This window comes from Pyrus communis, chromosome 7, assembly GCF_963583255.1.
Source record: "Pyrus communis chromosome 7, drPyrComm1.1, whole genome shotgun sequence".
Classification (NCBI taxonomy): domain Eukaryota; kingdom Viridiplantae; phylum Streptophyta; class Magnoliopsida; order Rosales; family Rosaceae; genus Pyrus; species Pyrus communis.
In genome coordinates, this window is record NC_084809.1 from 196,801 (window position 1) to 467,593 (window position 270,793).

The 270,793-nt window shown below is 38.3% G+C and overlaps 42 protein-coding genes, 1 long non-coding RNA gene, 1 other non-coding gene and 1 pseudogene across 56 annotated transcripts; 16 read left to right on the forward strand and 29 right to left on the reverse strand.

Annotated features, from left to right (window-relative positions):
- The first annotated feature begins 10,673 nt into the window (after window positions 1–10,673).
- Window positions 10,674–14,199, forward strand: LOC137740001 (sialyltransferase-like protein 1). Its single transcript, XM_068479783.1, has 11 exons — window positions 10,674–11,019; window positions 11,125–11,204; window positions 11,435–11,521; window positions 11,627–11,704; window positions 11,790–11,881; window positions 12,004–12,205; window positions 12,425–12,515; window positions 12,680–12,738; window positions 12,848–12,996; window positions 13,160–13,241; window positions 13,348–14,199. Exons 1-11 carry the CDS (start codon window positions 10,893–10,895, stop codon window positions 13,729–13,731), a joined length of 1,431 nt encoding a protein of 476 aa, XP_068335884.1. The 5' UTR covers window positions 10,674–10,892; the 3' UTR covers window positions 13,732–14,199.
- Window positions 14,200–14,472: 273 nt separating this feature from the next.
- Window positions 14,473–17,062, forward strand: LOC137739612 (putative pentatricopeptide repeat-containing protein At2g01510). The gene has a single exon (XM_068479242.1). It carries the CDS (start codon window positions 14,563–14,565, stop codon window positions 17,041–17,043), a length of 2,481 nt encoding a protein of 826 aa, XP_068335343.1. The 5' UTR covers window positions 14,473–14,562; the 3' UTR covers window positions 17,044–17,062.
- Window positions 17,063–17,087: 25 nt separating this feature from the next.
- LOC137739613 (aspartokinase 2, chloroplastic-like) lies at window positions 17,088–21,796 on the reverse strand. Of its 2 annotated transcripts, none has more exons than XM_068479244.1 (14): window positions 21,262–21,796; window positions 20,346–20,891; window positions 20,162–20,244; window positions 20,021–20,061; window positions 19,686–19,840; window positions 19,394–19,543; window positions 19,212–19,307; window positions 19,006–19,122; window positions 18,647–18,766; window positions 18,469–18,561; window positions 18,271–18,387; window positions 17,911–18,027; window positions 17,701–17,763; window positions 17,088–17,469 (listed from the first exon to the last, which is right to left on the reverse strand). In XM_068479244.1, exons 2-14 carry the CDS (start codon window positions 20,751–20,753, stop codon window positions 17,329–17,331), a joined length of 1,701 nt encoding a protein of 566 aa, XP_068335345.1. In that variant the 5' UTR covers window positions 20,754–20,891; window positions 21,262–21,796; the 3' UTR covers window positions 17,088–17,328. The 2 variants fall into 2 exon arrangements, with proteins under 2 accessions (XP_068335345.1, XP_068335344.1); XM_068479243.1 differs by having other exon boundaries at window positions 18,265–18,387.
- Window positions 21,797–21,974: 178 nt separating this feature from the next.
- LOC137739763 (transcription factor ICE1-like) lies at window positions 21,975–25,176 on the reverse strand. Its single transcript, XM_068479467.1, has 4 exons — window positions 23,845–25,176; window positions 23,137–23,358; window positions 22,858–23,028; window positions 21,975–22,350 (listed from the first exon to the last, which is right to left on the reverse strand). The coding sequence occupies exons 1-4, from the start codon at window positions 24,949–24,951 to the stop codon at window positions 22,267–22,269; spliced, it is 1,584 nt and encodes a 527-aa protein (XP_068335568.1). The 5' UTR covers window positions 24,952–25,176; the 3' UTR covers window positions 21,975–22,266.
- Window positions 25,177–28,614: 3,438 nt separating this feature from the next.
- On the reverse strand, window positions 28,615–30,870 carry LOC137739597 (short-chain dehydrogenase reductase 2a-like). Its single transcript, XM_068479220.1, has 3 exons — window positions 30,851–30,870; window positions 30,611–30,694; window positions 28,615–29,422 (listed from the first exon to the last, which is right to left on the reverse strand). Exons 1-3 carry the CDS (start codon window positions 30,868–30,870, stop codon window positions 28,615–28,617), a joined length of 912 nt encoding a protein of 303 aa, XP_068335321.1.
- Window positions 30,871–33,754: 2,884 nt separating this feature from the next.
- Window positions 33,755–36,446, forward strand: LOC137739596 (uncharacterized). Its single transcript, XM_068479219.1, has 2 exons — window positions 33,755–34,544; window positions 35,414–36,446. Exons 1-2 carry the CDS (start codon window positions 33,996–33,998, stop codon window positions 36,128–36,130), a joined length of 1,266 nt encoding a protein of 421 aa, XP_068335320.1. The 5' UTR covers window positions 33,755–33,995; the 3' UTR covers window positions 36,131–36,446.
- A 1,830-nt stretch (window positions 36,447–38,276) lies between these two features.
- On the forward strand, window positions 38,277–38,621 carry LOC137739197 (uncharacterized). Its single transcript, XM_068478744.1, has one exon. It carries the CDS (start codon window positions 38,277–38,279, stop codon window positions 38,619–38,621), a length of 345 nt encoding a protein of 114 aa, XP_068334845.1.
- A 283-nt stretch (window positions 38,622–38,904) lies between these two features.
- LOC137739154 (pentatricopeptide repeat-containing protein At3g26782, mitochondrial-like) lies at window positions 38,905–41,312 on the forward strand. Its single transcript, XM_068478663.1, has 2 exons — window positions 38,905–40,027; window positions 40,134–41,312. The coding sequence occupies exons 1-2, from the start codon at window positions 39,110–39,112 to the stop codon at window positions 41,175–41,177; spliced, it is 1,962 nt and encodes a 653-aa protein (XP_068334764.1). The 5' UTR covers window positions 38,905–39,109; the 3' UTR covers window positions 41,178–41,312.
- A 1,953-nt stretch (window positions 41,313–43,265) lies between these two features.
- Window positions 43,266–46,389, forward strand: LOC137739152 (mitochondrial phosphate carrier protein 3, mitochondrial-like). The gene is made up of 6 exons (XM_068478662.1): window positions 43,266–43,761; window positions 44,396–44,757; window positions 44,881–44,924; window positions 45,604–45,818; window positions 45,901–46,025; window positions 46,117–46,389. Exons 1-6 carry the CDS (start codon window positions 43,456–43,458, stop codon window positions 46,175–46,177), a joined length of 1,113 nt encoding a protein of 370 aa, XP_068334763.1. The 5' UTR covers window positions 43,266–43,455; the 3' UTR covers window positions 46,178–46,389.
- Window positions 46,390–46,719: 330 nt separating this feature from the next.
- LOC137739151 (V-type proton ATPase subunit C) lies at window positions 46,720–50,190 on the reverse strand. The gene is made up of 11 exons (XM_068478661.1): window positions 49,917–50,190; window positions 49,739–49,807; window positions 49,378–49,505; window positions 49,165–49,264; window positions 48,747–48,814; window positions 48,517–48,658; window positions 48,214–48,330; window positions 47,886–48,011; window positions 47,441–47,524; window positions 47,277–47,356; window positions 46,720–47,128 (listed from the first exon to the last, which is right to left on the reverse strand). Exons 1-11 carry the CDS (start codon window positions 50,028–50,030, stop codon window positions 47,026–47,028), a joined length of 1,131 nt encoding a protein of 376 aa, XP_068334762.1. The 5' UTR covers window positions 50,031–50,190; the 3' UTR covers window positions 46,720–47,025.
- Window positions 50,191–51,887: 1,697 nt separating this feature from the next.
- TRNAK-CUU (transfer RNA lysine (anticodon CUU)) lies at window positions 51,888–51,960 on the reverse strand. Its single transcript has one exon. It is a non-coding gene; the product is annotated as a tRNA-Lys (tRNA).
- A 415-nt stretch (window positions 51,961–52,375) lies between these two features.
- On the reverse strand, window positions 52,376–54,904 carry LOC137739198 (B3 domain-containing transcription factor FUS3-like). The gene is made up of 6 exons (XM_068478745.1): window positions 54,557–54,904; window positions 53,335–53,424; window positions 53,106–53,206; window positions 52,938–52,984; window positions 52,762–52,838; window positions 52,376–52,666 (listed from the first exon to the last, which is right to left on the reverse strand). Exons 1-6 carry the CDS (start codon window positions 54,902–54,904, stop codon window positions 52,376–52,378), a joined length of 954 nt encoding a protein of 317 aa, XP_068334846.1.
- Window positions 54,905–56,923: 2,019 nt separating this feature from the next.
- Window positions 56,924–61,287, reverse strand: LOC137739167 (long chain base biosynthesis protein 2a). The gene is made up of 12 exons (XM_068478682.1): window positions 60,783–61,287; window positions 60,624–60,689; window positions 60,394–60,482; window positions 60,143–60,288; window positions 59,932–60,056; window positions 59,757–59,850; window positions 59,184–59,347; window positions 58,734–58,895; window positions 58,153–58,279; window positions 57,822–57,988; window positions 57,616–57,723; window positions 56,924–57,464 (listed from the first exon to the last, which is right to left on the reverse strand). The coding sequence occupies exons 1-12, from the start codon at window positions 60,906–60,908 to the stop codon at window positions 57,366–57,368; spliced, it is 1,473 nt and encodes a 490-aa protein (XP_068334783.1). The 5' UTR covers window positions 60,909–61,287; the 3' UTR covers window positions 56,924–57,365.
- Window positions 61,288–61,947: 660 nt separating this feature from the next.
- On the forward strand, window positions 61,948–63,076 carry LOC137739169 (uncharacterized). Its single transcript, XR_011069086.1, has 3 exons — window positions 61,948–62,192; window positions 62,354–62,493; window positions 62,789–63,076. It is a non-coding gene; the product is annotated as an uncharacterized lncRNA (long non-coding RNA).
- Window positions 63,077–63,626: 550 nt separating this feature from the next.
- LOC137739199 (histone H2A.Z-specific chaperone CHZ1-like) lies at window positions 63,627–64,193 on the forward strand. Its single transcript, XM_068478746.1, has one exon. The coding sequence runs from the start codon at window positions 63,627–63,629 to the stop codon at window positions 64,191–64,193; it is 567 nt and encodes a 188-aa protein (XP_068334847.1).
- A 7,817-nt stretch (window positions 64,194–72,010) lies between these two features.
- On the forward strand, window positions 72,011–75,349 carry LOC137739013 (protein AUXIN SIGNALING F-BOX 2-like). The gene is made up of 3 exons (XM_068478485.1): window positions 72,011–73,143; window positions 73,813–74,308; window positions 74,410–75,349. Exons 1-3 carry the CDS (start codon window positions 72,692–72,694, stop codon window positions 75,172–75,174), a joined length of 1,713 nt encoding a protein of 570 aa, XP_068334586.1. The 5' UTR covers window positions 72,011–72,691; the 3' UTR covers window positions 75,175–75,349.
- A 249-nt stretch (window positions 75,350–75,598) lies between these two features.
- LOC137739014 (cysteine-rich and transmembrane domain-containing protein WIH2-like) lies at window positions 75,599–77,508 on the reverse strand. The gene is made up of 3 exons (XM_068478486.1): window positions 77,355–77,508; window positions 76,948–77,251; window positions 75,599–75,836 (listed from the first exon to the last, which is right to left on the reverse strand). Exons 1-3 carry the CDS (start codon window positions 77,395–77,397, stop codon window positions 75,785–75,787), a joined length of 399 nt encoding a protein of 132 aa, XP_068334587.1. The 5' UTR covers window positions 77,398–77,508; the 3' UTR covers window positions 75,599–75,784.
- A 1,232-nt stretch (window positions 77,509–78,740) lies between these two features.
- Window positions 78,741–80,435, forward strand: LOC137739606 (GEM-like protein 5). Its single transcript, XM_068479232.1, has 2 exons — window positions 78,741–79,437; window positions 79,811–80,435. The coding sequence occupies exons 1-2, from the start codon at window positions 78,891–78,893 to the stop codon at window positions 80,338–80,340; spliced, it is 1,077 nt and encodes a 358-aa protein (XP_068335333.1). The 5' UTR covers window positions 78,741–78,890; the 3' UTR covers window positions 80,341–80,435.
- Window positions 80,436–80,845: 410 nt separating this feature from the next.
- Window positions 80,846–83,504, reverse strand: LOC137739607 (uncharacterized). The gene is made up of 5 exons (XM_068479233.1): window positions 83,207–83,504; window positions 81,894–81,992; window positions 81,691–81,799; window positions 81,413–81,607; window positions 80,846–81,265 (listed from the first exon to the last, which is right to left on the reverse strand). Exons 1-4 carry the CDS (start codon window positions 83,386–83,388, stop codon window positions 81,515–81,517), a joined length of 483 nt encoding a protein of 160 aa, XP_068335334.1. The 5' UTR covers window positions 83,389–83,504; the 3' UTR covers window positions 80,846–81,265; window positions 81,413–81,514.
- Window positions 83,505–88,885: 5,381 nt separating this feature from the next.
- On the forward strand, window positions 88,886–97,580 carry LOC137738920 (uncharacterized; annotated as a pseudogene).
- A 401-nt stretch (window positions 97,581–97,981) lies between these two features.
- Window positions 97,982–99,201, reverse strand: LOC137740877 (CASP-like protein 1F2). The gene is made up of 3 exons (XM_068480681.1): window positions 98,742–99,201; window positions 98,510–98,636; window positions 97,982–98,415 (listed from the first exon to the last, which is right to left on the reverse strand). Exons 1-3 carry the CDS (start codon window positions 98,951–98,953, stop codon window positions 98,191–98,193), a joined length of 564 nt encoding a protein of 187 aa, XP_068336782.1. The 5' UTR covers window positions 98,954–99,201; the 3' UTR covers window positions 97,982–98,190.
- A 6,956-nt stretch (window positions 99,202–106,157) lies between these two features.
- LOC137739187 (phytyl ester synthase 2, chloroplastic-like) lies at window positions 106,158–111,717 on the forward strand. Its single transcript, XM_068478729.1, has 14 exons — window positions 106,158–107,042; window positions 107,342–107,393; window positions 107,542–107,597; window positions 107,817–107,975; window positions 108,237–108,341; window positions 108,473–108,573; window positions 108,865–108,986; window positions 109,357–109,465; window positions 109,765–109,895; window positions 110,183–110,552; window positions 110,665–110,778; window positions 110,912–110,997; window positions 111,128–111,237; window positions 111,361–111,717. Exons 1-14 carry the CDS (start codon window positions 106,616–106,618, stop codon window positions 111,549–111,551), a joined length of 2,133 nt encoding a protein of 710 aa, XP_068334830.1. The 5' UTR covers window positions 106,158–106,615; the 3' UTR covers window positions 111,552–111,717.
- A 5,571-nt stretch (window positions 111,718–117,288) lies between these two features.
- LOC137740340 (uncharacterized) lies at window positions 117,289–121,467 on the reverse strand. Its single transcript, XM_068480201.1, has 6 exons — window positions 121,267–121,467; window positions 119,303–121,012; window positions 118,963–119,214; window positions 118,676–118,756; window positions 117,660–118,256; window positions 117,289–117,457 (listed from the first exon to the last, which is right to left on the reverse strand). Exons 2-6 carry the CDS (start codon window positions 120,581–120,583, stop codon window positions 117,404–117,406), a joined length of 2,265 nt encoding a protein of 754 aa, XP_068336302.1. The 5' UTR covers window positions 120,584–121,012; window positions 121,267–121,467; the 3' UTR covers window positions 117,289–117,403.
- Window positions 121,468–123,185: 1,718 nt separating this feature from the next.
- Window positions 123,186–125,947, reverse strand: LOC137739186 (probable inactive shikimate kinase like 1, chloroplastic). Its single transcript, XM_068478728.1, has 10 exons — window positions 125,295–125,947; window positions 125,163–125,209; window positions 124,998–125,052; window positions 124,815–124,887; window positions 124,634–124,721; window positions 124,436–124,518; window positions 124,199–124,325; window positions 123,979–124,057; window positions 123,823–123,887; window positions 123,186–123,714 (listed from the first exon to the last, which is right to left on the reverse strand). Exons 1-10 carry the CDS (start codon window positions 125,467–125,469, stop codon window positions 123,646–123,648), a joined length of 861 nt encoding a protein of 286 aa, XP_068334829.1. The 5' UTR covers window positions 125,470–125,947; the 3' UTR covers window positions 123,186–123,645.
- Window positions 125,948–126,082: 135 nt separating this feature from the next.
- Window positions 126,083–131,197, reverse strand: LOC137739183 (uncharacterized protein At2g33490-like). Of its 6 annotated transcripts, none has more exons than XM_068478723.1 (11): window positions 130,856–131,197; window positions 130,386–130,458; window positions 129,828–129,902; window positions 129,494–129,555; window positions 129,314–129,382; window positions 128,829–128,857; window positions 128,542–128,749; window positions 128,208–128,447; window positions 127,813–127,866; window positions 126,663–127,704; window positions 126,083–126,340 (listed from the first exon to the last, which is right to left on the reverse strand). In XM_068478723.1, exons 1-11 carry the CDS (start codon window positions 130,967–130,969, stop codon window positions 126,321–126,323), a joined length of 1,986 nt encoding a protein of 661 aa, XP_068334824.1. In that variant the 5' UTR covers window positions 130,970–131,197; the 3' UTR covers window positions 126,083–126,320. The 6 variants fall into 6 exon arrangements, with proteins under 6 accessions (XP_068334824.1, XP_068334823.1, XP_068334822.1 ...); XM_068478722.1 differs by having other exon boundaries at window positions 126,083–126,331; window positions 127,813–127,878; XM_068478721.1 differs by having other exon boundaries at window positions 127,813–127,878.
- A 3,277-nt stretch (window positions 131,198–134,474) lies between these two features.
- Window positions 134,475–135,766, reverse strand: LOC137738797 (uncharacterized). Its single transcript, XM_068478271.1, has 3 exons — window positions 135,196–135,766; window positions 135,053–135,117; window positions 134,475–134,928 (listed from the first exon to the last, which is right to left on the reverse strand). Exons 1-3 carry the CDS (start codon window positions 135,551–135,553, stop codon window positions 134,725–134,727), a joined length of 627 nt encoding a protein of 208 aa, XP_068334372.1. The 5' UTR covers window positions 135,554–135,766; the 3' UTR covers window positions 134,475–134,724.
- A 9,249-nt stretch (window positions 135,767–145,015) lies between these two features.
- Window positions 145,016–146,766, reverse strand: LOC137739916 (NAC domain-containing protein 83-like). Its single transcript, XM_068479662.1, has 2 exons — window positions 146,116–146,766; window positions 145,016–145,898 (listed from the first exon to the last, which is right to left on the reverse strand). The coding sequence occupies exons 1-2, from the start codon at window positions 146,300–146,302 to the stop codon at window positions 145,294–145,296; spliced, it is 792 nt and encodes a 263-aa protein (XP_068335763.1). The 5' UTR covers window positions 146,303–146,766; the 3' UTR covers window positions 145,016–145,293.
- A 4,092-nt stretch (window positions 146,767–150,858) lies between these two features.
- Window positions 150,859–153,433, reverse strand: LOC137739752 (glycerophosphodiester phosphodiesterase GDPD1, chloroplastic-like). The gene is made up of 7 exons (XM_068479447.1): window positions 153,184–153,433; window positions 152,911–153,092; window positions 152,319–152,378; window positions 151,936–152,217; window positions 151,716–151,811; window positions 151,422–151,618; window positions 150,859–151,314 (listed from the first exon to the last, which is right to left on the reverse strand). The coding sequence occupies exons 1-7, from the start codon at window positions 153,278–153,280 to the stop codon at window positions 151,071–151,073; spliced, it is 1,158 nt and encodes a 385-aa protein (XP_068335548.1). The 5' UTR covers window positions 153,281–153,433; the 3' UTR covers window positions 150,859–151,070.
- Window positions 153,434–157,786: 4,353 nt separating this feature from the next.
- LOC137741043 (double-stranded RNA-binding protein 3-like) lies at window positions 157,787–160,334 on the reverse strand. Its single transcript, XM_068480850.1, has 4 exons — window positions 160,200–160,334; window positions 159,837–160,085; window positions 159,498–159,717; window positions 157,787–159,404 (listed from the first exon to the last, which is right to left on the reverse strand). Exons 2-4 carry the CDS (start codon window positions 160,080–160,082, stop codon window positions 158,410–158,412), a joined length of 1,461 nt encoding a protein of 486 aa, XP_068336951.1. The 5' UTR covers window positions 160,083–160,085; window positions 160,200–160,334; the 3' UTR covers window positions 157,787–158,409.
- Window positions 160,335–161,406: 1,072 nt separating this feature from the next.
- On the reverse strand, window positions 161,407–165,297 carry LOC137739150 (probable protein S-acyltransferase 7). The gene is made up of 5 exons (XM_068478660.1): window positions 164,871–165,297; window positions 164,108–164,290; window positions 163,104–163,400; window positions 162,409–162,642; window positions 161,407–162,298 (listed from the first exon to the last, which is right to left on the reverse strand). The coding sequence occupies exons 1-5, from the start codon at window positions 164,967–164,969 to the stop codon at window positions 161,774–161,776; spliced, it is 1,338 nt and encodes a 445-aa protein (XP_068334761.1). The 5' UTR covers window positions 164,970–165,297; the 3' UTR covers window positions 161,407–161,773.
- A 6,032-nt stretch (window positions 165,298–171,329) lies between these two features.
- LOC137740371 (probable serine/threonine-protein kinase PBL7) lies at window positions 171,330–174,981 on the reverse strand. The gene is made up of 5 exons (XM_068480247.1): window positions 174,783–174,981; window positions 173,722–173,867; window positions 173,425–173,617; window positions 172,287–172,675; window positions 171,330–171,999 (listed from the first exon to the last, which is right to left on the reverse strand). Exons 1-5 carry the CDS (start codon window positions 174,922–174,924, stop codon window positions 171,619–171,621), a joined length of 1,251 nt encoding a protein of 416 aa, XP_068336348.1. The 5' UTR covers window positions 174,925–174,981; the 3' UTR covers window positions 171,330–171,618.
- Window positions 174,982–175,993: 1,012 nt separating this feature from the next.
- Window positions 175,994–178,847, reverse strand: LOC137740187 (uncharacterized). Its single transcript, XM_068480012.1, has 7 exons — window positions 178,401–178,847; window positions 178,038–178,200; window positions 177,667–177,867; window positions 177,339–177,581; window positions 176,839–176,986; window positions 176,451–176,682; window positions 175,994–176,360 (listed from the first exon to the last, which is right to left on the reverse strand). Exons 1-7 carry the CDS (start codon window positions 178,738–178,740, stop codon window positions 176,023–176,025), a joined length of 1,665 nt encoding a protein of 554 aa, XP_068336113.1. The 5' UTR covers window positions 178,741–178,847; the 3' UTR covers window positions 175,994–176,022.
- A 1,510-nt stretch (window positions 178,848–180,357) lies between these two features.
- Window positions 180,358–183,131, forward strand: LOC137740370 (exocyst complex component EXO70C2-like). The gene has a single exon (XM_068480246.1). The coding sequence runs from the start codon at window positions 180,408–180,410 to the stop codon at window positions 182,829–182,831; it is 2,424 nt and encodes an 807-aa protein (XP_068336347.1). The 5' UTR covers window positions 180,358–180,407; the 3' UTR covers window positions 182,832–183,131.
- Window positions 183,132–187,895: 4,764 nt separating this feature from the next.
- Window positions 187,896–190,966, forward strand: LOC137739207 (GRAS family protein RAM1-like). The gene is made up of 2 exons (XM_068478754.1): window positions 187,896–188,888; window positions 189,845–190,966. The coding sequence occupies exons 1-2, from the start codon at window positions 187,896–187,898 to the stop codon at window positions 190,964–190,966; spliced, it is 2,115 nt and encodes a 704-aa protein (XP_068334855.1).
- Window positions 190,967–192,251: 1,285 nt separating this feature from the next.
- LOC137739342 (membrane-anchored ubiquitin-fold protein 4) lies at window positions 192,252–195,035 on the reverse strand. Its single transcript, XM_068478902.1, has 4 exons — window positions 194,901–195,035; window positions 194,531–194,729; window positions 193,174–193,344; window positions 192,252–192,657 (listed from the first exon to the last, which is right to left on the reverse strand). The coding sequence occupies exons 2-4, from the start codon at window positions 194,658–194,660 to the stop codon at window positions 192,602–192,604; spliced, it is 357 nt and encodes a 118-aa protein (XP_068335003.1). The 5' UTR covers window positions 194,661–194,729; window positions 194,901–195,035; the 3' UTR covers window positions 192,252–192,601.
- Window positions 195,036–199,638: 4,603 nt separating this feature from the next.
- Window positions 199,639–200,635, reverse strand: LOC137741021 (glutaredoxin-C1-like). Its single transcript, XM_068480830.1, has one exon. It carries the CDS (start codon window positions 200,417–200,419, stop codon window positions 200,039–200,041), a length of 381 nt encoding a protein of 126 aa, XP_068336931.1. The 5' UTR covers window positions 200,420–200,635; the 3' UTR covers window positions 199,639–200,038.
- A 7,921-nt stretch (window positions 200,636–208,556) lies between these two features.
- On the reverse strand, window positions 208,557–214,143 carry LOC137740151 (uncharacterized). Of its 3 annotated transcripts, none has more exons than XM_068479966.1 (8): window positions 213,838–214,143; window positions 211,849–211,984; window positions 211,164–211,411; window positions 210,773–210,892; window positions 210,516–210,669; window positions 210,278–210,417; window positions 210,143–210,178; window positions 208,557–209,525 (listed from the first exon to the last, which is right to left on the reverse strand). In XM_068479966.1, exons 2-8 carry the CDS (start codon window positions 211,922–211,924, stop codon window positions 208,755–208,757), a joined length of 1,545 nt encoding a protein of 514 aa, XP_068336067.1. In that variant the 5' UTR covers window positions 211,925–211,984; window positions 213,838–214,143; the 3' UTR covers window positions 208,557–208,754. The 3 variants fall into 3 exon arrangements, with proteins under 3 accessions (XP_068336067.1, XP_068336069.1, XP_068336068.1); XM_068479968.1 differs by having other exon boundaries at window positions 210,516–210,666; window positions 213,838–214,142; XM_068479967.1 differs by lacking the exon at window positions 213,838–214,143 and adding an exon at window positions 212,746–213,429.
- Window positions 214,144–214,642: 499 nt separating this feature from the next.
- On the reverse strand, window positions 214,643–216,863 carry LOC137740152 (omega-hydroxypalmitate O-feruloyl transferase-like). 2 transcript variants are annotated; one of them, XM_068479970.1, is made up of 3 exons: window positions 216,471–216,863; window positions 215,771–216,244; window positions 214,643–215,689 (listed from the first exon to the last, which is right to left on the reverse strand). In XM_068479970.1, the coding sequence occupies exons 2-3, from the start codon at window positions 216,215–216,217 to the stop codon at window positions 214,829–214,831; spliced, it is 1,308 nt and encodes a 435-aa protein (XP_068336071.1). In that variant the 5' UTR covers window positions 216,218–216,244; window positions 216,471–216,863; the 3' UTR covers window positions 214,643–214,828. The 2 variants fall into 2 exon arrangements, with proteins under 2 accessions (XP_068336071.1, XP_068336070.1); XM_068479969.1 differs by having other exon boundaries at window positions 216,499–216,862.
- Window positions 216,864–217,629: 766 nt separating this feature from the next.
- Window positions 217,630–221,609, reverse strand: LOC137739934 (actin-related protein 2-like). The gene is made up of 15 exons (XM_068479688.1): window positions 221,471–221,609; window positions 221,173–221,283; window positions 220,927–221,061; window positions 220,767–220,838; window positions 220,586–220,664; window positions 220,242–220,291; window positions 219,957–220,060; window positions 219,779–219,847; window positions 219,613–219,676; window positions 219,256–219,324; window positions 218,929–219,012; window positions 218,773–218,831; window positions 218,456–218,522; window positions 218,118–218,201; window positions 217,630–217,987 (listed from the first exon to the last, which is right to left on the reverse strand). The coding sequence occupies exons 1-15, from the start codon at window positions 221,510–221,512 to the stop codon at window positions 217,907–217,909; spliced, it is 1,170 nt and encodes a 389-aa protein (XP_068335789.1). The 5' UTR covers window positions 221,513–221,609; the 3' UTR covers window positions 217,630–217,906.
- Window positions 221,610–221,747: 138 nt separating this feature from the next.
- LOC137739138 (large ribosomal subunit protein eL8y-like) lies at window positions 221,748–223,850 on the forward strand. Its single transcript, XM_068478642.1, has 7 exons — window positions 221,748–221,829; window positions 221,949–221,999; window positions 222,143–222,344; window positions 222,800–222,969; window positions 223,064–223,192; window positions 223,278–223,370; window positions 223,494–223,850. The coding sequence occupies exons 1-7, from the start codon at window positions 221,827–221,829 to the stop codon at window positions 223,623–223,625; spliced, it is 780 nt and encodes a 259-aa protein (XP_068334743.1). The 5' UTR covers window positions 221,748–221,826; the 3' UTR covers window positions 223,626–223,850.
- A 1,041-nt stretch (window positions 223,851–224,891) lies between these two features.
- Window positions 224,892–231,923, forward strand: LOC137739066 (protein ESSENTIAL FOR POTEXVIRUS ACCUMULATION 1-like). 3 transcript variants are annotated; one of them, XM_068478545.1, is made up of 11 exons: window positions 224,892–225,209; window positions 225,658–225,723; window positions 225,861–225,952; window positions 226,439–227,278; window positions 227,451–227,547; window positions 227,620–227,754; window positions 227,857–227,966; window positions 228,085–228,502; window positions 228,596–230,674; window positions 230,750–230,822; window positions 231,235–231,923. In XM_068478545.1, exons 1-11 carry the CDS (start codon window positions 225,134–225,136, stop codon window positions 231,659–231,661), a joined length of 4,413 nt encoding a protein of 1,470 aa, XP_068334646.1. In that variant the 5' UTR covers window positions 224,892–225,133; the 3' UTR covers window positions 231,662–231,923. The 3 variants fall into 3 exon arrangements, with proteins under 3 accessions (XP_068334646.1, XP_068334647.1, XP_068334648.1); XM_068478546.1 differs by having other exon boundaries at window positions 225,658–225,720; XM_068478547.1 differs by lacking the exon at window positions 225,658–225,723.
- Window positions 231,924–231,933: 10 nt separating this feature from the next.
- LOC137739067 (pentatricopeptide repeat-containing protein At5g14080) lies at window positions 231,934–234,457 on the reverse strand. Its single transcript, XM_068478549.1, has 2 exons — window positions 232,665–234,457; window positions 231,934–232,512 (listed from the first exon to the last, which is right to left on the reverse strand). The coding sequence occupies exons 1-2, from the start codon at window positions 234,319–234,321 to the stop codon at window positions 232,244–232,246; spliced, it is 1,926 nt and encodes a 641-aa protein (XP_068334650.1). The 5' UTR covers window positions 234,322–234,457; the 3' UTR covers window positions 231,934–232,243.
- A 715-nt stretch (window positions 234,458–235,172) lies between these two features.
- Window positions 235,173–238,881, reverse strand: LOC137739671 (ACT domain-containing protein ACR6-like). 2 transcript variants are annotated; one of them, XM_068479332.1, is made up of 7 exons: window positions 238,653–238,881; window positions 237,773–237,818; window positions 237,505–237,619; window positions 237,322–237,389; window positions 236,311–236,919; window positions 236,033–236,137; window positions 235,173–235,946 (listed from the first exon to the last, which is right to left on the reverse strand). In XM_068479332.1, exons 1-7 carry the CDS (start codon window positions 238,697–238,699, stop codon window positions 235,605–235,607), a joined length of 1,332 nt encoding a protein of 443 aa, XP_068335433.1. In that variant the 5' UTR covers window positions 238,700–238,881; the 3' UTR covers window positions 235,173–235,604. The 2 variants fall into 2 exon arrangements, with proteins under 2 accessions (XP_068335433.1, XP_068335434.1); XM_068479333.1 differs by having other exon boundaries at window positions 237,773–237,868.
- A 13,896-nt stretch (window positions 238,882–252,777) lies between these two features.
- On the reverse strand, window positions 252,778–254,410 carry LOC137740808 (transcription factor TCP20-like). Its single transcript, XM_068480610.1, has 2 exons — window positions 253,086–254,410; window positions 252,778–252,997 (listed from the first exon to the last, which is right to left on the reverse strand). Exon 1 carries the CDS (start codon window positions 254,272–254,274, stop codon window positions 253,303–253,305), a length of 972 nt encoding a protein of 323 aa, XP_068336711.1. The 5' UTR covers window positions 254,275–254,410; the 3' UTR covers window positions 252,778–252,997; window positions 253,086–253,302.
- A 10,095-nt stretch (window positions 254,411–264,505) lies between these two features.
- Window positions 264,506–269,199, reverse strand: LOC137739838 (probable metal-nicotianamine transporter YSL6). Its single transcript, XM_068479559.1, has 7 exons — window positions 268,677–269,199; window positions 268,315–268,487; window positions 267,916–268,013; window positions 267,671–267,808; window positions 267,158–267,347; window positions 266,351–266,498; window positions 264,506–265,779 (listed from the first exon to the last, which is right to left on the reverse strand). Exons 1-7 carry the CDS (start codon window positions 269,047–269,049, stop codon window positions 264,848–264,850), a joined length of 2,052 nt encoding a protein of 683 aa, XP_068335660.1. The 5' UTR covers window positions 269,050–269,199; the 3' UTR covers window positions 264,506–264,847.
- Window positions 269,200–270,793: the final 1,594 nt, after the last annotated feature.

Here is a 270,793-nt window from a genome sequence, read left to right on the forward strand (position 1 = left end):
TTCGACCTCACGAAGGGAAAAAGAGTGTCCAATGCTAACGTTACATAAAATTACTATCCTCAAATAAAAGATCAATGATTACATGGGGTTCCTCAAACCATGTTACTTGTTCTAAAGCCAAACCACTCCTCGCCAATCCATGTGCCACCTTGTTGGCTTTGTTGGCTTCCCATCGGACGTCTGAAAGTCTGATACGTGAGAAAGAACGGACGAAGTGTCGATCATCATTTATCGCATGCCCCAGAGAAGAGTCCGCTGCTTCCCCTAAATTTAAAGCCGCTAGAACCAAGCTTGCATCTCCCTCAAAATCATGCATATTTGCCTCCTAAGTCCCGTCTGAGCAAACAGAACCGCAGCCCTTGCTGCTTCCATCTCGGCATGCAGAGGTGAACCCACTCCATACTTTTTCACAGCCATTGCAGCCACGAAATTAACCAAATGATCCCTAATGACGACTCCCACCCCTCCAAAGCCTCCAGTCGCATCCCAAGCCCCACCAAAATTACATTTGAGCCAACCAATCTCCTGTTTCTTCCACTTCTGCACCGTATAAGTGTTTTTGGACTTTGACTTCCCATGCCATTTCTTGCACTCTGCAACCAAGCCATATTCTTGCACTGAATCTCCATGGGCGGCGTGGGCTTCACATTCCAAAGGAAAGCTTTTCTTTCCTTCCAAATACTCCAGACAAGCGCAAGAACTAAATCAAAGCTTTCCTTTGCCAATGAATGCGCCCAGGCTCGCCAACCAATCTTGCCACCCCCCATGACGACCTTCATGTACTTTGAGATCCAACGGACTCCAATACCACACGGCGGCAGCCGTGGGGCAATCTCTCAGAATATGTTCCATGATTTCTTCCTCTTCATTACAAAATAAACACGTTGCGTTTGGAGTGATTCGCCTCCCAAACATAATTTATGTGCCAAAAATATTTAGGATGTCCTAAATTAATTTTAGAAAGCATGCAGTGCAACGACAATGGATGTCCTAAATTAATTTTAGTGTATATTATTTTTCTATTTATCAACTTTAAAAACCAATAAAAAATAGTTTCGGGACATAATAAATGGTAGGATCACATCCAAAGGTCTGCAATATTTTGCTCAACTCCGACGCAAAATATTTCCTAAAGGTAAAATTTCAATTTTTTCACAAAAACTGTGAGTCAGAACCCACAATTTTCCAATTGATTTTGGAAACTTTTACAACATTCGTTATAAGCCAAAGTTAGGGTCATTCTACTGGCACCACAAGTTTCCTAAAATTAGTTTAGGACATTCCCAAGATTTCGGACACCTACAATTCTCTTAGGGGGACCCCGCTATTAGATTTCATTATTTTTTCTATTTTTCAATTTTAAAAATCAGTGAAAAATAGTTTCGGGACCTAAGAAAGGATAAAATCACATCCAAAGGTCTTGCAGCATTCTCGTTAATTCCCACGCAAAATATTTTCAAAAACTAAAAATTTGAATTTTTTCACAAAAACTTTGAGTTTATAACCCACATTTTTCAATTAATTTTGAGAACTTTTACAAGATTCATTATAAGCCAAATTTTGAGTCATTCTAGTCGCACAATATGTTTTATAAATTTAATTTAGGACATTCCAAGATTTTTTTACATGTACAAATCCCTTTGGAGGCCTCGCTTTTAGTTTACAATATTTTTCTATTTTTCAACTTTAAAAATCAATAAAAAATAGTTTCGGAACCTAATAAGTGGTAAGATCACATTCAAAGGTCTTGCAATATTTTGCTCAACTCCCACTCAAAATATTTCCTAAAGTTAAAATTTCAATTTTTTTACAAAAACTGTGAGTTATAACCCACAGTTTTCCAATCGATTTTGACAACTTTTACAACATTCGTTATAAGCAATTGTTGGAGTCATTCTACTGGCACCACATGTTTCCTAAAATTAGTTTAGGACATTCCAAAGATTTCAGACACCTACAATTCTTGTTGGGGGCCCAGCTATTAGATTTCATTATTTTTCTATTTTTCAACTTTAAAAATCAATGAAAAATAGTTTCAGGACCTAATAAAGGATAAAATCTCATCCAAAGGTTTTGCATCATTTTCATTAATGCCCACGCAAAATATTTTCAAAAACTAAAAATTTGAATTTTTTCACAAAAACTGTGAGTTATATAACCCACGTTTTTCAATCAATTTTGGAACTTTTACAAGATTCATTATAAACCAAAATTTGAGTCATTCTAGTCGCACAACATGTTTTCTAAATTTAATTTAGGACATTCCAAAAATTTTTGACACCTACAAATCCCTTTGGAGGCCTCGATTTTAGTTTATATTATTTTTCTATATTTCAACTTTAAAAACCAATAAAAAATAGTTTTGGAATCTAATAAGCAATAAGATCACGTCCAAAGGTCTTGCAATATTTTGCTCAACTTCCACTCAAAATATTTCCTAAAGCTAAAATTTCAGTTTTTTCACAAAAACTGTGAATTATAACACACAGTTTTCCAATCGATTTTGAAAACTTTTACAACATTTGTTATAAGCCAATGTTAGAGTCATTCTACTGGCACCACATGTTTCCTAAAATTAGTTTAGGACATTCCCAAGATTTCAGACACCTACAATTCTCGTTAGGGGCCCCGCTATTAGATTTCATTATTTTTTCTATTTTTCAACTTTAAAAATCAATGAAAAATAGTTTCAGGACCTAATAAAGGATAAAATCACATCCAAATGTCTTGCAACATTTTCGTTAATTCCAACGCAAAATAATTTGGAAAACTAAAAATTTGAATTTTTTCACAAAAACTGTGAGTTATAACCCACATTTTCCAATCGATTTGGAGAACTTTTACAAGATTCATTATAATCCAAAATTTGAGTCATTCTAGTCGCACATGTTTTCTAAATTTAATTTTGGACATTCCAAAGATTTTTGACCTACAAATCTCTTTGAATGCCTCGCTTTTAGTTTATATTATTTTTCTATTTTTCAAGTTTAAAAATCAATAAAAAAACAGTTTCGGAACCCAATAAGCGGTACAATCACGTCCAAAGGTCTTGCAATATTTTGCTCAACTCTAACGCAAAATATTTCCTAAAGCTAAAATTTCAATTTTTTTACAAAAGCTATGAGTTATATAATCCGCCATTTTCCAATCGATTTTGAAAACCTTTACAATATTCGTTATAAGCCATAGTTAAAGTCATTCTATTGGCACCACATGTTTCCAAAAATTAGTTTAGAACAATCCCAACATTTCGGACACCTACAATTCTCGTTGGGGGCCCCGTTATTAGATTTCATTATTTTTTCTATTTTTCAACTTTAAAAATCAATGAAAAATAGTTTCAGGACCTAATAAAGAATAAAATCACATCCAAAGGTCTTGCAGCATTTTCGTTAATTCCCACGCAAAATATTTTCAAAAACTAAAAATTTGAATTTTTTCACAAAAACTGTGAGTTATAACCCACATTTTCCAATTGATTGTGAAAACTTTTACGAGATTCATTATAAGCCAAAATTTGAGTCATTCTAGTCGCACAACATGTTTTCTAAATTTAATTTTGGACATTCCAAAGATTTTTGACACCTACAAATCCCTTTGAAGGGCTGGGTTTTAGTTTATACTATTTTTCTATTATTCAACTTTAAAAATCAATAAAAAAATAGTTTCGGAACCTAATAAGCGGTAAGATCATGTCCAAAAGTCTTGCAATATTTTGCTCAACTCCCATTCAAAATATTTCCTAAAGCTAAAATTTAATTTTTTCACAAAAATTGTGAGTTATAACCCACAACTTTCCAATCGATTTTGAAAACTTTTACAACATTCGCTATAAACAATTGTTAGAATCATTCTATTGGCACCACATGTTTCCGAAAATTAGTTTAGGACATTCCCAAGATTTTGGACACCTACAATTCTCGTTGGGGCCCCGCTATTAGCTTTCATTATTTTTTCTATTTTTCAACTTTAAAAATCAATGAAAAATAGTTTTAGGACCTAATAAAGGATAAAATCACATCCAAAGGCCTTGCAGCATTCTCGTTAATTCCCACGCAAAATATTTTCAAAAACTAAAAATTTGAATTTTTTTACAAAAACTGTGAGTTATAACCCACGTTTTCCAATCGATTTGGAGAACTTTTACAAGATTCATTATAAACCAAAATTTGAGTCATTCTAGTCGTACAACATGTTTTCTAAATTTAATTTTGGACATTCGAACGATTTTTGACAACTACAAATCTCTTTGAAGGCTTCACTTTTAGTTTACATTATTTTTCTATTTTTCAACTTTAAAAATTAATAAAAAATAGTTTCGGAACCTAATAAGCAGTAAGATCACGTCCAAAGGTCTTGCAATATTTTGCTCAACTCCGACGAAAAATATTTCCTAAAGCAAAAATTGTGAGTTATATAACCCACAGTTTTCCAATCGATTTTGAAAACTTTTACAACATTTGTTATAAGCCCATGTTAGAGTCATTCTACTGGCACCACATGTTTCCTAAAATTTGTTTAGAATATTCCCAAAAATTTGGACACCTACAATTCTCGTTGGGGTGTAACATCCCATATTGTCCAAGGGAGTGGATCATGTAAGCCTTAAATGTATATTCTCATCTCTACCTAGCAAGAGGCCTTTTGGGAGCTCACTGGTTTTGGGTTCCATGGGAACTCCGAAGTTAAGCAAGTGGCGCGCGAGAGCACTCCCATGATGGGTGACCCACTGGAAAGTTCTCATCTGAGTTCCCAGAAACAAAACCGTGAGGGCGTGGTTGGAGCCCAAAACGGACAACATCGTGCTACAGTGGAGTTGAGCCTGGGATGTGATGGGGGCCCGGGCAGGGATGTGACAATTTTGCCCTCATGGTTTTGTTTCTGGGAACTTACACGAGAACTTCCTAGTGGGTCACCCATCATGGGAGTGCTCTCGCGCGCTACTCGCTTAACTTCGGAGTTCCCATGGAATCCGAAGCCAATGAGCTCCCAAAAGGCTTCGTGCTAGATAGAGATGGGAATATACATTTAAGGCTTACATGATCCACTCCCCTAGGCGATGTGAGATGTTACAATCCACCCCCATTAGGGGCCCAAAGTGGACAATATCGTGCTACGGTGGAGTTGAACCCGGGATGTGGTGGGGGCCCGGCCCATGATGCGAAATGGGGGCCCCGCTATTAGATTTCATTATATTTTCTCATTTTCAACTTTAAAATCAATGAAAAATAGTTTCAGGACCTAATAAAGGATAAAATCACATCCAAAGGTCTTGCACTTTCGTTAATTCCCACGCAAAATATTTTCAAAAATTAAAAATTTGAATCTTTTCACAAAAACTGTGAGTTATTAACCCACGTTTTTCAATCAATTTTGATAATTTTTACAAGATTCATTATAAGTAAAAAATTGAGTCATTCTAGTTGCACAACATGTTTTCTAAATTTAATTTTGGACATTCCAAAGATTTTTGGCACCTACAAGTCCGTTTGAAGACCACGCTTTTAGTTTATACTATTTTTCTGTTTTTCAACTTTAAAAATCAATAATAAATAGTTTCGGACCCTAATAAGCGGTAAGATCACGTCCAAAAGTCTTGCAATATTTTGCTCAACTCCCACTCAAAATATTTCCTAAAGCTAAAATTTCAAATTTTTTTACAAAAACTGTGAGTTATAACCCACAGTTTTCCGATTGATTTTGAAAACTTTACAACATTTGTTATAAGCAATTGTTGGAGTCATTCTACTGGCACCACATGTTTCCTAAAATTCGTTTAGGAAATTTCGGGCACCTACAATTCTCGCGGGGGGCCCCGGTATTAGATTTCATTATTTTTTCTATTTATCAACTTTAAAAATCAATGAAAAATAGTTCTAGGACCTAATAAAGGATAAAATCACATCTAAAGGTTTTGCAGCATTTTCGTTAATTCCCATGCAAAATAATTTCAAAAACTAAAAATTTGAATTTTTTCACAAAAACTGTGAGTTATAACCGACGTTTTCCAATCGATTTTGAGAACTTTTACAAGATTCATTATAACCAAAATTTGAGTCATTATTGTCACACAACATGTTTTGCTAAATTTAATTTTGGACATTCCAAAGAATTTTGACACCTACAAATCCCTTTGAATGCCTCGCTTTTAGTTTATACTATTTTTCTATTTTTCAACTTTAAAAATCAATAAAAAATAGTTTCGGAACCTAATAAGCGGTAAGATCATGTCTAAAGGTCTTGCAATATTTTGCTCAACTCCCACTCAAAATATTTCCTAAAGCTAAAATTTCAATTTTTTTCACAAAAACTATGAGTTATAATGACCCATAGTTTTCCAATTGATTTTGAAAACTTTTACAACATTCGTTATAAGCCAATGTTAGAGTCATTCTATTGGCACCACATGTTTCCTAAAATTAGTTTACGACATTCCCAAGATTTTGGACACCTACAATTCTCGTTGGGGGCCCCGTTATTAGATTTCATTAATTTTTTTCAATTTTTCAACTTTAAAAATCAATGAAAAATAATTTCATGGCCTAATAAAGGATAAAATCACATCCAATGACCTTGTAGCATTTTCGTTAATTCCCACGCAAAATTTTTTCACATCCAATGACATTGCAGAATTTTTTCACAAAAACTGTGAGTTATAACCCACATTTTCCAATCGATTTTAAGAACTTTTACAAGATTCATTATAAGCCAAAATTTGAGTTATTCTAGTCGCACAACTTGGTTTCTAAATTTAATTTTGGACATTCCAAATAAATTTGTTGCCTACAAATCCCTTTGAAGGCCTCGCTTTTAGTTTATACTATTTTTCTATTTTTCAACTTTATAAATCAATAATAAATAGTTTTGAAACCTAATAAGCAGTAAGATCACGTTTAAAGATCTTGCAATATTTTGTTCAACTCCCACTCAAAATATTTCCTAAAGCTAAAATTTCAATTTTTTCACAAAAGTTGTGGCACCACAAGTTTCCTAAAATTAGTTTAGGACATTCCCAAGATTCCGGACACCTACAATTCTCTTTAGGGGCCCCGCTATTAAATTTCATTATTTTTTTATTTTTCAACTTTAAAAATCAATGAAAAATAGTTTCGGGACCCAATAATGGATAAAATCACATCCAAAGGTTTTGCATCATTTTCGTTAATTCCCACGCAAAATATTTCTAAAAACTAAAAATTTAATTTTTTTCCCAAAATGTGTGAGTTATAACCCACGTTTTCCAATCGATTTTGAGAACTTTTATAACATTCGTTATAAGCCAAAAATTGTGTCATTCTAGTCGCACAACTTGTTTTCTAAATTAAATTTAGGGCATTCCAAAAATTTTTGACACCTACAAATCTCTTTGGGGGCCTCGCTTTTAATTTATATTATTTTTCTATTTTTTAACTTTAAGAATTAATAAAAAATAGTTCGAAACCTAATAAGCGATAGGATCACGTCTAAAGGTCTTGCAATATTTTGCTCAACTTTGACGGAAAATATTTCCTAATGCAAAAAATTTTATTTTTTTCTCAAAAACTTTGAGTTATATATAACCCACAATTTTCCAATCGATTTTGAAAACTTTTACAACATTCGTTAAAAGCCAAAGTTAGTGTCACATCCTGGCCCGGGGCGGATCACTTCCGGGGCCTGCTCCACCACCGTAGCACGATATTGTCCGCTTTGGGCTTACCATTCCCTCAAGGTTTTGTTTTTGGGAACTCACGAGCAACTTCCCAGTGGGTCACCCATCATGGGATTGCTCTAGCCCCCTTCTCGCTTAACTTCGGAGTCCGAAGCCAGTGAGCTCCCAAAAGGCCTCGTGCTAGGTAGAGATGAGAATATACATTTAAGGATCACTCCCCTGGGCGATGTGGGATGTTACAATCCACCCCCCTTAGGGGCCCGACGTCCTCGTCGGCACACCACAACCAGGGTTAGGCTCTAATACCAATTGTCACATCCCGGCCCGGGACGGATCACTTCCCGGGCCCGCTCCACCACCGTAGCACGATATTGTCCGTTTTGGGCTTACCATTCTCTCACGGTTTTATTTTTGGGAACTCACGAGCAACTTCCCAGTGGGTCACCCATCATGGGATTGCTCTAGCCCCCTTCTCGCTTAACTTCGGAGTTCCGTAGGAACTCCGAAGCCAGTGAGCTCCCAAAAGGCCTCGTGCTAGGTAGAGATGGGAATATACATTTAAGGATCACTCCCCTGGGCGATGTGGGATGTTACAGTTAGAGTCTTCTACTTGCACGACATGTTTCTTAAAATTAATTTAGTACATTCCCAAGATTTCAAACACCTACTATTCTCTTTCGGGCCCCGCTATTTGTTTTCATTAATTTTTCTCTTTTTCAATTTTAAAAATCAATGAAAAATAGTTGCAACATTTTCGTTAATTTCCAAGCAAAATATTTCATAAAACTAAAAATTTGAACTTTTTTCACAAAAACTGTGAGGTATAACACACGTTTTCCTATCGATTTTGAGAACTTTTATAAGATTCTTTATAAGCAAAAATTTGAGTCACTCTAGTCACACCACTTATTTTCTAAATTTAATTTAGGACATTCCAACAATTTTCGACACCTACAAATCTCTTTGGGGGCCTCGCTATTAGTTTATATTATTTTTCTATTTTCAACTTTAAAAATCAATAAAAATAGTTTCGGGATCTAATAAATTGTAGGATCACGTCCACATGTCTTGCAATATTTTCCTTAACTCCGATACAAAATATTTCCTAAAACTGAAAATTTCAATTTTTTCACAAAAACTACGAGTTATAACCCACGTTTTCTAATCGATTTTGGGAACTTTTACAAGATTCATTATAAGCCTTAATTTGAGTCATTCTAGTATTAATGTAGAACATTCCAAAGATTTTTGACACCTATAAATCTGTCACATCCTGGCCCGGGACAGATCACTTCCCGGGCCCGCTCCACCACCGTAGCACGATATTGTCTGTTTTGGGCTTACCATTCCCTCACGGTTTTGTTTTTGGGAACTCACGAGCAACTTCCCAGTGGGTCACCCATCATGGGATTGCTCTAGTCCCTTCTCGCTTAACTTCGGAGTTCCTACGGAACCCGAAGCCAGTGAGCTCCCAAAAGACCTCGTGCTAGGTAGAGATGAGAATATACATTTAAGGATCACTCCCCTACGCGATGTGGGACGTCACAATCCACCCCTCTTAGGGGCCCGACGTCCTCGTCGGCACACACGCGACTAGGGTTAGGCTCTGATACCAATTGTCACATCCCGGCCCGGGACAGATCACTTCCCGGGCCCGCTCCACCACCGTAGCACGATATTGTCCTTTTTGGGCTTACCATTCCCTCACGGTTTTGTTTTTGGGAACTCACGAGCAACTTTCCAGTGGGTCACCCATCATGGGATTGCTCTAGCCCCTTCTCGCTTAACTTCAGAGTTCCTACGGAACCCGAAGCCAGTGATCTCCCAAAAGGCCTCGTGCTAGGTAGAGATGGGAATATACATTTAAGGATCACTCCCCTGGGCGATGTGAGATGTCACAAAATCTCTTTGGGCTCGCTATTAGTTTATATATATATATATATATATATATATATATTTTACTTTAAAAACTTTAAAAATGAATAAAAAATAGTTCTGAGACATAGTAAATAGTAGGATCACTTCCAAAGGTCTTGGGGCATTTTCATTAACTCATACACAAAGTATTACCCAAGACTAAAAATTTCAACTTTTTCACAACTGTGAGTTATAACCCATGTTTTCCAATGATTTTTTAGGATTCTTACAAGATTCAATGTAACCCAAAATTTGAGTAATTCTAGTCACACCACGCGTTTAATAAATTTAACTTAGGACATTCCCAAGATTTTCTAAACCTACAAATCTCTTTGATGGCCCCACTACTTGTTTAGATTACTTTTTCTATTTTTCAAGTTTAAAAATCAATAAAAAATAGTTTCGGGTCCTAATAAATGTTATGATCACATCCAAAGGTCTTGCAACATTTTCCTTAACTCCCACGCAAAATATTTCCAAAAGTCATGCTTAGTGGTTTCAAAAACGAGGCAAGCTCCACTCACAAAAATGGGGTAGGCTTTTGGCATACAAAACGAGATGGACTATGTGCATGCAGAACGAGGCGAATCCCATTTTGACATTGTTTTGGTCCTCACTACTATATCTTTTACTTATTTTTTTAGTTTTTGGCTCAAATATTCTACTAAATATACTTTTATTGCTCAAAAAACTGTAAAATCGATTGCAAATGCCATATAATATTTTCCTTAATACTCACGAAAAAAATTTGGCTAAAATAAAAAATTTTCATTTTTTCACAAAAAAATGTAGGTTATATAGTTCAAAGATTTTTTTGAAAAAATTGAAATTTTTAGTTTTGGGAAATTTTTTGTAGGGAGCTAAGCAAAATGTTGACGAGAATAACTCAAGTTTTGGCTTATAATAAATGTCTTAAAATTTCCGAAAATCGATTTGAAACGTAGGTTATAACTCACAATTTTTATGAAAAAATTACAATTTTTAGTTTGATGAAAATTTTTGCATGGTAGCTAAATAAAATGTTGTAAGACCTTTGAATAAAATCCTAACATTATTAGGTCTGAAACTATTTTTATTGATTTTTAAAGTTGAAAAATAGAAAGAAAAAAAAAATACTATACACCAATAGAGTGAAGAATCAATTGATTTGCTTGTCTGGTAATTCAACTGGTTTCCTTGGCTGGGTATATGCTTCCCTGAATCAGAAGCTCGGGGTCGAATGTCGATAGTCTCACTCTCCTAGTCTCTCTCCGCGTGGCCTACTCGAGCTAAGCAGAATAAGAGACTTGCTGCTGTTATTGTTCGTTCGAGCAGTAGTAGAGCAATGAGAAGTCACAGACCGGCGTCGAGCAGCAACAATCTCAACCGGCGGCCCACTATTCTCTACCTGATTTGCTCCGTCGCCTTCTTCTCTCTTCTCCTTTTCGCCATCCAATCCTCTTTATTCGCAGGTCCTCCCTCGCTCACTCACGTTCATATCTTTTCCTTTAAATCAAAACTAAACACGATGTTTCACTCATAATTCAATTTCTTTATCATTAATTATATGTATCCAGGTAATCAGAAATTAGATCTCCACACCCAACATGATGTTCGGGTTTTATCGGAATTTCAGTCTACTGTGAAGCAATGCGTGGTTAGTTTCTTAATTTTCACCGGATCTGCCTCTATTAATCCATTGTTTAAATTTGAATCTTGTCATTTAAATCACTAATTCAAGTTGTCGATTCAGTTCAATTTTGTATATTTTTGCGTTATACTGATCCAAGAAATCTGTTTTTTGTTCCTTTCTTTCTTCATTTTTCTGTAATTTTTGTGTGTTTTAGTGTTGGGTATGAATTCTTACAAAGGTTAAGGTAAATGTAGGCAAACAGAGGGCTTGGTCTGACTGCACACTTTATTGACCATTGCAATCTGACTCTTAAGTTCCCGGAAGGAACTAACAGCACCTGGGTCCGTCGACTACTCTTTGCCTTGTCACCACAATTTCATCTTGAATTTTGAATTTTGATACTAGTCTAATCTCCAATTGCTATTTACATGAGACTCGAATTGCAGTATAATGAGCAATTTAAAAAGTTTGAAGCACTCGAATACCCCTACAATGTTTGTGAGGCACTTCTTTTGTGGGAGCAGGTTTGTCTCTCTTCTATCATCTGTCTAAGTGTAATTAACCCCTTAAGCCAATTCTTCGAACTGATGCTTTTAAGGATGGATGCAGTACCGGAACATGACGACAGTATTGACAAGGGAGTATCTAGATGTTCGGCCTAAAGGTTGGGAGGAGTATGCACCACAAAGGATTGCACAATTGTACGTTTGTCTACACACTATATCTTCCAAACCTGTGCTTGATTTCTGCCAATAGATTATAGCATGCAAATGCCTACGAACATCAAGTCCATCTGTTTACCTCTGTATTTGTTTGGTTGTAGGGGAACTAAGAAATGCTACAATAAGACACTTTGTGAGGAACATCTTAATGTGTTACTACCAGCAAAGCCACCTTTTCATCCTCGGCAATTTCGCACATGTGCAGTTGTTGGAAATTCAGGAGATCTTTTGAAGACGGAGTTTGGAAAAGAGATTGATAGTCATGATGCTGTTATAAGGGACAATGAGGCTCCTGTTAATGAGGTAAAATAGCATGTTTGTTTCCTATCATCGGTGAATATATGGATTGATTTTTTCATGACAGACAGCCATTGGTTCTTCTGTGGTTCTAGTTGGGAAACACAGCCTCTTAAGTATATTGTTATTTTTCAGTTTTACTCCTTCTATAGGCAACAGATTCCTATGGAATAATAGGCAGTAATTTAGTTGATAAAACTCTCAATTAGTCCTTCATATGTGTAGAAATATGCCAAGTATGTTGGTATGAAGAGGGATTTTCGCCTTGTTGTAAGGGGTGCTGCTCGAAACATGGTTGCCATTCTAAATGGGTCTGGTATGCTTCTAAGTAATTTGTGTGTTTTAATTTTTATTTCTTACTTTTGTGTGGCAAAGTTAATTTCTGTTTGTTGTATATGTGAAATCCTAAATCTTCATCGCTCTTCAGAAAATTTACTTGAAGTATGTTTCCATGTTTGCAACTTTCCCTTTCTTGTGCAGCTGATGAGGTACTTATAATCAAAAGTGTTACGCACAAAGACTTTAATGCAATGATCAAGGTTAAGATCGCATCTAATGAGGCCAATATATATGTTCTATCTGAGTAGATAGTTAACACACTTCGTTTTCCGAGACTTGACTAACATTTTGGATCCTAACATATTGCAGAGTATTACAAATCCAGTTTACCTTTTCCAAGGTATTGTGCTCCGCCGAGGTGCCAAAGGAACCGGAATGAAATCAGTAGAACTAGCACTATCTATGTGCGACATTGTTGACATATATGGTTTCACTGTTGATCCTGGCTATACTGAATGGTTTGTTTCGTTTGGCTTTTACTTGATATGCTGTTGTTATTTATTTGCAGGCATCATTATTAGGAAGCAAGGAATTATATTCCTGCCTTTATCATCAGTGCAATTCAGGTGTGACATTGTTTGTCTGTCATCCTTTGGCTGACTAGTTTGTGCTTCATTGTAGGACACGTTACTTCTCTACACCTAGGAAAGGGCACAATCCACTTCAAGGAAGGGCATACTACCAGCTCCTAGAGTGCCTTGGCGTAAGAACATAAACTTTTCTTATTTATTAGAATGTTTGGCAGTTATAGGCTCATGCCTGAATTTTTATCCCCAAATGATTCAACTTTTACTATTTTTTTATGTCAGGTTGTCCGAATCCATTCTCCCATGAGATCTAAGAGGAAGCAAGACTGGTCAGATGTGCCAAGTCGGGAAATGATAGGCAGAGCTCATGCAGCTGCCTTGAGATTAAAGAGGGGTGAGGCTGGTAACTTGGGACAGTTTGGTAGTTGCAAGGTGTCGGGCAACGTGGACGCTGACAAAGTTGGGCCTGTCTCAGGCTCTCCAGACATGAGTGATAAAAGAAAGTTTTCAAATTACAATAAATGGGAAGTCTTGCCTTTCAAGAGTCTGGGGAAGGAGGCGCAGGACCACTATATTCAAATGGAAGGTGTTTCTCTTTACAAAATGGATGGCAATAAGTTGGATGACCTTGTATGCGTGAGGCATTCCTTAAAATCAGATGTTTAGCCAAGAAATATCCTGTGTTTGATTCTTTATGGACTTAATTTGGATGGTTTAGAGCAGACCGAGCCGTGTATTCCTGGTTTCTCCTTGACTTGTGGAATGTTCAGTGAGATGGTCTTCTTCCCGGTGGATTACAGAACTCGGCTTTTTCCACTTCTCTCGTTATGCTTGGATGAGTGGTCATGACATGGGAGGAATCTCAAGCTGCCTTAAGCAGTGGGAAAGACATCGCCAGCGATACACTGATCGAATGCTCATATTTTTGTGGCTACATTCGTAGAGATTTTTGGAAGTAGAAAGATGTATGGAAATACTGATACACACGCATGTATGGTGGCTTAATTAATGTTTGTTTGTTATAGATTCTTTTTAGTACTTACTGCATAGACATTCATTATCCAACGGAAGCATGTAAACTGATTTAAGTGACATTTTGTTTTATTTGAGGAAATTTCAGTGACATTTTGTGTAGATGTTATATTTCTCACTTTTAAGTACCAATTAAGCTTTTCTTTTGGGTTGTATGGTTGTTTCGTTGTTTTTTTTTTCCTTTCGGTAAAGGGGTTACTTTATTATTAAAACACAAAAAGTATAGAACAAAGATCAAAATACATAAATTACAGGGGCAAAAGATAAACCTTCGTAGTAACCCAAAAGCCCAAAACGTAGTTTGAAGCCCAAACCAGAAACATACAAACAAACCCTAACAGCTTCCTCCACCCGCTGCGGCCGAAAGCGCCGCAACAGCATAACAAGCACGAGCCTCCACAGCCAACATTTTCCAGGAGCCCACCCAAATGGTTAAAACAGCTGATATATTGCATACGATACGATATGACAGCATTTAGATCGTCAAATGCGCTCCTCAAAGTTAAAACTCCAACTCCAAGACCAAGAGTCCCCGACTCCCCAAAACCATTCCCTAATCCCAACCTCAACGCCCAAAACTCCGTTGATGCCCGTCTCATCAAGACGGGCTTCGATGCCCGCACATGCCGGTCCAATTTTCTGGTCAATAACTTCCTAAATCGAGGTGAATTGTCTCGAGCACGTCAACTGTTCGACCAAATGCCTCACAAAAACACCGTCTCCACAAACATGATGATTTCCTGTTACGTCAACTCCGGCAATCTTTCCAAGGCCAGAGAGCTGCTTGACACCATGGTTGACCGTACAGCGGTAACGTGGACCATACTAATAGGTGGGTTTTCCCAAGCTAATCGATACCAGGAGGCATTTAAACTTTACGCCGACATGCACAGGTGGGGAACCAAGCCGGATTATGTGACTTTTGCTACTCTCCTGTCCGGATGCAGCGACATGGGAACCACCGAACAAGTAGTTCAAGTTCATTCACATGTCCTTAAGTTGGGATATGCTTCCACCCTCATGGTCTGCAATTCCTTGATTGATTCCTACTGCAAATCGCGTCGCCTGGATTTAGCTTGTCGACTCTTCAAGGAAATGCCCGAGAGAGATAATGTTACGTTCAATGCATTGATAACAGGATACTCAAAAGATAATTTGAATGAAGAGGCTGTAAACCTTTTTGCTCAAATGCAAAACTTGGGTCACAAGCCTTCGGAGTTCACTTTCGCAGCAGTACTTTGTGCCGGTATTAATTTAGACGACATAACCTTTGGGCAGCAGGTTCACGGTTTTGTGGTGAAGACTAATTTTGTTTGGAACGTGTTCGTGGGGAATGCATTGCTCGATTTCTACTCAAAGCATGAGTCTTCGGTTGAAGCAAGGAAACTTTTCAATGAGATGCCAGAGTTGGATGGTATTTCTTACAATGTAATCATCACATCTCATGTGTGGGATGGGCAATTTAAAGCGTCTCTTGATCTTTTTCGTGAATTACAGTTAACTATACATGACAGGAAGAAATTTCCTTTTCCAACCATGTTGAGCATCGCATCAAATACGCTGAACTTAAACATGGGTCGGCAGATCCATTCCCAGGCGATTATAGTAACAGCTGATTCAGAAATTCAGGTTGGAAATTCGTTGGTGGACATGTATGCCAAATGTGGCAGATTTGAGGAAGCCAAAAGGATATTCACAACTCTAGCTGACAGAAGTGCAGTTCCATGGACTGCAATGATATCCGGATATGTGCAAAACGGGGTCCATGAGGAAGGCTTGGAACTGTTCAATGAGATGCGCAGAGAAAATGTTAGTCCGGACCAGGCTACTTTTGCTAGCGTCTTAAGAGCCTCTGCGAGTTTAGCTTCCCTCTCGCTGGGAAAGCAGTTACACTCATCTGTGATCAAATTAGGATTCACATCCAATGTTTTTCCTGCAAGCGCACTCCTAGATATGTATGCAAAATGTGGTTCTATGAAAGACGCACTTCAAATTTTTCAAGAGATGCCCAAGAGGAATCGGGTCTGCTGGAATGCTCTGATCTCAGCTTATGCATTAAATGGGGATGGCGAAGGCACTCTTAGATCATTCGAACAGATGGTTCAGTCTGGTTTCAAACCAGATTCAGTGAGCTTCCTAAGCGTTTTAACTGCTTGTAGCCACTGCGGGCTTGTTGACGAAGGACTACAGTACTTCAACTCCTTAACTTGCAACAGTAAGATTGTTCTAAGGAGAGAGCACTATGCATCAATGGTTGATTTGTTGTGTCGAAGTGGGAGGTTCAGTGAAGCAGAGAAATTGATGGCTGAAATGCCATTTGAGCCCGATGAGATTATGTGGTCATCAGTTCTAAACTCATGTAAAATTCATAAGAACCAAGAATTGGCAGAGAGAGCAGCAGACCGACTTTTCAAAATGGAAAAGCTTAGGGATGCAGGTGCTTATGTCAGCATGTCAAATATCTATGCAGCAACAGGTCAATGGGAGAGTGTTGTCAAGGTGATGAAGGCGATGAGGGAGAGAGGAATCAGAAAGGTTACAGCGTATAGTTGGGTGGAAATCAATCACAAAACTCACGTGTTTACAGTGAATGACAAGAGCCACCCACAGAGTGCGAAGATTATGAACAAGATTGACACATTGGCGAAGGAGATGGAAAAGGAAGGATACAAGCCGGATATAAGCTGTGCCCTGCACAACGAGGATGAGGAAATAAAAGTGGAGTCTCTGAAATATCACAGTGAACGCTTAGCAATTGCTTTTGCATTGATCAGTACACCGGAAGGATCACCGATAGTGGTGATGAAGAACTTACGAGCTTGCACGGACTGCCATGCCGCAATCAAGGTGATCACAAAGATTGTTGGGAGGGAAATAATAGTTAGAGACTCAAGCAGGTTCCATCATTTTAGAGATGGGCTTTGCTCTTGTGGAGACTTCTGGTGACATTTCCCCGATCCTTGGGACGGGATTTCAAAACCATAATAACCCTTGCTCATTCTTTATTTCACCAAAAATATAATTATTTCCTAGTTAATTCCTTGCAACACAAGCATTACATTATCCAACATGATACAATATCGGTGGCGATACCACGTCTTCAATTCTAAACTGACAGCCCAAGGGGCAGATATTTTCTCCAGAAATGGTAGAACTAATGACTAAAGCTGAAAATCATATGGTGTGTAAACTAACGGTTCATTTTCAAAGAATCGAAGAATCGAATCTCCTTCAATGTTGCGCTGATACTAAGACCGAACCATTCTCCGATCCACATTCTACTTCAAAGAGATCGTTTCCAAAGAAAGCCTGGTGGAGAGCCCTAACGCACTGCTCTGCTTCATCGTCATTGACAACCAAAGAGATATTAACCTGGCCAGGGGTAATACGTAAATGGTGAGTTCAACTACCGAAATGATCAAATCAAATTTATAAACATTTCATAGGGAATCAACTGTAAGCACCCTATTCATTCATGAATCATGCCTAGTCGAAAATGAACTGGGATTTAGGAGAGACAGATAAGAGGGCATCGAAAATTTGGCTTTCCGTTTCACCGCCACTACAATGAAAAGAGAGAGAACTAGTGTTGTTGGGAGATACCTTGGATGCACCCTGAGAGATCATTTGAACATTGACTCCAATGGTTCGAAGAACCTGAAATGCCTGCCACATGCGACCAAAAATGTGAATACTAAAATCAAATATACGTGATCAAAGAGATAGCTAATGTTGGATGAAGTTGCAGTCGACCAAAGAACAAAAGCAAATTAGGGGACATTCTTAACTACTTAGCAAAACACAATACATTACCTTCTCTAGTATCAGTGATGACCTCTGCACATTTCCAATGAGAGATATAATTGATCTGTGCTGTAGAAGATTGACAACAGCAATTTTCCCAAGTTCTTCCGCGACATGGTCAAGTTCCTGCAAGGAAGATACGGTATTCAATGAGAACTTATATAAGAATTGCAAGCGAAAATATGTTGTGTGCACGTGATTGGCTACCATTTTTCCATACTATGCACCGACAAGAACGAACATGCATAAAATGAAAAACCATAACAAAACATACGCGGACAATTTAATAAAGCTTAGATGCATGTGTCAAGTAAATTCCAGAAAATTATAACCAGTCAGAAGAAAAGGAAGATGAGATCATACACTTGCCTGCCGAATAAGCTCTCTGCTCCAAAGCTTTGAGGGATCCAGTGTCAAGGAAATACTAACTTCACTGGTAGCAACAACATCAACTGATATGCCCAAATCTTCGAAAGTTGTAAATACCTACATGGAAAATATTATAAATATAAGCCACCAAGTTATCAAGAGGACAACCTACAGAAAAAAGGTAATTTGTTTTCTCACCTTGGCAAGAAATCCATATTGACCCAGCATGCGAGTGCTAACAATATCCAACATAGTCACATTCCTTTTCAAAACGATGCTGGTTAATACAGCCTGCAATTGAGACAAAGAAAACGCAATGAAGTGGGAAGCATTTTGACAGCGGAGTTCAATTTTCCAGCAGACTACTTTTACAAACCTTGCTCATATCTCTTGCATGGGTGATAACAGTACCGGGAGCATTAGGGTTGTATGAATTTTTAACCCTCACTGGAATATCAGCCTCTCTGGCTGGTCTCATGGACTGTGGATGCAAGACCTGCAAGAAGGTAAGAAAAATGATTAAATCATGTTTTCTTTTTTTCTTGTTGAACAAAAACAATTGTAACTAAAATACAGGTGGTCCAAAGCACCTCAAATCATTAGAAGAGGAAAACTGAGTATTTAAAGTCAGAAAAAAGCTGTATCAAATAAGTCAGAAACCATTGCGTCTAATATTGGCACTTAATAAGAGAAGTGTTGCGAATATTTATGAATATTTAGTATCATTATTGATACCTGAGCACCAAAATATGCAAGTTCGGCAGCCTCTTCAAATGTCAAATATGGTACAGGTTGTGCACGCTGATATATGTTAGGATCACATGTCAAAACGCCATCAACATCCTTCCACACCTGTACGACATTGAGAAATAGGTCATATTTTGCTATTTTTAGAAGAACTAGGAAATTGGGCAAAAAAGTGAAATATTATTTGAACTCACCTGAATTTCTCGTAACCCCAATGCTTTACCAATGGTTGTAGCTGTCAAATCACTACCACCTCTACCCAGTGTAGTCACAGCACATGATCTCCATCCCTGCAACCAGAAAAACAGTGTCTATGGTGTTAATGGATGAAATTTTCAAAAACTGAAGATACGTTGAAGTTAGCCAGAAGGGACACCTTTCCAAGGAAACCAGTAACAACTGGAATAGCAGGATCACATATCCAATCACCATGTAACCTCTTTGCGACAGCCGGATAAGTTGCCTCCAAAATGTCCGCATTTGTGAAGTCATCTGTGGTTATAAACCCAATTTCGAAGGCATCATACTGCCAAAACAACAAACACACAATCATATGAATTTTCTATCAGCAATAATGGTGCTAACAAACAATTAGGAATTCTTCAGAAATTACAGCAGGAAATTTGAGAGCACTTTTCACCATTAAATTAAATTGGAAAAGAACATACTTGGCGGGCTTTAACGCCAATCTTATTCAGATAGGCAACAAAAAGCCGCGTGGACATGCATTCCCCAAATGAAACCAGATAGTCTTTGGTTCGTAAAGTCAACTCTTTCATCATAGCAATTCCCTTCAGAAGTTGTTCCAGTTCTTTGAGGTGTGCTGCAAATCAGGGATAACGGGTATAGCCAAAAAAATCAGTAGGATTACAATGAACATTGGTATACAAAGCCACCTTTAGGCTGCTTAATATTTTGAACTTGCTGATATACAAAACAAAGATCATAATTTGCTTTATAATAAAAAAGTTAACTGTAAGTGCGGGTAAGAAAAGAAACTCACATGAAATGATGGAGCTGTCCACTCCAAGTTCTTCCACAGTCCTATTCAGAATAGGGTGATGCACAATGAGAAAAAATCGAAAATCGAATTCTTTTTCCTAAAACAATTATAGAAGAAAGAAAAATATTTCACTGCTCTCACCTGAGATGTAATTCTTTTATGAAGCTCAACTCATCAATCATAGATACATTGGTAACACCGCAAGTGACGGCCTTTTCTCCTGCCTACTCATGAGAAACCAATCTGACCGTAAGTTGTTAATGGTAAGAAATGAAGGGATAAAATGTTGGATGACATATCAAGTAATGTTCATATAAAGTGGTACCAGTAGGAGTTTGTTAGTTGTCTTTCCCATGGCAGAAAGAACAATGACAGGCCTCTCTTGTGGGAAGCTGAGTATAAGATCAGCAACCTCCCTCATTCTCTCTGCAGAAGCCACCGAGGAGCCACCAAACTTCATAACGCACGTCAATTGTTTCTCATTCTCGCCTAGGCTTTGATTGTCAGTCCGTTTCTTTTCAAGAACATCTGCAATCCCTCTCTCGCAACTGACTCTCAAAACCCTGCTCGTACAAGAAAAGTCTTTCGCACTTGCATAGAATCCATTGCTGGAAGCGACACAAGTTGCGAAACCAAGACTTTGTGACAAAAGTGGTTGATTGAATTGCAAAGATCTTTCTGAGGATGCAGGGCACAGAGTTTTAACTCCGGAAAAATGCAAGGCGGTCACCATTCTAAAGATAAGTTATTCCGACTAATGTTGTGAACGGAGTGTCTGAAACAGTTGATTGTTATGGCGCACAGAGTGAGAAACTCAAGATCCCGACACAGAACCGGTTTATCGAATTTCGAACTTGAGCAGCAGCTCAATCTGCAAAATTTCATAGCTTGATTGAATAATTTCAGAAGTAAACAAACAGCTAAAAGGACATAAAGCAGATAATTTCAAAATCTTAGTTTTGTTTGAAGTAAAACGGAGAGAAGCAATTAATTCATTAGAAAACTAACGAAAATGATTTAAAATTTTTGAATTTTAAAAATAATGATAAAATAAAAAGTAAAATGAATAATATTAAAATTAATTTTTTAATTTAAAAATATAATTTTTTGTCAAAATAAATACTATTAAAATTCTCTAAATTCATTTGCATTGATATTAGAGTGGTGAGGGGACAGCATTCATGTATAAATGCACGACACACAACACAAACAAGACAAAAGTAAGAGAGATTGAAAAGTACCTTGAGAAGATAGAGAGATCAAAAAGATGAGACCTAACCAAACGTAGAGCCTCCAACAACGGAACGGCGCGGCGGAAACGGAATGCAGAGAGAGAGAGGCGGCAGAGGCTCTGTGGTCCGTCGTTGAAGATTCAGAGCATTGAGAGGGCGAGCTGGCGAGCTGGCCGCAAAACTCTCTCAATACTCAAGGAATGCCGAAGGAATACCCGGAAGACAGACAGATAGACACACAAATAAACCAAACCAAACCCAACCCTGGCGGCGCCTCTTCTTTTCGACAGTGTTGTGTTGTTTGTTTTTGACGCAGCACCAAGGTTTTTGACTTACAAGTTCTGAGTCCACCAGAATTTGACAGAAATTTCGTATGGGGATGCCGCTGACAGAAAAAGTGAGGTTGGCGGTTTAAAAATAGAAAAGTTGGACCAAACGTGGAGTCCAGAATTGTCTGCGTCTCCCATGGCGCGGTTCGCGTGGACACGTATTGACTCAGTTAGTACTGTGGGCCTCCATTCAGACTGTTTCAACAAGTACTTCCTTTGATTTGTCAAACAACGTTTTGGCACCGATTGCAAAGAAGCTTTTCTTTCTTAAGGTCCAAATTGCGTCCCAAGTTTAAACCTCGCTCTAATCTAACTTAGAGTATTAACATCGCTTGCAATTAAAAACAACTCGCAAAGAGACATTGTAGCCTACTCATGCATGCACAAGTAAACAACAACAGAGAGGAAATTAATATCAAGAGCTGAAGTTAGTTACTGAAGATAAGAGAGCAGTTTTGCCTGATGATTCAACATAACATAATCCACTACAACAAAACAGATGATAAAAAAAAACTAAATCTACGGGCATCATCGGCTGACATTCTTCGAGTTAAGCTCTATCGATGGAACAAAGAGAGGAGAAGGAAGCCGTTGCATTTGCAAACTAGCTAGCTGAGTTGAGGGTGCCTGCCTGCCTTCATTTCTTCCAATTGTAAGGCTCCAATTTGTAATGCTCGAGTAACAGTTACATCATCATATCATGAAATCCAGCTGAATCCAAAAGTACTGCTTTTATTTGCTCTGGCAAGAACTGGTTTTCCCTGCATTGCTGTTCAACATACAAGGGATTATAATTTGTGTGTCCCTACTTAACCCAAAAACTTTACTACTGCAAAAGATACAGTAAGAATACCAAAGTTGTATTTCATGACATTCCCGGAAAAAAAGGCTCAGATGCAACCGAAGCAGTTTTTATGCCAATCAAACTTTGTGACCAATCTCAAGTAATCCTTTTGGGATTAAAATCTTTATCTGATAGTCTATCTTCCAAACACAGTAGAATAGAAGCTTGAAGTTCAGAAGCAGCAAACATAGCAAACTCATCTTTCATATCTCCCATAGTAAAATTGAAGATTTTTACACATAGTCAGGATAATACTATATATTAGATCTGGATGTCAAAAGGTAAAGCACCAAAAATTAAAAAGCAGAACAGATAGATATGCGTGTGTGTGTGTTAATTTGTGTTAGTAAAATTCACCCTTATGCTTCATATCCAGAAACTGTACACTGTAAAAACAGTCTCAGCAATTCGCTATCCCAAAAAGAAACATACCTCAGCTCGGAACACATCTAAAGCAAACCCATTGAAGCAGCTGATCACAGCCTGCTGGACGTCCAAATCAAGGTTATCCAAGGCCCTCATGGTTGAGAGTAAGAGACCTGGTCTCCGAGAACAGAACATGTGGATATTAACAGTTCGCCCTTCCCTTACCCGAACCTCCACCTGCAAAATACAGTTGACCAAATATTACAAGTTAAAGAAAAATCCTCAATCATACTTTATGCACCTTTTACATGCTTCAAACTACAAAACCAGGTGAATAAAACTTACCTTCGGCTGAGTTTTGGGGCTTAGCAAGGAGCTCGGGCAGAGCTCTTCTTTAACACGGCAGGGAAGGGTGGATGGAGTGGGTGTCAACGGATGAAAACTTGTTGAAGCAGGCAGCAAAGAACCGGGTGGAGCTGACTCCAGCTCGTTATGGAGGTCATTAATCCTTTGTAGAAGCTCTTTCAAATAATCAATTGCATCCCCTAGTATGGACGCCCTATCCATCTGTTTACAACATGACAGAATACTCATCAGGTATTATGACTAATGAGCGAGAAGCCACAAATCACACAGGAAGATAAATCACCCAAACAATCGCCAAACTTCAGGCAATATCAAGAGCCATCAGATCTGTCATGGATTTTCCAAAATATTAACTTCCTTCAAGTAAAACGACCAATTCGATGTAAAACAGCACGGGTACTTCTCTTATACATCAATACAATGGTATGAATACATTGCTTTCTAAATGGCTTAAATTCACTGTAATTCTTCCACGCAAATTCCGCTGTTAAATTCAGCTAATTCACATACTTATAGTACTAGTTAAAATGAAAAACGAGAGAAACACAATATAATTAGAACAAGAAACTCACATAAACTAACATAAAAAGACGGGGAAAGCACAAAGACTACATCTTCAAAGGAACAAGGCAAAAATAAATTAATGGAGAACTACGTCTAAGTATAGATGGTACAGAAAATGACTACCTTGCTTATCTTGGGTACAACAGACCTAAGCATGTAGAGCCTATCATTGAGCTTCTTCCTCCGCCGCCTCTCCGCCATCAAATTTTTGGCCGGCAAACCCTTCTTCTTGCCCTTCCGGTCTCCTCCCTCTACACCGGTGACAGTGCTGTTGGCATTCGAATTGCTTCCACCATTCTTCGCATTCTCCTCCACCTCCACTTGACTGTACTCATTGAAGTCATCCGAGTCATAATTCAAACCGGACACATCCAGACTCCCTTCCTCCATCTCACCCTCCTCGTTCCTCTTCCTTTTCTTCTCCAAACTCTCCAGTAGTCCCCCGTACCTGGGACCCGAAATCTCCAAATTTCCCAATTTATCACCCCCATCGCCTACAGAGTTTTGGCGGCGCTTCTGGAAAAGGGTGGGCTGAGCACCCATGGAAGGGAACAGGAGCTTAGCCCGGTTCAGCAGCTGAGCGCCGGCCGAGCCATCGAAGCCTTCGAAGCCAAAGTCGCCGTCGAGTACATTGGCGTTGTCCGTTACCGGAAGCAACCGACTGGCTGGAAACTCGGCGCTCGAACTGAGTTCGGGAGTACCCATCTGAGAATGAGAATTGAGGGCCGTGAAACCCATCAGAACAGAGGAATTGGAAGGCTGATTTCCCTGAAAGGAGCCCAGAAACCCAGCGTCGCAGCCCAGGTCGAAGTTGTTATCAAAAGGGTTGGAGCAGACGACGTTGAGGAGAGAGGAGAAGCAGGATTTTGGAGGCAAAAACTGCTGTGGCGGCTGTGAAGGGTCGAGAGAGAAGGCCGGCGACGGAGAACAGGAGGCGGAGGAGTCGATTGGTTGCAGAGGAGCAAGTGTAGTTTCAGAAGCTTGGGTGGAAGAGAAGGCATGGAGGTCTTGAGCTGGGTTGCTGAGAACGTTGTTCATGTACCAGTCACCTTCCAGCATTGATTTGAAGTTTGAAAAAGAAGCTCCCAAGCTCGAGTCTTGGTCGTTTCTTCTGGGCTCTGCCTCGTTGTTGTTGTTGTTGTTGTGGGTGGTGGTGCTGTTTCTGGTCCAAGACGCTGCGTCGTCTTCGTCTCCGCCCATCCAAGCGGCGCCGCTCGACATCGGAAGCATGACTGTGTTTCTTCACTTGTCAGGCTTTTTGTTATTTTTATTGAAGGTCGTCTGAAGGAGACAAAATAAAAGGATGGGTTCAGTTCCAAAGGTCCGGTATAAAACGCAGAAAAGGATGGGAGGGAAACTTTTTGCTCAGCGCTGGGTCATCATTTTTTAGAAGAAACGGAGGGATATAGATTCTCAATGTTTTTTCTCTCTTTATTTTCAGCTGGGAAATGGAAATGGCTTCGTTCAAGTTGGAACGTTACGTTTTGTCTGTGCGGTCGCACGCTGCTGCTTCCTTTTGGTTTGTCGCCTTGTGTTACATTAGGCGAGTCTGTCTGATGAACATGCGTTACCAAGGTCCCCAAAAGAAAAGAAAAAGCCCAACCCAATTACCTAAAGCGAGATGAGTAATTTTAACGGAAGCCCAATTAGCCAATCAATTTCTGGTTCACGTGTAACACTTCAAGTAATCAACACCAATTCTCTGACTTTTGGATTTTGCGATAGAGAAATATTAGAAAACTGTATTTGCAGCACTGGTTTTGGCTTTTGTCTTTTCGAACTAAAAATTTGCTAGTATTAGTTTATAAGCTTAGAAGAATATTGTTCTTTTAAGTATTTTCGTTTTAGATTTTTTGTATCTTACTTGCTTCTTATTTTGGAAAAAAGTTTTAAATTAGGTTTTATTAAAAGAATCAGTGATCCATTTTTTGACAAGTTTAATAATGAATTCTCACGAAATAGTAAAAACCAAATTAAATACATAAAATCTTAACATTACGTGACCGTATGATATTAGAATTACTCAGCAGCTGGCATAGTTTAGAAATAATATTGCATGTTGTGGCTTCCACACACATACCATAAGGTACATGCACCAAGATAACGAAACAACTTTAAGTTGTGTTTTGCCATTTGCGCCATGCAACTTCAAAGTTCAAAAGTTCAAAGTTGAAAGCAAGACTTAACTTGGAATAAATTTTCCAAAAGAGACCCCAAGGTTCTCGTGATTCGTTGCGATTCACCGCACCTACGTACTCCCCGCAATAAATCTCACTATCTACAATTTCCTTTTTCAACTTTGTTTGGGTGTTCAACGTTCATGTGTGTAAGACGAATTAACTTAATTAATTAGAATTCAAACACCTTTAATTAAGTGTTATTGAAATCCAACTTTCCGTTTAGAACAGTCTTAAGTCACAACAACAACATCAACATCATCGCCAATAAAACTAACTAGTCCAGTATGGACTAGTACGTGTACATACATGGCATGCATCATGCATGCAACTCACTACCAAGTCGTGAGATGAGAATTATATCATATATCCACCATGTTCCGACCAAAAATAAAATATCAACCATGCAATGCCAAAATATTAATTGCAATTGTCTCTAACGTACAAATTAATTTAGAATGTAGACAAATATGGAAAAATAAATACAAAATGTTCCAAGTTTTAACTTGGCCGTTTGGCCGACATCAACATGCATACATGTGAAGTCTGAAGATTGAAGAGTGCTAACGATCGAAGACCTGTCCAAAGCGGTTGTGTTTTACTACGGGCGTTGTGGTCTCCATATTTTCCGATAGTTTAAATTTTGAAAATTTATCTGAAATATATGATTCATCCACAGATTCCACATCCACACCACGAAAAAAGTGCAAGGTTATTCATTTTTTTTTTATTGAAACAGTAGTAATAAGGAAACCAGCTTGCAAGCTCCTGGCGGGTCCATGACAGCTAAAAGATTAGAGACAGGACCTTGCATGCAGGCATTTTGTATACCATTCGTAGTGAATTCACACTCAGCTGTGTGACCTGCGGGACCACTCTTATTAATAATGTATAGTTGCTCGATGTGGATGGCTCCACCTCTTCCTCTGAGCAAATAGAGAAACAACTTGTATTTTACCGCTACATTACATTTTGTGTTAATTACAAAACGATATGTTAAAAATGCATTTTGTATAATTGAAATAGAACGTCACATGACAGTTTATTTGTATTATGCAAGTTATTCTTAAGAAAACATATATGACGTTGAGAAGTGAACTCAAACAAGGTACCAACCGAACGCTATATTGACATACTAATAAAAAAAAATCCCAAATAAAAAGTCGTGCATCTATCAGCATTTTATTTTATAGAAGCTTAGCCATTCAAGCAATCCGATGACTTAGGATTTTATACATCATTTACTCTATCTTTAACTTATTTTTCTTTTACGAACTTACGTTAATCCCATACGGCCGTTATCTCTTTTCTCTCTCCCTTCGTGTTTAGTTCCTCCCCTTCTATCTCTCTCTTTCTTCACTTCCTCCCACAGATTATTTCTATTCAGTTTCTTTTTCTTTTCAAACAAGAACACTTGTTGACAAATCCACACTGTATTTTATCAATTAGAAACAATTATGAGAATAGTTTACCTGATTGTATTATTTCTCTATGGCCTATGGATACCGTTTCCGACTTCAAACATATGAACTGAAAATATGTGTAATTAAGAAAACCTTCTGACAATTCTATAACCCATCCCTAAACCTATAGAATTTCTCCATACGTAGTTCATAATTCTGAGTTTGAGGGCTTGTGGATTTTGATGGGAAAAAAAGAAAAAGGAACAAAGCATGTCAAAACAACATTTTATGAGAGGATATTCTGAAATGTGAAGTCTCATCGACTCTAAATGTTGGTTCGGCTGAATGGGCTGTTCCCACTAGGGATTCTGAAATCTGGAAGGGCTACTCGTGAAAGAGGGAGGGAGTAGATCAGGAGAATGGAGGACTGTCACCGTTTAACTTTGGATATACAAATTTATCCTAAGGCTTATGTGGCTTCGTTTTAGTTATTGAATTGTTTAGACGGCTAAGAGTATATAAAATGCGGTTAAATGCATAAAATCTAAATGCAGGGCCCGAAGATCCAATCAGTAATACTTAGATCAATCACGTGTGTGCATATGGACACACGTATGTACTTACACCATTTTATGGTTCCCCGGGAAACAACTCATCAACCTGGTACTATAGTACATGTAAAATCCAGCTTCTTGAAATAACAAAGTCACATGCATGCACGTAAATGTGTACGTTCCCGGGAAACAATTCATCAACATTATATTATAGTACATATATAATCCAGCTTCTTGAATTAACAAAGAAATATGCATGTGCGTCATTGTGTACGTTGTTGCGAAAACAAGTCTAAACCTAATTGGAGTCTGGACTCTGGACATGGAGGGAGCCAATGAAGGTTTATTGGGGGCAGATGCCCCCACTCAAGTAATTCGTTTGTTTAGTTGCAGACTACAATTATATAATATACACGAGTTATCTTTGAATAAAATATATGTATCTAATATTCAACATACATTCATTCTACTTATACTCCATATCAAATATTATATGAGCAATAGTGCTCTTGTTCTGTCATTCAAATTGAAAAAACTCTCTCCCATCTATCATACACTTATATTTTTCTCATCACTTTGCCAGTTTCCACTACTATATTAAAATTTTTGTAACATTGGAATTGTGATACATCATCATTTGAAACCATCTTTAATATCATATTATGTATAACCATACTATAATAAGAGTTGTTTTCAGTTGCCCCCATTAGAAGAAATTTCTGACTCCGTCCCTGACTCTTGACATATACTAGCATTACATTACACAGAGTGATCCGGAGGAGGAGGGAAGCTAAGACTTTTGAAGCTGGTGAAGCCTCCATCGACCACCAGATTATGACCCGTCACATACTTTGCTTCATCCGATGCCAGATACACCGCAGCTTGCGCCACATCTATCTCCTCACACTTCGCACCCTTGAGCTCTCCCAGCCCATTCACTATCTCTTTAACCTGATCCTCCGGCGCCCCCGGATAAAGCTGCCCTATTTCCTGTACCACCATTGACGTCGGGATTGGACCCGGCGATATGCAATTGACTCGGATCCCGTTTCGGCACAGCTCGCTCGCCAGTGACTTCACCAGGCCAGGTATCGTAAATTTCGATATCGAGTAGGGGTGAGGGCCAAGCCCACCCAACAAGCCAGCTATGCTGGACGTGCACAGTATGGAGCCTAAGCCCGCAGGTATCATGACTCGTGCCGCATGCTTTATCCCAGCAACCGCGCCCCGCACGTTGACCCGGATCACGCGGTCAAACTCCTCAAGGTTCAGGTCAACGATGCTGGGCGGGAACGCTGGGCCTGTTATTCCCGCGTTGTTGTACATTATGTCAAGTTTTCCATGACGAGCCACGGCGGTTTCTACAGCTTCAGCTATTTGGGACTCAACGGCAACGTCGCACTGGACAAAGTGGGCTGCGGGCCCCAGCTCTTTGGCGACTTGTGGACCCAGCTCAGAATCTGCGTCTGCAATGATGACGTGTGCTCCATGTCGGATGAACTCGTGGGCCGTGGCTTTCCCAAGCCCGCTAGCTGACCCTGTTATTATGGCTACCTTGCCTTGCAGCCTGCTTTTTACAAAGAAAGTGTGCAAATAGATGATTAGATTCTTAATGCATCAAAACAGATGTTAATATTATCATGTTAATATACAATGAAAAGAAAAGAAAAGAAAGGAACAACATGCGTGGTTGAATATATCAATGAAAAGACAAGATCAGTCATGTCGTTTGAAAATGCCAAACGACGTCCGATTAAGAAAATGATTATCGGGGGCGGATTGATCATTCAACTACGAAGTTGTAGATCACTTTTCCACGCCGGCAATCACCCAAAAAAGCAACACCGCCCCATTCAAAGTTTGATTCATATTAATTAATATAAAGTGTGATTTGTGCGTAAAACTTTGAATAAAGAGTTGAATTTGATGCCTGATAATGATCAAAGTTGAAACGTAACATAATGTAAAAGTGGAGAATAACTTATCTACAACAAATTTGTTAAAAAAAAATAATTACAACAAAAGTCAATGTAATGGTCTTTTAAAATCAGTTATACATTGTTATACATGAAAAAGATAACATACAAGACAAAAAATGATTAATTTTAAATATTAGCGTAACAGTGTTCTAGTTGTACGTAGGTTATTTTCATATAAATGAAGACATATGGTATGAATAGTTACTTTAGATCTAACCAGGGGTAGCTTAAGCTTGAGAACATTGCATGTGCTGCAGGGTGTAAATCTTCATCATTGCCAACATAATTATTAATCAAATACTCAAGTTGACCTCAATAAACTAAACTATATCATATTGAAGAGAGCAGAGAGCAAAGAGCAGAGGAATATGCCGAAATTAATTACTAGGAAATGAAATTTTAATCATGGGATCACTCATAACTCCACGTTATATGCATAATTTACTTGGAAACTGTTCAAGATGGTTATGTTTATACATATGTAATAAATAAATCCTCGCATACAGATATATATAACATGGTATATACTTAAAATGATATAGTACTACTGCGTAATGGGACAGAAAATAATAATGCCACAAAAAACTATATATGCGCGCGACAATAATCACAATGACTAAGGTACCGAGGTAGGAGAGATTTCCATTAACAAGAGAAGAGAAGATGGGCAAAAGAAGGAAAATTATTAATTAATATCATCTACCATGCATGCATGTTTATGGAATCGATGGATCTGCAGCTAAAACACCAGCAGATCATATGATATAGGTACATACCTTCCCTGGCCAGCTGCGCCACTCGTTGAAAAGGGCCTTGCTCGCTTACAGAGAAAAGCATTGCAGCTGATCAGCTTAAACTCTCTGAGAAGAAAACAAATATTCCACATATACATCCCTCATCAGTTTCCGTGAATTTCCAGCCCCTATATAGCTACTACTAGGGATTAGCATATATAATTGTTTTGATCATGTCAAATAGCATATATGGTATAATTGGTAAATAAGGTGTAAACTGACCTGGTTAGTGATTTGAGCATATCTGCGGCAAAGATCTGATGATTTCTGAGGATGAGAGCGAGAGAGAGAGAGAGAGAGAGAGAGAGAGAGAGTTTGTGAGAGAAAGAGCTGCTTGACCAGTGGCAGAACTCAAGGTAGCAGAAACAAGGCCCAGAATCTATTGGAGAGCTAGTAGATGCGCGTTTTCATGCACAAAGAGAGAGAGAGCACCAACCGAGTTGATGTTGAAGTTGAAGATGGTTTATAACATATGCGACCTGTCGTATTTAATGTTCCGAAGTTAAAAAAGCACAAGGAAGCCGAGTTGTAGTTTTTAAAATAGATCGGAGTTATGCTAATTGATCAGGTTAGTGTCTCCTATTATTGCCATTCAAGTTGGAATTTTTAATTTTTAATTAAAATAATTTAAAATAGAATATCAAACATGTTACTCTTACGACATTAATTTGTATCATATTTTTAATAAATATGTGATCTACATGTGTCGTGAATCTCATATCTATTAAAAAGATGATACAAATATATTATAAAAATATGGTAAATGTAAGTCAATATTTGGCTACTTACTGATAAGCACCCAATTCTTACTAACCCGCATGTGCCCAATAATATTGTCAAATCTCACTGAGGAATGGAGGAAAGAGGTTGTCAACTCTCATAAGGGATATTTGAATGCATGTAGTAATTAGATAACTAGATGTTTGATTGCTAGTTTAGAAAATTTTGAGAGGTACAGATGTTACAATAAAATTCGGGGCCACATACATTAGTGTAAGTAAAAATAAAATCCTCACCAATGAGTACTCAAATATTGTCCGCAAATATAGCATTACTCATATAATATTGCATATCAAAAAAGTAAACAATAGCTTTCAAACACAAAGAAACAACTTTGGTTTCTCAATCTTTTGGGCCACTGCCACCGGCCTGCCGGGCACTTCCAAGTAGAGCAATGACAAACGCATAGTTTAATATGGAGTGTGTAGAAATCTTTGTAGATCATATGCAGTTATGTACCGAATAATAGTATATGTATATATGTATACGCATGTGTGTATATATACACCTTTAAATATATCATGTTGAAATTGAACACATATAGTGGATCATGAGAAATACGAAAGGATATGTTATCTATACACCTTGGATCTCAATATATATATATATATATATATATATTTAAGGAACAATTAAGCTATAATTTAGCAGATTGTTGAGGTTGTGGAGACAAACATCAGACAAGCGAGTGAAGCTACAATCTCAAAGTGCGGGATATTGCATATTTCTTGTCTCTTAAACAAAACTTAAATTATTCCATCATGTTCTTCTTTTTGTTGGCCTCACTGCCCTTACCTTATCATGTTCTGTACACGCATACAAACAATTGATTAAACACTAATTAATTAATTAATTTGTCATTAACAAACCCCAGTTATGCATGATCATTAGTAATTAAAGTAGTTCAACACTAGCAACTGGAGCAACATATGTATAATGCATGCATGCGTGGATCAATGGTATTGTATGTATTTCGTGTGCGAATATAAATACTATTACTATATGGATTATGGAGGTTGTAATGATCGATGGGTGTTAATTAAAATACATACTGTTGCGATATAGGATTTCACATCGGTAATGTTAAAATAGTATACAATTAATATATAGGAGTTTTCACTTTTAATATTACCGAAACATTTTGTGCAAGGGCAGAGCTAAGTATAAGGCTCCCCTAGGCTATAGCATAGGGAGAGTTTGGTTCTTCAAGCTTAAAAATATTAATTTTTGGGTTAGCTTATGATTTTTAATTGTCATATTCCATTTAACAAATGAATTTTTTTTTATTAATAAGACTGTTTTTAATAATAATAAGAGCTAATAGATGTTAAATAAACTCATCACTTTAACCAATATTATATTTAATAGTAATAAATTAAAACTTCCATACCACAAATGATTTCTTATTTTATTCACTTGAAAGCTTTGAAGGTTAGAAACCTATAAAACATAGCATAAAATTCTTACTTCAAATTACTGCATTCAAGTTTTTACTATTATATAACTTTATAGGCAATATAAGATTAAAAATTTGATTTCGTAGTAATAATTTTAGTTATGCCCACCCACCGAATAATTTCTGGCTACGCCATTGATTTTGTGATAAAATCTAACACATAATAATATTGATGGTGGACATGCATAAACCTACAAAATTTCTCGCGTACTAGCTAATCCGAATATATATATTCTCCATTCTAGGATACTAGTCTAACTAGCTAGGCTTAGGTGGAGTGAGCATCAACGCCAAGCTTAATTTTGTATTGTTTATGATTACAAGAGATACGATGAAAGAGTTTGGATAGTTTAAGCTTGACGATCATGGACCACACAAGGGATATGGAATGAATAAATCCAAACTTAAAACATCTTTCAACATTTAAAAAGGGAACGATATATCACTAGTTATATGGTTTGTTATTTAGTTATGTTGCTTGTTAATACTTGCATCTACAACCAGCTTCCATTTGATAACTATTACGTATACGAGATGAGACCGATGAAAAGTGAAAAAGGACGGAGGGGGTAAGGTGGGATGAAAGGGGGACAAATGAAGGAGAATCTTGCGCTCTTATCATCAAGTGAAGTCCCCTTGGACCGGACCGTTTCCATTTGAAACAAAAAGGATAATAACAAACGGGCCGATCACTAAGTGGGCCGATCACGAAGACTTAACCAATGAGTTAAGGTCCGGTAGTCCAAGGGGGAATACGACGTCGTATAAGGCTTCCTTTGAACATACTTGATAGTTGAAGTTGATTCTTCAACAGTTGAGCTTTGATAACAGTAATTTCTGCGTTTCGTGTGAATGTTAGGAAGGGAAAGAGAGAAAAAGCGGAAGTTGTATTGACATCGATTGGGATACCATATAAGAGGTGGGGGAGGACAGGAGGGATAGCATTGTCTGTCCAGCTTTCATACTGACATCGAACCATCCCAACATTCCTATAATACAATACTAGTTACAGTGTTCATATCATTTATACAACAAGTCAAACCACACAAGAAGCAGAAGCGGAAGCAGATCTAATTTCACAAATCGGTGCGCCGGCAGATCTCACTTCTCTCTCTCTCTCTCTGTATATTGATGGGCGCCACACAGTCCGTACAAGAGGTCGAAGAGGAAGACGAAGAAGAAGAAGAGGAAGAGAACGGCATCAATGGCGAGCCCAACATTCGAAGTGGATTGGAATTGGACAAGGATTTGATCAAGAAGGTTCTAGAACAAGAGCCCGAGATGCTTTGCCACGCATCCGCATCCCCTCTGTCCCCTCAGCTCTCCACCTTGGGCACCCCGCGCCTGGGACCCTCCATCAAGGTGTGGGACCCCTACAACGTCCTCGCTCCGCCTTCGCCTCTGCCCCCGCCTCCCGGATTCTCCCGGAGCTTCTCGTCCAATGGCATGGAGGATGACCGATTCGTCACGGAGGTGTTTTTGATTAGTCACGGCGAGTGCGAGTTGAATTTAAGGCCCGATTTGGTGGGCGGACGGTGCCCGCAGGCGGCTTTGACTCCCAACGGCAAGCGCCAGGCCAGGGCCCTGGCGGTTTTCTTGAACTCCCAGAGGGTTAGCTTCAGTGCCGTTTACTCATCTCCTCTGGATCGTGCGCGCTCCATGGCGGTTTCCGTCTGTCAGGTAATTTTTTAATTGAACTTGTTTCATGTCGTTGAAGGCTTGGAGTTTAGAATTCTGATTGTGCATTGCAAATTTTAGAAAACTGACTATGAATTATGCATCGAATTATGCCTATAGTAATTTTACTTATGTCCGAATTTCGATAATATTCACTTATCAGTGAGAGAGGGATATGTGAATGTGTCCGTGAACTACTTGCTGAATATGATTTTTTCGTTTTAAGCCTTCTAGCTTATAATTTGGTAGAATTTGCAATTGGTAACTCACGGTGCATGTAAGGATTTGTATAGCTGACCACGCATATTTGGGATGAAAAGCTTCCTCACATCGAGTTAATTGGTTTGTGGGATAGAATGAAAGCTATAAGTGCTATATGCATCACTACTGTCACGGTCCCTCGTTTGCTCGGTCACTTGACTGGTGTGGAAGCTGTCGCAGTTATGGCTCGTAGCTTTTAAGACATGGCTTCTTAGTCCAAGTAATGTGTTCTGAACTATGAATATCCAAGAATGAGTAGGAGTATAATTGGAATCAGAATCATTTTGGCAGAATATATCATGTCCTTGAGTTTTTTGACTAAAAGAATTCTCTGGATTAGAAAGTCAGGTCAGGTTTGATAGTGTTCCGTTTGGTTGACTTCTCCTTCACCTCCTCCTTCTCCTTCATTAAATTTTAGGTCCCCAGCCTTTGATTCCTTTTCTTCTTCATCAAGAATCATATAAGTAGGTTCCCCTTTCAGCTGACGATGTGACATGGACTGCTTTGTAGATATTGTTTCCTGATATGAGCAGCTAAAGAGATAATGCAAGGGATAGTGTAAGACGTTTTACATGTATCTAATTAGTTTTGTCGGGCTATAAATCATGCAGGAAATGAACTTTCCAGTTGGACAGATACAATCTTCAGATGCGCTTGCAGAGATGAGTCAGGGGGATTGGGAGGGGTGCCCCCGGTCAGAAATATACACAGCTGAACTTTTGAGCTTCATCGAAAGAGTTCAGCCTGATTTCTCTGCACCATCGGGAGAGTCACTTCGGCAAGTGGAATTTCAAATGGTTAGTTTTTTAAACGGGACAGTCCTTGGGCTTCCTGAAAAGTCGAGAGCATTCTACTCATTCTCATCACACAATCAGAGTGAGAGTCAAGGCTTTGCACACCATAGTTCTCATGTATCAACCAACTCAGTTCATGACCGAGAGGGGCCTTCCCTCCCTCCACCTAACTGGGATCTGCTTCACAGGCAGCGGCAGGGGCTCTTGAGGAAAAAGTCTGGTAAGAGCAGGCTACAAGTTGTGACTACAACTGGAATTCAGGAGGTTGAGGATGAAATTTCCCCCCAGGACGTCACTCACCAAAGTTCCCCGCATGATTTAAGTGGGAGAAGCTCCTCTTCTGCGTCTTGTGTTGGTATATTCAGTCATGCAGTGCCAATCAAATGTCTCCTCACAGGCATCCTTGGATGCAGCCCATTAATGTCGCATAAGATTTGCATAGAAGACTCTTCTGTGACAGTTTTACAGCATTCATGGAGAACAGGTTGGCAGATAAAGAGGTTGAATGATACTGCACACCTCAGGCTTATGTAGTGGTTAGAGACTTGGAGTATCATAACTTGTTACATTATACCGACGATGGGAAAGTGAAGTTTCATTTCCCGGGATCAGTAGGTCACAAAACACGATATTTTTGCATAAAATATGCAATACCCTGCCATTTGTTGTAACATTTGCTATATTTATTTCCGAATTGTTCAACTCCGCAAAAGAAGAATGAAATGTTGTTGGAGTTGGATCCTTGTATCGGGTGATTCTTTTGATTTGTAGCATTTACAGGAGATGGTGTGAAGAATCATGTATTTCCTGTATATTTTGAAGAAATTTCGTAATTCATAAACTTTGCTCATGCATTTATCAGCTATATACATTAAATCTCAGTTGGAACAATCTGAGCTGGGTTTTGGTTATGCTCTTTTCCTTTTTTATGTATGCATCCTTCTTTTTTTTCTTTTTCAGTAAGAAACATTTCAAGTGTTTTTCGGACTCGATATATGTTAGAATTTCTCTGTCCCACATCGGCCACAGAGCTTGGGAACAAGCCTTTTAAATAGAATTACCCCACTCTAACTAATACTGAGACCTTTTGTATTAAAACCCCACACCTGAAGATTGAGTAGGTGGCCAAGTGGAGACAGTATCGGTGTTGTTGGAGTGGGCCCATGCCTGTCTACCCTGAAATTTAACATGGTATCAGAGCTAGGAGATGGGCCCATACATCCACATGAACGGGTGGGTCCCCTTTGGCCCCGCTCGAATGGGTAAGCCCTGACATGGCTCCATGTAGGCCAAAAGATGCCACGTGCATTGGCCCAATGCGAACTGGTGAGCCCCGGCTTGGCTCCACATAGTTGTCGATGTGTGGAACTCCATGTGTGACCCATAAAATAGGGTCTCACGTGCGAGAGAGTGTTAGAATTCCTATGTCCCACATTGGCCATAGAGCTTGAGAATAAGTCTTTTAAATAGAATTACTACTCTAACTAATACCGAGGCTTTTTATATTAAAACCCCACACCTGACGGATTGAGCAGGTGTCCAAGTGGGGACAGTATCAGTATTGTTGGAATGAGTATATGGGCCGTCTACCTGAAAGTTAAGAATAACATTTTTTACTCAAAGTCCTTTCAGTTATTTTAGAGTTTGTTTAGAAGTGCTTTTAAATGAATAAAAACGATTTTGATGAAAATGTTTTAGAAACCAATTTTTGGTAAAAATCCAAGTAGATCTTGTAAAAGCACATGTAAGTGCTTTCTGCACTCCAAAAGTAATTCAAAATCAATTTCACAAAAACATTTTCAATCATTTTAAAAATATTTTCAAACAAGCCAATAAAAACACTTCCAAATGAGAGGAGTTATTGAACGCTAAGTTAGATAGTTACATGATCGTTCGGGGGTGAATTTGTATGCAAAACCATGTTAGAGAGAGAAAAGTAAAGAGAGAGGCAAAGGCCATGTGGTTATTTTAGACTGCTAGAGTAACTTGTCCTAGTTTCTGTAACAAGTGGCATCAGACAGGACACACACAGGTACGGTGCGTGGGTCACCAGACACCAACAACTCTCACATGGGATGGATCGTGGATTATAGATGGATGGGGCCGGCAGCTGCAGCCGACAGTTGCGAATCGCATTGCCTAACCATTTCTGACCATAAAAATAAGGCAATCCATTATGCAGCATGTTATGGCTATATCCTAGCTACAATCAGATTCCAAACGCATCACAAATATATATATATATATATATATATATATATATTTTTTTTTTTTTTTCCATTACTCAATTATGAGCCTTCCTCTTACCAAGCGGAGACAATTAGCATTAAACCACGAGCTAATTGGTATCTAACTTTCCTTTGGCAAATAAACACGACAGGGAAAGAGAAAACAAAAAGGTTGATTTCCATAAATAAGAACAAAAGAGAATTGAAAGTGCTGCTGTCCATCCCGTGACTACAACAGAAAGTCACAGATGAGGCAGTAACAGTGGCACTCACACTGACACTCACTCACTCACTCACTCACTCACTCATCAATAGCTTGATGTGTTTATAAACATACACACACACACACACATTGAACATCGAAGTTGAACCTCCCCCCCCCCCCCCCCCCCCCCCCCCAGTTCAGAGTTCAGTTCAACTAGCCTAAAATCCAGAGATATCTGTGGAAATTAATGGCTCTGTCTGTCAGTAAATTCTCTGCAATTTTATGCACAGCCATCTTGTTTGCTAATTTACATGCTCTGTGCAGGTCATCGAGTGTGGTGCGAACGATTTCAGCTTCTCCATCGGTTTTACCAAATGGAAATCCACCCAGTAACAATATGTCGTCCTTCTTCCCTTCTCCAAGTGATGAAGCTTCTAATTCCTCAGATGCATTTGCACCAGTCCCGAGCTCTGGCCAGTTCGTTGGCAAAGTTTCATCCGCCAACACCAACTCCGACCGTCAGTGCGGTGCTCTAATGTTTGGTGCAGGGCTTTCTACCTTGTTTCTCTTCAAATTTGCCAATGCTGCGTAACTACTCGAATCAGTTGTAATTATGCCAGAGGTGTTATTAGACTCAATAAGCTCAGGTTTAGGATGAGGAACGAACGTATGGCTTGTAATTTGCTGTTTCTGTACTTTTCATGATTTTATGGATCATTTTGGTTAGTTATGCCAGAAAGAACGTCGAAGAACTGACGTGCAGTCCGTATAATCCATATTGTTGGGAATGTTCATGTTGTATCGATATTGTTGAATATTTTGGATAACACGGTGTTCCTACGTTAAAACTAACACATTATCGATGACAAATTGAGCCGGCGTTATTTGGGACTAACGGATGACGGACGTATCTGTCACAACATTTGCAATCATTTCGTTGACTAATGTGCGACTTTACAAGGGCGGCGGAAAAGCTTTCATGTCAACAGCTCCAAAAGGATCTCATATTTGCGACCAGTTTGTTTGCTCAGCGGGAATCCAAAGCCACGAAAATCCGCCGGGGGAAGAATGAATGAATGAATGAAGATTTCAAAATCGAGTTTTTGTCTCGTGAGCAGACACCAATATTCGGTCACAGTTAACAACCCCCACCTCACAACCTGGTTCAACAAATACGTCGACAAAAACGATGTCGCCTCCTGGAACTCCGTCATTGCCGACTTGGCCCGGAGCGGCGACTCCCTTGAAGCCCTCCGGGCATTTTCGTCGATGCGAAAGCTCTCCCTCAGACCAAACCGCTCCTCCTTCCCCTGCGCCATCAAATCCTGCTCGGCTTTGCTGGACCTTCACTCCGGCGAGCAAGCTCACCAGCAGGCGTTGGTCTTCGGCTTTGCGTCCGACCTCTTTGTCTCCTCTGCCCTCATCGATATGTACTCCAGGTGCGGTCGATTGACGGATGCATGGAAACTGTTCGATACAATTCCTTACAGAAATGTGGTTTCTTGGACATCCATGATCACCGGGTGTGTTCAAAACGACGCCGCCTGCCAAGCCTTGTCTCTCTTTAAAGAGTTGTTGATCGAGGAAATTGACAATGAGGATGTTTCTTTAGATCCTGTTGTTCTGGTTTCTGTTCTGTCGGCTTGTTCTCGCGCATCGAGTAAGGGACTTGCCCAAAGTGTTCATGGGTTGGTGGTTAAGAGAGGTTTCGATGGGGATTTACGGGTAGGGAATACTTTGATGGATGCATATGCCAAATGCGGCGAGCTCGGTCTTGTTAGAAAGGTGTTTGATGGAATGTCCCAAAAGGATTTGGTTTCTTGGAACTCCATGATTGCAACTTATGCACAGAGTGGATTATCTTCCGAGGCATGGCAAGTCTTCTATGGGATGACAAAGGATGGTGACATCTGCTACAATGCGGTGACATTGTCTGCTTTGTTATTAGCATGTGCACATGCTGGGCCTCTGCTAGTTGGGAAGTCTATACATGATCAGGTATTCAAATTTCTCGCAAGCCCTTTATATCATATCGCATTCTGTGGAATAGGTTATTACTGTAGGCTCTCATAACTAATGCAATCTTTGGTCTTTTTGTTTATAGGTTCTGAAAAAGGGCTTGGAAGAGAATGTGATAGTGTCTACCTCTATTATCGACATGTACTGCAAATGTGGTAGAGTTGACTTGGCAAGAAAGGCATTTGATTGCATGAAGGAGAAGAATGTTAGGACATGGACCGCCATGATTGCAGGTTATGGAATGCACGGCCGTGCCAAAGAAGCATTGGAGGTCTTCTATAAGATGATAAGAGATGGTGTGAAACCAAATTACATAACATTTGTGTCACTTCTAAATGCTTGCAGCCATGCTGGTCTATTAGAAGAAGGTTGGTATTGGTTTAATAACATGAGCCACGAATACGGTGTAGAACCTGGAATTGAGCACTATGGGTGCATGGTTGATCTTCTTGGACGTTCCGGTGATCTTAGCAAAGCTTATGATTTAATAAAGGGAATGAGGATCGGACCAGATTGTGTAGTCTGGGGTTCATTTCTTGGGGCTTGCAGGGTACACAAAAATGTGACATTTGCAGAGATTTCTGCGAGGAAACTGTTTGAGCTCGACCCTCATAATTGTGGGTACTACATCTTGCTTTCAAATATATATGCCGATGCTGGGCGATGGGAAGATGTTGAGAGGATGAGAATACTGATGAAGAATCGTGGGTTGGTTAAACCTCCTGGATTCAGTTTGGTTGAACTGAGAGGTATTGTGCATTTATTTTTGGTTGGAGACAGAGAGCATCCTCAGCATGAGAAGATTTACGAGTATCTGGAAAACCTGACAATCAAGCTGCAAGAGGTTGGCTATGCACCCAATATCAGTTCAGTTCTTCATGATGTTGATGAGGAAGAGAAGGAAATGGTCCTAAGAGTACATAGTGAGAAGCTGGCTGTTGCCTTCGGAATCATGAATTCTGTACCTGGTGCAACGATTCAGATAATCAAGAATCTCCGAGTTTGCACCGATTGTCATACTGTTATTAAGTTGATTACAAAGGTTGTTGATCGGGAAATTGTGGTCAGAGATTCAAAGCGGTTTCATCACTTCAGGGATGGGTTGTGTTCTTGTGGAGATTATTGGTGATGGCTCTGTAAGAAGATGGCGATTGGTAAGCAAATTTGGCTCGAAGGTGTTGAGCAATATATAGCATGTAATGGCTGTATATGAATGTTATGACTAACATTCATATAATCAGTTTTGGGGAGACTGAACGCCACTTCTGATTAACAGAAGACTGAGTAAATTATAGATCAGCCTTGACCAGGATTCTGGTCAAAAAACAGAACCACAAATCACTACTCTACCAATGGGATACTTGTCATGCTCAAAAAGATGATGGCTTACTAAGGTGATGAAGGTTTCCAAGTTCCGGAATCTACCTCTCAACGGGCTCCCTCATTTTTCACTTTCATATTCGACCGACCACATGATTCTGAGTAGTAGAATGAGGATAGGAATCAAAGCCTATAATCGAGCATCTTCAGACATTCGACAATTCCTTTGCTGTTTCCGGTGTTGCTAATGTTTTTGGATTTGTTTAGTGAACCAGAACTTCAGCATTATGCATTGGGGATTCGCAAGTGAATTCGTGAGCTATGGCGTGGAGATGAAAAGCTAGTGGAACAACCAGACCATATGTTTCATCGACTCTGTATCCACATGTAGCCTTGATCGTTCAGTTCTTCAAATAACGCTCGATTTGCATTTCATTTTTCAACTCTTCATATGTTTCATTTTGATTTCTGCGGGCTGTGGACATATTTTTCAGAAAAAGTGCGTATATATAATGGAAGGTAGTGAAATTTACCGGGAAGGAAAATAACTAATGATATTTCTTTTCTAAATCAAAAGGGTGTGATACTTTGACTACGCAACCAAAGTAACGTTTGCGAATTGCCAATTTGCCAAAGGATGCTTGTGTCCCATGGAGGACTTACTTGTTCCATGCTGATGATTAACGAAGTTTTAACATTACAATCATAACCGTTCATTTCTTTGTCATCATCTAAAGATTATATTTGTAACAAGCCGTTCAATTTGGAGATCGTTTAGTTATCCATACATGTTAAACCAATCAACGTTTTAGTAACAAGTAGCATCATCATGAACCATCAATTTGTTTTATGCATACGAATTACTAAAATATCTCTAAATTGAATAATTTTTTGCATATAAGATTTTAGATGATGAAAAAGAAAAATAAACAATTTCGATTATAATGATCAAACGATAAAAATTTGTTAATTGTAAGTAAAGAAACAGGTAAGTCAAACACTAGCCTTTGCAAATTGGAAATACCATATCTATTGATTTTCCCTATACATGCCTTTCTATGGGTTGGCATTATTCATGCCTCTTCCAAGGCGTTTTCTTTTTCTGCCAGTTTCTTACATGGGCGGTGTTATCCTTTTTCATTTTCTCCATAAGATTTTCAATTTTTATCAACGGATCGAATGAATTAAAAATGACTAAATGAGATAATTTATATGTGAAATATAAAAAAGAGTATGTGTATAAAATCATCTTCTTAAATTACTATCCTTAAGCGTATGTTTACTTAATTAAATATTGAAATTATTCTGAATTTTTACTAACACATACAAAATTTAAAAAAAAAAAATATCGTAAATACATTACTATATGCAATCAAATATTCGAAAAAAAAAAACATGAATTAGATTGATTGTAACCCGAGTTGATTTTCAATTTCACTTCTCTAGTCGCCAGAGACCTTCTCGATTACTCAAAACAGCATATAATTACAGCTCATCATTCCTTGAAGAAGATCGATTCAAATGCCTACTTTGATATTTGACCAAAACAAACCTAAATTGGTACCCGAACAAATCAAAAAGAAAGAGTGAAAAGACCTAGTTTGATGGCCGCCGGGCCCAAAAATTGCCAAAAGGTCAGCCACGCTGAGTGGTATAATAGTAAATAAATGCGATCGACATGGTTATGTCATAGAGAAATTTTTCAATATGACCGTTACACAAGGTGATACACTACGTGTTATTATATGATGAAATATGTGTGTTAAAAAGTTAATAACTTAAAATATAAAAAATTTTACCACTTACATACATATAGATGTACCATCCGTGTTCCTGTCACATGATAAAAATTCTCTCCATGTCGTGGAAATGATGCGAGGGTTGAGCTAGCGTCGGACCAATAGGCGCATAGCCAAAACCGGAATAAAAAAGGGCAAGAGGAGAGGAGAGGAGCGCCCCATTTCTAGCAAAAGCATCTGGCAGCGAGAGTTTGGGAGAGAATACCCTTCTCTCTTCTTCCGTTTCCCTCTCTCTCTCTCTCCTTCTTCATCTCCCAAATCTCAGAGCAATCAATCACTCTCTCTCCCATGGCTCTCTCAGACAAGCAAGCGCGTAAGGCTCTGATCCCGAGCTTCCTCTATAGCTCCTCGTCCTCCATCGCGCTGGAGAAGATGCTCTACGCCAGGCCTAGCGGCGGCTTCACGCCGACTGCCACCGTCGAAGGAGTCTCCGCCAGGAAGGGCCTCGTCATTCCGTCGCCCCGCGAGCCCTTGGGGAAGATCGAGATGTACTCGCCTTCCTTCTACGCTGCCTGTACTTTTGGAGGAATTCTCAGCTGTGGTCTCACTCACACGGCCGTCACTCCCCTTGACCTCGTCAAGTGCAATATGCAGGTCAGATCCCTAGCTATTTCTTCCCCGAGCTCTTATCTCTGACTTAATTTTGATTATCTATGCTTATCATACAATTGCTTCTTTTATCTGATTAGATCTGTGCTATTTTTCTTCGGTTTTGCCCGTAACATTTCATTTGTGTATGTATCTGTGTGTGTGTGTGTGTGTGTGTGTGTGTGTGTGTGTGTGTGTATGTAATTATTCGGATATCTTTCCTAAGTTCTTGGACTGTTCAGGTCTGTGATTTGTAATCCGTGGCTCACATATTGGCTGTGAATTTTGTATATTTTGGCTCTTATTTCCACTGCATCATGATCTGAACTGGATCTGAATTCCGTGGAATTTTCACAATTCTAGGGATTTTATTTAATTCTTTATTTGTGCCCTCTCGATCATGTTGTTTTATTATATTTTGAGTCTTTGATCTATTGATTTTCAGTCTAATTCTGTATCGATTGATTGCTTGGCATTCTATATTGATTCCTTCATTTTGTTATTTTGCTTTGAAAGGCTGTCAATGTAAGATATTTGTTTGGTTCATATCAGAGACATTTGTAACGTGCACATATTTCTCACTTTATTTAATGGTGAAGGTAGATAATTTGATTGTGGGTATTATTTATTGATTTTTCAGATTGATCCCGCAAAATACAAAAGCATCACATCTGGTTTTGGAGTTCTGCTCAAGGAGCAGGGGGTTAAGGGCTTTTTCAGGGGATGGGTGCCTACCCTCCTTGGTTACAGTGCTCAGGGTGCCTGCAAGTTTGGATTCTATGAATTTTTCAAGAAGTACTACTCTGACCTTGCTGGACCAGAGTTTGCTGCCAAGTACAAGACCTTGATCTACCTTGCTGGTTCTGCATCTGCTGAGGTCATTGCCGATGTTGCTCTTTGCCCCTTTGAGGCAGTCAAGGTCCGTGTGCAAACTCAGCCTGGATTTGCTAGAGGTTTGTCAGATGGACTTCCTAAGTTTGTCAGATCAGAAGGTGCTCTTGGGTAAGTTGTACTGCATCATTGTTGTAATATTTTTTATTACACACAGATGCCTGTTTTGTTTCTTTCAGTTTCAAACTAAATTACCGTCGCTAAGATTAACATGTGAATAATTTTCAATTTCAGATTGTACAAGGGTATTGTTCCACTATGGGGACGTCAAATCCCATGTAAGTTGGAAAGATTTGAATACATGACCGTCTTTATCCTGATACTCATGTGAACTGCATATGATTTGAAAGGATTATTCGATTGTATCCTGATGCACCATATGGGGAACCCCTTTTAAACATGAAAGCGATAATTTTAGAGATGCAATTGGTAACCACAAACTTGAAAGCTGTAGTTTTGAACTTTTGAATACTACTTCTATGTCATGTTTACTATTATGAAGTTTCTAAGTTGTTTTATTTCTCATCTTCCTCCATGCTTCTGCAAGTTACATGGATTGTTTGCACAATAAGCAATTGAGGTCATGATATTGTTGCATTTTTCTAGCTGTAGGTAGATTGGATGAATTTTCCGGCCACAAAAAATAGCCATATTTATGTTTTTTTGGTTTTAGATATAATCTTATGATCCATGTTTACTTCTTATTTGGGTTTTGAGCCCTTCGGTGTAGCCTTCTGTTGTCATTTATTAAAACAAATATTTCTTGCTTGAAGCTTTGTGTGGGCCATGTTTAGATTTATCTTCAGCAAATTGCCTATTATATTCTACATTTTCTTTATGAGGTTTCTGAAACTTGCCTGATAGGTGCTGAATTTGCGTACTTGCGTTTTGATGATCTTTAATCTGTATTTCTTGTTTTGGTATGCTGATTACTTACCTACTTGTTCTTTCTTGCAGACACCATGATGAAGTTTGCCTCCTTTGAGACTATTGTGGAGATGATCTATAAATATGCCATCCCTAGACCTAAGAGCGAGTGCTCCAAATCTTTGCAGCTTGGTATAAGTTTTGCTGGTGGATATGTGGCTGGTGTATTCTGTGCTATTGTATCTCATCCTGCTGACAATCTTGTCTCCTTCCTCAACAATGCCAAAGGAGCAACAGTTGGTGATGTGAGTGCTATGGTTTCTGGATTTGTTCTAGTACATTTTCTTCCTTGCTCTGTTTTGATTGTTTTGGTTTCTGGCTGTGCAGGCTGTCAAGAAGATGGGAGTGATCGGTCTCTTTACCCGTGGGCTTCCTCTTCGTATTGTCATGATTGGAACTCTTACTGGAGCTCAGTGGGGTATCTATGATGCATTCAAAGTTTTCGTCGGACTGTAAGTCATTCCTTCCTGCAACAATTTGTTTTGTTATTAGTTTATGTAAATGCATGGTTAGGTAAATTTTTGTGAATCGGTATATTTTCAGGCCAACAACTGGCGGTGCTCCCCCTCCGGTTGCTGCTGCATCCGAGCTTGCTAAGGTGTAAACCACTGGGTGATCAACCGCATCGACTTTGTTGTTTTTTGGAACTGAAAATTTGTCATAGGAAATAAGCATAGGATTGCTGAAGTTGCTTAAATGGCTTCAAACAGGAGTATTGTTTCTTTTGCATTTGGGGATGGTTTTGCTCTCATCCTCTTTTAAAAGACGTATTTGTAGTTAGATGAGGTATGAATTTGAAATTTTATGTTGGTGTTGTGGGGAGTCACCCTTTGTCGAGTGTAGGCGACAAAAAATAATGTTAGATGGGGTATTTTCTTTGCCATCCCAAAATCGAAAGGCATGGGAATTATGCCTGCATACGATTTTTGTTTATCGTTTCAAACTGAAATGATTTGAAATAGGCTCATGCTGTTCTTCGAAGGCAATTCTTGCTCCACATTTCTTGTAAGATTAAATCGTTAACTTAATCCAATGTCGAAACATAAGTGCAAGTTTGGATTGAAGGTCAGAAATGGGAGAAACACGCTCGAAAGTATAGAAAATATGTGTAAAAGCCAAACATCCTCGCAAGAGCACTGAACGAAATATGTCAAAGGGCTGAAAACCCAAAGATATTATTCCCATCGCTTCTTTCAAATAATTATAGAAATGGAGGTACAGCCAAGAACTGTGATTCCATGTTCTACAGATATTATTAGTACGGAGAGCCCCGAAACTACCAACTTTTAAGCACCAAAACAAAAGGATCCCTCACGAAGAATCCCAGAGCAGCAATTATAAATAAATAAACAAAGAATGCGACTGTAAATGCTAATATACAAATTATCCCGTCCACTGTTATTGTCGTCCAAAAAGATCCTCAGATTCTGACAGGGATAATCAAGCGCCCATTCAAACAAGATTGATCGTGAATGAAACATATGGATGTGCATCCGCATCACCTGCTAGACCAGGCACTCCTCCCCCGGCTTCATCATCAGTTTTCCAGAAGGTACTGCATTGTTGACAAAAACATCAAGGACGTAAGGTAAGAGAGAACATCACACAAGGTTTCTTAGTATAGAACTGGTCAGTTATGTTTTATGGAAGAGTTAGGTTCTCCCTTTGTGTAAAACAAACATAAAGAAAGCTTATGGACTTGCCTGTTGCCACTGTCGCACAATCCTTCAAGGATTGAACGGACTTTCTTCTCGGCTTTTGTAGTAGGGGCTAGCACGCATGCCTGAAATTTCATTTGAATATCCAATGCTTAGTCAAGAGAAAATGCTTGGTCGTAAACCAGTGACAACAGATGAAACTTATTTACCAAGAAATTTGGTGGTAAACCATATCTCAAAATGCTCTCTGCAAAGACACGTACAGCACAAAAATGCATCCAGGAGCTAAAAACCTGCAGGCAAGAAACTAGTTCATTGAGTAAGAAATTTCCAAATTTGTCGTAGGAGGGCATGCAAAAACAGGATACAACAATAGCATTAATAACATACGATAATAATAGTACAACAATTCCACCAAGAATAATTCTGGAAAACTGTAACCAAGAGAGAGAAAAAAGCAGGCATCGTGCATGGAGGCCACTCAAATAAGGCCATCAGGGGAATCTTTAATTTAAGATTACTAGGTAGAGACACCCACAAGTAATACCACTGTCTACCACAACATGACCCATGCTACCGCAATTTTGCTACATTTTTATTGCACGGCCAGTGACATAACCTTGAACAAAGTAAACTGAGTGAAGCAAAAATTACCTCCCCGTAACTGGTATAGCACCACTGCAAAAGGGAGGCTCTTAAATTTTCTTGGTCTTGCACCAATTTTTCTAACTCCTGCTTTCGATTTTCTTGTGCTTCAGAACTGTATTCAAAATCACGAATCTGAACCACATGATAAAGAACCATGAGTCAGTCATAAAATTTCTCGGAGTGTAAAAAATGGAACTAGGATATTTGCATATCTCTATTGCTGTTACATTTATCAGATCAGTGATTTGATATTTGCATAAACTGTAAAGGAGATTCATTTTTGCAACTTTCATGGGAAATCAGAACAGCATGTTCAAAAAACAAAAGTACGCACCTGGAACCCCTTTTCACGAGCACTTGTTCTAAAGTTATCTGCAACCCGATTAAACAGTGTTACAGTGTAAAGAGCATATTCATTATCTTCAAATAACTTCTTGGAGGACCTAGGGACCTGAAAAATGCTTAATATGATCAAATAAGACTGAAAGAAGAAGGCTGCAATAAACATAAAAAAATTAAGTGCTAGCTGTTCTTCCAAAACTTTGCAAGATAGGATGTATATCAACTATCTCCAACCAACTGCAATAACCTGGTGTCAGTAGCAGCTGAAGTAAAAAGCTCTGGAGGTAAATCATACCACATAGTTAGTCAAGGTCTCATAGCTTGATAGCCAATCCTTCTGAGAGTACTTGGGAACAATTGCAAGGAGGGTCACTAGATGTTCTGAAACAATGATGTCCTCTGATTTCACTAAACTTGAAAGATCACGAACTGCTAAGCTAAAAAACACCGAAAGATTAGTAAACCAAGAATCGTAATAAAATAGGTCATACTATTGCAAAGATTAGAGTTATAGAAATATTATACCTTCCACTCTGCTTTCTATTGATAGCATTCAGTTGACTGCGGACATTATTATACTCGGCTACACGAACCTAACATACGAGTCATAAAATGGTGATTTATTTTTCTTGCAAAGAGTCGGACTAAATATATTTAAATCCAACTTATCATTAAGTTGTTTGTTTGGGTAACAAACTAATGAAAAGAGCTGGAGAAACTAGGCTCAGCGCCATTAACTATAGTCATTCACTTCTCCAGCAACAAATATCATCTGTTATACCAATAAATTCCATCCTTTAACAGCAACAGCTTGGGCCCCCTCATCACAACAAAGAAATGCTTATAGTGACTACAACTTATGGAGTATGTAAAGTTTATCATTCCAATAAGTTTTAGGAAACTCACATCTCATCAGGTTGAAGCAAAAAATATGAAGCATTACCTTGAGATCATCCTCAATCTTTGCAACTTGACCATGTATGCTGTCTATCACCTCCTTCAAAGGCGACATTGTTGGATACTTGGCTTCATCCCAAACAAACCTACCACAACAAAAATCCAAATTTCAAAACTCAGTCACAGACAGTGACCACAGATAAACCAAAACACCACACGTCAAGTCCATTATTGATCTCATTGAACTGTGAATTAATACCTGGTGAGGTATGAATCGACAGGCACTCCATCGACAGTCAGAGCGCTACTCTCCACGCCAGAAACCCTCTCAAGCTCCTCGATCTGGCGCCTGATCTTATGAGAAACACCCTCTACAAAGTTGTTGGACTACAAATTGCCAAAAATCACAAAATTAAAACTAAAATTTACAGATCGGAGCGAAGAAAAAATTGCATTCTAATTGCAACAACTATAAAGAGAGTATTCCCAGGCAATGAGATTTCAATCGGATAAGATAAAATGTCTGAAAATTATCATTGAAAAAAGATAATTATTGGTATATTAAGCTACCAAACAAGTTTCAGAATTCCAAATTATCAATACAATAATCGGGAGAATACCTTCAAGAGATCGTCGCTGAGGGAGAGAAGAGAATCCAGGGTTCCAACACGGAGATTAGGAATATTGAACTGCAAAAAGTGTTTGATACAATTAAATTAAACGAGCAGATAAATGAATTGGAAAAAATCAGATCAGATCTTGAAAAATCAGAAGAAGGAGAGAAACAGGAGTAAGTACTCTGTAGAGGGGAGTGTCGAAGGAATGCTTGGAGATTTGTTCCTGCAGACGGTTCCATAGAGACGACGCTGAGTTTTGAACCGGCAGAGACACCACCCAATACCTGCTCGCCATTCAATCCACCCACCTAATCAATCCGCTCACCCTTCTCTCCTTCTCGCAGCTTGCTCTGTGCTTTTGCTGGGCGCTCCTCAAACTCCCTCTCTCTCTCTCTCTCTCTCTGCTGGGTGCTGAGTGCTGAGTGCTGCTTCTCCTTCTTTTGTTTTCTGTAGATTTCTATTTTCGTGTTTAATTCCTGATTTCTTTTTCCCTGCCAAAATTATATATTTACTAAGAGCAACTCCACCCCTATCCACTTTGCGCCAGCACCCAGCCCATTTATCCACTTAATTGAACAGTAATAGACCAAATGAACAGTAATAGGCCAAAGCATCTCCACCCCAAAAAAAGCTGGCACCCAGTCTAAAAATGTGCTGGCACAAACGATCTCCACCCCTACAAAATGCGCTGGCACCCAGTCCATTTAAAATATTAAATAATTTTTTTTTAAAATAATAAATAAAAAATAGTTTTAATTTCGAATAGGATTTTTAACCAATCTTGTCACGCCACGTGTCATTATCCGAACGTACTATTTTTTGAATAGATTTCCGCTAAGATTTTCAACCAATCCCGACAACCCACGTGTCACTTCCTGTTTACAATAATTTAGGCAAGATTTCGATAAGATCTTTTCCATGTACATCGCAAAACGATTTCGTAATTTTACTCCACATTTCTTGCTTATCCATCTCATTACCCGTAATCGGGTCATGAGTAGTGCGAACCCAACATTCACACAACGTAACATCTTCACTGAGCTTCCACGAAGTCATTTTTTTCTCTCAAAGTGTACAAAATATTCAAATGTAGAAAGTGTAGAAAATATTGAAATGTGGTGTAAGGTGGAAGATGAGGGTTAGGTATTTATAGAAAAAAAAAATTAATTTTTTAAAATTTTTCTGTATTTTTTAAAAAATTTAGACAATTTTTAATAAATTTTAATGTTGTAATTAATCTGAACCGTTGGATTTGAAAAATAATCAAATCCAATAGCCAACACGCTGCCACGTGGCCAACGGTCAAATTTCTGACCGTTGGGCCTTTTTTTTTTTTTTTTTTTTTTTAATTTTTGGTGAAAAAAAGGTGGACCGTTGATCTGTGATCGGACGGTCCAATTTAAAAGTGAAATTTAAATTTTTTTTTACCGTTGGAAATCCAACGGCTCTGAGGAGGGCCACGTAGCCCTCAGCCGGTCGAACCCAACTTGCCCTGCACGCGGGCCCCACCGCCTGCAATTGCTGTCGGCTACTCGCGGGATAGAGAGTGTGTTGTGCACGCGCCAGGGAAATGGACCAGCCTCTGGGTCTGTCCATTTTGGGCTGGGCTCCTGCCTGGCACGGGCTGGGTGCCAGCCTGTTTTGCGGGCTAGACCTGATTCACTTGGTGCCGGTCCATTTTTTTCACTTGGTGCCGGTCCATTGGGCACGGACTGGAACTGCTCTAATAGGCCAATCAGATTGTGCCATCTCATCCTGATTCATCCACAACTTCTATAATTGCCTATTTCTTCGGAATGAGAATTCTCGGATAATGAGATCTTTAAATCATGTTCATTAATCATACATCGTATGGTTAGAAATTATTTTAAATATTTTTATTTAAAATTAAATATAAATAATACGTGACTAAAACTAACTGCATAATATACGATGAACGAACATAATTTGAGGATACTCAAAAACCTCTGAGGATCCTCATTCATTTCTTCGTAGCAAGATAAAAAAAATATTAAAAAAATTAAAAAAAACCAATAACCGGGTAAAAATGAAGGCATAGGAACCCGCCAAAATAATAAAAAAGAAGCTAAAAAAAACCAATAACCGGGTAAAAATGAAGGCATAGGAACCCGCCAAAATAATAAAAAAGAAACGCCCACCGTGGGGCTCGAACCCACGACCACAAGGTTAAGAGCCTTGCGCTCTACCAACTGAGCTAGACGGGCTGCCCATCTGTCGTTAGACAAAATTCCATAATCAACGGTTAAGCATGAGTCAATTCATAGATAATGTTAGATCTGTGGAACAAGATTACTCGTTCCAATTACATATGTTGTTAATCTTTTAACATATTCAATACTCATTTCAGTTTCTTATGCAAGAAGATTGGGAGATTAACCGATATCATAAATCTATCCAGAAAATTAAACAAAATACATGTCACAAGTTTATACACTTGTACTACACTCGCTCCTGCCTTTATTGGTACATACGATCAACTGTCAAAATACGATACAAAGGTACAAAAAGAGAGAGTCAGACTCATTTGGTCACTTTCACTTAGGTGGCTACATATTTTCATATGGTTGCATGCAATGCCCCTTATACTGATATTGCACATATATTAGTTTACGCTAAAACTTAATAGAAGTCGTCAAGAGACAAGTTCTCAACAGATCCAAAACTTTCATGCAGAGACCCATTTCTGGAGTAGTTTGTCATCATTGATCCCCCGGAAAAATCAAGCAGAGAGTCGTTTGAGTAGGTGGTGGTGTCATACACAAATGACAAGCCCGCAGTCGTATCCTCTTCCATTTTCGGCATGTAAAACGAACTCGACTCCTGCATATAGAGGTCATTCACCGCAATGTTCATACCACTTATGTCTCCGTATACATGATCTTGGTCAGATGCCTTTCTTGCCTGAATGACCTGCAAATGCACGTACGGTCAAGAACAACTTAATTAGCGTCTGTTTAATTAATGATCAAATCATCTTGAACTGTATAATGGTCTGGTCACCCTACATAATTCTGGTTGTGATTATCTTGGTAAACCATGATATAATCTCCAAACTGTAAGCCATGTGCATTAACAAATTCACCTGAAAAAAAAAAAAAAATCAACATTACAAGATTGATAATCCAATATAAGATTAAGAACCAAATGTTTGATAAAAGGGAAAGAAGGCAGAGATATGTACCCGTATTTTCAAGTACATACATTCGGCTGTTGTTATTAGGCCAAAACCTGATTAATTAGAAAAAGCAACAAAAGTAGATGACTTTTTGTGCAATCATAAATTGCCAGAAAATTGATCGGGGCTTGAAAGGAATAGAGAACTCGTTAAAGATATTGAGGAGCTTCAAACCTGTACTTGAAGCTCCAAACATGTAGACCATCTATGTCATCCATGTTGATTGGCATTCCTTCCTTTGATTCGAGGGTAGGGAGATGAGCCTCAGCTGCTTTCTGCGATTAAGTAAACGATTTGGCATTGTCATATACATATGAATCTTTAATAGCTCAATTAGTTAGCATGATACTATTCATATCATGGCCAGTGCCATTTACAAATGCGATACATATTGAGTAATTACCTTGGGGAGTATCATTCTTCTGAGAGAGCTCACGTCACTATTCTTTAGCTCTTTTTGGAAAAGAAATCGCAACCGTGTTGGATCAATTACCTGAAGCATCCAGATCCATTCATGATATCATTGAAATCAGACCAAGGCAAAAAAAGATATGCATCGAACAAACTTGTCTTGAGATAAGTGACAAGTCACAAAGGTGCAATGTTTTCTATCATGTCATGTCTTGGACAACAAATCAAATGATGATTAGCATTTTAACAAAGTTAGAACCTTCAGAATCCAGAATCCAAGCTAGATTAGGTATTCTATATCAAATACGAATAAATCCAACTAAGATTCGCTCATCAAACATTACTATAAAGAGTGAATTCCTCAATTCTTCGGCCTTTTAACTAAAAAAAAGGTGAACTCATCAATCGAACAGTTATTTAACTATACAATGTTCATATCGAATATGACAAATTCGTACTATAGAGTTTCCCCATAATCTATATCTAAGGGGAAGGGGGTTTATGGGGACTCTTTTCGAACACAGACAAATTAATTAGTAAAGGTTGTTATATACGTAATGTACGTTGACATACATCTTTCTATCAGTAGATTTATACAGTTGGTGCCCAACCTGATCATGTCATCACATAGATTAAGTTCATAAATATTAGATCCGACTGATTCCATTGAACCAACATATCATTACAAAGTAAAATAAAATAGTTAATATTTCAGAAGGAAATCCCCCCAAAGAAAAACATACAATTGCCCTTGATTAATCATCCAAATCACAACATTTATAACGAAGCCGGAAACTCCATTTATAAATTTTGATAGAGTGAATAATTGTAAGTGTGAAGGGTCATATATCCAGTCCAGGAAAAGGTCAATCAAATCAATCTAGTCTTTGTAACAAAAAAAAATTAAAATAATGAAAAAAAAATAAATGGAAGAAAATCAAGCAAAAAATACAAATCAAATTAACATACATCTGATGGAACATTGTCAGATCATATGGACCGAAAAGTAAAACATCAGATTTCATGTGATTACCAAAGGGGGAGCACATAAATCTCAGAAAAATAATCAAATAAATAAGAAAATAATTCAATTAAATTTAACTCAAACAAAGAAGGGTAAAATTTGAAGAACAAATTAATAAGCAAATAATACTGATAATTTATATACGTATGAGAGTTAGAGGGAAAAGGAAAGGGAAATTGAGGAAGCTCACACGTGCAGGAGGGAGAGTGGAGGGGGGTGGTAGCACGTGCGAGGGGGTGGAGGAAGCAGCAGCAGCGAAAGAAGAGAGGTCGTGAAAGTTGATAATGGAGGATCGCCTATGTCTGGTCATTCGTTTCTTCCTGAGGACACCGAAACTGGTCACAGCACGGACAAGGTCATGGATCGATCCGCTCCGCTCCGACCCGTGAACTTTACTCTTGTGATCCGGGTTATCCTTGTCCCCCTTGGCAATGACAAGGCCGCGCTCAGCCCCTACACCTGCCCTCAAGCCAGAGGCCTCGGTTTTCTCACGAAGGCCGCCACCTGCTACAGCTGCTGCCGCCGCTGTTTGGTCCATTAAACCAAAAGCAAAAGTGTTAAAAAGCAAAGGAAATTACTAGTACAGGTTGGACCTTGGATTTCAGTAACAGTGGCTGTGAAGGACGCTCGGCAGTCGCGAAATGGGTGGGCTACCTCTTTGGAAAGAGAAGTATATATATCTAGCTTAGCTAGGTGGTTCTGGAGGTGTGTGCTACTCCCAGCTTAATTTGCTACCTTTTTCTTAATTTTTGTTTAATTTTCCTTGTTTTCTTTGCTATTTTTGGCAAGGGCTTTTGGAGAATAAAGTTTCTGCTGGTATCCTTGATTTTCCAGTGACATTTGTGCAGCCTGCATTTAGTCTTATCATGATTTCTAAAAGCTTTTTCTTTGCTCTCTTTTTTCACATCTGTTTCATTGTTTATGTGCAAATGGGGTTGTATGTATTAATGTATGGACGAAAAAGCCAGATTTAGGGTTTAGCTATGGTGTTCGCAATGGAGCAATTTACAAAAGAGGACCTCCTGTTCTGGGTCGGATGACAAATGTGCAATATGCATTCATGGTTTTGTTTATTTTTATTAAACCTTGCTAGCTAGTTAACTTAATGATCAAACCATGGTTAGTGTTAAGAAGTGTGGAGGGGATGGTGGGGGAGGGGGAGGAGGGGATAAGGTGGGGGGTGGTGGTAGTTGGAGAGTGGCCAACGGAGGAGTGACGGATGGACAGTGAAGACAGCAATGTTGGGCTGAGATGAACCTCCAGGTGTTGCAAAAGTTCTGACTCCCCATGCAACTGTGTAATCAATTCAATGGCATCTCTCTCTCTCTCTCTCTCTCTCTCTCTGAGAGACGAACAAGAGAGTTTTACGTATGGTAGGGATGAAGGAGAGTTTCCGGTGTGATACTCACACCATGGACTATTTTACTCACTAATCACATCAAGCATAATTTATTAAAACGCACGGCCGGGATCGTTTAATTCCGAAAATCTACGGCTATCTGATTTAACTGACTGAAAAAACAGACCTCTAGGCTCCATCTGATTTCCAGATTTTACGCCACTTAATCTGATTCACATTCGGACTTCGCATTTTCTTTTTATTTATTACGACATCCATTTCCATTTAAAACTTTGAATTTTTGTGCTGACATGAGCTCGAGGAAATGTACTCCTCTTTTAGTGTTCGAATTCGAATTTTCTTCTTTATAATTTAAATTTTGAAGTATATTTTGTTGTAAAATATATAGCTGGAAATTTTGGGACGTACCTTTTTCAGAGGTAAAATAAAATTTATATATTTGAAATGAGGGGCATCAACAGATTTATACGTGAACAAAATTTTGAGACTCAAACATAACTATAAAAACAATAAAATAATTAATGATCAAAATTAAAATGGTGACATAAGGAAAAAATTTTGCACTATACATTGTATTGTGGGTAAATTTGGGAAATGCCTTTTTTGCCCCTAATCGCTCACTCCTCTTTTAACCTCAAATATGCTTCCGCTGCCACTTGGATGCCATGCAAAAGTGAATCAAATGATGTTTTTTTTTTTAGTAAATCGATTTTTTAGACTATATTTGCAATTTGCAAACCATATTACGTGTCATTAATAGAAAATAAATACGTTAATTAATATTTAAATAGGTGATATGCTTAGTATTATTCCTTTTTTTTGTTCGGATAAATGAAGTGATAAATTAACAACTCTTAACTTAGACTCCACACCTCGAGTAAATAAGAGTGCATTTTTGTTCACCATCTTCAAGTGGCATTAATACTCATCATCCTATTTATCATCGTTGAATAATTTTAAATTTTAAAATTTGTATTTATAAATTAATCAGCATCACCATGAGTAAAATCTAATTACAGCAATACCAAGGTAATCATTGTATTCGAGAACTATACTGTGTACCATTTGCGGCAAATTGGCCTTGCAATTCGCCCATTTAATTTTGAATTTTCTGAACTGTTCAGGTGAAGAAAAGATAGACATTGAGCTGACCATTTGTCATTGTAATTGCTGGAAAATAACCAACAAAAATTCAAGTGAGGAAAAGATATATATTGAATTGACCATTTGTCATTGTAATTGATGGAAAATAACTAACAAAAATAGCAAATTCTGGTCACAAACTAACAGGTTCCATTTGCACAACTCGTACGAAGAAAAGAGAAAACCGATATAAATAAACAAAACTAGTAGAAGTTAGAACAGTGAAATACTATCCCTCCCAACGCATGAATGAGGGTGAAATCGATCATGTATGAACAAAAAACGCCCTATTCGAGCGAAGCACGGTGCAGACCTTTGATATAGAGAGTACCACATTACAACGGGAGCTGATGACAACGCAAGTTAAATCACAAGGTACAGACTGACATACGTGATCATATATCCTAGACTCTAGTCCAGCTACCCCGGCCCCTTTTATGCCTCACAAATGACCATTCAATGCTCTAAGGCATCCCTCCATCTGCACTTTTGCTAATCAGTCCAGCTTCAGCAACCTTTCTTCTTCGGCCTGCACCTTCTTTGGTTCAGCAGGGAAGTATTTTATACCCACCAGATCGCCAACCCTGCCGATGACCTGAAAGAACCAAACCCCAAAACAATGTCAAGGCACAAACTCTCACATTGCAACCAATATTGCAACTGTGTTACAAGGATGTTGCATATACTTGGAATAACATGAAGCCAGGGAATGGATGTCCAATAGAACAAGTTATACATGAATTTACCTCCAAGGCTTTGATCAAGTCTTCCCTTGTATGAGATGCGGATATGCATATACGTGCCCTTGCCAACAGTAGCGGGGTTGCTGGAAATGCTACTGTCACAACAGCTACCTGTAACAGCACCATTCATTAAGGGTAATTTAAGTTGACTTAGGAGCAACAGAAAACTATAACCATAGCGGACAACTGTGGGGGCACTATGGACTCACATTCTGCTTGAGGCACTCCCGTGAAAAGGCAGGAATTTTGGCTGGGTTGTAAAGCATAATTGGCATTACTGGAGAGTCATTATCCCCCAAAACCTCAAAACCCATTTTTTGTAGTTCTGACCTGAAAAAGTTGCTATTCTCCCGTATACGTGCAAGTTTTTGGGCGCCTACAAGGAAACAAAAACTCTTTCAGTCATCGTCTATAGAGAAGAAGCATTAAAGGCTAAAGACATTTGCAGAATATCTACTAAAAACAAGACATACCAAAGAAAACAGAAGAAAACAAAAACAAAGAGAAATTGAGGAGGCAGAAACAAGTATCTATCAGCACCTCTATTGGAACCATCCTCTCCAAGAAGGACCTTTATGGCGCATATTATTTGTTGGGCAGCTGGTGGTGATATTGAAGTTGCATAAAGATGAGCAGGGCAAGTGTACTTCAAGTATTGTATAAGCTCCTGGACATAACAGCATTGACCACGTTAAATTCAATAAAGAGCTCATGATGTCTTTTAAATAACTCTGCAAAGACACACCATGTGAATAAAAGGATGGCATAACTGAGGCATGTCAAAGTGTTTGTTATGAAGAGAATATAAAAACTCAATACATGGTAATTTGTCTAACAGCTAAGAATCAAATAAACCAATGTATCATGCAACGGAGAAAGCCTTCTCCCAAAATCAACAAATGCTTTTCAGCTAAGAGTTAAAAAGTGTGTTCAGCCAGGTTGATCATCCAGAAATACCACTTAAGTAAAGATACCAACAGCCAACCAGCCAGTCATATAGATTATGCAGAATTAAGTCTCTCCTATTTCAATGAATGCCTTTTCCACATTGAGAGGCTGGCTAGATCACACCACACACTGATCAACAAATTCAAAGTATAAGGAAAGTTCAAAAAACAAACCTTAGATCCTGCAATATAGCCACCACATGATCCAAATGATTTGGTAAATGTTCCCATCATGATATCTACATCAGCTGTATTGACACCTAAGAGCTCACAAACACCTCTTCCAGTTTTCCCTACCGCTCCAATGCTGTGGGCCTCATCCAAATATGTATATGCCTAAGACAAGAAAGGAAGTAGCAGAGAATAAATACATAATATCCAAACTGCTCAGCAATAGTTTAGTAAGGTATTTCCCAATTAATTAGAAAAGTAATACATTCCGTTAAAGAATGCTTCACAGAATGTTGATTTTATTCTCTGTTGTGACGAATGACCGTTAATATGCTTGTGTCTCTAAGTTTTAGACAAACCCATAAGAAAATATATTGCGAAAAATGAAAGTATACTGCATAGAACTAGGAGACCAAACAACATATATTGAAGTGAAAGTTACCAAGGTGCAACCTTATATTTTTTGCAGATTGCTATAATCTCAGGAAGTTTGCAAAGCTCCCCTTCCATGCTGTATATCCCCTCCACAATGACAATTATCTTCTTCCAGGGTCTGCGGGTCCTAGGCTGACCCTCTGCGATTTTTTCTCTCAAAACTTCCTCTAAATGAGCAGGAGCTGTAAATAAAGCAACAAGTAGATATAAGGGTGCAACCTCCAACCTGAGCTTCACGTTTTTCTTTTAATTTTAATGAGTAAAACTCTATTCATGTTATCATCAACATCTCACAGAGAGAAGCAACATATTGGAAATGCATATCCGATTAACAGCCCTTTCATTCGAGTAATTAAATAAATCCATAACACGGATTAGGAAAACGGGCAAATAACCGAAAAACCTGTCATTTACTTGCAAAACTCCTGCCTAACCCCACAGTCTTTGCAATTAAATATAAACTAACACTTCCTCAGTGTGCTCTCTTTGTATAAAAATATACGCCATCATTTAAAACCTGAAATGTAGAATTTATGCCAAGAACAAATCCTCAGCATCCACGCTACACAATATAGTAACTAATGAACTTACTATTGTGTTGGAAAACACAAACTCTAGCTCCAGATCCTCTTGCGCCATTGACAATGGAGTTGTGGTTCAAAGAATCACTAACAATCAAGCCTCCCTGTAAAGTCAAATGGCACATATTCAGATAAGGAATGTAAACACAAAATTAGAAGTCATACATTTGAGAAAAGATGCAAACCTTCCCCATCAGAACAGGAAGGATAGCAGAGTTTGTGACATAACCCATTCCGAAAACTACAGCAGCAGGTTTCCCAACAAAATTTGCAACACACTCTTCCAGCTCATTATGCAAATCCGTGGTGCCTGGTGATAGAAGCGTATCATGGTAAATTCATTTAGAAAAATAGCTCAAACAAATTTTCCTTGCAAAGTAGAATTAGTATACCGACCGCCATCAACTCGGCTACTACATGTACTGGGAGAATATTTTTTCAACGTCTCAATAGCGCGAGGTGTGCAGTACTCATCAGATGCAGCAAAGCCAAGGTAATTGTAAGATCCCAAGTTAAGGCATCTACTGGTTTTTTTGGTTAGCCTGCATCAGCCGAGTTACACAATGAGAAAATAAATCAAGAAAACATAACAGAAGGCGCGAAATATACATGAAATTGCGGAATCGGAGGAAATTTGTAATCGTTACTTGAGTGTTTTGTTGTAGTCATTGGAGTAGCGTTCAACCACATCAAACCAAGCATCAGGAGCACTTGCAATAGGCCTATTGAAACAGTCCTGACCAGTTAAAAAATTAACCAGAATTATCAATAATTATGTTTAAGGGACTCCATGGAATTCATGCGTAATTGCAGGACCAGCTGCATCCATTTCATACAGTTGAAGAAATATAACACAATCAAATGAATAACAATATACCTGAATTCGAAGATAAAGCCGGCGAATGTAGAAATCTTCAAGTCCTAAACAGATTGGAGCATAACCCTGATTTTTGCAACAAAACAATGCCTTTTTAAACATAAAATTACAGGAAAAACTAAACAATAGAAACAAAATTATGTACAAAGATTACGGAACCTGCAAATTGCTAGCACTCCACCAGTCGATGATTTTGCGGAAGAAATCTCTGACTTGGCCGAAAACGAAGAGCAATCCATAGCTGAAGTACGTGGTTAACGCGGTTAAATAAGGGATGGCAATCATTTTTGTGGTGGGACGATTGTATGATCCGAAAGCTACGTCGTTTAAGCTGTTTGAAGCTTGGCGACGAGAACTGGATCGGGGAATCTGGGAGTTTCGGAGCTGTGAGTAGGAGTTTCTGAGGGTACGTAGTTCAGAGATGCGGTGTAGATCCGGTATTCGAGTCGGGTTGACCCGTTGGATGGGTCAGACTCGGATGGGGAAGAGGATGAGAGGAGATAGGAGGAAGGTGGTGGTGTATAGTCGTCCAATCTGTTTTTGGTGCCCCACTTTGTGGATTCAATTCAGTGACCGCGTTGGCGCTGCCGAAAATTTCCGAGCCAATATCAAATTGGGAATATTTTACGCTTACCAGGTCATTAGAAACGGCGAATAATTCCCACCAAAAATAAACAACGAATATTATTTTAGTGGGAAATAAAGTTGAATGCGTTACAACTTAAGAGGATGTAGAAATAGAATTTAAGATCATCTTTAAATGAGATGTTAAATTTAAATTTGAAGGCTTACGTGACACTTTGGCATTTTTAAACTTTTGATCTTCAACCGATATGTTAAATTTTAAACAAAAATAATAATTCATATGTATTTTCTTTGCATTGGGAATGCAAAGAAACAAAAGGATAATGGTTTAAACCAAGAAAAAGTTAATAAAAAGCAAGGTGCTGTCAAATTTGGCAACAAGGGGGAGAGATGTCAATCCATGTCATACCACATCAGATTTAGTTTCTCGGTTGGAAAACATTAATGCTGTCTTTTGTTACCATTATTGCTGATTTGGACATTTTGACATCTCCTTTGGAGATGCTCTAATAGGATTTTAATAAAGTTTGAAATTTAGGTGTAGTTAATTAAGATTTTAGAATAAGATTTTAAAATATTATGAAATCATGATGTAGTCAAATTAGGATTTAATAGGATTTTGAAAATCCATCCAAATTCAGAGATAGTCGATTATGATTTAAAAAAAAAAAATCCACACAAGTATAGGTGTAGTCAAAATCTCAAATATTTAGTAGGATTTTATTAGGTGAAGGATTTTGATGAATTTGAAAGAGGTGGTATAAATACCAAATGCCATCCAAAATCCAATCCTAACCCCTCTGATTTCTTTTCGATGTAGACGAATATGAACAGGCCATTCCACCTATATGTCAAGCTCCTGCCTTTTTCACCGATTCTCATGTCAAGCAGAAGAAAGTGTCCGACGCAATTTGGCTTTTGATCTCTCTGCTCAGTACGACGCCATTCCTACTCTAGTCGAGTTGATTATCTGAGATGTCTCAGGTATGATTTTTCACCCAAACCTTGAAAATTTTATTTTCAATTCTTCCAAACTTTGAATAATTTTTTTTTCGTGCGTTGTATGTTTCGAAAACGAACTTATGGTTGTTGATTGAAACAGGAATCACAATTTATCTTTGTTTTGTGACTTTCTGCATTTCTAGTTCTGCTTTCCACTGTTGCAAGTACCATGCATATTTGGCCTCCAAGTTGTTTGATTAAATGCCTCAAAGAAGTATATGGGAATCGTATTAGAGGACTACTGCAACCTGCAAAGGTTCTAATAAAAGCACCTTCGAGTTAGGTCAGGTGATGCACTCAATTACTTCAGTGATTAGTAATACTTTTTCCTTGTGTGTGATGCCCATGTAATTCATTTTGGTTTGTATATTGCATTATGTTGAATAAATAAGCAATACATAGGCAACTGGTTGTACTTGAGGACAAGAAAAGCATTCATCAGTTGAGAAGATGATGATGAATTGCTAGACAACAATTCAATTGATGTTATTTTATGATTTCCTTGTAGCTTTTATATAGCAGTAGTTTGACTATGACGATAAACTATATTTATAATTGAATGGCCTTTGCTGAAACAGTTAGCAGACTCACTGATGAAGAATTGGAAACTGAGACGTATAGAATAAGTGAGACAAATTCATGATCTCTTCATCCAGTTTCATCTCTTGTATTGCGTGGAAGTGCTCCGTTGGGTCATAGGGACTTGTTTAGTCCAACTGAATATGTCAATGCAAGGAGTCCAATTGTTTATGGCAGTAGGAGCTGAAAAGGTTCATAATGCAGTTGGAAGTTTGGAAGTGTTCTGTTGTTGGTGATTTAATCTTTGTTTTTCTTTCATAATGGTCGGTGAGTTCATTTTTGGCTCATATGGAAGCCAATTTAATGTTACGTGGAACAATGACATTTAACGATATATTTGTGCATATAAGTTAACAAAGTCACATAATTGTGGCTAAGACTCATAATTTGACAAAACAAAAAATGACCATAAGAATAAAGCAAACAACAATAAATTCCTTCAAATTGGGAAAAAATAGGTTTTGGGGAGGATTTGGTACGAGGTATGAGCATAACGAGTGAATATGAATATTATAATAGATGTGGTTTAAAATTTTCAATAATATTATTCGTGCACTTATTTTTAGACAATATCGAAAAACTTCCTTATGTATTTTAGAAAAATACCAAGTAACTTAAATAAATATAAATATGGCGGAATTTTCTAACAAAGAAAGCCCTAAAAAAGTAAGATTGAAACCGAGGGAAAATTCTCGATGCGGCAGGCGGCAGACCTCTCGTACGAATTGGCATCCCCTCGACTACTCTTTGTGGCGTTTCAAAACCCTAAACTTACCACCCAATACCAAGAGCTCCAATCTCTCTCCTTGTTAACCTCTCACTAAAGCTCAATCACCCATGGCTGAGACCAAGGACCAAGGCGAACTCACATTTCCCGCGAAGCGCAAACCCGATCTCAGCTGCGGTGACCAGCCCGACTGCCCCAACAAAACCCAGAAGCTTGAAGTTCCCCATCACAGTCCGTTGGCTGCCGAACCTCAAACTCAAAACCCAGAAAATTTCCACAACAATTCCTCCGCTGGCGAAGAGAAAATCTGTAAGTTTGAAGCCAGTGCTGACCTCGAAGACGAAGACGAGGAGGAAGATTACGAAGCAGAAAACGACTGTGAAAAGTCTAACGGGAAGGCGGAGGTGAATCCCAAGGGGAAGGGCATTATGAGAGATGACAAGGGCAAAGGGAAACTGGTAGAAGAAGATGACGACGACAGCGACGATGATTCGAGCGACGGCGGAAGCGAATTCGAAGACGGAGACAGTGATTTGTCGGATGATCCTCTTGCGGAGGTCGATTTGGATAACATTCTTCCTTCGAGGACTCGAAGACGGCAGGTGCAGCCAGGGGTTTACATTGCTAATGACATTGGAAACGAAGAAGAAGATGACAGTGATGACAGCGATGATTGATTTGAGGAGGAAGGTCAGTAAAACCACCAAAATTAGCAGGCAAAAATTGACATTATGTTTTGCAAAATAGTATTAGTAGCAAGTGATTCGATGAGGTTATGCTAATTAGTTGCTCTATGCGAAAACATTGCAGCTAAGGCTGTGAATACTTTATGTAATTCAATCTAAGTATTTAGTCCTTATTGGATTCTATCATTCCGTCGGTATTATCCTTCTTCAAGTTCAGTTTTGAAGTTTGTGTGCATATGTTTATGCTTTTTTGTAACATGGCAGAGTAGTGGCTACAAGCTGTAATTTTAGAAATCATGTGGGAAAACTTGATCACAAACTTTTTGTTAGGAAGACAAAAGTTTTGAGAGCGCAAACATGCCGAACTTTTGAAACAAAGACCTCGTCACTTATTTTGGGAAAGGGAATGTTCTTCAGGTTGACTAGGCTAAGCATAAATGTATCCCCCTTTCTGTAGTTTTAGTACCATCTCCCTCAAGTCCCTGACCCCCTATGGGGATTTCCAGGTGGTTAGTCTTACTATTTGCACAGGCATCGTTAAGGTTTAAAGCTGGACTGTCTTGCTGAAGAGTTTGCCTTGGCTAAAAATAGCAAGGTCACTTCAAGGAGAAAAAGGGGAGAAGATTTAGTAAACCCTTAGCTCTAGTTAAGGAAGTGATTTATCAATTAGCCCTTTGAAGAACATCACTTGCCTATGCCAAAGTTGCAGTTCTGAGCTAGGTCACTAGGTATGATGCTATGTGGGATTCTGTGATGTGGTACAGGCCAAATCACATTGTAGTTCTGAAGTTATCGTCATACAAGTGGATAATCTGTCATAGGGTATCCGTCTATTATTATTGATTGCTCCTTTTTCCAATCGCATGGAAATACCATTACTTGGAAATTGGAATGGTCCAATGGAGAATGGAGGAATGATTTTGATGTGATCCTCACCTATAGCATTTTGTTTCGTTTAAATCTACTTAATTTGGCCGAATCTTAGTCTCTTTATATTGTCTGTGGATTATGAATTGCGTTGCCTATGTGGTCAGTCTGGATCTGGAAGACTTCAGTGTCGGTAAATATAAGCATTGGTTATACCTAATCTTCTTTGCATATGAAAATTTTAGTACTTATCTGCAAGGCTGGTGATTGCTTTTTTAATTTTCCAATCCCCAAATCATACTAGAGGTCAAGGATTATGTTTCTCCATTGTTTGCTACCCATCGTAGTTTGACTATATGAGGAATCGAGGATCAAGTTCTATTGTCCCCAATCTGTGGTGCCATCTGGAGACAGGGGATTGTGACTTGCCTGTAATGCATGTTTTCCGTTCGGTGTTGGTCGTATAAATGTTGCTCTATTTCTTCTCCTCTTCCCTTGGCTGACGCAACATATGGGTAGCCGGAGATGACTATGTCGTAGATTTTACTGGTTGTTATGCACGTATTTTGTGGAGTTGAGAGGTGCAAATTATATGGTCTATGCTGCCCCCCTTTGTCTATCTATGCAGTTGGTCTTTTCTTGTTTCTTGTTTCTTTTTCTTTCATTTCCACTTTTCTTTTGGTCTATGATATCGAACTGAAATGATTTCTTATTCCCATTTTCGTCTTCTTTTGCACACTCCCCATTTTGTTTTGAGATGTTAAAAGCCTTTGGCATGTTCAATCTTGGAAGTTGGAAGCATCCTTACCCCCCCCTCCCCCCCCGGCCGCCCTTGGGCGTTGGCCCATAAGTGGAGATCGTTTCACTCTGGTGGGCCGATAACTGAAAAGGCGTAACCATATCACTCTAATCAATCGAGCCTAATAAAATGACTTACATGGAATTGGTCATGGCCGTGTGTTTTCACGGTGCAAAAAAACACCCAACAGGGAACTTGTACTAGTGCTACGCACCATGTAGTGTTGCTTGTTTATAAAAGCTAAAAGTAAGTCTGAATCCCCATGTTCAACACCGCCACCACCACAAAGATCACATGCATCGCATTCCCTTCCCTTGGCATTGCATTGCATTGCATGCCTCCCATAGCCTTAGCCCTTGCCCTTGCCCTACCTAGGTTTTCCTAGGTTTGTCAATTCTAATTGTTCTTCTTCCTTCTTCTTCCAAAAGGGAAAGGGAAGATGACGTCATCGTCATCATTAACATCAACCTAGCTAGCTATTAGCTAACAGTAACAAAAGTTATGTGGTCCTTTAATTTCCCAGTTTCTCTCTCTCACTCTTGTTTATACAGATACCATGTAGTTTTGTCCGGGAGACCACGACCACGACAACGAGGACAACCATGACCACCCATTCGTACTGTCGTGGTTTGCTAAGTTTGGATTACTTACTATCAAGCCACGAGTGTGGGGACAGACTTCTAGCTACCATATCACTTGCTTGGACTTGGAGTTGGCAGTCTTGGGGCCAAGTTTTATAATTTATGACAATTATACATAATATATTTGCCTTGCCTCTCTCGTCTCAGTCGCTTTCAGCCTACTTTCACCAAAGGTTCGAAAACGCAGTAGCGGCAGACCACGGTGCACCTTCAATTTCATGCGTTATGATATCGCATGCCCTCTACCCTCTCTAGCCCTCTACCCTCAATCTTTTTGTTCCCATTTCCTTTCTCGGATACCAAATTTTGTACAACTATAGAGCATAGTACACGGACACCCGATAAATTCTTACGTCCGTCCAGAGGCACGTATGCTGTATGGAATAGGGCACCAAAGGGTGGGACCAAAATATAAGGGTTTGACGTTTCATGTGTGCTGTTTGGTGATCACAAGATACAATCATCCCCAACACACACTCTCGTAACTAAAACTAATTACCCGAATAGCAGTAAATAAGTGTGATTTGAAACTTTGAATTAGGTAGTTGTGTAAACTTGATGAACCTCCCATCACATGGGTGCAATACTAGTCAATAATTGAGGCAGCAAGATATATAGAGAGGAAGATGGAAGAAATGATGATGACATGTGTTAAAAATCATATATATATGACTTTGGTGGCTTTCAGCTTGTTGAATTATGTAAGCCCCAAGTCCTTGTAATTATATGGGAGTGGGGCTACAATTCTATTTAATTATGCCCCTCTTGGCCTAACCACTCCCGGCTTTCGAATGCAAATTCCGATACTGTGATTGGATGATTGCATTAAACAAAATTCATGGTTGTATTACGTATTAGTTGGCAGTAGTCAGTACAGTAGTAGGCTTATGCCAGACAAATATTGCCAGCCTAGAAACTACTCTCAATAATTATATAACCAAAACAAGGACTTTTCATTTCAATTTGTTCCACTCTTAACCAAGTTAAAGTGAACTTTGCTTCCTCGGCGACTTTGGTAATAAAAGTCATGCAGGCGGCCAAGTCTTCAGACCTTGTTCGTGTCGTGTGTATATTTACCATTTAGTAGGGAAGGTGCACTTCTTCTCACTTCTTGGTTTGTTTTTTTATAACGAAAAACTCTCGGTACTGTTTATTTTAACGAAAAACTACATTTTTGTACTAAAAAGTCAATTATGGTACTATTCACTTTACCCTTTATTTTGTCCTTATCGTTAAAACTCAAAGTTTTCAAACTATTTTCATTATTTTTTTTTTCTTTTTTCTTTTGAGAGGATCAAGATCTTCTGCATGTTTATCTAAGTCTTATATTATGCAAGGCTGCATGGTATTTTAACTAAGAAAAATATACAAAGCAGATCCTGGTTCGTTTTAAGAAGTATTTGAATAATATTAACGGACATAAATTGAGAATAAAAATAGGATGTGTGGATAACACACCCCTTTAAAGAAAATGAGAGTGAAAATCTTTATGCTGTTTATGTGTAATGAGTCATTTCATAAGTAAAGAAACTAAGAGAGATCTTTTAGAGGATCGAGAACACCAATAACTTGTATTATGACATATGATGTACCATGTCGTGTTTTCAAATTTTTTCAAAAATTAGGACCCGTCTTAGGATATTGGCCAATAAACTAGATATACGTGGCGGGCAAGAAGTCGCCAATGCCAAAAGCAAAGGGTAACAATTAACAAGTCACAAAAGGGTGGGGGTATATGGTGCCCACCACCACATGGCCATATCGAAGCTCCAAATTCCTAATCAACTTTGCTCTGGGGCTCTCTTACTTTCTTTCTATCTCACTTGGAAAAGTTTTAACGGCAAGCAGATAAAATTGGGAAATCAAAGCACTAACACACAGTAGCACATCACCACTTGGCGTCAACATTTGACCGCCACTGTTCACAGTGCATACATAACATACATAAATAATTCAAACAATCATTGGATATTTCTAAAAAGTACATGTCACGCAACATTTATCCCACCGTCCACTATTTATATACCACTATACCTTACGACCTAGCTTCCATAATTCTCTCCCTATATAGACCTATACCTATGCTATTATTAATTACTATGCTCCCCTAGTGCCAAGGACATAAGAGACTTTTCAAGGTTTTTGGAATAGAAGCGAAACATTATATATTATTATAAAAAATAAAAAAAAAATTTAAGTATCCCGCCAACTGTATAATATGTGGTGTTTCGTCCTGTAATCCGTGTACGCTGAAAAATCTCTCCAAAGACATTAAATAACAACACAAGCTCATGGTATTTACAAATAATAAATTGTATGTTGCTCGCTAAAATCATCTTAATACTTCATTAGCATGAGCGGTATTGCAAAACTTTTGTCATATGACAATGCTTGAGGAGTCAGGAGTCTAAAACAAAATATTGAGTGCATAAAGAAAATGTTCTTAATCACTTAAGTTGCAAATTCTTATACAATTTTAGAATATCGATACAACAATACTTTTCGTCAAGAAAAAAAGATTAAAAAATCAATAAAAAAAAAAAGACTTTTATTTATTTTAAAGTTTTGTCGTCCTTAAGCATTACATTTTTGGAAGATTGGAAAACTTCCTTTCATATAAATTGAAATGTGAGAAGGTTATCATCGTAATTGCGTCTAATTTGATTAAATTTTATTTCGAGAACAAGTAAACATGCAGGTTTGACTAAAAACAGAAAGGGCATTTGCGCCCTTAAGCCAATCAAAGTAACTTTGCCTTATTATTGGGGGCCTTGTTCCTGTATATCACTCGGGATCAGATACTTTTTTGTTTCACTAATCAAATTTAGCAACTAGACATATGTAGAGAGATGACGATTAGGAAAATTTCGTTAAAATTGTATGTCTCTCACTGACTAAAACTAGTACGGTGTGAAATCGAGTAAAATCAAAGTACAATTGTACGATGGTTTTATATTTTTGTGAGCACTATCCAGATAATGCAATGTGAATATCTTTTGCAAGTTTTTCTGTAAATTTCAATTCTTAATTGATTTTTAATTTCATTATAATTGAATTATCCAAAAGAATAATTAATATATTGTGACACGAAAGCATATTGGAAAATGAAAATTTTGTTGACTATTCATCCTCTTATATTCATCTAATCCAACGATTGAATATTATAAAAATATGTGAGAAGTAAAAATAAAGGTTCATTAGACATTGGTTCTGAAAAATCATGATTTCTAAACATAAACCCACATATAATTAAACATTCAACAAAAACCCAAAAGTCAAATAAATTGCCACATAAGAATATAAGTAACCTACTAATACAAATTATTTACTATTTTTGCCACAACCCACACTTGAAAATTAGCTTCAATCAAGGGCCTTAAAATCTAATTAATCATCCTGATGTTTTTTCTATTTATTTATTTTTAATTTCTACAACAATCTAGTGCATTACTTTAAATAATGACTACATTATTATTCGGTGTAATTATTCTCCTTATATATAATAGTTAAGCGTCCCTACTTTACCTATATAAATAATATCGCCATATTGTCTGTAATTTACCTACATTATATAAACAAAATATTCTCATATTTCTTTTGGCAATTTACCTGTGATATATGCAAATAATATTCTCATGTTTTGTTGGCATTTTCCCTAAATTATGCAAGTAGGTAAATTTCAATAATAGTAGGTAAATTATGCACACGTGATTTACCTACATTTTTTATGTGAATCAGATATCTAGGCTGTATATGTAAATAATTTACCTATACTTGGTTCTTTTCTTTTTCTTTGTCCTAAAATTAATTTACCTACAATTTTTATCTCCTTTAATTTATATATTTTTACTTTGACAACAATTTTTTTTTATATATATTTTGAAGTACAATAATTTACCTATATATAATATGGACACGTTGTAAATCGAGAGCCAAACTAACCAACAAATCCCTACATTTATATGCAAAATATTATTTTTGTAAAATCATTAATTCTTCCTTACAATTTGCATAGAATTAATTGTGTACATTAAATATTCAACAAGGATGTTTTAGGCATCCGAAAATTTTTAAATGGATAAAGTCAAACATAATTAATGAATTTCCTTATGTGGTGTCTAGTCAATGGGTTTTATTTGAGCAAAAAATTTACGTCGGGTTTTATGTGGAGAAAATTAAGTTCCATAGGCTAAAGTCATATTTTCAGTAAAAATAATGTACAATATCACACTCCTACAAGATTGACACGTGTGTGTGGGCGAGTCGTTGATTGAATCCTGACCGTCCATAATTGATGGCGTTGAAACAACTAACAAGGTGTTCATCTTCTTCCACGAATGAATGGATGATGCATGATGAATCTATCCACGCCAACTATGTGTACCGCGTACGTTCCCAGACACCAGTAAGCAAGTGATGCAACCAATTACGTGGGAGTACTAAAACTCGTACGGTGCACCATAACTCACTGAATCAGATCATCATGGCGCAATGTAAATATGCAATTGCAATTGCGAAATGGGGGGCTAGAGGCACAGAGTATCGCCACAAACTTATCCATATATCTACCATTTCAAGCAATCCCTTAGATTTTGTCAGGAAAATGTTCCCCCTTCTTTTATCTTTCTTTTACTTCTGAATTTCATTTCTTAATCATTAAAACAATCAGCAAGTATTAAAATTATTGATCAGATAGAAGAGCTTATGTGCAAATACTTATAGCTTAATAATACGTAGTTCACAATCACATAGACCCTCGCACACAAAGGACAAAGATAAAGTCAGGATAGTTTTGCTTCTATTTTTCATGCCTTTTTATTAATTTAGTGTTAAATTATTTTTCTTTTATCTGATTCGACGATTATAAATTAAAAAAAAAAGTATAAAAAGTAAAAATTAAGTTTGCTGCTAGCATTATACTAAAGTAAAAAGCTAATCTATAAATAAAACTAGATTTTTTTTTTTTTGGTTTTCGAGAAACCAGTGGAGAGGGGGGGGGGGGAACTGAGTCCAAAAATTTCTGACGCACTAAGATAAAGTTTTGATGGGTGAGGAAATTGTATCCAACGCGGGAGAGTTAGTAAGTGCAATACTCGCTCCCGCACGAGTGAGACAAGGATAAAACGCTGCCCCTCACATGGGATGTCGTGGCCGGAGAGAGCGAGTGTTGCATACTCGCGACAGTACAAATGAAGTGAGCGAGCAATCTTTTAGACTTTATAGCATTTTGGTAATTTGACGTCTCAAAGGAATATGATTTCTCCTTTCCTTGACAATCCATCACTCATCTCTTTAGTAATGACTTTGGCAGAGGAGAGAGAGGGAGAGAGAGGGAGGGAGGGCCCTCTTCGGAAGCAGTGATAAGGACACATGCCTGATCGCTCATTGGACGGTCTAGATTTGCTTCGTGTTCTCCATTAAGTCATGCAGGACCGTCGGATGCGAAGTAACCAGGGTTGGCCAAATAATAAATCGGGGATGGCTGTGGTTGGCGGGAGAGGGGTTGGTTCTCTGTGAGTTAAAGGCTTTCACTTTTAACACGGGTTGAGGTTGAAGGTTGAGCCTTTGGTGTTGAGGCTCACTCTCTCTTTCTCTCTCTCTCTCTCGTTTTTAGAATCGTAAGATTTTCCATTTTGTTAATAATTTCTATTTCTGGAACTCGTTGTAGATTCTGGGAGATCTACAGTAAATATTTATGTCTGTTTTTTGTTTCAGGCCTGTAATCATCACTTTTTGATTTCCAGATGATCACTCGTTAGAATCAAAACAAAAAATATTTTCCTTTATTTTCGTCTCCCTTTGTTTTTTTTTTTTTTTTTTTTTATTCCTTCCTCTTTCACTGCAGATCTAAGCTCAGGTGAAAGGGGTGATGTCAAACAAGATTTTCAATGAATAAAAACCTAGATGTTTGAATGTATTTAGATCTGCTGATCTGGTCTCATTCGTGTAGTTTTCTCAGATTCTCTTTCAAAGGAATCGGATTTCTGTGTCGAACTTTGTCACAGATTGAAATCCAGGACACAGATCTTGCACACGGAGAGTGAGAGAGAGATATGTGAGGTGAGGGTAGTTACTTGTTGGGTTTTTCAGTTCGTTTTCTGGGAAAAGTTGATTTCTTTTTGTTGGATTTTCCCTTGACATTTTCCCGGGAAAGTGTGGGGTCGAATGGTAAGGAAAGAAGGATGAATTACTTTCCGGACGAGGTATTAGAGCACATATTCGAGTCGGTGACCACGCAGAAGGACCGAAACGCGGTGTCGTTGGTGTGCAAATCATGGTTCAGAATCGATAGGTTCAGTAGGGAGAGAGTTTTCATCGGGAATTGCTATGCGATCAGTCCGGAGAGAGTGATCGGGAGGTTTCCGGGGCTCAAGTCTCTGACTTTGAAGGGAAAGCCTCACTTCGCCGACTTCAATTTGGTCCCTCATGAGTGGGGCGGCTTTCTGCAACCGTGGATTGAAGCTCTCGCAGATGGCCGGGTTGGCCTGGAGGAGCTCCGCCTCAAGAGGATGGTCGTGTCCGACGAAAGTCTCGAGCTGCTTTCCAGGTCATTCCCCAATTTCAAGTCTTTGGTGCTTGTTAGCTGTGAAGGGTTTACCACTGACGGCCTTGCTGCTATTGCTGCCAATTGCAGGTGACATTATTTACTTCTTTTTGTTGATAACGTATAAGAGTGTTAATTTCGCTTATTTTTTGCTTAATCTGGATTTTGTTTTGTGTTTTGTTGTTCTTGCTTGTTTGTTTTACATGCCCAAATGGAGTTTCTGTTTTGTAATTTTATGACTAATCAAGAGGTGAAAAAGAATGTCAGCTAAGAAGCCCTTGGATTTTATTCGAAAAAGTTGATGCAAGCGTTGTTATCTTCAATTTTTGTTTCATATTGTGACCTTGTCTTTTGGTTTTTTAGCCAATCTGGGCCATCCAATTTTGTTCTCTTTTACATTTTTGAATATAGGCAACTGCTCCCCATGATTCAAAATTATTACTCTGTACATCTTTTGCATAATTCATACCGTAAATGGTTAATGGGACATCTCGGGTTTCTGTTTTTCACCAGAACTTGTATTATTTGCTTGGATGTAAATGGTTGCAACGAATATCATTGTTGCTTCTTCTTTCATCCGTTTTGTTTTCGAATTTTAACTATGTTTCTATGTTGTGAATGGAAAAACAATTATATCGAGCAGTGTGAAATGTTGCTAGAGTCTATATGCTGATTAGCTTAAGTTGTGTTTCATGAATAGTTTGAGTTTTGCCTGTCATTTATCTGTTTGTAACTTCCTCCAACGTGTCTTCTGCGTAGGTTTCTTAAGGAGCTGGATCTGCAGGAAAATGATATTGATGATCATAGAGGCCATTGGCTAAGCTGCTTTCCCGAGAGCAGTACCTCATTAGTTTCCCTGAATTTTGCTTGCCTCAAAGGTGAAATTAATCTAGCGGCTCTGGAGAGACTAGTGGCGAGATCTCCAAACCTCAAAGTATTAAGGTTAAACCGTGCAGTGCCTCCTGACACTCTTCAGAAAGTATTGACGCGAGTGCCTCAACTAGTGGATTTGGGAACTGGGTCTTATGTTCTGGATTCTGATTCTGATACCTACAACAAACTCAAGGCAACTATTCTAAAATGTAAATCAATTAAGAGCTTGTCGGGTTTTTTGGAGGTTGGTCCTCGATGTCTGCCCTCTATTTACCCAATATTGGAAAACCTGACATCTTTGAACCTCAGCTATGCTCCAGGGGTGCATGGCAGTGAGTTGATAGAGCTAATTCGCCAATGTGTCAAACTTCAGCGATTATGGGTATGCTTTGTTTGCCTTTGCTACAGAAAAATGATTCGTATCACAGCTTCTTAACCAAAAAAGAAAAGGGTTGGTTATTAATCTTTCCTGTATTTATGCAGATTCTGGATTGTATTGGAGACAAAGGACTAGGAGTTGTCGCCTCATCTTGTAAAGAATTGCAGGAATTGAGAGTTTTTCCTTCTGATCCATTTGCAGTTGGGCATGCTTCTGTAACAGAAGAAGGCCTTGTTGCCATATCTGCTGGTTGCCCAAAGCTTCATTCGTTGCTCTACTTCTGCCAGCAAATGACTAATGCTGCTCTCATAACCGTGGCCAAGAACTGCCCAAACTTTATACGTTTCAGGTTGTGCATCCTTGACCCCACTAAACCTGACGCTGACACTATGCAGCCTCTGGATGAAGGTTTTGGGGCAATTGTTCAGGCATGCAAGAAAATTAGGCGGTTGTCGCTCTCTGGCCGTTTGACCGACCAGGTTTTTCTGTACATTGGAATGTATGCTGAGCAGCTTGAGATGCTTTCTATAGCATTTGCCGGGGACAGTGACAAAGGTATGCTTTATGTGTTGAATGGATGCAAGAAGCTCCGGAAGCTTGAGATCTGGGACTGCCCCTTCGGAAACAGGGCACTTCTAAGGGACGTGGGAAAGTATGAAGCAATGCGATCCCTTTGGATGTCGTCCTGCGAAGTTACTCTGGGAGGCTGCAAGGCACTAGCAAAGAAGATGCCAAGGCTGAATGTGGAGATCATAAATGAGAATGATCAGATGGACCTTGATGATGAGCAACGAGTGGACAAGATGTACCTCTATCGCACCCTGGTAGGGAAGAGAAGAGATACACCGGAGTTTGTGTGGACTCTGTAGGTGCATTTTCTAGGTTGTAATTTTTTTTTCTCTTGTTTAACTAGTTTGTACTTTTGGTTAGGCTGGTTGAGAAGTGGATTTTAGACGATGATTAGTCATAAGTTGTTTATGTTCAGAGAGATTGGCCATTGTAATCTATGCTGTTATAAATAGATTCGAACCAGTATTCCAATTGTCTTGTTATTCTTTTACAACCATCGTCGTCCCGCTATCATATCCTCGTGGTGCTGAAGGCGATTGAGTCGGGTACTTGTTTTGGCAACCAGATGAGATAGAATGAGCATGTCTACCACCTGAGAGGAAGAGCTAGAAAATAGACGAATTCAAACGTAGACAACCGTGTTCCTATCCAGTATCCAGGTACCGGATGATTCATGAACTTCTAAAAAACATAGAAAAGAGAGTAAATAAGTAGGCAGAGAGATTCATAAATCCACACTTCAAATCTGTAGTCTTTACTGCTGCAATTAACAAGTTTTAGGGTAGAACATTGCACGAAACAGGAATATACCATAAATCATTCCAAAAGCCCTCTCGATTCTAACAAAGAATACACTATGACGCTCAAATTTATGGAAGTGGCTTCAGAAACAATCCATTTTCAATATCATCAAAAGAAGCAGCACTCCTCCAGCAAACAACAGCAGCATAGCGCAGCCAAACTGCACAAGCAAAAGAAACAACCAATTAGTTCCCTCCCTTATCATTTGAAAGAAATAATGAGCGTAATAACAAATTGAAGCTTCCACTTGATAGTATAAGCATGATTTAGCAAACTAAAAGTTGGATCAAAACATATTCGAGATTAAACAAATAAATCCTGTTCATTAACGGAGCAAGCTTGAAATGTATTTGGCCTGAAATTTCTCACTCAATAGTCAATATTTTAGCTATTGTTCAAATCACCTCAGAATTTGGATGACCCTAAAAAGTTACAAGAGAGGGCATCTAGGGAGTAACTAAGGCCTGGACACAAGTTAAAAATTTTTGTTCAACCCTAGCGTAGCCATAGGCTTCTTCTAGGAGAGTCAGGTACATGTTCATGATTTGACGGTCCAAGATTAAAACTTTGCAAAACTACAGAACTGAACACTGCGCCATTATTCATTTGAAGAGCATATAACCTGGAGGAATGCCCAAGCATTATTATATGAAGACAAAATGGCAAAGCAATATGTCGTATTCCTGTCTTCTCAGAAGAATCTCAGCTGTGCACAAGGTGAAAAACTTTCTTACAACCAATGCACTATAATAATCAAATCACCCATCAAATAAACGTTTACCACTTGTTCAAAAGGTGAACCACCAGTCCATAAACGCTTGCCACACGGTGAATTGGTGACAAGAGAGAATCTCTCGTGCATAAGATTTGGAGTAGGACAACAACTAGTTTGATATAGGTGATGTAAAACAATATAACCGGGGAAAAAAGGATTCACTTTCCACAGATACCAACTTACCTACCCAAGCCAAAAAGACAGAGTGACACATATGGATATAGGAAAGCTGGAGGATTCAATCCTTTGAGGCTAGAGAGAATCTACTAACTAAACTATTTGGACATTCTCCAATCAAAATTCAAAAGCAAAAACCTTCATTCATGCACAGAAAAATTAAGCTTATTTAATGCAATAAATTAGATAAACTTTTGATCAAGTTTCAATTTTTTTTGTTGATTAACTAATCAAGTTCCAATTGTGTATGCAAGAATCAAAGGAAGAGAATCTGAGATTGCGGGTAAAGAGTAGAAGGCAGAGAGGGAAGATTACATACCAGCCTCGTAAGAAAGGCATACAACCATCTTGGCCTTGGTAATTGTTATGCTCACAGTGATAGTGCTGGTATTGCTGCGGAGGAGGAGGAGGTGGCGGAGGGTACCCCTGATTGAAATACCCTTGGTACCCCTCGTACGGCGGACCACGCGGGGGCGGAGGCGGACCATATCCGTGAGGATACCCAGGTGGTGGTGGTGGTGGTGGATAGCCTTCGTACGGTGGAGGCGGCGGAGGAGGGTACCCTTCGTACGGTGGCGGTGGTGGTGGAGCTGATGGGTACCCAGGAGGCGGATACTGATATCCTTCAATACCAAAATAATATGATCGATTAGTAAAAAGTAACTGAACAATTGAATTGAAAAGATTTGAAATTCTGTAAAGGAAGCGAGTTTGTTTTGGTTATACCTGGTGGAGGGTAGGGTTCTTGAGGAGCTTTCTGGTAACTCATCTTCTCCGATGGCTCTCTGTTCCCGCGGTCTGTGGTGGTCGGGTGGTCGGATTGTTAGCCTGATCAAAATATTTAGGTGAGAATTAATTAAGAAATCGAGTAGCCCTATATAGTAACCGCGGGTCCCAGATTGTCGATATTGCCAGACTGTTTCTAATCGTATTCGACCCGTTTCAGTGGGCTGGTTGCTGGGTCCTGTCATTTCAACCATACGATGCGAGGTTAACTAGATGGATGAGTTAAACTTAAAGGAAATATTAATGAAAAGAATTTAAAAATTTTACATTTTAATGATAAGGATAAAATAAAAGGTAAAATAAATAGTACTATGATTAATTTTTTAGTGTAAAAATATGGTTTTTCGTTAAAGTAAACAGTACCGGTAGCTTTTCGCTAAAGTTTCATTTAAAACCCTTTCTCATTCTTCTTGGGCTTTCTTTGGAGAGATAAAGCTATAAACCTCAAAAGCCCAACGTAAAAAAGCCCAATATTCAGTTGTCTTACTATATTCATACCTTGCCTGAAAGCGTTTTCGGTGCAAGTGTTTTATGAACTCGAAATTGTGCTTTTACGACCAAGAAGAAACACCGCCGGAATCAATTGTTGTAGTGAAAAAAGCGAAAATCTCATGCATGTCTTTTATCCCTTAATTTCAACTCAAGTCAGCGACGGAAGCAGCATTCAAAACAATATGAATTTTCTTTTAACTTTCCTTTAGTTTTGCCTATTTTGAGTATCCACGTAGAACATGAGGCTGTGGAGAGTTGCATTGCAGTACATGGATTGGACATGCTATCTCACTTGGAATATCTTATCTGGAAGCTTAAGGAAAGGCCGGCAGGCAATACTCGTTAGCTTATAATTTATTAGGTTAAATGGAATATAACACGGTTAAGCGACCTCCTCCTCCTCATGAGTCTCCATTCTTGAGAAATTTTTTATTGTGACGGGAACATGAGTGGTACATCACGTGTTTTTATGTAAGTAGTAGGAAATTTTTTTTTTTTAAGTTATTAACTTTTTAACACTTATATCCCACTAGTGACATGTGGTATACCATCCCGTGTGCCGATCACACTGAAAAATCTATCGTCATCCGAGTAATGCTCATTACTAAACCGTGTATTTGGATTCACACAAGCCAACCTTGTCGCTTTCACATGCCCCGCAGTCACGAAACTCCCTCTAAAACTTGATATTTAATCATATATACACATCTGCCTTGTATATCTGGAAGGTCTTCAAAGGCAGATCTGATGTAGCTCCGTTGCTTCCGTTTTAAGTTTCAACCACTATTTCTTTCTTTTTTAATGACGATCCTATCCTCTCAACTTCTCCTTTGTGTATAAGTAAGGTCTCCCAAACACTCAAAACCATTGCCATTTTCTGCAAACCACATCCAATCCCATTTAATCCAACAAACTCTCACACCAGAAAACACACATCACGTTAGCTTCGTTTGTTTTCCATTACCTTCCAAGGTCCCAACAAAAATGAACCACCCCAACAACCAAGCATCCCAACCTCCACTATACCCCTCCATTTCTCCTCCCTCTCACCAAGACATAAACCCTTTCCTCCCAACTCCTCCGCCTGAAGATATCAACCCCTTTCATCAAACACCTGCGCCGATGCCACCGTCCTCGTCGCCGCAAACCCATTTCGAAACACCTCCTAGCGTATCCTCCCCTCAGAATGGGAAAACCGAAGAGCTAAAACGCACTACTCCTGATCAAGATGTTCCGTCGTCGTCAAGAGGCGCATCTCCTCCGTCAATCCCACCAACTCCAAGTGAGGAAGAAAAATCAGCGCAGTGGGGGACTCACGTCATGGGGCACCCTGCCGTCCCAACATGCCATCCGGACAACAAAAAAGCAGCTCTGTGGGGTGCTGCCGGAACCGAGCAAGCCCAGAATCCCTACCTCCAGTACAAACCCCTTGACAAGTCCAACAACACCAGTCCATTGGAATCCATGCTCCACGTCTTCAACTCCTGGAGCAACAAGGCCGAGTCCATGGCCAACAACATCTGGCACAACCGTATGTATCTATATATATGTGTGCGTGTGTGTGTGTGTGTATATATACACACTTTACTTTTAATAAACCTAGTAAGTATATGTCAAACGGCTGTTTGTACCTGCTCCTTGAGAAAGCGCTTCTGCCCTTAAATGTCTTTTAGCTAGAAGTGCTTTATGAAAAATTACTTGACAGGTGCTTATCTAGGCACTTCAAGTGTTTCTAACAAACACAGTTAGAAACTTTTGATTGTAGAAGCACTTTTAGCCATTCCAGAAGCACATAAATTTTCAGTGCAGGACGTCTTTTTTATCTTATGGACGCCCAAGACCGATTAAATTGATACACATTAACTAACATGTAAACTAATTTGATTGATTGATGATCTCGTCAGTGAAAACGGGGACATCGGTGTCTGGAGCAGCGTGGGCGAAGATGAACGTGACGGCGAAAGCAATAACAGGAGGAGGATTTGAGGCTCTGTACAGGCAGACATTTGCGACTTATCCCAACGAGAAGCTGTACAAGTCATTTGCCTGTTATCTGTCCACATCCACAGGACCAGTTGCCGGAACTCTTTACCTCTCTAATATCCACACAGCTTTCTGCAGCGACCGCCCTTTATCCTTCACCGCCCCCTCCGGCCAGGTCACCTGGAGCTACTACAAAATAATGGTACCATTGGGAAATATTGCAACCATCAATCCAGTGGTGATGAGGGAAAATCCAACGGAGAAGTACATCCAGATTGTGACGATCGACGGCCATGATTTCTGGTTTATGGGTTTTATTAATTACGAAAAGGCGTCGAGGCATTTGACCCAGAGTATGTCAACATTTGTGGCATCTGGAGTTGCCGTCAAACCAATCGTTGCTGCAGACAATGACATTGCATACCAGAAGCCTGACAAGGCTGACTATTAGGAGAGCTACTAGTCTTGTTAATATTTTACTGCTGCTCTGCTTTGCTCGTGAAATTGTATTGTCTTGCTTTTCTTCTACGATATTTATTTCTCTCACCCAGTGCGTGCGAGTTGCATTTTTTCGTTATAACTCGGATCGACCGAGATTATTTCTTTCCGTTTCCAATTTTCCCAGTTATTTAATAAAACCTTATCATATGTGTAATGTCACACAATCTATTATCCCCCACAAGACCATACATGATGCATGTCGGCTCTCTAAGTTCGTTTACCACATTTTGTGGATGATGAATTTGATACCAAATTAGGCAGCCTATTATGCAGTTTAACCGAACTCCACCTCCCCTTAATAGAAAAATATTGATGTACTAAAAAAAATAAAAGTTCCTTTACCACATCTAATATGTATTAGACAAATATTTTAACTTGAAATCTAGTCTCGTAGCATGACTTATCATTAATTAAGAGAAACCGAACGTCTTTAACAGCATAAATGCCTTAACAAATGAAAATAAATATTGCATCTTGATTTCCTTTTAAGCTTAAATAGGGTCAAATTTTCAAATTTTCAAATCTCAAATGCAAAATATAACATTCAATCCAAAATTGACTAGCAATTACTGATTCCGAAGCGCTACCAAAGACCTCCTTCGGGTTACACCCGCTGTATGTATCAGTTTGTTGATCTTACACTAACTTGTTAAACTACTCCCTTTTTGGAAGCTTTGGAAACTAACATATGCCACTAACTCAGGAAAATACCAACTCGCAACACCATAGATGCATGCATTAGCATCAAGCACTGATTAACGCTTCTTCTTGCTCCCTTTTGCCACACCGGATTTGGATGGAGTGGCAACCAGGTACACAAATAGAACCACAATGGACACCACAGAGATCAGAGACCCATACTTTGCCAGAAGCCTCTGCATACAAGAAAAGGTCAAACTGTAAGGGGCGAAACAAAAGGAATGTTAAAACTCCTTCCTCCATTCAGCAAATATAAGTTAACAAATGATTTAACAAGTCTCTGAGTACAAAGATTCAACAGCATAAAAAAGAGTGTTTCATACCTTAACCTGAAAATTTTGGCCGCCAACAGAGAGAATTTCATGAAAACATAAAACACCACCTCAGTTAACACCGTAACCAAAATCAGATTGCATATATAACCCTTATCTAATGAAGAAACTTACCCACTCAAACTTCTTCTCAGGAGGCCTGTCTGCAAGAACATCTAAAGGAAATATTGGAGTTGAATAAGACTCCTATAAGAAACAGAAAAAAGTCAGAAGGTATACAATTATACAGCAAAAATGAGTAGCAAAGGAACCGGCTGCAGACATCCAACCTGTAAAGCAGCCTTTGTGGGAATGCGGAATGTAATAAGAGCTGGTGCACCATTAAAAAGTAATTTTTCTTTGCCCTCCAATTCAAAAGAGTGAGATATAATGCCACCTCTGCAAATCCCATTTATGCAATCAATAACTAAGAACCAATCGGTGAGTAAGCCATGGAAAGCAGAAAATGTTACTAGAAAAAGTTGGAACTTACGCATCAAGCCTTTCCCATGACTTGGAAGTGTTACCACTAACAACATCGAAGATATCCCGAGGCCAGGTCTCATCACTCAAGCTTACATCATAAGCCGTGCTGCAAGGGAAACATTACAAACTTTCGTTACTAACATATAAAAATTAAAAAAATACAAAAATAAATCTCAGTTAACTTAATAAACAATCAATAGAGTCATAGACAGGTGGATAGTCGAAAAAATGAAAGAGTGGATTCCCATACAAATACAAAAGCCCGCAGAAATGTGCAGAATTAAACCACTAAAGCTAATGTAACAGAGCAGGAAAAGAGATTTACAAATCCTCTTATACTTGACTTCAAAAAGCATTGTTCAGTTAGATACCGCACACAGACATGAACATACATAAAAACCAATTCCACAAATTAGAATTAGTAGTGCTCAAGTGAGTTACAGGGTGCTAGTAAATCCTGCCAACCGCTAACATGTCAATTAGATGCACAATTGGGCATAGGGTTAGCCTTATACAAGATTTAGCTTAAGGCATTTTATATTACCAAGCTATTTTATGCTGAAAGGAAACTACAAGGTAACATTAAAAACTGATATGCTTTCACAATTCGTAACACTTGTATTTGTATATACTCCGACTCAAACATGCATGTAACTTTCATTCTATCCCTCCACAAAAAGACCAATTCCTTCAACAATTTCTCTTGCCTCACCTTCCCCAAACATTTTCAGCATGCGTCAATTAGTTCCGGTAACAGAGTCATTTCCTATGCAACAAGTACAACAATACAAACACAGCTAATACTGTGACACTGAGATTCCAACAATACTTGCAGCTTAATATTATTTTGAATGCTTATGTTATCAGATCAACCATACAGAATAAATAACATTAATGTCTACAGCGGCATATAGACCATCAGTTCGGGATCAGTTGCCGAAACAATTCTGATTTTGACTTTCTATCCAATACGGGAACAAGTAAAATTCCAAGATTGAAAGCCCCATTCGTCTAATTTGCTCGAAATTTCACAGAAACCAAACAGAAACGGGATTCAACAATCCAATAAACAACAAACAATGTACAATTAAACCGCAATACTCTAAGACAGACAATCCATTTCAACCGACAGGTAAGCTAGATAAACTCCACATGGAGATAAGAATAGATTAACATTAGCAAAAACAGCATACACGCAAGAGATCGAGCGGATCTAACAGAAAGCATGTAAAATTACTGAACTTTAAGCTGGATCAGTAAATAAAGAAGCAAATACAACGAAAATTGAGAACGGAAATGGAGGGATTAAGAAGAACCTACGAAGATCCTTGGTTGTAGATGTCGATGGAGACAAGGACGCGCTCGGCGCCGGACTTAAGCCGGTTGAGGGAGGCCTTCTTGTGGGTGACGATGAAGGGCACGTCGGAGCTCGCAAGCGCCGACGTGAACAGAAAGAGAGCTACCGCCGACGAGAGGAGGGCGTTGGTGATCGGAATCGCCATTTGGATTTCGGATGGAGGTGGTGGTGAGTCGTGATTGAGTCGCTGAGGTGAGGTGAGGTGAGGTTTTGTTTGCTTTGGACCCGTTCGCAAATGCTTGGGATCCTCAACTCGGGAAAATGTTAAATTGATTCACACACTTCCGGTCCAAGGGAAAACCCCTAGGGTCTGTTTCGTAATTAGACCTAATTGGACTGTTATACTGTATATTTTGCTAGCTTTCTTGATTTTATTTTAATTTTTGACCTATCGTATTTCTCACTATCTCGAATAAAGTCGTACGTTTTGGAGAAAGTTGAACAAGAATTGTACATTACGTGTTTTTATATAAATGATAAGAAATTGTATTTTTTAAGTTATTAATTTTTTAACACACATATATCACTATTTTTATAATGACATGTGATGTAACACTTCACTCTAATATGCTTGGGTAAGGTTTGCATTCTGTAAGGACGTAGCTTTTTTCTTGACCGCAAAAAAGAAGGATATAGCTCTGGTGCATAGTGAAAATTACAAGACATAAGTAAACGCATGAGCAAAAGACTATTTCAACAAAAGCCTTGTATTGGTTGGCACTCTCTTTGGATCCCTTCCATCCAGATCTTCCGGACCCTTCATTCTTGTCCATTCAACCAAAAACATCATACGACCAGAATTGTGAAAATTACAAAACAATCGGTAAATGCATGAGCAAAAGTCATCAACAAATTTACTGTTTCATTTTTATATTATTATTTAAAGTATACTTCCATCCGGATCCTCCGAATCCTTCAATCTTGTCCTTCAACCAAATATTCAACCAAATATCGAACCATCATAAATTTTTTTATTTCTTTTGCTTTTTCGTGTTCATCTTTTTCCTCTTCTCACTCTCTCTTTCCCGGACTCTCTTCTCTCTCTATCTAGAAGGACTTGGTTCTAGTTGTGAGAAACCAAGGGCCGGAAGACAAAGGTATGGGTCGGCAATTGGAGCCAACACCAATCGGAGAATGCAAAGAATTAAAGAATCTGGTGGATCCAAATTGAAGAGGTCCGGAGAGAATCTGGACCCGCCATCATCGACATCCAATATGTTTGCATTGTTTCTTCACCTATCCACATGAGTGCCCACATTTATTTCTCGATACTCCCTTTGTATGTGAAAAAGAATTACATCGATCGTTTTCACATTATGTGACGTTTATTGTCCAATAATGCATTGTCATATGTAATTTTTTTTTCTTTATATGGCAATGTATTATTAGATCAAAACATCACGTGACAGTGAACTCATTCTATGTAAGTTGTTCTTCTTATATGCCGCATGTATATTAAAAATTAGTTGTCTTGTTAAAACTTTGCTAGAAATTTCCTAGGGAATTGTTATTGGTATTCCAAAAATCTCATTCTACACTCCAAACTTTCTATATTTAGAAGGAAAAATACATTTGTGAGGAGTGTAGAATAAGATTTTTGGAGTGCCAATAACACTTCTCATTTCCTAACTAGATATATGATCAGAATTTGAGGATTTACCATTTTTCTTCATCATATTATTTTTGTTGTGATTTGAAAATAGTAATTATCTTCTTTGACATAGAATGAAATAACTAACAAGATTGACAACTATGCTCTATCGTACGTGTGGTATAGATACTAGTTATTTTAAGTAAAAGGAGCGCTCATCTTCTCTAATTTCTTTAATGTGGGATTTATACTCTCAACAATATGCATGTAATGTGTGTGTGTGTGCGTGCGCGCGCAAATGTTAATATGAGGGAGAAGATCGAAGCTATCTGATGAGGGGCTTGTAGCAGTATGAAGTGATTTGGACTTGGAGGGAAGAGAAGAAGAGGAGGGCCTAGCATGACAGAAAACAGCCTGTGAGATTAGCCAAGGAGACTGCCTGAATCCAAACATGAATATATATTTTAGACAGACAACTAAATAATGCCATATATTCTTTCATGAAATTGGAGGCAGGCAAGTCATCCTTGGCTACCAAACAATGCTCTTTTCTTCATGTAAGGCCTCTAGCTTCCTGCGCATAGCTAGTACATCAAATTCGATATCCCATCAACGTCAACCTTGCGATCTGTTACGTACAATGCACAATGCTGAAGCAGAATAAGAAGAAAGAAGGGTATAGCATGAGAAGAAGAGGCTGTCAAGTTAGCCAAAGGAGACCTGCCTGGTGCCTGTTGCCTGTTGCTGGGAAACCCAACAACGTAGGACTCCTCTTGGATTGGATTGGATTCGAATTAGGAGAGGCAGCAGGCAAGTCATCCTTGGCTACCAAACAACGCTCTTCTCTTCATGTTATACACTCTCTTCAATATTTCCCTTCCTCTTTTGATGTGATATCTCTCTATCTAATCCAGTTATCCCATGCATGCTCTAATCCAACGCCTTGGACTCCCTATTTATAAGCTAGCTTGCATGCATGCCATTGCCATATTGCCATGCAGCACTACTGAGTACTCATCGCTGTCGATTGAGACGAATAATATTAACCATGCATATAGAGAGATAAGATTCTGATCATTGTCAAAAATTAGATCATCACCAGTATATCATTATCAATTTCTAGGTTCCTTTATTATTTTACAATATATTAATTAATTAGTTAATTTTCTCATTTCATTTCATATGGGATATAGCTTTGGCTGCCCATACCACCATATATATTGGAATATATTCTATCCTCCTCAACTAGTTGAATGAATGGGAATATGGGACCTCCTCCTCCTCCTGCAGGCTCCAATATTATTTCTATGTATTTTTATATTCATATCCAACTTTCCTTGTTCATTAGCTGAATGAAATAGTTGTTCAGACAAAATTTCCACAAAATTAAGCAAGAGACTTATAATTAAACGACCATATATGCATTGTATGCAACTTGCACGTTAAAATTGGTCAATAAATATGCTCAATATGTTATTTATAACCGACCCTTTTAGCTGCTTTGAAGGACTTATATGCCTCAGTGGACTGGACCATGGATGCATCTCAGAGCCAAGATTTGCTCTGCAACTGGAAACACTTGCCTCTTTTTATTTAGTGAACTATTTAACTGTATATTTTGTATACCTAATTGTAATTTGATTGCAATACACCAAGTTGTGCTAGCGTGAGTTGAGACTCACACATCGGCAGATTACTAGGTTGATATGAGCTTTAATTATAAGCGATTTTAAAGGCCCTCATCAATAACTAGTTTTTTTTTTGGATGGTACCGATGTTGGTGCGCTTACGCATTCCTTGAGTCGTTATAGTGTTGATGACTAGCTGATTTTATTATTTTCAAATTAGTATAGAATCTAATGCGGAAATAGATTAATTGCTCTCATCATTCAGGCCTCGGTATTTTTCATGACCACCTTTAAACATACGTTGAAATTTGAATAAAGATAGAAGAGAAGATTATGACCTCACATATAAAGGAAACAAGAACAAAATCTAACATGAAATCCTTCTCCTTTACCTACAAGTAATATGGAACACTACTACTAGTACTACTACTCCTCTCTAGATAATAGATATCCCTTTCTATTCCTTTTTCGTCTATCGATCCCTCAAGTCACCTTCACTCAGCCGTGATCTCTAGGGGAACATGATTCCAGACTTTACCAGTGGCATCGGTCAAGTGTCAACCCATTAATTGAGAATTTGAGAATGGAGATGCCCTACATAAACCACCTAATCTTGCAAGGTCAAATGCCTCCCCACGAAAATCATACCACATCTCTACTCTACCCTTTCTTTTTTCATTGTTGACTCTGAATGAGGATCCTCTTCGAATCCTATTTGTGAGGATCCGGGGATCTCTTCATCATGTGGTTAGTTTTCGTCAGGTACTGTTTGTGTTTAATTTTAAATAAAAAAATCAAAATGATTTCTAGCCGTAGGATGACAGATAAACGGACACGATGAAGTAATCTCCAGAATCCTCACAAAGAGGATCCGGATAAGATCCTATCCCGTTAACTCTGGAACTGGATCCTTTCATGAGCTCAGGATGAGGATCCTCTTGAGCAGCCCATCCGGGCTGTTGAATTTTGATCAAATGGCTCCAAATAGGGGGCCACTCTAAAAATTATAATAATTGCAGTTGTTGGATCAAGTTTGAATGGTCCAGATGGGCTACTTACGAGGATCCCCATCCTGAGCTCAGGAGAGGATGGAGGCAAATTGTCTGCCCTCCTGTTTAGGTGCCATTCTCATCCCCTCCTATTTGTGCGGTAACGGTTAAGTCACGTCAACATTTTATATTCCTATTGTTTTTTGTCTTATTATCTCTATAAAAAAAATCAATATAAAATATTGACGTGGCTTAAATGTGACCGCACAAAATAGGAGGAAATAGAAATGGCACCCAAACAGGAAGGCAGGCAATCTGCCTTCAGAAAGGACCCAGTTCCGTTAACTCTAGCTCAATCACATCAACTTATGGTTTTAAAAAAATGATTTCCAACACTAATTTTTTTCTCCTCATACTTCTATTTATTTGTGGTCTTTAATTTTCTTTTAGTTCGAGATATGTGAGGATTTGACTCTAAAAAAAACCCTTATTCAATCCAACTAAATTGTTTTCTTTCAAATGTGCGCATTGTTGAATATGAAAGAACAAAATTAGTTTGACGAGAATGAGATAGTATACTTGTGAAACGAAAAGTTCTTACTTATGACCGACTGTATGCAATCTTGCATGTCTCACAAATTGGTGTGGCTAGGATCAAAATAGCTTTGAAAACGTAGATTATAATTCATAGTTTTTGTGAAAATTTTGAAATTTTTAGTTTTAGGAAATATTTTGCATGGGAGCTAAGGAAAATGTTGCAAGATCTTTGGATGTGATCCTACCATTTATTAGGTCCTGAACTATTTTTTTTATTGGTTTTCAAAGTAGGAAAAAAAAAATATATATATATATATATATATAACCTAACAGTGGGGCCCTCAAAAATACTTTTTAACGTGTCGAAAATCTTCGTAAAGTCCTATACTAATATTAAGAAATACGTGGTGTTTGAGAATGACTCGAATTTTGACTTATAATGAATCTTGTTGATTTTTTAAGTCTCAAATTTTGATGCTCCAAGACCTTTGGATGTGATCCTACCATTTATTAAGTCTCGAAATTATTTTTATTGATTTTTTAAGTTGATAATTGAAAAGATAAACTAAACTAATAGTGACACATCCCGACCGAAATCAAGGCGTGACAGTTAACACGCCTTGATTTCGGTCGGGATGTGTCAAATAGCATGGCCCCCAAAAAGATTTGTAGGTGTCGAAAATCTTTGGAATATCCTAATATTAATTTTGGGAAATATTTGGGGAGATGAGAATGACTCGAATATTGGCTTATAATTAATAAATTTTGGAAAATTTTCCAAAATCCTTTTGACAGTTTTTGTGAAAAAATTGAAATTCCATAAGTGGACGGCTAGTTTGTTGTGTAGGATGTTCTTATTCTTATGTTTGAAACCAATATGTACGCTCATAAAACAAAATGGGGTGCGGCTCTTGTGTTTATGCTATTGGAGGAAAGAAGAAGTTGACTGTCCCTGAAGTCGCGGTCTTCGTTCCGTCTACGCGAATCCCGGCTCAGTCTGATGTTCAAAAGCGTCTTAGAGGCCTCATTCCAAAAGATCTTGTTGACAGACTGTCATCGCTTCGCAATCAGATTGTCTTAGTTGCAGAGGACACCGGTATGCCCTACTCTCTTTTTATATTAAACCTCTGGGATAACCTGGAGTATTTGTCATTAATTTGTATATATGGGATAACCTGGAGTATTTGTCATTAATTTGTCATGCAATCGAGTTTGATCAAATGTGACGAGTTGCAGGAAGCATGTGTGGCAATCTCCTGGTTTAAAGTACTATCTGTTGTGCACCTGATGGCTATGCTTACATTGTCGGAGGCTGACACCTTGATGATCCCATGCAACCATTCTGGTTCGACTATAGGGACAGTTTCTTCAGGTTTGTATTCTTGTCCATATGCTTTTATTATACATGTTCACCTGATGGCTAACCGTAAGTATATTCTTTTCTTCCAGATTCCAAGAGAGATGCTATCGACTTATTGCTCAAGGCATCTGGCCACTTGGAATTCTGTGTCCGGGATGTCCTGGTTCGCATACCACCCGAAATCAAGTATGTTGAGTTGAAAGTAACATAACATTAGATCTGGGATTTAGACAGTTGGTGCCAATTACTTAAAACTAAAACATATTTATGTCACCAACACAGGAAAAATTTGCCCAAAATTTTGCAGGATGGTTATTGGAGGCCATTTCTTATCAAACTCTAGGCCAGGTACTTCCTTGATAAGTGGAATCGATTTTCTTGTGTTGACATTGACATCGATTGAGTATAGATATTGATTTGGAGTGGAGAAACATGAATTAGATTAGTCTTAAGTTAACTAAGACAGTAATTGCTGTTATTAAGACTGAAAGGTAAGTTTACAGATTTACTGATCTTGATGAAAAATGCAGGGAACAGAAATCCAGCTTGGTTAGCTGTTGAATATCAGAAGGCTGCACTATCAGTTAAAAGGAGATTGGCATGTGAACAGTTGACCTATTTTAGTCAGGTTTGCATTTATGCTGTAATCATTCATTAGTTCAATTCAAACCTGCAGCTTATGCTTCTTTCGGATTTACTTAGACGTCTGCAATTATATGCTAAGTTTCTATAAACTGTGTTTGTTCTGTTTTTCGAGATCGGGCCTATCACTGCTTGTCAGGATGTGACATGAATAACGGGTGTGAGAAGAAGCATATCTGGTTCATCAATAGGAAATTTCTTGCGTCAAAGGTTTTAAATCGATATTGATACGAAATTGTTCCCTTTTCTGCATATATACAATCAATATGTATGTATATCATATGTAAATGTCTGTGCAGGCTGCATCGTATTACTATCACGGTCTGATCCTTGACAAGGGCAATGAACCGTCCTGCCACGTTAGCGCTCTATGCTGTTTTCTTGCGGCGGAAGAACTTCTATCAGAGAGCAAGAAGGCTTGCTTAACCTTTTGCCTTGCAGCTCCAGTTACCAGGTGGATATTGTTGACTACTCTTGTTAGTTTTTCAAAAGCTTTAATTGCCTTGATATTCTTGATTTATTTATTTTCTTTGTTTCTAAATTCAGGGCTCCTCCACTCTGGGGAGCTATGAGGCATTTGCATCAGAAAATTCCTAAAGTTGCAACAGGGAAACCTCATATGTATGTGTTGAAACTTACTCTTCGATCAAACCAAACCAATAACAGAAAACCATGAACAACGGAAGCACACTTTATTGATTGAATAAAGGAATACAAGAAAACTCACACATACAAACAGTTTTCTTGTCACATAAGTCTCTCACACACTATATCCACATTAACTATACCCTAACGTTAAGGACCCTTTTTATACTAAATCAAAACCTAATCCTAAACTGAGTTGGAATCCTAAACCTATCTGAAACTTGCATCCAAGTTTCCCATACCTATTACAATTAGAACTCCCACACCAGTTAGGAACCCTTCTCGGATTCTATACCAACTTCTAACAAACTCCACCTTGGTAAGAACTCCGCCTCGAGACTTCTTCTGCTTCCATCGCTCCACCATTTTCAAGTATCAAACCTGTCTTACATGCACCAAACCCAGACAATGACTGAATTTTGATGCACCAACCACCTTTGTTAACATATCTGCAGGATTATCAGCTGAAGCAATTTTCTTTACAAGAATCTCGCCTTCAGCTATAATCTCCCGAACAAAATGATATCTTACATCTATATGTTTGGTTCTTGCATGATGCACTTGATACTTCGCCAAGTAAATAGCACTTTGACTATCACAATGCACATCTATCTTGCGCTGTTTAACTCCCAAATCTGCTATTAATCCCAGTGTCCAAATAGCTTCCTTAATTGCTTCTGCCATTGCCATATATTCAGCTTCTGTAGTTGATAAAGCAACAGTTGGTTGTAGAATTGATCTCCAACATATAGGACCATTCGCCATGGTAAACACATATCATGTGGTAGATCTTCTTTTGTCTAAGTCACTAGCAAAATCAGAATCTACATATCCAATAGAGAACTTCTCGATTCCTTTATCATTTCGCTCAAAACAAATTCCCGTGCTCCTTGTTCCATGCAAATATTGCAGTATCCATCGAGCAGCTTCCCAATGCATTTTTCCAGGATTATGAAATCTACTTACTAATCCAACTGCATGAGCAATATCAGGTCGAGTACACACCATGGCATACATCAACCCTCCAACCAAACTAGAATAAGGAATGTCCTTCATCTTAGTCCTTTCTTCATCAGACTTAGGGCATAACTGCGTGCTCATCTTGAAGTGAGAGGCCAGAGGTGTACTTACAGGTTTGGTTTCATCACGGATGCCAAACTTGTGTAGCAATCTTTCCACATACTGTTTCTGTGATAAACACACCAGCCCTTTCTTTATATCCCGTGTGATTTCCATCCCCAAAATTTTCTTTGCTTCGCCAAGATCTTTCATCTCAAACTCATTTTGCATCTGAGTTTTGAGTTTTGAGATTTCTGTTTGATCACTAGAGGCAATGAGCATATCATCTACATAAATCAGTAAATATACATATGTACCTTCCCTTGTTTTCCTGTGATATACACAGTGATCGTATTGGCTCCTAGTGTAGCCAAAATCCTTCATAACCTTGTCGAACCTCAAGTACCATTGCCTCGGTGATTGCTTCAAACCATATAGAGATTTGTTGAGCTTGCATACTAGATTCTCCTTTCCTTTCTCTTCGTATCCTTCTGGTTGACATATGTAAATTTCTTCAGACAAATTTCCATGCAAAAACGCAGTTTTTACGTCCAATTGTACTAATTTGAGATCGAACTGTGCCACCAGTGCTAGGAGGATTCGAATGGATGAATGTTTCACCACGGGAGAGAAGATTTCATTGTAATCTATTCCCTCTTTCTGAGCGTAGCCTTTTGCTACTAATCTGGCTTTAAACCTTACTGAACTTGCATTATTTATTCCATCTTTCTTTGCATACACCCATTTGCATCCAATGGCCTTTCTTCCCTTAGGTAGCTCCACCAGATCCCAAGTTTTGTTCTTCTTTAGTGACAACATCTCATCATCCATAGCTTCATGCCAATTTTTAGCTTCTTTACTCCTTGATGCTTCTGTGAAATCTGTAGGGATGTCTACTTCGATTACTGGCAATGCGTAGGCTATACAGGAGACGCAATCTTTGAATTTAGCAGGAAGCCCAACCTCTCTTTTTCCTTTTCTCTTGGCGATACAATCTTCTTGATCTGGTACATCATTAATCATATTGTCCTCTTCTTGCTTTTCTTCTTGATCGACACTGATTTGACCCTCATTGTTGTGTTTGTCTTCATCTCTTAAATGTTCAGTTTGTTCTTTTGCTAGCTCCACCTCTTGCACAATCTTTCGATCTTCTCTTAGTTGCATATGGGTTTCATTAAACGTCACATTTCTGCTTATTACAACCTTCTTGAGTTCTGTACTCCACAATCTGAATCCCTTGACGCCACTGTTAAACCCTAGAAAGATAGCCTTCCTTGCTCTCGGGTCTAATTTATTTTCTTTCACATGGTAATACGCATCACACCCGAATACCCTTAGTCTGTCATAATCTTGAGCAATTTGTCCTGACCATACTTCCATTGGAGTCTTTCCGTTTAAGGCTGAAGAATGAAGACGATTTAGAATGTGACATGCATAACTCAATGTTTCTGCCCAAAAACGTTTATACAGTTTTGCTTGTGACAGCATACGTCTGACCTTTTCTAACAGTGTTCGATTCAACCGTTCTGCAATTTCGTTCTGCTGAGGAGTTTCTCTAACACTGAAATGTCGTGTTATACCTTCCTTTTTGCAGGTTTCAAAGAAGGGATCAGACGTATACTCTCCCCCATTATCACTTCTCAAGACTTTCAATTTTTTCTCAGTCTTCCTTTCGACTGTGTTTTTCCATTCTAAGAAAATATCCAGCACCTCATGTTTGTGCTTCATCATATAAATCCATGCTCTTCGTGAATAATCATCAATAAAGGATACGAACCATCTCTTTCCTCCTAGGGATTCATTCTTCGCAGGCCCCCAGACATCTGAGTGTACATAATCCAGGATTCCCTCCGTTTGATGTATTGCCGTGCCAAAACTTACTTTGGTTTGTTTGCCAAGGATGCAATGTTCACAAAAATCGATCTTCCCAATTTTGGCTCCCTCTAGGACCCCTTGTTTAATCAATCCTTGCAATGCCTTGTTTCCCACGTGCCCTAGCCTCATATGCCATAGACAAGATGTATCTGATTGATCACTTGCTGCTACCATAGCCATCGGAGATTCAATAGTGGTGCCTTCTAACAAATAAAGCAAACCCCTTCTTGGCGCTTTCATTATCACTAATGCTCCTCTTGCAACCTTCAATGTTTGTTTTTCTGAGTAGAATTTACAACCTTGATCTTCAAGAGTTCCAAGCGAGATTAAATTCTTCTTAAGATTTGGGACATATCTCACCCCTTGTAGCTCTCGGACTACACCATCATGGTGTCTGATTTTAACACTACCAATTCCTTTCGTTGCACTTGGATTATCATCCCCCATATATACCATTCCAGTGAGGGTCTTGAACGAAGAAAACCAATGACGTTGAGAGGTCATATGATGAGTGCATCCAGTATCAAGCACCCAGTGATTCATATAATTTATTCCGTTTGATGCAGTTAGGGCACAGACGAAATCTTCATTGTTAGCCTCGACAATGTTTGCCTCTGAGTCTTCATATTTCTTCTCTTTGTTCTTGGCTTTGATTTTGGGACAATCCTTTTTCCAGTGCCCTTTCTCATGACAGAAGGCGCACTCATCTTTATCGAGAAACTTTCTGTTGCTTGAGGCACCTCTCGAACGAGACTTGCCTTTCTTCTTAGTTGCTGGTTTTCTTTCCTTTGATCTTCCTCTTGAAGGAAGATTTGTGAAAAACAAGTTCATTTGAGCAACATCAACAACATGCAATTAACAATTAAAAGGCGGAATCATGTTTATATGCACTCAAAAACAAAACTTAACCATGAACTTCAAAGCCTAGTAAGTAGGTGAACCAAGACTCAACTCAAAACAAAGTGAGTTGAGAAATCAATACCTTTGTAGATTCCTCTTTGCATAAGCAAAGGCTAATCACCCAAAGAGAGGGCCTTCATTCCTTGCATCTTAGATCCATGGATTTGGATGGATGAAAAGGTTTATCCAAGTTCCCAAAATTGAGAACCTCTAAGTCTCCACACCAAGGTAAGATTGGAGAAGAAATGAGTGACCTTGAGGAAGTAAGATTGCTAGATGTTTTCCTCAAGAGTGGCCGGCCATTTTAGAGAGAAAGGAGAGTTTGTTCTCATCTTTACTCCTTAGAAAAACCCTAAGGATGAAATGGCTATAAAGATGTCTTTATACCACCTCACAATGGAGTGGCAAACTTGCAATTAAGCCAAGTTTACTACCCTCCTCTAAATGGCCGAATTTAAGGGGATTTATTGGGCTATTTGGGCCTTTGTGAATCATTATTCATTAAGTTGTCATACAACTTAAGTCAATGGACTTGACGTTCGAAGCCCATTGGGCCTTAAGGTCCAAAACTATCCCGAGGTCTTTAACGAACTTATTCGTTTGATTAATTAACATATTAATTAATCATTGCCATAAATAATTAAACCATTTAATTATTCTTACTCATCTCCGTTGAATCTTCAATCTTTACCTTACACGGTGTACGATCCATTAGGTTCCTTTTAGCGAGGCAGTGGGCGATTCAAACTCTTTCAAATCGATTGTGAATTGGAACTTACTTTCAATTCTCCCGTTAGTGATAATACACTTTTATGGCTTCCACAAACCATGGTTGACGCCTAGCAGCATGTCATGGTTACCCAAGCTAATCAGAAGAGGTGGAGAACCTATTCAGTTTTAGGATTACAAATGCAATACGGTCTTTCTCTAATACAATACTCTTGACCACATTGTTTGGTTTGATAGTTTATTCATGTCTACTATCCAATGTGAGTCTTGTGCTTATATGATTACCTTGAATGTGATCTGGAACGCATTCCAACATCTCATTCATACTCTGGCCAGAGATTCTAAATCATATCATAGAGTATTCTCCCTCAAACAGTTTGAAGGTTAGAGATCCCTTGTTGCGCATTCACTTGCCTCCATGGCCAAGTGGCTTAACCCCAACGATGTCGTGGACACCCTCCTGATGGAGTGACTTTGACATAATCAAAGATTAAGAACCTAACCACAAGACAACTGTGATGCCTCAGGTCAAAAGACTAATTTGCATTATCCCAACCATGAGTTCTCATGTGACATGAATATGAGAACTCTTCGTTGATCGTGTTCAGTGAACTCATTCTCTATTGAGCACCTACGTACTTGTCTTGATGTCACACACACCAATGACTCGAGACTAGTCACTCTCCCTGAGAGAAGACATAGCACGTACTGATCTTAACGGACTGTCAATGCCCAATTGACAATCCTATGATCAGGAACGTTTAGGATGTGTCAACGAAAGAATGGTCTCATGAATCTAACTTCTTTAGATCGCATTCTTCCAATCACATATTCCTTGGACTTATCGTTTAAGCATATAACATTTATATGAGACGGCTCAAACAATAATCTTTGCCCTTTACATTTAAACTACATTAGTTTGAAATGTCCGTAAAGTATCATCATATGATTGGTTTTAGGGCACATTTCCAACACCTCTTACCATTAGTGCTTCGAAATTGTTTCTCTCTTGTCTGTCTAAATTGCGGACTTCATGATTCATCACTGCGCTTGAGATTTCATCAAACTTAAGAGTTTCTCTACCATAAATCCATGTCGTAACAAACGACTCGTAAGATTCAGGTAGGGAATTCATCAGAATCAACTCTTTATCTTCATCTTTGATCGTCTCTTCTAGGTTCAGAAGTTCAGCAATCATCTTGTTAAATTCTTCAAGATGGTCAATCATCTTAGTTCCTTCCTTGTACTGAAAACGATACAATTTACTCTTAAGATAAAGTCTGTTTTCTGCACTCTTCTTCAAGTACTTCGATTCCAACGTATCCCATAGTTCTCTAGCTGATGAGATATTCATTACACCATATTTTTGTGCTTTTCCAAGACATAGTCTAATCGTGGAACATGCATGTGCATTCAGCCGCTGCCATTCCTCCTTCTTCATTGTTATAGGCATGTCTTCAAGCACCACCAGTAAACCTTGCTGAATCAGTACATCCTTTACTTCGCACTGCCACATAGCGAAGTTATTTGTCCCAATGAATTTCTCGATCTCAAACCGAGCACTTTGCACCGAAGTCTTGGTTACCTCAGTACCCCTATCATCTCCACTTTCAGTTTTTGTCATCGTTTTGATTTGACCACGCAACCTATGGCTCTTGATACAACTTGTTGAAACTTACTCTTCGATCAAACCAAACCAATAACAGAAAACCATGAACAACGGAAGCACACTTTATTGATTGAATAAAGGAATACAAGAAAACTCACACATACAAACAGTTTTCTTGTCACATAAGTCTCTCACACACTATATCCACATTAACTATACCCTAACGTTAAGGACCCTTTTTATACTAAATCAAAACCTAATCCTAAACTGAGTTGGAATCCTAAACCTATCTGAAACTTGCGTCCAAGTTTCCCATATCTATTACAATTAGAACTCCCACACCAGTTAGGAACCCTTCTCGGATTCTATACCAACTTCTAACAGTATGGCTACCTTTTAGAACAAGAAAAGTAAGGAGCCATTATTTTCTGTATCTTCCTCTATTATCTCAGTCCCCAAAACATCTAATTAACCTTTTAACTACGGATGCAGGGTTCTACAAACATTGCCTGACCTGCCAGAATTTCAACTGTCATTAAGACCTGATGACTATCAGCTACCCGAGATCGACCCGGCCTGGGATTCCGAAAAGTGGGAAGCTGAAGGCCAGACCTTGAAAGCGCACCCAAAAGACAGCGACGACGAGACATAGACTCCAGAGTGATACTTTAAGTCCAGTACTAATCATGTTATTAGTGACTTAAACAAGCTTAATACATATCACAATGTATATGTTTTATATACGATCATCATTCATCACTCATATATGACGGTCCACGCAAGTCAGGCGAGCAAATACAAAGGGGTCATCAATTAGTGACAATCTTGTTGAATTAAATGGCATGTCCTTTTTCTGTTACACAGCTAATTGATGACAAATTACCTAATTGCAATCTAGGTGGCTATGGAATTAAATACTGCCCCCTCTTATTTTCTTAAGTTGTCAACGACCCTAATAAATGTCCTCCCTTCAAACTTGAAAAGAAACAGGACGAACTTACCTAGAACTGGACGTTATTATGGGGCATTCTTATTGCCGCGTTCCGGTTACAAGTAAGTTTTTCTCGTTGTTAGGAGAAGAAAGGCAAGAAAGCTACAAATAGGCAAATAGTTTGTGCAACATTTCCTAATCCAAAGAAGCCACCAGTTCCTCAACCATCAAGGAGACAGTAAGTACAAATAAATACGATTAAGTAACATAATTTCTACAGGGGTAATATGTAAACTAAACCATTAAGAAACCATATGTACATGCAGCACAAGTTTGCAAAGGTCCCAAATGCTAACTAACAAGACATAGCAAATTGATAAACTGTGAGATTTTCGATGTCGTTTTCGGATGATGGATGGGATACATCTCTTGTAAATTGTGTATTGGCGAGTTCATTCAGTAGGGCGAGGCATGAGATTGTGAGCAGCCATGAGAGTGAGAAGCAAGTATGCAGAGAAAGCCAGGTAAGAAAACACAAGAGAGATGGCCATTTTGTTGCAGAACTCATTCACGTAACCGCACGTTGGCTGCCAAGTCATTTTCTTCTCTCCATACTTCCCCACGTACCCGATTGCGGTCGCCGCTGCGCATCCGGATATCATTAGCACCATCATCGCCTGCGATACAAATTACAATTAATTAACGCTACAATTTATAACGGGAGCTGTTGTTGGAACTGCAAAAAAAGTCGAGGGACGACAATTTGCTAACCGTGTCGTGCAAGAAGAGAAAGAAGTAGTTTTTGAGGTGTTGAGATGCTGGACGGCTTAAGAAGGATACGAAGATCAATGAGAGCACTGAGAAGGTACACACCACAACATTAGCACCAACCAAGAACCTGTGACAACAGAGACACCCAAAAGGAAGTTAATAAATAAATAAAAATGATCATATCTGTTGTAAAAAATTGGATCTTTGATTTGTTTTTTGGATCTGCGTTTACCTGAAGGCAGTTGAGTAGGAGTAGTGGGCTTCGAACTTGAATCCGAACACGACGACGGATTGGCCGTTGGTGACTGTAACGCAGATGGCGATGAGTGTGAAGACAATGGCTGTGATTCTGAGAGCAACTTGAGCGGTCAACGGAGTCATCATCCGCAGTGGACCGCCTGAAGAAGTGACTTGGAGCACGGAGGAGCTCTTCTCTGACGCCATTTCGATTCGATGGTGCGTTGTTTGACTTTCACCAACGGATGCAGAACACGGAAACAGAACAGGGGGAACGTAAATACAGCAGAAAATGCAAGAGAGTCTTTTATCGAATGTGGAAAAAGCCAGAGAGAATGGGATTGCGAGGGGCGGTTGGCAAAGAGCAAGGTGGAGAAAATCCAGTAGTGAATTGTGATCGGAGGGTTTTAGAGATTGGTAAGAAGTGAGTCCAACCTAACTAGGACGGACAAGGGAAATGTCTTTATAAATGGGTCCCTTGTCCAAATTTAAAGGCAAATTCTGAGAAAAAAGGGATCCGGATTTTGGATTTTGGTGGAGGGTCAATGACTTTTACAAAACTCAACAAGTGAGACACGTAAAAACACTTACACTTCTCTTTTGTATTTTAGTTCTTCTAGCACGCTGTACTTACTTTTTTGGGGTGAACGGAGGGAGCGGTGGAAGACATTTTTTTGGGTGAACGGAGGGAGGGGTGGAAGACATTCAGACCAAACTAAGTCATATCATTAATAACAATAAAGCGATCCATATGGGCTTACGTGCTTCTTTCAGTAAGCACTTTAAGTGCTTTTTCAGAATTGATTTACATTTTTACTAAGAATTAGTTTCAAAAACATTTTCATCAAAAGCGCTTTCAGTCATTTCAAAAACACATTCAAACGAACTCTAAAATGTTTCACTACTCTCTAGCCAAAGGGCAAATTACGTAATAAAATAAAATAAATTGATTTGATATGAAACCTACAGCTCAAATAAAATGCAAAAAATGTCAAATAACTTAACCCAAAAGCAAATATGATTTCGTTTTCTAAGACTAGGTAAGATAAATTAAATTAGTCATGGTTGAGTTAGTGGCAAATTACGCAATAAATTAAAATAAATTGATTTGATATGAAACCTACCGCTCAAATAAAATGGCAAAAAAGTAAATAACTTAACCCAAAACCAAAAGCAATATGGTTTTATTTTCTAAGACTAGGCAATTACGTTAATCTCACAATCTTAAAAGATATGTAATGATGTGATAACATACGATGTCCACAAAATATAATGAATTGTCATGCAAACAAAGTATTCTTCATTTCCAAGAAGATCTTTAAATCGTGTCCGTTCATTGTATATTGTACGGTCATTTTTCGTCAAGTATAATTTATATTTAATTTAAAATAAAAATATTTAAAATTATTTCTAACCGCACGATGTACGATGAACGGACACGATTTGAAGATTTTCAAAATCTCCACAAAGAGAATCTGGAAATGATACTCATTCTGAGACCCAAACATAGGACTCAACCGAAACTAAAGACTAACTATTAGAGAAACATATCGTATACCTCTTAGAAATTAGCCAACTAAAGTCATATTATTTTTGCGTGATCACCTAATTGGCTAATATGCAGTTGCTACGTTGTTGAGAGTGGAACCAACGTGGTGCCGGATGAACCAAAATACAGGTTGGGTTTGTGTGAAAGAGATTGCAAGCGTTGGGTCCACCTAGTGGAAGGGTTTTTATGATGGACTGGTTGTAGGTTGGTTAATTTAATGGGAAATTTACAAGCTCACCAAGAATAATTGAATATGGAGTAGCCAGTAGCCACTACAACAGAGACTTGAGAGTGTAGCTCATAGGCCCAATAAGGCCCAAGGATTATGATGGACCGGTCCACTCAGAGAACCGGCCATAACAGTTGCTTGGCAATGGCGGGCCATGACTATCTGGCGTGTATCCTTATTTAGTATTATATTTTGAGAAAAAAATTGGGAAAATTGAGAGGTAGAGATAACATAACATAATATAACGTTAGAATATAATGGAATTGGTCATGTGGGTGGTCTACTTGATTAAAATAGAGGAAAAGTCCAACCCCCCTGATTAATCAAATCATGAAAGAAAAAGAAACCAACATAGATCGGGACGAGTCACATGACTCATGACTGAGAGTGACACAAGAATCTATGAAATTCCGATATTAAAATTCCGGCACTATTAAGAAACATTTCATTTCGTTTTTATTTTTAATTTTTAATTTAAATTTTTTAATTAAAAACGAAACAATTATTCAGCAGTTTTTAATTTTGTCACAATGAGAGCAATGATCACAAAAGCAAATTCGTCAGAACTTCTAAACTTTGTTTCCATTTAAAACCTTTTATTTTAGATGAAATTTTAAAAAATGTTTTGTAAGAAAATCATTTCTCCATGCCTTGTCAGGGAGTTTAAAGATCTGTAGTCAGAAATTTTTAACCCATAGATTCAAAGTTTTGATTACACCAAAGTTTAAATACCAATGGTTCTATTTTCCTTTCTTTTTTTTTTTCTTTTTCTTGTAGGGAGATGCTAATAATAACATTTCAAAAAAGTTATTGTGCACATACATTATTGGTTAAGAGAACAGACATGACACATTGCCAATCTTGTTAATTCTTTTAATTAGCGCATGGTGAATGGGTGGTGTTGTTCACACATTATATTTTACCTCCCACACATACTTCTCAATTTTCAATTCTCGGATCGAATGAATTCAAGAAAATAAAAATAAAAATTAATAAAAAATAACACACCCCGATCGAGATCAGGGCATGCTGGCCGTCACGTGGAAGTGACGTAACCATGTGCACAGTGCGGAAACTAATAAAATAATAATATAAATAGTACAAATAAATAAAAACTAGCTTTACACAAGGTAATAATGAACAAGTGCAAGCGTAAGTGTGAACGATAGGTTCAGAGCAAGAAAGCCTAATGTAGTCCAGAAGAAAATGACACAACAAAAGCACACCCAAAGGTGGTCCTACACTGGTGGTGGTCTGTCAGATATGCCGGGGAAATCCTCAGGGAAGCCACCAAACGTGCTAGCCAACTAGAACCTGGAGGGGCGTAAAACAAAAGCGTGAGTGGGCAAAAACAAAGCTTTTCAAAAATCATTTCATAAACAAGTTCTAACCCATCGCCGTAAAACTTGTATACTTCCCAGAAAATATAATATAAATATATATCAATCATGCTCGGAAAATAAGCTATGCCAAAACCTCAAAGTAAAATGCAAGTGCTCCGGTAATATCATGTCAATACCATATAATCTGTCAGCCGGAGTCACCTAACGCGACCTGTACGGCTGAAACTAGAGCTCAAATCTCCGTCTCACTAACTAGACCTGCACACGAGTCGGAACCACCTAAAGTGGTCTGTACGACAAGCCTGGGTGTAATATATATATATATATATATATACGCTCAAGTGCTACGATCACGTGAAGGCTGGGCGAATAATCGCGGGTCACCTATGAGTCGGAACCACCTAAAGTGGTATGTACGACAGGACTGTGCACCTAACTTGGATCCAAGCTGAGCGTATGGTGCGGGAGGTGAACATCACGTAAAGGACTGTGCCCAACTCTGGGCGGGAGCACTAACACCGGGGGTGCAGGTTATGAGCTCTCTATGCATCTCAAATCACTACTGAATGTAAACATAAATCACAACTCACCTGGCACTTACCTGTGCGTCCGCAGCACCAAACATACATATATATATATATATATATATATATATATATATATATGCAACTAACAATGCATAAACAAACGGCAAACTATAGGCATGGCATATAAACGTATAATGTTTCAAATCAATTTTTGGGAAAAACATAAGTATATAGGTATATACGGAAAACCAAAAGCCTACTCACTGGTATGTGGAAGGGTCGTAACCCCCTTACCTCGCGTGACCACGCTCGTCCTCAGGATAGGTATCACCTATATGCCAAACAACTATAAAAACGTTAATTTTAAAGCACATAACCAACCTTAAGAAATAACTTCTCATACAATGCTCAAATGGGGTGTATGAATACACCAACGTGATCTACTCAACCTCAGGAACATCCCCATATTTTTAGAAAAAATTTTCACCGTCGCACGTGCCCTCACGCGCCGGCCATGCGCAGGCACGTGCCTGGCACATTGACGGCATCAGTTAACGCCGTCAGGAATATTCCATTAACTTTAACGGATTCTGTCAACGGCGTTAGGAATATTCCGTCCAAACTGACGGAATATTCCGTCGTCTTCTCTGGCGATGCTCCGGCGCCGTCGCCAGCGCCGGAAAATCGGGGAAATTTCAAATCGTGATATATTCTTCGTTTTTCAACCAAATTTCACAAAATTGGTACCAAATTGAAGCTTACAATGAGAGGAACAAAATCATACCACTTTCAAGTGCTAAAATCCATGAAATCTCGCCGGGAAAATACCCCCAACTCCGGCCAACCTCGAAACTCGCGATCCCGACGTCCAAAACCTTCAAACGAACCACCCCGAGCCTCCTAAGGACCTCACCAAGCTTTCTACAAGTTTGAAATTCCCAAAAACATAAGAATTTACGTGTGCATGAACAGTGCCAAAAATCGGGTATCCCGAGTTCGACGTGAAAACGACCAGCCACACCAACTCAAAACAACCACACAACGTAAAAATCACACTATGGGCAAAATTGTCTTTTCACGCGTACGTTTTAAAATTTTCGGAACGGGCTGTCACAAAAAATTTCGATAAATAAAAAGAAATTTATGAATAACACCAGCCATGATCAATCGATGTTGGTGGTTAAGCTGGAAAGATTTTTCAGTGTGATCGGTACACGGAGTGGTATACTACGTGTCAATATACAAATGATGAGATATGTGTGTTAAAAAGTTAATAACTTAAAAAATAAATTTTTTCCACTACTTATATAAAAATACGTGTGTACCATCCGTAAATGAAAAGAAAATGAAAATATGCTATATTTTATATATATATTTATATATATAGTATATAAATATATATATTTATATATATAGTATATAAATAAATAAAAAAAGATAAAAAGTCATAATACAAAATTTCTCGTCCAGCTGTCCTATCTTGTGAACAGTCCTAAGTTTCCATTTTTTTTCTTTCTATGAGGAAATTGTTCGGGCAAAGATTTCCATGGGGAATGGTCCTCGGCACCTTAGCACAACTCCCAAGGGATTGGCACTTTGAATGTGTAGTCGGGTTCTTACTTGTCAATGTGCTACAAGAAGAGGACAAAGTTAGTTATGAAATGTGCCTTAGTGGGGCCTTAGGTGTAGGCCTTGAGGCTCGCAATCAAAACTAACTGAGTGCTAGGTGTGCCACTGCTATCTCTATATAGCAGATGTAGAACAAGTGTGTTTTAAGTCGATTACTTGCGCCCCAAGTTACTCGGACTTCTTATTATCAAAGGATTGTCGTGGATGAGTTAAGTCCACATTAAGTTATTTTTTCTTGCCTCGTGAACAAGGACTTTTAGTTCATAGTCTTGTATGTTCGAATGAAGAGAGTCTAGATTCCCTTTAAGCCATTTAGCCGTTTGCTTGGTTCTTGATTGATTTTAATGATAACATATCCATTAAACTAACCAGATCCATATGCAAATGAGACTCTTAAAGTAGGAAAATATGTGAATATGACTTGAATACATACTGAAGAATGCATTACGTAATAGATCTACAAATTTAGAGAACAAACAAAGAGTTTCAGGCAAGATTTCACCTTGTTTGTCAAGGTTGAACCTTTTGCAGTCACTTCTCTTTGTAATTACAGGGGTTTGTATGCTAGAAAGGGGTGGATGGTAAACAAGTTTACACAAACGAATCGATACTACGCCACTGAGGGAGATAACAAAGCTTTTAAACTAGAGAAAAAGATAGCTTGTCGCTAAATAGGACTGAATCTGGGTTGATTTCAACTCTTAGATGCAAATCTGACTTGAGATCAGAGTTTGTATGTTTGTTTGTTTGATTGGTTGAGTGTCCTTATCTTTGGGGACTCTTCCACCTTTCATAAGCAAATTAGCCCAATTGCAGTGCCTTTGCTCTTACCCGAAAGCATCTTAATGATTCATCAACTTTTTACTTGTATTGCCACTGAAAAGTGCTTTTTGGCTGATTGTGAGTTAGTCTCTATCACTTGTCATTTAAATTATAGGCACATGGTCTATGCATTAATGGAAATGCGCCAATTTGTCTCTGGACCTGGTGTTGGGTTTCGGGCAAATCTTCTTCTAATTGGCATATCTTGGCTTTCTCACACTTACAACCCAATGTTCAAATATTAACCTAAACAGAAACAGTCCCAAGTTTTGAGTTACACAAATAAAAAATAGAGAGATGAAGGCCAGGATTAATTGGCACATGTTGAATTGTAGTTTAATCATCACTCCTTGTACTGTATTTTGTATATGGACTTTCTGGAAGAATTATATAAAATGATGATCCCGTGTTTAAGTTGGTGTTAGTTTAAGGAGTTAATTAAGCTGTTTGGGTGAGTAAACAATTTCATAATATTTTTTATGCAGGTGAGAGTGACACACGTCCCTTGATCAACGATTCAATTCCACCCACACAAATAATAGAAAATGAGATGTGCTATCCACACATCTTAAAAAAATATGTGAGAAGTAAAATATGGTGTGTGGATATTACACCCCTAAAAAATAAAAACAAAATGCAAAAAATTTGGACATGGGCAACGTTGGCTAAAAATCTAAGATGTATATCATACTATTTGAAAAATAATTTGAATTTTTGTTTTATTTTTTATTTTTGGTCAAAGAAGGAATTGGAGTTCAGTCTGACAAAGTTGAAAGTTAGTTAATTTTGAGTATTGTTTGGGGCAAGCAGCGCGAGCCATCAACGCGGGTCCTCGTCAATTCATGCACACTAGTCCTTCGTCTACTTTCTAATTTATATTGCTGAATCAGTCCAACAAATTGTTCCACTGCTCCTTCTGAATTTACAAACTATTTTTCTCAACTTATTTTTAGTGTAAAAATGTGATTTTTCGTTAAAATGAATAGTACCAAAAAATTTTAGTTAAAGTTCCCTTTATTAAATTCTCATTTTATCAGTATCATTGTATAAAAAAATTGTCATACAGGATGAAGATATTGAAAGAGATTTTCCTAGACATTGAACAACGCTATTCTAAACTAATAATACAATGTAACATGAAAAATGTTAGAGCACATGATGTCGTATTATCCACTGAAGATGTATAAGTAATAATAGATTCTTTTGTACGTTCGGCTGAATGCATCATTCTTTACCTAAATGGGATCCTACATATTTAAGCTATGCAATAATTCAATAAAAGAATACATTATGAGGCAGTGACATGCCATCCAAGTGCTCACGTTTTTTTATCCCAAATTGGACAAAACTGCGAACGGCAATGACAACGAAGCGAGAAAGGAGGACAATGCCACCGTAGACAACTCTACAGCCGCCTCTCCGGAATTTTGGACCACCCGCGGCTCCTCCGTCCCTCGCCCTCCTCATCCACTGTAGTTACGTAGTAGTAACACTTTAGTAGAGCAGTGTTCTGCTTTGCCACTCGAACTGCTGACAGTTAAGTGTTCCAGCAATCCAAGCAAACAAGACAAAAACAAAACACAAAAACAACAAAACAATTATTTTATAAATACAATATAAGGCCAGCAATCCATCTATTTAATTTCAATGCTTGAACTTCATTCCTCAAATGGAAAAATAACTCTCACTATCAAGCGTTCAAATCTCTAAATACCGTCAGCAGGAGCCATCGGCCGATTCGGCCGTCCCACCAGCTGCCTCTATTATTCCATGGCCTCCACCGGAGTTTGTCTTTTCCCCGCCCGCCTGCCATCCGTTATCCGTCAGGAACCGACGTCGTCATCATCATCCTCATCCGGAAGATCAAAGTTCAATCCGATCTCGATTCCGTCGCGGAGGCTAGCCGCTGCGTCAACAGACCACACTCCGACGATTCTGACAGCAGCGAACATCGCAAGCGGCAGGTCGTCTGAGAAGGAAGCTCATACGACGACGACGACGTCAGCTGCAGAGACTAAGAGGCAGGCTGGTCAGGAGGAGTACAGGTTCGATGCGGAAGACCAAGGCCTGAGCTTGAAGGATTACTTCGAGCAAGCCAAGGATTTCATCAGCTCCGACGGTGGACCGCCTCGCTGGTTCTCTCCTTTGGGCGGCGGGTCCCGCTTGGACGATTCTCCTCTGCTTCTCTTTTTGCCTGGTATTAAAAATCCCTCTGCTTTTCCACTTTTATCCGACATTTACCTTTTCTTAAATCTCTGCAAAGGATGCCATCATCACCATCATTGCAAATGTGAACTTTCGATTACGAAAAAATGATTCTGATTTGCGATCGCTCACTAACATAAAAGCTCAATGATTATCGCACGAGTCTAATTACTGCTCAACCTTGTAATTTTACTGCTATATCTTTTCCTTTATTCAAAAAATGAGCTCAAATAATTCGACTTTATTTCGAAAATTTTTTTTTCTTAAAAATCTTTGGAATGAATCGTGCAGGAATTGATGGCACTGGACTTGGGCTCATAAGGCATCATCAGAAACTTGGAAAGTACGTCCTATCACAAATTTGTTTGAGTGCATTTCGGAATTGATTTATTTATTTATTTTCTGAACTAAATAAGTTAGTTCCTCCTGCTAGACTAATTTAATTACTTGATTTGATATCATATATGCTTTTTTTTACTTGATATGTGAAGGATTTTCGATGTCTGGTGCTTCCATATCCCTGCCAAGGATCGAACAACATTCACAGGTTCTTCCTTCTTTTTTTTTTTTAAATGCATTTAGCTTTGTTGATCTTGTGTTGCACAAAATGTTTGCTTCATCCGGTCCTCATAGTATTCGTAACAGTGTGGTGAAAATCATGTGGAGAAGATAAAATGGTGCACCTTGTTTCTGTTTTCCTATTTTGTTGGATGAAAGAGATGAATTCATATGTAATTTGGTTGTTCTACTAATTTCCGTGTGCCAGACCTAGTGAAGCTGGTTGAAAGAACAGTTCGGTCACAGCATCGTCTCGCACCAAATAGGCCTATATATCTTGTTGGAGAATCTCTTGGAGCATGCCTTGCGCTTTCCGTGGCTGCCCTTAACCCTGATATTGACCTTGTTCTAATTTTGGCTAATCCAGGTAAGACGCTGCTTCCTATTAAGTCATTTTGATTCAAAGTTTATAGATTCCCGGATAAATAAGTACTAAATAGGCATGCTGAGATATGAAAAGTCATGTATTAAATGTATTAGGTCCATTGAATTTTCACCAATTCCTCTTAGATAAAGGCAAAATGCTTAGCATTTATATAAAAGCTAAATAATTTAGCTCTAAGACAGAAGTTATTCAATTGATACTTTTGCTCACTCGGGTTAGCTCCTACCTGGTATCCATGCGCAGCTACGTCCTTCAGCAAGTCCCAGCTTCAACCGTTAATACCTTTACTGCAGGTCATTCCTGACTCACTTCCTCTCAGCCCTCCTCACATACTGAGCTCAATGACAGGTCTGCTTTCTTTATACCACCTTTTTTAATGTTCGTTGCTCCAAATTATGGTGAATTGTTGGCTCAAAGTTCATGTGCTTGCTACAAAATAATTTTATTCATTAACCTGCAACTCTTTTGCATGAATTTAGGTTTTCTGATGGGTAACTTGGAGACGGGACTTGGACTTCCTCTGCCACAGACAGTTGAGAAGCTATCACGCGATCTTCTTGCATCAGCATCTTACCTCTCTGTAAGACACAACTATGTAACAAACTAACATTACTTTCGCCCACAAGTTGGATCACTCTATACATTTATTCAGAATCTGTTCAATCCTCATTCCATAGGTGGATACTTATGATGCTTCAGACATGTTGCTTTCAAGGATCTCTTATGTAGCATTATAAGTTATCATATAATCAATACTCTTGAAGTCAGTTAAGAGATTGGTCTCTTCTGATCTTTTGTGTGTATTCTGCGTACTTATATCTCATGAAGTGTAGTTGAATCTAGCGGAAAGAATTAATGGTTGAAGCCACAGGTTCTTGCTGATATCTTACCTAGAGAAACATTTCTGTGGAAGCTACAAATGATTAGATCAGCATCTCCATATGCCAATTCACGTCTCCACGCTGTAAAAGCTCAAACGCTGATACTTTCCAGGTCTATTTATTTATTTCTGCTTATTCGTTTGATAGTGACTAAGAAAGCAGTCACTTACAATTGATAATTTAAACCCACCCACCCTCTTCTCCCAATTAAAAAAGAAACAAATTCAAGAAAACTTTTCTGAAACAAATGTTGGAGGACTCGACTTGATGTATTTGTATTTCAACGCTACTATGGATGATTAACAGACCCGAAGAGTTTGCAAGTAAACATTTAAAATAAGGTGTAATTTGAGTTTACGGAAATTTATTTGAATAGTTGTGATCTACTGGTCAAGTATAATCATGCATCAGAGCACTTTACTGCTTTCGATTGTCATCTTTCTAGAATGATGAGGCTAACTTATCTTTTATTTGTCTATTAGTGGACAGGATCAGTTGTTACCTAGTCAAGCGGAAGGAGAAAGACTGAAACACACCCTTGCAAAATGTGAGATTCGTATGTTTGCTAACAGCGGCCATTTCCTCTTCTTGGTACGCTGTTTTCTCTGTGTGCTTGTGTACATTCTTATTGGTGATAGTATAAGCCCTGATAAATAAGTGAATTTCTCTCTGCTACTTTTCCAAACCCAACATCTCCAAGGAAAAAAGTTAAATGGTAGAGTTAGATTCTTAGGGTCATTTAATTAGAGTAATGAATCAACTTTTGTTGAATTTGCTACTGTCTGCAATTTCTAATATTCCAATGCTATGCTGTCATTTTTATAACCAAATTTTTTTGAGTTTGTAAGTTTTTACTTTGATATGTATATTGTTCTCGCAATCCATGGCAGGAAGATCCTTTTGATTTGGTGACTGTCATCAAGGCAACTGGTGTCTATCGTCGTTCCAGTACTCATGACTTTGTTACTGATTACATACCGCCAACGCCTTTAGAAGTCAAAAATATAATTGAATCAAACAGGTGGGTGATATTTTCATGGAATTTACAATTGCAGTTGTGGTTTCTGCTATCCTAGCTGTCAATGAAGCCCCCTACATTATGTCTCTGTTTATGCTTAATGGTTTGATCCTAGACAGTAGCTTTATTTATGTGTCATATTATATTGAACCACAGACAAGAGAGCTGATGGAAATTATGCATAAGCTTGCTCCAATGTTTCTAACCAACACCCCTCCCCTTCTGCAAGCAACCCTTAACTTTTTATTTTATTTTTAAACTAATGTCTGATCACTGTGCATTATGCGTAGATTGTTAACCATGGTCACTAGCCCAGTGATGTTCTCAACTTTACCAGATGGGAAGATTGTGAGGGGCCTTGCCGGGATACCTTCTGAGGGTCCTGTATTGTTTGTTGGTTATCACATGTTACTGGGGTTTGAATTGGCTCCCATGGTAACTCAGATGATGGAGGAAAGAAACATCCTAATGCGAGGAATAGCACATCCGATGATGTTTATAAAATTGAGAGAAGGAAAGTTTCCTGATCTATCAGCATTCGACACATTCAGACTTATGGGTGCAGTTCCTGTCTCTGGTGCAAACTTTTACAAACTTCTCTCTACAAAGTCTCACGTCCTACTCTATCCAGGTGGAGTGCGTGAGGCTCTTCACCGGAAGGTAACAATCACTTTATTGTTGTTATTATTTTTGTCTGAGAAGACTAGATAAGCCTAGAATCCAAATATCTTAGTGGATCAGTTCCACTAAACATAACTTGGAATGTATCCAGGGGGAGGAATATAAGTTATTCTGGCCAGAACAGTCGGAGTTTGTGAGAATGGCATCTAGATTTGGAGCCAAAATTGTACCTTTTGGCGCCGTTGGAGAAGATGATATTGGTGAAGTAAGGCCGCGCACCTTATTTTACATTTACTGATCTAATTTATCTTTCCTTGCTAAATAAAAGCACAAGTTTACTGAGCTTTGGTTATTCACACCACTCATTCTCAGAATAATTATTGACATCTTTGTAACAGCTATTTTTGGATTATGACGACCAAATGAGGATTCCTCCGCTTAAGGACTATATACAGGAGTTAACAGATGAGGTTGCGAAAGTGAGGTAATTGATCTGAGATGTTCTCATAGAACCATCCATCTTCGTGTCTTCGTGTGATCATACATTTCCTTGTCATCCTTGTTTCCAAAGATTAACTTGATCGTTGAATATCAATGTGATCTTGTGATAACAGAAAGGGCGTTGGTGGGGAGGTAGGAAACCAGGATGTACACCTGCCAGGAATCATACCGAAAATTCCTGGCAGGTTCTATTATTATTTTGGAAAACCAATTGAAACAGAAGGTAAATTGTGGTTTCGATTCTGCGGTTCTAGATGCATACTTATTCATGTGTTTACGTATGATCAATTCATCAGAAGTGCAACCTGTTTGACTTAATTTGTATGTTATTGGGAACCATGTGAAGGGAGAAAGCAGGAATTACGAGACAGGGAGAAAGCTCGTGAACTGTATTTACAAGTGAAGTCAGAAGTTGAGAATTGCCTTGCTTATTTGAGGGAGAAAAGAGAGAAGGATCCGTATAGAACGTTATTGTCTCGGATACAATACAGGGCCATGTCTGGCCTCACATCTGAAATTCCGACATTCGATATCTGACCGACGAAGATATTCGTCAATGATCTTCCTTGTTATCCATCTGTTGCTAGTTGGTACTCAAACCTCACGTCACAATATATGCAGGCCAAATTTGATTCAAAATTGTGTCTGGTTTATTTGGAGTGCTAATAACAATTCCCTTTATAATAATATAGTTGAATTCTTTGAAATTCCCTATCTTTTCTCCTTATTTGGAAGATTTTTTTAGTGTGACGAGGATATTGCTCAGTACACAAATATTATATACATTTTGTTAAAAACTTGAAAGAAAAAAACTTTAACCAATTGCATTATGACAAAGGGATTTTTTTTATTTTTTAACATACGATATTATTTACACTACGGGAGAGAGGTAGGCTTAGTCACATAATGAGTTATAGTAATAATGTAATTCAAATTTGCCCTTGGCAAGAATGGAATCTTACGAAAGATTTTTTCAATGTGACCGAAACAGGAGATGGTACATCATGTGTCATTATATAAATGGTGGAACATGTGTGTTAAAAAATTAATAACTTAAAAAATAAAAAATTTCACCATTTATATAAAAATACGTGGTAAATTCTCTTCCTTTTAGAGGTTCCTTTTTAGTATTATCTGCTCTATCCTAGTAGTATCTGCTTTATCTATCACTCTCTATCAGTCCCGCGAAAACACATCCATTGTTTATACGATACGATAAATCAGTCACATATCAAATCTGGCATATGGCTCTCGACCCTTGTGCCCAAAACACACCCATCCATGTGCCGTCATTTTTCAATCTGTCACATAGTTGTTGCCAGGTTCGAAATTTTCTTTATAAATTAGAATAATTTAGAATATCGAATTGTTAAAAAAAATTTTGAACCACCTTATCAATATTTCATCTAAGATTCGACGATTGATTTTATTTCAACAATCCTATGAGCACGTTGGAAACTATAGCATTGTTGAAATGAAATTTCAAACCGGACCAAAAACAAGAGGAATAATAATATTTCCAATCGGCTGCAACTGCAAGCGATACCATTATTCCTCCGTAACCAAATCAGCCAGCTGTTGGAAAAAAATTAAAATGTAAGTGGGAGGTTTTCTCCTCCTTAAAAGCAGCTGAGGTGGCCCACTGTACAAAACTGACCCGCTACTGATCGACGAGCATAATATCGTGATCGGTCGCGCGCGCGCCGCATATTGCAGGGCATTTTCCCAGAATTCAGAAGGGTAGATTCGTAACATAGAAATTTAAATCATCGATGGTCCGATGCCATCTCGATTGGTGCCAAAAACTACATCGATTCATTTCATCCCTGTTTTGACAACACATTTTTGTTTTTGGGATGACATTTAATTTTGACATGCACGAACATCATCATCTAATGCAGAGAGAGAGAAAGAGATGATCAGTAAGGCTACCAGAGAAGAGAGAGAGAGAGAGAGAGAGAGAGAGAGAGAGATCAATGCAGAGTATAAAGCTTGAAAATTTGATCGATTCATGTAACAAGATGTCAAACTCATTACATATCAACTTTGAAGCCCAACATTTCTCACTTTCTGTAACTAATTTCTAAAACCAAATAAGAAAAAAAACCTACAAAAAAAAAAAAAAAAAAAACAAACCCACAAGCACTTTTCCACTTTTCGCTTTCCTTCCATATCTTGAAGGCTTGAACCATCCATTTCTAAGAGCAATTAAGTTTTTTTTTTCTCTGAAAAAAAGAAGAAAACTGGGCTGACAGATTTTAGGAGAGAGCACTGATAGGAACGGTGTAAACTAGGAATGATGATTAAAGGCGGAGGGAGAGGTCAAGGCTGTGAAGAGTGGCATTGTCACGAGGAGGATGAGCGGCAGTGGCATCCTGAGGATGGCGATGATAATATTGATGGGTATGGGAAGAAGGGGGTGCACGTGAGAAGAGGGGCTGAGGCAGCTCGGAGGTGGTGGGGCCGTCAATCATCTGGGGAAGAGAGCAAGTGGAGGCAGCGGCGGGGATGTGGGGGTGGTGGTGGTTAGTAGTGTTGATGCTGGAGAGGTCCACCGCCCAATAGTAAGGTGGCTGGTTGTCCTGCTGCATGATGTGCTCCATCTCCATTAAAAAGCAGCTGCTGCTGTCGTGTACGGCCGCCTCTGGCTGCTGCTGGTGGTGGCCCTGCCGAAGCTGATGGTATTCGTGAGGCCCACTCGAATATTGTTGAGCATGGTCATCAATATCATGATGCTGACGTGGCACGTTGGTGGGCATGATCTGATATTGAGTAGGGGGAGGTGAGACGTTGAAAGCAGGGACATGATGAGGATGGTGAGGAGAGTGGGTGGGAACGGAGGAGCAGCCGCCACCTCCGCCGGCGCTTAGAAGAGATCTGCGAGCGGCGGCTCTCTCCCGCTTGTGGGCGTTTTGGTGGCCGCCGAGGGCTTGGGAAGTGTAGAATTTGCGGGAGCAGTAATGGCATTGGAAGATGCGATTTGCAGCGGCGGTGGAAGAAGAAGCGCGGCGAGCGTGAGGGGTGGTAGGGGGCTGAGGATGGGTAGGAATTTGGTGGGATGAAGGCGTTTTAGTGGGTGGCAGGGGAAGTCCGGGGGAAGAAGAGGAAGAGAGGAGGTTATTGAAAAGGGAGGGGGAGGGAGAAGAAAGAGAAGGGTTGGGATGATGAGGATAAGGAGGTGGAGGGGGAGGTGTGTTCATCTGAGTTAGGAAGTCATGATACATCTCATCCTCTGCCTCCATTGAAACACCACTACTTGCAGTTTCAGAGAGCACAGAGAAAGCTTATCTCCCTCAGTAGACTGCAGGGGGGTTTTAGTGAGAGAAAGAAAAGAGAGAAGGAGAAGAGGGGTTATTGTGGAGGAAGGGAGGGGTGTAGGTGTTATAAAGGGAGGTACAGAGGAGGATGACAGGAGTGGAGTCGAGTGGAGGAATAAATGGAGACCATGGGGCAGTGCAGATTTCATATTTGTCTGTAGCGATTACAAAAACTGTTGCAGTTGGGGGCGGGAGGAAGGACGCATGGATACGATTGGGTGCAGCCAAATGGCACGACGACGCCCACTCCCCATTGCACAACAATTAAACATAGATATTTCCCTCCCAATAAAAAACAAGAAGAAAAATCAAAGGATAAATATGGAAATTTAGTTGGTTGCTGGGTTTTTGTGCTGGAAACAAGATTCTAAAAAACGCTAGGCGCTAGGCGCTAGTCAAACGGTTTGAGTAAATCTAATATATTTCATGTAAATAAGTGTCTATTTATACTTAAAATATATGTAATTTCATCAAAAACTACAAATTAGAATGACATATATATAATGAAGTATTATAACATAATGAAAACATGAGGAACAAGCATATAATGTATGTTTATTTAAGTATTCTAGGCGTCCTTTGTTAATTTTCAAAAGTATGTGCCTTAAACGGGACGATGATCAACCACCTAACACCTAAATGGGGTATAGGCGGAGATTTTTAGAACAATAGTCGAAAGAAAGGATAAAATTGGGACTTGAAGAATGCGTAGGTGCGTTTCTATTTACCAAGGTTGCCCTCGCATGGTATGCACAAAAAGTAGTGACAAGAGTTGGGGCACATTGATTGAAGTTGTTAAGTGCCTAACTAGCTTGTATCATCTCCTATCAAATCATATTATTACCACTGATTTAATAATTATTTAGTTAATAATTAATGAGGTTGATTTTTTTTTTTTAGAGAAATGCCAAGAATACTCTTTTAAAGTGGAACATTTCATGAACTCTTCACTAATTTATATTTTTGGCACGTTGTTTTATAATGTTGACACATTATTTGTGCAAAAAACATGAGGTGACGAAGAGTTCTACTTTTAGAAAGTCTCCTTAGCATTTCCTTTTCTTTTAAAATTAAAATTTTAAAGTCAAAGTAGATAGAAGCCATATAATATTTCCAAACTGACTCGCTCACAAGTGACAAACATATTAGATATGCAAATGCAATCAAACTCCACACACACACTTAAAAGTTAAAACAACACACCTTCATTCTTCCACCCCAATACCAGAGGTGAAAAAGATGAAAGAAAGAGAGAGGGCAGAATAGGAACTGAGGCGAAAATTAAATGGATGAGGATCTTGGAAAGGACGAGGCCCTAATATAACTGTTTTGTCTCTGCATATTCTCTCTCTCTCTCTCTCTACCCTCTTCCTTCATGATCTGCAAATATTCCTCTCTCTCTCTCTCTCTCTCTCTCTCTCTCTCTCTCTCTCTCTCTCTCTCTTACTGAAGATGGATGAGAGGAGGACTGATACGCTCTTTCACTCTCTCTCTCTCTCTCTCTTACTGAAGATGGATGAGAGGAGAACTGATACGCTCTTTCACTCTCTCTCTCTCTACATTTCATTGGTGGAAACTGAAACGCTCAAGTGAAGGGAAGAGAAACCAACCTGGGCGTTACGCGTGGCATATCATAAAACAGAAAATAAAAATAAAAAAAGATTCCAAGGCTCATATATATATATATTCATTTGTGTTGTGTGCCTGCGACGTTATACAATAGAAATGCCTAATGCCTGCTGACTTAACACTGACTGACTCATCCACTCTCTCACTCTATAATTTGATGAATCTGGATTCTCGTCAGATTCTCTTTGCAGGGGTCCTGAATATCTGTGAATCGTATCTGTTCTTCGTACATCGTGCGATCAGAAATTATTTTAAATATTTTTATTTAAAATTAAACACAAACAGTACCTGAAAAAATTTGATCGCACGATGTACGATGAATAAATACAATTCACGGATCTCTATAATCCTTAACAAAATGATCTGGAGAGAATCTGATGGGTAATTTGATATGTTAATTATGTAGTTGCGTGGCGAGCAAGAAAACCCTAAAATGGCATTGCTCTCTTCCTTCCTTCCTCCTTGATTCCAATTGTTTTAAGTAAATTTCAATTAGCAACTTACAATAACAATGTTTCCCTTAATGCATGTCGTCACTTGTTGTCGGCTGCAGCTGCCGCGTGCACGGTAACAAGGTCGGCTTATTCCCTTTCATTCCAGGTGTCATGCCGTCAATGGCTGGCCCCCTCTGATTTTATTTATTTAAGCTTGATTAACCATGATAAATCGATCTAATTAACTCAACTCACCTCACATCACCTCGAGCCTGCCATATAAATCTCATGTCTCAATGTTTCTATTTTTCCTTTTTACCCTTTTGACAACTGCACACATGATCTCGTAACCAAAATCAAAAATATTTTTAATAATACACTTTCAATGGGAACTCCTCGTGTGAAAATCAAATGCATGTTAAACGCAAGATTTTATTAATTTAAATCTAAATATTTAAAATATTTGATAACTTAATATAATAAAAAATAAAAAAAAGCAATGAGTTTCTTAATTGTTCATGAATTTTAATTTGGATTGTCTTTTTGCAATTTGCATGGAGAAACCATTTTTTTGGGAAATTAAAGTACGTTAACATTTTATATTCCTATTACTTTTTGTTTTATTATTTTTATAAAAACTTAATATAAAATATTAACGTGATTTATTCGTGACTACACATCACAGAAGAACATGAAAAAAGTATGAAAATGCAAGGCCAGACAACCCACCTCCCTTTTTTCCATCCCCTCGTCGCTTTTGAGTCAATTCAACTTTTTTTCTTCCTATTGTTGTGCTTATGTGTGACTGATGGGCCCCACAAATTCAAACACAATATCGGGAGTTTCCCTCCAAAAAGGAACAAAGAGCAATGGCCCGGCCCAAACTAATCCCCACGTTACAAAGTCTCAGTCACCATAACCAACCAACCAACCAACCAAAAGAAAGTTATATATACGAGAATATGTACACAGAGGAGTACAATAAACAAAAACAAGGGAAAATGACGTTTCAGTTGATGTCGAAGTATTTTGGATCCTCCGGGAAATGGTATTCCACGTTCAACTGCGATTAAAAGAACCAAAGAAGAGATAGAGCATAATCAGCTAAGCTTTCACAAGATATAGCACAACGCGAAGACGAATGCAAATTTAAAAGCATTCATATTTGTGCAGCAATGCAAAAATATCCCCTTCATCAAGATCACTTTCGTTTTGATATATGAGCGTGTGATGCGTATGCATGACCAAGTAAATATGCACATTACCTCTCCCTCATCAGCGTCTGTGTGGCGTTGAGGGAATACGACCCTCAAGTCATTGTATAGGTAGAATCTGCGCTCCCCATCCATGTCTAAGCCTGTTCTTTGTGGTGTAGATAGGGGATCTGATTTGCACCTCTGGACTGTCCTAGAACTTCTTTTGGGAAAAGGGCATATGAAACGGAGATGGAGAGCATAGCGGAGAGCACCATTACTGTTTTGATTGAACCTTGAACAACCATGTCTGTGCTTCCTGTCGGTTCCATAGCATGCATCAGCACACTTGCGCTCCTTTCCATTGCTGCTTCGGTACTCCTCATTGTTGAGGCTCTTCTCAACAAGGAACGAAGCATTGGATCCCCTTCCCAGTTTAGGGGATAAGTTGGACATATCTCCCTCATCTATTGAATCCACAAAATTAGAGTCTTCACTTCTAATTTCAGTTTTCTGATCTACAGATATTGTTGTATGTACAATGCCTACTCCGGCTGTATTCTCTACTTCCTTCTTCTCTATGACTTTTGAGTTCAAATCAGTCTTCCCTTGTCTCAACTGGGGAGAATTTGGGCTGCATGCTAAGGTGACCTTCTGGCGTAAGAAAGTCTACTTTGTTTTGAACAGATAAGAAATGAACAAAACAAAAAAAATATTAAAGTAGCCTCAGAAACATGGAATATCATAAACCACACAACATAATTCTATAGTCCTTTATTGTTTTTCATACACATTGAATTTATAACTACAAAATCGTTTGAAAATCCATCAACGCAGCTTAAGGGCAATATAATTCACAAGTTGAAGTTAATTTTTAGGTAGAGATCTAATTCAATGCATGCACGGTATACAATTTAGAAAGCTGTATGAGTTGCTATGTAAACATACGTTCTCCTTGGATGCGGGATTACAACTCTGCTACATTTCAAATTTATAATGATAGATAAATTTTTAACAAATTATATTTAATACAAAGTTCGTAAGCATCACATAGTATAGTAGCAACAAGATACGAACACTCAACTTACTTTGCTACCAGCTGCCATGTCACTTAAATCGTAGTTACAAAGAAAAGTATGAATAGGTGTCTTCTCTGGATTGCTTAGAACCTGCATAAATCAAAAGTATGGAGAGCTTAATTTAGTATGACTACTAATGATAACCCATCGCAATGTAACATGCTACATAAAGTGACGGTTTCAACAAGTAATTCAGTCAAACAAGTTCTCTGGTAATGAAAAACTTGACCCTTCAATATCTTTGGCAATAGATAATAAAATGGATGCTTATAACAGCAGGAACAGACAACAAATACCAATTGTATACGGCCCTTCACAGGAATGCGTAGGCGGCTTGTGACAGTCGGTGAACCATCATTGCTGAGGCCTCGTTTAATCTTTTGTACTCCACTCCTATTCAATGCAGAATTTCTCGAAAGATGTATGGATGCGCAATACAATAAATAGCAATCACCTTCTACACTAGTTACTGAAAAAGGAAGCTTCTGTGATTGCGGAGAAAAGTTTCCCCCAGTGATGCTCAGCACAGCCAGAAAACCATCGATTCTCTACATATTTAAATACTCCAGCAGTTATAACATAGCAACAATGAATAATGTACAGGATTTACTACACAGCAGAAACATTGACACTAACCTGACTGGGTTTCCCTGATATGAACCGACCAGACAGTAGAGATTCTTCGAATGAACCAACCAAGGATCTCCCGACAGAAAGCCCACTCATCCATTGGGAGGTGGGAGCTGACCCGTGGGACAAAGAATAACTTATGCCAGTACTATTCTCTAGAGAACAAGGAAGGAATTCCCTGTGAAAAACATCAACATCTTCCAATAATTTACTAGCAATTTTAAACTCCCCTACTTCAGGGGAAAAGAGAATGTCTGCATCAGACTTGTCAAGTGTTTGTTTTACGTTCCTTAAGGTTGAATGACAATCGTCCAACTCTTTGTCAGTAGTCCTGGAGCCCCCTGCAATTTCCAATCTTTCAGACAACCTGGGGCCAAGAGGTGACAAAGAATGCAAAGGTGAGATCACTTCCTTTGGAGATATGGATATTGCCCCACTTTGGATTTTTGCATTACTCCGCTTTCTCAACTCATCACGTTTAGGTGCAGATTGATAACTATTTTGAGGTCTGATATCCTTGTTTTCCAGCAAAGGGCCATTTGTGAAAAAAATGGATTCCATAATACCACTATCATGTGGCATGCTCTTCTGCTCCAAGCAACTAGATGGAGACCAAGTTGGCATGGTAAAACTACCTTTGCTCCCAACATTTGCTTTCTTATAATCATGTGCGATAGATGTACTAAAATTATCACTCACAGCAGGATAATTTGCTCCAGAAGTTCTGCAACCAATGTTTAAATGATCACCTTCAAACTGGTGCGGAAAAAGCGTAGTATTCAATGAGGACAACAATCGCTTCCTCACTAGAGACCCACTGGTCACAATTTCATTAGTTGTGACATTAACTGCAGAAGAGGAGTGAACGTGCCCACATGAAACACGCTTGGAGTCATCATTTAGAGAACTTGTTCCGCTTGATTCAAAACCTACAATCCTAGAAGCAGGTGTCAGAATATTCTGTCCATTTCTTGTAGTGATCTGACCAGCTTTATCAACAGAAACAATTGACAAACCATGAACATTGTTAGTGACTTGCGCGGTCCCTCTAAATCCAAGTGAATCATCGGGGAGCTTTGAAAATTCTAGGGAGGTCCTTGTCTGGTAATCTCCTAAAGAGGAGCATAATGGATTTACCCCCACTTGGCTTGCACTTCCACCAAGCATCCCATCCATATCACATGTGCTCATACTAGAAAATCGAGGCGGGCTTTGTAAAAAGGAGCCCAGAGAAGCAGCTTTCACCTCCTCAGAAGTTCCAGTCAAGGGCACCTGAGGCAATCCCATTTCTAAATTTCACAGGGTTGATCCCGAACTCGTCTCTCTCTTTTGTTTTCTGTCCTCTTTTTTTCTACAATGGGAAGGGATGTCGCGGGAATCGGATCGCATCAGCTCATCAATTGATAGAGCTGTACTTCCAATCAAATGAACAACAAAAATTTGCAATTTCCCAGCGCTGTGAGTATAACTAATAAGTGCTCTTAATTTCTGCTTCAATTAAGAACACAAGTGGTCTGTAGAAGCTACTAGTAACTGCTAAGTACCTACCAAAGGGAGCCAGAATCCAAACATTTGAGTTACCACTCTCTCCAAAGAGAAACTTAAGCGCATCGGAGTCGTGCGAGGATCATGGGTAGCGCAGATGTTCAGACCTCCGTCGCAGCAAGTCATGAAACGCATATAATTCATGATTGCCTGAAGAATCAGTAGCCAGGCCTGAAACAATATTCACACGAATGAGTTGAGAAAACACGAAAAATGACGATCAAAGCACTGATCTTAAGAGCAAGAGCAATCCGAGTGTAGAACGTACGTATACTCGAGACGACCAAGAGAAACAGAGGCCGCCATGAAAGACGAGGACAGACTTATTTGACTGGTTTTACTAGTAATACGTATAATATAGTAACAGAGACGGATTAAGTTAAAAGAGAGTGATTAGTAATTTAGCAGTAGAAGAGAAGACGCACCGGCACCACCGAGAGAAGCGGAGATAAAACAACGAATCATCTCAAATTATGATCTTCCATGCAAACTGCGATCCTGTGAAATTAACCACCGCCGATGCGTCTGAAATCGGTTTCGGTTGAAAGCAGAAGGGACAAGGGTTTTTGTTTTGGTTTTGGCTTTTGGCTTTGGCTTTGGAATAGAGAGAGAGAGAGAGGCAGAGACCAAATACAGGAGGAGTCTGAGAGAAGGAGAAAAAGCAGGCCGAGTTTATAGACTCAATCCGAATCCCAATTCTCCCAAAATACGAGAAGCGTCATCCCCATTCCCATTTTCAATTCCTTTTCCTTTTCTCGGCTGTAATTTTCAAAATCCCTCAATTAATACGTATTTTAAAACAAATTTTAACGAAAATCTTTCGGAACTATTTATTTTAACGAAAATCATGTTTTTATATTAAAAAATAAATCCTGGTATTATTCACTTACAACATCTTCTTATCCTTACAGTTAAAACTCAAAATTTTCAAATCATTTTCATTAACTTTCTTTATTTTAAAACGCACTTTTCATTCGTTCGCAATTTCGCACCATTGCATTGCCTTCTCTCTCTCTCTTTCTCTCTCTCTCTCTCTCTCTCTCTCTTAATTTTTTAACTTTCTTTTTACTTTTGGACGCTTTGAGTTTAAAAATGAAACGAAAAATGAGTCTTACCCTGCCTGCCTCTCACTTTGTATGGTTTTGCATATGCAATCTCTAAGTACAGATCTACCTACACGTATAAAGCGCGCTCTATTAACCATTAACCGCCTCCGCTGCCACTGCATTTGCTTTTATACCTACTTTCTCAAGACTAATAGAGATTTTTTTAGTGGAACCGGTACATGGTTAGTACATCACATGTCATTATACAAATTGTGAGATATGTGTATTAAAAATTTAATAACTTAAAAAAATAAAATTTTCTACCACTTACATAAAAACACGTAGTGTAATACTCGTGTTCCCGTCATAATAAAAAATTTCTCCACGACGAGAGATTTTTCAATATGACCGGCACGTACACCAAATGTCACTATACAAATGATGTGTTAAAAATTTAATAACTTAAAAAATAAAATTTCCACCACTTACATAGAAACACATAATATAACACTCGTGTTCCCATCACAATAAAAAAAATTTCCATGACGATAGATTTTTCAGTGTGATCGGCACATAAAATGATACATCATATGTCACTATACAAATAATAAGATATATTTGTTAAAAATTTAATAATTTAAAAAATAAAATTTCTCATCTCTTACATAAAAACACGACTAATCAAACCAGGAATCTCAAGCACATCCCAATCTCATCATCAAAGTCCCCTTCCAGCCTCCTGCCCACTCTTCTTTCTTTTTCAAAAACATTAATCCATTTCACTTTCGCATGGGCCTCCGAGCATAACGCTGCAGCAGGCGATCCAGTAGTCAGAGTGAGACGTGTCAACAGGTCCACATTTAAACTGATAACCACTCAGTCAGTCTACCGACGACGACCCAATTGAGTCAGGACAGGACTACTCAGGATGCTAATCGTGTTCCCTTTGCTAATTTCATTGTTTTTGCCTCAACACTTTCTTTGCTCCTTTCTATGCACCACCCACCACCAACCCGCCTTATTTTCAATTGGGCCAAGCCCCAAACTTTAAGGGCCTACTGCTTTGTATAGGGCACGTGGTGTCACATGACAGGATGTCAGGATCATACGACACCTTCTCTGCCAATTCAATTGTTTTTTACTTCTTGGTTTTAGAAAAGGGTAATGTAAGAGATGTATAACGATCAATATATATCTAAAATTTTAAATTAAATTTAAAAATTAAATGATATATCACTAATAGAAAATAAGCTCGTTAATCACACTTACGTAATAATCCAATCATCAACAACCATATTATTTAGTTTATAAAATTTAGTTCTGAAATTTAATCTTCCTAACAATTACTCTTAAGCAATCAATGAAAGCATATAGCTTTAGAGAAATAATTTTCACCACCCTTTCTCACCTCATACACATTCTTCTAGTTTATTAAGCCTTTAGATTAAATAATTAAAGTAAAATCAACAAGAGCGGAGCGTCCGCAAGGTAAAAAAGGTGCGTTCAAACTTGAAAATACTACCCTTACAAACACATCTCGTTCCATCAAAGTTTTCCAATTTCTCGGGAATGAATTCCCAGCCTTTCAATTCATGAGACTTGCTAATGCCAATGCGCCGTTTTGGTTGAGGAAAACAAACACAGAATTGTAGCCAACACACGACATGCACAAAGCCTCAGGGTGCCATCCCCAGAATTTGGTATTACAGCAGAAACTAGTTCCAACTGCTGAAAATGGGGCTCTGCACCGCCGGACTGTTAAAATGGTCTTGCCGCCGCTTCCATCATCTTCTTTACTCTGGTCAGTTTCTCTATCTCCTTCAGAACCTGAATTCACAGATAGAGAGGAAAACAATCCAAGGGTTTGCCTCCTTAAATCAGTTTGCCTTAAATTTCAAACAATGTATGCATTTCAAAACTAGCCTGCTTAAATACCTCCAATGCCACGTCTTCTATGGTTACATCACCAAAATCATCATAACCTAATTGATAAGCTAGTTCTGATCGGACAAAAACAAAATCATTAGAACTGCCAAGGAAACATAATCTAATACATTAAAAACAAGGAAAGATTTACGGAGTTATTTATACTTTCAATGGAAACGGTTGCATCAGCTGTTTCATATCCACCTCTGACTTCTTCATACAAAGTACTTAGGTGAGTCAAAACCTGGTTATCAACATCAGAAGTATCAATCATCAGGGCTAAGCTGCTGCACAATGTTAAGTGGTAGAGTCCATTTATTTTCCTTCTCAGGCCAACAAAAGAGTACGCTGTATACGGTTATAAGTTTGAGGAGGAAGAGATGACCTCTGGATAAGATGCTGAAGCAGATACGTTGAGTGCAGGAAGCTGACTTTGATCTTCGATCATGCCCCTGGCCACCAAGTCTACAGGTACATCAATCCATATAGAGATTCCATATCTCAGAAGAGCCCTATACATGTTCTGAAGTGAGTCAGAAAATGCACAACTAACATTATATATAAATAAATGACAAAGGATTGTAACAATGATGTCAGAACTAAGTGATCTTGATAATCCTACAGATTAGTTGAACTCTGAACTGCACCATCTCCAGCACAAACCACCAATCGACCCATGGATGATAATTGCTTCAATACTTCAGTCTGCACCAATATCTCAATTTATACATGCATAAAACCCAAATAATCCACATCAGAATGTTACTAAATCCAACTTGTATTAAGGTGAGCGAACACCCAATACTTCGAAAACTATCACCTCAGATTCCCGATAACCATTTGTGTCAGCCTCCCTAAGCAATTTGGCAGCAGATTCACCGCCAGCAGCTTCCTCAACCAAACTATCACTGGACGAAACAACACAAATTACAAGTTCAGCTAATACATCTAGAGCAAAGAAACTTATCCTGATATTTTATAAATGTAGAATATAGAGGTACCTGTCAAAGTAATAATACCGCAACACATTGGCTAGGAGCTTCCCCAAACTGGTTTTCATGGAGCTCTTCATGCCTTTTCCACCAAAAAGATCATCATCATTCTATTTCGTAACCACGCAAGGCAAGGATTCGAGTTTTGAATGCATTTTAGTTTTACAAAGCAACGAGTAAATTAATGCTTACCCACAAGAAATATGGAAGTTCCTTTCAGCTCAGGGGTTATATCTATTGCCTTGTTCTGAATTAAAACTGAACAGTTACAATCAGCACTTCAAACGAGAACAAAAATTAAAATTTCAGAATTCATGATGAAACAAAGGCGAATCCATCCATGAACATGAAGCCCACCTTCACTACCGAAGAGGGGTCAGCTACAGAAACCTTGGCTGCCGAGCCTTCAAATAAACAAAGTGACAAGAGTAAATTCTCAAACATGGCGCGCATGAAAGCATAAATCAGAAATTCAAAAGTCGAACTCACTGGAATCGCCGCCGTCGGAGGCGAAGCATGAGGCGGCGAGAGGTTTTCGGAAGAGGGTGCGAGACGTAATCGGAATTGAGAAAGTGGAAGCCGGAACTTGAGAGCGGCGGGAGGGAATGCGGAGTGGAAGCTTGGAGCAAGACGAATGGAGTAGAAGGCTCCTTGTTATCTCCATTTCTACAATTTACAACAAAACGGCGGCGGCTCACGGCTTTTTTGCTTCCTCTGTATTGGTACCGATATAACTGTTAACAAACTGTCATTACCTTATCCGCCCAGCCCGGTAGCTACGATGAGGAGGAGAAGGTGCTTGGATTTCAACAGCTTGAAACGACGACGTATCGTTATGTGTTAAACAGTGAAAGCCTAATCGGCCCAGGTCCATTCCTTGTTGTGCAGTGTTGTGTTGTTTTCTGGGCTCTGGCCCGCCTCAGTACGACAATACTAAGATTAATCGAAGTCCACTAAATTCTTATGATAATTTCCTTTGTACCAGCACCGTCGATTTATGTTCAATAAAATTAATACATATAAAAGAATAAATAATATCCGATTTGATGGATATTTGATCAAAGGGCGAATATTTGACTACTTGAGAGTCCATTCTAGGAGATCAAGCTTAATCATACGACGGTGCTAGTTGACAATAAAAAGTGTAATAGAAAGGATCTCTATGGTGAAAACAAATGTGCACTTAGACTACCAAGTATAAGCTTGTGGATTTTATTTTCTAACCATCAGCAATTTACCTGTTTCCGCAGGTTCAACGAACGCAAAAACCTTTCCACTGGTGATTAACAAAATTCTTCATTTGAAGAAATATATATGAAACATCGCAAAGAGACGACTTTCGTAGAGTTTAGTTCTCATCATAAGCAACAACAAAGAGAGACTAAAGGTTGGGATGAGAAACTAAACAACATATTTACAGAGCTGTCTGTACCTAAATGAAAAAAAAAAAATGAGACCCGAAACAATCTTACGAGGAAACCCGAGAAATTCACTGCTTCACCAATCTGTATGATATCAGCTCCCACCTGCATGCACTGAAGATGTTCAAAAATCAGAATTGCTAAGAATAAGAATTATCATTCGGCTGTGGATAGTGAAGATGACCGAGCAGGAATCAAGAGAGAATCTGTAAATTATATGCAGGATGCAACTGACAAATAGGTAGGCTTTTGCCATATGATCACAACCCTAGTGGAACAAATAATAAATTAGATGGCAAGAAGAATGAAGCACAAACTGTTCCAACATCCACCCCCCCATCATACATATGTCCCGTGCTGGAGCAATTTAGTTCTAACTTCTAAGAAGAAGGGAACATTAGCTGGTGAGGAAAAATTCTGAAAAACGCACGCTAACCTCGAATCGGACTAGAGTGAGAGGCCACTTCAGAAACATTTGATACTGGTTTGACGTTCGATAGGGAAATTGGCGTCAATGGAGGTGAAGCAACTTCTTCAGCCTTGCCTGGAACCTGAGGAGACTCCAAATGTCTTGCTACATGCAATGCCATTGCTCTTTGACTGCTTGAAGGTATGGAGAAGCTTCGGGGAACTATCAATGGTGGAATTGGAAGTGGAGATGCTGCATTTGATGCCACTGAAGGGTTTTTATTTGGCATGCTATGTTCTTGATTTCTGGAAACCAGTGGAGCAGAGTGACCAACAAATCCCGAGGACTTTGCTGGTTTGGCAGCTGATGAACTGGGATTTGTTGGCTTGGCAGATGATGAACCGGGGGGTCTAGGAAGCTCATGAAGCTCGCTTATCTTGGGTGAAGAAACAAGGGGAGGTGAAGCACATGGGGATACCTTTGGAGATGAAGAAGGTTGGGGATTTGGTAAATGAGACAGCATTCCGGAAACTAGTTGCGGTAGTTCAGTTGATGCAATGGGACCACTGGCATATAACACAGGCTTTGATGATGCCGACTTACTAGGTATTGGACCGGAGAAAGCATATCTTTTGATCTTCTTTGTATCAGATGCATTCAACGTATCAATCTGTGGAAGTGCAAGTCCCTCCAGGGGAGGAGGTAGTTGGGTGGAGGTACTATTGACATTGCTCTCTTTTTGTACCACCTGAGCTTTTGTACCAGATGCATTCAACACATCACCAGGATCTTTCTCTACCAATGGGGAAGAGTGCCATAAGTTTGGATTGCGTCTACTTGGCCCTGTTCCTGGAACCGCGCTGCTTGTTCTTGAAGAACCCAAACCTTTTGGATCAATAGGTGTGGGCAGTACATACGTATTAGACTTCCGTGCTGTTGTTGCCTGCAGTTGTCTAGCTTTCTCAGCAGGATCAAACTTCTTCTCTGCAAAAATTGGGGCTGAGTGGCTGCCTATTCTGGGTTCTCTACTTGAGGTCCTCATATCCCATTGGTTTCTATCTAGATTTATCTACAAGGAAAAAGAATTATGAATACAATATTTGGAGTTCAAGGGCATACATTTATGTCTTCGAAGTTTGGTTTCAAATCTACCATTCAGAAGGCAATGAAATCTTACATCTGCATATTCCACTCTTGTCGCTATAGGAGACAAAAGTCCCACTTCATCGTCCTGAGAAATGAGCTGCTAGATCATAAGAACGAACAAAATATGACAAAGAAATCCATAATGACAAAAGTTCACACTGAGCACTATGTTGAACAACAATTGAAACCACCAACAGTACTGGCACTTGGATCAATATCAGCATAACTAAAATTTGAAAATTATAATCATTAAGAAAAACTAGTACATAATGTTGATGAAGTTAAATGTCACTGATACGGAAAAGGGAAATTCAAAATCCAGTAGATAGATTATAGTACAATCTTTGAGAGGTTTACCACCGCATGATAAACAGAGTATAGTGCCTCAAACAAACAACATAAATTCCTAACTACATTAGACCTCACCTCCATTGAATTCCTTGATGCGGAGGTGACATCAATCCCCTGCTTGCTTGATATATAGTTAAAACTCAATTCTCCATCTTCATTAGAATCATAGCTATTTTCACCATTATCCTCAACATCATCCCCACCATCATCTTCAAGTCCACTGAATTGGTATTCAATATGATGCTCCTCTGTAACCAATCTAACGTGCGGCTCAACAGCCTCAAGTGATTTAAGTCCTTTCCGGAAGAAATTCAACTGATTCAAAGAACAAGAATGCTAACTTTGAGTCAAACTAATAGAAGAACGAGACTTTTGAAGTTTTATGATTGGTTGGAGATATAAAGAAAACCTGAGCAGCATGATGACGAGCTGCCTGTGTTAGAAGACTTTGAGCCTGTCCTTGCTTCAGAGACTTCAATCGGAAGACACACAATGTCGCCTCCTCATCATATTCATCATGAGCTACTTGCAATTGCTGCAAAGTAAAACCGTCACCCTTTCCACGTTTTGACCTCCCTTTTTCTTTCTGTTGTGCCACCATGTAGTCATACACTTCTCTGAAGATTTATACACCAAACCAAATTCAGAAGAAGTTTACTTCTAATGAGTAAAAAGTTTAAAGAGAGGGGAATAGACCTTTTCTCGTCACATTGTCGCTTCATTTCCTGCATAAGATAACAAGAAAGGAAATTCAGTGATACAAACCAAAGGAACAGAGAACAATATATACAGCCACTGCGTCTAGGTGAAAACAAAGGAAATGGAACCTAGACAAAATCCGTCTGAGGTGCAAAAGGGTAGGGTTCCATTCACTGAATAAAGTCAACATCTCCAAAACACCATTACAGTTTAAAGTTTACAAAAACCAATTACCAAGCCTGCACCTAGCCCATGGCATGTTATGCTCACTGCTGTTTTGGGCATGCCTAGCATGCTATTTTGGGCAGGTCTGAATGCAACAGGAACTTGAAATTCCTTTTGATTTGTGACACAGCTAGAGTACTTAATAATCAATTACAGCAGAAATCTCTAGGGTAGAAACATATAACTGCAAGGCGATTGAGGGTTTATTGATAAAACCTCTAGTACCAAATAAGATAAGAGAATCCACATGAGCAAACCTCAACTGTCCGAAGCTCATTGAGAAGTGACTCCGATGGGTTTGTAATTGTCAAAAATATATGAGAGCGCTGAAGAAAAGAAAGCAATTAGTTAACACAAAGTTAAGGTGAAGGTATTTCAGTTAAAGGAAGGGATTAAAAAGATATCATGATGTGCACAAAACAACAGTAAGAACTCACATAGCTATCAACAAGTTTTTGAAGTTCATACTGCACCTTCCCTAGCATCAGAAATACTCTACCTGCATTCCAATTAAGTACAAGGCATATGCATCATAAAATCCTCAATACTCACAAAAAGAAAAAGAAAAATCTTCATAATTAAATTCACAGATATAATACAAATGCTATGTTCATTAAAAAACTAAAAATCACCAAACTCAGATTCATGGATATAATACACATGTTATGTTCAACTCCCGATAACCTTAGCCATGGGTGAGAAAACGAAGCTTGAAGGTTTGCCCACCTCCATCCCACAAAAAACCAGGGTCAGATACTTTGGTTGACTTACCACTCGCTTCATCATCATGCAATGCAGTTTTTTCCAGTAGACAAGCACCCATTTCACGCAGTGACTCCGAGAATTCTGAAATTGCAGATTAGGTCAAAGGGCAGAACTCTATGGCGTTGAGTTAATTATCTTAAATTTAAATCTTATAAAATTAACATTTGGAATTCCAATAATTCCATATGGTTTGTAGATAACTCAAGAATTCAGAATTACCAATATTTGTTGTCATTTCCTCAAATAATACCCAACCTTCATAATAAGCATTTGAACTCACGGTGAATGGTAGAAGAGTAGAATGTTAGCTGTCAAGCTGCCCCTATTAGTCAGTCCTTGCAAGATTAAGGCATAACTTTTCTTCTTATCAAGATTTAGTGAAGGAGTTATAATATGTCAAAAGTGTCTTAGAGTGGATAGGTGTGTGATATGTGAGGCATAACACCATGTTCTACATTTCAGTGAAGTCGACAAACTTGGGCATTCTCCGTTATTGAAATAATACAAACATGTATCTATCAAATTAAAAACTAATGTACAAATGAAAGTAAGCAGAGTATTCACCATATGCGCTGTTTGCTGTAGCGGCAGCTGCAGAGAGTAAGCTATCATAGCAACTTCTCATATCATGCATGTCCTGCAAAATGCACACAAGTTCTCACCAACTAAATTTTCCCGTAATTAGCACTACTGTTTGCAAACTACAACATAATTAAGTGTGAAACATAGAGTTTCTGGATCCATTAATCCTCCATGATCATATCTGCCGCCACGCAAACTAGCTACAATTCAGAGTCAAATCAATCATCCACTCACGATGCGAAGATCCAGTAATTTTCAAGAGCAGCTGCAAAGCTTAAATCACTGATTTAACAACTCCGGAGTAAATATTATTATATGAAAATTTTCCTCAAGCAAACAGAAAAAATCCTCTGAATTCGCTTATTTAGCTGGAGAAAGACTATTCAGCTTCTTTAGAAGGTCCTAAAGAAAATTATACTCATAAACTCGAAATAAATAAAACAAAACTGTACCTGGGCCGCCTGAGCGAGCTCATCGACCTGAGCCAATGGTTGAATGTCTCTCTTATCTTTGGCATCGTTTTTTTGCAGTTCGAATCTCCGAAACATGCCGAGCGAGGTCTTCATTTTTTCTGAAAAACCCTAACGCAATGACCGGGACGACGACTCAAAGCGACTCACAGTGTGAAACTCAAATCCCTGGAAATTCAAAGACGCTCGACTCCAAATCGACGACTGCGATTAACTCTGCAGCTTCAAACGACATTCGAGAAGGGGGACGAGGAGGAGGAAGAAGGAGCTACTCTCGGTGGATCATACAAAACGACTTGTAGCATATCAACGAAGAGGTGGGGGGGGGGGGGGGGAGAGAGGGGGAGAGAGAGAGAGTGGGAAAGGAAAATAAAAAAGGGAAAACAAGAAAGAATGAGCAAAAGCGAAGGGGAAAGAAGGATCATCCTCACGTCATTTACCAGAGTAAAAAGCGCGCACTGACAAAAAGACACGTATTACTGTAAGGGTAATTTGGTAACCGGAATCTCGATGCGAGTAGCTTCAAGCAATGGGACAGTGGTGGAAAAATCCACTGCCCGCCTGTCTAGGGTGATGGGCTGAATTCTGACGTGGAGACAAAAGAGTAGCGGGTGAAAGTGACATGCGGGCGTTTAGTTGTGGCGGATGGATGACAGTCAAAGTCAGATATTGATGACGTGGGAGAAGCGGTTCTAAGACGAAAACTATCCTACTTTGACCGCGCCGGTGGGTGGGTCAGATCTGCAAGAGACTTTTCAGTAGAATTGATAAACGAGTTGTTACATAACATGTTATTATATAAATTATGAGATATATGTATTAAAATTTTAATAACGTGAAATATAAAATTTTTCATTATTTACATAAAAACACGTGATGTCCAGTCATAATGAAAATTTTCTTCAGATCTGCAGCTTCATTGATCTCAAATTACCGTTTTTGCGCCCCCCCCTCAACTTGGTGAACGAGCGGACGATATACTATCTTCAAAGAGAGGTCAAATTTAAATTTGATCGATTATGTGACATTTTTTCATCTTTAAAATTTTACTTTTTATCCTATCAAATTAAATTATTATTTTATTATAATAAACGCTATGAAACAAAAAACAATAATATAATATGTTTTACAATTAATAAGAAAAATTTGAAACTGCGGTCAATTTCAATACCAAAATGAGGGCTGCCAATCTATATTTACCACATCAAATTTAATTTTTTGGTTGCCAACAAGAGTAATAAGTGTCTTAAATGTGTGTGTGTGTGTGTATATATATAACAATTTTTAATCCGTTATAACTAAAGTAACTATTTTCATATGACCGCACATCTTAAAAGAACATTCTTGTATGTAATTGATGCCTTTATTAGTATCCTATGATTACAATTGTAACTCCACTACAGATGGTAAGTTAAAGACTAAAGTAAGTGTATGGTTTGATTTAAGAGAATTATAATGACTATTATTCACTACATCACTTGTCCACACCACTTAATTTGCCTCTCATAATTTTGTCAAACAATTTATCCTCATGTTAGTTATATTCAATAAGATTTGACAAAAAAAAAAAAAAAAAAAGTTTATATTCAATAAGAGTATCTATAAAAATTATGGAACATTATGGTTAGGAAAAAGGCCAGTAGGGGAAATAACCTTCACTTGACATTTAGATAATTAGATATAAGATCACTTACTTAATGAATTATTAGATCTGATTTTGAAGATATCGCTTACCAAATGAGGTCAATTGATTTTTGTTTCACCTAAGAAACTTTTTTTTTTTGTTGTGTGACGTAAGTCATCCTTGAATGCACGTTATACCCTATGCTATTTTGGATGTGTAAAGTTGTGTATAAATGGGATGAATGTCAAATGATTTTAATTTTACTATATTTTTTATCATTTATATTTCAGCCACTTTACAATTTGACTTTATTTTCATGTGCTTCATATTAGCATCGGTTTGCTTTCCATCTCTCTTTTCCGCATATTTCAATCTTTGGATGTCTTTTCTTTTTCTTGTATTATTAACGCGTGAGTGGCAAAAGTGGATGTGTTCTTCATCAATCTTTGGCTTTTGACTCCATTGCTTACTGATCCAATTTCATCACTAGTTTTTTTTTTTTTTTTGTCTAATTTTCTTTTTTTGGTCAGATTTTCAATGTGTTGTTTCAATAACGTCCTCATCAAAAAATGGTTTGAGTACCACTCAAAATTGTGGTGTTTACATATTTTCTAAATGGGTCTTAAAATAGGTACCTATTAACAACTCGATGTTTGATTAGCCACCTCTAGTCCCTTGTCCTCTTCATAACACGGTGAAACTTCAACATGTCGGACATGAATGATAAGCCTTGTTATTGTCTTCTTTGTGCCGTCACTAACTCGTGTCAAGTATATACATGCAATTCATAAAGATGTAGTTAGAAAACCAGTAAACCACAATTACTGGTTCATGAGTACAACAACCTAATGCTAAGGTTCGTTTGCATAAAGCAAATCAGAAAAAGTTAGATCCTTTAGCTCATTTGGACCGCTTCCATGTGTAAATTGATGCTGGACTACACCTAATGCCACAGTGATCGGGAAATGTGACCAGAATCTATAGGTACCCCTTTCTAATCTATAAAGACGGTGTATGCTTTTAAACTTTCCTGCCATTGCCAATTTGCCTTGGACATTTCAGATAACTTCACATTAAATACAACTTATATGATCCTGTATTCAAAAGGGAGGGAAACAATGCAATCATTGAAAAGGTTTTGGACCAATTGGGACTTTCATTTGAAACTTCACAAGTAAATTAGGGCAACTTAATAACTTTGTTCACTACATACACATGCACATATAAATATACTTCTCGTCGTCTCAAGGAAGGGCCTTTTGGCTTTTCAGCATACGTGATAAGGGAACTGATATCGCACGTTCTTTTGAGTTTTTCATATGCATTTTTTTATTTATAGTCATTAAATTAAGTAAATCAAACAAAAACAACGGATGTGATAAATTGACATGTGTTTATCATTTTTCATCATATAGCAAAAATGTGGTTCTTCAAAATAAACGTATAGTTGCAATTTTGAAGACACAAATGGCCTTTCTTTAGTGAGATGTATCTTTTTCAGTTTATACTGTTCATTAGCTTGCCTTTGCATTTATAGGAGGAGTGGGGAAATGAAGAAAATGAAAGCGATATATGGAAGATACTATTGTCGTTTGAATAAAGACTTTAACAGGTCAAAATTCGAAAAGGCGTGTTACGTTTTCCTGAAGCCTAAGGGGGAAATTAAAGGGAAGTGCTGAGGGACGAGATGAAACACAAATCAAAGATGGATCCCGGAGGAGCAGCAATTTTCAAATGAAGCTAGCCGCCTTTTGAAGCATGGCCTGAGATCCCTGTGATACGTTATTTTCCTTAGAAGTCAGGACACAAAGTTTGCAGTGGTCGGTGCAAAGTTAAACCCTGATTGAGGGTAAGCACCAATGCATGCATGCATGTAGGGTTTTGTGGTTTTATCTGCATGACAAATTGTCAATCTGAATGCACAATCGTGCATAGTTCTCTTAATATCTATGAAAATAATGAGACTCTGTACCATGATGAACTTTTATTACATGAAAGAAATATAAGTCCGATATATAAAAGATCAATATCGGGTTTCATCACAAAAATCATGTATACCCTTGCGACTAGACATGTTTTGGGGTTGAGAGAGAGAGATCTCGATCGAGAAATGGAGGGAAAGCTGATCTATATAAATATGATGCATGCATGCATCATTAATTAATAATTTGATATGGTACATACTCATGATGCATGTACATGCAGATTAATTTAACGAACGAACGAATCAATTTCCAGCAGCAACCATCTTTTGGGGGCTTTGTGACGGTGATATTGGATTGTTGTGGTGGTGCCAGTTGGAGACATGCAAGTAGGACTTAATTCTTTTCGTTTGCTGGCCCTTCGATAACGCACCCCTAAATTTTCCTCGTGATCTCCCTTTGCTCTCTTTTTTCACTAATTCATCATCCTCTGATATTCCCTGCAGCACCTGATTAATTAATATGTTTAAGCAAAACAGAAAAGTAAATTAGCTAGGATTTAATTAATAATTAATCAATTCATTAAGCAATATATATAAACGGCTAGGGTTTGTGCTTTTAGCTATCAATTACCTTGTTGGTATCCCGATATTCCGCTGAATTTGCTGCATGATCTTTAATATGATCAGCATCATCACCTGCAAAATGCTTATGTATTATTAATTGGTTAAAATATTAACTAATGATATTATTTAGACATAAAGACACACTAATACCGCTGATGGGGGTGTGGCGCCTATCTTCTTCATAAGAGTCGTCGTCAATGCAATAGTCCCTAAAACTGGGGGATCGCGGACAATTAATGAAGCTACCCTCCCTTTCACCACCGTTGGGTAGCATTTGGTCACGATCATCGTCATCAAAATCTCGACGGCCGCCCTGGTAATATTGGCGGCCTCCCTTATTCGCTGCTGCATGTGCATGTGGCAGCTGCTTCTTCTCCTTTGTGTGCTCTCTGACCTTCTCCAGCCGCCCTAATCTCTCTTTCTCTTTCATGTCGTCCTCCTCGGTATAATTGTCATGCATGTCCCGTTCCTTTGCGAGTCGATCCAACCTTGAAATGCCGCAACCCATGGCGGCTGGCTGGCTGACTATGACGAGGCCGCTGCGCCTATAGGTATCGATGCACAAGGAGGAGAGACATGAACGGTAAACTTAAGAGAGATCAATCAAGATGGTGTTGCGGAGAGAGCGATCATTAATCTGATCAGCAGCCTGGAATTAATAAATCAAAATAAGTGAATAAAATTGATCCACTCTAAACGGGTCGATCAAGAGAGTACGCTGTCCGACGTGAAGGAAATTAATTAGAAAGAAAATGAGAAAATTAATATTCACGGGAGTTGAAATGAGGGAGAAACGAATGTTGCGGGGTTAGGACGTTCATAATTAACCATCAACCCTGCACCAGAGGTCCAGAGGGATGGGCATGCCGTACTAAGCTACGTAAATTGCTTAACTAATTCATAATTCTGTTTCATAAACACACGCGTCTATATATACGTGTTATTTGAAGAAAGTTTAAGTTGCATTATAAAATTAAGAGTAATGCTAATGAAACTAAATTTGTAGACAAAGTTTTAAAAACTAAAGAATATGGAAGTTGATAATTGGATTATTACTTACACGTTGATAAACGTGCTTATTCTCATTGGTGACACATCATTTAGTTTGCAAATTTAGTTTGCTTAGCATTACCCTAAAATTAATTGATAATATAGGAAGTAGTCCAACTAGTGTTGGGCAACGGTTATGGTGGGCGGCTAACCATGGTTATTTACCCATAACCGTTTAAGTTTTTACCCACATAACCGTTTACCCGTTAGGTATTTACATAAACGGGTATACTTATACCCATAACCGTTTATAAACGGTTAACCATACCTATAACCGCATATCCATTTACCCATAACCGCGTACCCGTTTACTTTTTTTTTTTACTCGTCTACCTATTTTTTTAACAACTTGAAAATTAAAAAGAAATTTCTCATAATTTTCTTTTTTCTAACTATTAAATACCGTTATAAGTACATTTAACATGTATTTTTATATTAATGGCAATATTATTTATGAATATATGCGATGTCTCCCAATTATTTGACGGTCAATCTATTACAAGAATCATGCATGGTTGTAGATTAATTAATATTCTTGTATACACACACACACACACACATATATATATATATATATGTAAGTACACATCAGTCTGCTAAAAGGTTGATTAGATAAATATTTGGATTTTTATTTTGAAACATATGTTCATCGATCCAAGCCATTTAATCGATTTCTAATTTTGGGGTCAAATATTTATTGAAAACTCGAGGCCAATTAAAAAAAAAAATATATATATATATATATATATATATATATATATAGGTATGCATCGTCTAATAATAACATATTTCTAAATGCTCAAGCTAATCATTATCTTGAATTGGTCAAAGCTTCAAAAGACTCCAAAACAAAACTGTCGAACACTAATACTTTAGCACATTCAATCACATATATTAAATATTAACCCATTCTATCAACTATACTAAACCTAGTTAGAAACTTTTTTTTTTATTTTTTTTTTACATATATTAAAATAAACGGTTAAATGGGTACTCGTTTATAACCGCAGGTAATACCCATAACCGCTCATTTAAATTTCACGAGTAAACGGTGTCACATCCCGACCCAGGGCGGATCATTTCCCGTGTTCGCTCCACAACTGTAGCACGATATTATCCGCTTTGGGCCCCCAGCACACCCTCACGGTTTTGTTTCTGGAAACTCACACGAGAACTTCCCAATAGGTCACCCATCCTATGAATGCTCTCATGCGCTACTCGCTTAACTTCAGAGTTTCCATGGAACCCGAAGCCAATGAGCTCCCAAAAGGCCTCATGCTAGGTAGATATGGGAATATACATATAAGGATCACTCTCCTAGGCGATGTGGGATGTCACAATCCATCCCTCTTAGGGGCCCGACGTCCTCATCGGCACACACACGGTCAGGGTTAGGCTCTGATACCAAATTGTCATATCCCGGGCGGGGGGGACCACTTCCCAGGCCCGCTCCACCACTGTAGCACGATATTGTCCGCTTTGGGCCCCGACCACCCCCTCACGATTTTGTTTCTGGGAACTCACACGAGAAACAAAATCGTGAGGGCGTGGTCGGGGCCCAAAGCAGACAATATCGTGCTACGGTGGTGGAGCGGGCTCTGGAAGTGGTCCTCCCCGAGCCAGGATGTGACAAACGGTTATACTCATAACCATTTATTTATCTAAACAGTTACCCATAACCATAACCATCAAACTTAAATGGGCGGATAACTGCGGTTACTCATAACCAATGGGTATTTGCTTATCCCTAATGAGGATCCTCCTGACCAAACCCATCGGCCCATTGAAATTTTATCCAACGATTACAATTATTATAACTTTTAAAGGGGCCCCCTATTTGTAGCCGTTAGATAAAATTTCAACGGCCTAATGGGCTTGGTCAGGAGGATCTTCACCCTTTGCTCAGGAGAGGATCCTGATCCACATGTTTTGATATGGGTCTAATGTATTGCACAGTCATAGGTAGGGTCTAATAAATAGAGCAATTAAAGTGTCCATAATTTGAAAACAAAATTGTACTGACTGTCGTTGAATGTTTTATCATGACTCTTCCAGAATTAACATGGAACTTTAAGTTACACATCATTTCATAAAAAACTCTCATCTTTTTTAGTGTAAAATATATCATTGTATTTAAAAATAAAAAATAAAAGTTACTCATCAAATCTCGTCGTTTCATCAAAAACTCTATTCGACTCCTGTTTTCAATTTTCCTCGCGATTCCTACAGATTAGTATCCAAATTTGAATTTGAATTTGCATGAAGCTATGAGAACTACAAGTAATTTTACATGTTTTCGTTGAGTCGTTTACAACAGTAAGCTTCATTTTTGCTAATATTTGTTACATGATTCCAGTCTACATGATTCGTGATCATTATACATTGATTGTCTTATGTAAGTAATTGCTCAAGAGGCTTTTGACATTGATTGTGTTAGCTTCGGGGGCTTTTAACATTACCAAGATGGAGGACTACATCTTACTGTTAGAATCATGTAAAATTACTTATTCCACCATGATAGGTAGTTACAATACGATAGGTAGTTTAGCTTGTACAAGTATTTATATGACAGGTAATTCAGACTGTAAAAGTACTTATATAATAGGTAGTTTAGATTATAAAAGATCAATTGAAATCTAAGTTTATGCCAACTAATATTATAATATGATAGGTAGTTTAGCTTGTACAAGTACTTATATGACATGTAGTTTAGACTGCAAAAGTACTTATATGATAGGTAATTTAGATTGTAAAAGATCAGCTGAAATCTAGGTTTATGCCGACTAATAGGGTACATGAGTTGCAAAAAAAAATAGAAAAATAATATAACTGATAGCGAGGCCCCCCAAGAGATTTATAGGTGTCCGAAATTTTGGAAATATCCTAAATTAATTTTAGGAAATATGTGGTGCAAATATAATGACTCTAATTTTGGCTTGTAGCGTATAGTTTTTTGTGAACAACAAAAATAGAAATTTTTAGCTTTAAGAAATATTTTGCGCTGGAATTAAGAAAAATATTGCAAAACCTTTGGATCCTACTGATTATTAGGTCCTGAAAACTATTTTTTATTGATTCTTAAAGTGAGAAAATAGAAAAATATCTTTAAATTTGGGTTTTAAATCATTGATTACAAATGTTTAAAAATGAATTATAATATATTTTGCACGGAAAAAAATATATTTTGAAAACCATGAATATGATAGTTTGTTGTTATGACAAGAGAAATAAAAAAAAAAACATTAACAAAAAAAAAACAAACTGAAAAAATAAAAAATAAAAAAGAGAGGGATCGGTATGAAGATAGCGACTTTTTAAGAAATAGTCGCTAGCTATTGAGCGATTATTTTCAAAGAGAGTAGCTCGAAAAATACCGATCATATCATTTTCTATTTTTTTTTTCTTTTTTTTCTTTTTCCATTGAATAGCTATAATAGAGTAAAATAGTAATCACAATGCAAAGTATCGACCTCACAACAAAAATTGCTGACACATGGAGTCCTATTCATGGACCTAAATAAAAAAATAACTAAAAATTGGACTAATCTAATTGTTAGGCCATAAAATTGGGAAAGGGATCTCTTCCATTAAATCCACCCAATCACCTAATTCGAACCCTTGAAATTTAGTCCAACGGCTAAAGTTATTATAATTTTTAAAGGGGCCCCCTGTTTGTAGCCATTGAATCAAATTTCAAAGGTTTAGATTGATTGATTTGGTGGATTTGGTGGAAGGGATTCGGAGAGGATCTCTTTCCATAAAATTGGACTTATTTCAAGTTAGTTTATTTACACATAACAGATTTGTAAGGAAGAAGTTAATTTAAACTACATATTAATGAAACTCTTTTTGTCAACTATAAGAGGGTGAAAAAACATTTTTTGTCTTCTATCACAAAATAAAATTATGGACAATAAAGTAATTTGTACAAACTAAATTTTACAGTTGTTTTTAAAAGCATCATTTACATATAATCCTAACAAATCACATACAAGAACTCTGGATTTTTACAGGTGTATTGTTTTATGAAACTTCGAATTTCTATGGCACTTATTTTCAAAACTTCAAGTTCGAGTTTAAGTACGAACTCTATTTTCATGATACCTGCAAACAAACACAATATACATATGTAGTGAACGGGAATAGTTTCGGGACCTATGTGTGAAAAGAATGAGTGATGACCCAAAATATGGTGTTGTCGTGGCTTGCAGGCCCAAAATAGTGGTTGTTGGGTTGCTGGGCAACAAATGAGAAGTAAATGGGTTAATAGATTATATATTCAATTATTGGGCTAAGAAGGAAAAGTAAAAAATAAGGCCTAACCCATGGGCTTGTTATTTCATGCGAACCAAAAATAAAACAAGGCCCAAAAGAAGAAAAAAAACAAGTGGGACGGTTTGGTACATATGTCCAATTGGGTTGCGGATCGACTGCAAGCAGCCCAAGTCCATAAGAAAGGTGATGTAAAATAGCTTTATTTTAGACCTTAGAGTTTTGGAGCAGGAACGACTTGGTGGCTCGGGCAATGCGGCTTCAGGCTGCGGCTCCTATGCTATGCGTGTAGGGTTTGAAAAATCCCATATTTTTTCTTCTCTTATTCACGCATATTCAATTCATCACAATTATAAGAACAATAAATTTAAGTTAAATCTACAATTTGAAAAAGAAAAAAAAAACATAAAATTAGAGTTCATGCTTCATGGTGAATGTTTCATGCAATCATTGTTGAAAAAATATCGAAATTGAAACCATGTTTTATAGATTATTTGGATTGTTTGATGAACATTGTGAATGGCTCTGTAGTAAACAAGCATTTAGTTCCTTAGCTTAGTGTCAGGAGCGTATTTAACAATGCGTTGTGGCCTAAATTTAACTGAAGGGGAGAGAGAAGGGTGGAGCTGCATAAAGAGAAAAGATAGGCTTGGGAATTACTGTGATGATATTTCTCCGTACTTTGTGCATTTTTGAAGATAAATAATGGGGTTACTTGCCCTACAAGTAATACAAAGTTGTGCCTTTTTTTTTTTGTAATTAATTCTTGAATGGTTTCTCACTAACATTAGTAGTTGTTGAGACTATAAATACTCAAGTAATGATTTCTATTGTGAAATTGGTGTGAATGCCCACATGAACAAAACAACCACATATAGCTAAGGGTGGAAAGTGGAAGAATAGAAGTCAAAATTATATTGCTTAAATAGTAGAAGTTTGGTTTTTATTGTTTTGGTGTGTAAGCCGTTTACATGCATTAAAAGAGACGTATGCTTGTATCGTATGAGTAGTACAAAAAGATGAAAAGCATAAAGTAATAATCATGTTTTCCTCATTTGTCCCTCTCTACGTTCATTTCTCCTACCTGATACTAGTGAAGAAAATAAACAGAATAATACACGGCTCCCGTTTCGCTTCAATCTCTAACAACTCTAATAATATATATATATATATATATATATATATATATGTACGCATCATATGATAATAACATGTTTCTAAATGCTCAAGGTAATCATTATCTTGAATTGGTTAAAGCTCCAAAAGACTCAAAAACAAAACTGTCGAACACTCTAATGCTTTAGCACATTCGATCATATATATTAAACATTAGCCCATTCTATCAACTATATTTTTCTCTCAAGTGAGGCATAAATATATATATATATATATATATATATATTATGGCCCTTTATAACCAATATATCTTGGGATACTAAACATAGTTAGAAACTTTTTTATTTTTATTTTTAGTTTTACATATATTCAAATAAACGGTTAAATGGGTACTCGTTTATAACAGCGGGTAATACCCATGACCACCCATTTAAATTTCATGAGTAAACGGTTATACCCATAACCATTTATTTATCTAAATGGTTACCCATAACCGTAACCGTCAAATTTAAATGGGTGGATAACTGCGGTTACCCATAACCAATGGGTATTTGCCCATCCCTAAATCCAACTCCCTATAAGCCCTTGTGTAGTTTAGTCATTCACTGACATGAGATTTTATCCTCGCATTCTCACACTATTACTGCTATATGATAACTTTAATTTGTAGAACCATTAATTAAGAACCCTCTTTGTGCTTGGTCTTTAATTTTGTATTGGACCCGTATAACTATTTAAATGTAATTTTGTCTTGCATGTTTGACACACTTGTTAGTGCACTCTCTAATAAAAGTGTATCTTACTACCTTACACATACACACGTGTTTTATTGTATTAAAAAACACAAATATATTATTTTGTATGTCTAAATAGTATCCGTGTCTGTTTATAAAAAACTTGTGTCAAGGATCAATTAAGCTACGAGGCTTCAATTACCAATAGGCTTGTGTTTTTGGATTCGGTCAAAAATCTGCAGCAAACGTGATGATGGGCCTTTCTTTTGCCAAGGGGCCATTCTTGTTAAGCCTCTTAAAACCTTCCTGAGGTTTCTCAAAATGCAAGTAGGTCTCTCTTTCTTGGCTGTTATATACGTGCACGCACAAAACCTTACGTAGTTGGATTTGAAAATTCCTAAATCCAATGAATATTGGATGCAAAACCTAGCTTAAGATTCTTAATTGACAACATTCGAATGTTCTCCAAGACAGAGTTAATAGGTAATTTAAAAGGAAATTTCTGTGCGAAAGGGAAAGATACATCATGAACTGTTTCTTCTGGAAATATTTGAATTGAATGCATTGTCCTGGCCTACCACAACGACTATTCCCACTTCACATGTCAGATCACTCACACATATCCAGATTAATTAATTTCACCTTCTACGCCACTAAACGAGTAACGTGCATAATTTTACTTGCTAATTAAGCCTTCAACTACTGCCACGAGCGCTGCATTCCGCCCCCACTCCTCTTATTTTCGGTAACTTGAGAAAAAGAAAAAAAAAAGCATTAAAGAACAACTAATCTAACTATAACGATATCAAAATAGTTATTGAAAAGAGTTTATACTAAACAAATAAAAGGCTCCGCAAGTTCTTGAAAATTTATCTTTCTATTTAAATCTCATTTGGCTAGTAAAATTACATTCTTTATGACAATACTGCAAATTGTAGCTCAAATTCTCTTTGATCAAACTTTTACAATCGGAAACAAGACCATATAGATGATAATTAGGCTATGAGAACCATGAATGAAGGAAATCACCGAAGCAAAGAAACTCATCTTTCCATTTTAATGTTATATAATTAGATAACAATAACATTGTATCTATATTGTCATGAAGATTAATAAATCGACCTGACTTACCATTACTTTGATAAAAAACGTTTTTAATCATTTAAATTTTTTTTCTCTTCAAACGATCACTTTGTCTTGATGTGTGACTGACCTCGAATTGAGTCTTTAGTCTTTGCCTTGCCTTGCTTGAATTACCAAGTAAAATTGCATTTGTCTTGCTGCAGCACTTGATTGACCGCTATGAGTTTGCATTCCCGTGTGGCCCACTATGCAGTCGTCCCACATGTCTTATGCTGTGTCGTTCTAGCCACTTCCAATTACGTTTGTGATTAAATCTTCAAAACTGTGCATAGTGTATTATGAAAATTAGGGTTTATAGTATCAATGGGTTTTAATGGTAAACTAAAATCTTAATAATCAATAAGATAAAGGCTGTAGGAATAAATAGCAGGAATCTTATTCTCAAGCTCCCATGAGAGGTTGCGTTATCCTAACTCTGGAAGTACATAGAAAACATTTTGTGCTTTGTTATGTTCCCTTCCCCAACACAACCAACACCCTTCTTTAATTACGTGATAATCAATTAAACAATATAATTAATCATCGATCGTATACATGATTGAATAAGACAGAATCTTGTTCATTTTTAAATTCCAATTATTGTATATATTAGAGACTAAGTACTGGTTTGGTATTGAAGTTTTTTTTATAAAAAGTATGTATAAAAAAAAAGTTGAGTTCGAAAAGATATTTGGAAAACATTTAAAAACAGCTTATTTTCACAATTTTGAATGAAGAAAAGTTGAAAACGTGAAGCAGCAAAAATAAGCTTATTCTCACATCATAGCAGAAATAGCTGTCAAATTTGATAGCAATCTCTTTTGCTGCCAATCCATGTCATCACCACATAGGATTTGACACTTCGGTTAGAAAATATTAATGTGATTTTTTTTTTACTGTTATAATTGATATGTATATTTTGACATCTCCTTTAAAAATGCTCTTAAAAAAAGTGAAAAAGTCATCGAGCTAGGTTCCATAAGGCGAGGCATTTAATTACTTGTATATTATGGATGGGGTATTAAGTTATGAATTGTATAGAAAAAGAAGGGTGCGAGTCTGCGACTTCCCCCACCCCACATGTGCTCTCTGCCACCACCAACATATTTCTGATTATTTTATATTTACGTGCCATGATTAGATTAGATAATATAGAACTAAAAAAAGAACCTTCTTTCATTTATGCCCAGAACCAAAAGGACCAAGACTAAAACCTCTTATCCTTTTCCTATGTGTCTTTGGATTCCTTTTTCTGGTGCAGCAAACTTTGTTGCTTTCTTGGTAATTTATGTACTCTTACATGAATAAAACTATTAACCATCATCACATTATATTGATGGATAGATATACCCAATTCAATTGGGTCATCTTTTTGTCTCAGAAATCATTTGCCCCTTTTGATAAGAAAAGAGAAAAACTACCTCCAGATTTACTCAGAAACTAATCATATGCCATCTTTGCATTTCACCACTTTATTTTCCTCTCACTATGGTTATACATGGTGGTTTTGATCAATTAAACCAATAAATACTATAAGAAACGGTTGGCAATAACCACTAATAACGTCTTTTTATAATGAAATTTTTAGAATGTTAATAACATTTCTCATCCTATTATATATAGGTCATTAAAATCAATAACTGAAGTTTTCTTGTGGTTAAAGTTAAGATGGAATGTTATTGAACCTATAAAGTTCCATTTAGAATTTCTTTAAGAACACAATTATCAAATGCTCGTACTCATAATTGAGCCTTACAAAATTGAAGGGTACAACAATATGAATGCCTCTTCCTTTTGCCTCTTGGTGCTAGTGGCCATTCTCATTTAATTTGTTGCGCAAGAGTTGGATTACATGATGAATTACACAGAATTAAGGAAGCTTAACCAAAGCTATCGTGATAGTACTACTGATCTTAAACAAAACAAGATTAATGTGATCAATATAATAACATAGCTAAATATTAATCGGCATGCTAACACTGTGTCCCTCCTGATCATCGTCTAGCTCACCATTGTCATTCGAAGAGAACTCACGAGTGATGTCACTCGAGCATGATGGGGAAGAAAGTGTTGTAAGATCAGGATCCGAACGTCGTGAATGATCATCTGCAGAGATATAATCCCCCATTAATCTCCGAGTCTTGTTGCAGTTTGATGAGCGTTCAGAAACGACCCCCATATCATCTGATGTTCTTTGAGTAGGCCTTCTCTTTTTCTGAAATATGCGACAGACCACCCAGTTCCCGGATTCCTTTTCCAAAACCTGGGTTGGATTTGCTTGAGAAGCCAACAGGCGGTATTCATGCATGAGCCATCGAGTTTGAGTGGTAGTATCAGTACTCCTATGGTGGTGGTGGTGGCAACGGCGGCGCTTCCTTTCACAGAAAACCAACGTCTTCCGGATCCCAACGGCTTCCTTGGATTCAGAATTATTAACAATCTGCTTCTTTTTGCCAATAGGCTTCCAGTACCCACATCCTGCAGCTCTCCTGCTGTTGATGCCAACATTCTTATTCATATTTTCATTGTAAAAGAAATACCTTTTTTCCCTAACATCACCTGCACAACCCAATAACGATGAACCAATTAGCTAGCTAGCCTTGCTTTATAATTTGAATAAAACTCCGACATTAAAAGAAAAGTGATTTCCACACACTTCCAATGATTTATGCTCATCCATATTCTTTTATATCATTTAAACATGAATAAACTAAAGGATGAAGTCTGCAGAGAGAAAAACAAGAACAGTAATAAAAAAAGCATGAACAAAACTAACCTGGCAAGCCCCAGGGATGAGTTTCGAAGACATCGAACTCTGGAATGATGGAAGCAGGCAATGGGGCGGCATGAACCTTCCTCATCAAGTAGTGAATCACCAGCTCCTCATCCGTGGGACGAAACCGGTACCCAACTGGCATCTTCACTCCTCCATTTATAACATAGTTTTCTCTAATATTTTCCATCTCTCTATCTATATATATGATGGATTAATTAATCTAATATCTGATGAACGATTCAGCTTGGTTTAGCTTAATTGAAGCAGAAGCAATTAGTTGTGTGGGAGAGGAGGAACATATGTTAGTGTTGGGCAACTGCAACAACAAGAGAGAGATGGAGAGAACTAGGAAATTAATGGCATGTGTGGACGTTGATTCAAAAGTTACTGCAACAACAAGAGAGAGATGGAGAGAGCTAGGAAATTAATGGCATGTGTATACGTTGATTCAAAAGTTAAAGGCAAAAGGAGAAGGGTTGGGCGGCAGCTGGCAAGCCTGCCGGTTGTGTGCTTGCAGTTGCAGATTCGAGAGTGAGGAAATCAACGCATATATATAGATACATAGACAGACCTAGAGGTGTCGTTTTAATAAATAGAGAGGGGTAGTGGCTGCAGTGCAGTGCAGTGCCAGGAAACTCTTGACTCGTAGTCTCACTCGGAAGCTCTTCTCCTTCCTTGACTCGGGAAAGGATTGGGTTGCTGCTTTATTTTGACGGGTCTTTGTGTCCACAACCGTGTGAGGACTAATCACCTAGCTTTTGGTCAATAAGCAAGCTTTTCTTCTTTGTTAGTGAAAAGTTAACACTGTTAGTTAAGCCCCGCGTGTGACACGTTGTGTGCTGAATCTGACATGTATGGGGGACTTTTTTTTTTAGGATTTGGATCTCTCTTGATCTCTGCATCCTAAGCCTACTGAGCAATTCATATGGACCGTTGGATTTTTTATCCAACGGATACAAACAAGAGGTCTTTTTAAAGTTATAATAATTGTAATCGTTTGATCAAAATCTAACGATCTATGTTATTTGCTCTGTAAGCTCAGGATCATGAGATGATCCAAATCCCTTATTTTTTAAATTTTTTATAATTTATATGTTGTTTTGGTCTCGTTCACCAGTCACCTACTTAAATACGAACTCTCTTGTTCTAACCTAGCTAATTATATTCCTTGACTTTCCTACTTTGTGGTTGTTGTCCTTACGCTCCTTGTGGCTACAGAAAATCTATATAAACTGTACATTTCGCAAATTTATTTGATTAACCTTATATTTTCATGACTTCTTGCAAAGTACGTTTCTAGTAATTATTGATTTAAAGAATTGGAGGTGTATATATTAGAAGATTTGACAGCATTACATGTAACATCATTTCCATCAAGATATAAACTATAATTAGTTTAGGTTTTGAGGAAATAGTTTTGTTTTAACCAAATTGCTACCTAACATATATGGGAAATTAAGAGCTAGTGGTTTTTACGCATTCCAAATTTTACCTCTCACGCATCGTTTTAATTTTTAATATTTATTTGCTTTTATTCAATACTTACTTGTAAGGTAAAGACAAAAGGATGGAAGAGCATATAAATATTAAAAATTTTAAAAAATATATGAAAAGTAAAATAAGGTACGTAAAAATTACTATCCAATTAAAACCGAGCCCCTATCAGTTTTGCATCTCAAATTGGCAAATTGCATCTGGAATAGTGATTTCTATGGTGAATAGTGTTTTTGGAGTTTTGGACCTTTTAGGAAAATCAAACTCATAGCGACCATCCGTGATGAATTTTGGGTTGAGGGATGAGATAAGGAGAAACATTAAGAAGACTTTTTAAAAAGTGTGATTATCTACTACCTCACAGTTTAATATTAATTTTCATGCTATATTATAAAATATTATAGTAAAAATATAAGAGGATAAGAATCGATAAAAAATCACACTTTTAAGAATCTCCTTTTAACATTTTTCTAAAAAGTTTTCAAACACAACTACACGATTCATCAGAGATAACAAATGGCCTCGAAGTTGAAAGTTTGAAGAACACCAGACCCTAAATATGTCTTAGGGAGATGCGTGTGTTTGGTTAAAACACTAGTTGAAGAAAACATATTATTAAAGGACCCGGCTTCTCCATTCTCCCAATTCCTATATACTCTTATCCCTTCTTATTTTGTAAGATCACAGTTAAACCACATCAATATTTTATATTAATTTGTTTATAAAAATAATAAAATATAAAATAATAATAATATAAAATATTACATTACTTAATCATAACCGCACAAATAAAAAATGATGCGAATGTTAAGAGATTGGAAGAGCAGAAGCCACATTATTAAATGTGCTCCACCTTGTGCCTTGCAGTGTGGTCTTGTCTCGAAAATTGACATACACATTGTGCTGCAGTAAGATTCGTTATCATGTGGATGCGGAGATGCCCATTAATTACCACCCTTGTCAATTAAACTTTGGATTAATTAATTCATTTTCTTCTTTCAAGAACCTAATCCCAGCTGTTTGCGTATAACTCTAGGACTTAACAGTTGGAAGCGATCCATCTAAAAAGGCAATTTATACAGTAAAATTGATGCCTAAATAGTAGAAGGATTCTTGTCTGCAATTTTGTGGTTCATGGAATTGGATCCTCGAGCTTTTCTCCTGAGCACAAGCTCAGGATCCTTCTGATCAGCACGTGAACTGTTAGATTTTGATTTAAAGTTTACAAACAGGAAATCTCTTGGATCAAAATCCAACGGCTCACGTGGGCTAGTCAGGAGGATCCTGAGCTTGTACTCAGGAAAGGATCCAATTCCGTGGTTCATTTCAATAATTATCACATATATATATTTTTTTTTCGATCGTCAGATTAAATGAATACAAAAAATAACAAATGATAGAATTTAACAAGAAATATGTGAGAAGTATCAAAAGTTTGTAAATAGCGCATTCCATTCATCATCCATACAACTTGAGAAGGGCATTTCCCACTTCAATAATATTTGTCTTTGGAGAATATGCTCTTTCCAACAAAATAAATTAAATAATGTACGCATGTATAAAACCTCAAGTTTAAGATTGGGCTAAAGGCACGTCACAAAGCCCAGAGTATGATTGGGATGCAACAGTTTAGATCAATTCTAACAAAAAAAACCCAGGTTCATTTATGTTAATTCACTCATGCAATTAGAGGATTTGCCACAATATTTACATGTATTTAGTAAAATTATCATCTGACGATCAGATATAATTCTTATGAATATATGTTGTTAATACAATCACTACCTAACCGTTGTGATGGTAATTGTATTATGTGGTAGCAAAAATCCGTTGTCTTCAATCTTGACGAATTTGTACCACAAAACAATCAACACCTCTAACAAAAAAAGCGAAGACGCACTCACCCGCGAGGTGGGGGAGGAGAGGAGGTTTGGCCAATGGATATCTGATGCCTAAGTTAGTTTGTCTTAAAGGAATGATTGTTTTGGGCTTGTATGCGTAGCAAAAAAAAAAACACCAAGATTCGGTACATATAGAGGTATTTATAGGAGGAGGTGACCGACCATAGTGTTAGGAAGTAGCCCTACACATGATGACATCCTATTGGAACCAAATCATTTGGTTTTGGTTCTGTTCGGTTTCAAAGGGTTTTGGTTTCGATAGGCATTGATTTGGTTTTGGTTTCATGCAATTCAACAAAAAAAATGTTGGTGTTTCAATTTAAGTCACTACTTTAAAAATTTGATCGTTTAACCCTTTCTTGTTCCCTTTCCTTTTGGAGACTTAATCTTCGAAGGTTTATGAGGCCTTTGAGCTTATGAATGAGCTTGAGAATGCAATACTTAGGAAGACTTTGGACTTTGTGAAAGTAAAACCAATGGATGAGAAACCATTAAACCTTGTGAACTATAAGCTTGAGATTGCCTTGGAGCTTTGTGTTGTGATTGTAGATTAAAAATAAAAGAGGCGATGCTTAAATTCGAATTGGTCAACACTACACAACACAAAAACGTAAACACATAAATTACATTAGTTGTTATAAACTTTAAAAAGCCTAAATTTTTATTTTTATTTTTTATTTTTTTTGTATTGCAATTTGGTTCGGTATTAGATATTAAGAACCAAAACCAAACCTTTTTTTTTAACTTACAATTCAGTTTCAAAACCTTCAAAACCGAACTGCTTGATTCGGTTTGGTCCGGTCCGCGTTTGAGTATCAATTTTTGGTTTGAAAACCTTGAGAATATAGATGTTGCATTGTGTGAGTTGCATTTTGTGGGAAGGTTGAAAAGTTTTGAATCAAAATCAATAAGAATTCAATGGTGCTTATAGAAGATATCAAAGATCAGCCAAATCATTAATGTTTTAAATTCAGTGGTTTTATTTTTATATTCGACAAGATTCGTTCATTGAATCATTTATACATAAAATATTTAATGACGAAATTAATATCTACTAAATTATCACGCATCAACCGAACAAATATATATTTTGTATTGACGAAGATAGATATAACCGTTAATCAATAAGATATCTGTTACTCAAAATGGGTATGGCTAACAATCCCCGATAGTTAATTTGTGGTTATACAGTTGATTTTCGTAGTTATGAGAATGGATGTAGCATTTTCGCATCCAACCCGAAGCGTTGCTATCCTTTTAACTTCTGAACTAGAGTAGTGAGAGCTAGACAGATTAAGAGACAGAGAAGAGAGTAGAAGATGAAAACAAACTGCTGATGCTCAACTAATTAACAAAAAACTTTATGTTCTGAGATACATATGGAGGAGCGCACAACTCATGTGTATAGGATTTGTGACTCTCAAGGAACTAAATTATATGTACAACAATACTGCATATATCCTGATGCGACATCCTCCACAACCTGATTGATGAGTATGCATATGCTTATGCCCCCTACTTTAATTTTACAAGGGAAAAAACAAAATCTTGAAAACAATCTCAAAGCTGTATCAACTCCGGAATCAGCTTCAATAGAAAAGAAAGCTCCCTCTCTGAGAACTCCGGCTTTGATTTCACCTGCATCGGCCCGTCTTCTTCCAACAAACGCTTCTCCCCGTCTTCCTCCGCCCCACCTAACGGTTTAATCATATCCGACACCGCCACCGTGATCTCTTTCACAAAATCCACTATCACTCCCTCGATCCCCATCAGGTATTGCATGTAAACTGCTTCCGGCACATTGCTGCAATTTCATCATAAATTTTATGATCAATTTATATTCCTTCATAATTTTTGAAATTAAACTCTTTATCTCAAATTCATTAGGCAAACAGAATTCCGCAAGCTTACTTCAATTTGCCGTAAGTTAGGAGTGAAAGCTTGGCCTCTTTGATCTTGGTTACCGCCCCGGGATTTCTGAACACGCCTTTAACCTCCGACACAATACCGTGTAAACCACCCTCCAAACACAGTTTTATCGCCTCCTCCAAAGAATTCCTTCGCACGTCATAGTAAAGCTGAGTCCCACCATTTGTTAAGAAAAAGACCTGCCATCATCAATTCATTCAGCACAGTAATTAGTAACTCGTTACATTTAACATTGATCGCATTCAAAAGTAAATTATACATGACAAAAGTGCTTACAGGGTAGGTGTTCTGCAACTTTTTAACCAAGAGGGCGGCATCAGGTTGGAAGCTTGAGAAAATGATCGGCCTATCTCTGCCACACTCAAACACCACCTGTTCCACAAAATTATATCCCAGATGAGCACAAGCAATATCGAAACAAACAATTAGGCCTCGTCTGGCACCTCGGATTTAAACTTGGATACAAATATAGAAACACAATGATCGATGGACGTACTTGCAAGACGGACTGAAGGACGCGGAAGAGATAGTCGTCCTGGTAAACAATGTTATCATCGAATTTCAGCTCGATGTTGAAGCCGAGAGATGGATCGACCTGCTCAAATGCCTCTTGGAGCGTGCAGAGAGGGTCATCATTTTCGACATCCCATTTTACTATTTTACCATCTTTGGTTTTCCTCAACAATGTCTTTCCTTCCTTCCCTGGCTCTCTTTGCGGACCATAATTTAGGAATTCGGACAGACTCAGTTCGTTAATTCTCCTCTGAAACACAGTCCCCTGATGAGACCAAAATTTAACTTGTAAGTTGAAAATTAATTACTAGATGATCATAAAACGAAGAGTAAAAAGCAAATGGAGGGTGGAGAAATTAGGCTTACATTTTCTTCGGAGAGGATGAAATCGTCGTGGAAAATGACCGGACAGTCATCTTTGGTTACCTACAAAAAGCCACCATCACTTTCCTGTTTCAGTTTTTTTTTTCCTTACTTTTTTTTCTCTTTTTTTTTTTTTTTTTTTTCCCTTCATCCACCTCCATTCTTTTTAATCCAATTTCCAAAGATTAAGGAAGAACAAAATGCAGAAAAGGAGATAATCAGTAACATTTCAAACTCAAAACGAGTTTCCGGAAACAGAAAAACAAAAGACTTGATCTTGATTTAGGAGCTTATTAAACCCCATCTAGGAAATTCACCAAAAATAGAAAAATAGCCGAAATTACAGAAATACCCTAAAACCCTGAACCGGATTTCACTACAGACTCGATCAAGATTCAAACTTTCGACCCAAAAAAATCAAACTTCTTTCTCATGCAGATGCCGACAAAAAACCCGCGTACGCGGCGACAAAAAAATGCAGGTCGGGTTCAAAGTTTCGGCAAATTCACTCAAATAAAAAATGATATACCCAAAAAGCACCCCCACATTGGGACCGTTGGTTTGATTGAACTGAGAAAAGAGATTAAGGCCTCACCTGAACATCGAATTCGACGAAATCGATAGGGAATCTGGCGGCGGCGTTGAAGGACATGATGGAGTTCTCTTTAATGGCTCTCATTCTCCGATCGGACGACTGTAGCGCGTTCATTCCGTTCCCTCTGTGTCCGATCACTAGAAACCTGGGTATCCTCGGTGCAGCCCGATTCATCTCCGCACCTATAAACACAATATTATTCAAATTAACAACCTTCTTAATTTAATGAGAAGTTGATAAACAATTAGAGGACTAATTAATCAAAGATTATACCTTTGGCGAAGCGGGAGGAATAGAGCGCCATAGAAGCATTTTCCGGCACCTGATCGAGATTCGGGACGTCGGAGACGTGGACGGCCTTGAGAGCCATAATGTTTAAGATTAAACAAAAAGACAAGGGAGACGAGAGAGGATGCTGGGAAGCGAAAGAGTTGTGTAATACGTTGATGGAAGGACGAGTGTGGGAAGGAGGAGGACGAGGTATTTATTTTGGAGGAGGAAAGGCGGTGGAATCCTGCTCCCACTGTGGAGGGGTTTTGTCCGCAGCATATTCCCCCTCTCATCTTCTCATATGCTCTGGATATTCCATTATTCCTACCCCCTTTTCACCAAATATCCCGCGCGCTATTGGTTTTTTTTTTAATTCCCTTAATTCATCCAGCGTATTTTCACGTTGGTCAACCGTCAACAGTTCTAATTTTCTGTGTAAAAAAAATAAAGTTTTAACGAAAAATTCTTAATATTATATATTTTAACGAAAAATTATATTTTTATACTAAAACGTTAATTATGGTATTTTTTTACTTTACCATTTATTTTGTTCTTATCGTTAAAACTCAACGTTTTCAAATTATTTTTATTAGTTTTCTTTAAAAAAGAAAAAAAATATTATAATGTTGGTGCAAGGACCTGATTTCCACGTGTCATTTGTTTGATTTTTCACCTTCTGGAAATCAGGGAGTCTGGAAGATGACGCGAATATGAAACTAATATTGTTTTGTCAAAAAAAAAAAAAAAAAAAACTAATATTGTTATTTTCTACGGTCAGAACAGAAATAAAATTTGATTTTTGTTTTACGAAATGAAAATATAAAAGCATAGAGCGCCAAGAGATAAGCTCCGCCGCTTAGGGTAGCGAGAGCGTGGTGCGAAAGTGTCTGGTCTCTGACGCCGCTAGGAGCGAAGGTATGATTGTATTGTATGCATGCTTCCACGTCTTCGCATTAGAGCTCCCGTGTACGTTGCCATGGTTTCTGTTTGCTTTTTCTCAACTGACGGCACGCTAACGTCAAAAGCCTTCTTGTATTCTTTTTTATGAGATTCATCATATATTGTATTGGATTCATCTAAATTACAATCTTTTTCTAGGCGATAGGAGTCGTACATTACATTGAACAATTTACAACTTATAATTGCACGATTCTGTTCCTAATTACATCCAATTTTTGTAAGAAAAAACTCAACTATTGTTGAGTCAGCTAGAAATTAAGTTGAAAAACGATATCGATATTGAACCATTGACAAAATCAGTATTAATCTCTCAATGATAAGGGTGAAGATGCATGATGTGTAGCCCTCGTATTATAAGATAAACCTAATAAGAACGAGCCCAATAATACAGCTTCCCCAACCAACAACATACATGCAATCTCATCTCAACAGGTGGTGCCAGCAACCATCCACATTTGTTCATGTCTTTTGTAAAACGAGGCTAACTAAAAATGCGTTCAGTATCTCCAATCAATCCACATTATAGACGTTGCCATTTAGGTTTGCGTTCAACATTTCCAAAATTTGCCAGGCCATCTAGCTTTTCTCAAACTATTCCCCTCTCTCGTACCTTGATGTTTCATACTTATGATACAATTTTCTTGACCTGTTATTCTATTATTAGAATGAAACGTTATAATGACAATGTATATGTGCCGTGTAAGTTATTCTTTATTATTTATCAGTGCGGGTCTTGAGGGGGTGCAATAGGTGCCAACGCACAGGGCCTCCGACTTTTTAAATTTGCGTGCATTTACGTATATACGGTAGTATGTATAGAATATTACAAACTTGAATCTTAGCGCAAGTGGTATTATTGCTTCTTTATAGTGGCCTAGGAAATGGGTTTGAAACTCGTCTCTATCATTTTTTCAGTTTATTTTTATTAAATGCACAAGCTTCTACAAAATAATATAAAAATTTCACACATTAACATAAAAATTCGAACCCTGACCCTCTAAATAGTTAAGAAAAAACAATACGCCACCTTTCCACATGTTGATTTGTTAAATTTGTTTGTGCTATTAGAATTTATAGAAATTCAATTGAAAACTAAAATTATTTATTTGAACAAAAAAAAAAAAAATCTTAGTATTTTTTAGGGCATTCAATTCACTTTCGCACAGAACCTTGATGTATATACACACGCGCACACATAAGCATGTGCGCGCCCGTCTTTACCGAATATGCACGCATACAGATTACAAATAAAGGGGGAAATGAAAGGAATAGAAAAGAGGTAGTTTGAGTATGAAGTTTGAGGCCTAATCAACCCATTAATAATTAGCGGACACTATCACAAGTTTACTATGAGTTGCATGGTGACTAAGGCAAAGCGAATCTGGTGCCATTTGTCATCAGAAGTTACAGTGGCCATTGGGAGCGATTGACGAAGCCAATTTCTTTCTTTCCTTCTCCCATCTCATCTGATCGTACTTTATTTTTCTGCGGAAATCTATCCTTTGATTTGTCTTGTTTCGGATTTTAATTAATTAGGTTATGGAATTCCAATGTGGCACTACCTCTCTCATATTGCATGCTTAAATTATTACCGCATTTTCTTCACTTTAATGAGTCAGATTCCATCATCGTGCATGTCGGAGAAACGTGCTTGAGAAAGGAACTGGATCCCCTCTTTGGCTCTGAATGGGGATTCTTCATATCAGCTCATTCGGATCGTTGAAATTTAATCCAACGGTTTCAAACAAAAGATCTTTTTAAAAGTTACAATAATTGCAGTCGTTGGATCAAATTTGAATAGCCCGGATGGGTTGCTTATGAGGATCCCCATCTTGAGCTCAGATGAGGATCCAGTTCCCTTGAGAAATACCAGCTTCTAGATGGCTCGCACTTTTTCCTATAAAAAAAAAAGCGCATCGTAATATGATCCGTGATCATTTCACAAATTTTATTTCACTCACAAACATAAGTATTACAATATACTGATATTCATTTTCACTTGTAAGTTAAAAATATTAGCTTTGATTATCGTTAAAGACGAATTCGAACCACATTATTATCAACTCATTGTGAAGCTTAGCTCACTTCCCCTTATAAAGATACTATTGTTTTGTTAAAAAATAATAATTGTCACTTTGATTATTTAAGAGAATAATGCATTCCTTTTATAATGTTCTTCATATTTAAGGTGTCTTTCTTTCCTTTATAAATATGGTTGACATATCTACATAAACATCTAATTAAAATTACAAAATAAAATAATTAGGAGTTGAAATACATGTAGAAACCTATTCCTCCAAGAGGAATGGTGCCAAATTTTGTCCCAATTCAATAATGCAGTATGTGAAGAAAAATTTATACATAACATTGTATTATGGGAATTGTTATTAGCATTTCAAAAATCTCGTTCTACATTCCAAACTTTCTATATTAGAAAAGAAAAATACACTTATAAGAATGTAGAATGAGATTTTTAGAGTACCAATAACCATTCTCTTGTATTATTTGTTTGCAAAACTAATAACGATAAATATGTTCCATTCAAATCCTTCTCCATACATGTTCTAATAGTAGAAGGCGTTTCCTCATGCTTTCATTGGGCTTTTCTTTGGGTCGAATTGGAGCTGTAGAATAGCCTAGCCCAGCTAAACCTTGTGTTGTGTTCTCAGCTGATTGGGCTCACTAGCTTCAGAAAATCCAAAGACCGAAAAGAAACCGATTGAATCTGTTAACAAACTACCCAGTTCCAATTCGACGACGTTAGTACGTACTAGGATCTCTTGACGTAATTTTCTCATTTCGTTTTTCTTGTTCGGTGCCCTATAAGCTTTTAAAATATGATTTGGACATGCTGGAGCTTTTCCAAAACTCGGAAATCACTTGTACTACTTTGGATCAGGGAAATAAATTTGAAATTTAAATAAAAATCAGGATTTATAAATTGACATGTATTAATTCTCTTGTTTGAATTTATAAACATAGGAATTTATAATTTCTATGTGAAAAAAAATTTGAAATTTGAGACCTCCAATTCCCAAGTTTAAATTCCATGTAAATAAGTGTTATTTCCCAATTTTTATGATTGAAAGCTTAAAAATAACAAATTTTGTATTCAATTATATTGTTATTTTAGGTTAAACAAACAAGAAAATTCACAAATTCTAAAAAATAAAATCTCGTCAATTCAATTTCCGTCTTTTTAAAATTCCTTAATAGTCATTTTAACTTATTTTTCATGTTCTCATTAAAAGATTTTCCAAACCATAGAAATCACTGGAAACCTAATTTTTTCGTGTCATTTTCGTGACACCATCACTTTTGTCTCTATATTTCTGTAAATACCAAACCGAAAATTACCGTCACCAAAAAAAAAAAAACTTAGGTTTGGTTTTTGGAATGAGCTATTACAGAGCTGAAGCGAATGGTATGTGCATTGGCAACTGTACAACTCCAATGACACCAACACAACACAACACAACGGCTACTGCTCTCTCATTCATTCAAAATATCATAAGCTCTAATTAATACAAGTAGCTCTCCCAAGGCAGATGTGGTGATTTTAATTCCACACATTATTATAATATTGATGAAGAGCAACTTATATAAAACGAATTTATCGTTCGATGTTTTCATCTACTGATGAGGTTATGAAGTGCTGTATGTAAATAACTAAATATTTCTCCACATGTTAATGCCCTATTGGATTCGAATTCTACGTGATGATGAACCGATTTCATATAAATTCTTCTTCTGGTGAGGAGGAGAGGCTATTGAATTAAATAAACAAACAATACGCAATGGAAAGAAGAAGATAAGATGAAGAAAAAGCTGTCTGCCTCTCTCTTTCTGAGGAGGGGACTGAGACGAAGAAGTTGAAGAAGTGAGCATTAATGGCGAAGACAGAAGCATTAAATATTTCAAGGGCTAAATTAATTGCTGCAAGTGTCTGTTGGCCCTCTTCAGGCTGCCTTCATTGCTCCCCCTCATCTACCTTCTCTCTCTCTCTCTCTCTCTCTCTCCTCTCTCTCCTCTCTCTCTTATCCTCTGCAACTGCAACCTACCTCTTCCATCTCTCATTTATTACTCTCTCTCTCTCTCTCTCTGGCCAGTCCGCCAGTCACTGGGCTGTATTTAATTGATTCATGCCAAAGGTGAAATATTATATGAGATATTCCCATCATCCAAAAATTCCAGCATGCATGTAATAACATGTCATCCCCGCTGCTTAATTTCCATCCAAGTAAAAAGACATTAACTTTTAATTATGGTTTATATAATCTTATTACCATCTTTGTTGCCTCCTCCTAACCGCAGCTTGTTGAACTCGGAACCCAGCTGCCGACTGGAACTTGAACTTGACTCGGGCATCTTCGACTTTGAGCTGCCTGATGACGATGAATTAGTAGAAGCACTTAAACTTAAGCCTGCTTCTGCCTCTGCTTCTGAAGAAATGGCCTTCATTGCCATCACTTTTGTTGGTGAGGAGGGTCTCGCCGGTGCCGGTGGTGCTGCACAAACTGGGATCACCGATCTCATTTGAACCGCAGGTGCAATATTCCTGTGAGGACTTAACCCTCCACTATACATGTGGAATCCACTAGTCCGTCTTTCTGAAATCTTGACACTGGGCGCGGCCTTAATTGGACCGGACAATTCAAAAGCGCCAAACTTTCCGGCATTGGACACAGGAAATTGCCTGTATGGAGAACCTGAACCAAACATACCACTTGAATTTGAACCACTAGCACCCTCCGTTCCAATACCAAGCCATTCTTCCTCATCCCTTTGGTGCTCTTCCAATGGAGGTTGGATAACTTGTGAACCTCCCCTCGCATTCACTTGTACCGGGATTGGCCTATAATTGGATAACGGCGGGTAGGAAGGGGACTTGTCTTTGTTGAGCATTGTAGTTGGTGGCAAAATCTTCGAGGCGGTTCGAGGAGGAGGTGGAGGAAGAAGAGATGCAAAAGTGTTCTGCTTTTGAACTGTTGAAACTTGTGGAACCAAATCTGTTAACAGATCTATCAGCCTCCGGTTTTGATTCTGTAGAGAGCTAATACTACTACTGGACGAAGATGATGACGATGACAACGACGACGATGATCTGACCATTCTTCTCCTTGCTTGAATTGGATCCCTCCTCCTCATAAATTGCTTGCTATTATTATTGTTGTTGTTATCATCTTTGGGTCTAAAATTTGAGAGCAGCCTTGTCACAACTGCCTGCTCTTCTTCTGCTTCTTTGTTTGCGAAAAAACCCAGGTCTGGAATTCCACAAAGATATTAAATTTCATGACGCAATTGCATAATGCTATTCAAAACACAATTAAAACAGAATACGCAGAGAACAAACATACTTCTTTTCAGGGCAGACCAGGCTGCAATTGCAGCATTCTTCTCTGCTTGCTTTTTGGTTTTGGCCGGTTCGCCGGTAAAATTCATGGCGGCAAGCTCCACGGTACACGTAAAAACCGGGACGTGGCCGGGGCCTGATCTTACAGTGGTGTACACAGGGAGCTTCAGCCCAGCTCTGTGAGCCGTTTCTTGAAGGAGGTTTTTGTAAATTCCAGTTTCATCCTTCACGTATGCATATAACATAAAATTCAAGCAAAAAACTTGCTAACTAATTAAAGTTTAAACGTAACTTTAAAAACAGAGAGGCTTTTGGTAGTTGTTAAAGAAAGTAATGAACTTACGAGAACTCTGGCCGTGAGAGACCTGGAAGGGCCTCTGGTGGAGAGTTTATTGAGGGCAACTTCTGCAGCAGCATGCTCCGCCTGTCTCAGTGTGGTGCAGTAAGCCGGGCTTTGGAAGATCTCGCCGTTAAAGTTGACGGAAGCTTTGAATCTCGGCGCATGATCGGGTCCTTCTCTGGTGCAGGCATAGGAAGGGAGGTTGAAACAGCTTCTCTGTGCGAGCTCCTGCAGCTGGTTCTTATACATCTCCTTCAAAGCACACACATCCATAAAACCATCAAACCTCCCACAAAACATAATTAGAAGAAAAAACCACCAATTCAAATGGCAAAAAATGCTCATTAAAATAGTTGAGAAACTTACATGTAATTAAAAGCGGGAGCCTTTAGAGGTATCACGAGTGAAAGACAACCAACAAAATAGTTGTGAGTGAACAGAAGATTTCTCAGTCAGTCCTACATTGGCTGTCTCTGAGGACAAAAGCATCTAATAGTAATTGTCTTCTGGGAGAGAAGAGGTGGAGAAGAGAAGAAGAAGAAAGACTGAAAACGAAATGCATTGGTGAAGCTTTAATTACTCTTGGCTCCTCTCTAGGAATGAAATAATTCTGTATTGTTTATTTTAATGAAAAGTTATATTTTTATATTAAAATATTAATTTTGATACCATTCATTTTATCTTTACCTTATCTATACCATTAAAATTCAAAAATTTCAAACTATTTTTATTAATTTTCCTTCCTCACTTAACCTTTCTTCCGTTTCATTATTTAATTCAAACTTTTTGAGATTTTTTTTACCGACGAGGGAAGTGTACAGGATTATTTACTGTCTTATTAATTCAAATCAAATGTTTTCCCATTACAGAGCACGGTTTTCTAGTAACCAGGATTGAAGAGGAGCCACAAGCCAATATCTAGCTTTTATTTTCCTTTTATTTTCTTCCTTTTGGGGAACCAGAAACCAGCTAGCAATATAAATCTAGTGCCACAAACCCGATTTTAGTTAAGTTAAGTACAACAATGTGCTTTTCCTCACCGTTTTAAAGTTCGAATCTTTGTGTCGGTAATTTAGATAATTTAACTAGAATGTTACTAAAAAAAGATTACATAACCCTAGTGTAATAGACAAGGTCGCAGTCCCTGCAGTAATACATAGTTTTGGAGAAAACTAGAGACCATATCATGAACCACATTCTATATCTGCATCTGGTGTTTATAAACAAAATAACAATGACAGCGTTCGACGGCGTTCGGGTTTAAGGTATGAATGCAATTAAACATCACCTTGGTTCCATGGCCAGCGCTTTCTCCGGCCTCCTGGCCATAGCGTTGACCGGCCTCTCACAGTTTTGACTTTGGAGTAGTTTAATAATATAAATATAGCTCTTAGTTGGTGATCTGCATTAGAAAAATGTGACGAACGTTAAATTTAGTCCTGGGGAGGAGTGTACACGAGCCAAACATTAATCACGCTCACCTAGCTTGTTTAAAGAGCTTTTATTTTATGCAGAGGAAACGTGTGGAAATTCATTTCATAATTACCCCAGTCTCGAAACCAAAAACTAGAGATTTCGATTTAATCGCGGCCCATTGGACCTGCTTTTATTCCAGTTAATAGTAACAACACGTGACGGTGTAACAATAACTCACAATACAGTTGGCGAACCAGAGAGAGAGAGAGAGAGAAACTCCACAATGGCAATACAATTAGGAACTAACTAATTCCACGAATGCAATACAAAACAAGAATGCTCACTCATACAACACACAACTCCCACAATGGCCAAACCCAACACCTTACAAGAAAGCCCCTTCCCCGTATTGCACATAATATTAATGTTGGACTTAAAACGGCCGCGCACGAAAACAAACCGCCACTCTGCAGGACAATCAAATCTTCGGTTTCGCTAGTCTGCTGGTCTAGCATTTTGGCTGCCTATGTATGTCGGTTCTCGTTCGTCAGACCACCGCTGCTACTCCCGCCTATGCGGTTTGGTTCCCCGACTCTAGCTGCCAAGGCAAGAACTTCTGGGGACATTTCCCAACTTCCACTTTTCCTTCCCCAGCTGGCTCGCCTGGGATGCATTCCAGCACGATCCACAGTTTCATCTACTGTCGTCCTTATATCTGGGGATACTTCACTTAATTCACCATCTTTCACATTCACACGATCATTGCCGTTATGCTGCCCTTCGTAATTATCTCCCCCAGCACTCATGTCACCCCACACGGTTTTCCTGCCCATTTCAATGTCCTCCACAGCTTTTCCCATATTTGGGCTCATAAAACCCCCACCCCCTGATCGAGGAGGTAACGCCGGCTCCCTTGGCACCTTGTCCCTGAAATGGTTCTTAGACTTGGGAATGGCGGTACAAAATATCTCCTTGAAATTGTCGACAACTCCTTTGTTATAGGGGTTGGCTCGCCTATCATATCGGTACCGGAAATTCTCATATGTAGTCTGTAAAAACAATGCACACAGAAATAAGCTCATGCTCATGCTAATATACGTATCACATGGATAAAGTTCTATGCTAAAGGGTTGTGAAAGTTCAAGATGGGTCTCCTCACCTGATTTGTACTGATGAGATACAAATGGAAGGCAGTAAGGCCACCAACAAACCACATCGATATGAAAGTGTAAACTATTAGCACAATAGATGCTGGAGTTTTAATCATTGCTTTCCAAATCGTTGTCTCCTCAGCTCCCATGATCCTTCTAACGTACACCCAGCAGAATCCAAAAACGTATATACAAAGAAGAGTTGTGTTGAAGACAAACATGAAGAAGAATCGATAGTTCCTCTGCAACCAAATTAGTGAATGTTCAGATTCATTTTCCTTATACTCAAAGTTTCACGCATCAAGTATCATGAGGTAATTACATCAAGCCAAATCAAGAAACATGTACCAATGACTGCACCTTCTATATTAGTCATATTAAGTCTTTTCACAAGCACAAACATTTAACCAGATAAGCTAAAGGACATCTATGAAAATGTTTAAAAGTCCAGTCACTTTGTGAATTCCATGTGAAGATTTATACATTCCAAATCTTTCGTACATTACTACAATAACTATGGATAGTACAAAAGCATGCACACATTTGTATGCATGCAAGAATGCATGAATGTACGTATGCATGGATAGTACAAAAGCATGCACACATGGTGTGTGTACACGCTCACAAGTGTGCCTGTTTGTCTCAATTCATATTCATTGGCAGAGGAATTAGAATACATGAATCTAATGAAAGAATTACTTACCAGACCAATACACTGCCCAACCCAGGGACAATGGTGATCGAATCTTTCTACACAGTTGTTGCATATTGAACAGTGGGAGCAGCGAGGAGGTCTATAAAGCATACAAGTATCGCAATACTTGATCTTGACAGAGATTCCATTCACCTCAACTTCTTTGATGCGAGGCAAGCGCAACTGTGGAGTTTGTCCAGCCCCACCTTCTATATTCCCATCAAATCCTTCAGGCTCTGGGGGGTGTGTGTTACGGGGAATTATACCAGGATCTCTTCCAGAGGTAAGCAGGAGAAGAACTAAATCCTGTAAATAGAACATTGCGTCAGCATTTTTCACAAAGCGCAAATGCATCGACATTTGTATAGTTATATTACTATATCCACCTGCTAATGGGTGCTTCTGAAGGAACAATTTTACTAGAACCTGCAGAACTTATTACAACAACTCTACAAACCTAACTAATTATCATTTACACGATTCTTAACATAAGAAAACTAACTACCAAAATAGACTCCTAAACCTAGTCAGATAGGAGCCTGTCTAAAGTGGTAGAGGTAAAGAGTATCGTACTCAAAGGAAGTGATATTCTCCATAAGAACATACCACCAACTTATATTGATCCATTTCTCATCACAAATGCTATCCTCCATAACTTACCATGCTCCTCCCTAAGCTCTTTGACTAGAGAACAGCATTTTTAATGTGCGGTCCAACCAATGTAAGTTTTACACTCTTTCAACTAAAGAAAACTATAGGAAACTTATCATTCCCATTTGGAGCATGCCGACAGTACTATAACAAAATACCACACTCCATTGCAATGCAGTACACTCAAATACTACATATATGTATACACACGCACACACGTATACATACACCAAGAGAGAGACACACACATATATATACACAAACAGAGAGATTTCCTTTCGACGTAACATAGCAGATTTTCTGGCAAAACATAAAATTCCTTTACACAAATAAGCTGTGTGTGAATTGGAAAGAGAACTCACATAAACTGTGAATACAACAGCGACGGCCATGATGAATATTCCCAAGTGATGTGAGTAATGATCCATCAACTTTCTGGCAACAAAGATGCAGAATATTGTGACAGGAGCAACAATCAGAAATATGGTCAGCCCCAACGATCTTACATCTGGTCCGAAAACAAACCTTCCCTGAAAGAAAAATATCTGCAAAGAAGCAAAAACACTACATTTATGTAATTTTCCACAATGCCATTCATGACAAAGCAAGCTACTGCCCTGCAACCACCATCTGAATTCTAAAAGCAAAAAGCTTGACATCCCTATGATTGTAAAACATTAGCATTATGTTCATCAAACTATAAACACACGCCACCAACACTTTAATTCCATCTTAATCAACATAAACTTAGTCGAATTCATCATTATACTCACTTTCGTCTCAAATGTATACGCAATCTCTCATTTTTACATCTTTTTATTACTTTCAAATTGTTCACATGGGAAAAATAAGAACTTTCATTATTTGACTAAAACATCTATCCAAAAATAGATAATAAAAAGAAGAAAAAATAAAAAGACATACAATTGCGAACAATAACACCAATCGCAACAGCATAAAAATATTAAAAACCTTGTCGATGAAAATGCATGAGTGGAACCATAATACATGAAGCTCTAAAACTGAAATTATTCCGGAAAAAATCTAGCAGGGATGGAACAAGAAAGAAAGAAATCTGAGCAGCCGAAAGAGAGAAGACGAAAAGGAGAATAAAAGGGGACTGACATTGCTGCCCTTCCAATTCTGGTAGACCCGCAAATCATCGGCGGCGCCGGCGGATCCGGAAGCCGGATCCGATCGCTGCGGTGGAGGCACCACGTACATCTCTTCCTCGCCGCCAACAACAACCCCTTCAGCTTCAGCTCGTTAAGGTCGTCCTCGCTCGATTCCCGATACAGCAATGTCGATTCCACTCTCTAGTAGTCGCTTTGGACTCAGGCGCAGACTCCGAAGCAGAAATAACGGAAAAGTGGAGCTGAAGCGGTCGATCGGGTCGGGGGAAATTGCTAATGGGTCGGGCTCCGGCGAGCTGGGCGACAAGGCGTGCGGGCGGGTGGGGTTGAAGCGAAAGGAGCAAAAGGGCTTTTCATCATCCTTTTTGATGGCTTATGTTATAAACTTATGAGCAGCAAAGGGCGCAGAGAGAGAGAGAGAGAGAGAGAGAGAGAGAGAGAGAGGTTTGGTCTATCACTACTGTGTGTCTGCGCTTTACAGGGGGGATTGGGTGACGTGGCGTGATGTTATTGGGCGTAGGGGATTGGGGCTGTACCGGCTGTAGTGGGTGAACCCAACAGAGAGAATATGTGCGCAGCCCCTTCTTCGCTTGTAGTCTGCTTTCTTACGAGACCTTTCCTTTGGACCGTGTTTGGTTGAGTGAAGAATTATCTCGAGGTATCTAAAACCCTATGCACTAGATTATAGATTTCTTAATCTACACTCAATATACTCGTTTTAATTCTTACTAACAGAGAGCATATATTTTGCGTGTGTGAACAACTACCCACATTGTTCCACGTTCTCCTTAAGTGCAACCGTTTAAGTTCATTCAAACTATCAAAAAAATCAAATTTTTAAAAAGAGTATGAGATAATAATGATAGGATCTCTTAATAAGGGCACATTTTTCTTAATACTACATAATTACCATTTTGACTTTTTATGTAAATATTGTGTATCAAAAATGAGGATAAAATAGGAAAAATAGGGATATAATTGTTATTTTGTCAAAATGTACAAAATTACTATTTTGCCCTTCTTGTTGTCAAGAGTGTCTTAAAAGTGAGGGCAAAATTGAAAAAAAATGTCAAAAAATTGACAATGAAGGTTTTCTTAATATATAGTATAGATTAGATTAAATAACGATTATTTCTTAATCTAGATTATTCTCTTCTATTCAAAGAACTAAAAGGGAAGGAAAAGGAAAATCAGACTATTGAAATTGGTCAAATAGGAAATATGAGTTATGAGATTCTTGAATACCGGCCGTCGGCCCAACTTTATAGTTGAAAGTGTCCGGGTTGTTCGGTTCCTCTCCTTCGTTGATAAAAAAATGAGTAGAAAATAAGACTAAATATTTATGATTTAAAAAAATAAAACCTTTCGGCCTCATTTGACTCTTTGGATTGAATTAAAATGATTAAGTCTATAGAATCAAAGATGTATTAAAAATAGAGGTGAATGAGATTTTATCTTAAATGAATTAGAAGAGAATTATTCATAAAAGAAACTCCGCAAGTTTTCTTAATGCGTACTAGCATTTGCCTACATACTTTGTGTGTATGAACACATTTTTTTAGAAAATGAAAAGGAGAGAGGGAGAGAGAAAACGTGGGGGAAGTAGGAGGTTTTTGTTTTTTATTTTTTTTATTTTAAATATTAGAGATAACATCACCTGTATGTGATGTGACATCCCGTCCCGAAATTATTTAAAACGCACGTGGGAAATGACCCTTTTACCCTTAGTTTGTGTTCGTTATGTTGTTTGGTGGTTTGTGTGGTGTGGGCAAGTGTTGGGCCACACACACACACTGTCACTCTCCCTCTCCCTCTATCTTGTCCCTGTCTCTCTCCCTCTCCCGAGTCCTCTTTCCTTCCTCTTCCTTCTGAAAACGTACGGACACACACCAAGAACCATCAAACCTTAACAGATCAAGGGAACCAACTACACCTTCGAACTCGTGAGGCTGAGAGGAACACAGTCGTACCATTTTCAGGTAAGAACTTCACCGTTTTCACGTCGTTTTCACGAAGACAGTTTGGGGTACTATTCATGCAAAAATTATTCTTCACGTTTTTGGGATTTTGAAGCTCGTGGGTAGCTTGGTGGAGTCCCAAGGAGCCTCGGAGTGCTTCGTTTGACGGAAGTGGACGTCGGAATCGCCTGGTTCGAAGTTGGCCGGTTTTCGAATTTGGAGACAGGTATGATCCCGTGGCTTTTAGGCTTTAAAAGTGGTCTAACGTTGTTCTACTAGTCTAGGGCTTCAATTTGGTTCAAGAATTGTGAAAAATGGTGGAGAAACGAGTGAGAAAACGTAGGTTGCAGGTTTTTCCAGTTTCCGGCGCTGGCGACGTCGCCGGAGGTTCGCCGGGGAAGGTGACGGAATATTCCGTCAAATCTGACGGAATATTCCTGACGCCGTTGATGGAATCCGTTAGAACTAACGGAATATTCCTCACGGCGTCAGTTGACGTCGTCAGCGTGCCAGGCGCGTGCCTGCGCGTGGGGGCGCGTGCGACGGTGGAAATTTTTTCTAAAAATATGGTTGTGATCCTGAGGTTGTGTAGAGCACGTTGGTATATTTATTTGTCCATTTTGAGCAATATATGAGAATTTATTACGAGAAGTTGGTTATGTGCTTTTAAAATAACGTTTTTATAGTTGTTTCGCATATAGGTGATACGTATCCCGAGGACGAGCGTGGTCACTCGAGGCAGGGGCTACGACCCTTCCACATACCAGTGAGTGGGCTTTTGTTTTCCGTATATACCTATATACATTTATATTCCCATAAATGGTTTAAAAATGGTTATTTGTGTTATGCCATGCACCATAGTATTATTCTTTATGCATCATCACATGCATTGGTAGTTGCATATATATATATATATATATATATATATATATATATATATATATATATATATACATATGCATATTGGGTGCTGTGGACGCACAGGTAAGTGCCAGGTAAGTGGTGTTCATATTTACATTCAGTAATAGTTTGAGATGCTTAGAGAGCTCATAACCTGCACCCCCGGTGTTAGTGCTCCCGCCCAGAGTAGGGCACAGTCCTTCACGTGATGTTCACCTCCCGCACCACACGCTCAGCTTGGATCCAAGTTAGGTGCACAGTCCTGTCGTACAGACCACTTTAGGTGGTTCCGACTCGTAGGTGACCCGTGATTATTCGCACAGCCTTCACGTGATCATAACACTAGAGCGTATATATGTATTACACCCAGGCCTGTCGTACAGACCACTTTAGGTGGTTCCGACTCGTGGGCAGGTTCAGTTATTAAGTTTGAGATTTGAGCTCTATATGCAGCCGTATATGTCACGTTAGGTGACTCCGGCTGCCAAATTATATGTTATAGTTACGAGATATACCTGAGCACTTGCATTTCATTATGAGGTTTTGACATGGCATTCTCTTGAGCATGATTGGCATACCCTTGAGCATGTTTGGCACATCTATACATACGTATATATGTTATTTTCTGGGAAGTATACAAGTTTTACGGTGATGGGTTAGAATGTATTTTACTAAATGGTTTTAGAAAAGCTTTGTTTTTGCCCACTCACGTTTTTGTTTTGCGCCCCTCCAGGTTCTAGTTGATTAGCAGTTTCGGTGGTTTCCCAGAGGGCTTTTCCGGCGTTTCTGACAGACACTCACCATTGTAGGGTCACCTTCGGGTGTACTATTGTCACAACCTTCTTTTGGACTGCTGTAGACCTGCTTTGAAATTGTGTTTCACTTACGCTAGCACTTGTTTTAGTACTTTGTATGCTAGTTTTTAATTATTCGTACTTTTATATTACTACTCTTTTAGCTTCCGCACGTGCACATGGTTACGTCACCTTCGTGTGACGGCCAACACTCCCTGATCTCGGTCGGGGTGTGTTTACATTATTGCCCATCATTTTTTATGTGATAGAAGATTAAGTAGTCTTTTCACCTTCTTTTGGTTGATAAAGAGAGTTTCATTAATTAATAGAGATTATACCTGGAAGTTGGATACATTTTTTTTAGAGCTGCTAGACCCATCCCGTTGTCTTATTTTCCCACCCATGTTATATTTACACCCACTATTAAAAGTTAAAAAATTAAAATGTTATTTTCTCACCCACTATTATTCCTAAAATAACCCTTAATATATATATATATATATATATATATAATTAGAGATAAAAAGTCACATAGCTATACTTCAATTATACGATGTCGACAAATCAAGATGACTCACATAAAATTATCTTTTACCTCTTCGACCGAAACATAATCATCTATTTCTTCCATAGAAACATCATTTTCTAAGTTCATTCTTTTTGCTTGCTCTTAATGAAAGGAGATGGGAATGATGAGTTAGGGTTTAAGGGAGACCAATCGTCTAAACATAGCGTGAGAGTTATCACGCACAAACTTTTCATTTTTATTTTTTTATAAAAAAAAAGTAATGCAAATGGGGGTAACTAAGGTAATTATTAGTCATTTTACAAATCGATAAATTTGTAATTAAAAATTTCATTAAAAGGTGGGTGAGAAGATAAGGGAATAACAGCTCTTTTTTTTCTTTTCATTTTCTTTTTATTTCTTCATTCAACATGTATTGAATGCAATAAATTATCCATTTTATTTTAATCCTCTATTCGCAACGAGAGCTTTGTTTCGGGTATGCACATGCTTGATGGACTCGTTGATGTCAAGTCGGACGCAGATGAGATGAACAAGCAACAGCAAAGAAAACGAGACTGTTTGGTGTATAGGAAGGCCATGGTAATTGCGGCATCCTCCATGAAGATCCACATGATGGTTGCAGTTGCACTGTTGCAGCTGCACATTTAAATTTTAAACTCAATCCAACGTTGGAATTTGGACGACGAAGCCATGTGTGTCATCATTACACCAATATATTATACAAACACAAGCTGCAATCATGCTCTTTGCTTAATACATACCTAAAGATTAAAAGGATTAAACTTCTTTTTCCTTTCCTAATTTCGATAAAAAGAAGATTAACTTTAGAGATTTTGGGAACTTAATTAATTGAGAATATTTTTGCTCAGATGGTGATGCTCAGTAAGGAAAAATGCACTCCTAATTAATAAACTTAAGCCGCAAGAAATAGTGCCGTTTTACTGAAAAACAATATATTTGATTTTTAATTATTTTTTTGCGGGGTTTTAAACTCTCCACATTTTATGTTTCTTTTGTATAACTTAGAACAGTAATATCAATTTCGATTGTAATGAGAAAAAAATAAGTTTATTTAGATTAGAGCTGCTATATATTCAGCATATTTTTACAAGCTGCTATTGTTTATTAATGTTTTGGTTTCAATGTGCTTTTGGAAACGGAAAATTGAAAGAGATGATCGGCAGCCTCTGGATCACAATATATTTACCTTGGGGGAAACAATGATCTACTTTTTACTGAGAAAAAAAGAAAGGTACTTTTTACTGAGATTGTTTTTCACATAAAACTGCGAGACTAACTGGGTAAACTCAAAAGGTCACAATGAATTGGGGTGGGATGGTAAATTGGAATTTGAATGTTTTGTTTTACTGACTTTACTGTTCAGAGCCTAAGTACTATAGAATTTACGTCCTTGATTTGCGTGAGGTGAACAATCGAATTAAGTTAATGGGAAATGTCGAATTAAATTGAATGGTCCGAATTGTCTGCTCGAACAGTATAATTTGAAGATAATCTTTGTCTATAAATTTGACATGAACGCTTCCTCTTTCTGGTGGATGAATAGTAAACGGTAAACGGTAAATCATTATTTATCAGAAAGGAGAATAATAATTGACAAGGTTTGAATACCAACATAAAACAGAAATAACTAACAATGTCAATGTAGTTAACCACGTCATGACCACATGATACAGTAGAAGCAAAACCCTTTGCTTGCATAGAGGGCAACATCAACAGACGAAAAAGGAAGACTGCATCAAGGCACGTATAATCTGTGAGCACCACAAGCTTTCGCTGTCTACATTCCACGGAAAGACTCCATACCTGAAGAATCGAAAAACATAGAAGTCGAAGGCTAGACGAGTCCATGCACAGCACAACCATGGGAGGCTCGTTCTCATTCACAATCTCCACCAGGCGAAGTGTTTTGACTGCAGAATGCAGTAGTTTACCTTTTCCATGGACTCCATAATTACCATGCCCTCTAAACTATTATGTATCATCACGAGATGAACAACCAACAAAAAAATGCTCATGAGATTCTGGGAAAGCTTGAAACAAAACATACCATCTGCTATAGCCTACAGAGAGTAAGGAGGATTCCGTCAAGAATTCACAGCTTACCTTTGATAGCAGACCAAAGGTTGAAGCTCATCCTTGGAACATTGTTGCTAACCACACCATATTAGCCAAGGACTAGAGTTATAGACCCTGAGCCACCTGATCCTATCCCTACCGCCAGCATTCAGAAACAACTTATCTACGGAGTTCCTGATTTCAAGTCAAACATTTGGGGAAATAAATTTCCAATCGAATAATCGATTCTGCTCTCTATCAGTATCAAAATTTATTCCCCGAAACAAAATAAACTCATGATTTTGCGGTGTTCTGCAATTTTGAAGAAAACAAATCTGAAACAATTGCATATTGACTTAAAACTACTTCGGGCATCAATTTTACTTGCCACACAATCAGCCAAAGTTAAAACTTCCACGGTAAAAGAAAATTTTGTAAGTAAACATATATGTATTCAACCCAGATATTGCACTATCGAATTAGCTATCTAAAGTCATCATCAGTACTTTGTGCACCTTGTCTTCGTTTCTCTCTCCAAGTCTCTCCCCACATCTTGGCCTCTGCAACCGCTCTCTCTCTTTCGGACTCCTTTTTCAACATAGCTGTCGTTTCATCTGGAGTGTTAGGCTCTGAATTCTTTATGTCAACCACGTTGTTCTCATCTGGTTCACTATACAGGCGGGAGGTCAAGTAATTCATAGCAAGCACCACTTCCGTCATGGAAGGCCGGGTACTGGCATCCTCCCTGAGACACATGAAAGCTACTTCAAAGGCTTTTCTCAATATTGATACCTGAAACCGACCTCTAAGAAGTGGATCTGCAAGTTGCGCAATATTCTTGTGGTCTTTCATAAACGGACGTGCCTACAAAGATGAGTAAATAGGATCAACCATGGCTAATTCCATTTTCATAAACTGAGCACAATACTATCAAAACCATTATTTATTGCTAAATCTGCTATGCATTCTTTTCTCTTAAAAAGAAAAAAATGATTAGTAAAACTGAGCCATTGGATTTATGCAGAGAAAACATAATGATTGCTCACAATTGCCTTAACAACTAAATGCGATAACCGCTACCAAAAATATGCAGATGTAATGTTGGAATACTAGTACACATCACAATAACGAAATGAAACAAAATGAATTACCCACTCCACAAGATGTTTTTCACGACCAAGACTGCTATCGACTGCCTTATGACCAGTGATCAGCTCCAGCAATACTACCCCGAAACTGTAGATGTCAGACTTTGCCGTTAACTTTCCACTTTTAGCATATTCAGGAGCACAGTAGCCATGGGTACCCATGACCCTGGTGGAGACATGCGATCTATCTCCAGTTGGACCAAATTTTGCAAGCCCAAAATCGGAAAGCTTTGGGAAGAAATCTTCACCCAATAAAATGTTAGCTGATTTTAGATCCCTATATATCACAGGTGGATCAGCCTCATGGTGAAGATATTCCAATCCTTTGGCTGCACCAGCAGCTATCATCATCCGTTTATTCCAATCAAGTGGCTCGTGAGCCGGTGGAAGATCTGGCAATGATTACATGGGGAGGGAGGTTAGCACTTCAGAAGTCTTTAAGTAAAAGATATATGCTAACGTGTTCAATGAATGGGATTAGCATTAGAGTCTAGAGACATAAATGTTTTAGAAGTTAAGACTGTGATGGTTAAACACCGGTTGGAAACGTCTTTAGACCTCTACAGTGGTGCTACTAACTTTTACATACAACTTATACAGATTTGAAACAAAATTTCCTGTTCAACTCGCGGTATAAACCAAACGTATAAACCAGCGTTGAGGTGAAGTACAACATAGATTGTCCATCATTTATTAGTTGTGCATGTGTTCTATTACCCGGACTAGAGATGACTTCAACACCATAGATTGAGGAAAAATTCACATTCTTCAGTTATTAAAACCAGGATACAACATCTAAAGATACACTAGATGACCGGCATATGTGATGCTATAAGACTCATATGTTAATTTGGCTAGCTAGAGTTATCAGGAATGTGACTCGTTGGGAAATCTGAGCATAAACACTTGCAATCCATTTCTGATAAAAGGAAGGAGTTCACGAGTTACACTGTTGTAACTCTGGTTTGGGTCTTTCATTGTTTCTGTTTACCATTTTTTTGGTTGATTTTGTGAAATTTAGAAAGGTCCTCTGAATTTTTACAAGATGTATAATTGAGTAAATCAAGTAATGAGAACTTGGCATGGGAGGAACTGCATATCGTGTTATAAAGTGAAAAATGAATGGCAACAAAGCATGTACCATGGAGGTGGTCTGCCAAGGACCCTAAAGGCATGTATTCGTAGACAAGAAGGCGCTGCTCTCCTTCAGCACAGTAACCAATTAAACTGACAAGATTAGAATGTCGCAAAAGAGAGAGCATGAGAACCTCCACCAGAAACTCCTTTTCTCCTTGAAGGCCTGTCTGATCAAGTTTTTTTACGGCAACAGCCTGCTTTAAATTGAATAACACAAATCATGAAAATCAATAAAGTGATGGAAATGAAGATATCACTAAATTCAAATCATAAAAATTACAGAAGCCCTTGAAACACTTACTTGACCAGAGGCCAGTTTCCCTTTGTACACGGGCCCAAAACCACCTTCTCCAATACAGGAATCCGTCCTAAAATTTTTAGTTGCGGTTGCAAGCTCACGAAAAGTGAATGTCTGAGCCTTGTTATTGCCATTAATTCCATCTCCTTCTGGAGCAGATTATCATACAAGCTTCATTAACATCTAATATGAATTCCATACAAGAAGCAGAACTATCTAAAAGAACAGGGCAGAAGAGCAAAACAGTATCACGTCGACGTCAAATTTTGATCCCTTGTGTATAGTCAAGACACAAACCATCTAAGTTCAAATTCAGCAAAGAAAGCAATATCCTAGAAGTACATTCTGACTATAAAAAGCTCAGCTACAAATTAAACATCGTTTTTTGTTTGGGATACACTGCCTTCTGGTATGACTTCAACATTAGCTATTGCTGTCATCTCACTTAACCTTCAGAATATTTCTAGCTTTCTCACTTTACGATTTCGCATTCACACATTCTATTGCCAACACTCTTCCTATACCGCCATCTTCACGCCAATAATCTCTTTTTTTTCTTTCTCTTTTTTTTAAACCGCATCATGTTAAGTTATTAAATCTAAACTTAAGGGTTTCAATACATCAATTGTCACTTAATTTCTCTGCTTCCCTCAAAAAATTCAAGCGGATGTGTCATGGCATCCCAGTCGAAAAGTAGAAAAACCCCTTCAAAAGCGTCAACTTCGACGAGAAACGAAAAGAAGGAAACTTGGGAGTTGGGATTCAAAAAGATGAGTCATTTTTCAATGGAAACCCGAGAAACTGAAGGTGGTAACTGGTAAATTACAAAAACAAAAACCCCAAATCGAGAAAACTCCAAGAACACAATCGCATTCAGTTACAACGCATGCAATGAGAACCCAAATTCTGAAAACAAGAACGAAACAGAATCATCACCAAGTCTTTTCTTTAAGTCTAAAGTTTTATGATCGGATTAAACTCGCATGGCATTATTCAAACTGTTAAAAACCAAGAAATTAAACCAGAAACAAAGAAACGCAATTGCATTCAAAAGATCGACTGACCGGAAGACGGCAATTGAGTCGCATTTTCTTGAGGTTTGTTGTTTATCGTCTTCTTCTTGTCGGCTTTGTCGTCTTTGGCTTCGTCCGTACCGGTCTCGAGCTTCCTCCCCTTCCTGAACCCGAAACATGGGCAATAGCCCATGTCGCTCCACCAGATAAGAAAAAATGTTTCCGAAAAATCCCAATCACATGATTAAAAACCCAAATTAAGCAATCAGCTTAATTTCTTCTCTCTCATCAGTCGAGTTTTCTACACGATATCTAGAGAGAGAGAGAGAGAGAGAGAGATTTTGCGACTCCGAAACGCGCCCACACGGTTGGGAGAAAAAACGACGTACCACGGTGGACGAGGAGTGACAGAGGGAGGATCTTTTTAAATAGGAGAATCCATTCTGTCTCTATTATCTTGCCAAATGCCAAATATGATGATGTCACACTCCCACCTTCTCTTTTTTTGTATTTATTATTCACTTTTGGGTCAACTTGTTCTTTTTTCTTTGACATTCTTGCTTCTTAATTACTCATAAAATAAGAATTAATATTTATTTAGAGGCTGAATATTACGGAATTCTCACATCTTAGTCATTCATTGTGTGATTAGAAATAATTTGATTTTTTTATATTTAAATTTAACATAAATAGTATCTGACGAAAACTAGTTGCACGATATACGATAAACGATTAGAATGTAAGGATCTCCACAAAGTAGATGAGGCGTGGATCCTCTTCCATCTTGATTAAGTGTGTTTTTTTTTTTTTGGGAATTAACTTAAATATGGATACAAATCATACGTTCATGTTTATACCTTTCAATCTTCCGTGATTTCATTTCTATTCAAGTAGTGTTTGATGGATTACGTATTAATTAGTATTGGATTGATTTTGATTGGTCTTTGACTCCCGAATATCCAACCCATTAATTCTTTATAACATACATTATTATTATTCTTGTGAAATATTGAAGCCGGCCATGGCTTTGATGGTGATAGAACGGCGACACCTTCCGTTGACATTGGTAGTTAAAAGATGACGGTGAAGCTTTCGATGGCAGCCGGCGCTGCAACTTAACCGAGCAACAGTTCGATGAAGAGGTGCTTGCTAGAAGTAGTAGAGAAAAAACTCAGATATCATAAGCTGCGTTTGCTAGTAATCTAACAAGTATAAAAGGTGGACGACAAGCCAAAACATACAGTGTCATTGTCAATGTGTAATGAGCACGAATGAAATGCAATGTTAACTATTACAAAGGGAACGGAATAGTTTTCACAACCACTTTCTTTGAACTACAAAAAGACTGAAGATGATTTTCATTGATCGTCCCAAAACCGGATAGCTCAATGCCGTACTCGGCCAGCCTCTTGATATCCCTAGGAAGCGGGGACTGCCAAAGACCATCCCACCACGCCGGAGGGAGAAGTGGTGTGAAAGCACATTGATTAGGCTGGCCATGGCAACCAAGGGGACCTGCAAATCTGTTCCACACATGCCCCCAACCAATCTGAAACCTTAAACCTCCTCTCAGCAAATCACCTTGGAAGCTACTTAAGAAAGCAAAACTTGAACCAGTTGGTTTGTCGCCTGAGAAAGAGAGAATAGAACGGAGATTATAACACTTCTGAGCAACATTTGTAAACAGATATGATTCAAGCACTATATGCATGTATGTACCAAGACTGTTTGCTGCAGCCAGTGCTGCAATTAACTGAGCATAGGTAGTCCCAACACGCCTGTGAGCCCCAGACACAACAGCATGTTTTGCACGTGAAGCAAGAAAGAAGTCCACAAAGGCAACCCATCTCGGCGCTGGACCCCAATCTTTCACTCTAAAATCTAAACCGTGCAATCCTTTACGGCCACTGGATATATTTCCTTTGAAAAGTTCATAATCAAAGTGAATAACCTAAGGAAAAACAATGATGAATTAAAATCAAAAGGACAGATATTGAACGTGTAATAAAAGAGACTTTCAAAGTCACATCCAGTTATAATTTCACGCGTGATATAGAATGCATTTATGCAATAGGATTTCGGATATTCCACGGATAAAGTACGTTACCTCTGCAAATTTACTTATAGTTGGTGTAATACTTTTCACAAGAGAGGGATTATCAGAAGCTAACACCACCCTAGGCTTTGGGGATTTGCCAACATTATGCATGGCTTTTTTGATGCACTTCACCGCTGCCTGTGCAGCTCTCACAGACCTGGAAACAGGAGGCAAAAACCTGTGTCATTGATTGAATTCATAGGAGAATACGTGGCATTTCTCTGTGTGTGCGCGCGTGTGTGTGACAGATTTCTGATGGTATCAACTACCAGGGGAACGGATAATAATACTTCAAAATGAGTGGACCGCTAAGCTGAAGCAAAACCAGTGGTATTGTTTTAATTGCCAACATTAGAATTTCTTTTCAATTTTTCACTAAACTACATCCATTTCTGTTCTGTAACATTCAATGCTTAACAGGACTAAGATGTCCTACCTCATCAACCCTATATTTCTGAACCTCATATTTAATCTAGTCAAAGAAAGAATTAAAAGGCAGGTTGCTTTACTTATTCATGAGCATTCGCATGTGCAGTGAAATATCAGGTTCAGCTCCACCAAGAACCCAATTGACTGCCTCCTGGACATCCTCAGAAGGGGTTATAAGCACTCTCATCAGCTCCCCAAATACATTAGGCCGAGAATTGAGAACCTCTGGCTTCCCAAATATAGCAGAAGCAGCATTCCTCATCTGAGGGTGGATGTTCTTCAAGAAAAACTGGGCTGCCACAGCGTCATTCGTACCTTGGAACCTGCCGGAATAGTGTCAACAATCATGTGATGATATCTAATTCGATGATGAGTTATCGGCAATATCTTAGCATGTTTCTCATTTACCATATAATCGGCTGCTTCCATTTCATCCAGTTGCTACACAGAACGTTTGTTTGTGCTGGCTTCTCAAAGTCATCAGTCCTCATAACCAGTTGCCTCCCATACTTCTTCACACATTTATTAAGTCTCCACAGATGCTTAATTTCTCTCATCGTAAAGGAAAATTTGGAATAAGAAATGTAATTCCCGAAAGGGAATTTTCCCCTGCAACAAGCAACACCAATATGAGCACAAGAAAAAACATACATTGCTGCAACTTAATATGCTTTAGCAGTAAGCGAATGAGCAGCTATTTCTAACAATTCAGGTTACAGCAGGAAGAACACTACGATGAAATACGAAAAAAGAAAGGCTTGAGGAAAGAACCAATATGCCTGGTCTGCCCAATGATCAGGGACCGGTTCAACATTATACTCAACGCGGCACCACTTAAGATTTTGTACATTTCGTTCCCGAAACCCGCCTCTGATGCTTTACCCATCACAAATCCGTGCCGACAAAACTGTTCCGGTGGAAGATTTCTTACCCTGGAAGCACCTGAAATTGAATGAACCGCATGAGCTTCCTTCACCTAAAAGTTCTACTGAATAAATCCCAACTTCTACACTCAAACTCAAAAGTATGATGCCATCAAGTTTGACAAACCCAAACAAGAAATCAATAATCACTTCAACAAAAAGCAGAAAAATTATGTAAAAGCACTTTTAAAATCAGCAGAAAAATAAGAGTAACAATACCGTTCAAGTCAAAGTGATGCTGAATAAACTTCCTGACTCTGAGACTCTCCTCCCAAAACCCTCCTCCTTCGAACTCCTTTCCCATCTCCTCCACCGTCGCGCACGTGCTCGATTTTCTCTTACTCTTGCCATGAGGCTCCGTCTCCCGCTCAACTCCGCCGCCGTTTTCAGAATCCGAATCCGAACCCAAATTTTCAATTTGCAAATAGAAATCGGGGCTCGTCGGAGGATCGACTTGTCGTAAGTTGAGCATCAACAGCCCGATTCCAGCACACAACGCACAGACTATCAGAATTGATCCGACGGACACCCGCCTCCTACGCCAAACGCCATATCTCATCTTTTCCTTCTTCGTTTTGTCTGTGTGTCGGTGATCGGATATGGATCTGGAAGCCACAGATCGCTCGCTTTGTCGCCGCCCAGCTCACTCCAAGTGACTGATTCAGACAAACTACGAAGATACTGGATTTGGGTTGGGCCACATTTGAGGCGGGCCTTTTTTTTCTCTAAATTGAAATCAGACCCCGTTTCTTTCAAGCCGTGGCCCGCAAGTTTTAGGTCATTTTTTAAAATTAAACCATAGTGTTTCGACCTTTTCAAATTGTACCATAAAATTTTGAAAATTTTCAATGTATATGTTTTTTGGATGAATCCAGGGTTCCCTCAAATGTAGGCGAGGACTAATCCCTCGAGTCGGATCAGACCCCATTCAGGGGGCAAGCTCTCTCAAATTTCAATGTATATGTTTTCACTACTTAATTATATGATTCTTTACACTGCTAAATTGGTAATGTAGGCATCCGTTTTAAGGATATGTGTAAGCCACACTTACACCATTCACCATTGAGACCAACATGTTGGATTGGTGTTCCAGAAAAAAAACCAAAGCTCTCGACCATACTCTTAGTTCATGCTTGTTGGATCATCAAATAACGAAGGATACCGAACAATCAAATAACTAGATGATAGTAAACTGATAGAATTCAAAACTTAATGGTGCAATATGAAAATTAAAACCATGTATCCCCTTTTGAACTATACTCTAAAATTGAAAGGTATAACTGCATGGTTAATACTATCCACACACTCATTTCTACTTCTTACACACCTTTCTCAATTTTCGATCATTGGACCGGATAAATTGAAGAAGATTAATGATAAAAAACTGAATAGAGTGTGTGGGGGTAAAAATAGATGTGTAAATAGCAGTATTCAAACTTCATTTAGCCTTAAGTTTATTCACATTATTATAACGTATTAAAACTTTAACAATTCATATCGTACGAGAAAAAAATAGGCCTCGAATTTGGAATGTTGTATGATTGCATTCAAAAGGTGGAACCCATGGCTACCAAGTCAACGAGAGATTTTTTTCAATGCATCATGAACATGTCCCGACACACCAAATGTAATAATATAATTAATTAGAAACTTTTTTTTTCTTCAAGTTTTTAAGTTGGTGTACCAGATCGTATATCAGGCACACTAAAATTTTTCTCCAAGTCAAAAGTTATCGAGATCCTAGACAAACACAATAGTGCTTTAAATCATGGTTTAATACTTAATTTAGGGAATAAGGTGAAACATTGAAAGGTTGTGCCTATTTTAAAAACGACCCCAAATTCTAGGGGTGCGGTTTGTAAATAGCCCTAAAAGTATTAATTGAAAAACAAAAACAGAGGATGAGAGACGTGGCGACCGCAAAAAAGAAGGCGGGGAGGGAAAGGCCAGTCAACGGTCAAGCATTCAGATTTGCAACCACCAAAACACTGGAAGGAACAAACACCACGTCCGTACGGTCCCCTCTCTCGCGCCCTTTCCAACGACCATTTCAAACCGTCCCTTAACAACAAAATAAAAATAAAAATAAATCAGAAATTCAAAAAACAAATAGACAAATTAAAGAGGTGGAGAGAAAGAGACGCGCAAATCAAAGATTTGGTTATTTCCTCTCGAAAACAAGCAAACAAATCATTCCATCCGAAAATATTCCCACAAATTTGAACAATGGAAAAGAACCTTCCGGAGAAGGACGACCAGCCCAAACCCGATGTACCGCCACCGGACTCCTCCTCCGCCGCTGCAATGCCAAAGCCTAATGACGACAACAAGTCCGCTACTACTACAAATCCCGATGGAGACGATCGTAAGTCCGTTGACACAAAGCCAGTTGATGATCAGAAGCCGTCTAATCCAACGGCTGAGGTTCACGATGAGCATAATTCGACTGCAAAGCTTGACGATCCAAATGTTAGTAATGTGAATCCATCTGAGACCAAAGTTTATCAGGGGAACGAAGGTGATGACCCGGATTACGAGTTGAAAAATTTCAGCAGTATGAGGGTCAATAGTAAGAGGGTGAAGGATTTTAACGCTGAGAATGTTGAAGATCAGAGCGATCCACTTCCGGTACTGGACGAAGACCCGGTTCTTGAACCCGAACCAGAACCGGAAGAGGATCCGACCCTCGACAAGGTCTCGGAGGATCTCGACCGCTGCATCTCGTGTCTGCCTGAATCCCAAAAAAATGAAAACGACGTCGTGGACGGTGTCAGCTTTCCAGATGAGCTTCCGAAGCTGGTGAGAAAGTTCTTGAATCTGGTTGAGGATGAGGTGGTGGCCAAACGCGACTCCGGCGACGGTAAGGTGAAGTGGTGTCAGGAGCCTGAGAACGACGCATTGTTTCTGGATGCTTTGGATCGGGTACGGAGGCTGAGCAAGTATCTCTCTTTCCTCGGATTGAAATTCGAAGAAAGTCACGGTGCGTTGATCAACCGCCTCGGAAGCATTCAGCACAGAGCGTTGCTGTATCTGGAAGAGGAATTCAGAATTCTTCTAGAAGAATCTAGAACCTGCACCATCACTGACTCCGTATGCGGCAGCGACCATAAAGACAATAAAGATCATAAAGATAGCAAAGACCATAGTACGAAGGGCGGGAATAATAACAACGACAGTAATAAGCAGCAGGATCAACAAGATCAAGAGAGCAGCGGCGGCCCATTGCCAGATCAGGCTGAGTCGGGTGGCGGCGGAGATGAACTACAAGCCGATCAGTTTCTGGGATATGCTCAAGAGGTGGTGACCAATCTGAACAAGATAGCCAAAGAGATGATATCAGGCGGATACGAAACAGAGTGTTGCGAGGTTTACATGATCTCGAGAAGGCACATGTTCGGTGAGACTTTGCACGAATTGGGATTAGAGAAGCACAGCCTCGACGACATTCAGAAAATGCATTGGGAATCGCTCGAGAGAGAGATCGTCTCGTGGGTGCAGGCCTTAAAGGAATGCGCCACTGTCTACTTCTCCGGCGAGCGAAGGCTCGTCGAGGCGGTGTTCGCCGACTACCCGTCAATATCGTCGAGCCTGTTCAGCAATTTGGCGGGAGGAGTGATGATACAGCTTCTCAATTTTGCTGAAGGAATCGCGATATTGAAGCGGTCGGCGGAAAAGCTGTTCAAGACGCTGGACATGTACGAGGCGTTGCGGGAGGTGGTCCCCAAAATGGACACCTTGTTTCCGGTGGACTGCGTGAACGAGCTGAAGCACGAGACCTTCACCGCCCGGACCCGCCTTGGCGAGGCGGCGATTTGTACTTTCTGTGACCTGGAGAATTCGATTAAGGCCGAGACAGGTCGAAACCCGGTTCCGGGAGGGGCAGTCCATCCGCTGACCCGTTACACGATAAACTACCTGAGGTACGCGTGCGAGTACAAGGACACGCTGGAATTGGTTTTTAGAGAGCACTCGAAGATCGAGCGCGCAGATTCGACGAGTGGGCCTCATCGCGGCGAGTACGAGGCAGGGGAGGGATCCGGGAACACCAGCGAGATACAATCGCCGTTTCACTTGCAGCTGATGCGCGTGATGGACTTGCTGGACTCGAATCTCGAGACGAAGGCGAAGCTGTACAAAGACGTGGCGCTGAGCTCCATATTCATGATGAACAACGGGCGGTACATCCTGCAGAAGATCAAAGGGTCGACGGAGATCAACCTGCTTATGGGCGACACGTGGTACCGTCGGCGGTCGTCAGATCTAAGGCAGTACCACAAAAATTACCAGAGGGAGACATGGAACCGGCTGCTGCAGTGCTTGAACCACGAAGGGCTGAGCGTGAATGGGAAGGTGGCAAAGCCGGTGTTGAAGGAGAGGTTCAAGAGCTTCAACGCGTTGTTCGATGAGATCCACAAGACGCAGAGCACGTGGGTGGTGAGCGACGAGCAGCTGCAGTCGGAGCTGAGGGTGTCCATATCGGCGGTGATGATTCCGGCGTACCGAGCGTTCTTGGGGCGGTTCTCGCAGGTGTTTGACGCGGGGAGGCAAACAGAGAAGTACATAAAATTCCAGCCGGAGGATATAGAGACGTACATTGATGAGTTATTTGATGGAAACCCCAACTCCTCCGTATTCAGGAAGAAACCATAAATTCCAACAAAAAGAAAGACCCTTTAATGGCAGTAGCAAGCTTGAAGACGAAGCATAAATTAATCGAGGATCAGAATGTGCTTAGCGAGGTGTAATTAATCACGTGATGATCATCCGAACAGGTGAAATGTCCGAAGCACCCAGATCAGATATGGCGTTTAGAAATTTCTTATATGCTTTTGTTTATTAATTTTCAATTTTCTATGAACAGTACTGATCATATTCATTCTTTAAACAAACCCCTCCGGTTCGTTTGTTTGTCTTGTCTAATCCCTTCCTCAGTTGCACAGCCCCAACAGGCTCACAGCCTAATTATTAATTAATTAATTATTGTAATTTTTTTGGTTTCTGATTTGATTAATTTTTTACTTTTGGTTGTTATGTAATTGAAGAAACTTATAACAATAGTTCCTCAATTTTAACTTAATTAGAGCAATGGTTCTCAACTAAAAATTAATGATTATCGGTCTCTTAACGATCAAAACGTGCAACTATGATTCTTAATGTCCGTCAAAATAAATCATGTTTTAACCCTAGTATACATTTTCATGAATACAAAAATATATGTTAATTAACCAATCAATCAGGGTCCTTGGATCCAAAACCATGCATGCATGACTATTTATATCCCATTCCAGCCCCAGTACATCACAGAACCGTACAAGAAATGCAGAAAGGAAAAAAGAAAGCCGATTCCAAGGTACTGGTTTTTCTTTTGATTAAATCGAGTTCCAAAACTAAACAGATGTGGATTAAGTCTTATTTTTTCTTCCCACTCTCTCTTTGAAGGTCTGAAGTTCAAAGCGTTTAGGCTGTAAATGCAGAGATTGGCCTGTTTCGATTTGACCGCGATTTCATCTGATGTGGATTTGTAACCAGGAACATTATTGCATGCAGAAGAAGAACTCCGCATCAAGCTTGCCTAGCAGGAGGGATACAATTGCTGAATCTTCTGCACATTTAATCCCTTCAACAGATGGGATTTCTAACTTGTACACCTCGTATCTGTTTGTAGTTCTGTTCACCGAGAACGATATGTGCTATGAGGTTCTTGGCGAAACCGCTTGGAATTTGCAATTGATTCTTACTTCAGCATCTGGTAAAAAAGTTAGTTAGGACGCATAAGTGAGAATTACATGCTTCAGTTTTGTTAGGGTAGCGGTTTTCGCAGTATATAGTTTATGTTTATACCATCTGCGCTCTAAGCTAAATATTGACGAGTTATGATTTAGTATCACCTGGTAAGAAGTATATGTGTTTGGAGAAGGCGATATACCCTAAACCTTAATTTTTTGGTCGGATGTACATTGAAGAATTCTAAAAAGTTTATCAAGTGATTTTTCAAGCTTAAAACGTACCTGTAATAAATATATTGATGTATAATAGTGAATCATTTTACTTATGGCCTAAACTTTGTTTTCGTGTTATAGAGAAATGTGAAGCTTGCAGGGTTCATAGGTTTTATGAACAGAGAGGACCATAAATTAAAGACAGAAGGTCAGGTCATTGTAACTTGTACTGTAGGTATGAGCTCAAAAGTAATAGACGTCCCTCATTTTTCTCACTACTTTTCAGAGTTCCCTATGTCTTTTGGGTCCGGACCCAATTTATACAATTAGTACTAAAATACTGGCATAATTAGTAATAACAGTATGGTTCTTAAAAAGAAAGATAAAACCCAAGGAAAGAAATGATAAAGACCCAAGGGAAGGAAGATCAAGGCCCAACATAACTGAAAGGATGATCTCGAGCGCTATAGATGACCGCTCGGCAATCTAGTTTAACTACAAGCAATAAAGCTAAGCGCTTCCTCATAAAGCACTTTCCAATTACTGACTGTAAGTTGGCATACTAACACCTTTATAGCACGAAGTTCTTGGGGCATGTCTACTCGGGTACTAACCCCAGGTCACGTGGTGGTCATCAACGAGAACAGAAACCTATGAAGAGGCATAAAGGCTAACAGATCAAGCGCTCAGGTGTGGATTTCCACAAACACCAAGGTTGAGCAAGGCACTAAGTGCACGTTGGCCAAGAAAACATGCTAGTGGATCTAAACGAGTGTCACTTTGTTACCATGTGTTGACTAAAGATCAGAAGGGCAATTAGCATGTCATGTCAACGCACTTGGTTCATTAAATGCAAAGGCGAGGGAAAATATGAGCATAGATGTTGAATCCCACATCGGTCATACAAAAAGAAAAGTAATAGTTTAAACATCATAACCCCACTCTAACTAACACCGAGGTCTTTTTGTGATAAAACCTCTCATCTGACGGATTGTGCAAGTGGTAATTACCAAGTTGGGGACAATATCGGTGTTGTTGGAAGTGGGCCGTATGTCCCGTCTCTTTGATATTTCTACATGGTATCAGAGCCAGGGAGCGGGCCAGTGCCACGTGATGGGTGGGTCCCCTTGACCCCGCGCGATGATGGTGGGTCCCTTGGGCCCGTGTGTAGGGTGAGTCCCCTTGGCTCCACGTGGTTGCCGATGTGTGGATCTTCCATGTGTGACCCACTAATTGGGTCCCACATGAGGGGGCGTGTTGAATCCCACATCGGTCGTACAAAAAGAAAAGTAATAGTTTAAATATCCTAACCTCACTCTAACTAACACCGAAGTCTTTTGTGATAAAACCCCACACCTGACGGATTGTGCAGGTGGTAATTACCAAGTTAGGGACAATATCGGTGTTGTTGGAAGTGGGCCGTATGGCCCGTCTCTCTGATATTTCTACAATAGAGACTTGGGGTTCATTGGGGGCGTATACAAGGAGGACGAATGCTCCTTATAAAGGGTCAGACAAAAATAGAGAAAAGAGAGGCTAGAGCATACCGAGCGCTTATTGTAACCATTGTTAAGTTCTTATCATTTCAACTCTGAGCCCATCTTGGATTGACCACACTGTTCTTTGTTAACAAGGTTGTCTAATTAAGCATTCTTTACACTGGGTATTGTGTTTGATCATATGAAGAGATCAATAATGTTTATATAAGAGGTGTTTTAGTCAGCCACTACATAAGTTTTTTCTCATAGAAGAAAGCTACCAATAGAGTTGACAATTATATTATTTGATTAATGAGGTTTCTATTTGGTAGTGCTTTGACTTGGCCATATGTTTGGGCATGATATAGTCCAAGCCAGCAGATCAGTTATAATCCCGCGTGCCTTGCACTTACATAGAATATGCCTTGTGATGGTAGAAAAACTTGTATGCAACATGTGTCACGTATTTGCAATGTATATTTACATTAACACGTGATATTGCAAATCAAAGACTCACCATATGTGAATACGAGACATATTGCATACAACAAATCGACGCAAGTGCAAGTATTTCTCAAGGACTAGCCATTAACTGGTGGGGCTGCAGACTTATACTCATGTTTAACTATTAACTATATTGATTTGAATTAAATATTGAACTAATTATAAAGCTACGATACATGAACACAGATACAGATACGAAATATGACATGACACGGAATGAGGATACGTCAAATTGACAAGAATAATTATTGTATGATCACAAATAAATACGTTACGACACAAGAATACAAGAGAATATTAGTTATCATCGTATCTATGTATCGTAGTTATAAAAGCAAGACTGCAGACAAAAGAGTATATTGATTTGATGACGATGGAGAGAGACGGAGAGGAGTTTGCCTCTGAAGAGGGCAATGAGGGGAAAAGGGACGGAGAGTTGAGACAAGCACTTCATTCCTTTGGCAAATCCAAGGCTTAGGCGGCGCCACCGACGCCAGATCCGACGACTTTGCCAATGTCCCCTTCTTGGCCTCTTTCTTCCTCCCCTCTCTCTTACCGCGTCTTCCCTCTTAATTAATTACTACCTACCTCTCTCAAATCATCCCTTTGTCTTTCTCTAAACTCCACACTTTCCCCTATTGGCAACCGAATACTATCTTATAGGTAAACTGCTAGGTTTTTCATATGAACATGGAAAAATAACATGTTTTAGAGTGGTTTAAGAACTTTTGGGCACTTGTCTTTTATGTGGCAATATGGGGCAAATTTTATTTGTAAGTCCTTAATAATTGATATCAAAGTCTGATTTTACCATGTAACAAAGAAAAAAAAAATGTCTTGCTCTTAAGAGTAGACCAATGAGGACGTGTTTACCAAAATTTTAACATGCAAATCATCATGTACTCCTCTTTTACAATCGGACAATTTCCTTGTGCCTCTAACTACGCAATTGTACCCATTTACCTTAAAAAGTCTAAAGATAATGAGAGAGAGTGAGACATATAATAAGCCTTGGTATCTCTTTGTCAATATCCATTTTTCAAGTCATTTTCGCAATTGCGATGATTAAAAAGCCTTTCGTCCAACCAATGGCCAACAATATCAATATTAATTTACATCAAAGTAACAAGAAGAGTTTTATTTATTTTTGTTAAGAAGATCTGTCACAAGTATTCCAACCTCCTTGTTCTCAGCTGGGCCGGCCCAAGAAAGGTGGGACCCGAACAGACTGAATTTGTCTCATGTGCTCAGCAAGGCCATAGCTAGTGAACATACAGTTAAATCAGGTACAAAAGACGACAAAATAATGGCCCTACAAAACAGCTATGCTTAGTACAATGGAGATGAAATGGAGGTGATGAAATCACAACCTACAAACACAAGCCATTCGTTTTATTCGCTTTAATATTTTGTACCTAAATTTCTTAACCCTTTCTTACACAATCTTAGGCCAACACACAAATCCCAAACCTTAGCTCCTTTCAAACAATAAGTAGAGAGAAAAAAGAGTTTCTACTTTTTCTCTATACGAAAACCAAACTCCTCCTCTATGCCTAGCTAACTAGTCTAAGTGCTCAATTACCACCTTAATGAGAGATTAGTTAGCTGCTCTAAAACCTAGTTAATTACTCTAACATCGTATTTATATTTTTCATCAGTATTGTTGGGTTGTGTCTTAAGTTCAGTTTGGCTGATCATCCTCTTGAATCCATCATCGCTTGATAGTTAGCTATATATTCATATTTGTGTTGTAGATAGCTAGCTAGAAGGATCAATTGATATTAATCACCATGATGATCAATACTCATTGTGGAAGCATGGGGTCTATCAAGAGTGAGAACTCATGCAGCTCCGACCTCAGACCCCTGTCTCCGACCGAATCCACGACGATGTCTATGTCCATATCAGAATCTAAGAAAATCACAATTCCTCCATCCTCCGAGTTGGATCAGCAGAGCACCCTAACCCCGCCGAGCCTCAATTTTCCAACGCTCAAGTTCGAGCTAGACGATGTTGAAGTCCAATCTCCCGACCATTCCATCTGGGAGTCTATGTTCTCCGAGCAATTCGATACCGATTTTATGGTCTTATCGCCCGTCCCAAACAACATGCCGAACTCTCCCCAAATCGGCGGTTCAGCAACTCATCAGAATTACAATTACAATTACGCTCAGTCCATGCAAGGTCAGAGCCTCTCGGGGTCCTCTTCCCCTAGGTTTTCGCCGCACCTCGGAGCATTCAGCAGCACCCATAACCCTAAAGGCAAAGGACTCAGCCCGCTCCGTAGGGTTTTCAACTCTCCTGTTAACCAGTACATGGAGCCGGCCGATCAGAACACGCAGTCACTCCCTGTTCCTGTTTCCATCGAAGACTTCTTGGACGATTATCAACGTGACGGATTCATAGCCGCATTCCCAACAACAACATCGTCCAAGATATCAGGAAGCTCGTCACAGTCTTACAATCATCACGATCACTTGCCAGCATCATCGACAGTTCCATCCGCCACGTTGGACTGCGTGCCGATGTATAACTCTTCGAGGTTTAGTAGATCGGCGAGTGAAGCGTCGTTGATTACGGCTGGTAATTCTCAGCTGACGCAAGAGAGAAGCAGCGGTAGCGGTTATCAGCAGATGAGCGGCGCGCCACTTTCACAACAATTGCAACAAGAACGCATGCAAGAGAAGCAACAACAGCCGCAAAAACAACACCACCACCAACCCCAACAACAACAGAACCTTCATTATAATATGATGGCGCCTGCCATCCCTATGGCACATGAGCAGGTGAATTTTTATATCTTAATCATTTAAATTTTGTACGTGCATACATCTTACTTAATTGAACGATGTAAACATGAAGACATTATCGGGTAATGCTAGGAAGACTAAGTTTGAAGATAAATTTAGAAATTAAGTGATATGAAAGTTGATGATTGGTTTATTACTTAAGCATTGATAAACGTGTTCATTCCTATTGGTGACACATCATTTAGTTTGCAAATTTTATCTCCAAATTTAGTCTCCTTAGCATTATCATATGGGTAATCTTAGACTATGCATATTGATCGAAGTATTAGGATAATTTTTTACTATGCATATTGACCAACAGAATATTTTGATTAGGGTCACTAATATTTTTGTAAATTACATGTACTGTGGAGAGTTGAATTTTTTTTTTTTTTGAATCATTAGAGAAACAATTCAACTTTCAATTACTACATCATCATGTGACCCACAATTTATGATTTCTCTAGCAACACTCTTATTCAAATTTGAGGTCGATTTCATTTGTTTATTTTTAACAAGATATACTATGACTCAATGAGATATAATGTGTACGAGTCAGTCAACACATTTGATGACACCTATTATTGTTGGAGATCAACCTTTTGATTATGATTTGTTATATTATCACGTGATATTATTAATTTAATTATTTTTTAATACATAAATTTATTTATTAAATGAAAACTTAAATTATAATACTTGAATTAATAATATCACGTGATCGTGTAAAATCACATCTGAAAAATTATATTCCCGTGGAACAAACTTCCTTACTATTATATTACATATTGATAAGGTCACAAACGGTCACGTCCTGAACTATTCATCTGCAGCTGCTGTCACAATTAAATTCTGTGCAGCATTTTTTGCATAACGTGTTCACAAATATTGTACATGTAGCAACCCTAAATCCTCTCATTAATTAATCATTCCATGCACGTATGAATACGCAGGAACAAGATAGCGGGCTCCAACTGCTTCACCTCCTTCTTGTTTGCGCCGAGGCGGTTGCAAAAGAAGACTACATGTTAGCAAGAAGGTACCTCCACCACCTGAACCGAGTGGTGACGCCACTCGGCGATTCCATGCAGCGTGTTGCTTCTTGCTTCACAGATGCCCTAAGCGCACGCCTGGCCGCCACTCTAACCACAAACCCTAGGGCTTCCGCCCCGCAACCCTTCTCTCCGTTCCCTCCAAACTCGCTTGAAATTCTCAAAATCTACCAAATCGTCTACCAAGCCTGCCCCTACATCAAATTCGCACACTTCACCGCCAACCAAGCCATCTTCGAGGCGTTCGAGTCTGAAGAACGTGTACACGTCATCGACCTAGATATTCTTCAAGGATATCAGTGGCCGGCTTTCATGCAGGCCTTAGCTGCCCGCCCCGGTGGGGCTCCCTTTCTCCGCATAACAGGGGTGGGCCCCTGCATAGAGGCTGTGAAAGAGACGGGCCGGTGTTTGACAGAACTAGCCCTATCTCTTCACGTCCCGTTTGAGTTCCATGCAGTTGGGGAGCAACTTGAAGATCTCAAGCCACACATGTTCAACCGGAGGATTGGCGAAGCGCTGGCTGTAAACACGGTGAACCGACTCCACCGAGTTCCGGTCAATTGCCTCGGGAACTTGCTAGCCATGATCCGTGACCAAGCACCCAACATTGTGACATTGGTGGAACAAGAAGCGAGTCATAACGGGCCCTACTTTTTGGGCAGGTTTCTCGAGGCTTTACATTACTACTCGGCGATTTTCGACTCGTTGGATGCGACCTTTCCGCCGGACTCGGCGCAGAGGGCGAAGGTGGAGCAGTACATATTTGCGCCGGAGATCCGGAACATCGTGGCGTGTGAAGGGGCGGAGCGGACGGAGAGGCATGAGAGGTTGGACAAGTGGAGGAAGGTGATGGAGAGTAAAGGGTTTAAGAGCGTGGCGCTGAGTGCGAACGCGGTGACTCAGTCGAAGATATTGCTAGGGTTGTATTCTTGCGACGGGTATAGGATGACGGAGGACAACGGTTGCTTGCTCTTGGGGTGGCAAGACAGGTCTATTATGGCTGCTTCTGCATGGAGATGCTGATTTTTTTGCTTCTACGTACACGTACGTGCCTGCTAATTTGTTTTTTTCTTTCTAAATTGGATCAGATTTTCATTTTTGTAGATAATATTATTTGTCTAATTAAGAAAATCCATGCAAAAAATCCAAAGAAGAAGAAGGTTAGAGAAAACAACGAAAAGGGTTGAATTTGTTTGCTCGGTGGAGAATATTGATCCTAAGAATATAAAGTCAATATTGATTGATCCTTGATTCCATTAACTTACCTAAGTATACAAATATTATTCTTTCTGTTGATTAATGAGGAGAAATATTAAATAATTGTTTGATTAATTATTTTTCCTGCTCAATACAGGGTCGCTCCAGCATTGTGTCGTACCCACTGGACTCTGAGATCTGATAACAATTGGTGGTGGTAAGGTGCGTTCAGGAAGGGATTTTATTATTCATTTCGTTTCTTCTTCTTTTTTTTTTAAAGGAAAAAAAAAGTGAGTGGTGATATTTAATTTGTTACTAATATATAATTAATTTGATGGCAAAATAGCTAGGCAGATAATCCACTACATCTGTCACAGTCAAACAGGACGCAAACTTTAAAATTGGAAGCAAAGTAGTGTATTTTTCCCTTAACTGTTATTTTATTTTCTCCATTGTACACTGTTTACCTGTATAAAATTTGGAGTTAAAATAATTTTGAGCATTAAGGCTACAAGCCTACAAATAGGTTTTTACTCATACTATTAGGGTGGCCAAGCTTTATTTTAGTTCTCTCCAAGCTTTCGTTAACTCTACATTCACATATTTAGTGCAGATACATATTTGACTGTTAAATTTGATCCAACATAATTAATTAAGTGGTTAAAAATCGTTGGATTAAATTCAATAATCAAATATACATCAACACTGAATGCTTGTAGGTACTAAAAAAAGATTATTAAGTATTGGTCAAGTTTCAGGGCATGCCTCAATAGTCTGCAATGCAGTAGTATTTGCCCAAACGACCAATAATTGGAAAAAATTTCAGTATGCTGAAGACATGGCCTGATACACCAAATGCAATAATACAATAGGCTGCAAATTTTTTTTTCTAAATTTCCAATCAATAATGAAGCATAAAAAAAATCAAATTTACTCGGCCTTTTTTGACTTCTGACTCGCATTCAATGAAGCAAAGAAGCGAAGGTAAAATCGCTCAGGTTTATGACATTCTCAGAACAAATTACAGAGGAATCATTCCCAGAACGTTTGACAATAATTATGTTTAGTCATTCATATGATCAAAGCAATTCAACACCACAGCGATCCGATGGACCGACAAGTATCGCATCATATTGCCACAACATCGTACTCTTTCAACAGGAATTGAAGTATAAACGAAGAGACCATCCGATTCACATAAGCATCGTAATGATTGCGTAAATATAGATACTAGAGCTATAAAAATACACCAAGCACGCACCCATTTTATAAAACGCCAAGTACTTCACTAATATGCACTGTTACACAGGAATTCCATCCAACAATCGCGTGACGATGGGGGATTGGACTGTGGTACAAATTATTTTCTCTCCAGCTACTCTTAAACATGTTCCAGCAGACCTCAACAACCCCAAGGCAACCTCACGGTCTTCACCGTGCTTGCCACCACGACTCACTCTCTCACAATATCGAACATGAACACATGCTTTTCCTTGGGACCTCATCAACCTTCTTCTCTGTTCATGAAAACAGAGAAAATAACATTCAGCAGGTGAAGCTGATATCAACAAATATGTAACGTGCATCATATGTTGCGTGGGAGTCAACCCTTAACACATAATTGATCTCAGCTGAAATGAACTAGAAATCTAGCACCATCATAATATATCAAAGAAAATGGAATCATAAGTTTTCTGCAGGATGCTGAGCGAGGACAATCCTCTAAGGTGCCCATGATCGCCCAAAAAGAGAATTAGCAATGAGACTAGTTGATAAAACCCGTGCTTTGGTAGTGCCAAGGAAAACAAAAGTACACTTCAAGTTTGGCCCATTAAACAAGATAAAGCGAAGTAGGAAGAGCCGCTAACCAGTAACAGACCAGCCATGAACAGGGGAAAAAAATATTGGCTGCTAGCCTAGGTCGTAAATTCGTAATAGTAAGAAATCTGACCAAACAGGCATAAACATGTATGCAAATTACCAATTTCACATCGAAAGAGATATCACACTAAACAATCTAAGATGAAATATACCTGTTTTTGCTTTCGCTATAGAGGGCTGAACAACAACATGCATGGTGATAATCCCGCTTGGAAGCTCTCCAAATGGTGCTCTACACTGGGCAACAGTTTTGTTGTTTTCCAAAATCTTCCCAGCATTTATCAATTTTATGTCGTTTGCTCCTTTTGGTGCAATCTTTTTATCTGATATTATAGCATTTAAAAAATGTTAAGGATAAAAATGATGAGCAGATTAAAGTTAAGAAGCACAAGAAAATGATAAAAAGAAGAAAAAAAGGGATGTTCGTATTGTAATGAAAATTCCTACTCCTGCTCAATATAGTTCACTATCTAAAAGCCATAACGTAGCAGAACTGGTAACATGAACATCAGAGAGAGAAACTCGTTAGCAAATCTCAGATATGCTAAAGAAAGAAAGCGGCGTATTATAGGATTAAACAGATCCTTATCACAAATCGTCAAAATAAGCACACAAAAAAACATTGCCTTCATAAGCATGAAGATCAAGACAAGTTACACAGTCGTGATCTAATCACTTATGCGGACAAAGTCTGTTGGACTAATGATTCAGCTCAACAGAGATGTCATGAAGAATAATCCTATAAAAATGGTTTTCACAGGCACCATTATCTGGGTCCACCGATTGGAAGTGGGTTTAACTGATAAAAATGCTCCTTTTTCAAAAATAATTCAAGCAGATCCTTCCATTCATATCTTCTTCTTCAGAAAAAATATAAACACAAACCTACCTTGTCTAAAAGAAACTTCTTTGGTCCATGGGAAACAAATCATTAGCTTTCCAACTTTCATTCATATTTTCTACTGCACTTTTAAATTCTCGCTTCCCACATGCTTCAAACAGAAAGCAAGCGGTAGTGTGGCAATATAAATTGAAAGTTTGAACACGGTTTTTCCAAGTTCAATGTGAAAACTATATTTAAACAAAATCTGGATATCAGAACGGCACAAGTACAACACACCTGAAACAAAGGAGTTACCAGAAACAACAGAAATATTCTTGTTCAAAGTAGATATAATAAAATTTTATCTCAACATCCGAATGTGCTTCGATTCATAACTTGATTACTTGGAATCAGGGAACCCAATTGAAACTGAAACAGATCAACTCCGAAACGTCGCACATTTCAAGAGTGTTAGCAGAACTCAAACCCTTCTGTAGGATTTAAACTTAACAAAAACTACGAAACGTCAGCAAAATCAGCACTTGAAAAGAGTAGGTCTTCACCAACAGAATGCATCATCAACAAACAACGAAAATTGGACAAGCATTAAACCCATGAAATTGGCATCCACTACTAAAAGTAAAAACTTGCAAACAATCATCAAATGTGAAGTGGAGGTCACTAACCCTTTGGCCACTCGGCCACGATTCTCTCCTTGAGCATTGCCACCGTGGACGCCGGCGAGTACCGGAACGGGCCGATATCCGATCCATCATACAGACGGAACTTGAGCTCCACCAGGTCCTCCTCCGGCATTTGAAAAAAGCTCAAAACTTTCCACACCAACTCAACCACGCAACCCCAAAACGCTTCCACTCCAATACTCTGTTTAGACCACCAAAAAAACACCCAATTTAATCACAATTTTGATAATCCCCCAATAATTAGCTCGTTTTATCACTGCATTAGTGCTGGACAATTCTTCATTTTTCACGAAACAAAAACAGATAAAATCGCCAAATAATCCGTAATTATCGGAGTAATCAGGAAACGTACCGAAAGGAAGACGCGGATTGGGCGAAAGGGAGAGCTTTGTTGCTTTTCCTCTGCGTGTCTGATTAGGGTTTTTGGCGAGAAGAAAACTTCAAGACTCGATCTTGCCTCTTTGGGATATTTTCTCGAGCAGAAGTAGAAGAAAAATAATTCAATTTTATTTTATTCGGATGCAATTGCTTTCGATTTTTCTAATTTTCTCGGGACGAAGAGAGAAAATTAAATAAAAAATGGAAAAGAAATTAGTGAGATTTGGATTTTGAATGCTGTCAGTCAGTAAATGGTATCTGGGTTTTTTTTGTCAGTAAAAAAGTAGACCATGTAAGAACAAGAGAATCTGGATCCTCTGGTTCGGGAACACATGCAGCTGGAAATTCTAACAAATGACAAGGTTTGTGTGCAGATTTTATATGAGGTGACGCGAAGTGATTGGCGATGTAGAGTGAGGTGGCGGGAGTTGGGAGTAGGAAGGGTCGCCTCTCTTTCCGTGTCCGTTCGCATTGACCAGAGTTTTTTTTTTAACAAACGTACATAGACCAGAAGTTAGTGGGGACACTTTGACGCGTGGGTGAGATACGGATGCCGTCATAAATGCTTTGTAAACTCAGGTAGATTTTTTTTTCTTTAATTAAAGAAAATCTGATATATTAGATATTTAGTGATAATTCAACACCCACATTTTACCTGCGCATCGGTCAACTTCACCATTTCATGCTAACACACTTCAGCATTTGCTATTATGAGCGCAATTCATCTTGATTTGATTTAATGTTAAAAATATAACTAAATTAACAGTTTAATTTACCCTGATGAAAAAATTTGAAACATCGCAGTTATATGTGTTAGAATATATGCGGACAGGTAGTGGTACGAACCATAGGATTGTCGCACAAGAAAATTACTCATATATACATGAATGGAGTCATTCTTTGTACACAAAATGATATAAGAAGATGAGTGAATCATACTTAGGTTCTCTGTGTGAAAAGAAAAGTACCCTTCATTATACTATCCTTGATTAGGAGGAGTTTCTCTTTTACAATTAAGGCATAATCATAGTGGCATAAGCCCTTCAAAGAATGTTTGACAAGTACTCAAAATATGCACCATCAATCCAATAAATATTTGTTACAAGGGAGAGTTTCTCTCCTTGTAGTAGTGAATTAATTTTAGTCTAAAAAGCCCTGCTGCAGTTTTTGGGCTTTGGGCCTCCCATGCTTGAATGAGTGAGAGTGGACTTGGTCGAGAGATTCCATCCACCAAAAGTTAAATGGTAGATAGATGTGAAGGTTGCTAATTCCTACCAGAAGGGTTGATTATTACACTAATCCAAGAAAGATGATGCTCCGTTTGGGTCAGATTTTCAAGAGTGCCAGAATATAATTCGGTATTTTAAATGTAAGAGTACAATTACTTGTAAATTTGAAAATAAATATTTTCAACCAATGCATGAGCATATAAGGCAATTTTCAATCGAAGGAGGGTCGAATTGCTCATTTTAACCATATAGCTCTTCAAGAAATTAATATTTTAATGAACAGGGGCATACCATATTTTTTACCATATCCAACCGAGAGATCAGAGAACCATAGGTCAAATATAGTCATGTGACAAAAAACTATCTCCAATCCAGCGGACCACATAACCATAAGGTCAAACATAATTTATTATTTTAATCTATGAAGGTCCTTCCCGTCAATGGTGGGTCCGAAGTCCTAAAACTAGGAGAAATTTTTCCAAGTGCCGGGAACACCATGACACATGGTGTTCCCTCACCCATTAGCATTTAGTTTTATTTATTTATTGAAATATAAAATTGAAGGATATCCAAGATGTCAAATGCTAATGGGTGAGGGAATACCATGTGTCATAGTGTTCCCGGCACTTGGAAAAATTTATCTAAAACTAGAGTCTATTGGTATCAAAGTTTACCATCCGTATTCCCAAACGCGTCCCTCCAATAATCCCGTTTCTTCCCTGTCAACCCTCGAATTTGCAAATTCCAAATAAACACAAAAATAAAATAAAAACAAACTAATCACGCACACAGAGAAAAACAGAAAATTACAATATTTTTATATACCAATAATCTAAACAAAAATGCTTACATACAAAATACACAAAAAATTACAATATTTTTATATACCAATAATCTACAACCTCAATTTTCATTTTCCTTTTCCCTTTTTTCTACTAAAAATCTGAAAATTAGAGATTAAGAAAATTAATGAGAAAAAAAAAAAAAGAGTGAAATTTCAAGGGCACTCGGGCCACGAATAATGCGGTTCTTCTTGTTGTCCCTTGCAGCGTTTCCAGCGAGCTCCAACACCTAAACAAAATTTCACAAGAAAAAAATCAGATCAAACCCATAAAAGTTCGAGATATACAATGCCAATAAACATGAAAATCTTAACCAATCAAACTCCAGGGAATCAAAACCCAACAAATGTTGAAATTCAAAAACTAATAACACATTACTAAACCGATTTGTATCCAGAAATCGGATTAAACCCAGAAAATTATACTCATAATTAGATCGACCCAAAACTAAAAACAATAGAACCCACGTAGATAAAAAAACAAACTAACCTCAACGGCGAGGTATTCTAGCACAGCGACAGCAGCGCTCACGCCGCATACTCCGTCGCCCGGTCCAAGATCTTCAGAATCGTCTTCACCAGCAACGGCACAGTCAGCTCGTGCGCCGGGCGATACGGCCTTGTTTCAGGTCTCTTTCACAAGACACAGAGGTTTTGCGATACTCGTTGGGGAGATGGACACTGTACGGAACGTGTTTGGGAGATGGAGGAAGTCAGCCCGGGGCTAGCTGGCTGGCTCCTTTGGCCAGGCGGTTGGATTAATTCATCTTTTTTGGCCCGGTGGGACCTACCAGCTCTGTGGCATGATCTTTAGTTGTAGATGATTTTTGTGTCATTTCAAGTTATTTTTAATCCTTTGACTGGATCGGTCGGAGATCGCTTAACTTCATTCTAATCCATTGCTCCAAATTTAATCACATACGGTTGGATGTAATCTAATTTCGAATAGAATGTATTTCGGGAGCTTCCATTCTCTTCCATTCTTTTGTAATAAATATTGTATTGTTATTTGGTCTAATAATTGGAGGACTCGAATCCAAAATGATTCTTAGATTTGCTTTACAGGAATACGTCGGTCATGCAAAAAAAATTTTAAGTGTACAAAAATATTTTCCACGCAATAACATTTCTCGATATAATATGTGCACCACAATTTTGATATGTACCGCTTCAACTAATAAAAAAAACAAAAACACATTGAAATTAAGTATATCACAAAACCGTGTGTCGATACATTGAAACCTTTTTACCAAACGTGTCAACTTTATAAATCTATATGGCATCACCCCTTGTAAGAAACCGGAGCGTTTCGTGATTTAAAAATGCCGATTCACGTCTAAATCATCACCTGTCAATCTTTTTGTCATAATTTATCAATTTCGTCACTCACAAATAGTGTAATAGCAATAGGAAGATGCGCCACGTGACTATAGCAAAGGTCACGCGCTAAAACTTTCTCCAGTCACACCACCGCGCACCTTCTAAACGAGGAGGTGGATTGTCTGTCATTCCATTTTCATATTTTTCGCATACTCTCCTGTGATATGTGATCACAGTTAAATTACATTAATATTTTATATTAATATTTTACAAAAATAATAAAATAAAAAGTAATATAAATATAAAACATTTAAATGATTTAATCGTGACTACATAAATAAAAAAATATAAAAAAAAATATAAAAATAAGATGAAAGACAATCCACCTCCTTTAAACTAAACCTAAATCATCATTTGAAGTCCTGTCCTCCTGCGTGGTGGAATTTGACTTTGTTGTCGTACGACGTGGCTACGAGGGTTACGATGTTGTTGCGGGACCCATTGGTCCCATTCCACGTAACGGAAAAGACTTGAGCCTACCATCCATCATGATCACCGTAGAAAAGTTTACCGATGCGATGAGTTGGCCAGTCAAAGCTTGATCATGGACCGTCAACGTCTGGTGGCTACCACAGTGGAGTTGGGTATCAATCACAGCAAAAATAACGGAGTCGACTAAACTGGCAAATTGTGCGGCGCAAGCCTGAGAGATATGTGGATGCAAATTCTCCAAATGAGGAAGAATGATGATGAAACGAGTGATACGGTTTGTTTTTTATTAATGACAAATTATATGAGGTGCGTTTACAATATATAATTACCGTTTTTAAATACGTGAGAATATTAATAAGGTTGTTCATTGCAATATCGTATTTTAGAATTTTGAATTACACGATAACATTATAAGAAAAAAGTCAGCGACGCATTGACACCACTACTTTATGCTTAAAACCGACGCCGTTACTTTAGGTCGTAGATTTAAAATACAATTTCTAAAAGCTAGCCTTTTATTGCCAGTCATCATTACAGTCTAGTGGTATTCCTCTTCATTGGAAAGTAAGAGGTCTTATGTTTGAATATCGTGAATGGCGAATTTGATACCAAATTAGGCTGCCCATTGTGTGACTTTACCGAACTCTCTTTCCTTTAATGTAAAAATATCGATGTAGTCCAAAAAAAAAAAAAAAAAAAAAAAGAAAGCTAGCCTTTTGTTTGCAAAAGGACATATTGTTGGCCCTTCTCTTCTTCCTAAGCTTAATATTCTTTGAAAATTTACATATACGGCAAATTAAAGACATGGAACGCAGCCTAAAAATGTAACAATATAATGCAAATAAATCAATGAAACAAGAGACAGAGACAAAGGCAAGGTTGTGGAGATTAAAGTAAAAAAATTTAACTCTCTTTTTTTTCTTCCCATTTTTTTGTATACAGAGGAGGGAGCAATTACACATCTCTGAAGGCCCACAGTAAAAGCCCGAAGACAGTCCAACACACTCGAGAAAAGAAAAAGCAAAACCCAGATGAACAATTAACTATCTAATTAAGTGACATTAGTGATTAATTAGTGTCCAAAACGGAGGTGGACTCACAAAAGCCACTCCTCTTCCTCTGCCTGCCTGCCCTTATGTAATTAATTAAGTAGCAGTACAAATCATGATTTTGTTTTCCCTTCTTTCTTACAACAAAAACTATTTCAAGACAGAAGAGAACGAACAAATCTCAGAGCCAGAGAGCTCCGGCCTCTTTCAGAAGAGGAACAAGAGTGCCGTTGATATGAGAGGCCATGACTCTGTCCATTGCGCCGATGAGTTTGCCACCGATGAAGACGACGGGGACGGCGGAGGAGGTCCCCAGCAGCCTCATCAACGCCCTCTCCAAGTCCTTACCTCTGGGGTCCTCGTCCAGCTCGTACACAGTAGGGTTGACGCCCATGCCGCAGAAGAGGCGCTTGATGGCGTGGCACATGCAGCAGCTGCTTATACTGAATATCACCACCGCGCTCTCCGACGCCATCCGCTCTATGCGCTCCAGAGGGTCCTCCATGCCCATGGAGGTTCCTGTAGGCATGTAGGAGCCCCATGACTCGGCCTGGTAGTGCATTGTGCTAGCTTAAATTGTTGAGGAGGTTAGGGTTTGGGTTGAAGTGAAGTGAAGGAATGTATAGATATCTGACTAGAAAAGCCGCTTTTGGCTAAGTACTTGGGTGTTCAGAGGAGTAGTAACATGAGTAAGTGAGATTTTGGTGAGGAATGGAGGAGAAGAGGGTCTGTATTTATAGGCCTATCGGTTCAACTTTGAAGGGTTTTATTTTTAAGAAGTTTTAAAGAAACACTTTCGATACTGTTTATTTTAACGGAAAATGATATTTTGCCCTCAAAAGTCACTTCTAATACTATTTATTTGCAACATATTTTTGTCATTAAACATATTTTAAGCTCTTTTTATTATTATTTTTTTTTTTACCTTCCGTTATATTTATTTATTTAATGGGTATTCTTGGAATAAAGATAAAAATAGTGGGTCTAAATCTAATATTGTAGCCGTCAGCGCATGCAAGTTTTCTTTAATTCCTCTTCATGCAATAATATTTATAAAAAAACAATCAGATTTTCTTATATTAATTTGAATAAATTTTGAAATTAATGGAGAATACTAATACAAACAAGAGAGCTTATAATATGGAGAGGAAAGGAGACACGAAGGTCAGGCTTTTTCAGAAGAGAGTTGGGCAATAGACGGCTGCGTCCGTCCTTGTTGTCGGCCCTATGCCATCCGATTAATTATCAAATTTATAAAATTAAAAAAAGCAAGAACGTGCCGATCACAAACCTTTGTTCCTTCTCTTGAAGAAAACCCTTGCATGAGCATTTTACTTTAACTAAATCCCTAAAAAACCTCTAATTAAAATTTACCCTCGGAATGCTATTCTAATTAAGAAAACAAAATGCTATTGATACCGTTGGAAAATTGTAATTTTGGATTAGATCGAATTTTGTAGACCCCGGCAGAGCTAATTTATTAAATATACGTACATATGGGCTGCTTAATTAGGATTAGATGAATATTCTCAAGCTCCATGATGTATTATTTTATTTGAACAAGTGATATTATTTATACTAAAATGAAAGGAGGTGAATTTAACCTTACAATAAGCTAGTAATAATGTGGTTCAAATTTACTTTTAGCAAGAATCAAATCTAACAATAATGTGGCGGTTCAAGCTCCATGATGTATTATTTTATATAATGGATTTGTACGCTTTTTAAATTCTGTGTTATCGAAAACAAATTCTTCCATATATACAAAATCTGGTATATATGTTATCTTGTTCTTCTATATTGCATGTGGGGGGATGGGGATTCATATTCATTACTAGTTATTTTATACTATATTATACGTTTTATCCTTTGAGTTCATCTTTTTCACTTAATACTAATAGATATGTGCCTATTAATCATTCTCTAGTATATAATCTTATTCATTTGCAAACTTAATAAGTTTAGTTAAGTTGGCTACAACAATATACTATTCTTCTTAACAAAATTAGATTCTTTCTCTATATCATTTAGATGAATTTAGCGTAGACTATCACATGTACCAAACTCTTATCTTATTTTACATATCTCCTATGGGAAACATCAAGTTGAAATCTACGTTAATTCGAAAAAGGGGTACTAGGATAAAGTTATAGCGTAGTGCTATTCAAATGCACATTATTTTTACCTCACATACATTATTGTTAATTTTTGTTTATTAATTTACTTCAATTGATTCAATCTGACAAAATGAGAGGGATAAACCAAATTAAGTGGCTTATTAATTAACGAGTATGGTACTACAATACTAAATTACTAATAATGTTTGGTTAGCTTTATTGGCTTTGAATTATTTGTAATGAATAAATGTAGCAATAGGTGGGGGAACATGCATGCTTGGCTCCATGGCTCACAGCGCGCATGCTTAGACATGTATGCAGCATGTCCAATGTGTGGCAGTAGCTTTTTCATTATTTAGGGTTTCATATATATAACATTTCCTGAATCTCGCTGATCAATTTCCAGTACTAGTACTTCTAATTAATATTACTGATAAAGGATAGAGCCAAACCAAGCCAAACCAAGTGCCAAACCAAGCCAAACAAAACCCAGAGAGTGAGAGTCCGTACAGGCTTAACAGAAAAAAGTAGGGTTTTCTGCTTTTGGTTTTTTGGGGTCGTTAGCTCTCGGCAGACTGAAGAGTGAAGAGGTGATGCAGTGCAGTGCACAGGCACAGAGGCAAGCAATTAAGGGTATGTCTTGGGCGCGAAGGATATGCATGGCCTAATAAAAGTCCCAGCTGGAGCTGGAGCTGGGCGAAGAAAAAGAAATTGATATTATTCGATTCTGCTTCGTCACTTGTCTGCCTCTTATTTAATTTTCTAGCCCCTTCCCTTTTCTGTCTTCACGCATACGCCATACCTACGTATATCTGTAAATATTGTTTACATGCATCATGTATACACCCACGTATATATACATGCAGCCCGTGAATATGCTTTTTGACGAACTGTACGTAGAGATTCATGGTTTTGTTATGAGTGCAAGACAACTTTATACTCAGTGCGTAGAATAAGTTGCAGATGGCCCCAGGGATGAGGTTCAGATCCTGGACTTCCTTTATTTTATGAAAGAGCCTGGACTGTAAACACTTCGATATATATATATATATATATATTTGTATATGTACACACACAAACACATATAGGCTTCTGCACTACACCTTTTTTTTTCTGTCAAGGGCTTAAAGGATTGAGACACAACAGGCATGCACGTCCCTCCACTCAACGTACGTACTATCTATGACTATATGGTCAAAACTCAAAGGAATCCAACGGTTCAAAGTTTAAACTTTCAACCAACAAATCAAGGGACTCATACCATAAAAAATTCTCCAATGCTCCAGTATACGTGTGTAGTATGCATTGTATGAATAGATTGTTAATGTGTTGTAAATGGCCAATATATATAGCTTACCGCTGATAAACTAACATCAAAAGATTTGTATTGTGTACTATATACTGGTGGATATTAAAAACATACTTCATATTATAAAAAATTGTGGCCGTGGGATGGTAATGTACAATTCATCAGACAGTCGGGAGAGATTTTTCAATGTGACTAGTACATCACGTGTCATTAAACAAATTGTGGTATATATATGCTAAAATGTTAATAACTTAAAAAATAAAATTTCTCATCATTCCTATTAAAACACGTGATGTACCACTTGTGTTTCCGTCACAACTAAAAATTTCTCGATAACCGGAAGTGGACGGTGCAGGAGTAAACTTCGATTCTCGGGAATCTAATTCTTTTTTAAGTGGGAAAGGGAGAAAACCAATAAAGAATATTAGATTCAATCGTACAAAAGTTGTATTCGGTCTAATTTTTTTTGGTAAATACAAAAGTTGTATCGTTGTGTGGCATTTGGCAGGGATGAATTTAAAGGTCGCGTGATGAAATCATCAGCTTTTTGGGATTTTGTCGCAGTGTTTATCTTCTTCTCTGTTATCAGCTAGCAGCTGATTCATTATTCAGACTAGCAGTATATGATCAGTTTACCATTTAGAGAGGAACATGCAGAGAAGAAACAAGGCCGGAGTGCCCAGAAATATCCCAAATGAGGAATGAGCATTTATAACAAAAAAAAAAAATTAGGTTCCAAAGGAATAAGCCTCACTTTTATTAAAATGTGAGAGTTGGTAAAGTGATCAATAATATGGTACAAATAATTTTATTCGAACTTGTTGATGCTATTGTAATCCGCTCAAAATGTAATATATTTGTGTATCACATAGTAGTGTATGAACACACTGAATTCGGCTTCATATAAACAAGTTCAGGGTTTCGCTTTAAACTTAAAAAGAAACACCAGTGAAGTTCACGCTTGTTTTAAATTAGTAAAACGTAAACACAGTTAATTATGAAGTTAATATCTTTATGGAAAGCATTTTATGGGTCCCGAGCAGCACGAAGAAGAAACTTTATGGTATATTAGGTCAGCATGCAACTGTTTGACCAAATATTTTATTTTGGGGTAATGCATTTGTAGATAAAATTTGTAAATTAAATGATGTGTCACTAATAGAATGAATACGTTTATCAACGTTTAAGTAATGATCAAATCATTAACTTTCATATCATTTAGTTTACAAATTTAACCTCATTAACATCACCGTTTTCTTTATTTGGCCTGCACCTCCCCTATTTCTCATGACGGACGAGTTTAACGTCACGTAGCAGCATGATATAATATTGTTTAAACTTCTCTCTAGTTAACAATGCTAAATCATAACACTTAGAGAAATAAATGGCTCGTATGAAAGTGTTTATAAAATTACTAAAAACATTTTTGGAATCAATTATTAATAAAAATGTAAATGATTCTAGAAAAATATTTGAAGTGCTTTCTTCTAACATCCCACATCGTTTAGGGGAGTGGATCCTCTAAGCCTTATATGTATATTCTCATCTCTACCTAGCACGAGGCCTTTTGGGAGCTCACTGGCTTCGGGTTCCATCGGAACTCCGAAGTTAAGCGAGTTCGGGCGAGGGCATTGACAGGATGTGTGACTCACTGGGAAGTTCTCGTGTGAGTTCCCAGAAACAAAAGCGTGAGGGTGTGGTCAGGGTTCAAAACTGACAATATAATGCTATGGTGGAGTTGAATCCGGGATGTGGTGGGGGTCCGGATGAGGATGTGACATTCCTACAAAAGATACCATTTTATACTTCTTATTGAAAACACTTCAAGTAATTTTAAAACTCAAAAATAATTTGAACAAAAACACTTTAATTTATTTTAAAAGCATTTCAAAGGAGGGCGGAATACACATATGTCTAAGTTGTCCTCCTTAATACTTCCATGATCTGAATGGTGATGATGATGATGATGTAGTTTTGTTGAGCACAGTCTGACGCAACTGTCGTTTTTGAAAATTTAAAATAAGAGGCAATGCTGGTTAGAAGTAGGATTATTTTTCACTTTTTTTTATCCTCTTTTTCCGTCATTTCTGATTTGAACAATCATAATTAAGTCATGTTAATATCGTATATTAATTTGTTATAGTAAAAAAAATTAATAAAAGAATGTGAAAAGAAAAGATAGAAGAAAATGAAACAAAAGAGGAGAGAATCATAATCGGTAACTACTGTAGAGAATGGTGAATAGTATAAATAATTGGCCATAGCTCCGTGAGCCGTTAAAGCGAAACGACATGACGGCTTTTCTCAGACTTTGTTCCTCAACTTTGCTAACCGGATGACGTTAGCCCACCGTTGACTGCTTTTTCTTTCTTTCTTTCCCAACTTTTACGGCCCTTCTAGCCTCCTGTTTGTCGCTTTCGCTTTCGACAACCATGCATGCTTTAATCTTGCTCTCTTAGGTTATTATTAACTAATAAATCACTTAAATTTATATTTAATATTATTAATTACTAAGTTTGGTATTTGACCAAAAAAAAAAAAACTAAGTTCGGTACTTACAAATATATTTTTTATTAATTAAATATGACTTATGGTTATGTTATGTTTAGGCTGCTTCAAATATCAAGGCGTTTTCTTGTTCTTTTTAAGAATTTCAGCTTTATATAATCTCTGTTTGTTTGTTTATTTATTAGTGTGTGTGAACAAACATATATTTACAAAACTAGTGGTAGAGAGAAAAAGTGACAGATGTTAGTAATCTTTTTATTTACACTTTGTTATTTAATTTTTTATATACCTTTTTTTTATGTACATTTTGAATAATGTATTTTTAGACCATTCTTTAAAGAATTATTAAATTAAAAAATATTTAATCATCTAACGATCATCAAATAAACAGATAAATTATATTTTTCAAGTAAATACTTAGTTGCTTATACAAATTTTTTGATTTAGTTCATTTTACAGAGTTAACTTTTAAATAATTACTTATAATTTCTATCATCATATAACGTTTGAAATGGTAAAAACGAAACATCACCTTTAATATTTGCAATTGGAATTTAACGTCCTATGTCGGTGCTTTTGTCTCATCATGTGGTTCCAACAGTAGTAGGGCAAGTAATCAAACTCAACGAACGTCATGCCACACGGCAATTTGTGGTTTCATCTCTTCTGTCTTGGTCCCTGATTGGCTTCCTCCATTTGCTTAATACTCACGCTAGTAGGGAACATGTTGAGGGTAAATTTCACATCGAAAAAAAAAGAGATCCTTGCATATATTATTAGTAATTAAACAATTTTTTATACTATCAATTGATTTTTCGATAGAATTCCAACTTTCTCTCTCTGTTTACACTTTACACTCACCGTTTGGTAGTTTTTCAAGATTTGCCGGCAACATTAACAAATTGTTTGTCGTTTGTTTGTGTCTTTGCTCTTGACCATATAATATATGCTGCCTGTGGGGACTAGGGAATGGGGGAAAGGGGAGAGGGTTGAGTCAGATTCCTTTATTTAGTACGGAACTTTAAGAGACAAAGTTGGGCACCATGTTATGTTATATATGTTATGACAAAATTATACTGTGCTTCCGGGCCAGGGGAAGGGGAAGACAGTCACTGTCCATTCTAAATGATAACTCTTTTAATGCAACTATACTCTACAATCTCAAAAAGAAAGGAAAAACGTGACTAATGTCATGCTGAAGTCTGCCAGCCATCAGATTGACAGAGCATCTAGGGCCAGAAGTGTTTGGGATAAGCTGGGGAGGATAGGGCCCACTGATTGCCACGGCAACTTGGTACCGTCGGAGGTTTTGTTTTTTGGGGTTTATGTGCAACTCTTGCTCCTTGCTATGGCGATTTTGGTATGGGTGGAGTTTCTCTAATGTCTTGGTTCTTACATCAATCCCATCCAGAAAACAAGTTTTATGCGTTTTGTCTGGTAGTTTGATACAGTATTTTTGTATCACTGATCGAGAGACGATTTTTATACGACAATAATGTTACGTGAGAACTTAAACACTTATTAGTACGTGATTTTGAAATTACTGGAGGTTTCGGCCAAACATGAAGCTAGGATATGATATGTGTTGTGGCGTTGGGCATGTTAATGTATAAGTAAAAGAAAGAGAGTCGTGGACAATGGTCTGCGTCCATTTCCACTGCTTGCTTCTTTTTCACTATATTTTAAGCCACTGACAAACTAGAGAGAGAGAGAGAGAGAGAGAGAGCAACGACGTCCAATCAGCAAACGTGCATGATGCATGCATATGGTCTCCGTTTTGTATTGTAAGAGACGCGGGGCACGACATATACGCGTGATTCTTTCAACGCCACCGTCCTTGATTATTTGTATTACTTCATGTTCGTGAATCGTAATTGTATATACGAGAAATTGAGCTTGAAAAAGAAAGAAAGCAGGATGTGCGCAAGAAAATTAAGGATATCGTGATTTTAATAGGCGGAGCCATGAATGTTCGTGTATTAATCTTGATATTTTATCACGCATACAAGTTTAGTGATGTGCTTATGATTGTCAAGATTTTCTTTAGGCTTAAGATTCCAATCCAATCTTTTCACATTAATTTCTTTCATCGGATTTGATTTGATGTTTTTTGCTTCTACGAAGTTCAGACAATTCGCTACTAGTGAGCTTTGAGGAAGAATTTAGTTTGGGGATCAGGGGAGGGAGAGAGGAAGAAAGTTAGAGAGGCATGAGGATTAGATTATGGAAGATGATAATCAGGACGGCATCATACTAGACCAAACGATGTCGGTAGGTTGCTCACCACACGGTATAGTAACTTTTGAAATACCAGGACTGCGTTTTAGATTGAGATATTTGAGCTCCTCCTCAACTAAAAGTATTTTCATCGCTTTGAGTTGTTGGAATATGGGGCTTTTAGTGAGAAAGAATATTTGGGTCTCTACCCTAATAATTCGGGGGCTCAATGCTTTAGCTAGAAGCTCACATTACAACAATGGCCATATAATGAGCCTGTTAAATGGACTCCAATTCAGAAATGAACTCCAACCCAAAGGGCGTGTTACGGACCAATGGTTGTCTTTTGACAACTAGGCCCAATTTCTGCCTGAGTCCATGTAATTTCCGTAAGTTTTCATTTGCACAGAAAAATATTAACACTTAACAGATCATCAATGGAAACTACAGATATTTGTTTAAGCAAATCTAACTTTTGTCCAATTGGAAGTATCTGAATTTTACCCTAAAAACCAAAACATCCCACAACCGGCAATAGCTGATAGGCATAAGTTAACAATTCTAATCCTTTTTACTCCATCCAAACAGTGAATGGAAGTTCAAAAGTAACTCCACAATTTTAAACTTACAAACATTTACTATGTGCAGATCTAATTAGGCAGTTAATTAGAGGCACATAAGCAACGAAGTTCCCTCTGCAGGGACAAACTACAGCACAACCTTCTTCTCTCCCGAAACTGAGATTTTTATTGCCTAGAAATCTGCATCGGTGGTTGCTGGTTGTAGAATTTACCGTCTGAACCTTGAAAACTCTGATAAGTGTTTGCCGGTGCCATGAACGGAGAAATGCCATTTACGGGAGCTCCTGCTTGATAACTAGGCATTGGGGGTGGTGGTTGTTGGGCCACGTTATAGGTGTATTGTCCAGGAGACGGCACATATTGGGGCACTTGGTACTGTGGTTGCGGTGGTAATGGTGGCAATGGTGGAGGAGAAGATGATGGGGGAGGTGGTGCCTCACTGGGAGTGTATTGTTGGTTGGTGGTAGAGACATTGTGCGGGAGAGAATCAGAACGCGAGAAGGGAGGAGATGCAGACGGGTTAGGGCTCTGGGGTACATAGGACGACGATTGGTCGTTCTCCAGCTTAAGCCTCTTTTCGGATGGATAATCACCAGAAGACTCGTTAATTGGGTTGCTGATGACACCCTCTGATGCCAGAGAGGAGAGGACATAAGAGAGCATCTGGGCTGAGGATGTTGATGCGGTCAGCTTTGCTGCCACTGCAGCAGCTGCAGACTTGCGAGGATCTTCCTCCACGCGACCAGTTTTTTCGGCAAAAGGAACCTGCTGTGTGTACATTACTGGAGCTGATTGTTCTCTTCCTACCATAAAACTGGGAGGTGCTACAGAGGTATGAGCTTCCTTTGAGCTCTGGACTGCTATCTGCTGTGCATTGTCCCCATTCACTAACCGATGGCAGATATTGGTGGCCAGCTCTGACTGGGACTCTGCACCCTGGAAAACAATATATGCATGGTGTACGCTTAGAATATATTCTATACAACTAGAGTTATAAATGGCAAGACAACCAACAGTCAATACGTGATAAATATATAATTAGCTGTATAAGTGTTTATTTACTACTTAATTCAGATCAGTTATTTTGACAAAGGAGATCATCATTAGTCGATTCACCATGAATTTGAATTGCATAAAGTTGATCCAAAACCAAGGATATTGGACAGTATATGCAGGGCATTGCAATTTACCTTAAACTCATTAGTGCGGGAACTCAAGTCAACCCCATGGAGTATCACAATGCATCAACATATGTGTCCCACAAGAAAGGGAACCAACTCACCCTCCTCCAATAAGCATAAGATTTATATATGAGTCCCACAAGAAACCAACTCACCCTCCTCCGATAAGCATAAGTTTCAGAGGTATTTACAAGTCTACAAAATCTAACTTTTATTTGAAATCTCAATTGGTGAATCTTTATATATCTAACTAAAGTTTCGGCATCCAGTTTAATTTGATCGTGATGAATTAACCAACATTCATACAGTTATGTTATACTTCCACAGTTCCACGACAAAACTAGATGAGATTGATAGATACACACAGCTTACCTGAAGTTGGTTTCGGACTTGATCCAGCTTGTACTCCTGATACCAAAACCATGTTAGATCACCAAAAATCATAACGTCATAAAACAGTAAATGAAAATTCTGATATTTTGCTAATAGGATTGTCTGCCAACCAACCTGCTCCTGAAGAGCCTCTCTCAAATGAGACACAAGATTAGCTCTAGATGATTCAACAGCTCTTAGTTGTTCAATACAGTTCCTCAGTATAGCATGCTGACCCTGAACCTCCTCCACAAATGCAGATCCATGAAATTGCCCTAGTGAAGAAAGACAATTTAGGGCAAAGTAAGTCACGAACACTGCACATGTTAAAAGTTAGAGAAAGTTCTCAAGAATTTACACATGTTGGGTATACCTGAATTGACATCTACACCAATTTCCTTATCAACCTTCTCAAGACAGCTAATAGCACTCCTGCATTTGCTCAATATAGTATCCTCGTCCATCTGCCCATGGATAACTTGATAATCTGAAACTATTTTGTCCAATGAAGTTCCAGCAGGATGCTTCTTGTTTTTTCAACGAAAAAGGTAAGAGGAAAAAAAAGGTTAGCCATCAAACTGTAAACTGAAACAAATGCTCACGCAATAGAGTCATAACATACGATCTTACCAGTCTGGCACCCGAATGCTTCCCATTTCTGTTATTAGTTTCCGGGTGCTGTCCAACAAACTCTTGCTTGAGAATCTGGCCGCGAGAACCAAAAACTTTTCTATCATCCCATATATTAACCTACAAAGTAGAACATTGAACCCCAACAATCAGCAACAGCTGCAGGTTAGTTTCTACAACAAGAAGAAAACAAGAAAATGAAACAGTACATATGCACATGCATACATATAAAGAGTTGAGTCCTTCTTCTATGCATCTTATAAACCAAAATTTTGGTTTTGCTCAAGGTTTCCTTTGGATTAATCTGTTCTCAATAGAAACTATCTCCATGACAACTAATTCCAATTTTTTTTTCTTTTAAAAATATGTAGAAACGGGTATGCAGTTGTACCAATCGTTGTGCTGCATTTCTTCCAAATTCATCTCCACTTTCAATTACATCACGAAGAGCATCTGGAAGAACCTTCCAAAATTCACCAACAAATTCCGAACCTTTTCGCCTACTGTTCTGTAAAATATCATTTGCAAGATACAAGAAAGCCAATCTCTGGTCGCGTGGAGCACAATGAAATTGCCTAGCCCATGTTTCAACAACTTGTCTTGCTTTATTCATATGGAAAATGCACCAATGTGATAAAGCTAAATTGCATTAAGGATAACAACCAAGTACTCAGACAACAAAGATAACGTGCATCGACAACATGTGCAAAAATAGTGAGATATGCCAAAGCTCAAGATGCACAAGTATTACTGGTTGTACTTGTAAATTAAAACTTACAAGAAAAGTATAATATCAACTAGACAATAAACGAAACAGTGATTATGGAATAGCAGGTAAAAAGGATTCAAATTTGGCAGGGAAAATGCATTGGATATGTGGATTTCGACAATGGATTTCAAAATCAATTAAGTTTTCCAAAGAAATGAGTTATGAGACAGGAGTGTGGCTAAATTGTCCCACAAAAGGAAATCTGGCTTGGTATGAAAGTTAGAACAGCCAGAAAAATTGTCTACGGTTCCTCTATGAAAAAGCTATAAAGAACATTGATATCCATGTGATGTCAGCAAAAGGATACTCTCTATGCTTGCTTGCGAGCTATTGAGCTTGGCTAGTTTTTCCACTAAAATCTGCGGATTGAATGTACTTCCCATGATTCCAGCAAGAGTTGGTCCAACTTATAATGCACAATGCAGCCTTTAAACTGAGAAAACCTTCAAGCAAAACGAATAAACATTTAGATATACAGTAGCAGATTCCACCTGGTAAGACACCTAGAAGCACAGTATATCTACCAAAACAAAATTTCACGTCATCATAAGACTGAAGATTGGGAAACCTTGCATTTGCACATTGCATCTAGGAAAGCAACAGTCACAATCAAATTGTAACCATGGACAATATATCAACTATTCATCCCTCTAGCATCACATGTGAGAAATAGCATATAATATCATTTTGTGTCTACAAACAGTTCCTATGATAAATTACTTTAAAACTTATAATGATTCAAGCACCCAAACCAGAGCGGAAGGATAATGCCCTCTCAAATTCACCTAAAACAAGAGCTTGTAATGAGCCTACGAAAACTAGTAAAAAATGATAAAAATATAAATGTTTTAAATCTAGTCAGGTATAATAAAGAAAATATAGAAAGTGAAATGACTCTGCATCTGGAGTTGGCTATTATGCCAATACAAATCCCAGAAATGTAACACTTGTGTCCAGTGTGAGAATACAATAAATACCATACTTGTGTGCTAACTGGCAATAAGTAAGTGCCCAAGCCCAATGATTTCGGAGGAGAGAATACAGTCAAAACTCGATTCAGATGGCTACCTCTAATAAATAATGATAAATCCATTATCCATAACTAGAAATTGTTGGAGGTAATGGTGGTCTCTTTGCCTATGCACTTTAAATCGTTTGTGAAACTGATGAAAATATAGGGGATAGATGATTAGGTCACACTTACCGATGACAGAGTAGGCCATTAGTTAGCCCTTGGGCCTGCTCATGGGCTACATGGTCGGATCACGTCTTCATCTTTGGGCTATAGGTTTAGAAGCAGATGTGCTCAAATAAGAATAGATCTAGATGTTTCTAGATGTGACCGCTTCTGTACAAATGTGATGCGAGATTCCTGAAATTGGTTTTGACGTTTTGTTTGCCTATTACATACTTCTACTTCCTTTGACGACCGATATATGGCCAGGTGCCTAACATGTAATGATTATGAAATGAATGACCGACAAGTTTCCTTTAATGAATGATAAGTAAAATCTTCGTTGTCCATACCAATAACGGTATTGCCAAATAGACTGCGCACTACAATCTACAGTTTGGCATTAACTCCTAGACCAAAATGACAATGTAACAAACAAAGAACAATCATTGTGCTGATTCTAATTCTCTACGCCAATTCACACAATCGGCAGTATCTTTTCCTAATTTTGCTACACCTGATACTCACTCGCGGCATCTACAAACCACCAAACATCAAATGTGCTTGCTTATAAAGTTTCCATCTTCAAATCATTCGGCTACTCAACATTACATACTCAATTAGTCAATGACGAATCAAACTAAATTAATCAATTAACTGACGGGAGTTTTAACAAAACGCTTCCGGTACTGTTCACTTTTAACGAAAAACACATTTTTACTCTAAAAAGTCACTCCTGTACTATCTACTTGCAACACATTTTTATCCTTTTGATTAAAACTCAAAGTTTTCAAGCCTTTTTCATTAGTTTTCCTTTAACTGAAACTACTAATCACAGATTCACAACAGATTAATTAGAAGAAAAAAAATGAACAAAAGCAGCATCCAGCCAAAACCCAAAATTTTTTCTTCCATAATCTACATGTTATCCCTGACTTTTCCTGTCCAATTAAACCAGTTAATTCAAAATATTACTCCAAAATTCAGAAACAAACAAAAAAAGATTCTTCAAATATTGCCTGAGAGTAAAACTCTACAGCCCTAAAGTAGAATTAAGAAATAGAAAACACAATTAGCGAAAAAAAAACTAAAAATTGGAACCCTAGAGCTTGGAGTAGGTACCTCTTGCGTTGAGAGGAATGCGGAGGCCAGAGCAGAAAAATTCAGCGGCGGGTACAAGTAGCAATCTCGAGTTCGTCCATGAAGGATTTTGGGGGGGGGGGGGGGGGGGGGTAAGCTAAACCAGCTGAATTCGGACTCGGAAAACTCCGAAAGACGGAATCTTTTTATAGTTCAAGTTGTTCAACGGCTTCTTCTCCTTCTCTCTCTCTCTCTCTCTCGAGTTTCTCTCTCTTGAGTTTTCTTTCTTACCACCGTCGGGGATTTTTAAAGTTCCGAAGGCACCCTTCGCTTGTGGTGTTGTTGAGTTCTATGTTTAGGGGTTTTAGCCGGGAGGGTTGTCAACTGCACAAAAGTTATCCAGCCACGACGTCGTACTGGTTCAGACATATGTAGCACTTTCCGTATAATTTTGATAATGTATAATTTATGTGAATTTTGTGTCACTTTACAATTTAACGTCAAATAAACTTTTTAAAAAGTGAAATTTGTCATTTATTTTTTACCATCTCACAGTTTAATGGAAATCTCGTGCCAATATTATAAAATTTATGCTAAAATTATGAAGTAGCAAAAAATCTATAATGAGTCTCTTTAGCGTTTCTCATTTATTATTATTGTTTGTTATTAACTTATTATTGAGTTTTATTCCTGCGTTGCTAAATCACACAATAATGATAAAAAAATTGAAATATCTTTATGAATCTTCTCAACCTCTCATTTTTATTTGAGATTAATATTTACTATTTAATGAAATTAAAGGAGGAATTACCTCATTAATCGAATAAAAAACATAAGTAAAATATGATAAATGGACCATCATTAATTTATGCTTCCACAAAGAAAATACACCCAATCACCATCGGCAATCTCGCTGACTGTTTACATAACACTACACAAACGAATAATAATAAGATTACAACAAGTGACAATAATTTCCAAATACATGAGCTTTAATTCGAAAAAACAATTTCATGCTGCTGTTGTTGGATCTCTAGGCATTCATCAGTTCTTCAAAGACATTCATGGCAGAAGCCGGAAGCCCCAGAAGCACGTTTATGTTCTTCTTTTCTGTTCCATTAGAAAGGAACAAGATCACTTCCTTCTCCGGCAATGCCACCGGGCCCGAGAGCACAGGCTCTCCCCAACCAAAATCAGTGGTGTAGAATGACAGCCTAGACCAAGTCGTGATCAAGAGTGTGGAGGCCAACGAAGGCCTAGCTCGCGTCAGCTCGAAATAATCTATGGCAGATCTCATGTAACTGTCAGTGACTATCTTGATTGCATCTTGAACTAGTCCGACTGCATTTGACAGTGGCTTGTCCAGCAAGTCACCTGCCTGGCAGATGGAATTTGTCAGTACAATGCCGTTGCCAAAGTACCCTTTTGGCAGCGGCGGGCTGAATTTAGGCCTCCCGTCAACAGCAAACATGAGCTTTATTTGTTGTTCAGGCAGCATATTTAGCGCTCTGGTCCGAGCTTTCCACACAAATGCAGAGAGGGCTTCGAATGTAGTGCAATTTTCAAGCGCCCCGTCTTCCCTGGCCTTCGTTTTGAGTTTTTCAAGCTTCTCACTGTCGAAACAGAAGGATCTGTACAGCATTTTTTCTTCACAAAGGTCCTTGTTGGTGCTAGAAGTGGCAGTAATCTCTGAGAATTCTTGATGCAGGTACTCTATCCTAGGTGGGTTTCGAGCTTTGAGTATGCTTCTGTCTAAAAACGGAAGATCTGTCAATTGTAAACCTCTGGCAATTTTACCCCACGAGTTCACGAATTCCATAGCGCCAATGCCATCAAACATACAATGATTCATGCACAGGCCAAGAGCAAATCCTCCACATTTGAATTTTGTCACCTAATGAAATGATCATTAATTTACAAACGTAATTTCAAGAGACGAGAAGTGAAATTGTATTGAAGAGATTTAGTCACAAACCTGAGCCACCAGTGGAGGAATCTCCAGTATGGTCTTTGCACCAGGAACATCATAAACCAGCTTCCCAAGAGTCTCGGGGTCCGGCTTTGTTATGTCTCCAATCTCTTCTATCACGCAATCTGCTTCAGCCTCAACGAAAACAGCTCCTTCCCCGGTGCAATCCACAATGAGCTTTCCCTCCGCGCTGATTGCTAATCGTCCAGCGAGGGGGTAGTAGTGGACAAGAACCTTCTTCAAAGCATCCTTGATCACTTCCACTGCCTTATCATTTCCCTTTGCATCCGATTTGAAGCAGTAAATAGTACGAACAGTCACCGCAATGTTCTGATCGAGGTTCGAGAGGAAGTACAAACCCTTCTCAGTTTCAACCGCAGGGGGAACCAGAGTTGGCTCTCCTTGCTTCACTCTCAGCTGGAACGCGTGGCCATTGGTGTTGTTGCTGTCCATTGCGGCAGAGTCTCCGAATTCAGCAACCTGAAAACACAGTATCAAGAAATGCAGAAAAGAAGAAGCAAGATCATAAAGAATTTAGGACTCATTCGATACTGCTTCTTTAAGAAGCATTTGTGTTCATAAACGTTTGCTAGAAGTACTTTTATTAGAAATATGAATTTTTTTTTTTTAAGGAAAACACGCTTTTATGACTCTAAAACACATTGTTAGAAGCGCTTAGCCCTTCTCGAAGCGGTTCCAAACAAACCTTTAAAGTGAGTTATGGGAGAACAAACCATATGAGCAAGCTGATGAACGGAAAGGAGAGTTCTAAAAATGGCTGAAAGGAATGCTCAGAACTCAAATGACGAACCCGAAAACTGATGAGGCTCGGCAAAGGGAATGGCTTTCGAGGTTCCAGGAGGACTGGAGGAGCAGGATAATTATAGAAAGGTGGAATGACGCAACTTATGAATTGCGTTACTTGTTTTAGAAAGAGAAGGTAATGGTGAAAAGGGACAGGTAGTTGTGCCTGAAATCCGATGATCCAAATGTTTTCGGGCTACAAAATGAAACTGCAGAGGCTGTGTTTTTCATCTGGAAATAGAGTACAGGGCAGGAAGATGGGTGAGGGTAGGCCACTGGTACTGAAACCTAACACACCAGACAAGGAATCTAATGTCATAGGAGAGAAAAGTGTGGGGGCTTATTTGGTGGGGTTGGTATCCAAATTCCATTAACTCCCTAACTCCCTATTGCTTTGCTTCCTCTTACTCCAAGTTTTTTCTTTGAACGAAGGAAATCATGACAATCACACAACGCAAACTCTAACATGCTTTCTCACGAGTAGCCCCACACGACGTCACAAGGACAACCAATTTCCACATAGGAACTAGTCAAGTCATTATACCGAAGTTACTGCAACTTTTTGAAAGCCCAATCATCATTCAGAGACTAGAGCCAACACAACTTTTCGAATGCCCAATCATTAAAAAACCCTACTAATTAAGGAGACAAATTCAAGCCTAATAAATTGGGCCAAGATGTGTTGAAAAATAGCTTGGTCAACTAATAACACCGATACTCTTCCAATTTAACCACCATTATTAGACGTTCGGTTTTATCACAAAAACCATTCGGTGATTTAGAGGTAGAAACTTCCATATATTAATTGTATATTATTTTACCATAAGATCGATGCAGGATCCGATTCTCCAACAATTACAAGTTATCACATAATAATGTCCTAACCTTTGCTTCCTAGCTCTCATGTTTTTGTAGTTTTTTTTTCTTCGGCCGGACTCGTGACTCGTAATTCCTGTGATCATTGCGGTGGAAATGGCACAGTAACAGTGAGGTTGCTTTTCAACATACACAGCGACTTGCTTTAGAACTTTGAAGACCATGGAGGGAGATAGAGACAAGGGTGTATGAAAAGTGTCACAGACGAATAAATTGTATTGGAAACAGAGTCGGAGATACAAAATAATCGCTACAATTTTACGGTATACATTTCCAGCTATACGGATACAACATCACACAAACTCTTTGCGCTAGGCTTATCGATAGCTCACAAAATGGTAAATCAAAAGTCAAAACACCAATTGATATTTCAATTTCTTGGGCACGCATGGTTTTACTTGTCACTCTTCGATTCCAACTACTGAAAACAGCTAAGCGGGTGGTACACTGACCTCAAAAAAGTCATGCCTGACCACACTTGCTTAGACAAGCAACTCCTTCTTCTAGATAATCCTCCCTCGTGATCCAAAATTCAGGAGCGTCCTGCATGTGTTAACCACCACATTGAAATTTTCTTAGACCACTTGCAGTTACCCATCTCCAATGTGGGAAATTGATGACATCGTATGGAAACTCGATGTCAGAGATAGAGAGAACAAGCAATGACATGTACCTTCATAATTCCTGCAAGGACTGCACCACCTAGATACACCATGTGCTTTCTTCGTGGAGGATCTTCAATTCGCAATCGCAATTTCTGTTCAACCCAAACTTTAGAGCGTGAGAAATAGAACGAATGAGCTCAGTCGATTATGCCACATTCAACTTGATGGCATTCTTTCTAATCACTAAAGTTTGGATATCAATCAGGATATCCCGACCTAGCCATAGTCCGTTTAGTACCACTTCAATATCAACATAATACACATGCTATGTTCCAACTGTTTCACATTTTTTCAAAGCTCGGTTTGTTCTCTTTCTTATCCATGAAACACAAAACTCTTATCTTACCTTCAGTCCATCTTTGTTACCCTTCAAAACAATGTCAAGATAGCGGTCCAGTATTTCTTTCTCCAAACTGAAGAAACACCACATCTAATATCAGAACTTCATCGACTCCTAAACCAAAATTTAATAAGGAAACAAAATGCCCATACGACAACAAAGAATTCATTCGGTTGTCAACGTAAAAGGGTAAATTTAATTTCAAGCTTAATTATTAAATATACAGAAATCTGACATCCCCATGTCAGATATAACTGGAAAAAAAAACTACTTCAAATAAGAAATTTATAATCCAAGTTATACAAAGAAGGGTAAGATATTACCGACTAGGTAATCCAGGATACATCGTGCTCCCTCCACTTAAAACAATATGCTGGTAGAGCTGCAACAAGGGCAATAAAATCATACAATCAATGACAGGAAGTTAAATGAATAAAAGAATAATCCAGGTTAATTTGCAATAGGATTCATATAGGTACCATCATCCTGTTGTCAATATCCATTTCCTGAATGCAGCGGAATACCATGTCCGCCATCCCATCACCTTCAACATCTATAAGTTCCTGTACAAGGAAAATATTAATGATTATTCAAAGCCTTCAAGCTGTTATAACTTTTATACAAACCCGGCATTGTGGGTGCTGATATCACTTTGAAGAGGTGCAAATTGCATTTAGTATTATATGTAACAAAATGATAATTGATTTAACAGGAGGCTAGACTGAAAACATTTGAGCAATTTAGTTGACCAGAGAAAAGTTTAAACAACCAACATCAAGAAAGAGCACAGAAAACTGGAAAGTTACAGGAGTGAAAAGAGCCTCAGGAGCCTGGAACCTTTCAGTGCCAACTTTAATCACCCTTCCATCTGGCAGCTGAATAAACCGTCATATATCAGAGAATTAGCATCAATATATATCTCTTTATTAAAATTATAGCAGATATAATAAAGGGGGAACCAAAGAAAAAAATGACAGACAAAAACGAAGAATCACCAAAATAAGAAAAAATTACTGGCATTAGAGCAAAGAAAGCGCGACATACAAAAAGCATAGACAAATAAAAAAGATCTTATAATATGGCCACCCCTGATTATGTCTTTTCCATCAAGCCTTGCATAGAAGAATTGGATATCTAATGAGATGCTATGGAAACTAACTTACAGTGTAATTTTTTACAAGTATGGTGGTCTCAAGTCCCAACTGATACTCCCTTTTGTAATCATAACTGCATCAAATTGGATACATAATTCATGAGATTAATAATTTTCACAACATTCCGCACTAAAAACAAAAAGTTCCATAACATAAGAATACAGGGTTTGTTTACCTAATATAGCAGAGCTTCTCCTTGATTTCCCTAACAGTCTCAAAATCAGCTGTTCTATTCATTGAATACCTTCACGAATAAAGTTTCAATCCTCAGTCAAATGAAAGTTTTATTTTAACAAACCAAAGATAGTGCAAACCATATTGATCTTACTAAATTATAAGCAAATGGTTCTCACCCCCTTCGTGAGAGTAAATCAACAAGATACGAAGTTATGTGTCGGCCAGCTACATTCATTCGCTTTGTAAGATGAGGAAATGAGTAGCCATCAACAACTGGAACCTAGAACGTTGAGCAAATTAATTAAAAGTTGATATAAAGTTTGATTTCCCTTCAATGCTTTCCATCACTGTGCATTCTCCAAGAACTAATCCGCTCAAACATACATCTGCAGAGTGATACAATATGCAAGCTGTTCCCAATACTCCTAATACAAAACATAGAAGTTTTTTGAGGAATTTACCACATGTGTAACACCATCACCAGAGTCGATGACTAATCCGGTAAGCAAGCCTGTAGAAAAATAAGGAAACAATGAAGCCCATGACCCGGAAAAAGCAAAACTTAATGTTATGACTGTTCCAACAAATGATTCTGGCAAGTAATAATAAGCGCCTTCACTCTCCCCATCAACGTTTTCCAAGAATTTGAAGTGCAACAGTCAAAAGGACATACTTGTTTGTAGAAATAACACGAAGAAAACAAAAAAGGGAGAATCAAAAGAAGTTGGGGGTGGTTGGGGGGGGGGGGGGGTTGGTTAATAAACAATATCGTAAGCATTTAACCTTTAATAATCTCTATAAGCACCTTGAGCATACAACGTTAGAACAGCTTGAATTTGAATGAAGACACCAGCAAAATTGTATTTCTCAAACATGGTCTCAACCTGAAATGTCGAACAGCACCAAATCATGAGCCAACAATGCCATAATTCACGATATTTATTATGGTACAGATGCGATTACCATTACCAAAACAAAAAAAATACCATTTTTTCACGGTTCTTTGAAGGATTAAGAGGCGGGTCTGTGAGTAAAATCTGACACTCAGTAGGATCTATCTGTTGACAGAAAGTACACATCAGAGTATTAACAATTCGAATGAAACTATAACATCGAAATTCACAATCAAAGGCAGCAAGCGTTTACCTTTAGCTCACTGTAAAATGCATGGTCCCAGACATGACCCATATCATCCCAGTTTTGCACAATGCCATTGCTAACCGGGTAATTTATATCCAGTTGATGCCGAAATTCCGCGCAAGCTTCTCCAACAATGACATCCTATTCTCATTTATAAAATTTACAAGAAAAAAAAAGCTCCCTGAACCAATCACTAAATCACGAGCTAATAAAGATTAAAAATTGTGTTAAAAAGACAATTAAAGTATTAACCTTGATTTCTTGTTCCATAAGGGATTCCTCATATCGAAGCAGTGGCCTTCCAACTACGCAAGGGAATACCGAGGTGGGGAAATTCTCTCCAGCAAATCCACATTTCACATACTGCAAGTTCAATCAAACGAAATTAACAAAACCCAAAAATTAAATTATGATTTAACACCTGCGGATCCTAAACAGAGGTCAAAATTTGCTGGATCGTTGGACACAGATTAGAATACAAGTGCTTTTTTTTATAAGTGCTTTTCCTTGTGTGTGAGGGAAAGCAGGAAAGCTAGATAGAGGAGTGTACCCCGGTGCCATTGTCGCACACGACGACGTTTCGACTGTTCATGTTCAGCTGCGTGCTGATGAGAGTTTGTTGCTGTTGGTATCCTCTACTGCATTTCTTCAACCTGAAGTTCGTTCAACCGCAGGAGAGAGAGAAGCAGTGTTGTTAGGAAAAACAAGGAAGAAAGGAAAGATCTTATGGGCCTTGGGTCCTATAAATTGGGCCACCGGCCCACAAGGCATCGCATAACTCAACTGAAAGCCCAGCCCGTACAGTCACTGTTAGTTAATATATAAATCGTGAGCCTTTCTTCTAGGGTTTACGCCGTTTGAGGAGTTTTAGAGCTACCAAGCAGGTCGAAGCAGCAGCCTCCGAGAATGGTGAGTATCTGCTCCCTCTCCGTCTTCCTCCGCCTCCCGTTCCACCACCGTCGCATTGGAGCTTCCATTAATCTTCACCGTCCTTGTTCTCTTCTCACATATTCATTTCTTTTACTCAGGCCCCCAAAAGAGGCGTAAAAGCTCCAGTCGCAGCTTCCAAGAAGAAGACGGTATGTATCTTCTGTTTCAATATATATATATATATATATGTATGCGAATGTATATGTATAATATATATATTTATATATATGATGATTTTGCGATTTGCTTCCATGGTGATTGTGATTGGTGGTGCTGTGTGGTGTTTTTATAGGACAAGGTTGTAAACCCGCTGTTCGAGAAGCGCCCGAAGCAGTTCGGTATCGGAGGGGCATTACCACCGAAGAGGGATCTGACCCGGTTCGTGAAATGGCCCAAGGTGGTTCAGATTCAGAGGAAGAAGAGGATCCTCAAGCAGAGGTTGAAGGTTCCTCCAGCTTTGAACCAGTTCACCAAGACCCTCGATAAGAACCTCGGTATTTTTCGATAACTCTTGCCTTTTGATTGCGTTTTCCTGGTTCTGCATTTTAGTACTTTTGTTTGGAGAAATTGTTTGGAACCCTCATAGGACTGTTATTCTTCTTCTTTTTCTCCAATATATGAATGTTAGATTGAGATTTTGATTTGATGAATAAGTTTACAAAGAATTTTATCTATTTATATTTTCGGGGTTTATCATTTAGAATGTGCTGATTACAAGTTTCTCAAATTCATGTTCCTTGATATGATTACGGCACAATATAATTTGTTTCATTATATAGAAGAAAATGTGAGATGTTGATAGGTATTACGGTTATAGTATATCGGGTGTACTGGCTCGTTGCTATGTTTCCAAACTGTTTTGTGACTGTATTGTCGTGGCCTTTCTTGTTTCTGCTGGATTTTATGGAAGCGCTCAAATTATAACGTTGTCTCTTATACCTGTGTGCAGCCACCAGCCTGTTCAAGATGCTTCTCAAGTACAGGCCTGAGGACAAAGCTGCAAAGAAGGAGCGCCTTTTGAAAAGGGCCCAGGCCGAGACCGAAGGCAAATCTGTTGAGGCCAAGAAGCCTATTGTTGTGAAGTATGGTCTCAACCATGTGACCTACCTCATAGAGCAGGTTTTGCTCTCTGCCATGTGCATGTGTTTTATGTTCTTTGTTACAGCGTTTACATTTTGAGTAATGTTGTTTTGCAACTGTATTTTACTTGCAGAACAAGGCCCAGCTTGTTGTTATTGCACACGATGTTGACCCAATAGAGTTGGTTGTTTGGCTTCCTGCTTTATGCAGGAAGATGGAAGTCCCATATTGCATTGTGAAGGGCAAAGCACGCTTGGGATCGGTAATATTTTTATATTTCCAGATTCTTGATTGTTTTAAGTCGGTTTGTCTATTATATATGAACTAAGAACAAACGTATATCTCAGATTGTCCACAAGAAAACTGCATCAGTTTTGTGCTTGACAACAGTCAAGAATGAGGATAAGTTGGAGTTCAGCAAGGTCTTGGAGGCAATCAAGGTGGGATTGAATTAAATTCCTTGACCAATTTCTCGAAGCTGTTGTTAAATTGCTTTGTAGTGCTTACGTTGTCCATATTGAGATTGAACGCTTTGTTTAATTTGGTGTCTCGCTTTGTTGCAGGCCAACTTCAATGACAAGTATGAGGAGTACAGGAAAAAGTGGGGTGGCGGCATCATGGGTTCCAAATCCCAGGCAAAAACTAGGGCGAAGGAGAAGCTCCTTGCGAAGGAAGCTGCGCAAAGGCTTAATTAAATTTGGTTGTTTTTTGTACTTCTTTCTACTTAGGAAAAGATTGTCCGAGTTTGCTTCTCCATTTTGTGTAGTTAAAGTTTATTTAGATCAACCGCTGAGGTTCTCTTTTCCTTTAAATGCTGCAATGTTGTTTAGCTGGTTGGATTAAGACTGAATGGACATGCCGATTTTGGTACGGTTTTGGGGATATCCAGTGATGAGCAATTACAATATGTTTTATGATGATTGTTTCTGTTGCACAATTCATATGCAATATGCTTATTTTGGTATACCATGTTATTTGGACTTTTCTTGTATGAGTCATGTACCGGATGAGCTTTTGTTTGTGCTTGCTTCATGGTTCATCTGCTAGGGATTCATTTAAGAGGCTCTTTTAAATGACTGAAAGTGTTTTTAGATTCCAAAAGCAATTAAATGCTTTCCTTTTCATGTGCTTTTGTAGGATTAACTTGCATTTTTATTAGGATTTGTGTCAATAATATTTTATCTAAAATACTTTCAGTCATTTAAAATCATTTTCTAAACGATGGCAGAGGTATTTTTAAGTATTGATTTTTGAAGAAAATTACTTCGAACATAAACAATTTCCACAAAAGCATTCTAAACGAGCCGACGTTATACAAAAATATGCATTATAACATTAGATAGAAGGATGAATATCTTGATTTTTTACATCATGAATGGCGAAAGAATGAAAAGAAATTTCCCATAGCCATCAATTCCCATAGCCATCAATCTATATAGGTAAAGATGTGAGGGTCATCGCCAAAATGATGATAAGACATTAGAACTCGTAATATTAGAAAAATAAATACCATGACTTAAAAGTTAGAACAAGTTTATTAATGTGGTCAGTCACAAAAAAAAAAAAAGTGTTGGTAATAAGAAAAGAAATACAAATTTGCATTTTTTTTTCCTCCTTTAAGGAGGACAACTGATGGCAACCCACGATTATCCACCTATTTCAAAAGGGAACAACTGGTGGCAAACTACGGTTATCTATCTATTTTGAAGGTAAAGACTCATAGAAGCATTTGCATTTGAGAAAAGAGATTTAAAATAAAATTTTCCAAAAATAAAAATTCGTTATATTGTAAAAAAGTTAAAACTGAAAAAACAAATTTCGGTCCCCCCCCTATATTTGCATATATAGATTTTTGCAAGGTCTCCACGAAAATTACACTTCGCTTTGCCTGTCCCGATCATACACAACCCAAACCCTCACCCTCTCTCTCCCCCTCTGCGACCTCTCTCTCTCTCTCTCTCTCTCTCTCTCTCATTTGCCTCTCTCTCTCTCTCTCATTTGCCTGCAAGCCTTGCAATTCCCCAAACCCTAGAAATCTCTGCCTCTCTGTCTTCCTCCCATTTTCCCCATCTGCAAGTGTTCGCTTGCAGAGGCTAATTCCGCGTTCTCTCTCTCTTTCCGCATCTCGAAGCCCGATTAGCTGCCCTCTCGTCTCCGTAATTCGCCTGCAAATCCTCTGCAATTCGAATCGTTTTGGCCTCCGATGGCGCACGGAAAAGTCAGTCTCCCTCAAGATCTCCTCCCCTCGAATCTGGTCGATTCACACTTCTCCGCCAAAGGTTTGCGTTCCTCGGCGTTTCTCAATCCATATCTCTTATCATTGCATCGATTTTCTCTGTTTCTTTCGCATCAGTTTCTTTTCTGCTCGATTTGAATCGCATTCATACATACACCTACATATACATATACATATATCTGTATTCTTTAGAATGTCATGTGTTGCAAAACTTTTGAATGTTCATGATATCGTTATCGTTTTTCTTTTCGATGTTAGTTTGGAGACGAAATTTGGGATAATTCTGTTGCCAAGGTGCTCATGTCATCTTCCTTTCTGTTGTGTTTTTCATTAGTAGTGCTGGTGCTATTAGCAGTTCATTGGACTATTCGTGCACTGTTTTCGGCCTATTTTATTTTTACTTTCGGTGAACTTCTTGGATTTTTAAATTATGGACAATCTGCTTTCGAAGAACGTAAGTAAATATGTATCTTTTCTGTTTGTCATCTTAGATGAAGCCTTCCAAGGAAACAGTGAGGAGAAGGCGCTAACGGGGTCCCTTGACTTGTCAATTGGTGGTTGTGCTCCCTTTCTAATTATCCATTGTTTTCCCATGTTCAATTTTGTTCACCGCATTGGCTTTCATTTACTGTATTTTTGTTTATGATTAGTGTGAGCCTGCCAATTAATTAGCTTAACATGGTCCTAATTGCAGATCAAGTTGCCTTAGACAGCAGCATCCCTTTGTCTCCACAATGGCTATATGCCAAACCAGATTCCAAGACACTAGCAACTGGAACGTCAGGAGTATGTCCTTTTCAGTTCTTCTCCCTTAATTGTACTGCTGTTAATTATTTATAAACTTAAATGTTAGCGTGGGTTGAACAGACAACTAGATTTACAGTTTCTAACCCTTTTACATACAAGTGATGTGACGACTTGTCAGATCCTTATTTTCTTTAGTGATTGCTGTCATACTTTGGTATCTTTACCCCTCTCTTTTTCTGGAGACCATAGTTTGTTGAATTCTACTAATTTAAATGCACTGTAGTGGTTTGAAGCCTCTCAATTTTGCCTTTTTCTTTATGCTTCTGAGGATTTTGTTATTGTCTCTTAAGCCATGTATCTAATCTAGTGTTTGAATTGAAAAAGGACATTGAGCTATCATAGGAGCGAATTATTATGTTTTCAAAAAATGATTAGAAGGATTTAGATTTTCTCTCTGTAAAGGATTATAATTCTCCTTGTTTTCAACCGTCATTATCCATTTCTAAATACCGATAAAAATGACAGGAAGTGCATGCAAATGATTCTCTGTCTCATGGAAACTCATCTGATCCCAATTCGAGAGACATTTGGCGTGTAGATGGATCTCAGGAGAAAAAAGATTGGAAGAGGAATGCACCTGATTTAGATAGTAGTCGCCGCTGGCGTGAAGAGGAGAGAGAAACAGGCTTACTTGGTAGGAGAGATCGAAAGAAAGAAGATCGCCGTCTAGGTGCAAGTTTGACCAGGGATAATACTGAGACTAGAGCAGAAGATCGCCGTGCAGGTGTGACTACAACTAAGGATGCTGCAGAGAATAAAGTGTTGTCTTCTGACCGCTGGATTGAATCCCGAAGAGATAACAAATGGTCATCAAGGTGGGGGCCTGAAGATAAAGAAAAGGACTCGCGAATAGAGAAAAAGACTGATGCTGAGAGGGAAGATGTACATGTTGAGAAGCAGTCTTTTTCCAACAGCAACCGTGCAGCTTCTGAGCGTGATAGTGACTCTCGTGATAAGTGGAGGCCGCGCCATCGCATAGATGGTCAATCAGCTGGGGCAGGCCCATATCGTGCTGCACCAGGATTTGGGATGGCTCGAGGGCAGGTGGAAAAAGTAGGATTTGCTGCTGGACGAGGGAGGTCTAACACTAATGGAAGCCTACAGATTGGCAAACTTGTACTTGGAAAATCTGGCCGTTTTGCCAATACGTATTGCTATCCCAGAGGAAAGCTCCTTGATATTTATCGCAAGCAAAAGAAGGATTCGACTTTTGATATGCCTGATGGGATGGAGCATGTATCACCAATAACCCAAGTGAGCTCGATTGAGCCATTGGCTTTTTTTGCCCCTGATGCAGAGGAAGAGGTATACAGATTATGTTGTTAAATATTTATTTAAATATCCACACACAAACATAAGTAGGAATATATGACGTGCTTATTATCCATAAGGAATTGCTCTGTAGTTATCTTGGTTAAACAGGCAAGCACTGACTTGTTTCTCTGACCACCATTATTTGCTGATGTGATGCCTTCAGGCTGGTCTGGGTGACATATATAAGGGAATAATTACTAGCAGTGAAGTGGTATACAACTCGTCTGGGGACATGAACGTATTAGATGAAGATGCTAAAGGTAGATAAGTTGCATACTTGCCGCATTATCCTTCTCATTTGTTTCTGAAACTAGTTTTTTCCATCTATTCAGGATCTAGCAATGTCAGTTTAAGCAAGGAAGAAGGGGAAAATGTCCAATCTGCTGAAAAGGTCAATTTAAACAATTCTTTTCCGGTTACTGGTGCTGAGTCACCTATTTGTGGCTCACAAACACATATGTTAAAAGGTAAGGACAAGCTTTTGAAGACCTTATGTTTCTTGCCCTTTCATTGGAAACTATTGGTATTACAGCTTGTTGTATTTGAATACACTGTTTACACTTTCCCAGAATGTGTTGCTACTGAAGGTCAGAAAGTTCTGACGGTCTCAGCAGTGGCTGATAGGGAGATTGATCCCAGTAATGATGACGCTGACTTAAAAAGTTCAAGATGCCAGGAGGTAAGATATTTTGGTCTTTGAAGCATCCTTTATTGGACTGCATTAAATTTGATACAGTTGAAATTGATAGCCAGTTTCCTGATGATTCAAGTTTCCGTTTTCATTTTCCAATTTTCAGCAAACCGCAAGCAGTGGTGATCACTATTTGAAGAGCAATGAGGATGCCTATCTCGTGGAAAGAATTGTCACACCTGAGGATATGAGTTTGTGCTACCTTGATCCTCAAGGGAATATCCAAGGACCTTTCCTGGGGATCGACATAATTGCATGGTTTGAGCAGGGATTTTTCGGAATTGACTTGCCAGTTCGTTCATTTGATGCGCCCAATGGATCTCTTTTTCAAGAACTTGGTGAAGTGATGCCACATCTGAAAACTAAATTTGGGCCTGTCTCTAATTCTAGTTTGCCTACTCAATTAGAGCCATCGGATGCTGTTGGAGGCAGCTTGGGAGAGAGAACATCTGCTCCTAACTATGATGGCGGGTCTGCTATTCTAAAAAATCATGGCATTCAGAATGTTGTAGCAGAAGATGAGGGTGTGTTGTGTTTTTTGTTTTTACTTTTCTATATTATTGTTTATGTCTACTACACTGTTACTTCAATGGCTTCTTTCATTTTGGTTTGTACAGAAATTGTATTTCCTGGAAGGCCTAAAAGCAGCAGTGATTACCTATCGAGGTCTTCAGCTGACATTCATGGCTCATTTGCAAATCCTCCGAGCCTTCATTCCCTTGCAAATGAAGTTTCAAAAACTAGTGTGCCTGATCAGCAGGACGATAAGTTGCATCCTTTTGGCCTGTTGATGTCAGAGCTCAGAGGCAACTCACGTTTAAGGCCTGCTCAATCATCTCATGCGTCTTTCGGCATTGATGATCAGGTTCATTTTAGAGATGCCTTCTTTGAGGAAGGCGCCATTATTGCTAATCAGAATTCCCTTGGTGCCATGATTGATCGACCTTGCTTTGTGGAGACACGGCCTGATAATTATATAAAAAATAACACTAATGTTAGTATGGGTTCTATAGATCCTCACCATTTATCTCACATGGGACAACAAAACAGTGGCCTTGACCCGGCAGAGCATATAATGTCACAGCAATTACTAAAAGAACGGTTTCAGCAGCTGAACCATCTTTCTCCACTTACTGTTGCACATAGTGCAGGAACAGGAGTGGACCGGTTCCCTGGATTTGTTTTTTCTGACAGCAAGAACCCTAATATCCAGCCGTCATTCCATCATCCAGTGGCAGATATGGAACATATTTTTGAAATGCAGCGTCAGCAGCAGCGTCAGTTGGAGCTTCGTCAACAGCAACACCAATTGGAGCTTCAGCAACAGCAGCGTCAGTTGGAGCTTCAGCAACAGCAGCGTCAGTTGGAGATTCAGGAGCACCAGCGTCAGTTGGAGCTGCAGCGCCAGCATCAGTTGGAGCTGCATCACCAACGTCAATTGGAGCTTCAGCAGCAACAGCGTCAGCTGGAGCTTCAGCAACAGCGTCACTTGCAGGAGCAGCTTCACCAACACCAAATGAAATTGCAGCAACAACAGAGATCTCAAGCTCAACATGTGCTCCTTGAACAGTTTTTGCATCAACAAATATCGGATTCTGGTTATGGGCAGTGGAAGGCGGATGCTACAAGAGGCAACCCTTTCGATCAATTACATTCAAGGAAGCACCTTCTAGATGACTTGCACCAGATGTCCCATTCCTCAAGACACGATCCATTGTTAGAGCATATCATCCAAGAAAATATAGGACGCTCAGGACAGACTGATTTCTTTGACCTCATATCTCAGGCCAAGCAAGGGAATATGCACATTTCTGATCTGCAGGCAAAGCAGTTATCCGCAGCATTGAGAGAGCAACTGCAGATGGAAGGGGAAAGGCGTGTTGGTGGGCCTCGGTTCGTAGATGAAGCAAGCCAAGTTGTCAGGAATCCTGTTGGTCATCACCAGGCTCATATGGTAGGATTTAGCTCTTCAGAAAATTACCAGCAACAGCAGAGGTTTCCCACCCATGAACAGAAACTAAGCCATCTCAATTGGAATCATGCCACACGGGAGCAACCTCAGGGAGGGTTCTACGAACCAAACTCTGTGGAATTTGAGAGGTCATCTGTTCCTGCTGGTTCCCATGCGATGAACTTGGATATTCTGAGTGCTCGCGGGCTGGGTCTGGATGAGTTTTATTCTTCTCATCCAGTTGGTTTGGAGCACTTGCCCTTTGGGAACAATGGACATCTGGAAGATAGCTCCATTGAATCACTGCATTGTCATGCTGAGCAAACCCGCGACTCAGAAGCTACCATGGCTTTTGCTGATTCAGATATATGGGCATCATCTGATGGTGATAAAGAACACTCAAAACAATTTTTGATGGACCTTCACCAAAAATTCAGTCAATCTATACAGTTATCAGAAGTTGATTATCAGCATCACCTATCGTCTTCCGGAAGCCGGGGAGAATCTGTACATCATCCATTTAATCTTCTTCCTGATCAACCAGTTGGTATGAACAACTCCTTCACAGAAGGGCCTTTTAGATCTAATTCCAGAGCATTTGTGGAAGATTTATCAGAGTTGGAGGGAAATAATTGGAAGAAACAGGGGGTGAAAAGCTATGAAGGCAACATGGGAGAACAAGAAGAAACATCAAGGGATCTTCGTAGTAATGCCCATAGCAGGCAGAGTTCACTTAGCAGTGCTGGTAATTTTTCAAATAATCTTGTTTCTTAGTCTCATCTTTATTTTGGACGAATTTTAAACTCTTTTGATGGTACAGGCGGAGGTGGGAGTTTTTACAGCTCTGAGACAGGGATAGATAAACCACTTGGAGAAGAGGTTTCTAATGGGAGGTAATTTTCTTTTCTTTTTCCTTTTATGTGCAATACTATTTTTCGAATGTGTGTGTGTGTGTGTGAGAGAACGAGCGAGCGACAGAGAGAGAGAGAGAGAGAGAGAGAGAGGGGTACTTTACGTTTATTTGTTTGGTTATTTGTAACTTTGCATGAACTTGTAGCCTCGTGTGCGTCATTTTGAATATCCGTTATTCTCAAGTGACGCGCTATTAGCTGGTTCATTATGAGATGACCGAGTCAATTTCATTACCTATATGTTGCGTATACACTATTGCTGTAGTGTGCGCATAAAGGATATTTCCCAATGATTTTGCAAGTTCGAAGTTCTATGATAGACTCTCTCTCTCTCAAGCTTACTTTGGTGATTTATAGCCCAATCTGATTGTAACTTTCGATGGTCCATTCACAGACTGCCTTCTACTGTAACCAAAGGGTATGACAATGCTTTGAATAGACGCCGAGTTTTATCTTCCCAGGACGTTTTGTCTGAAGCAGCAGTTCCTTTACCTGTCATACAAAGAAATCCAGCTGCAACCCAGGTCTATGAAACCCAAGCATGTAGCAAGAATGATGCGGAATTTAGGAGGACTTCATCTTACAGCGACGCATCTGTGTCTGAGACATCATTCATAGACATGCTCAAGAAACCAGTCATTTCAGAGGCTGATGCAGCCAACAGAGCAGCTGCACTGGAGCCGTCTGATGGAGGTGGCCAAGCGGGGCGGACTGGCAAGAAGAAAGGGAAGAAAGGAAGACAGATTGATCCAGCTCTCCTCGGCTTTAAGGTTACCAGCAACCGGATCTTGATGGGTGAGATCCATCGCCTTAACGATTGACCCATGTTGTACGACCTGTAATGTTTTTCGTTCTCGGTATAAAAACTGTACAGCTAATTTAAGAGACATGGTTACCTCAGATTTTTTTCCCCCTTCTTAGTTTTCCAATCCTCTGGATTCCTAGGTAGAACATTTACATAGTTAAAGAACCGTTGCAGTCATTCACCGGATGTATAGTGTAAATTGACAAACAGAGTTCACTGACAAATGTCAACTTTTGTACGAGAGAATCGTAAATTTTATTAGAAACCAAATTTCCCTTAATTTCGTTTCTTTTTCTTTATTATTATTAATTTTTGGTGCGCTGACGGACTAAAACTTTACCATTCAACTGCACCATTCAACAGCAAGCAGCATTTTACGATTCATACATCCGACCTCATTTAATGGGATAAGGTTTGGTGGTTATTTTGGTGAGCCGACAGACGAAAACTTCACCATTCAACCGGAAGGGGTACTGGATGAATTGCGGAGCAATCAAATTATCATAAACATGCAATGATTGCTGTGAATTATAATATCCGAACGCCAACCTCTACGATCTAAATTGAACCTCTGGTCTGAGCAATATAAACTAGAGCATTATTGTTTGAGACCTGATATTTCCCGGATTGTTTGAAGCAACTGCAGAGTTGGCTCTGGTCTTGAAGAAGAAGACAGGGATGCTAAAAGTTCAGCTGATATAATTTGCAACATCGAGGGTGCGGTTTGTCGAACCCATTTAATGTGCTCGATGGCAACCGGAATCTCTTCAGCGTCAGCTAAATACTTCAGCAAAGTTACATGGGAATCGGACTCTGTTACATCATGGCTGATGCCGCAGAGTAACTTAGAAGCAGCAAGAAAAAGACCTGCACAGATCAGAAACGCCTAAGCAACAAGCCAAAACATTTGAAACTACCGACTCTGGCACTCCGCGCTGGACATTTACTGGCGAAGCATGAAGGTACATGATGTGAAAATTGAAACATCCATTACGTATAATCATCAGTACAGAAGATACCTGTTTTGCACAAAGAATGAGTAAATGCACCCAATACAGTTTGTGCAAGCATCATATCCTGTTGAACAGACTTGTTAAATACTTCGAAAGCGGCTTCAACCTTCTTTTCTTGGCAAAGCCCTTCAAGTAGAGAAATGTAAGTCATCGTGTCCGGTGCAACCCCTTTACCCAGCATGTGGTAAAAGAGCCTCTGAGCCTCGTCAACCTGGCCTACTTCCGAAAACTTACGGATTAGGATATTGTAAGTCTTCAAGTTTCCGTTGCACCCAGTTGCAAACATCTCGTCCCATAGCCTTTTAGCAGGCCTCAACAGATCTTCCCTACAACATGCTTCAATAAGTGAATTGTAAGTCAAACTGTCCGGGCCTAACCCATTTTTCCTCATCTCCTGAAGAGCGCCATACGCTTCTTTCACCATCCCTGCTCTGCACAAGAACGACACCATCACATTGTAAGTCTCCAAATCTCTGAAATAGCCGCCGGATGATAGAACTCGAAAGACTTCCAGCAAGTCATCACTTTTGTCATGCTTACACAGATTCCTACTCAAATTGCTCAAAGTCAAAAGAGTTGGGAACCTCTCTTTTCCAACCATGAATTCGAAGAAGACTAACGCCGAGCCAGGATCAATTGCCGACACTGATCCTATCAAGACATTGAGAACATCATCGTCAATCGGAAAATTCCCGCTAACAATCACTTCTCCCAACTCTTTTGCTTCACATATCCGCCTCTCTGAAATCAAATCAAATATGAACCCTCTATAATCATTAGTCCTAGGAGCTACACCTAGCTTTCTCTTCTTCTTCAAAACCTTTTCGGTACCAACTACGTCCCCAGTTAACCGAAGTGCTTCGGCGACAATCCTATACGCCATGAAATCAGGTTTGCACTCTCTACTTCTCAGCTCATCCAATACCCAAAAAGTCTCTGATACTCTAGAAGCCTGACAAAGCCCGTGAACAACCAAAAGAGCTATAACGGAGCCGTTAATCTCCGAACCACCTCTCCTAACCTCATCTAACATACTCAAAATTTTACCCAATTCCGCATTTCCACAAAGTCTCCATATAAAAACACCAAAACCAACTGTGCTCAAGGGGACAGCTTTAAGAGTCATTTCATCAAACACCTTCTGGGCATACTCAAAATATCCATCGGATGCTAGCGCAGCCAACAGCGAGTTACAAATCCCATGCCCAATGTCTCCAATTAGCGAGGAAACCTCGCTGAAGACCAAAAAAGCGTTGTGGGTTTTCTTTGCAATGATTAGTGAAGCAATTACGGAGCGATAAACCGAAGCATCGAGACTGATCTTCTGGACTTTGACTTGCTTGAGGAGGGCATCAATGGAGTTGAATTGGCGGGAAAACGAGAGAGACTTGAGGACTGATCGGTAGGTGAGGGATGTGTGGGAGAAGGACGGTTGCTGGGAAGCCCAGTTGAAGAAGCCGAGAGCGAGCGAGTGGTGATTAAGGAGGAAGGGGTCGATAACTCGGGCCACGAGTGAGGGGCTCAGTGAGTCGCGGCAACCGAGGCGGTGGAGAATGGTCTCGAGAGAAGGATCCCATGAGCGAGTCGGCCTTGTGTCGTTGGAAGCGGAGATTAGAACCCGGCTTATTCGACTGGCTAGCTCCGCTGCCGACGAGGCTTTCATTGGCGGAAACAGAGCTGGCGACAATGGCGAGGCCTCATCAGCAGCGATGCTGTAAATACACTTTCAGCTCTACTAGTATTTTTCATTGGTTAATATTCAACTAAAATTACTAATTTGACTCGAAATAAAAGTTTAAAACCGCTTCCACGTAACTTATAACAACTTTTTCAAATGGATTATTGTTGTGAGGATCCTCGCCAAATTCTCTTTGTGAGAATTTTGAAGATTCTTTAATCATATATGTTCATCATACATCGTGCAGTTATTTTTTATCAAGTATTATTTATATTTAATTTTAAATAAAAAATTACAATAATTTCTGATCGTACGGTATACGATGAATGAATGTGATTGAATGATTCAAAGATCTTCACAAAGAGGATCCAGCGATGATCCTTTAGCTTTCACATGCATACACGAAAACTCACGTTTTCTGAACTTGTAAAAATTTAACATTAGTCTAATTTTTTTGACACTTTGAAAGTACTAGAAGTTTTTCAAAATTCATACAAGACGTTTAAAAGATGTTATGATTGAGAGAAATTTGTCGTAGTTATGATGATTACTCTTTTTCAACTTAAAAATTCAATAAAATCTACATATATAACAATAAATAATAAGATTGTGTTCAAATAACTTAAGTGTGAGCTATAAGTCACAGTTTTTATTGGTTTTGCAAATTTCTTAAAATAACATCATAAAACCTATTTCACGATGTTTTTGCCTCACTACGGCCCTCAAGCATATTAAAAGTTTGGACCTTGGAAATCAGTACCTACAACAACAACAAAACCTTATCTCACTCAATAGGGTCGGCTGTTTGAATTTTAAAACGCCACTGCGCTTAGTGTTGTGCCATGTATCTTTGAAATCAACAGGATAAGTAAAAATGCTAGAAGGTAAACCAAGATGAAGTCGACAACGTCAATGCTACGGAAACCATCCATCACAAAGTTAAAAACGCATCTAATCTTATCATCTTAGGCAGACATTGAGAGGAAAAAGAGAGCAATTTAATCTATAATATTTACATTATTTCCTCATTGAGCTATGTATGAATGTATGTATCTGTACAATCTTCTATCTTTTTACAACCTCTGTAGTCTGTACACCACACTATACAATTACAATACATATCTTTACAAATGTACAAAATATACAAACCCAACCACTATCTTGACAGTATCCAGAGTGGTTTCTGGGTTTCTTCTTCCTATATGCAGCTTAAGACGTCTGGTAATTTTGTTCTTTTTACAGTGTTTACTTTCCAGAACATCGAGAAACTAAGAGTAGGATCGAACCAACTTAAGGCTCTGGAAACTTCGAGCTTTGAATAAGTTTCCGAAGAGATATCCCATTGTTGTCCCTTGAGGAGGCTTTGGTGCAGGGCTTGAGTTACACTTCACCTGCAGTATGGTCTGCCCAATCTGTCTGCGAACTGAATCGATAATCTTGGCGTCTACTGGGCTTCCTGTAACGTCCGTGACATAGAATGTGTCTATTGCTTTTCCACTTTTAGTTGAAATTTCTGCTCGTGTGACACGCAAACTGTTCTCTCTGAATATCCGCGTGATATCTGAGAGAAGTCCAACCCGGTCATCTGTGCACAGTTGTAGTTCCAGGCCCTGCATGGTAAAGCAACATGTGTTGGTAACTTTGTGGACATGAAAACTGAACATGAGGGTTCTCGTCAGGTAAAAGTTCACCGCACCTCCGATGCCCGCCTTTCAATGGCTGCTTCAAGGCACTGTACAACACGTTCTCGCTCAGCTTCTGAGTTGATAGGAAGCCCATCAACATGTCGAATGTAAAATTCCTAAAAAGAAAAATACCTCGTGTGTTAGAAGGAAATGAGATCCACAACCCAAAGAGCAAAAATTGCAAATGAATGTCTGCCATTTGATGATTATGTCAGATCCAGCCGAGCTTTGCTGGCTTTGCAAACCAGAACCATTACATCAGACCAATTTCAATAGGAATTTATCTTACCTGATAAGCTTCCGTCCTCCCAGTATTGACCATTCCGTGAAAAACCACATACTGCATGTCTGTTAAAGTGCAGATGATGTCAAATAACAACTTTGGTCGATCTTTTGACCTCATGGTAATGACAGTGTAATCCTTCTGGCTGCAATCCAACGCGGTTACATGGGGTTTTGAGCCCTTATCCTCAACTCTCCGTAGTTCTGCTCTTTCAACCCTTTCATAATCCCTGTCAGCAAACATAATCTGATGTAACCTTCTATCTCTGTTTGTAACTCCAGGGGTTGCAAGTGTCATTTTAGCAGCCTTCAATTCACTGTTTACTTTGAGGACATTGCAAAGCAACTCCTTAATTGTAGCGAGACGGATTGGATCTTCAATTGCGCAGCCAGTGGAATCATCTGTGACATGAACTACAGCTGCAGCTCTAGTGTTGTGTGTCCATATCTCAGCGTTTACCACATTACAGTGAAGGTCTGCAAGAACCGCACACACTTCAGACAATAAGCCAGGCCTGTCGGTGCCGCTGAGCTCAATGGAGGTGTACTCTTCTGAGGGCATCATGCCGACGGAGTCTCTCATAGAGGGTACAAAGCCACCATTGCTTTCAAGTCTCTGCAAAATAAAAAAGTGAACTGAAAAATGACGACCTTTCCCATAGGTCTATATATCTTGGTCCAGGAAAAGATCATAGGCAATGCAGAAAGGTAGGCGTCGGATGCAACAACGTATCTCTTTTAGTTTTGAAACAGCTTTCCTTAAACAAAACTGAAATTATAGCATAAATTAGATGCCAGAGGAAATCATGTTTTTCTAAACGACGATTTGTCATAAAACATTAAACGATTTAGTTTGTCTCTTCCCATCAGAAATCTACGAAAACGACCTTAAATGCAAGAACTTAATTGCTTTATCATCATCTTCAGAAAAAGAACATAAAGACATAAAGTTTGTTTGCTACTCTTTTCCCCTGACTTCTTAACAGCCAGAGGAACTGCAATAGGATCGAATCCTTACCATTTGAATATAATTGATAATGTCCTTGTCTCTGATTTTTTTCCCGTCACGGTCAATCACATTGAACACTGAAAAACAGAAAATTCAGAAAAAACAGACTTGGTAAACTAGAAGAAGAGAAACAAAATACAGAAAAATGGAAAGCTTGAGTCTTGACATGGGAAGTTGAATAAAAAACCTTACCATCCATGAACCATACACCATCAGATGAGATATAAGCTTTGGTTATTACAAGGTTCACATCGGCGAGCACTTGGACAACATCCAGCAGAATTCCATGTTTGTTGACACTGTCAACCTAATCAAAATTTGAAAGGAAAAAAAATAATGTTCAATTGGATATTCAAATCTTCAACCGAATTCTTCGCACCAATATACATGAACGAAATCAACAAATACATCTCATAAGAAAACATAAAAAGTACTGGTCAGAAGGTACAAGCAGCCTCACCTGGATAACGGTGGCATCCTCGCAAGAATCGTTATCGATCACAACTCTGCAAGAACAACGGGCAGATCAGATGAAGCTTCTTGTTTTCTTTACATACTTCAAAGAAGAGGACAATCAAATCAAGAACAACGGGCAAATCAGATGAAGCTTCTTGCTTTTTCATACGCACTTCAAAGAAGAGGACAATCAAATGTTCAAAGAAGAGGACAATCAAATGGGCCAAACCAAGTAGTTTCCTGAAGGGGGGTCCAAAAAAAAAAAAAAAATTCATATGCCCATATAGGCTCCAAAATTAAACCCTTGGCCTTTTTAGCATACAGAAAACGATTTTCGCACACTCATTTTCTCCTTCTACACACCCTATTGAAGTGTTTATTTCTGTCCCTTAATTCTCTTTTGAATAATTCAATCCAAAAACCATAAACAAACCAACTGTGCAGAGGAGAAAATGTGTGTACGGAAATCACTTCGCGTACAATTCATGGCGAGGGAACAGATGGGAAGGAAAAGTCAGCTGCCCATAAGTCCTCTATGTAAAACTAAAATTCAATCAGAAAACGAAAATTAAAAGAATACATCTTTACTTTCTGAATCAAAGAAGAAGAAGAAGAAGACTCAACAGGAAAGGGAGGGAATAATTGTTACCCAAGTTTTACTGAAACAAGTAAAAGTTCTGCTTTTTCATCAACCAAACGGTACAAAAATCAAAACTTGAGAGAACAAAGAACACATAAATTATATCAGAATCATAATTAGAGAAAACAAAAAAAATTCAACGGACCCTTCATCTAAAAAACGAAAACAAACAAAACCCAGAAACCAAAAAAGCATAACAATTTACCAGAAAACAGAAAATCCCAGAAATATTAGGGGAAAATACCTCGGTGGGTTCATCCTCCTGACGAACTTGGCGTACTCATCGTTCATTTTTCTTTCTTCTCTTCCAAATCTACCGGAGATTTCCGAGCAACCCAAGACCTCAAAAACAGACAGAATTTAGAAAAACACCGACAATCTTACACATGAGAGTACATGATTTTAAGAAATATACTATATACAACGATGCCTCCTCCAATAATCAAGGAAATATCCACCCCGCTGAGAGAGTGTGTGTTTTAAACAAAACGAACGAAACGAAAGGTGCTAAGCGGGGCAGCGGGCAGGACGGGCACGGGGCCGTGGGGTCCGAAAAGTCCGTTCGAAGGAAAAGAGAGTACATCGTCAGCTGTATTTTCGTGACGTGTCGAATTGTGATTGGCTTGGCCAGCGGTTCGTCGCAGCCCGCGGTCCATTGGCTTGTGACGCTCTTTCGAGAGGACTCGTGATTTTTAAACAATTTCTGATATTTTGGGCATGGCATGGGCGTCCGTACAATTAGCCAGGAGGGATTCCAATGCCACGTGACTTTTTGGCGGTGAGTTGACACGAGGAACGAGTTCGTTACAATTTGGTCGCATATTTGCCGGTATTTCTGGCGGCAATTCCAGCGTAAGTGACTGGTTTCCTGCCCACGGAAATCATATGCCCATTGATCATTGCCCATTTGCCCAACTTATTTTGCAAATTAACAGTTGAATAAGAAAAAGAAATTATTAAGTGCTATTGAATATTGATGCAAACCGAAGAAAAAGACTGTTGATGTAAAATCAAGAAAATATTATTGATGCATGTGCACCTAACTTTAGTATCTGGAAGAATACATATTGCTGCTTAAATTTATAATTTAAAGATACGTCTGAAACACGATCACATGACGTTAATGTTATAATTAAATATTAATATGTAATTTCATTTTAATAATGATTAATAATTTGTAAAAGTGAAACATATCAACCATATTATCCAGCATCATCAGCGTTGTTAAATATCTTACATCGGCCAGAGAAAGAAAGAAAAAAGAGTTTAAATATTTTAACCTCACTTTAATTAATACCGATGCATTTTGTGATAAAATCTCACACCTAAGGGATTGTGTAGGTGGTAATTACCTAGTTGGGGATATATCAGTGTTGTTGGAAGTAGTTTTTGGCTATCATTCTGATAATTTTACAAGGTATTAGAGGAGCGGGCCTGTATATCCTAACCTCGTCCAACTAATACCGAGACCTTTTGTGATAAAGGTCTACACCTAACAGATTATACAAGTGGTAATTACCAAGTTAAAGACAATATTAAAATTTTGTTGGAAGTGAGTCTTTGCTCTATCTTTTTGATAATTCTACAAGCGTGACATAGTACACTACTTAGCTTGTTCTGTCTAAGACTCTCACACACAAGTGTGTGCACTAATGTTTTATTATTATTATTTTGGATGCATGCATGGATATGTATTGCGTGCGGTATAATACATATATATATATATATTTTTTTTTTTTTTAATTTAACTGTTTAGTTGATTAATAACACTCATAGTATACACTCATGCCTCGTTTGGCAGTTTGGATGGTACTAACTATTTGAATCGGATAGGATAAATAGTCATTGGATAATATGACTAAATTAGTCGAATGTTTGATGTTGTGTCGGATTAATCTGTGCATCGGATAATATGTCGGACTATAATAATTTTCTAAATAATTTCACAAAATAATTGTTGTTAAAACTTAAAATGAAAAATGGGAAAAATTAAAACACCACAAACCAAGAATATTCACATAGAGGACTTTGTTTTCTATTATTCCTCAAAAAAATTTGGAAGGAAATTCACGGAGGAAATTCACGGAGTGGCGGCCGGGGTGGAGAACTCGTCGAGGAACTGCTCGAAGGCCCACTCTGAGAAGTCGTTAACGGCGGCTGTGTGAAATGGAGAGGATAGCGCCCTGGCTAATTATCCGAGCTTTTGGGGTATTTTAATAGTACGGTGTCAACTGTATAAAATTTGATGGACTGGATAATTAAACGGGTGCTTATTTAGTACGAAAATACATCAAACAACTACTTCCGTATTATTTATTTTATTTGATACTTTATATGACATGTCAAACGGGGCCTCAATGTCCTAAGGACGATATTTCCCACGTTCAACACAACTTTTATTACAAATGAGTATATAAATTACAATGTATGGTTTAATTTGGAGCGTGGAAAGGTGAAAGAAAGGATTCAAAGAATGAAGCTGGTGAGCTCGAGGCCAAATCTGGTTATATTTGAGAGGAGAATCTCACTTAATCTGGTTATTTGGTCATTAGGGCACAAATCCGTCCAAATACAACCCATCGCCACCAACACTTATTAATATATATAGCTAGCAGTTGCAATTTGCAAGCAACAGATTATGTAATTAATATTTATATTAACCAGTAACCACTGGCTGAGTCAAGTACAAGGCTTCCCTAGATTATAACATAGAGAGAATTGTAGATCTTTAAGCTTTAAATATTAATCTTTTGGGCTATTTTATGATTTTAATTGTCATATTCCCTTTAGAAAATGCAAATTTGAATTTTAAGGCTGTTTTAAGGAAAATAAGAGCTAATCTCTACTAATTAATATAACACTAATTGTCAACCAAAATCCTATGAAATTACCAGTTTAACCCTCTAATTAAATCAGAATATGAATAAGAAATATAAGGCAGAAATGTAATTACACATAACCAAAATTTTCTTTTTTTTTTCAAAACCTCACCTACATGTAATTCTAACATATCTCTAATTAAAAAAAAAACTTCTCTCCCGCATTCTCTATCACTCTCTTCCTCTCTCCTTCTATTTCAAAAACAAAAATAAAAAAATTTCTCACACACTTTGTGTGTGCCCATATGCTAGTAAATGTTAAATAAACTCGTCCCTTTAACCAATATTATAATTTAATAGTAACAAATTAAAACTTCTATACCATAAATGGTTCTTTATTTTATTCAGTTGAAATTTTTGAAGGCTAAAAGCTTGGAAAACATAGTATAAATTTTTTGTTTCAAATTATTACTTTCAGATTTACTATTATATAACTTTAGGTAAGCAACAAAAGATTAAAAACACAGTAATAATATTAGCTTAGCTCACCCATCGAAAAATTCTTAGCTACACCGTTGATATTAACGTATGCCTAATCTATCTGTGATATCTTGTCACTACGTATATATATTGAGAACGATCGATCGATTTAACGGGAAGTTGATGATAACTCTACAGTGGGAGATATATGAGAGATTGATAAACGAGCCACAAACGTGGAGCTTCCCAAACTACATAACACGGATATCGTTGTAGACTTTCCAACAAACAAATGATCCAAATATATTTATACATTTATATATATGTGTGTAGTGTGTGTGTATAGGATGTTATTTCCACACATCATTTTGTACACACCCATGTTTTTTTGTAATCTTCGAATGGAGGAAGTCAATAGAGTATCAATAGATCAAATAAACATGCGTGTGCAGAATGACAATGCGTGTACAGAAATCAATTTCCTCAAATTGAGGAATTAATTTATCTCATTCGTCATTTAAAGACAGCATATATATTTATATCTTCGATGGTGCTACGTACACCAAACTCGTGCACCAAAATTGTGCACTAATCGATGTAGCACATTCTATACCATATAATTCTTTTAGGAAAATTTAGTATTCGGTTCCTAGTTACTAATGTTCATTGATTGAGACCTTATCGGTTTTTAGATTTTGATTGAAGTTCCTAACATTAATATATTAATTAATTTATATGTCAGTTAAATTAATTTTTTAAAATAAAAATTAGTAATTGATTTAGGATTTTAATACTCACACCCTTATTAAACTCCTAATTAATTTTCAATTCAAAACATTTTCAAAATTAAAAACAAAAAAAAGGATAAGTTTGTACCCATTAATTTTTTATAAAATGATTTTCAAATTTTTAATGTGACAGCCCGTTCCGAAAATTTTAAAAACGTACGCGTGAAAAGACGATTTTGCCCCTAGTGTGATTTTTGCGTTGTGTGGTTGTTTTGAGCTTGGTGTGGCTGGTTGTGGACCACACACATTTCCACACACACACACCCTCACCATTCCCCGCCCTGTATCCCCCCCTGTCCCGAGCCCTCTCTCTCCCATTTTCCCCTCCATTTGTACGGACATACCCCAAAACCCTTGTAATCTTCACAGATCGAAGAAACAAAGTACATATCCATGCTCGTGAGGTCCGTAGGAGTTCAACCATACCCATTTCAGGTAAGGATACCTTTGTTTTCACGTCGAACTCGGGATACCCGATTTTTGTCACTGTTCATGCACACGTAAATTCTTATGTTTTTGGGAATTTCAAGCTTGTAGGAAGCTTGGTGAGGTCCTTAGGAGGCTCGGGGTGGTTCGTTTGAAGGTTTTGGACGTCAGGATCGTGAGCTTCGAGGTTGGCCGGAGTTGGTGGTGTTTTCCCGGCGAGACTCCGTATGTTTTAGCACTTGAAAGTGGTATGAACTTGTTCCTCTCGTTGTAAGCTTCAATTTGGTACCAATTTTGTGGAATTTGGTTGAAAAACGAAGAAGATATGACGATTTGAAGTTTTCCCGATTTTCCGGCGCCGGCGACGGCGCCGGAGCCTCGCCGGAGAAGACGACGGAATATTCTGTCAGTTTGGACGGAATATTCCTAACGGCGTTAACGGAATCCGTTAAAGTTAACGGAATATTCCTGACGGCGTTAACTGACGCCGTCAGCGTGCCAGGCACGTGCCTTGGCCGGCGCGTGGGGGCGCGTGCGACGGTGGAAAATTTTTCTAAAAATATGGGGATGTTCCTGAGGTTGAGTAGATCACGTTGGTGTATTCATACACCCCATTTGAGCATTGTATGAGAAGTTATTTCTTAAGGTTGGTTATGTGCTTTAAAATTAACGTTTTTATAGTTGTTTCGCATATAGGTGATACCTATCCCGAGGATGAGCATGGTCACTCGAGGCAAGGGGGTTACAACCCTTCTACATACCAGTGAGTGGGCTTTTGGTTTTTCGTATATACCTATATACTTATACTTTTCCCAGAAATTGATTTAAAACGTTTATTCGTTTATATGCCATGCATTATATTGCCGTTTGTTTATGCATTGTTAGTTGCATATATATATGTATGTTGGTGCTGCGGACGCACAGGTAAGTGACAGGTGAGTATGATTATGTTTATGTTCAGTAGTGTTTTGAGATGCATATAGAGAGCTCATAACCTGCACCCCCGATGTTAGTGTTCCCGCCAAGAGTTGGGCACAGTCCTTCACGTGATGTTCACCTTCCGCACCACACGCTCATCTTGGATCCAAGTTAGGTGCCCAGTCCTGTCGTACAGACCACCTTAGGTGGTTCCGACTCGTAGGTGACCCGCGATTATTCGCCCAGCCTTCACGTGATCATAGCACTTGAGCGTACTTATATTACACCCAGGCCTGTCGTACAGACCACTTTAGGTGGTTCCGACTCGTGTGCAGGTCTAGTTAGTGAGATGGAGATTTGAGCTCTAGATTCAGCCGTACAGGTCACGTTAGGTGACTCTGGCTGACAGATTATATGACATTGATGTGTTATTACCTGAGCACTTGCATTTTACTTCGAGGTTTTGGCATAGCATATTTCTGATCATGACTTATATATATATATATATATATATATTCTATTTTCTGGGAAGTATACAGGTTTTACGGCGAGGGGTTAGACTGTTTATGAAATGGTTTTTGAAAAGCTTTGTTTTTGCCCACTCACGCTTTTGTTTTGCGCCCCTCCAGGTTCTAGTTGGCTAGCACGTTTGGTGGCTTCCCTGAGGATTTTCCCCGGCATATCTGATAGACCACCACCAGTGTAGGACCACCTTCGGGTGTGCTTAGTGTTCATACTTACGCTTCACACTTGTTCGTTATTACTTTGTGTAAAGCTAGTTTTTATTTATTCGTATTATTATTTTATTAGCTTCCGCACTGTGCACATGGTTACGTCACTTTCACGTGACAGCCAGCATGCCCTGATCTCGATCGGGGTGTGTCATTTAATCTTAAATGTACCCATTCTTAAATACACCGATTTCTTATATGTAAAATGTACCCATTTTTATATAAAATCCATTCCTTTTTTTTTCTAATCCTTTTATTGAATTTATGTGGGTACATTCTATTTCGTTGATTAAAGAATGTATCCATGTCAAGTTTAATGGAAGAAATTTAATAATGTTATTAAGCCTCTTTCTTTTTTTTTTTTTTTGTGTTTTTGAAAAATATACTCATGTTTTGGTACAATAATTTTTTGGTTAGTTTTGATGAACATACCCATGTTTATATATATAGACACACACACACACACAATATATATTAGAGAGTTTAATTTATTCTTTAATATTTTTAATCCCATACATTATGAATTTTATTTAAAATCTCATTAATATAAAACAACCACAAATTTCAGTTTTTAATTTTAAAATATAATAATCTAAATAGAAATACATTATTACATTAATGTCATAGACTTGGATCAAAATTTGAAAATCACCAAGGTTTCAATCAAAGAACATTAGTAGTTAAGGACCATATCCAAAGTCTCCCATTTTTTTATTTCAATGATTTAAATTCCAACTTGAATTAACGTACAAATTTGATTGGTGCCACATATTTTGTGTACAAATTTAGTGATTTACCTAACATTATTCTTATATTTCATGAACTAAAAAAATATGGCAAATCATGACATGAATATGTAGTAGTTTAAGAAGCCTTAGGAATTAAGCAGTTGTGATTTAGAAGGGTGGGTGGTAATAGCAGATCAGATTGCCTGCTAGCTGGCTTCTGCAGTGTAAAGAAGGAACGAATAAAGGTCCATAATTCCAAGGCACGCATATGTGTCTTATAATTTATTCCTTTTAGGGCAAAGCACGATTAGTTTGGCTGAATTAGGATTAATCTCGATCGCAAATTACATGCACAGATGCACTGTTTCCAGGTAGCTTGAATTCTCTTTTCTAAACTTTAACAAAGGAGAATCAGATACGGAGGATTAAGAGTTGAAATTCTTACCTAAGTATTATTCTATTTAAATAAATGAAAAAAAAAAGATAATATGAGCCTATTTGGCATATAATAATGTATATATCTTTCAGCTACAGGTATAGATAGAGAAATTTTTTGTTGTGACGGAAAACACAAGTGGTACACCATGTGTTTTACTAGGAGTGGTGGGAAATTTTATTTTTTAAGTTATTAACTTTTTAGCACACATATCCCACTATTTGTATAGTGATACGTGGTATACTATTCTGTGTACCGGTCACATTGAAAAATCTCTTGTATAGACAGAAGAACATTATCCAGGTTGCATCACCAACATTAACGAACGTCACTCAGTTTCATCCACGTGGCGTGATCAAGGAGTTAGCATAATGCAGTTATATATTTGAATTGATCACATGTAGGCGAATGCCCCAATGAAGAAATCTCTCTCCTGCTAGAAAGCGAGGATTCTGGGAATAATTAGAAGTGAAAGGGAAGCATGCAGCAGCCAGGATATAGCTAGCTTGCCCCTTGGGGAACTTGAAAAGGAGAAATTAGGCACCCCAATATCCAAATGGGGCCATTAGAGAGCAGATTTGATGGATTCACACTTGCACTTGCACACTTGTTGTGGTGGGATAACAGGATAGAACAAAATGGGGTCCCCAGGATTATGAAGTCTACTAAATTAATTGTTGATGAACAAGTGGGGATGGGATGGGATGGAGGCTTCCATGCAGCTTGAAATGATAGATAAAACATACGACAAGTCAATCACTCGCTATTAGAAACTTGGAAGAATGGATTGCTTATTGTTGCCAAACTACTTATTCTATCCAAGTTAATCAGGATAGTTTGCTCACTGTTGAGGTCCAAGTTCATATCTCCCTCTTCAGTTCTCTATTGCTTTAGATACAGCGATGTTGAAGAGTGAAAATTAGGCCAAGTCACGTAATAGGACAATCATAATTAAATATCAAATTCGTTATATTCATAAAAGTCCAACGTGATTAAGACCTCCTAAGAATATATGGATATTTAGTAGGGATGGGCAAAATACGGGTAACCGCGGTTACCCGTCCATTTAAATTTCACGGTTACTGTTATGAGTAACCGTTTAGAAAAATAAACGGTTATGAGTATAACCGTTTATCCGTGAAATTTAAATAGGTGGTTATGGGTATTAACCGTTATTATAAACGGGTAACCGTTTACTCATTTATTTTATATATGTAAAATTAATACAAACCATGTTCTCTATCGAACAAAACTTAGATCAATGCTATTGACTATAGTGCATGGTTTATATAGCTAATTATATATGTTATGTTAATACTTTACATTATAGGTTAAATAACTCAAGAATATACTCTTCTAAACAGTTTTCGTAACCAAAAATACTTAACAAATATTATATTACCTTCATTGGTAACATGGATTAGTAGTAAAAGTTTTCCCAAAAAATTAGGAAAATAAATAACAATTCCCCTCAGCCCCACTCACTTAATTCAACCCAAGACCAGTTCCTCAAACATTTTGCGACTTGCCATTTCAGCCAGTGGCGTAGCCAGAATTTTCAAATAATAGGGTCATAATATTAATAAAAAAAAGCTTTATTAAGCCATTTCGTCAAGCATCTAGTATGCACCTTCTAATTCCTAACAACATATGCCGAAAGTTTATTCCGACATACGTCGACATTTGTAGAGGCTTGTCAACGGTGCATGCAGGATACTGTGCATTAATGTTGAAGACTGCCAATACATTTCAACTAAAGTATTTTTTACCAGAAGAGAGAAGGAAGACAAATATGATAGTAGGAAAAAAAAAAATAGGAGGAGAAGGTTGTAATTTAGTTTCCTTAGCTGTTTATAGCGGTCAAATACAATATACAAACAAATATACATGGAGTTTTTGAAGTTGTTGGGGTCAAGGACAACCAATTACCCCATATTGGCTCTGCCACTGATTTATGCTAATCCCTCACTTTTGTTAGCATTGTTACTATAATTTATATATCCTATATTCCAATTTTGTTTTTTAAAACTAACTTTCTTGCTTCTTCATTTTATATCAATTAAAAATATCGTCCGTAAATTATTATTTTAATTATTGGAATGGTAAATTATTAAAAATAACGGTGTTTAATGGTTAAAAAAAAATTATGAAAAAGAGGTAATGGTAAAAAAAAGATAAATGGGTTAAAAAGGTTAATGGGTAAACAGATATTAAACGGTTACGGTTAAATGGGTATGGTTAACCATTTATAAACGGTTATGGGTATGGGTATAACAGTTTAGGCAATTACCCAACGGGTACACGGTTGTACGGGTATGAGTATAAACGATTATGGGTAAATAACCGCAGTTACCCATCAGCCATATCCGTTGCCCATCCCTAATATTTAGGTGTACTTTGGACTTTTCAAGATACTATACCTACAATTCAATTCATTCATACAGTCCTCGTCATGCTTGTAAGAAAAAGTAGATACTATAATTGGATACACAATATTTCATTAATACAAGAAAACCTAAAATTAGATAATCCATGCATGCATGCAGGCATCGTCTTTTACAATTGGGACTTACACTTTACAGCGTCAGCAGGAAGTTGTAAACAAGCGTCATCACCTCATAAGTTGAGCAAAATATGATGAGCACGTTCCAACATATATGGGCTTGCTTTTAGAGGTGGAACAAATTTTTGGGCTTCCACCTAATAGCTCTTGGGTTTTCGTTTTCTCCTTGTTACTGGTTCTACTTTGCCTATTCGCTACCACGCGTATACACTCGTGCGACGCTGATCACGTTAGATATTTTGACCGTGACACCGGAGCTTTTTTTTTCTGGTTTTTTTTACTTTGTTCTTTTATGGATGCTTTAACAAAATAATTCATTCATGAAAACATTGGTCAAGTTTCTAGGTCGTGTAGGTTCATCCTCTAAACTAATCAATCGTACGCGTCTTCTTCATAACCTCAATTGTTTATGGAACGACCAGTCTACCGTCTATGTACGTGTCTTCTTGCGGTGATGGAGGAGAACCATGTTTTGTCTAGTTTGTTGGTTTACATACTTTTATATTATTCCTCTCACCACTCCAAGGAAAGTTCTTTTGTACGACCCGTCGCATGCGGCTTTTTTGCACTGGTGTGTGACCATGGTGAAGGCCAGCCGATTATGACTCAATCAAACGCTTCTCGTCCGTAAAAATTCTATCATGTTTTGATGTATGACATAAATCAAAAGCAATGCAAGTTAAAACTTTTTTTTAATTTTTTAAATTTTTATTTTTAAAATTTGGTCAAAGAGTGTTTGGGTCCAAAATATTATTTCGGGCGAAGCTAGGAGTTGTTATTGACCCAGTAATCTTCTTCTAGAATTATCATGGGTCGTCCAGTTAGGATCGGCCGAATCCTATTGCAGGACGGATTGGTTTAGATAAGGATGGAGTAGTCGAGACCTAGTGCAATGAGGAGTCTTAAGAGGCTAAGGATGATGGGACTTAGGAGATGAATTTGGTTTGATGATTAGCTCGGTTCAAAGTCCTTTTGGAGTTAGGCTTGGCCAAAACCTAATCAAATTAGGTTGAGAAGTTCTAATCCAAGTATGATTTTAGCCTGGCTATGAATGGTTTCGCTACTATAAATAGAGGAGGAAGCATATATTCAAGCCCCACCAATTGAACACACAAACTGTCCTGCGCAAACTCTCGCTCTACGCGAAACCTCTCAACAACCTTGAGATTTTTATTTTATTTTTTCCGCCAACACATCTTCAGTTTGGATAAATAACACTGTGAAGGCAACCGGTAACATCTTCAGTTTGGATAAATAGCACTGTTGCTGTAGAGTTAGCCGATCGCGGAGCACCTTCAGTTTGGATAAACAGCATTGCTTCGAAGTCGACTGATTACCTATCCAAGTCTCAGTCGACAAGGATTTTCGAGTCCTTGTTGGTAGAGGTCATCTCATCAGCCTTCTCGGCGAAGTGATGTGTTACCAGGTTATTACATTCTGCACATTGAAAGGCTAATCTAATATTGAACTTCGCAAAACTAGCAGCCTTGTCTTCAGGTTCTAGAACTCGAAGGCCAAGATGTGTTCCTTCCTCAGCCGCAATCGCAAGATCAAGAAGTAAGCAACACGCTCGACGCAACATCAACACATTTTACTCTCAGCCCGAGCTCAGCCTTCGAGTTGGCACGCCCCGCACATAACCGAATGACGTAGTTAACTCATTAATTACTCAACATGTGCACCACGTATGCTTAATAGTTTTTAAGGTCAACAAAAAGTCCAAAGAATCTTGCAGTCTAAAACTGTAGTGCATAAGTATCATGCGTTGATGTGTGAAATTTCGACTTAATAATGCAAATGCAGTACGTACTAATGGAAAGTGGGCAGTGTTAGTAATGTGGTTTGCACTGGTAGCTCAATGACGAATTACGAATCTTCATGGAAATAGCAGCTTAGGGTAGAAAGACTTAAAAGTCGTCTACGCTTCTAATTTGGTAACGTGGCCCTTTTACATATGGTTACATATTGTTAGTTCATATGGTGGATGGTCGAGATAAACGTCGATGGGTCTGTCTAGCGTGACCAACACAAGTCGGGTGAAATCAACATACAAGAATCTCGTATTGTTAACTTTGAGACTTACCTTACAAATTGATAAACCATGTCAGCCGTACAAGTCGAAAAGTGTGCGAAGTCAGCAATCTGGGTCATCTATGTTTGAAATTCCAGCTCCCGCTATTCAAACAAATTGCCACAGTTCAAATATCAGTCAAAGGATATCTGAGCAATCCTAACTTATCTACATCTCTTTGTAATCTGTTTAGTTGTTTTGTAAATCTGAAATACTTGTAATCTGTAACAAACATATTCATGTAATCTCTATAAATATGAAGTCATTGACTCACTCATAATTAACCAAGTTGAGCTTATGCAATTCAGATCTTCATACCCTAGTTTAGTTTCTTTCACAAATAACGTATCGGAAAACACAAGGCTAGTTTTTTCTCGTCGGGTATTGTGACTCATGGTGATGAAAGTGTACAGCTAGAGTGAGGATCCTCGCCGGATCCTCTTTGTAAATCATTGTAAATTTTTTTACATCCGTTCATTATACATCATGCGATTATAAATCATTGTAAATTTTTTTATTTAAAATTGAATATAAACAGTACCTCTGATCGCATAATGTACAGTGAACATATATGATTGGAGGATCTCCACGATCTTCACAAAAAAATTCAGGCGAGGATCCTCTCTCGTACAGCTAAAACGTCAAATATATGAGAGATCATCGGCAACGTACGTACCCTTGAAGACAGCTTTTATATATTTTATGCTTCAAGAATCTCACATACGACTAAATGTACACCAATATTCGATTCCAAACCAAGACCAGAAATTATGTTCAATCAAATCTGCAAACAGTGGCTGAGTACTGAGAGTACGAACCAAGAAATGTCACGGGAAATAGTCAAAAACGTAATTAGTGGGGTTTTAATGATAACGTTCAGTACTAGTTCATAAACAACACACAAATTGTCCGACGTTACATTTATACAAGATAGTTTCTTCGTTTCGTGCCGACATAGCAAACCAGATTTCTGCTGTTTCGGGTGACATGCGAAATGAGGGAGGAAGCAAGTTCAAGAGACACTGGTGAAAATGCTGGATCGAACATTCAAAGATTTAACTACTATCAGGCATACGTATGGATGGATTTCCTGGTAATTTGATCGCTTGGCTAGGTCGAATCGATGTCAACTTTATCAATTTATAGCATTTTCGACCATATGATAGAAACGGATAAAGGAGATAAGGGAGAAGCATAAAGATATTCCATTGACAAAGACTATATTGCTGCCAACTACAAAGAACGAAAGAGAGGCTAATGCTGACCACGCATAACTTCAGCCTCACAAGTCATTTTCAAACACAGAGATAAACCTCTCAAACAATTTAGACAATGCCAAAAGCCGTAAGTTCGATGAACTGCATAATCTCTTTTACAATGTGAACCCACGAAACCGAAACTTCTTGATCATCTGTCCTGCGATGATCCATCATATGTGAACCTCTGAGAAAAGCTATTGAAACTAGATAAGGGTTTGAAATCGCTAGATGCTTACATTATGGAACAAAACCAAAGACCAATCTGACACCACGAGGCGAGACAAGTTTGATGAGTCGCCTAGTGAAGCAGTTTTCCACATGGTAATGACAATCAAGATATTCAAACAGATTTGACGGAAAAGTCGTGTTCTTAGGGAAACCAAATGGAGTTCTACCTGTTCCCTTCTTAAGTTCTGAAACTAAAACAAGACGCTTAATTTCCATAGTACTCCTTGGAATATGCCAAAGCCAATTGAGAGGGTTACAAAGTCTCACAAATGTATTGTACTTGTATATAAACACTAAGCACAACTAATGGCTCTTAAGCTGTGTAACGATGAAACATTAACTGGGAACAGAATACAGTAGTCAGCATATACCGACAAATACAACTCAGATGCTCAAAAGAAAGAAAATCTCTGAAGATCTTTAAAGTGACCTACTTTGGCATATTCTTAGTCAATTACAATTAGCATTCTGGATAAGTCTTCTAATTGCACTCAAGAGTCATGATAATGTTAGCCAATATCCAGCAATAGATTTCAGTTCGGTGAACCAGATCGATTAGCAAAGCTGCAAAAAATTTGAGTTCCTAACTGATATTCTGGAGTCAAAGACGTTAGAATGCAATATCATGTCCAGGGAGTGAAATGCACTTGGACATTCAAGTAGACAATATGGAAGGCAACTAGGCTATCAGCCTATTAACGACGCCACTGCTGTGAGACCAATATCACATGAATCACATATCTAACAGCCTAAACCCTGTAGTTATAACAAAGAAAAATAATTGGGTTGCAAGTAAGGAATTCATGGGGGTAAAACACAAAGATGTGTTCTTCCGAAGTGGCGTGAAAAAGCAAGTAAAGCGCAAGTAGTATGATAAGTAATTGCCCCGTAATTTGTGCAAAAACACAATGAAGATCTAATATAATTAAGAAATCTAAGAAGAAAATTGGAGATTAAGTATGACTATAGAACTCTATGTTTAAATTTTTCACAAACAAACTGAGCACCACTTGATCCACACCAAGTGGAGAACAAAACCAATTAAAAGGATGCCTTACACTACAATCAACACACCTCTGAATTCAAAGCAGCAGCAGTTGAGCCCAAACCCAAAGCAATTTGACTGTCAACAATTATCCCACCTGCAAAAGCACTTTTTAACAATCAAATTCCCCTACAGGCTAAAGCTAACAGAGTGCTGAAAAATTAAGCAGATTTAAGCAAAAGCACCTGTAAATATGGAGACTTGAGTCATGCAATGGAGAGAAAAACAAGGGGCAAAACAAAATCCAGTCCCTATTGAACTCCCTCAAGTATCTTTTTCTTCACTTTTTTCCAATTATACAATACAAATACCATTACCAAAAACAACAAACTCAGTCTCCCAACAAAATGCTACTGCTTTTTGCATTCTCCCATCCAAATTTCACAAATTCTAATGCGACCACTACTGTCCGGATCCTTGAGAATCGTCCTTGGAAGGCGGTTGCTGCTGGTGGTGGTGGTGTTGCTGTTGGTGGTGCTGCGGCGGCTGCTGGTGCACTCTAGCATGCCCCATCTGCTGGTAAATCTGGCTCAAAGCCTGAGAGTTCAGAACCCCAATATGTCCATCCTGTGACAACCCAAGTTCCAACCCAGGAAGCTGCTGCTGCTGCTGCTGATTGCCCCCACCCAAAATTGAAGTAAAACTCATCGGACCCATGTTAGAGACAGGCAAGTCAAAGCCAGGAAACCCAATTTTTTGCAGGTAATTTGAACTCTCAGTGCCCAGATTTGTGGTGGCTGATGGAGGACCAGATGATGACTGGAACCCAAAGCTACTGACAGGGGGCCATAGCCCGCCCACCCCTGCCACATGGGGTCTCCCCAAATTCCCGCCCACCATTGCCCAACCGGTCCTACCCCCACTGGACCCCCCCAATTCATCGATCTTTTGGTGCAATCCAGCTGATAACGAAGTCCCCTGCTGCGAAACAGAGCCCCCTGCCGCCGCCAAAGCCGACGCCGGAATCGTCCCGGTCCCGGTGGCGGCAAGAATCGACGGCTCGGCCTGCTGGAGGAGCCACTGGATTGTTTCCCCATCGGATTTGTGACCCAGCTCTCTGGTCAATTGAAAGATTCTGGCGGCGCAGAGGGCCGGCATCCGTATCCTCCTTCCCCTGCCTTCGACTTTAGTGTGTCTGTCTTTGTTGGAGCTTCTCTTGGGCGCCAACTGCTTCTTTCCCGACTCATCTTTGTCGGCGATTACAATCTGGAAGTCTTTGATTTCAGCAGGTTTGTTGTCGCTCATGTTGTTGTTGTTGGGTTGAGGTGGTTGTTGTGGTTGCTGCTGCTGCTGCTGAGGTTGTGATTGTGGTTGTGGGGGGAGGCTCAAGAAGCTGGGTATGTCTTGTGTCTGCTTTGAGCCCTTGGGATCCATGAACAGCGGATTACAAAAATTAAATGAAAAAAAGAGAAAAATGGGTCCTCTTTGATTGAAGAAGGTGACCTGAAAAGTCCTACACTTTCATGAGTTATCACTGTTTTGGTAAAGAAAGAGATGACAAAACCATCAAAATATTAAAATCCCAACGTATCCCATTGTCAAATTCTACTCTCCTCCCGGCAGCCTGCATTTGGTTGTTTTTTTTACTCTCTCTCTCTCTCTCCAACCTGTCCGTCCTTTCTTACTTTTTCTCTTGCCACTTTTGACACTGTAGCGGGGTTTGACTAGGCAGATATGAACACAACTTCAAGTTTCAACTGCCAACTTCGTGTTTTCACTCTCCGGTCTCGAAATATCGGTGTGTCGGTACTTCGAATTAGTTACACATTTATACAAACAAGTTCAACTTACGACAATATATGATTAGTCAGATAAGATTCCTTCTAAAGCAAATATGAGTTCAGCAAAGTATTTAAGAACAACGTGTTCTACTATCTGTATTTAAAATTTGAATTCTCCTTCTGCAATTTACATAAAGTTAGTGTAGAAAACATTTTTTTAATTACGACGTACTACGCGCGACTTACACGTTTTAAATATTTATATGCATAAATGTATTTGACAAAATGAAAGTCAAATATTTGAAGTGAATAAATAATCTTAGATCGAAGGAACCCTCATAAACCAATTACAGCAGCTGAATCCACATATTAAAATCGGTGTCTATTAAACTTATATTAAGAATAGAGAAAATAATATTTAATAAACAAATGATTGAATCACATTATTACTAACCCATTATGAGGCTAAGCCCACCCCACCCCCTTAATGTAGATAATATTGTTTGTTAAAAAAAACAATCATTTGAGAACTAATTTAATCACATTATTATCCGCATGCGAAATACCTTTTTTATAACCGACATTACACGGCTCTTAAAATGTTTTGAACGTGTTTAAAAATAGAAAAAGTAATATTTAATGAAAAACTAATTAAATCACATTATTATTAAATTATTGTGAGGTACTAATTATAAAAAAAAAATATAAATAAATAAATAAATTGTACAAAAGAAATTAATTATTAAAAAAACACTATTAAAATGACGAAAATACCTATTCCATATTTGATGCATTATTTTAGGTTGCTTTTGAAGTTTTTTGTTTGATGATCATTTTTATCTAATTATTTTTTGTGAAGCTTGTGACACCAAAAATACTTTTCATTGAGCCCTTGGCTTTATGTATAAAGATAAAAGAGACGATTCTTTATACCAAACATCAATGTATCATATTACATTATCACTTCAATTTGAATTAACCCATTAAATTCTCTTAAATCATTAAACACACATTCTATCGTTCTAATAATATATATCATAAATCATTGTACTATAAAGGTGCGTTTGTTTGCCTTCCTTAAGTTTCACTGCACTAGACTGGATTAAGAATTAGCTAGTCACATGTTTGTTGGCTGAAGGGATTAACTTTAGTGGGACTAGAGTTCACTCGCCCCGACTACAGGGCTAGCTAAAAGGTCTTAGTGAGACCCCCCATAAACCAACGGATTGTTAAGCCCATTCTCTCGTCCTGCTCGACTCCTCATCTGTCTAGACTAATTTGAAGTCACCCACCACTCCCCGCATCGTCTTCGTCCTGCTCCACGACTTCGTCAAACCATTACTCCAAGCATTGTTGCGTCCTCATAAGTCTCGCATGGCTTCCTTTTTCCATTTTCTCTTCACTTTCTTTGATTTTGTTATGAAGATTCATGAAATTATACTCGGTCTTGATCGATTTCTGGGTTTTGATCGATTTTTAGTCACTAGAGCTTTTGACCGATTTCTAGGTTTTTATTGATTTCTGGATTTTTGGTCTCTTTTAACACCTGTTGTATCATCATGGATTAAAAATTTTATCCATCGACAGGGTGAGGATATTTGTAAAGATGCAGTTAGAAAGGTCAAAGAAGAGACATGAGCAGTGATATAATTGTTGTGAATGTAAAGCGAGGATCCTTTTCCTGGGGATCCTGTAATTGTGTCCGTTTATCATACATCGTGCGGTCATAAATTAATTAAAATTTAAAACCTAATGAAAACTAACTGATGTACGATGAACGGATATAATTGCAGAATCCCTAGGAAAAGGATCCTCGCCGGATCCTTTTCCAACCGTCTTTTTATATTGGGTAAATTACACTTTCATACCTTAAGTACTATTTTATTTCAAAATAATACATCCGTTATATTTTCTATCCATTGATCCGTTAAGTGCTGACGTGGCTTCCACATTTGGGCCACGTGGCTGCCAAATGTGTGCCACGTGGCAAAAAGATTTATTTTTTAAAACCTAGAAGAAGAAAAAAAACTTGAAAACGCAGAAACCCACCCCACCCCTCTTCTCCCTCCCAAGCCTCCCAACCACCTCCCTCTCCTCCACTCTCTTCACCTCCCTTCCCATCCCACCCCACCCTCACCTCCCCCGCAACCCCCACCCCTACCCCACCTTCTCTTATCTGCAACCCCACCCACCCTTAGCAAACCTAACTCCATTCAAACCACCACCACCAACCAAGCACCGAAAAAATTTAAAATTTGAATACATACCTCGTTGTCTGAGCCGACCAACGAACCGACGACCCACTCAGTGATGCGTCGGGGAGCACTAGGTCTAGGTTTTTTTTGGGGGGGGGGGGAGTTTTCTGGGTTTGGTTGTAGGTTTTTTTTGGGGTGGGGAGGGAGGTTGGATGTTTCTTGGTTTGCTTCTGGCGGCGGCGGCGGGGGAGGGGGGGGGAAGGGAAGGTTTTTGGGTTTGTTGGGGGGTATGTGGGTTTGTATGCAGGGGTGGGGGGGGTGCGGGGATCATTGCTTCTCTTTCTTTCTTTTTTTTCTTTTTTTTTAATCAGGTTTTTTTTTCTCCAGGTTTTAGAAAAAAAATAAAAAATTATTCTTTTTGCCAGGTGGCACACATTTGGCAACCACGTGGTACAAATGTGGCAGTCATGTCAGCACTTAACGGATCAATGAATGGAAAATGTAACGGATGTATTATTTTGAAATAAAATAGTACTTAAGATATGAAATTGAAATATTTTGAAGATGTTGTAAGGAATTGAAATACATCTCAAACCTGAGACGATAAAGTGTAATTTACCCTTTTATATTTTTCTATAAATTGATAGAGTTTTTAGCATTAGGCAAGAAACTTGCTTTCTGATTAAATAAGTGTTGTATAGATTTACACATGGCATGCATCAGATTACTACTTTCTCAGACCATCAATTTTGAACAATTGATTGAGTGGATGGTTGTTTGTGAAGTTCGGTGTTTGTATTGCATTTTGTTGAGTGAGGGGTGAAACAGATGAAGAGTGAAATAATAAAATAAAGGAAAATTGAAATGAATGTTTTTGAGCTAAAAAAATATTTTTGTTTAGGACATAGTTCGGCACTACGCTAAATACTTCACTATTTTTATTCTGCTTAGTCCAAACCAAGCCAATTCAACTTAATCCTTGAAACTAATCCAATCCAAAATAATTCAGTATAACAAATGCCCCTTAAGATCTTGGAGGGAAGAAATCAAAAGCCCATTCCCTTATATTTCCCACATTCCATGGAGTCATACGGACCATGGTCCATGGGTTGATCATTGATTGGATTCCCCTTCTTCATTATTGATTTTTCATGCATATGCTATAATTGCAATAGCAAACCAATACTTATGATGCCATCTCTTGTAAGGGACTCAACTGCCAGCTGGACGCTTGAGATTTCAACACCTGGCAACTCATGAATGGGTGGTGGTGGGGTTTGCTTCTAATCCACTCTTCTAGGTGGATGAGGATCCTCTCCTGAGTAAAGGGTGATGATCTTCCTGACCAAACTCATTGAATTGTTGAAATTTTATTCAAAAACTACAAATAGGAAGCCTCTCTAAAAATTATAATATTGTAGTTGTTAGATAAAATTTTAACGGTCTGATAAATTTGGTCAAGAAGATCCTCATATTTTGCTCTCCCTTCTAGGTCTAGACCCATCCTTGAGATATTATATAAAAATTGATATATGAATTTTAAAAAGACACACAGGGAAAGAACAAGATTGTATGACGGGCCCAGTAGCATTCAGCAACATCAAGGCTTAAGTGATACGGAGTTTTTACATATTACAAAGGATGTTGTTGTTAGTTGTTACAGACTACAAAGGGTTTTTTTAAAATTTTTTTAGTGTTCATGTGGACTCATATTGAAACCTGGCACTCAATCATTGTTCATATAGATGTCACGTTATAGATTAACGGTTGTTTTAATAGAAAATTTAACGATGAATGAAAGTGTCTCAAAATTATCACATTAGGTACCAACTGAGATGAAAAAAACTTGATGTATAAAATGTTGAAAACTAAGAAATTTTAAAGTATTAAACAAAAAATTACTCTAAAGAATAAGTCTAGTAAATTACATAGAATAAGTTTGCAGTTTATTGTAATATTCTGGTTCAATGAAACAAATTAACATAATTTTATATTATTAATTAAAAACGTCACAATACTCTGATTACACTTCTTTGACCCAAAAAAAATAAAAAATAAAAAAATAAAAAAAGAAGATACTAACTTAGTGGGCCCTTTTACTCTAGTTTCGAACAGTTCATGGGCCATCTACAAAATCTTACTTCTCATGGGACTGTGCTTGCTATATTGGAAGTTTACAATTGGAAATTACTCTTCTTTCCTTACCCAAATCCAATGGCATAGACAACCAAAGTAGCTAAAATTATATTAAGGGCTGACGTGACATTCAATTATCTTTTAAAAATCTCATTCTAATAGATTACACAAATCAAGTAAGTAAAATTATATTTTATTATTTTCTTTCATCTATAACATCTACATTTACCTTTTAGTTTTGTGCTCTTCATCCACATAAAATCTTTCACTATATAAGGATATGTGTGGTCTCATTTGCCTACTTTACGGTGTTGTAGGCAACATTGCCTACTTTGGGAGGATAGGCAACATTTGCAAACTCAAGGCCTATACAATTGGAGCTAGTTTTTGCCTATGTGACTCATCAAAATCGGTCTGACTACTTAATTGCCTATACCATCGAAGATGCTCTAACAAAAAGGAATTATATGCCAAAAAAGAGAAAAATTATGTGCTTATGTCACTTCCCTTCATCCCAAAGTTCATGCACATTTTTACCCTTCTCTTGAACCTTGAAAATTAACTTTTACATAAAAGAAATAATATTCCCTAGTGTTCAAGGATAATGGCAATGCGGTAATTATCTCTCAGAATTGTTCTGGTCTTCATGAGAATGATGGTAGAAGTAGAAGAGATTGTTCTGCATGAGATAGAGATTCACACTTGTCAATGATAATTGGTGTGAGCACTGGATGCCAATAACAACCCAGCAAAGTGACAAAATAGTCCCTTAAATTTCTCGTAGGACAAAGATGCCTAATCCCAATTTCTTAAACAATTAAATCCATTTTTAATTGTACTTTGAAAGCAATTTTATGTGTGTTAATGTCCACCACATAAATTAATTAGATATCATAAGATATGAATAATCCCGACAAGGGAATTATCATTTTTGATGAGGTAAGTGCATGTGTGTGTGTGTTCTCTACCGTTCATAATTTAAGGGTTTAATTAAGTTAAATATACTATAATCACAACAAGCACACACGTTATGTTTGCTTCCATTAAAAAAAGAACAAAAAAAAACTCACACAAGTTCACTTTTTTAAGCATAAAAGTTCAACTTAAGCTACTTGTTAATACCCACATTATTATTATTTTTAATTTATCAACCCACATTATTATTTAATTTCTACGAAATGAAATTTACCAAATTATCCCTAACTATCATTATACAATTTTACAATGTGGATGGTAAAGGTTGAAGAATCAATGATGATATACATTACGGTCAATGCACATTACCTCACTTCTTTAAATTAATTTTGGGTAATGTTAGAGAGATCAAAATTTTTAAACTAAATTTACAAACTAAATGATGTAGTTGTAGATAATCGAATTATTAATTAAGTGTCAACTGACGTGCTTATTTTCTATTTATGACACATTATTTAGTTTGCAAATTTAATTTAAAAATTAATCTCCTAGTATTATCCTTTAATTTTTGTTTATCTAACCTGCATGCTTTGGTGGGGCAGTCTTCTTCTAATCCGATGGCGTGGCATCGTTCACTGCTTGCGAAAGCTCGTTCAGCTTAGTTATGGGATTTTGCTAGCTCTCCTTGCTCTTTGTATGATTGACTACAATAATATGTACCTAAAGACACAATTAGAAGAGGGAAAAGGAGGGGGGGGGGGGGGGGGGGATGGACTACAATAATATGTACCTAAAGACACAATTAGAAGAGGGAAGAGGGGGGGGGGGGGGAATGACTACAATAATATGTACCTAAAGACACAATTAGAAGAGGGAGGAGGGGGGGGGGGGAATGACTACAATAATATGTACCTAAAGACACAATTAGAAGAGGGAAGGGGGGGGGGGGGGGAATGACTACAATAATATGTACCTAAAGACACAATTAGAAGAGGGAGGGGAGGGGGGGGGGATTGACTACAATAATATGTACCTAAAGACACAATTAGAAGAGGGGGGGGGGGTGGTGGAGTGTGATATCCACACACCTTTTTAATTTTCGGCAGTTGAATTGAGTGAATTGAAGAAGATCAGAGGATAGAAATTAACAAAAGGTGTATGAGAAATAAAAAGAAGTGTGTGAAAACATACCTCTTAAAATAGCATTAAAGAGCGAAAATGTATGTTAAGCACACAATAATAAGAGTCGGTTAATTGTTCAACAAACTGCTTGACGAAATAAATTAGAAATGTTTTTTTTGGCTTTGTGGGCTATTATTGGGATGAAACGAGTATAAATTCGCCACTACTTAACTGTGCCCTAATTTTATATTTGAACCAAATTTCAGACTTTCCTTTTTCTTTAGGATAAAGAATTGACTACTGAGTTAATTATGCTTTTCTGACTACTAAGTTATGCTTACTCGATCACAATTTGCTTTACCATTATTATATTACCAAAAGAAGTGCTTTTTAATTTTACCATGGTAGCTTTTGTAAAACAACCATCAATACTATCACACGTCGCACGATGTGATGAGAATGGTCGAAGTAGACAAACGGAAATAAAAGGTAGTGAATTATATTATGCATAAATAGGGTTACAAATTAACTTACAAACAAATTTGAGTGCAAAATGGAGATCTCCTTCTTTGATATATATATATATATATATAGAAGTGTTATTGACACTCCAAAAATCTCATTTTACACTCTTCACAAGTGTATTTTTCTTTTCTAATATAAAAAGTTTAGAGTGTAGAATGAGATTTTTGGAGTACTAACAACAATTCTTTATATATATCGACCCCTTTCTATATTGTGGATTATATATAATCTAGGACATACATATTCTCAAGCTAGCTAGCTAGAACCCTAGAAGAAAAAACAAATGATGAAACCCTAATGGAAATTTGAAGGTTACGTGTTCAATCTTTTTCTAAAAACTTAAAGGAGCTAGGTTATGTATACATATGGTCTGCTAGACAACAATATCGCTTTCGTGATGTATAAACCAGTCGACCACAACCACAAGAATGGTTTAATCAGTCGGTTTAGTTGGTCCAAAGTTGCTTTAGTTTTCAAAGTTCAAAAGCTTGCAAGTTGATATGATTATTGTGTTTCCTTTTTTACTATTTAATTAGGAACTCAGCATATATACAATTAAATTGACAAAGACCACCGATCGATTTTTCTTCCCTTGAAAGAATCGAAGTCACCGATTCTACCGCTAACTCATTGACGTCCTCAGTTCCTCTGCATGAATATATGAACGCTTTGAACTTATGCAAGCATGCAGCTTTCGGTCACTGTTGTGGGATCTATATTTAAATTTAATTTTTAATATGATGAACATAATCAATTGCTAAGAAACTTTAATTAAGGCCGTTAATGAGAATGGTTTTTATTTTTCTTCTCTTTTCTCCTTTGTGTATATGAAAATATTCAAAGTTGTGTGCGCGTGTGTGTATATATATAGGGAATTGTTATTAATATTTCAAAAATCTTATTCTACATTCTAAATTTTTTATATTTAAAATGAAAAATACACTTGTAAAGAATGTAGAATAAGATTCTTAGAATGAAAAAAATAATTCCTTATATATATATATACATATATTCGTGTGGTTTGTGCTTGATATTGTGTGGTGTGGGAGAAGACCTATTGATTTGTGTGATGATAATAATGGCGGGAAGGGCGATGTGTGTGGTGGTGATTGAATTGGTAGTCGTATGTGCATCCCATCATGGAGACAAAGGAGGCCCCTCCTCTAAAGTTAGCTGTTGAAATATCATACCCCCGTTTTAGATATCCTATGAATTCAAATCTTCAATTCGAAAACAACTTTGCTTTCACTTCATATATAAGATTAATTGCTCTGTGACAAGAGATTAACTTCTATATAATAATATAGGTGATTTATATAGCAAGGAATCGAAGTAGAAGGCAGCCTATAAAAACATTTATATTGAACAGAAACATAATTCACCATTTATAATTCAAGACGACACATCAACAATGTATAAACTTCAAGATAATCAAACTACTTAAAATGCGTTATAGGTTATTAGCTTACATGCATATAAAATCATTGTACTTGTGTACAATGGCAGATGCACATTGGGACCGAGGTGGTTCCAATACCACCTAAAGTCCAAAAAATATACATGTGAAGGTCTTCTGAGGATCCTCCGAATATTTAGTACATGTCTTTTTGTGCACACCAAATGTTTGACGAAATGTCTCTCGCAAGTTGCGTCGACAACACTCCACAAATTCTCCACTCATCATATTGCTTCGGCATAGCAATTTGGTTCGGTTGACGACAACAAACACTTTAAGTGTTCAATGAAATGTCTCAGTGAATAAAACTTAAATTTTATTTTAAAATTTTAAACCGTTAATATTAGAACCCTTTAAAATTCAAATCCTGAATCTAGTGCTGCTTGTAAATGTCCATGGATATATACGATAGTTACGGTAACATGATTTATATTTTATAAAGACGATACATAGTTAGGAAGAACAATGATGAGAAATGGGAAAAGCAGCAGAAGTTGCATGCTGCACATCAAACAGGAGCGCCACAACGTCCAATTGCTGAGCTCCAATTAATAAATAGCCAGAATCTCTAACTGAATGACTCCTTTTGATAAGATCGAGATCGAGAGAGAGAGAGAGAGAGAGAGAGAGAGAGAGAGAGACATATGGACCTCACTATTATCCCCTTCTTTTGCTTTTTATTTGTTATTTTGTTTTGGACTTTTAAGTTGTGTAATTTTCTCTATCGACATTCGGATTTTTTTTCAATTTCTGTAACATGCCAAAGTTCTGAAGATTCTTAAAATAAATAAATAATAGAAACTAAATCTCAGAGAAATGTATGAAGTAAATTTCATAAGGTTATATAGTTATTTAACCTCTAAATTTTATAAATTTGGCAAATATACATGTACATATACATATACACATATATATATATATATATATATATATATATATATATATATATATAGAAAAACAGGTGATAACTTTGCACTTTTTGGTATTGATCGATGATGTTACTTGACAAATTGATGGCAATAATTTTGGATGGATGGATAAATAGATAGACATAACCCATTACCCAATTGATGGGTGGTTGAGATGCATCAATCTATCAAAATTGGGAATATTGAAAAAAGGAATCCAGTAGAAATCCAAGTGCTAAGTAGAGGCTAGAGAGGTCACCATCTATGCCATGTGCCTCATTTCCAAAATGGGTGCATTTGCTTACCGTCCTCAAGCAGTGGTAATGATTTCCATCATATTTATCATTGCTGAACATGTTTAAATTTTAAAATTTGTGTCTATTCATTATACAAATTTCAACATTTAAAATTATCTAACAGTAATAAATATGATGATAAGAAGAGCATGTCACCATCACTTGAAAGTGATGAGCAAAATGGTGCCTAGCCTCTTGATTTAGCTACACATCTAGATTTCCTTTTCACACATATCTTAACCTGCACTTCCAACTCCTTTTTCATGAAACACTCGGAATTTTAACGTGCTTATCTCTAAAAAGACATTTATGTTGCTTATGATCGATTGGGTTTGTGATAAACATTTCAACGGATTTCTAATAAAACCACTTATGAGCAGAAAAGGGCTAGAAGCACTTGAATGCGTTTCTAATAAAAAAAAAAACTACAGAAAAAGCACTTGTGAACAATAGTGCTTCTCGCCACATTTCTTTGAGTAAAGGAAAATGAAAGAGGAAAGGCAAGACGAGACTGCGAATTCGGAGTATGCAACCGTTTGTTTAATGTACATGGATGGACAACCCCAACTGAATCATACGTAAGTAGTGATTTCCAAACTCTAACCAAACCTCCCAGCAGCTCAAATTTTGAACTTGCAACCCAACATTGTTACAACACAGCATGTGGCTCAACTCATCTGCTCGAAGGCCCAAAGTACATGCAGATGGGTGGATTGACCTTGAAAATAGAGAGGATCGCCGACGGGATCGTCCAAATCCCATCACCACATATTAAACCCGAAGCGACTGCCCCTGCATAATCCTCTGCATCCTTCCTGTTCACTCGCTCCCATATGAACAATATCACCGTCCCAACAAACATGTCAATGGCGAAGTATGCCCCGATGTAGAATGGGACTGCCATTGCCATGGGAATTGGAATGAACTGTGATATTTTCTTAGGAGTCACATCCCTCAGAAGGTTTATAGCCACAGCTGCCATGAAAAAACCAACGCACATAGCCAAGCAATGCTTGGGGAGCTCGGAGAAGCCCTCGATACCTAGTATTGCCATTTCCCTGAATATAACAGCATAAGGTGCCTTGTATGGACCATCAGGTGACCCGATATCAAAGGCACTCCAAAACAACCAGAATGTTAACGGAGCAATCACACAACCCATGGCTGTTCCCACTAACTGGCTTATAAACATAGACTTGGCCGAGGACATAGTGAGGTAACCTGTCTTGAAGTCTTGCATGAGATCAGCTGCAGTAGAGACAATCGACATCATCACCCCACATGCTGCTAACCCAGCTATAACCCCGCCGTCACTTCCAACTAATGAAGCAATGATGAAAAGACCAATTTTCCCATAAGTTGAAGCTAAACTCCAGTCTGTGAGGCCAGTGCCATAGGAGTTGCAGAAGGCAAGGGCAGGAGCAAGTATGTATGAGCATAGAACCAAATACCATTTCAGAGGCGGAAAGATGATTGGCATTGTTGCTGTGGATATTACAACTAGGCCCAGATATCCAGCACCGGCAACCCAGGTCGGTATCCTGTCCTTACGAAATATTGCATCCCTCTTTTTTTGCTCCAGTGCTACTTCTGAACTCTCATCACCTGCTTATAGCACAAATCAAAAACCTATTAGTCTGCAGCATAGAATAGGTTAACCTCATAATTAAGATGCATGCAAACTTTAATCTATTTATACTATGCCAAGTATAAGATGTTATCCCCTCTTCTTTTCTTTGACAGGTTATCTGCTAACATGAGGCAATATCACACCAATCAGATGTTTTAGCCAATAAAGGCCGCCACGAAAAATTAATTTCGTTCAAGGAACCTACAACAAGTATAAAATTTGTGTCTTTCTTGAAAATACCTAATACATTTAAATACTATAGAAAACTCAATTTTAGTTTCTATTTCTAGCACGATACACTGCCTGTGGTAAATACATTAGATTTTGTTACAGCCATAATTGACAGTAAGAATTCAGCCAGTTATGCTATTATGTCACAACTCAAACAAGATTACTAATATACAAGCATTACTACAGGAACATACAGTTCAAACATCAGTGCTGTGAACACATGCCTGCCTATATGGGTTCAAACCGTTTAATGTGAAGAGTAACAACATTGGCATTGAACGAACAGTGACAACATTTTCAATGAATATCAGAGACCATGTAAATACTGATCTAAGGCCTCTTTGACAACAGGAAGGTTTCTCTGTTTGTTACTCTTATTGGATATTTCCTTGAGAGTAACGGCTATAATCTTGATCAAATTGTAGAGACCATCCCCTAGGATGAGGGCAATAGCTATGAAGACCTGCAAACAACATAATGGGTAAGAAAACATGGACGGAGCCAACGAAGGCTCACCGGGGGCAGATGCCCCCACTCAAGTACTTCCCTTGTTAAGTTGCAGACCACAGTTATATAATATACATGCGTTATCTTTGAAGAAAATATATGTATCTAATATCCAACATACCTTCATACTATTTATCCTCTATATCAAATATTATATGAGCAAAAATGCTCTTGTTCTGTCATTCAAACCAAAAAACTCCTCTCCCGCCTATCATGTATTAATATTTTTCTCATCACTTTGCCACTTTCCACTACTATACTGAAATTTTTGTAACATTGGAATTGTGATACATCATCATTTGAAATCATCCCTATTATCATATTGGGTATAAGCCATAATATAAAAAGGTTTTCTTAGTTGTTTTTCGGGTTGCCCCCACTAGAAGAAATTTCTAGCTCCGTATATAGCTTTCTGAGCAAATTAGATGACCAAAAATAATAACTATGAATGAGTGTGTAGTCAACCGTCTATGCTCCCTTACTCTACCTCTAGGTCTTTGTCATAAGAAATGCAACAAAATCCGTATTAAAAATAGTTAAACTACAGTACTACACCCATGTAATTAGCCTAAGAATCAAGGTAGTGAGCCTGAAATGGAAATCGAAGCATAATACCTTATATCCATAAAGACCTTTGAAATCATTGCTACCAAGGTCAGCTGGATACCAGACCCCAGAATACTGGGATATTAACGGCCAAAGAAAACCCCATGATAAAATAGCCCCCAAAAGAACTGAGCAGTTGACTATGTGAGGGCATATAAGACCACATCCAACATATGTTGGACTGAAGTCAAAATAAAACCTGCATGAAGCCAGTTATGTAAAACATCAGCAACTTCACTGCTGTACAAATATTGTAGATCTTACTAAAACGAATGCCACTTCCTTAGAAAGCCTTTTTATTTGCTTTTGTGGAATTCACCATTCATAACTAGGGAATCCAAAACACCAATTCTATTCTGATTTGATATTTGTTTCATCCCAAAATTGGTATGAAAATAATAAAAAAGAAAGGACCCCCACTAGCTCCACCAAGTAGTATTTGCCGCTTTCTCAACTTATAAACAAGGGGTGAAAGAATGTCGAAAGGGAGAGGTTGGAAAACCGAAGAACCAATAGCCTTACGTGTTCTTAAATAGTGCCAAACCAAAGCTAGGAAAGTTGTCAAATCCACATGAATCTCCAATACCACTAAAGAACCACTTGAAGCAGCTCCAAATTAGACTTATACTTAAATACTTCCCTAAAGCATGAACTTGCTTCCTGCAAAGTAAGATTATGACGGTGTTAATTTAAAAGATTCATTTAATGCATCTGTTTTTATAAAAACAGACGCAAAGGGATAAAGTAGTTTGAGACAGAAGCTTTACCCGGCAAGCTCTGCACCACTCTTAGTGTGGAAGCTATTTATCAACATTGCCGTGGCTGTCCCACTGGGATATGTTAGTTTGTAATCCAGGACCATAACCTGATATCAGATTAATAAAGATGAGATAGGATACATTAACAAAAGACAAGTATACAAAAAATACCATAATAGGTAGCCAACGGGCACGTTAACTTCTGTCATAAAAAAGTCCTAGCCAACGAACACACATTAAGGAACAACTGCTTCTATCAAAGGGTCTAACAATTATCGCATAACTGAATGAATCGAGATGCCAAGATCAATGCAGTATTCAGTTAGAAAGTTAACATCAGTATTAGCTCAAAGTCAAACACATAGGTAGCACCCATAAGACATCCATATCCAGAGAAAAAGTAGTCACCTTGCGAAGCGGAACAAGGCAAAAAATGCCAAGGAAGCTGACAACAAACATGAAACCACTCATCCACCACAAGCTCGGATTAATAACATCTTCAGCCCGATTACCAGGGTAATCAGAACCAATTAGGTTATATGTTCTCTCATCCATGGCAATCAAATACGAACCAAACCCGCCTGACAATTCATTTCACATTGACAAATTATATGACTACACAAGATAAAAGAAACACCAATTTTCCATGATTAACATCAAAATTAACTAACAAAAGTGGGAGAGTGAGAGCTAAGAACTAGCTAATCAGTTAATTAGTAATGTGATAAATACTAATTAGTGAAGAACAGAACAGAAGCAATTAGATTTACCGCTAAAAGCGAGGCCATAGCAGGCAACGACGCAGGTCTGGATGACGGTGTTCTCCTGCCTGGTAAAGGGGGCAACTGAAAACCCTAACTTTCCCAATAATCCAGTCCATGACTTGACGAAGAAGAATCCGAGCAGCCCGGCGGCGACGTTCAAGGAGGGGATAATCCCGACCGTCAGATTGAGCTTGTGGGTGATGATGCAGAAGAGGCTTCCGAGCACGGCGCTGACAACCAGCCCTCTGATGGTGATCTGGTCCTTCCATTCGGGGATTCGGTCGTCGGAGTCGGAGTCGACGGCCTTGATTTTGTCGTCGGAATCGTGAAGCAACGGCTCTGATATCTCCACGGACGCTCCTGATGATTCGGTCCCCATGACTGTGAGATGGTGATCAGACGGTGTGGATTGCTGGGATATGAATAGGGATATATTTTTTATTCAATCGAGGTCAATGGATTTTCGAGGGATGGCGTGTGGGGAGGCGTGCAGTTGCAGAGACGTAGCTGGACAAGGTACCAGAGGCGTTTTGAAAGTTTTGTTGAAACTCAGTTTATCCAACCAATCCGGACGCGGGTAAATTTTTGTTGGTCCAATTAAAATATGCCGCGTGTCTCGCCCCATCATGCTCGCTGTATTTTGTCATCACCTCTGAGCTGTTTCAAGGATAATGTACATTGTGAATGCTATTTTATCATTTTGTTTTTTGCGTCGAGAGAAAAACTTATGTAGGATGTTTGATTACGTTAAGCTAAATGTCTTCTGTTGGGTTAAATTATGTTAATTTTTCTTGAGGCGATTTCGATGTGACATTCCAAACTAATGATATAATGAAACATGCAAAAGTTAAAGCACGTAACAGTGTGTCATTAGTTCGGGATGTCATAAGGCATTCGAGTATAGATAAGTTATTTCTCATTTGTAAGATACCTATCATAAAAGTATAGAATAATATTGTAATTTAGTCCTACCAAGCCTCATATATAGAACCACTTGATGTGAAAGTTATCGTAATATGTCAACGATTTCAAATATCTTTTCTATGGTAGTCTTGATATGGTTTCAAGCAAAAATTTACGCAGGTGAATCCGACCACATCATAAGTAGGGAAGTTTGCATAAAATCATAACGCCCGCTATTTTGATCCACTCAATCTCACACTACTCAAGTATAGTTAGTTCGTGTTAACCCCCATTCTGCAAATTGGAAAAATGTTAAGGTGTGTTATTAGCACTTAGAGAAAGTATTCTTTTGTAACCCAATAGAAAAAAAGGTTATGAAAACACAAATGAAGATGTATTCAAGAAGTGCAAGATGACTTTTACGAAACTCTGTAACAACTCCCAAAAAGATAATATAAGTCCAACACTATAGGGAAATGCAACCATCCATGATGATAATCCATTGCCTAGAAACCAAATTGGTTTTATCCACTAATTAAAAAATTAAGATGGCCCAACTAGGATTTGGATCCCATCCGGATCCAAGTTGTAAGGATTTTAGGGATACTCACATCTTAGCCGTTTATCATATATCATACGGTCATAAATTATTTTAGATTTATTTATTTAAAATTAAATACAAATAATGCCTAACGAAAACTGACCGCATAATAAACGATGAACGATCATGATATGAGAATCTTTAGAATCCCACCGAAGAGGGTCCGGAGAGGATCCTCATCCGCTCAACTGCTCTCTAAGTTGGGGTCTTATCATATCATGATCATGAACAAGTTCCATGCAAATAAGAACGAACTTAGTTTCAACAATAACAATAGTGATGGGTATGATCATGCAGTAACTCCATACCATACAAAAACAACAAAGAATATGAACCAGACCAAAAAACAGAAACTGTCTAATCCAATACTTTTCCAAAACTACTGGATTGGAAGTGTTTGTTGTGGTGTATGGAAGGTGAAATGGGCTGTGATTGTCTCTGTCTTTGGTCCTCCAAAAGTAGCTAAAAATAAGGATACCCTAAAACTAATGGTTGGCATTTTGACAGATTTGGGCAAGCTTGTCTCAATTATAGAGGGTGACTCATTATTCACCAGTCTTGTCCCAAAAAAGGAAAACAAAACGAAACGAAGAGGCTATTCATATTACGGGTTACTTCC

Coding starts and splice junctions, on each gene's coding strand:
- LOC137740001 (XM_068479783.1), top strand. CDS start 10,893: ATGAGAAGTCACAGACCGGCGTCGAGCAGCAACAATCTCAACCGGCGG. Junction 11,020..11,124: donor CCAATCCTCTTTATTCGCAG/GTCCTCCCTCGC, acceptor ATATGTATCCAG/GTAATCAGAAATTAGATCTC. Junction 12,206..12,424: donor ATGAGGCTCCTGTTAATGAG/GTAAAATAGCAT, acceptor TCATATGTGTAG/AAATATGCCAAGTATGTTGG.
- LOC137739612 (XM_068479242.1), top strand. CDS start 14,563: ATGACAGCATTTAGATCGTCAAATGCGCTCCTCAAAGTTAAAACTCCA.
- LOC137739613 (XM_068479243.1), bottom strand. CDS start 20,753: ATGGTGACCGCCTTGCATTTTTCCGGAGTTAAAACTCTGTGCCCTGCA. Junction 19,841..20,020: donor GGACAGCTCCATCATTTCAT/GTGAGTTTCTTT, acceptor CCTGATTTGCAG/CACACCTCAAAGAACTGGAA. Junction 18,767..19,005: donor TTGCATATTTTGGTGCTCAG/GTATCAATAATG, acceptor ACCTTCTTGCAG/GTCTTGCATCCACAGTCCAT.
- LOC137739763 (XM_068479467.1), bottom strand. CDS start 24,951: ATGCTTCCGATGTCGAGCGGCGCCGCTTGGATGGGCGGAGACGAAGAC. Junction 23,359..23,844: donor TTGTACCCAAGATAAGCAAG/GTAGTCATTTTC, acceptor TGTTGTAAACAG/ATGGATAGGGCGTCCATACT. Junction 22,351..22,857: donor TAGATGTGTTCCGAGCTGAG/GTATGTTTCTTT, acceptor TATGTTGAACAG/CAATGCAGGGAAAACCAGTT.
- LOC137739597 (XM_068479220.1), bottom strand. CDS start 30,870: ATGCTCAAATCACTAACCAG. Junction 30,695..30,850: donor ATGCTCAAATCACTAACCAG/GTCAGTTTACAC, acceptor TTTTCTTCTCAG/AGAGTTTAAGCTGATCAGCT. Junction 29,423..30,610: donor GGCGCAGCTGGCCAGGGAAG/GTATGTACCTAT, acceptor TGTAAAAAGCAG/GCTGCAAGGCAAGGTAGCCA.
- LOC137739596 (XM_068479219.1), top strand. CDS start 33,996: ATGGGCGCCACACAGTCCGTACAAGAGGTCGAAGAGGAAGACGAAGAA. Junction 34,545..35,413: donor TGGCGGTTTCCGTCTGTCAG/GTAATTTTTTAA, acceptor TAAATCATGCAG/GAAATGAACTTTCCAGTTGG.
- LOC137739197 (XM_068478744.1), top strand. CDS start 38,277: ATGGCTCTGTCTGTCAGTAAATTCTCTGCAATTTTATGCACAGCCATC.
- LOC137739154 (XM_068478663.1), top strand. CDS start 39,110: ATGAAGATTTCAAAATCGAGTTTTTGTCTCGTGAGCAGACACCAATAT. Junction 40,028..40,133: donor GGAAGTCTATACATGATCAG/GTATTCAAATTT, acceptor TTTTGTTTATAG/GTTCTGAAAAAGGGCTTGGA.
- LOC137739152 (XM_068478662.1), top strand. CDS start 43,456: ATGGCTCTCTCAGACAAGCAAGCGCGTAAGGCTCTGATCCCGAGCTTC. Junction 43,762..44,395: donor TCGTCAAGTGCAATATGCAG/GTCAGATCCCTA, acceptor TTGATTTTTCAG/ATTGATCCCGCAAAATACAA. Junction 44,925..45,603: donor ATGGGGACGTCAAATCCCAT/GTAAGTTGGAAA, acceptor TCTTTCTTGCAG/ACACCATGATGAAGTTTGCC.
- LOC137739151 (XM_068478661.1), bottom strand. CDS start 50,030: ATGGCGAGCAGGTATTGGGTGGTGTCTCTGCCGGTTCAAAACTCAGCG. Junction 48,331..48,516: donor AGACCTTGACTAACTATGTG/GTATGATTTACC, acceptor AGCATTTTTCAG/GTCCCTAGGTCCTCCAAGAA. Junction 47,129..47,276: donor TTGTGCGACAGTGGCAACAG/GCAAGTCCATAA, acceptor TCAACAATGCAG/TACCTTCTGGAAAACTGATG.
- LOC137739198 (XM_068478745.1), bottom strand. CDS start 54,904: ATGGACCAAACAGCGGCGGCAGCAGCTGTAGCAGGTGGCGGCCTTCGT. Junction 53,425..54,556: donor CCACTCTCCCTCCTGCACGT/GTGAGCTTCCTC, acceptor TGGATGCTTCAG/GTAATTGATCCAACACGGTT. Junction 52,667..52,761: donor ATAATCACAACCAGAATTAT/GTAGGGTGACCA, acceptor GTGCATTTGCAG/GTCATTCAGGCAAGAAAGGC.
- LOC137739167 (XM_068478682.1), bottom strand. CDS start 60,908: ATGATTGCCATCCCTTATTTAACCGCGTTAACCACGTACTTCAGCTAT. Junction 60,057..60,142: donor TAGTAGCCGAGTTGATGGCG/GTCGGTATACTA, acceptor TTCTATCACCAG/GCACCACGGATTTGCATAAT. Junction 58,280..58,733: donor GCTATATTGCAGGATCTAAG/GTTTGTTTTTTG, acceptor TGTTATGTCCAG/GAGCTTATACAATACTTGAA.
- LOC137739199 (XM_068478746.1), top strand. CDS start 63,627: ATGGCTGAGACCAAGGACCAAGGCGAACTCACATTTCCCGCGAAGCGC.
- LOC137739013 (XM_068478485.1), top strand. CDS start 72,692: ATGAATTACTTTCCGGACGAGGTATTAGAGCACATATTCGAGTCGGTG. Junction 73,144..73,812: donor GCTATTGCTGCCAATTGCAG/GTGACATTATTT, acceptor TCTTCTGCGTAG/GTTTCTTAAGGAGCTGGATC. Junction 74,309..74,409: donor TCAAACTTCAGCGATTATGG/GTATGCTTTGTT, acceptor GTATTTATGCAG/ATTCTGGATTGTATTGGAGA.
- LOC137739014 (XM_068478486.1), bottom strand. CDS start 77,397: ATGAGTTACCAGAAAGCTCCTCAAGAACCCTACCCTCCACCAG. Junction 77,252..77,354: donor AGAACCCTACCCTCCACCAG/GTATAACCAAAA, acceptor TTGGTATTGAAG/GATATCAGTATCCGCCTCCT. Junction 75,837..76,947: donor ATGCCTTTCTTACGAGGCTG/GTATGTAATCTT, acceptor TTGCTTGTGCAG/TTTGGCTGCGCTATGCTGCT.
- LOC137739606 (XM_068479232.1), top strand. CDS start 78,891: ATGAACCACCCCAACAACCAAGCATCCCAACCTCCACTATACCCCTCC. Junction 79,438..79,810: donor CAACAACATCTGGCACAACC/GTATGTATCTAT, acceptor TGATCTCGTCAG/TGAAAACGGGGACATCGGTG.
- LOC137739607 (XM_068479233.1), bottom strand. CDS start 83,388: ATGGCGATTCCGATCACCAACGCCCTCCTCTCGTCGGCGGTAGCTCTC. Junction 81,993..83,206: donor ATCTACAACCAAGGATCTTC/GTAGGTTCTTCT, acceptor TTTCCCTTGCAG/CACGGCTTATGATGTAAGCT. Junction 81,608..81,690: donor CCACAAAGGCTGCTTTACAG/GTTGGATGTCTG, acceptor TGTTTCTTATAG/GAGTCTTATTCAACTCCAAT.
- LOC137740877 (XM_068480681.1), bottom strand. CDS start 98,953: ATGGCGTCAGAGAAGAGCTCCTCCGTGCTCCAAGTCACTTCTTCAGGC. Junction 98,637..98,741: donor TCCTACTCAACTGCCTTCAG/GTAAACGCAGAT, acceptor CTGTTGTCACAG/GTTCTTGGTTGGTGCTAATG. Junction 98,416..98,509: donor TTCTCTTCTTGCACGACACG/GTTAGCAAATTG, acceptor TTTGTATCGCAG/GCGATGATGGTGCTAATGAT.
- LOC137739187 (XM_068478729.1), top strand. CDS start 106,616: ATGGCCTCCACCGGAGTTTGTCTTTTCCCCGCCCGCCTGCCATCCGTT. Junction 107,043..107,341: donor TCTGCTTCTCTTTTTGCCTG/GTATTAAAAATC, acceptor TGAATCGTGCAG/GAATTGATGGCACTGGACTT. Junction 110,553..110,664: donor GTGAGGCTCTTCACCGGAAG/GTAACAATCACT, acceptor GAATGTATCCAG/GGGGAGGAATATAAGTTATT.
- LOC137740340 (XM_068480201.1), bottom strand. CDS start 120,583: ATGGGATTGCCTCAGGTGCCCTTGACTGGAACTTCTGAGGAGGTGAAA. Junction 118,257..118,675: donor ACATGGCAGCTGGTAGCAAA/GTAAGTTGAGTG, acceptor AAAACAAAGTAG/ACTTTCTTACGCCAGAAGGT. Junction 117,458..117,659: donor CAGACGCTGATGAGGGAGAG/GTAATGTGCATA, acceptor TTTTAATCGCAG/TTGAACGTGGAATACCATTT.
- LOC137739186 (XM_068478728.1), bottom strand. CDS start 125,469: ATGGAGATAACAAGGAGCCTTCTACTCCATTCGTCTTGCTCCAAGCTT. Junction 124,722..124,814: donor CGGTATTATTACTTTGACAG/GTACCTCTATAT, acceptor TGTTTCGTCCAG/TGATAGTTTGGTTGAGGAAG. Junction 124,326..124,435: donor GTTCAGAGTTCAACTAATCT/GTAGGATTATCA, acceptor GAACATGTATAG/GGCTCTTCTGAGATATGGAA.
- LOC137739183 (XM_068478721.1), bottom strand. CDS start 130,969: ATGAAGACCTCGCTCGGCATGTTTCGGAGATTCGAACTGCAAAAAAAC. Junction 128,448..128,541: donor CTCGTCATCATGCTGCTCAG/GTTTTCTTTATA, acceptor TCTTTGAATCAG/TTGAATTTCTTCCGGAAAGG. Junction 127,705..127,812: donor CAAGAGTGGAATATGCAGAT/GTAAGATTTCAT, acceptor TTTTCCTTGTAG/ATAAATCTAGATAGAAACCA.
- LOC137738797 (XM_068478271.1), bottom strand. CDS start 135,553: ATGGGTTGCGGCATTTCAAGGTTGGATCGACTCGCAAAGGAACGGGAC. Junction 135,118..135,195: donor GCGCCACACCCCCATCAGCG/GTATTAGTGTGT, acceptor AGCATTTTGCAG/GTGATGATGCTGATCATATT. Junction 134,929..135,052: donor AATATCGGGATACCAACAAG/GTAATTGATAGC, acceptor TTAATTAATCAG/GTGCTGCAGGGAATATCAGA.
- LOC137739916 (XM_068479662.1), bottom strand. CDS start 146,302: ATGGAAAATATTAGAGAAAACTATGTTATAAATGGAGGAGTGAAGATG. Junction 145,899..146,115: donor TCATCCCTGGGGCTTGCCAG/GTTAGTTTTGTT, acceptor TGGGTTGTGCAG/GTGATGTTAGGGAAAAAAGG.
- LOC137739752 (XM_068479447.1), bottom strand. CDS start 153,280: ATGGCTCTCAAGGCCGTCCACGTCTCCGACGTCCCGAATCTCGATCAG. Junction 153,093..153,183: donor TTCCTCCCGCTTCGCCAAAG/GTATAATCTTTG, acceptor TTGTGTTTATAG/GTGCGGAGATGAATCGGGCT. Junction 152,379..152,910: donor TCGTCGAATTCGATGTTCAG/GTGAGGCCTTAA, acceptor GGCTTTTTGTAG/GTAACCAAAGATGACTGTCC.
- LOC137741043 (XM_068480850.1), bottom strand. CDS start 160,082: ATGTATAAGAACCAGCTGCAGGAGCTCGCACAGAGAAGCTGTTTCAAC. Junction 159,718..159,836: donor CTCTCACGGCCAGAGTTCTC/GTAAGTTCATTA, acceptor GCATACGTGAAG/GATGAAACTGGAATTTACAA. Junction 159,405..159,497: donor CTGGTCTGCCCTGAAAAGAA/GTATGTTTGTTC, acceptor GTGGAATTCCAG/ACCTGGGTTTTTTCGCAAAC.
- LOC137739150 (XM_068478660.1), bottom strand. CDS start 164,969: ATGTACGTGGTGCCTCCACCGCAGCGATCGGATCCGGCTTCCGGATCC. Junction 164,291..164,870: donor AGAATTGGAAGGGCAGCAAT/GTCAGTCCCCTT, acceptor GCTTCTTTGCAG/ATATTTTTCTTTCAGGGAAG. Junction 162,299..162,408: donor ATCTCATCAGTACAAATCAG/GTGAGGAGACCC, acceptor TTGTTTTTACAG/ACTACATATGAGAATTTCCG.
- LOC137740371 (XM_068480247.1), bottom strand. CDS start 174,924: ATGGGCTATTGCCCATGTTTCGGGTTCAGGAAGGGGAGGAAGCTCGAG. Junction 172,676..173,424: donor CTTGGCAGACCACCTCCATG/GTACATGCTTTG, acceptor AATCATTGCCAG/ATCTTCCACCGGCTCACGAG. Junction 172,000..172,286: donor AAAAACATCTTGTGGAGTGG/GTAATTCATTTT, acceptor TCATCTTTGTAG/GCACGTCCGTTTATGAAAGA.
- LOC137740187 (XM_068480012.1), bottom strand. CDS start 178,740: ATGAGATATGGCGTTTGGCGTAGGAGGCGGGTGTCCGTCGGATCAATT. Junction 176,987..177,338: donor ATGCGAATGCTCATGAATAA/GTAAAGCAACCT, acceptor TCCTGTTTCCAG/GTCTGTGAGAGCTGCACAGG. Junction 176,361..176,450: donor GGCTGCAGCAAACAGTCTTG/GTACATACATGC, acceptor TCTCTTTCTCAG/GCGACAAACCAACTGGTTCA.
- LOC137740370 (XM_068480246.1), top strand. CDS start 180,408: ATGGAAAAGAACCTTCCGGAGAAGGACGACCAGCCCAAACCCGATGTA.
- LOC137739207 (XM_068478754.1), top strand. CDS start 187,896: ATGATCAATACTCATTGTGGAAGCATGGGGTCTATCAAGAGTGAGAAC. Junction 188,889..189,844: donor TCCCTATGGCACATGAGCAG/GTGAATTTTTAT, acceptor ATGAATACGCAG/GAACAAGATAGCGGGCTCCA.
- LOC137739342 (XM_068478902.1), bottom strand. CDS start 194,660: ATGCCGGAGGAGGACCTGGTGGAGCTCAAGTTCCGTCTGTATGATGGA. Junction 193,345..194,530: donor CGTGGCCGAGTGGCCAAAGG/GTTAGTGACCTC, acceptor CTATAATATCAG/ATAAAAAGATTGCACCAAAA. Junction 192,658..193,173: donor TATAGCGAAAGCAAAAACAG/GTATATTTCATC, acceptor TTTCATGAACAG/AGAAGAAGGTTGATGAGGTC.
- LOC137741021 (XM_068480830.1), bottom strand. CDS start 200,419: ATGCACTACCAGGCCGAGTCATGGGGCTCCTACATGCCTACAGGAACC.
- LOC137740151 (XM_068479966.1), bottom strand. CDS start 211,924: ATGGGAAGTACATTCAATCCGCAGATTTTAGTGGAAAAACTAGCCAAG. Junction 211,412..211,848: donor CTCGCAAGCAAGCATAGAGA/GTATCCTTTTGC, acceptor AATGCAATTTAG/CTTTATCACATTGGTGCATT. Junction 210,418..210,515: donor TGGTGTAGATGTCAATTCAG/GTATACCCAACA, acceptor TTTCTTCACTAG/GGCAATTTCATGGATCTGCA.
- LOC137740152 (XM_068479969.1), bottom strand. Junction 215,690..215,770: donor TTCCTCCACTGGTGGCTCAG/GTTTGTGACTAA, acceptor TCATTTCATTAG/GTGACAAAATTCAAATGTGG.
- LOC137739934 (XM_068479688.1), bottom strand. CDS start 221,512: ATGAACAGTCGAAACGTCGTCGTGTGCGACAATGGCACCGGG. Junction 221,062..221,172: donor TTATGGAACAAGAAATCAAG/GTTAATACTTTA, acceptor AAATGAGAATAG/GATGTCATTGTTGGAGAAGC. Junction 219,013..219,255: donor CTGAGGCTCTTTTCACTCCT/GTAACTTTCCAG, acceptor TTCCTTGTACAG/GAACTTATAGATGTTGAAGG.
- LOC137739138 (XM_068478642.1), top strand. Junction 222,345..222,799: donor GACCCTCGATAAGAACCTCG/GTATTTTTCGAT, acceptor ACCTGTGTGCAG/CCACCAGCCTGTTCAAGATG. Junction 223,193..223,277: donor GCAAAGCACGCTTGGGATCG/GTAATATTTTTA, acceptor CGTATATCTCAG/ATTGTCCACAAGAAAACTGC.
- LOC137739066 (XM_068478545.1), top strand. CDS start 225,134: ATGGCGCACGGAAAAGTCAGTCTCCCTCAAGATCTCCTCCCCTCGAAT. Junction 227,279..227,450: donor CCCCTGATGCAGAGGAAGAG/GTATACAGATTA, acceptor TGATGCCTTCAG/GCTGGTCTGGGTGACATATA. Junction 227,548..227,619: donor ATTAGATGAAGATGCTAAAG/GTAGATAAGTTG, acceptor CCATCTATTCAG/GATCTAGCAATGTCAGTTTA.
- LOC137739067 (XM_068478549.1), bottom strand. CDS start 234,321: ATGAAAGCCTCGTCGGCAGCGGAGCTAGCCAGTCGAATAAGCCGGGTT. Junction 232,513..232,664: donor TCATTCTTTGTGCAAAACAG/GTATCTTCTGTA, acceptor TGATCTGTGCAG/GTCTTTTTCTTGCTGCTTCT.
- LOC137739671 (XM_068479332.1), bottom strand. CDS start 238,699: ATGAACGATGAGTACGCCAAGTTCGTCAGGAGGATGAACCCACCGAG. Junction 237,819..238,652: donor AGGAGGATGAACCCACCGAG/GTATTTTCCCCT, acceptor TTGTTCTTGCAG/AGTTGTGATCGATAACGATT. Junction 237,390..237,504: donor TGGTGTATGGTTCATGGATG/GTAAGGTTTTTT, acceptor TCTGTTTTTCAG/TGTTCAATGTGATTGACCGT.
- LOC137740808 (XM_068480610.1), bottom strand. CDS start 254,274: ATGGATCCCAAGGGCTCAAAGCAGACACAAGACATACCCAGCTTCTTG.
- LOC137739838 (XM_068479559.1), bottom strand. CDS start 269,049: ATGGGGACCGAATCATCAGGAGCGTCCGTGGAGATATCAGAGCCGTTG. Junction 267,348..267,670: donor TTGGCACTATTTAAGAACAC/GTAAGGCTATTG, acceptor GGCTTCATGCAG/GTTTTATTTTGACTTCAGTC. Junction 266,499..267,157: donor AAGGTCTTTATGGATATAAG/GTATTATGCTTC, acceptor TGTTGTTTGCAG/GTCTTCATAGCTATTGCCCT.